Below are 283,898 nucleotides of genomic sequence, written 5' to 3'. Positions count from 1 at the left end.
ACAGAAGAAGCAAGGCTGGATCTGGGATTTTCGCACCCAAAGCATACAGTTAACTTTTCCCTTGTTCCCACCTTCCCCCCTGGTTATCCAATTATCCAAGTGTCCAATTAGGTGCTAGGAAATTGTTGGAGTAACAGTCCCTGTCTTTGAGGGTGTTGTGGCTTGTCGGCCGCCGGCCCCTTCAGCAACCGAATCAGAGGAGGAGGAGGCAGCGTGGGAGTCAGGATCGGCATCAGGGCAACCCGAGAGCTCTGAGGAGGAAGAGGGAATGGAGCTGTCCGAGAGAGAGAGACAGAGGCGGAGTCTGGGCTGTCTGTCAGCCCTCAGATGGAGAGTCAACAGCCCCCAGGTCTGGAGGTGGCTGATGAGGAAGAGGAGGAACAGCTGGGTCCAGTGCCTGATGTGCGGATGTGCAGAAGCAGAGGAGACGAGAGCAGTGGAAATCAATGGGCTGGTCCTTGGGACAGAAGAGCCACCGCTGCTAGTGAAGCTCCACTCTAGCTCTGGAGATAAAAGGCCCCACCAATCTTGGCCCCACCTGTCCCCTTTCTGCCAACAGTCAGTCAGTTAGGCTCAGAAGAAGAATCAAATCAGTGAAAGACCTATTTGGTGTATCCTGTTTCCCCAAAAATAGGACCCAACCGGAAAATAAGCCCTAGCATGATTTTTCAGGATGCTCGTAATATAAGCCCTACCCCCCCCAAAATAAGCCCCAGTTAAGATTGTCAGCCAGATGGGTGCATTTAGTACCATATTTCCCCCAAAATAAGACCCAACCAGAAAATAAGCCCTAGCATGATTTTTCAGGATGCTCGTAATATAAGCTCTACCTCCCAAAATAAGCCCCAGTTAAGATCGTCAGCCAGATGGGTGCATTTAGTACCGTATTTCCCCCCCAAAATAAGACCTAACCAGAAAATAAGCTCTAATGCGTCTTTTTGGAGCAAAAATTAATATAAGACCGGGTCTTATTTTTGGGGAAACACGGTATACATGAATGTGGATGGGGTTTGCAGTGGGTTCTTGCAGTGGGATGATAAATCAAAAAGCCTCGATGATTTATGCAAATCGTTCAGAAATCCATTTGCCTTTTATGGACTTAACTGCAGGATTAGTGTTTGCAATTCATCATTCACAATGGCAACAGAAGCCTGGAGAGGGTGGGATAACTTTCTCTTCTTGTTAGATCCTCTTTTATATATATATAAAAATGCTTTTATAAAACGCTCATTACTACTACCAACTTCAGGAATGGAAAAACTATTTGACAAATGGGGGGGGGGAAATCCTTTTGGATCTTACCTCCTGCTCCCAAGGAGCTAGGTGGCTCAGTGGCTAAGATGCTGAGCTTGTCGTTCAGAAAGTTCGGCGGTTCGAATCCCTAGTTTAGGTCTCCTGCGTGAGGGAGGGGGGTTGGACTAGATGACCTCCAAGATCCCTTCCAACTTTGTCACTGTTACCGTTAGGATGGTTTTGTCCTCCCTGCTTGGCGTTTGGAGACAGATCCAACTCTTATTTCACTCTATTTAAACGTCATCTCGGTTTAATGTAAATTTCGCTCTCCTATTTAAACACATCAGTCGCCTCGGAAAGTTGGAAATAATAAAGGAATGGAAATCAAATAATAGGAATCTTCCTTTGAGGGCCTCCAGCTGCTCCGTGAAAACTTTCCTTTTTAGGAAGGATTGGAACTTGTGAGAGGCACGATTGAATCCTGCGAGTTCTTTTTGATTGATTTTTTTTTTCCTCCTGCTTCCACTTCATTTCGGTCTTATAGGTGGTTTCTTCTCTGCAATTAAGGGGATGATTTCCCTCCTGGATGAGCCTTGGTGGCGCAGCAGACTAAAGCACTGTTAAATAACACCAGCTGCCTGCAATTACTGCGAGTTCGAATCTCACCAGGCTCAAGGTTGACTCAGCCTTCCATCCTTCCGAGGTAGGTAAAACGAGGACCCGGTTTGTGGGGGCAATAAGCTGACTTTGTATAAAAAAGAACACCGCTTAGGGGGGGGGGCGAAAGCCCTACAAAGCAGGTAGATACAAAAGTATGAAGGCTATTGCTTAACGCATTGTAAGCCGCCCTGAGTCTCCGGAGAAGGGCGGCATATAAATCGAACTAATAAAATAAATAAATAAATAAATAAATAAATAAATAAATAAATAAATAAATAAATAAATAAATTGGAGGACTCTCATCCCAGCTCAGGCTTAGCCCCCTGACATGCTGGCTAATTATTTCTGACTTTGCTGACTGATGCTAAGTTTCTCTTAGTTTCCTTTCGCCGCGACTTCCGTAGAATTCGGGGAAAACGGCCGACTAGATTAGGCAAGCAAGGGGCAAGCAAATGAAACGAGTGGGGTGAAGGAAAAATCGTTCACGTAAACTGAAGGGAGCCCCTAACGACATTGGATGGGAATAAGCACTTCTGTCTGCTCTTGATTTTTTTATTTTTATTTATTTTATTTTTTTGCCAGCTTAGCATTTGGGAGGAGCTGCCAGAAAGAGATGGTGGAAGTTACTTCTGCCCTTGGCACGCTTACACAAACCTTGAGGGCTGCTTGTAATGTGATAAATCTCCCCCTTCACCTCTCCCACCCTGAGTTAATCCCCACTTCTTCTAAACCTCCATCCCCCCTTCCCTTCTCAACCTGCCTTTTCGGATGGCTTGGATTCCCTCTCCCATCAAACTCCCCGGAAGTATGGAGTTTGTAGTCCAGCAGCCTGGAATTACAGCCTGGTCTATGTGGGATGGGGCTTGGTGGTTGTGGAATCCTGCCCCTTACCCAGAGACCTGCCCCTGTGGATGTGCCAATAGGTTAGGGATAGGATAAGGATAAGGATAGAGTAGGGTAAGTAGAATAGAATAGAATAGAATAGAATAGAATAGAATAGAATAGAATAGAATTTTAGAATAGAATAGAATTTTAGAATAGAATAGGAGTAGAGTAGAATAGAATAGAATAGAATAGAATAGAATAGAATAGAATAGAATAGAATAGAATAGAATAGAATAGGAATAGAGTGGTGTAGAGTAGAGTAGAACAGAACAGAACAGAATAGCTTTATTGCCCATCATCACCAACAATGCAGGCGAAAGGAGAGAGTCATAGAAATTAAAATTGCCCCCCTTCCTCCTTTTGCTTTGGTTTCTGGATCATGAGATCTCTCCAAAAGTTATGACGAGATTGCTTGGATTGATCGCAGCAATTTCCCTTGCCCCCATTTCCAACCCAACAGATTATTGGGGGGAGGGGAGGAATCCTACAAGCAGGGTACGATGGGAGGAGGGGTCTTGCCGATGTCAGATAAACCGTCTTTGATAACAGAAGCTGGCTTTCCCGATCTCAGACCTAACGGTCCCCCTCGGCCCTTCCACCCCAGCTGAAACCCCTTATCGCCAGAGTGAATGTCATCAAACCAGACATCCAACTGTCATCCCAAACTAGGTGGCTCGGTGACTTAAGACACTGAGCTTGTCGATCAGTAAAGTCGGCAGTTTGGTGGTTCGAATCCCTCGTATAGGTCCCCTGCAAGAGCAGGGGGTTGGACTAAATGACCTCCAAGGACCCTTACAACTCTGTTACTGTCACCAAACCCACCTTCTGCTGAAAAAGGCCTTCACGGAAACCACAATGGCTCCATTTCCATCTTTTAGGGGGATTAGGAAAGTCTTGGGAATCCCAACCCGTCGACCTTCAACTTGTCTCATCTGGGGAAACCCCGATCAAATGGGGGGGGGCACCATTTGGGAAAAGCAAATTACCCCAATTTGCCAGATTTCTCCCCCCTCCCTCCCTTACCTTGGAGTGTCCGTTCAATTCTTCACTGTTGGAAAGAGTGGTGTTGGAGAGAGCCTCCGTGTATTGGTTAGGCTCTTTGGGTTTCTTCCGCTCTTTCTTGGCCAACACCAGCGGGAAATTCGGGAATTCTTGGCAGATCAGCATCGCCAGAACAAACCAACTCCAGCATCGTTGCCTCTTCTCTTTTGAGGACCTCATCTTCGAGCCAAGAGAGAAGCGACCTTCTCGAGATGGAAATCGGAAATGGATCCGACTGTGGATCGTCTTTCCTGGGTCTCTCCCGTAAACTGGCTTTTGCTAGCTCCTACTCACGCCAAGCGAATCCCACTCGCAAGCAACCTGTAACCATCGCCAGCGGTTTTGCCGTTTTCGTCTTTGGATGGCCTGCTTCGACGTCAGCCACGCCAAAGCTCCCCTCTGCCAGCAGCTTCTCAAAACAAAACAAAACAAAAAAACTTGAGCTCAGAGCAGAAGGTCAATCGGCATTCCCCGTTTCATCTTCTTCTCCTCCTCCTCCTCCTTTTGGCCAAAAAACGTCCAGGGGGAAAAAGGTCAAAAATTGCAGAACCGTTGGAGGCCTCTTCGAAACAGGGGCAGACCCAAAAGGTGAAGGACTGGAGAATCAGGTGCAGGAGAAGGGAAGAGGGGGCATCTGAGCTGCGGCTGGTCTTTTTTTTCCCCCCGATGTCACACTTGCAGATGTCCAAAGCTTGTCTGCTCAAATCTACCCATATATCGGAAATTTGGCAGAGTTGCTTACTTTACCGATGATTTAAAAAAAAAATAAATCACATATCTGGATGTGCCATCTTAAAAGTCCACAATTTCCCACTTATCAAAAAAAAATAAAGCAAGGGAAAAAAAACTCCACTCAAATCCTTCCTGAATTTTTCGGCCGCTTAAGAAACGATCTGACAATCATCGCTTTCTCCTCCAAACCAGCTTGTCTCCTGAATCTTCTCTCTTTCCCCTCCACCCCAGAGCACATTCCCAAAAGGAATGTCCCACTAACCCCTGTCTCTGAGCGGAGACTTTGGCAAGGGCAGGTTCTCCAAAATCGCCAGCTCCTTGCTTCTTGCTTCCTTGCCTGGCAGCTGCAGGCTGGCAGAAAACTTCCCTGGAGTTGTACCGCCGCCGTGAATAAATACAATTTTTGTGGGAGAGTTTTGCATCAACTTGAAAGGAAGGGGGAGTGAAAAAGAGGAGAAGGAGGGAGTGGGGGGGAGAGAAAGGGAGGGTAATTTGTATGGAGAGGGAGGGACCACATTCTAAAGAGCTGTTCAGGCTGGTCTTTTCACATTCCTATTAAGGGGAGACTGTCGGGAGAAAGCAGACTCTTCCTCCCCCCCCCCGTGCCAAAGACGTTTAAATCAGAAAATAAAACTTCTTTCCCCTGTCTGTGACTTGTTTAGCCCTTTGCAGATCCTCTTTCTTTCCATCTCGCAAAATCCTCTCTCTTCTGTGTGCCTGTTGGACTTGATGGCTTCTCGCTTTTTACAGGTGTTCCTGTTGGCGTTTACAGGTCACTTTTGAAAGGATCGGGAAATGCAAGGCAGCCCTCTGGTTTTAATCCTAAAAAAGGCCCCCTCACCGGCAAGGTAGGCTAGGCTGGCAAAAAGCCCTGCAGTGGGTTTCCCAGCCAAGGAAGCACTTGAACTTGGGATGTCTGCAATCTTAGCCTTTTGCCCTAAGCCCTGATTCACGCCGGCAATCCAGTGCTGTTGTCCTTCATCTTACAGCATGTAGGTAATAATAATGAAGCCAACAATTTATTTTGTGGTGAAGCTAGTCAATGATTGGAAAGCCTCACCAGCAAAGTAGCCTAGGCTGGCAAAAAGCCCCAAAGTGGGTTTCCCAGCCAAGGAAGCACTTGAACTTGGATGTCTGCAATCTTAGCCCTTTGCCCTGATTCACAATGGCAATCCAGTGTCCTTCAGCTTAAAGCACGTAGGTAATAATGATGATGATGATGATGAAGAAAGGTCGTAAAATGGGGCAAGACCATTTTTATAAAGGAGCCTTGGTAGTACAGTGGTCTAAAGCACCCTGTTATTAAGACCAGCTGCCTGCAATTACTGCAGGTTCGAATCTTGCCAGGCTCAAGGTCGACTCAGCCTTCCATCCTTTCTAAGGTAGGCAAATTGAGGACCCAGTTGTGGGGGCAATAAGCTGACTTTGTATAAATATACAAAAGGATGAAGGCTATTGCTTAGCGCATTGTAAGCCGCCCTGAGTCTCCGGAGAAGGGCGGCATATAAATCAAATTAAAACAAAAAACAAAAAAAACAGAAGTGGTATTCAGCCGGTTCGGGCGAATTGGTAGCGGAAATCGCGAGTGGGTCTATCCAACCGCCTCGGCTCTATGCTGTCCTATTTAGGCACGCTTTTGAGACTGGGTTCATGTGTGGAGGTGGTGCATGTGGGCAAAGCATGCGCCCGCACTCACATTTTTGATGAATCCCAAAACCGGGCAAAACTCAGTAACTGTTTCGCTTAGCAACAACAATTTTGGGTTCAGTTGTGGCCGTAAGGGCTAATCTATATTTATCATACTTAGAAGCCACCCATCTCTCTCCCGCAATACTCAGATTGAGTTCTCCGTTCTGCTTAAGGTTGAGGATTCCATTCGTGCGACATCCCACAATAAGGGACCTACCCTAATTTATTCTCCCCAAATTGAACCAAACTTCGGAAGTCCGTTGTGCTTGCTCTTACTTAGAAAGCCAGGCCTAATCCTACGAGTTCCTCCGCTGCAATTCAAGAACAAGCCAGAGATTCGTAGACTTAAATTTGCTAAAGGGGCCAGAGGAAAGAGGATATCAGTGTAAAAACATACCAAGAAATCCGCTTTTGCTTTCCTGCTTCCAATTACCTAGCAATTTATCACCTAGGCAAAACACTGCAAATTTTCATCCTTAGCGTGCTGACTTGTTACGTTTTAATTGTTTATTGAGTCTTTAGTTAATTGGCTGCTTTTATCAACAATTTTATTTTAAAAAACACCTGGGATTACAGTTAATTACGTTTTGCTGTAAGTGGGTTGGCTTTAATTAGCATGTTGCATTTCTTTTTTTTTTACAATTATAAAAGGTTTGTGTTTACTGCTGGCCTTCGATGGGATTTCATTGCCTTGGAATTGGTCGCTTGCGACACCCGAGTTGAAAGTAGATCAGTTCGACAAGTCGATCGACCCGTTTCTTCCTTCCCAATGATATGCCCAGATCCCTGTAAACCCCAATGATGAAATCCTTTTCAAGCATCTCCCCCATGAGGTCCAGATTCATAGGATGTCATCTTTTATTCTGTCAAGGCCATTTGGAAGATAGAGTGGGTGAGAGGCAGGGATAGGCCGCTGGGGGTTCGGGAGAACCTCTAGCTAAGATTCTATGCAGTTTGGAGAACCCCCAAATCCCACTCCTGACCCCACCCCGCCCACCCCTCCCCTCCCAGGAGTCCCCACGCGGCCCGTTTTGGATGCAGGTAAGTGCAGAGCGCGTGCGGAAGCTCGGGGAGGGCAAAAACAGACCTATTGGAAATTCGGGAAGAGGGCTTCCAGAGCCTGGAGAGGCCGTTTTCACTTTCCCAGAGACTCGAGGAAAGCCTCCGGAGCCCGGGGAGGGCAAAAATACCCCCCCCCCGCTGTGGTGCAGGAGGCCGACTAAGCCACACCCACCATGGCCACGCCCACCCAGCAACCAGGCAGCGAACCCCTTGCTAAAATTTTCAAAGCCCATCCCTGGTGAAAGGTTTCGATTTGTGGGTTCGTAAACCCACAACTGCGTGCAGAATAGAGCTATCCAAAGCTAGGGGGGGAGAAAAAATTTGCAAAATATGACATCTTTAATTTTTTTTTAAAAAAAAAATTAAGTTTTCCAATTGAAGAGGAGGTTCTGTTCGGCACCGTCTCCGTGTTTGCGATGCCGTGCGCTCCCATCTGAAGGGGGATAAGTCAAGTCTAGGAAGCCGAAGGGAAAAGCGCGTGAGAAAACAAGACGGGAGTATAACACAACCCCAAGAAAAGCTCGCCTTCCACCACGGTCTGCGGAACCGTCTGGGCCGCTGAGCTGCCGTATGACAGATTGTCCTATTAACATGTCATCAAGTCGTCTTGTCGTCCTCCCCACCCCGTACAGATTCACAAGCCTGTCTGCAGCTAACCCCGCGAACAGGGCTCGAAGCGCAAGGCGACGCCAAAGCAAGTTAAATATTATTAACAAAGAAACGGTTGCCAGCATAGTTTTGCAAGGAATGCAAAGATAGTTTTTATGGATGGTGGGGGGGGAAGGGGGGGGGAGAGAAGGAAAAAGATACGGTGTGAAGAGAGATGGGCCATTTTAACTATTTCGTACTTCTAGGAAGGTTCTGGTTCTTAAGGGATGACTACGGTTTTCGGTCAACGCAATCGGCAGCTGGATTTTAGCCCAGCCCATTTGGATCGGCCGATAAGTCAGAGATGTCCTGGCCTGTCTCCTCTCAGAATTGTTTCTGAGTAGGGAGAGGGCACCTGCTAATCCTTAGGGGCAGGGGTGGGCTTCAAACGTTTTAGCAAGGGGTTCTCTTCCCAGTTGCTGGATAGGCGTGGCCTAGTCGGCCTCCTGCACCACGGAGAGGGGGGGTTGCCCTCCCCGGGCTCCGGAGGCTTTTCTTGAACCTCCGGGAGGATGAAAATGGCCTCCCCAGGCTCTGGAGGTTTTTCCTGAACCTCCGGGAGGGTGAAAACGGCCTCCCCGGACTTTGGAGGTTTTTCCTGAACCTCCAGGAGGGTGAAAACGGCCTCCCCGGACTCCGGAGGTTTTTCTTGAATCTCCAGGAGGGTGAAAACAGCCTCCCCAGGCTTCGGAGGCCCTCTTCCCAAACTTCTGGTAGGCCCGCTTTTCACCCTCCCCAAGCCCCCTGCACTTACCTGCATCCAAAATGGGCCCTATGGGGACTCCTGGGAGAGGCTAGGTGGGCGGGGCCAGCCAGGAGTGGGATTTGGAGGTTCTGCGAACTGCAGAGAATATTAGCTAGAGGTTCTCCCGAACCCCTGCAAACCCCCAGCTGCCCACCCCTGCCTCTCACCCACTCTATCTTCCAAATCTTGACAGAAATAGAGCAAGGTCTGGTTAGTAATTGGATAGGAAACCACCAGGAAATCCCCAGGTTGCATCCACACAGTCATCAATGGGGCCATGTTATAATCAGACCGAAGTTTTTACTTTTCCTGAAACCGTGATTGTAAACACTGATTTCCCGTGTTCGTGTTCCTCCTTGTTCTTGTGGCAGCTTTCAAATTCTGGGCCTGCAGGATTAGGGTTTCTCAAGGTGGGCCTCCCTCATTTTACACCCCAAAAACAAGAGACGACGTGAGCAACATTCAACTCAATTCATCCCCAATAAAACAAGTTAGAGGAAACCATGGCTTACGTGCCATTTGTCTAATGTTGATGTGGTAGCGACACCTGCTGGTTAAACTATTACATTACAGTTGAAATTACCTGGATCCAATGTGGATTGGATCCAGGTAATTTCAAATAGTAATTTAATAATTTTAAAATAATTTAAAATAAATTTAAATTATTAAATTACTAAATAATTAAAATTATATAAAAGGGAATTTAAAATAGGGACGCGGTGGCTAAGACGCTGAGCTTGTCAATCGAAAGGTCGGCAGTTCAGCGGTTCGAATCCCTAGTGCCGCGTAACGGGATGAGCTCCCGTTCCTTGTCCCAGCTTCTGCCTACCTAGCAGTTCGAAAGCACGTAAAAAATGCAAGTAGAAAATAGGAACCACCTTTGGTGGGAAGGGAACAGTGTTCCGTGCGCCTTTGGCGTTGAGTCATGCCGGCCAGATGACCACGGAGATGTCTTCGGACAGCGCTGGCTCTTCGGCTTTGAAATGGAGATGAGCACCGCCCCCTAGAGTCAGGAACGACTAGCACATATGCACGAGGGGAACCTTTACCTTTTAATGTGTATTAGCCAGGTGAAGGTAACACAAATAGGGAAAGAAGCCACTGGCTTCTCTATATCTCAGGGTCATTTGTTCATCTTTTCCCCCCCCCTTATCTCAATCAAATTGCAATCAGGCCTAAGAATCTAAGCCTATTAAAAACAAAAAAAATTGAAAGCAGAGGCATCTGTTGTTGCATCAATGAGTATATAGTCCAAAGCAGCTCCATTTCAAAGGACCTTCTCAGGTAGAGGTCCTTCATGAAAAAGGTACTTCATTCACCCAGTGTAACTTCTTGGCAGAAATAGAACGTGAATTGTCCCCAGCTTTCTCCTGGTATCTGTTTCAACTTCTCAGTGTGGTCCATTATACTTCTAGGAGTCTAAAAGGTTCTTCCCGCACAAGCACTGAGCTGCTTCAAGCATGCTTGGCTTCAGAAGATATTCGAACCTGCCCCAAAATAGAGGAACTCTGCTATTACTTGTCCCCAGAATCCAATAGTTCGAAGCTTCTGGGCATAAACTTTCAATCTATATTTATCATGCCCCTGCTAAATAATACCCATTCCACCTAAACGAATCCCCTTAGTTTGCTTGCAACGTCTTGCAAATAGTAGAAGTTCTGTTTGGTCACAATTTCCCCCTTTACAATCTCTATAACTGTTGCCTAAATAAATATTTACTCCACCTCCAATAGGCCCAAATGGTTCTCTTGACTGCTGGCCGAGATTCTAAGACTCTAGAGCAGGTATGTCCAATTTAGAGCAAGGTATGTCCTATTTTTTTTTTTAATTTTTTTAAAATTTGATTTATATGCCGCCCTTCTCCGGAGACTCAGGGTGGCTTACAATGCGTTAAGCAATAGCCTTCATCCTTTTGTATATTTATACAAAGTCAGCTTATTGCCCCCACAAACTGGGTCCTCAATTTACCTACCTTAGAAAGGATGGAAGGCTGAGTCAACCTTGAGCCTTGGCGAGATTCGAACCAGCAGTAAATTGCAGGCAGCTGTGTTAATAACAGGGTGCGTAGACCACTGTACTATCAAGGCTCTTAAATTTTAAGACCTGCGGACTGCCAACTCCCAGAAATCCTCAAGCCAAGGACTGCTGGGGGATTCTGGGAGTTGAAGTCAGGCAGGTCTTCAAAAGTTGCCAAGGTTGGACATCACCTGCACTAGAGGATTCTTTTGCAATTGACCAACCAAATATTGTTGGGTTTTAAAAAAAAAATTAAGATTTCTCACCTGGCTTAGAACCCATACAACATTCGCTTCCCCTTCACACACACAACACATAAAAAAAAATTCTGCCCTTTTGAAGGTGCTACGGAAAACATACCTCTTAAAAACTCCACTTTGGCCAGCAAAGTTGTTCGTTGAGTCGATTTAAGCTTAGCACCTTCATATGGAAGTCAAGACCCATCGATTGTGAGAACTCCCATCGATGCAGCTTGAGGAACCGCCCCACGCAATCCAGCACAAGCGTGAACTCAGACAGTGATTTATTCAACAAACTATGGTTTAAACAAACCCAAGCTTGGCTTCAGTCACGTGCACTGAACTGGCCTCTTTTCCGACCCCTTTCAGGTACCTAAAGAACTCAACCTACGCTGCTGCTTCTTTTTTTTTCAAGTAGAAAGAAATGCCTTGGTATGAATATGTACATTTAAGATCATGTGACAGCCACGGGTGCAAAAACATGGACAGAAGGCCAAGCTTTAGAAGAAGAAGAAAAATAATAATAATAATCACAAAGTTTCATCAAAAGCCAGAGAGATGGGAGACCATCACACAATCCCTGAAGTATTTCTAAAAAACGGAAATACATATTTTAAATCAAGTCTCCCCAACCAACCGAGTACCCTTCTCCAGTTTGTCCTCGATCCCTGTGGCCCAGGGATGACGGGAGATGTAATCCCACAATAGCGCCTGGCATGTTGAGAAGGCTTTCTTAAAAATTATTGTTCAATCGCAGTCATCCCTCTCTGTCTCTCTCCCATTCATACGCTGACAATAAAGATTTTATTTTAACAAACGTCTGTTTTTCACGGATAGAGCTACTGGGAGAATTAACAACTGAACCGCACCTACTGGCTTAGAAATTGGTCAAAAGCAGATAATTCACTCTAAGTCACGTCTCTAAGTTAAACAGCTTATGGATTTAATTCATCTTTTCCGATTGCCTTTCCCCAGTCAATACTCCAATAGCATTTCCGTAAAGTCAAACTTTTCCAATTTTGTTTCGTGTACGGGTTCCCGGGGGGGGGGGGGGGGGGGGAAGAGAAGCTACACAAAAATTGAAATAAAACCAATAACTCAAAACTGAACGAAAAGCCAGAAATCTTCATCTTTAAAATACCTTGGAACAAAGGGAAAGCTTAAAAAAAAAAAAAAAAAAAAGACGTATTTAGCGGTACAGGGCTTTTTCGACCTTGGAGAGGGGAAGCTGATATAACCACGCTAAATGGGTTGGACTTAAGCATTTCTCGTTTTCTTCACACCGGTGTTAAGCTGGATGGACAGCACCATCCTACCAATTCCAGAAACTGTGGGGATCCTTCCCCTGTCCCAGAATGGGGAATGTTAAAGGTCCAGTTGTTCTGGTTGAGAATAAATAGGGTCCCCCCCCCCAAAAAAAATATTATCCGTTTAACTTCTCCCGTGTAAAGCATGTAAAATCGTAGCTTTTGAGTGACTCCAGCTTTAGAAGGGATACCTTCAACTGGAGCAAGAGAAAGCCTAGGACCAGCGATGGGTTGAACCGGGGCGAACCGGTAGTAACGGCAGGGGGGAGGCTCTCCCCACCCGCCTGGATGTCATCAAATACGCTCTGCGCATGCGTGGGCGAACTGGTAGCAAAATTTAAGTGAAACCCACCACTGCCTAGGACTAATGCAGACAACAGCCCGAAGCTTTTGGGGGTGGGGTGGGGGAAATGTCAAACCCAGAAGGGGTTGATTGAAAAATTCCTTCCCACGCCCACCCATCTGGGCTCAACTCTTTTCATTCCCCTTCTCTTTATAGCAGCAAAAAACCTGGAGATGAACTACAAAACGCGACATGATTGCAACCCCAAAAGTCATCAAACGGGGTCTTTTTGGAAAAAAAAAAGAAAAGAAACACAGAACACCAAACTTTTAAACTTTTTTTTTTTTTAAATGCTCATCAAAAGACCAAGGAGAGCCTGGCGATTCATTGTCATCTCTCTCTCTCTCTCTTTCTCTCTTTAAAGAGCAATTGGGCAAGTTTTTATTGGGCCAGATTTTTCTTTTTTTAAAAAAAAAAGAAAAAGAAAAACTGTTACTTTTGTGATGAGGTTTGGGCAAAGGACGTGCCTGCTTTTTTTAAAAAAAAAAACACACCACGTTACTCCGAAAAGTAACCGCTGACCCAATGGTCTGGGAGAGCGGGAAAACGGCATCCTTTTTTGCAAAAACCACAGGCTGTCTCCGTTAGCACCAAAACTCCTCACCTTTGTGGGGACGGCTCAACGTCGATTCCAAAGAGCAAAATGCTTTACGCTCGCCTTCAGCTCCACGCTCCACTTGTAAAAAAAAATTTTTTTTACGTTCACTCTCCCGCCATCGCCAACTTATTATGCGAAATGCTTCCTCGAGGATCTAGTGTTCACGCAAACGTCTGCTCGGTTTGGGATACCTGTTCAGCAGCAGACACCAACACGTCAAGCGAGGCGATCGAAGGGATCTTAAGGAAGCAACGAGCGCTCCCCTTATTCCTCTACACCGCCTCCCCTTCTCAGCTACCCACCCATATTAAAACAGGCAAGGGCTGCCTATGCTCTCCCAACCTTGTCTTCTCTACCGCCCAAAAACCCCACGTTGCCTTAAAAGTGGATGCTTCCAGCCCGCGTTCTCCAAATGCTCAAAGGTTGTTAGAACGAATTCAGAGTGCACTGAAAAAAAAGAAAAAAGAAAGAAAGAAAGAAAAAGAAACAAGGGGATTTTGTAGGCCGGTAAATTTAGATCCTACAGTTTCAAAGGCTGTTTTTTTTTTTTTTTCCTTCTTCTTTTCTTGGGAGACAGTGTGTTTGTCCTCTTCCTTGCTCCATTCCCATCCCATCCTTTTCAATCCCAAGCAGGGTTTCCCCTCCCCGCCGAAGAAAATAATTCCATGGGCCAAAACCAGTAATTAAAACAAAAAAACAAAACAAAAAAAAAACCCTGTACACATCACAGCAGTTAGCCCACAGTCGGGAGTACGAGACCCCACAGAGTCCCAAATGTTTCGTTTTCGTTTCCTTCCTGCCACTACTGTTATTTTGGTCTCAGAATCCAGACTTGGAAGGAGGAGGAGGAGGAGGAGGAGAAACTCCAGAGCATCTCTCACTCCTGCGCGATGCTCCTCAAGACGTACTTCACTGTGTAGGCGAAGGCCGCGAAGCCCACGATAACGAACAAGTTCGCCAAAGCTCCACCCAGGAGTCCATGGTGGCGGTTAGCTTGCTGGAGGCCAAGGGGATTGTTAGCCGCAGCCAAAGGCGGGTGCCCGTTAAGGATTGGCAGGCCGTTCTGACCGTGATGAGCTTCTCCGTCAGGGATGACATCCGGAAGCGGGAGAGTCGTTGGCCGGCTGTGGAGATCGTCTCGGGCCTTCTGTTTCTGCTTGATTTCCTGGGCAGCAGAGAAGGGCAAGGAGAGATAGATTAGCAGGAAGAGATCAAAGATTAAATGCGCCGGGTTGGAAATTCTCTCAGCTAAGCAAAACAAAGTTCAGTTAAAAGATGGAACTTACCGTATTTTTCAGACTATAAGACACACTTTTTTTGTCTCCCAAAAGGGGGTGAAAATGTCTGTGCTTATAGACCAAATATTGCTGAAGCTCCACCCACTCGCCGGCCGGTTTTTTGCCTCCGCATGCCCCATTTTCGGGCCTTTTATCAGGCCATTTTCAGGGATTTTTTCAGCCCGTTTTGGAGGCTTTTTTTGGCCCGTTTTGGAGGCTTTTTTTCAGCCTATTTTCAAGGCTTTTTTGGTCATTTTTAAAGGGAAAAATGGCCTGAAAAAAACCTCCAAAACAGGCCAAAAAAGCCTCAAAAACAGGCCGGAAAAAGCCTTGAAAAAGGGCAGAAAAAAGGCTGGAAAATGGGCCTGGAAAAGCCCCAAAAATGGGATGTGCGGAGGCCAAAAACTTTTGTTGTTGTTGTTGATTTCTTCTAAATTTAGGTGCATCTTATAGTCCAAAAAATACGGTAGTTTCACCGTTCTGGCTTTGAACTAAAACCTTTTCAGAGCTTTCAGATGGCAGGCTCTTATTTGTTTCTGGCAAAAAAAACCCCACGATCCTAGATTTTTTCCCCCTAGATCTTTTTTGTGCGGATGGAAGGATCCAATGAACCTCCCGCTATAGTCTGAAAACCCAGATTGTCAGAATAATGCTTATGGCTAAAAGCCCGCAGAGCAGAAACTTTCTGGTCTGGTTTTCAGATGTCCATGGTCATCCTCTAATGCAGGGGTGTCAAATTGAAGAGCCGTGGGCCACATCCGACCCACGGGGTGCTTAGATCTGGCCTGCAGGGCCGTTCTGGAAACAGAGGAGGACTGGCCCGCAGTACCTGTGCCAGCAAAAATGGAGCACGGTAAGACCATGAGTGGCCCTCCCAGGCTCCGTTTTTGGCTGCGACTGCCTCCTGCAGTCCTCTGCCAGGGAAAAGAGCCTCAACAAGTGACTTTGAGCTGGCCATGCCTATCCTGTCCATGCCTCTACGCCATGGCTTCCTTAGAAAGTAAACAGCACAAACAGTCCCGGCAAACCTCTTTAATTCAAATGGCTGTGAATTATTTTCATTCCCAGTTTGAAAGGCTTCTCAAGCAGTCTTGCAGGGGAATGTTTACAAACACCCACCTTATCTCCCTTGGAAAGCTGCCAGAGAACTAATTGCCACACACAGGGCAAGGCCAAACTTAGCACAGAGTCAAACAGAACTTTTCCAGAGCTTTTACCGAACAGATAAACTAATTGCTTCCTGCAAAAGCTCACGTCCCGTTCGCTTCTCTTTTATGTCTTATGGGAGGGGCCGATCATCTCCAAGCCTTACTCCTAAGTCGACCGTTTTCTTAAATTGTTCCTGTCTTCTGGCAGCTCTATGCATGCGCACACTGGGAACAGGCTCACGCTGTTCTTCTGCCACGCTGATATCAGACTCTGGAGACTCTGGAGGCAGCAAAGAACTACCTTGGCCCCCTCTCTGACTTAGACTCAGGGCCCTCATCCGAGCCTTACCCAGATTCCAGGACTGGCCCATGTTCCTCCCCAACCTCCTCACTGTCCGAATCTGCTGCCAGCTGTGCTGGCCGCTGGTGGGCCACAACACCAAGGTCAAACACAACCTTGATGTGGCCCTCAATGAAATTGAGTTTGACACCTCTGATCTAATGAGATTATTGTTCACAAGCAAGCCGCAGACACTAAGATGAGGCTGAAATGGGCTCAGGTGGTGACACAATCAAGAGCCTTTAAGACTCTTTTCACAAGGATGGGTGGATTTCTAAGTGAAGCAAATGTTGCCCTGGATTGTGGACGTCTCCAAATAAAAAAACCCGACCGAGTATAATAATAATAATAAAAAAAACCTGGAAATATCACCCAAGGAAAAGAGTAGCTTGTCACTCACTCACCTCCACCATGTCGGGAAACAATTCACAAAAAACTTTGTCTTTTACGTTAAATTCTAAACTCTGCGAAGCCAGCTGCCTCTTCTGAGGGAGCAAGAAGAGAAGAGGGGGGGAAAAAAGTCAGTCTTGGAACTATCATCTGAATGGAAAAGAAATCAAGAGTCCCCACATCTGTCTCTAGATTCCTTTGTGGCCAATATTTTAATCAGCAAGCGAACAAATGGCAGTTGGGAACGAAGGCTCACTCACCGTAAATTCTGTTGTTTCTATACTGCCCAGAGTGGGCCCTTTTTCAACCATAAAACTAAGAAGGCCTGTCAAGATTGTGGAGACGGACCAAGCTGGGTTCCACGTGTCGGGGTGGAAATCAGTAATGGAAAGACACAATCTACAGGGGGGGGGGAAAAAGCAGAAACATCAGAACTCCATCACAGCAGAGATACAGAAAATGTTCACCAGGACAAGATTCCTTTATATAATATATTTATATATTATATAATGTATATATATATATATATATATATATATAAATATATCTGATGAAGGGAGAACAAGCCGGGCTGGCTTAAGATGAAATTTTTAACTGTTTTTAAATGTTTTAAACGTTTTTAATTGGTAAATGAGTTTTAATTGGGCCAAATTTATATATCTTTTAATTGTTTTTAATATTTGTTCTGCATGTTTTTTAATCTGGCTGTACACCGCCCTGAGTCCTCAGGGAGAAGGGCGGTATAGAAATCCAATATAAAATAAATAAATAAAATAAAAATAAAATAAAATAAACTTGTGCTCAGAGGTTAATACAACTGCCTAACATGCAGGCAGCCCAAGTCCGAATCCGAGTAAGGGTCTGGCTAGCTGATGAGAGCTAAATAGCTTGAAATAGATCTATACTAGTCTCCCTTTATTTCTTTATCAGAGAAATATAAATTATAGATAGATAGATAGATAGATAGATAGATAGATAGATAGATAGATAATCTTTTTCTTTCTTTTTCGTAGGCTTTTATGTGCATATTCTTTCTAGCCAGGTTTTACCTACGTAAGCTATGATGTTATACAGCCCTGGTTCTGTGAAATCTTATTCACACGTTTCTGGGCTTTTTGTTTCTTGCTGACAGACAGCAGACTCTGTGCTGCCCTTTGGGAGACTCAGATAGCTATTTCTGCCTTATAAGGCTTCGTCAGTGAACCACACCCTTTTCTCAGGTATCCTCCCTGTAAAGGTACAATGTTTACGTTGTACCTACCCAAAGGGCAGCACAGAGTCTGCTGTCTGTCAGCAAGAAACAGCAAGAAACAAAAAGCCCAGAAACGTGTGAATGAGATTTCACAGAACCAGGGCTGTATAACATCATAGCTTACGTAGGTAAAACCTGGCTAGAAAGAATATGCATATATATATATATATTATAACATAAAAATTCAATGTCTATATAAACAGTGTGCTGTCTGAGTACAGTGATTTTTAAGGAATGATAATAATAATAATAATAATATTCATAACATTAATAATCACATATTTGCTCCTTCACTTTCTTTCGAAGTGAAGATGCGGATTTACTTCCAAACGTGGTACCACAAGGTCAAGTCGTCCCTAGTGAAGTATTTCTCAATATTAATAAGTGCAAGAGGTGAAAGAGATGCTTTCAAATCACCGGCTGAGAAAAAAAAAACAAAAAACCAGGAAATCATTAAGCAAATGATCTTACCTTGTATTGCATTTAAATCTTCCATTTGGTGTGATCATATAAATACTAGGAGGTTTGAAAGGAAATTCTCTGGGGAAAATTAACTTCCCATGGTAGTAGCCACCTGAAAGAGGAATAGTGGGAAAAGAGAACCGTTTTTAAATTTCACAGCAAAGCATGTTATCCAAAGGAGTTTGATGCACAGAGTTTGAGAAGAAAACTTCTGGATTTAACCATGGGGCCCCTTTTGGTTACAAGCGACTCGACGAAAAGGAGAAAGTTCTCTGAAATAGGCAGATGAGAGATTAAAAACAGGTCCTGCCTGATGAGTTACTCTGGCCATCTCCTTTATCCTCCTACGATGCTAGCGCTTCTAGATACAAGCCCTTCACTCTTTCTCAAGAATAGCAATAGCACTTAGATTTATATACCGCTTCACAGGGCTTCACAGCCCTCTCTAAGCGGTTTTACAGAGTCAGCCTATTGCCTCCAACAATCAGGGTCCTCATTTTACCCACCTCGGAAGGACGGGAGGCTGAGTCAACTTTGAGCCAGTCGGTCAGGATTGAACTGCTGGCAGTGGGCAGTTAGCCTGCAATACTGCATTCTAACCACTGACGAGGGAGGGTGGGAGGGAGGGAGGGAGGATTCATTTTACCCACTTATAGAGTCAGCCTATGGACCCCAACAATCTGGGTCCTCATTTTACCCACCTCGGAAGGATGGAAGGCTGAGTCAACCTTGAGTCAGTCGGTCAGGATCGAACGGCTGGCAGTGGGCAGAGTTAGCCTGCAATACTGCATTCTAACCACTGACAAGGAGAGAGGGAGGGAAGATTCATTTTACCCACTTACAGAGTCAGCCTATGGACCCCAACAATCTGGGTCCTCATTTTACCCACCTTGGAAGGATGGAAGGCTAAGTCAACCTTGAGCCTGGTGAGGTTCGAACTGCCAAATTGCAGGCAGCCAGCAGATGCAGTACTGCACTCTAACCACTGCGCCACTGAGGCTCTGAAGCACCTGAATCTCACCTGGCAACTACAAACATTCCTGGCAATAAATTTTGGAAGTTGATGCTTCTTGACCAACTACGTAGGATTTTATAATATATACATATACGTGATTATAAAAATATTAAAACAAAGAGCACAGGGAGAAAAAAAACCCCTGGAATTCTGTTCTCAAGCAAGACTAAAACAACACGTTCCCAACTTCTCCATGAGGGAGGCTGGTCTTTAGGGTGAGTTTACTCTGATGCCAAGCTACGATTTACCTTCATAGGGTGTCATTTCAGGTCCTCGTACAACATAATGCCTGCAAGAAACAAAACAATAAGTACAATTACACAAGTCACATTTCGAATCAGAAGTGAGGAACGAGGGTGTCCTGCCTTTTCAAAAGATCCCCAGATGGAAATCTGCTCTGTTGTGCCCAGGGCCCGCTAATAAGATTGTGTTATAGGTAAAGGTTCCCCTTGCATATATGTGCCAGTCATTCCAGACTCTAGGGGGCGGTGCTCATCTCCGTTTCAAAGCCGAAGAGCCAGCGCTGTCCGAAGACGTCTCCGTGGTCATGTGACCGGCATGACTCAACGCCAAAGGCACACGGAACGCTGTTCCCTTCCCACCAAAAGTGGTCCCTGTTTTTCTACTTGTATTTTTTACGGGCTTTCGAACTGCTAGGTTGGCAGAAGCTGGGACAAGGCACGGGAGCTCACCCCGTTCTGCGGCACTCGGGATTCGAACCGCCAAACTTCCGATCAAGAAGCTCAGCGTCTTAGCCACTGAGCCACCGCATCCCTTTATGCTTTATTTATTTATTCTTTATTCGTGTTTTAAGGAGGTTCAATCTCTTGACGCCTTTCGGGGTCAGCACCCACCCACCCCCGCTCGCCTCCTCCCATTCTTACCACTCAAGGATATTGGATGGCAAAGGCTCAGCACAAATATAAGGCACTGGATCTTTTTTGATGCGCAGGTAGTCCTGTTTGAGTCGCTGGGTGGCCGTGGTGGGGGCGCGCTTGTGGCTGGAGTTGCTCATCTGAAGGCAGAGAGGGGAAACGCATAAGAACAAGTGAGCCAAAGGAATTTAAGCTCTCCACAAGCTGAAAGAGAAGCCTCGAAGTGGTTAGCGGGGGAAAAATAAAAAGTTATAATTGCTTGGAATACTGCATCCAATTTTGGTTGCCACGATGTAAAAAAGATGTGGAGACTCTAGAACCGTGATGGCGAACCAATGGCATACGTGCCACAGGTGGCACACGGAGCCATTATCGGTGGGCACGCAAGCTCAGCTCCGGCGTGCATGCGTGCACCGGCCAGCATGAGCCTGAGTGGCGCAGCAGACTAATGCTACTGTTAAAGGTAGTATTTAGCTTCCAGCTGCCTGCAATTACTGCAAGTTCAATTCTCACCAGGCTCAAGGTTGACTCAGCCTTCCGTCCTTTCTAAGGTAGGTAAAATGAGGACCCGGTTTGTGGGGGCAATAAGCTGACTTTGTATAAAATATACAATAGTATGAAGGCTATTGCTTAACGCATTGTAAGCCGCCCTGAGTCTCCGGAGAAGGGCGGCATATAAATCAAAATCAAAATAAATAAAAAATAAATAAAATTTTCGGGCCATTTGGGCCCACCAGAAGTCAGGAAAAAGGCTGTTTCCGGCCTCCGGAGGAGTGGGGAAGACCATTTTTGCCCTCCCCAGTCTCCTAGAAAGGCTCTGGAGCCTGAGGAGAGCGAAAAACAGGCCTACCTTGCCATCGCATGCCAAAAGTGGGGGGAGCGTGTGTGTGTGTGTGTGTGTGTGTGTGTGTGTGGCACATGCATGCGTTGGAGGTGGGGCGCATAGAATTATGGGTGTGGGCACACACGCGAGCGACCCCCTCCCCCCACTTTTGGCACACGATGGCAAAAAGGTTAGCCATCATTGCTCTAGAAAGAGTGCAGAGAAGAGCAACCAAGACGATTAGGGGACTGGAGGCTAAAACATATGAAAAATGGTTGCAGGAACTGGGTATGTCTAGTTTAATGAAGAGAAGGACCAGGGGAGACATGATAGCAGTGTCCCAATATCTCAGGGGTTGCCCCAAAGAAGAGGGAGTCAAACTATTCTCCAAAGCACCCGAGGGCAGGACAAGAAGCAACGGATGGAAACTCATCAAGGAGAGAAGCAACTTAGAACTAAGGAGAAATTTCCTGACAGTGAGAACAATGAACCAGTGGAACAACTGGCCACCAGAAGTTGCGAATGCTCCAACACTGGAAGTTTTATGTTAGGAAGCCACCAGAAGCAATCTAGAACTGCAATGCAGTTGCCTTTTGTTGACAAATGAGCCAGCAGGGAGATCGTCTCTAAGCCAAATCAAGTCCATTTCTTTTAACCTTTCCAGAGAGATGGGGAACAGGATTCACATGTTCCGGTAAAAACCTGCAGAATTAAAGAGTCCAAAGTCTAATCCAAGCAATTTTAGGATTTAAATAATGCAAAGGGAAATTACCCGTCCTAAACGTTCTGTTGGAATAACTGTTGGGAAGCTCTTAAAAACAGCCTCATGTGAGAGTTTGACAGTGCTGACTTAATTGGTCGTAAGAATCATTTCCTTCTGATCGGATAACAGTCATTAAAGAATCATTTCCTTCTTTGATATTATCAATTGATTATAGAGAAGACCGAACAGAGGGTTTAACTAAGTAACGCAATTTTTTTTTTAAAACACGGATAAGCGAAGACGAGGGCGAATAGGATCTGAGAACAATAGTCATAATTATTGCGTGTATTAAGATTTACTATCTGTACTTAAAAAGAGATTGCACCCAGACGGTACACTGTTATTGGGAATATAGAAATTTTATATACAACCCAAGAAAATTGTACAATAAAAAATAATGATAAAAAACCATAAATACATCAATTACTACATTTTATTTAAAATGTTATTAAATATAGTAAATGTAGACCAGAAATCCTATGAAACCACCAAATTACGTAGGATTTTAGCATTTCCCACGGCCTCAGAATGACATTGTTGTTTTGATATGGTTTTTTTTATGTATATGTGATTGTTTTTTGTGTTGTTTTTTTAAAAACTGTTTAATAAAAATTATTTTTTTAAAAAAAAGACAGTCAAAATTTCACAGGAGCTGACTTACTCGTCTCATAAGATTGCAGACGGTTTTAAAGCAGAAAAGCAAAAAAAATAAAAATGCTAAGTCAAAGAAAGATCTTTGCCATTTTTTTAAAAAAAAGAATAATAATAATAATCCAATTAACAATTATATTAATAGTGAGGTTCTTAAAAGATCTATATTATGAAGCATCCGTTCAAAGTACGGATGCTTCATAATATAAAACCAACTGCCCAGAGTTGGTTAGTAAATGGGCTGCTATATAAATGTAATGAATGAGTGAATAAATAAAGATTCTTGGGCCAAAATAAATAAATAAATAAAATCATTTCCTTCTAACCAGGGTAATAGCCATAAAAATAATTTCCTCCCCTTATCCAGGAGCCCACTAAAGGCAACATGAGAGCATCCCATCATCCTCATTTGGATAAAATCTCCAATCCCCTTCCTGTTTAAACCCACATCCCTTAACACGATTTCCCTCTCCATCACTTGTTCTGTGGCTTGCAAACTGGATCCAAATATCATTTCAACTTGCCCCAAATTTCTTCGTCTCCCACTTTTGCCTTGATCAATTCCTCTCCTCAAAAAGTACCCCGCCCAAGTACCGCGTTTCCCCCCCCCCCAAATAAGACTGGGTTTTATATTAATTTTTGCTCCAAAAGACGCATTAGGGCTTATTTTCTGGTTAGGTCTTACTATGGGGAAAATACGGTACTAAAATGCATCCGTCTGGCTGATGATCTTAACTGGGGCTTATTTTGGGGGTAGAGTTTATATTTACGAGCATCCGGAAAAATAATGCTAGGGCTTATTTTCCAGTTGGGTCCTATTTTCGGCGAAGCAAGATAGTACCCAAATACCACAGCCTGCCTATCTCATCCAGGTACCTTCCAGAATTACCAGGCGAGGAAACGTCATAACCTTGTTGACTAAGGATGACGGAAGGCAAAATAAATCCAGTTCATCTCACCAGTTCCTTGCTCGGGTATAGCTGAATCATAAATACAAATACTACATCGCGAGGAGGTCGCCAGGGAGCCGGGCTAGACTCTAGGAAGCAGAGGCATAAATTAAAACAATCCCAAAGGACTATTGTGGGGGAAAAGAAACACTCTTATTGTGCTTAGATACAAGCACACTCTAAATTTTAAAAAAAATGTATTAATTCTCTTCCATGGCACAAAAAGCCTACCAGTTTAATTCCCAATAACAAGATTTTTGGAATATTAGTGGTGGGGAAGCTTTCCTCAAAAGAAAAAGGCTTCCTTGTTACATAGAATTCCTTGGCTTAATTCAAGGGTCTGCAATCTAAAACACTTGCAATGTATTGCAAGTGTTTGGACCTGTTTCCCACAGAAAAGAAAACACCGGGAGCCACAAAACCCTTCCCGTCCCTGACTGTTTCTTGCACGGCCACAAAACTAGCCTACATAGTTATATTAAACGTTTTGTTTTCTTCTGAAACTTTTTTCTTTTCTTGGATTTATCTATGGTTGGCCTACCGGGTTGAAAAGCTCAATAAATCGCGTGCCGGCGGGTGTCGCACATTGGCGGTTGTGACGCATATTTTGAGTGACAGGGAGCCGCAGCAGAGGGGTGCAAGAGCCACATGCGGCTCCAGAGCCGCAGGTTGCTGACCCCTGGCTTAATTCCACAAGATCATTTTCCTTGTGAGAAATGGGAGAATTCCTTAGAAGAGGGCCTACATTGTATTTTGCAAGGAAATAATGTGGGATTACCCCATCCTGTTGGCTAGGCCTAGTTAATCTGAGGCACCCAATAGAAGAAGTTATCTTCCTCCCTGCTTCTCATCTGCTCTAAACAAGGAAGTCATAACAGTCTTCTCACAGAATACCAGAAGGTCTTCTAGTCCAACCCCCAGCTCAAACAGGAGACCCTATACCATTACAGACAAATTGCTGTCCAATCTCGTCTTTAAAAAAAACCTCTACAACTTCTGGAGGCACGTCGTGATTAATTGTTCTGTCAAGAAATTTCTCCTCAATTCTAAGTTTTGATCGCTTTCCCAGAAACAGAACCGGTCTCTTCCAGCGAACAAAAGCTCAAAGGACAGATGTTGGGGACAAACAAGACCACGCCATGCCCTATGTGGCAGCCAGGCTGGAACGGTGACCCAGATGAAGGAGAAAAGCATTTCCTTTGTTTACCAAAGGTTAAACAAGGATACACCAGACAAAATTTATGTGCAAGCTATTAACTGGGATAATCCACACATTTCAGAAACTGCCTTAGACTCTGTTGAAGCTTTACACCAAGTCAAGGTTGCCTAAAAAAAAATCAGATATGCTGTTACACCCTAAGCAAACGAAGATCGTTTCCCCGTGGCTGAAAGCCGTGGGGATCTGGATAGTGAGAAATAAGCTTTGGCTCAACCCAAACAACCTGCAGGTTTTGAGTTTGCTGCGTTTTGGGGGGAGTGGGGGGTGGGGTGTTCTCTTATTTTCTTTCTGGATGGGGCAGAATCCCCACGATCAAGAACCGAGATGCCAATTGAGGGATCTTCGATTTGGGGCTCCTGCTGGAAAAACCACAGGGCAGCCGTGCCTAGAGGGCCGTTGCACTGGTCTATCGTGGGTTGTCAGTGGTGGCCTGATCCTAGGGCAGAGGTCCTAACCGGAAGCCCCCGTTCAATTCTGGAGCTGACCGGAAGTCCAGTTCCCCCACCAGAGAGTCTCCTCCGAGCACGGCGTCCTTTTTCTTCTGCCGACCGGAAGTCAGTTCCCCCACTATAGAGTCTCCTCCTAGCGCGGCGTCCTTTTTCCTCTACCTGTCCTAACCGAAAGCCCTATCAATTGTGGAGCCGACCAGCAACAGGGAGCCGCAGCAGAGGGATGAAAGAGCCACATGCGGCTCCAGAGCCACGGGTTGCTGAGCCGTCTTCTAGGGCCTGCTTTTCTGATCACTCATGCCCCTGGTCACTTGTCATTTGAACCACCGCAATGTGCGTTTGCGTGGGAAGGCCCTCGAAATCGAGGATCCAGAATGCAGCAACGCAACTAATTATAGCTGCACCTTGAGGCACTCACATTAACACCTACGCACCGTGAGCTCCACAGGGCTCCCTAACTATTTCCAAGTTTAATCCAAGATTGAGATTAGGAAGTGAATAAAGCCTTTCATGGCACAAGACCGGGTTACCGCCCGGTCTCCACCTCTCTCCGTTCATCCTGCGGAGCTCCAGCTTTGGGTTGAAACCATGTCATCTGCCAGGACCCAAAAAAACATCATTCTTCCCTGATCACCTGGACAGAGTGAACCTCTCTCTCCAGAATGAAAGGCTTTTGTGAATGGACTGTACAATAGGTGGCCTCAGCCATTTGGTTTTTTCCTCCTTTATGTTGTTTCTCTGCTGTTCTGTTCTTGTGGTTCCAGATGCTTGCTGCATTTTGTTTTGAATTCTTTAGAAGAGTAAAGTAGAGTAGGGTAGGGTAGGGTAGGGTAGGGTAGGGTAGGGTAGAATAGAATAGAATAGAATAGAATAGAATAGAATAGAATAGAATAGAATAGAATAGAATAGAATAGAATAGAATAGAATTATTGGCCAAATGTGAAGGAATTTGTCTTGGGTGCATATGCTGTCAGTGTACATAAAAAGACAAGATACACTCGTCAAGAATCATAAGGTACAACACTTAATGATAGTCATAGGGTATAAATAAGCAATCGAATCATACTAAGAAACAATCAATATAATTTGGGGGGGGGTTTTAAAGGCTTCCACGTAACCGTAAGCCGTCAAAAGTTATACTGTGCGAGTCGGGAAGTCGAATAAATCAATTTAAGGGATAGTTCAGCGAACAAGCCACAATAGCCAAGCTAAGCCACTATAAAAGCTAAAACCAGCTTCTTTCTGCCTCCTTTTGCTAAGTGCCTCCCACCACCACCATCCCTGCTACCCCCCAGTTACAGCAAATAGCTTTATAACAGCCAGAGACCTGCTCGTGAATTAACCCTAGATAGAACACAACTCTCAGAAGCCCCAGCTGCCGTGAATGATGGGTAGGGGAGTTTCTCATTAGCCTATATCTCAAGCTTCTATATCCCAGGGCAATAACCATACTGAATTCTACGGTATATAGTGCAATATCGGGTTTTCAGTTTCAGTTATATAGAATGTAAAGGAGGGCCTGTCTACTGCACGAGTCAAAGAGGGCTGTGAAAATATCTACAGACCCCTCGCATCCTGGACATAAATTGTTTCAACTCCTACCCTCAAAACGACACTATAGGCCACTGCACACCAAGACAACTAGACACAAGGGCAGTTTTTTCCCAAACGCCATCACTCTGCTCAACAAATTATTCCCTCAACACTGACAAACTATTCACTAAGGCTGCATTACTATTACTATTAATCTTCTCATCGTTCTCATCACCCACCTCCTTCCACTTATGACTGCATGACTGTAACCTTGTTGCTGGTATCCTTAAGATTTATATTGACTGTTTCCCTATGACTATCATTAAGTGTTGTACCTTATGAGTCTTGAGAAATGTATCTTTTCTTTTATGTATACCGAGAGCGTATGCACCAAAGACAAATTCCTTGTGTGTCCAATCACACTTGGCCAATAAAAAAGAATTCAATTCAATTCAATTCAATTCTCTCTCTCTCTCTCTCTCTCTCTCTCTCTCTCTGTGTGTGTATGTGTGTGTGTGTGTATTAAGTGTTTTTCTATCGAGACACCTGGTCTACCTCAACATGTGGGAGGGGGCATTCTGCTCCCTTTCGCCTTTCCGTTCCAATCCAGGAGCCCTCAGTCGCATTCACGACAAACCAAATTTCAACAAACTGACATACCAAATTTCTTTATCAGCAAAACATAAATTTGATATATATGTATATATGTATATATGTATATATGTATATATGTATGTATGTATATATGTATATAAATAAAGTGTTTTTTTTCTGTCGAAGCACCTGGTTTGCCCCAATATGGGAAAGAGGGAGCATAACTACTTCCCTTTTGCCTTTCAGCTCCAATCCAATGGCTAGCTGATGAGAGCTGAATAGCTTGAAATAGATCTACACTAGTCTCCTTTTATTTATCAGCAAATATAAATTTGGTACACTGTATATATAATATATAGCCAAGTTGATTGCTTTGGGAACCGCAGCTTGGGCTTTCAGGATGCTAACTCCTCCCCTCCCCCCCCCCACAACCCCAGATACATCTAAGTTTAGTTTATTTAACTTGATTGTCATTGCACATGGTACAACGAAATTAAATGCCGTCTTCAGTGCATATATTATATTATAAGTATATATTATATTATAATATATAATATATACACTGAAGACGGCATTTAATTTCATTATACCACATGCAATGACAATAAACTAAACTAAACTTAGATGTATCCGGGGTTTATTTATTGGTTCGATTTATATGCCGCCCTTCTCCGGAGACTCAGGGCGGCTTACAATGCGTTAAGCAATAGCCTTCATACTTTTGTATAGACCTGCTTAGTAGGGCTTTCGGGCCCTCCCTAAGCGGTGTTCTTTTTTTTATACAAAATCATCTTATTGCCCCCCACAATCCGGGTCCTCATTTTACCTACCTCGGAAGGATGGAAGGCTGAGTCAACTTAGAGCCTGGTGAGATTCGAACTCGCAGTAATTGCAGGCAGCTGGCAACTAAGTGCTACTTTAACAGCTCTTTAGTCCGCTGCGCCACCAAGGCTCTTATAATATATTATATATTATATCTTATAATATCTTATAATATCTTAATAGAATATCTTATAATATCTTATAATAGAATAGAATAGAATAGAATAGAATGTAGGTAAAATGAGGACCCAGTTTGTGGGGGCAATAAGCTGATTTTGTATAAAATATACAAAAGTATGAAGGCTATTGCTTAATGCATTGTAAGCTGCCCTAAATCAAATCAAAATTATAATATAATATAATATAATACAATATAATATAATAATATAATATAATAAATGTAATATAATAAATATAATATAATATAATATAAAATAAATATAATATAATATATAATAAATATAAGATAACATAACATAACATAACATAAGGTAGGTAAAATGAGGACACAGATTGGGGGGCAATAAGCTGACTTTGTATTGCTGAGCACATTGTAAGCCGCCCTGAGTCTTCGGAGAAGGGCGGCATATAAATCAAATTAAATATATATATATATATATATATATATATATATATATATATATATATATATATATATATACATACAAAAGTATGAAGGCTATTGCTTAACGCATTTGTAAGCCGCCCTAAATCAAATCAAAATAATAATAATAATAATAATATAATATAATATAATAAATATAAATATAATATATACACTGAAGACGGCATTTAATTTCATTGTACCACCTGCAATGACAATAAACTAAACTAAACTTGGATGTATCCGGGGTTGTGTGGAAGGGGGGGGGGCAATTAGCATCCTTGAAAGCCCAAGCTGCGGTTCCCAAAGCAATCAACCCGGGCTGTGTGTGTGTGTGTGTGTGTGTGCGTGGTGTCCTTAGCCAAAACTACCCGCCTGGAGTTTACACGTGTCCGGCTTCCAGTCTCAGGAAGCTGCATCCACACGACCTGCTTGTTTCCTGGATTCAGCCCCTTTTCTAAAACCGACCTCCTGCGCGCGCATCCTTCCCCCTTCCCCCCCCCCCCCGCCGGAGGAGGAGGAGGAGAGGGAGCCAAAGGGGGAATAAACGATGCCCTCCATTGCCAGGCTGCGCCCGATGGGAGTCAGCCGCATCAGCACCATGGCTTGTGGGGATGGGGGGGGGGAAGAAACCCACTCAATAACAAAGGGGGCCCTCCGGCTCCCGGTCCTTACCGCTCGCTCGCTCTTCGATCCTCTTTGCTCGGGGCGGAGGGGGGAAAAGCTGGGCGCCGGAGTCCGCTTCAACAACCCGGCGGGCGCCTTGTCTCCCTTCAGACGCGGCTGCCCCAGCTCCGGCCACCGCGACCCTCCAAGATGGCTGCCCAGGGCAGGCCCAACTAAAAGGCCGGCTTCCTCGGGTTTTTTTTTTTTTTTTAAATCGCCACTTCCGTTTCCGGCGAAAGAAAAAAAAAGGAGGGGGAGGGATCACTTCCGGTTAGGCCTTCCCTCCATCCCGGCCAAGGGATGGGATGGGAAGAAAGGTTGTAAAGTGTGGTGGTGGTGGTGATGGGGGTGGGTTGCCATAGAGCTCCGGCGGAGGGCGGGGCTAGAGCGGCGCCGTGTTTCGTCATCGTTAGTCGGGGATGGCTCGGCCTTTTTTTTTTTTTTTTTTCCCTCCCAGGGCGGAGTGTCTCGTTCGTGTTGTGCGCGTGCGCGGGGGCGCGTTGCCGGCCCGTTGCCGTGGAAACCGCACGGGGATGCGCTCGGGATGAAGCGTCCAAAATATGCTCAATGGAGGAACGCACAAATTTTACCTCAGTCTCTCTCAACCTCAGAGGTCGAGAACAAACTATATTTAATGCAAACTATATATCTTTTCTTTTATGTACATTAAGAGCGTATGCACCAAAGACAAATTCCTTGTGTGTCCAATCACACTTGGCCGATAAAAAAATTCTATTCTATTCTACTTCATATTTTCTATTCTATTCTATTCTATTCATATTTTCTATTCTATTCATATTTTCTATTCTATTCATATTTTCTTTTCTATTCTATTCTTCATATTTTCTATTCTATTCATATTTTCTATTCTATTCATATTTTCTATTCTATTCTATTCATATTTTCTATTCTACTCATATTTTCTATTCTATTCATATTTTTTTTCTATTCTATTCATATTTTCTATTCATATTTTCTATTCTATTCTTCATATTTTCTATTCATATTTTCTATTCTATTCTATTCATATTTTCTATTCTATTCATATTTTCTATTCTATTCATATTTTTTTCTATTCTATTCATATTTTCTATTCATATTTTCTTTTCTATTCTATTCTTCATATTTTCTATTCTATTCATATTTTCTATTCTATTCATATTTTCTATTCTATTCTATTCATATTTTCTATTCATATTTTCTATTCTATTCATATTCTCTATTCTATTCTTCATATTTTCTATTCTATTCATATTTTCTATTCTATTCTACTTCATATTTTCTATTCTATTCTAATTCTGTTCTATTTAACAAACTCTATATAGAACTATATAGATAGAACAAACTATTTAATTAATTAATATTTAATTAAATATATTTAAGACGCCCACACACACACATGGAAAATATTGCAGACCTATTTTACTTTGAAGGTGCCTGTGCCGCCTCAGAGCATCTTTTTCAAACTTTTTTTTTTGAAATTGGATAGTTAGTGGTTTACAAGTTAACTGAATAATGTAACTCCGTGATGCATAGAAAAAAATAGAGAGCTGGAAAATTATTATGTGATAATTATTATTATAATTATCACATAATATTATAATTATCACATAATATTATAATTATCACATAATATATTAATTATCACATAATATTATTATAATTATCACAATTATTTATAAATAATCATAAAAATTATGTGATATAGGTAGGAATTGTAACAGTAACAAAGTTGGAAGGGACCTTGGAGGTCATCTAGTCCAACCCCCTGCTCACACAGGTAGGCAGATCAAACAGATAAGGAGGTGAGAACAAAATAAGAGCATATTGTTTGTTTACTTCTGAGAGGAAACCTGCTAAAAAGGAAGGAAAAAAAATCACAGATATGTTGCTTGGTGTGAGGTGAATATATATACAATGTATATATACAATATATATACAATGCTTAACGCATTGTAAGCCACCCTGAGTCTCCGGAGAAGGGCGGCATATAAATTGAACCAATAAATAAATAAATAAATATGACTTGAGCTAAGCAAAAGCAAATATCACTTAGTTGTAACTCCTTTAAAAAAATTGGAAACAAAAGATAAAGAAAATATATAGATTCTGTGAATACTGCCTTCAAAAGAAGAGGAAGCATAATACTAAATGCTTCGATAAAACAGATCCCATACCTCAAAATATTCAGCGTCTTCTTTCATTCTGAATGTTAGTTCATTCATTTCTGCACATTCTAACATTTTGGTTATTATCTTTTCTCCTGTGGGGCTCTCCTCGCCCTTCCAATGTTGTGCAAACACAATTTTGGCTGCTGTTAGTACTTGTGTTAACAAGAGAAAAATATTCTAAAGAGCAAATTAATAGGTGGTATATTTTGGGCATGAAAAGGAATGTTGAAAACCGATTATTAAAAGAGTTTTTATTATTTTTGGAAAGAAGGAAGGAACTCTGCATTATGTTTTCTTCTGACAATTTCAGCCTTTCAAGGAAGACCAAGACAAGAAACAGGCAGAGCAGGCATTGCAGGAATGCTCTTTTTTAAATAGTAAGTTGGCATAAAGATTCTTTAAAATCTATCCATCTTTCTTTCTATTCCATTTTATATAAGTAGTCCTCAACTTACAACCATTCATTTAGTGACTGTTCAAAGTTACAATGGCACTGAAAAAAGTGACTTATGACGATTTTTCATACTTCGATCCGTTGCAGCATCCCCATGGTTACATGATTAAAATTTGGACATTTGTCAACTGGCATGTATTTAAGGCAGTTGCACTATCCCAAGGTCATGCGGTCACTATTTATGACCCTCCCAGAAGGCTTCAGATGAGCAGAGTCAAGGGGGAAAGCCGGATTCGCTTAATGGCCACATGATTCACTTAACAACTGTGGCAGAAAAGTTCATAAAATGCTGTGACTCACTTAAGAAGTGCTTTACTCAGCAGCAGATGTGTTGAGCTCAATTGTGATCATAAGTCATAAGGACTACCTGTATTAAACAAAATCAAGGTGAGGTTATTTTAATTTTTCATGTCCCCCCCCTCTTTTAAGAATATCCTTTAACCAACCTTCCTTCCTTCCTTCCTTCCTTCCTTCCTTCCTTCCTTCCTTCCTTCCTTCCTTCCTTCCCCTCTTAGCATTTCACTCATACCTTCTCTTTCCCAAAGGTTATTTCTAAATTTCTATACAGACCATTGTTGTTAGTTGCGAAGTCATGTCCAACTCATCGCGAACACATGCACAACGTTCCTCCAGGCCTTCCTGTCCTCTATCATCCCCCAGAGTCCATTTAAGCTCACGCTAACTGCTTCAGTGACTCCATCCAGCCACCTCATTCTCTGCCGTCCCCTTCTTCTTTTGCCCTCCATCGTTCCCAGCATTAGGCTCTTCTCCAGGGAGTCCTTCCTTCTCATTCGGTGGCCAAAGGATTTGAGTTTTATCTTCAGGATCTGGCCTTCTAAAGAGCAGTCAGGGTTGATCTCCTCTAGAACTGACCGGTTGGATGGCCTTGCAGTCCAAGGGACTCGCAGGAGTCTTCTCCAGCCACCACAGTTCAAAGGCCTCCATTCTTTGACACTCGGCCTTCCTTATGGTCCAACTTTCACAGCCATCCATTGCAACTGGGAAAACCATAGTCTTGACTGTATGCACTTATGTTGGCAGGGTGATGTCTCTGCTTTTTAATATGCTGTCTAGATTTGCCATGGCTTTCCTCCCCAGGAGCAAGCATCTTTTAATTTCTTGGCTGTAGTCCCCATCTGTGGTGATCTTGGAGCCCAGGAAAATAAAATCTGTCACTCCCTCCATTTCTTCCCCATCTATTGCTAGGAATTGAGAGGGCTTTAAGTAAGTACCCTAGTCTACACCCCTATGGGTAGCAATTAGCTTGGGCAGTCAGCCCCTCCCTCTCTTCCCACTTTTCTGCCAACCTCCCTACCTCCCTACCTACTTTCCTTTCTACTACAAAAGGCCCATTTAGTTGCACTGGCCTAATATGACAATCACCTGTCAGGATAAAAAGGGCATCCATTAAACTCAGGGTAGCTTACCGGACACGCCTTATTTCTCACCACTATCCAGCTCACCCCTTGGGATAGCTAATGCTGCTTGACAGGTTACAGTCATTTCTCTGGTATTTTAATACTGCTATTAAGTGATCCCACGTGCATTACCAGGCCAGCCAGGGCTCATTTTAAAAAAAGATTTCAACACGTCTTGTTTTCTCCTGCATGCAGATTAATCAAACTATAGGATCAGGGATCACTCCTCTTCCCATAGGAAGGCCGAAACTCTCCAGATCTGCTGAGCCACTTTGAGGATGGATACGCTTCGCCAAGGCAGAAAAGAACCTGGGATTTTGTCCTTTCCTTCTTCAGGGATCCATTCCAGGTGTAGCGTTTTCTCCACTCGACCGGCATGGAGTCAAAGCTGAAGGTAAGCAAAGTATCGCTATAGTTAAGCCGAGGTAAATTCTCCTTCAGTTTGAGCTCAACTCCTGAGGAATTCATGGATTACAATTGTGACTTTTTTTAAACATTGGTCTGCTGGTTCTTTCTGCTGAAAAGACTTGGCCCGCAGCAAAAACGGCCTTTCAAATTTTGATCCAAATAAAATTTTAATCAAAACATTTCACTAAATTAAATATAAACTAAATAAATTTAATCCGCTAAACAAATAATTCCCTCCACACTGTCAAACTATTTACTAAGTTTGCACTACTATTAATCTTCTCATCTTCTCATCGTTCCCACCACCCATCTCCTCCCACTTACGACTGTATGACTGTAACCTTGTTGCTGGGATCCTTACGATTTATATTGATATTGTTTCCTGATTGCTTATTTGTACCCTATGACTATCATTAAGTGTTGTACCTTATGATTCTTGATGAACGTATCTTTTCTTTTATGTACATGAGAGCAGATGCACCAGAGACAAATTCCTTGTGTGTCCAATCACACTTGGCCAATAAAAAATTCTATTTTATTCTCTTCTAATATTTATCGACTGGGTGACAGATATTTCCAGTCGCCACATCCCAAATCTTTTCCAGTCAAACAAGTGGAACTAAGAGGTCATTAGCTTTCGTTCCACTGAAAGAAATGGGGAGCAAAACTAAGAGAACCGATGTGAGGTGCCACAATTCCTCACCCCACCATCTTGGGTTGCTGAAGGATGTAGTGCAGTTCTGTGGTTTCGTTTTCTGCTTATCGTTTCAACCTTAGTGTATTCCTAGGCATGGTGGAAAAAAGCAGGAGAATAATGTCCCAAAGGTGCTTTTTCAAAAGACCAACTGAACTTTGTCTTTCCTTGAAAATATTTCGCTTCTCATCCAAGAAGCTTCTTGGATAAGAAGTGAAACATTCTCAAGGAAAAACCAAGTTCAGTTGTCTTTTGAAGAAGCACCTCTGGGACAATCCATGACCTGGATGACTGAGACTCTCCACAGGCAAGGAGAATAATCCCTGTGGATCATTTGAGCTATGGGCTTTTGTGTCCTGTTGCACAAAGTGGGAATTGCATGTGCCAATGGTCCTTTGGAAACTTCCCTCATCGAGTGAGCTGGAGAGCTCTCCATTCTTGATTTTCTGGTAGTTGCCTCAACAGGCCCTTTTCAAGGTAATTTTTGGGTAGGGCCTTAGTATAAATCCTGAAACTGCCAATCCTGAATTTAAGTTGTTTAATTGCTTGAAAGAAAGGGGAAAGGTGCTTAGGTCTAGCATGCACACAAGTCATGGTGTGGAGATTAGCTCCAAAGTATCAAACAATACAGGTAATCCTCGACTTAGAACCATTCACTTAGTGACCGAAGTTAACAACAGCAATGAAAAAAGTGACTTATGGCTGTTTTTCACATTTACGACCATTGAAAAATCCCCATGCTCGTATTCAGTATTCAGACACTTAGCAACTGGTCCATATTTATGACGATTTCAGTGTCCTGGGATCAAGTGATCCCCTTTTGCAGCTAGCTGACTAGCAAAAGTCCACGTAAAAGCTAGATTCACTTAACAACTCTGTTACTAATTTAACAGCTGCAGTGATTCACTTAACAACTGTATTATTTGTAGCCATTACTCTCTGATGTCATGAAGGAGGGGAAATTCGGTTCCACTGCTGTTGGCAGTGCCGATTTATTTCACAAGTATTCCTGGACTTAACAACCATAATTGAAAAAGGCAGTTATATGATGCTGCAAATGGCTATAAAGGTGAGCTGATTGCCAAGCGCCCAAAATGCGATCACATGACTGTGTTGTGTGTGTGTGTGTGTGTGTGTGTGTGTCAGTGGTGGGTTTCAAAAAAATTTTCTGTGGGTGTGGCTTGGTGGGCATGGCATGGCATGGTGGGCGTGGCAGGGGAAGTATACTGTAAAAGCCCCATTCCTACCCCGCTCCAGGGGAAAGATATTGTAAAATCTCCATTCCCTCCCCAATCCAGGGGAAGGTTGCTGCAAAATCCCCATTTCCTCTCGATCAGCTGGGACTCGAGAGGCAGAGAATAGATGGGGGCGGGGCCAGTCAGAATTTTTACTACCGGTTCTCCGAACTACTCAAAATTTCTGCTACTGGTTCTCCAGAACTGGTCAGAACCTGCTGAATCCCACCTCTGGTGTGTGTCCATTGGAATTTCGAAATTATGTCATAAGTACTTTTGGGGGAGGTCCACCATAACTTCAGAAGGTCACTAAGCAACCAGTCATAAGTTGAGGACTACCTGTATCTATTGATGACTGTATTTCTATATCTAATGTATTCAGGATCTGCATTTCTAGGCTGGCAGTTCTACCAGGTATCCGCTCTTGGGTATTAAAATAGACCGTGACCAAATGTGTATTTTTTTTCTTGCTGGGGAGATCACGGCAGTCTGGGATAATATGTTAAAAACCTCACCCAGTCACAAAAGATCTCGGGATGATATTGAACTGGTTTCTCTGAGTCTCAGTGTCTTTTTGTGTGCATAACATCTAGAGGCAGTGACAGTGATCGATGTACAGACACTGTTTTGAATTCACTGGAACAGATAATTAAATTTGGTGGGAGAACCTTCACCTGGTTTTGTTTTGTTTCGTTTCGTTTCTGAGCGCCCAGCTTATATAACACAGATAGGAATATGGCCAGGAGATGAAAGTGACAGTGAAGCCAAACTTCACAAGATATTTAAATAAGGCAAACGTCCAAATGTAAATGAGTTAATCAGAACGGTGTTACGTCATTCATCAAAACATTTCATAATTCTGAAGACCGGATGGAGTCATCAAGAGCTTTCCAGGTTTGCTGAAATCAGGTTTGCAAAAACTACTAGGTAAGGAATAGATCTAAGAATATGCAAGGGAATGAACCTGGGTTTAAAAAAAAAAAAAAAAAAACATCAGATGGCATCAGAGCAAAGGTCATTTTGTCTGGCACCCTTTTTTAAGGTGAGTCAGATGCCAGCCAGATGCTTTCAAGTGGCCAACAGGTAGGCTGAACAACATTCTTTTTGCGATTCCCACTGAAATGCTTTTTAAGGAAAATTTGGAAGGCTTTCAGGGTACAGATGCCAAGAGCCCTTACTTTTGTCCTTGACATTTGCCCCTGCTTAGGAAGATAATCCTACCTATTCTGAAAGACGATTAACATCTCCAGTAGAGGCCAAGCCAGTCTTTTCCATATTTTTTTTCACAATAGACTGTTGGCTTTGCTCCTACGTAGGTTTTCTCCTCAAAGAAAGCTGAAAACAACATTCATTCCTAATTAACCATTGGCTGATTTATCGGTTGGGACCCTGTGAAACACAAGCGAAATGAAATAAAACAAACAACATATTGCCGGGGTGAAATCTCTTCCAAGGCTTTAAAAGAGACGTTTGCAAAGTTGACTCTTGCCAAAAAAATAGGCCATTTCTTAGGTTAGTCTAGTGACCGTGATAAATATTTAATTTGAGAATCATTGCTATTCCTTCTAAGATTAATTCCTGTGGGTGCTTTTCATCACGAAAAACAATCCTTCCTATAGAACAGCTTCCCGTAGGATTAAATTCCCACCAGTAGGAGTTATAGTTCCCCAGTCCGGAAGGCAGTGTTTTGAAGAGGGCTGCTGTAAGCATTTTAATAAGTAACAAAAGACATTATTTTTGAAAAAAACTTGTTTATAAAATTTATAGGCTGCCCATGTTATCTCAAGCTAACTCTGGGCATTCACTTAGCTGCATCCTGATAGCAGTGTTAAAGGACTTATCCCCAGTTCTTCAAACCCATAAAATATTCTGATCTGGTTTCCCAGCTCTATTCTGCCACAGAAAGGAGAACCCATGATTGCAACTGTCTTCGTTTGTTTTTAATGTTGGACAAGCTAAGGAAAGTAATTGATAGGTTCCCCCCCAACTTAATCCCCCAATGAGGATTACCTGCTGATGGAAAAACAACGCTCCACACAGAAGATGAGGTTGCTTTAGGACAAGGTTAGCGGGGTGTTTGGAATGAAGTGGTTATCAGAACAACTCGGACGTTGTGGGTGCTTCATCACTGGAGGTTTTTAAGAAGAGACTGGACAGTCACTTGTAAGGAATAGTATAGGGCCATGATGACGAACCTATACCATGCATAGCCATATTGGTGGGCACGCGAGCTCAGCTCTAGCATCCATGTGCGCGCTGGCCAACTGATTTTCGGCTCTTCTGGGCCCACCAGGAGTAGGCTGTTTCCTGCCTCCGGAGGGCCTCGGATGGTGGTGGGGAAGGCCCATTTTATGCTCTCCCTAGCCTCCAGAGCCTTTTTAGGAGTCTGGGGAGGGCAAAAACAGCCTTCCCCACTCCCCCAGAGGCCCTCTGGAGACTGGAAATGGCCTGTTTGCCAACTTCTGGTGGGACCAGAAGGCCCGTTTTATGCTCTCCCTAGCCTCCAGAGCCTTTCTAGGAGTCTGGGGAGGGCGAAAACAGCCTTCCTCACCCCCACCCCCGGAGACCCTCCGGAGGCAGGAAATGGCCCATTTGCTAACTTCCAGGGGTGGGATGCATAGAATTATGGATGTGGGCATGCACGCTCACAACCCCCCCCCCCCGGTTCCTGGCACGTGATGGCAAAAAGGTTAGCCATCACTGGTATAGGGTCTCCTGCTTGAGCGGGGGTTGGACTAGAAGACCTCCAAGGTCCCTTCCGCTCTATTCTGATGGAACGGCATCTTTCGTTACCTGTCAAGCGGTCTGCAAGTTGCAAACATGTTTGGACCTGTTGGGTGGGCTATTTCTCGACATGGCTCTGGGGCTCTTCTGGAAGAAGAAGAATTGCATGTCCCAAAGTAGTCCAGCCGGCTGATTGCAGACACAGAGGAGCACATGTTAAAAAAGAATGAACTTTGATTGGTCCAGAGTTATTCTGGCCAACAATATCCAAACCACTTCTGGTCAGCTTCATGTCTGTGGGTGGCCATGCAGCCAGGACGGAGTAAGTGACACGGCTTCTCCGTCTCACCAAACAAAGTGTAATGAACAGAGTGATTTGTGAAACTCCTTGACGGAAAAAGCAATGAAAAACATACACTGATGCCAGGACCTGCAACACGCACTTGGCTAAACCTGGCTGTCCTTCCTGGTTTAAATCATCTTTGTGGAACACAGGATTAACACTCTCTCCAGTCCTTAGGCGATTCTTCTGAAAGACACAAGGAATCACACTTTGTAGCCCCTCCCTCACCTGCACTTGGCTGAGGGTGTAATTCAGCACTGAAGGATCTCTTGGAGGCAGTCTGAAAACAAAGGGGGATATACTTTTTTTAAAAAAGCAAGATCTCTTCCTGGATTTCTCTGCGAACCTGCAGGGAGAGAAAGAAAAGGCTGAAGCCAGTTATATATACTGTACATCTTTGACCTGCAGTAATCACTTATCTCTAGTGCAGGGATCTGCAACCTTTACCACTCAAAGAGCCACTTGGACCCGTTTCCCACAGAAAAGAAAACACCGGGAGCCACAAAACCCTTCCCGTGCCTGACTATTTCTTGAGCTAGCACATGTTGTTGAATTAAATGTTCTGTTTTCTTCTGAAACTTTTCTTTTCTTGGATTTATCCATGGTTGGCCTACCGGGGGTTGAAAAACTCAATAAATCACATGCCGGCAGGTGTCGCACATTGGTGGTTGTGACGCATATTTTGAGTGACAGGGAGCCACAGCAGAGGGGTGAAAGAGCCACATGCGGCTCCAGAGCCGCAGGTTGTTGACCCCTGCCCTAGAGATTCGAATCCCTAGGTTCGAATCCCGAGTGCCGCGTAACGGGGTGAGCTCCCATTCCTTGTCCCGGCTTCTGCCAACCTAGCAGTTTGAAAGCATATAAAAAATGCAAGTAGAAAAACAGGGACTACCTTTGGTGGGGAAAGTAACAGCGTTCCATGCGCCTTTGGCATTGTGTCATGTCGGCCACATGACCACGGAGACGTCTTCGGACAGCGCTGGCTCTTCGGCTTAGAAACGGAGATGAGCACTGCCCCCCTAGAGTCAGGAACAACTAGCACTTATGTGCGAGGGGAACCTTTACCTTTTAATCACTTATCATCATCAGCTTGAGGCAAATCATTTGTGCTGCAACATGATGGAGTTGGGTTGAGCCAAAATCATCTTCCCTAGAGGAAAGTCTGAATGGGGGGGGGGGTTGTTTTCATCTCCATTTATCGAATTCTCAGAAGCAAATCACCAGCTTCCTTGGAGCTGTCTCTGCACGGAGACCTAACCTGTTGTTCCCCCCTCCACACCCCCAGCTAAAAAAGCTCGTGGTTTTTTTGCCTCATTCCTAGGATGCTTTCATTCCTCCAGACAAAAGCTCTTCAGGGGTATCATCAACCTGAACATGACACATAAGCGTGTCTGCAGTGGCACTTTAAATGCCCGGTCGGAGAACAATTCACATGGTCTGTTGCTTGCATTTTCCTGCCACCTGAGATGGCAGGTGCGATGTGTCACTTCCAGTCTCGTGTCGATTGTTTGTTTGAGAACGACTGCTTCATCCAAGCCACAAGGAGCTCATTGTCTCCTCGGCTGGAAAAAGCGCGGGAGATTTGACAGTGCAACATGTTGGCTGAAAGATGCACCCCCCACAAAAACACACACAAATACTCCCTGGCTGAATCTGCCAAATTCAGTTCCATTTCTTCACTCATCTTCCAAACTTTGACGATCAATCTGCAAGGAGGTTTTTTTTTTTTTTGCCCCAACCCCAAGCATGTGAAAATGTGTCTTCTCCTTCAACCAACTCCTTCAACCATCTTTTCCCCCAGCATAATTCATTCTTCGGGGCTTCTTGGTGCTAGGTAGGTAGGGAAAGAGTTTTGCTCTTTATTTGATACGCTACTAGCACTGATGATGTTACCTGGTTTGGTAATGCAATGTTTGCAAGGAAAGCAGCCAAGCTCAGAGAGCACTCTGCAGCCCAACCCTGAGCTACAAATATTCTCTTTTATCGATATTCATTCTTGCAAGCAGTTTTCAGTACATGGAATTCCACCCCCTTCTCCAATGTTTGACATTTTCACCTATTGATATATTATATGGTCAAGCCTGGAACTTTCGGGATTGGCAGTTGAAAACAAATTCTCCACCCTTCTGCATCTAAGGCCAAAGCTAGCATCAAACAGATCAGAACTTATGAATCATTTTTTCCTCTTTGCTCAAAAGTTTAGCCCTTTTTCTCTTCTTAAGTCCAGGAGATTGTTTCTTGGTCAATAAAGAAAACAATATCCTTTTGATAGATAGCAAATACGAATTGATTGTGATCACATTTTAAGGGGCATTTTTTTTTTGGTTAATTGTTTAATGACTCCACAGATGAGCACACGTGTACGCTTCCCCGAGCCATCTGAAATTTTTCTTTGCCCGCAGGAAAGGAGTGTCTTCTTGACAAAGACATTCCCCTCTAAGCACAAGGCATCTTAAAAGGATTTAAAAGGGAGGAAAAAAGGAAAGAAAGAAAGACTGCTTTCTTCATTTACTACCGCGAATGGCTGTGCTGAATTATCAGCCTGCAATAATAGCTGCATCAGAAAGCCAATAATTGTATGTTTCTGGCCCAACGACTGATATTCTGGAAGGCAGACTACTCCTATACATGGAAGTTCCATTTGGACATTTTTCTGCATTTGAAACAGAGGTGGGTTTCAGCAGGTTCTGACCAGTTCTGGAGAGCCGGTAGCGGAAATTTTGGTTAGTTCGGAGAACCGGTAGTAAAAATTCTAACTGGCCCCGCCTCCATCTATTCTCTGCCTCCCAAGTCCCAGCTGATTAGGAGGAAATGGGGATTTTGCAGTAATCTTCCCCTGGATTGAGGAGGGAATGGAGATTTTACAGTATCCTTCCCCTGCCACGCCCACCAAGCCATGCCCACAGAACCGGTAGTAAAAATTTTTGAAACACAACAGTGATTTGAACCTCATTCTCATCCAAGCAATGTGTTTAGAATAACAGAAGAATAGATTCGGAAGGGACCTTGGAGGTCTTCTAGTCTAACCCTCTGCTCAAGCAGGAAACCCCGTCCCGTTTCAGACAAACGGTTCTCCAATCTCTTTTTGAAACTTCTGGAGATAGGTCGTTCCATTGATTAATTTGTTCTAACTATTTGTTCTTTGTTGAATTAATTGTTCCAATATAAAACATGTCAAGTTTCTAAAATTAAAGAAGAGAGAACAGGGTTTTTTTTTTTAAGTACATGAATGTAATTCGTTAAGTTAATGAATTTTTATTCCTATAATGAATGATTTTTAAGGCAACATCACAGAAACACAAAACGAATTAAAATATCTTGATAAGCATAAAGCATAAACCTGTGATTTTAGCTTTGAAATACCCATGTAAAAGTTTGCATGGGAGGAGATGTCCAAATGAGTGTTTTTGAACGATGGACTCGACTAAGTGCATTTCTTTACGATAATTAAACAATCTTGAAATACTTTTGGATTCAGTACTGAGTTGAAAAAAACTAGTAGACAGCTGAAGATCCAACAGGATTTGATTCAAAGTGCCCAAATCTATTCATCTTTAAATATTCATCCAAAATTGAATGATTTCCCTTGCCTTCTGGTCTCTGTAAGGAGAAAATCTTGGCATCAAAACATTACCCTGAAAGTTTTCTTTTTCCTGGGGATAGCATGTGTGAATTCCAGAGTCACTTCCCCCAATTTGTTTGCTAAGTTTTCTTTAATTACTTTAATTACGTTTTGGGCTGGAATATTTTGTTTGGCCTGCAGATGATTGGAACAGAGATACCAACAGGTTAGAGAAGGTTGAGTTGTTGCTTTATTTTTTTTTTTTCAAAAAAGTAGAATTAGTCTTAGCCTTGCACAAGGGATGAGTAGCGATAAAAGGTTACTGTACACAAAGGGGAAAATTAGTATTGCTCAAGGGGTAAACAGCACTTGCCACATCAAAGGAAAAATTAGTCAGTGTAGAAGTGGGAGATAACGTGTTTGAAGTAACTGATCTATCTCTTGCACGCTTCGTATAACCAGCTCTGAACTCTAAGATGACATACAAGCTGGATCTCTCCTATGACGCAAAAGCTAGTAAGCACACAGAATTCATGTCACAAGGCCACTTCCTGTGCCTGAAAGTAATCCCAGGGTATCGTCTAAATAGTAGCGTGGTACAGACATTGTGTGGGACATGGTGGCTCAGTGGCTAAGACACTGAGCTTGTCGATCGAAAGATCGGCAGTTCAGTGGTTCGAATACCTAGTGCCGCGTAACGGGGTGAGCTCCCGTGACTTTTCCCAGCTTCTGCCAACCTAGCAATTCGAAAACACGTAAAAAAAAAAGGTTCGAATCCCTAGTGCTGCATAACGGGGTGAGTTCCTGTGACTTCTCCCACCTTCTGCCAACCTAGCAGTTCGAAAGCACATAAAAAAAAAAAGGCAAGTAAAAAAATAGGGACCACCTTTGTTGGGAAGGGAACAGCGTTCCGTGCGCCTTTGGCATTGAATCATGTCGGACACAGGACCACGGAGACATCTTCGGACAGCGCTGGCTTTTCGGCTTTGAAATGGAGATGAGCACCACCTCCTAGAGTCGGGAACAACTAGCACATATGTGCAAGGGCAACCTTTACCTTTACGAACATTGTTGTCACAAGATTTAGGTGAAAATGGCAGCTTTAAGAGCCTCATTCTTTCTATTTCCAATGGTCAGGTAGTGTGTGTGTGCTGTTCCTTTTGTAGACAAAAAACTCCTGTGCACAAGAGGGAAGTGTTTGTATCCCCAAATGTAGCAAAAGCACCAAAACCTTTGGCTGGGTGGAAGGAACTCTCCAAGCAGTTCGGAAAGAAAAAAGATGGATGGAATCCTGAACAGCAGCATTGCACCCTGCAACATATTGTGCGCCCCCTTTCATCACAGATGCTCGGTTTACATTAAAAAAATACAGTCGCTCTCTTGCGCGAACAATTTAGTTGCCTCCCAGCAACATCTCTATCTCTAAATTTCACTCGTTTCTCAGCTGTCCTGTGCCAAAACCAGTTCAGTTCCATTTCTACATCAATTTATGAATTCTTCAGATGCACACTAAAAACTGCTTCTACATCTCATCGACATTTTTCTAGTATTTGTACTTTTGGACAAGCACTTCCCTACCCTCACCCTCCAGGCTATATATTTTGATGTATCATGTGCGTGCCTTGCCATATTTATATCCTATTGCAGGTGTCTACAACCTTAAACACTGAAAGAGCCATTTGGACCCGTTTCCCACAGAAAAGAAAACACCGGGAGCCACAAAACCTGACTATTTCTTGAGCGGCCACAAAACTAGCATATGTAGTTGAATTAAACGTTCTGTTTTCTTCTGAAACTTTTCTTTTCTTGGATTTATCCATGGTTGGCCTACCGGAGATTGAAAAGCTCAATAAATTGCGGGCCGGCGGGTGTTGCACATTGGCGGTTGTGACGCATATTTTGAGCGACAGGGAGCCGCAGCAGAGGGGTGAAAGAGCCACATGCGGCTCCAGAGCCGCAGGTTGCTGACTCCTGGACTGTAGTAAAGGCTTGCATTGCTCATTAATTCAACAAGCTGTAAATCTGTCTCACCCTGTTTCAAAATGTGACACCTGCACCCTTTTGGCTTAACCTACCATTTCCTTATACCCATTGAATCAGATCAACGGGTATAAGATTTTACAAGGAAGACGTTTCTCACGCATTCCAAAACTTGCTGTAATTTCACGTGATGAGGAATGGCTTAGTACAGCTTTAGTCACATTTCAGGTTAAGATGGTGCTCTCCGAGGGGAACTGAGATTGAAATAGGTTCTAAGCGTTACAACAGGTTCAAGAGAATGTTGCAACCGACTTTCTCAACGGCAACAAAGCTGGACTCCGATATTTTTAATATTTTTTAAGGCAACTCTCTTCAGTTGGACTGTTTAGTAAATCTAAGTTGTTTAAGCACACAGCGTTGCTGTCTGGCTTTCCTAATCCTTACCTGAGAATTCAGGTAAAATCGAAAGTGTGTAACAATGATGCTTTCTTATCTGCAAAAGCAGTTTATAACAAAAAGGCAGAAGAGGTTGGGCAGATAGGGGAAAAATAGTTCTTCAGGAGCAGCGGGTTCCTTCTAAGATAGGTGCTGTAAAATATTTAAGATTACATCTTTGGGTTCAGTTCTGTTCCCTGATCAGCAATGTTTACATCCAGAGTCTGAGACATTTTAAGTTTCATCTGTTTCTGGCTCCCCTGATCTCAAGAAAATAAAGTGTGCATAATTGTGCATAAGAATCTCCCATGTTCTTTTGGAAGACTCATTGCAGGGTTTTTACTCATTGTTTTAAAGGGTTTCCTGTATTTACATCTGCATGTAAATCTGAGAGCCACTTTGGTACAGCGATTAAGACTAAGAAACCAGGAGACATTGAGTTCTAGTCCCACCTTAGGCATGAAAGCTGGCTGGGTGACTTTGGGCCAGTCACCATCACAGGGTGATTGTTGTTATGGGGAAAATAGGAGGAAGGGAGGTGTGTTAGGTATATTCCGCCACCTCGAGTTATTTATAAAAATAATAAAGGCAAGATGAAAATCCAAGAAGTAAAAACATTCCTGGTGTGTGGATTAGATTCTCAGACAAGAAATACAATTGATAGAATATGGATATGGGCTTTTATTACGTACTTAGACATTGGTATATACACACGGGGGAGGGGGGAGGAAATAAGATAAAAGGACTAAAAGTTGTTTAAATTGGAAATCTGTCAGACATTCAGGTCAGAGGTTCTGACCAGTTCTGGAGAACCGGTAGCGGAAATTTTGAGTAGTTCGGAGAACCGGAAAATACCACCTCTGGCTGGCCCCGCCCACATCTATTCTCTGCCTCCCGAGTCCCGGTTGATTGGGAAGAAATGGGGATTTTGCTGTAACCTTCCCCTGGAGTGGGATGGGAATGGAGATTTTACAGTATCCTTCCCCTGCCACTCCCACCAAGCCACGCCCACAGAACTGGTAGTAAAAAAAATTGAATCCCACCACTGATTCAGGTTCTGTTAACAGTGTGAATCCCCTTTATTTCTGATTATATTCTCTCTCATACTAGAGTAGCTCTTCCACGAAACCACTTTGGGATTGCAGGGGATACAGGAAGTGACTTGACATCAACCTGAAGTCCTAAAGCTTCTAAGAAACATCCAAATTATTTTAGCGCGATGAAAAGAGATGGGAACCTGGACTTTCAAAGAGCATCTTTGAACTTGGAACCCAGGAACAAGCGGTTCTGAAAAGACAGCCCAAAATCACCTCTAAAATCCCTCCAAAGAGCCCTTCCATTCCAAACCAAGTAGAACCTCATCAGCATTCCAGCGAAGTGAAATTTGTCATTTCCCCCCCTCCCCCCCCTTCCTAACTGGATTTTCTGGTCCAATCACTTCTGATTCCCTTGAAAAGGCAAGGAAGCCCAGCTGATGGACCGGAGGCCGAGAAAACTCCAGCCCCTTGGAAAGATGACTCAACTCTCTCAATTTGCATACTGAGGCTGGACAGCTCCTAGGCCTTATCTGTGGTTATAAAGGAACGCTTTCGGGATCTTTTGCCGGCTGCTTCATGCCAAACCCGGAGACGCCTTCTCACAGCTCTGCCAAACTCCACTCAACAGAATCCTAGGGACAAATACAGCGGGCACAAGACTAGAGGTATTTTGTTCTCCTCTCTTTCCTGGGCATTTATTGCGTGGCCCTGCCGTTGGTGCCCGAAACAAGTTTATAATTGCTACATACTGAAGTGAAACGTGTCTTAATTGTAGTGTAGAGTGTGTGGCTTCAGGATACAGGTGATATATATATATATATATATTGTACTGTTGACTACAATTAAGGATCAATCCAGCGGAAGCTGAATGAGCGAAATGAATCAAGAGGCTTGGAATGAGTAAATAAGTTATGTAAAAAAAGATGTGGAGACTCTAGAAAGAGTGCAGAGAAGAGCAACCAAGAGGATTAGGGGACTGGAGGCTAAAACATAAGAAGAACGGTTGCAGGAACTGGGTATGTCTAGTTTAATGAAGAGAAGGACTCGGGGAGACATGATAGCAGTCTTCCGATATCTCAGGGGCTGCCCCAAAGAAGAGGGAATCAAGCTATTCTCCAAAGCATCTGAGGGCAGGACAAGAAGCAACGGGTGGAAACTGATCAAGGAGAGAAGCAATTTAGAACTAAGGAGAAATTTCCTGACAGTGAGAACAATTAATCAATGGAACAATTTGCCTCCAGAAGTTGTGAATGCTCCAACACTGGAAGTTTTTAAGAGGATGTTGGATAACCCTTTGTCTGAAGTGGTGTAGGGTTTCCTGCCTAAGCAGGGGGTTGGACTAGAAGACCTCCAAGGTCCCTTCCAACTCTGTTATTCTATTCTATTCTATTCTATTCTATTCTATTCTATTTTATTCTATTCTATTTTATTCTATTCTATTCTATTCTACCTTCTGAAGATGCACTTTGTTCTCTGCCTGCATTCAACAACCACAGGATTAGTCCAAAAGAAGACCATGTTTTATAATTGCTGCTATTTTAAATCCCCATCTCCAGAACGGGGACTCTTAACACAACTTCTCATAAGGGAATGATTACCAAAGAGGTAGCTCCAAAATTCAATCTCCCCATACGCACCAAACACTTTTTTTTTTTTTGGCAACTTTGTGACTTCTAGCAATTTTGCATACTCATTCATGAGTTTTCTTGGCAACAGTAGATAAAGAGTTTCCCATTGCCACTTTCTGGAGTTTTTTCTACTTCCAGCTCTCAGTCTCTCATGCTTTCCCATGCAAAGATCAATCACATCTGATCCTTTTAAACTTAACTGAGATCAGACAGAACTTTAAAAAAAAAAGAAATAAGCATCAGTTACAGAACCTCTGTTCCTAGAACAGCAAATCCCTCCCCTGCATGCTTGAATCTTCAAATATTTTTAATATTTAATTTTTAAGCATTTTTATTTTGTATTAAGCTTTAATATTATTTGGGTATAACGTCACAATGTTATCTGGCTTCCCCATTGCTTGAAGGTCGCAAATGGGGATCACATGACCTCGGGACACCGCGACAGTTGCCAAGCGGCCGAATTTTGATCACGTTCCCATTAGGGATGCCACAACGGTTGCAAGTCTGAAAAACCGGTCATAAGTCGCGGGTTTTTTTCAGTGCCGTGGTAACTTCCGAACGGTCACTAAATGAACTTTTGTTAATTCGAGGACTTCCTGTGCATCAAATCATGGGTTAGTGATGCTTTTGATTCCACCTGACTGAGTAGATGGGACTTTTATGATCTCCCCAAATGGCATCAAGGGCTTTTCCTGTTAGCTAGTGAATTTTGGTGGGTGGATCAGACGGTGGCACGCATCCTCCAACAGGATTTCATTACATTAGAAGTCACAGTGTTGGATAATGAGTGCAGAATCTGGCTTTGAATCACTGTATTTTCTGTGCAACACGGTGTTGGAAATGCAAAGATGATTCAGTAGCTACTTGTCCTGGGCCTAATGTTATCATCAGTACAGATAATAACAAGTGTTTAGCTTTTTTTTTAACCTAATGATGACATTGGTATATAACTCAATTGCTTGCATCATATAACTGTTATGCAACTCCTTTTCTGCCTGGAATTCGGTTTAACTTTCCTACTGAGGAAAAACAGAAATGTAAAATGGCTTCGGAAGTCAGATAATCAATGGATCGGGAAGAGGTAGAACTCAAACCGAGTGTTTCGACGTTTAAGGCAGCGATGGGGATTTTTGTATGTGTATTACAGGCAGTAGAATTTTGAATATTTTTATAATTAACCTTTGAACAGTGAAAAAGGTGAACATTTCTGAAAAGAGGTAAATAAAGCAGAAGCCTGAAAGCAGTGGTGGAATTCTACCGGTCCGGACCGGTTCGGGCAAATCGTTAACTCCGACTTTCAGCGGTGAGCAAACCAGTTCTCTCTTTCTTTGAAATGGGCCTGCCCACCCCTGCGTTATACTCACCTATATTTCTGCTTCCGAAGCCTGGCTGATTGAGTCGGCAGAGTAGATTGTCGTTCCTCAGCTGTTTTCCTTGCTCTCAGTGGCGCAGAAGTTCAATTTTTTGCGCATGCATCTGGCGCACGAGCGAGATGGGAGCGCACGAAGCACGAGCTCAGCGAACCGGGGTTGTTAAACCAGTAGGATCCCACCACTGCCTGAAAGCATATTGAAAGCAGAACCATAGTGAAATCTGAGTTTGGAATTAGGATGGCTGATTTTGTGCAAATTCAAGTAACTTCTCTTGCTGTTCAAAATATTTCCCAGGCAGAAGGACTCTTATAAAGACACACACTCAATTCTTGGCTATATTGCTCACCCACCCACCTCCAAGACAAATATATCGACTGGTTATTTTACTTCAGTGATTTTCTCTACAAGAAATTCATTGTAATTCTGCTCACTCACAAATCCAAGAAACACATTTGGGGGTTTTTTCCACCAGTTTTGCTTTGCTGGCTGTCAGCATAGAAAAGAATGATAACTGCAAATGGAAATGAGATGAATTTAGTAACCGCCATCCAGTTATAGATGTTTTCTGCAAAAAACATCCAAAAATACAGTTCCTTACAGAGACATCTGTAAAGGCAAATGCTTCTCCTGTTCATTTCCTTACAGCAGGGGTCGGCAACCTGAGGCTCTGGAGCCGCATGTGACTCTTTCATCTCTCTGCTGCAGCTCCTTGTCACCAGTCAGCTCCACAATTGATAGGGCTTTCGGTTAGGACAGGTAGAGGAAAAAGGACACCGGGCTAGGAGGAGACTCTATGGTGGGGGAACCGGACTTCCGGTCAGCTCCAGAATGGAGCAGGGGGCTTCTGGTTTTGTGGCTCTTTGAGTGTTTAAGGTTGCCAGTCCCTGTCTTATAGTTTCTCTGACTTCTGTCCTTTCCTTTTCTTCAAGCCATGAAATTCCTGTTTGTCGGCTTTTTAGAACAATTCCCTGAAAAGCTTTTGTCATATGAGTCTGAAACTTCTAAATTTGGCCTGACGTGGAACATTTTTTGGTGGAAAGCCTTGAAACTATGTACATGAATATTATTACTCATTCTGCCCAGCGTAACATCCAGTACGCATTCGGCTGTCTTTGATCTCAACCAGCAGAGAGCAGCATCTTATAAAGACTTTGCTCTGTTTCTTAAATTGTTGTAAGGACTTCTTGGAAATAGGTGACTAGTCTTTGTTGTAGCTAAAAAAAAAAAAAAAGTTTTATTAAAATGATAATTTAAAAAAACCAATCTTGCCTAATCAAGATTTTAGCATAGGTTCTCCAGTGAAGAAACAGCTGTTCTCCTAAGACTGCTGCTGTATTCTCTTTGTTGATTTGACAAGTCTTTCAAAATAAAAAATAAAAAATTAGAAATCATCTACCCAGCCCACCCATGGAACACTGCAATTGGTAACTGGTACTAACACGTGTAAACCAGTCAGTGTTGAAATCTGGGAAAATAGAACGATACTCCTGAAAGTTGTATCCTGTGATTTAAATTCCTCACTCCTTCTTCTGGACAATTATTGGACCTGGAGACCTATTTAAGGTTTGTAAGAATGAGGAATTATTACAGACATCAAAGTTTAGAATCCAGGCACTGGATTAATCACACTGCTTGGAAATTCTCAAACTTGGAGAGAGGTGGGGGGAGAGGAAAAGAGGAGGAGTGATGGATTATAAATCCCTGAAAAGAGCCTGACTCTGGTATTTACCTCTGGGTTGTCCTAATTCAGAATTCCAACCTTCTGTTTTCAGATTTACAGAATGGGGGAAGCTTTGCCGAAAGAAACGAAGGACGAAACAAAGGAGGATGACGCAGCCCTGATTGAATTCTACAGCTCTTTCAAGGACCTCTTTGAGTTCTTCTGTCTAAATACCACGATCCATGGCACCATTCGCTTGGTCTGCTCGAACAGCAATCGGATGAAAACAGCCTTCTGGGCTCTGCTCTTCTTATCCAGCTTCGCTATGCTCTACTGGCAGTTTGCACTGATCTTCAACCAGTACTGGGCCTACCCTGTAGTCATGTCGATGTCGGTGCATTCGGAACCAAAGATGTTCCCTGCCATCACTCTTTGCAATTTGAATCCTTCTAGGTAAGTTTCCCCACCCCCACCCCCACTCCCCACCCCTGCTGAATTTTGGGAAATTGAACAGAAATTCAATTTCGATTCAATTTCCCAAACGTTTCCCCTGCTCCACAACAGCTCTTGCGATCCGTGCAAGTGAGGTGAATCAGTGGACGACATCTCCCTCCGAAAATAAGACCTGGTGGGTTTTTTTTGTGGCAAAACAAAATAAGAGAGGGTCTTATTTTTGGGGAAACAGGGTATTGTTCGCCTCATATTGTCCCCGGGAGAACCGAAGCAGCTTACAAATTGGATGACTAAACGAATCAAATGATTTATATGGGTGTCGTAGCCAATCAGGGATCAGAGAGTAATTAGGCCAATGTTATGGCTCTAGACAGCTGAACTGATTTTAGCTCTTGCTGATGGCCTTGACGACTGTTGACTGTGAGCGGAAAGGTTCCTGGAGATTAATCAAACATAATTAATGGGATAATTAGCATAACCCAGCATACTCTAGTGTTTAGGGAATAGGATAGTATTTCCTCCCAAACAAGATCTCAGAGGTTTTTTTCCCTGGGTTTTATAAATCCTTTGTCATGTCTGCCATCTTCCCCAGGATCAGCCCAGTCAATCAAGATATAGCTGAACTGGATAATCTGGCGAGGGAAACTTTATACAATTTATATGGCTTCCACATTCCTAAGAGCACCCCAGAAGACGTCAGCATCGACATTTCAGGAGAAAATCCTGGCCAGGTCAACAGCACCAGATTTCATCTGGATCGTAACATCGCCCTAGTGAAGATGGGTGGAAAAGTGGGGTTTCGGCTGGTAAGTGGAACGCCTTCCCCCCACCCCCATCCCCCAATTGTAATGCCTTCTTTTATTGACCACTTGCATCAAATTTAGAATTTGAAGGATTCTCAATGTAGCCTTACTTTTTGAAGGAAGGGACTGGGTATGTCTAGTTTAATGAAAAGGAGGACTTGGGGAGACATGATAGCAGTCTTCCAGTATCTCAGGGGCTGCCCCAAAGAAGAGGGAGTCAAGCTATTCTCCAAAGCACCTGAGGGCAGAAAAGAAGCAACGGGTGGACACTCATCAAGGAGAGAAGCAATTTAGAACTAAGGAGAAATGTCCTGACAGTTAGAACAATTAATAATTGGAACAACTTGCCTGCAGAAGTTGTGAATGCTCCAACACTGGAAGTTTTTAAGAAGAGGTTGGCTAACCATTTGTCTGAAGTGGTGTGGGGTTTCCTGCCTGGGCAGGGGGTTGGACTAGAAGACCTCCAAGGTCCCTTCCAACTCTGTTATTCTATTCTCTGAACAAAAGATCAATGAGGACTTAATGTATTTAGTACAGGCGGTCCTCGGCTTACGACCACAACTGAGCCCAAAATTTCCTTCGTTGAGTGAGACGTTGGTTAACCGAGTTTTGCCCCGTTTTACCACCATTCTTGCCTCCATTGTTAACTGAATCACTGCAGTTGGTAAGTTAGTCACCCGATTTAAGCGAATCCGGCTTCCCCGTCGACTTTGCTTGCCAGAAGTTCGCAAAAGGGGATCATGTGACACACACACACACACACACCCCGGGACATATACACGAGGCATCTGCGTCTGAATTTTGATCACGGAGATGCCGCCAAGGTCGTAACCGTGAAAAATGGTCACATGTCGCATTTTTCACTTCGAACGTTCTCTAAACAAACCGTCGTAAGTTAAGGACTACCTCGAGCATTCCCAGTGCATTGATCTGGAAAAAGAGAAAGAACTTTTGCCCAGTAACCTTGCTATCTTCCTTAAATTTCTTAATTCCCTGATTAGATAACTCCTTAATCACCAGGAGATAACCCCCCGCCTTGGGTGAGAGCAGAGTTTCTACTGTCAATCAGTCAGTTGGGAGGGATAAAAAAGCCCAGGCCATCCAATCTGGAGGAAGTGAGGCAAGCTTTTTACTAGTGTAGAATCATCATGATGAAAGAGGGAGCTTTTTTTTTTTAAAAAAAAAAAAACTGTGACTCAGTCCAGCGCAAGGCGCTTCCCCCAACTCAGTTCTTGCCTCTCTCCCACAATAGCCTCCGCTCCTTTTGTACCTGTAAAATAAATAATAATCATGGGCTTAAGGCATATGTTATTGTTAAACGCCAGCAACAAACCTGGCAATTAAGCATAGCTTAAGGAAGGCAAGAAGTGTATTGCTCAGAGCTTCCATGGGACAACTCATGAGATACCGGCTTAGTGAGAAGGCTCCCGTAGTATCTTGACATCCGGATTCAAGATTTATGGGTGGCGATAAATCTTGGGTTCTACTTACCTTTACTACCGGTTCGCATCGCGCCCACGCTATTCTGCACATGCGCAGAAGCTTCTGTGCATGCGCAGATCGCCTATGATGTCCGGGTCATTGGGCGGAGCCTCTTGCCGGTTTTACTACCGGTTCTTGCGAACCGGTCCGAACCGTGGGCAACCCACCACTGGGTGGCGATGTGGTCCATATACATCTTAATTTCAATGTTGCATTAGTGGCAGCAGTGTTAACGTCGCGGCCTTGTGCTTGCGGAAAGAGAAGTCATTTAAAAATGGGGGGGGGAATAGAGAGATTTCTCCCCCTTTTAAAGATTGAATCTTGTTTCTCTCTTCTCTCTCGGGCATAAGAAGTAATGTCTGCTGGAAGGGAGAAAAGCTAGACCAGAATGATCAAAGTTGAAAGGGACAGATAATCCACTACTCACAGGGCAAATTGTCCCTTGTGTCTTATTTGTGGGTTTCTGTTGTAAGGGGATGTGGTGGCTCAGCGGTTCGAATCCCTAGTGCCGCGTAATGGGGTGAGCTCCCGTTCCTTGTCCCAGCTTCTGCCAACCTAGCAGTTCGAAAGCACATAAAAAAGGCAAGTAGAAAAAGAAGGACCACCTTTGGTGGGAAAGGAACAGCGTTCCGTGCGCCTTTGGCACTGAGTCATGCCGGCCACATGACCATGGAGACATCTTCGGACAGTGTTGGCTCTTCGGCTTTGAAACGAAGATGAGCACCGCCCCCTAGAGTCAGGAACAACTAGCGCATATGTGCGAGGAGAACCTTTACCTTTACCTTATTGTAGGAAGCAGTGTCCACAAAAGCAGTAGCATCTATCCAAACCTTGTCCAGGTAGTCCTCGACTTACGACAGTTTGTTTAGTGACCATTCAAAGTTACAACAGAGCTGTACAAAGTAACTTACAAATGATGACCTATCTTGCATCATCCGCGTGGTCACGTGATTAAAATTCAGACACTTTGGTGACTGACTCATATTTACGACGGTTGCAGTGTCCCAGGGTCACGAAATCCCCTTTCTCAACCTTCTGACAAACAAAAGTCCAGTGGGAAGCCGGATTTGTTTAACAACCGTGTTACTAACTTAACAACGGCAGTCTTTCACCAAACAGCCATGTCAAGAAAGGTCGTAAAATGGGGCAAAACTCACTTAACAACGCTCTCGCTTAGCAACAGGAAGTTGGGGTTCAGTTGCGGTCATAAGAACAATCAACCGATGCAACAGAAGTTGCCTTCGGAAGTTGTGGGAGCTTCATCACTGGAGGCTTTCAAGAAGAGACCGGACTGCCGTTTGTCAGAAACGGTGTAGGGTCTCCTGCTTGGGCGGGGGGTTGGACTAGATGACCTATAAGGTCCCTTCCAACTCTGTTAATCTGTTATTACCTGTATTACAGTTTCTTAGAATCTCAGCATATTTATCCTCCTCCTTTTCTTTTCTTTTCTTTTTTTGTTCCCAAGTGCAACACAACAGGTGGAAATTGTTACAACAAGGTCTACATTTCTGGAGTGGATGCTGTCCAAGAGTGGTACCGTTTCCACTACATGAATATCATGTCACAGATCCCGTCCATTATCAAAATGTCCCAGAATGATGATCGCTTCAAAAACTTGATCTATTCTTGCCAATACGATGGGGAGCCGTGCCGAACAAGGTAATTAACATCTCCATCTGCTATTGGGGAAGGTGTGCTGTTTTGCTCCGGATTATCACCTCCCCAGTATGGAAATGCTTCCCTTGTCCAACCTTTTGACTGACATCGTAAAACCAGGGATGCTATTCAGCGGGTTCTGACAGGTTCTGGAGAACTGGTAGCGGAAATTTTGAGCAGTTTGGAGACCCGGCAAATACCACTTCTGGCTGGCCCCAGAGTAGGGAAGGGAATGGAGATTTTGCAGTATCCTTCCCCTGGAGTGGGGAGGAAATGGAGATTTTTCAGTAACCTTCCCCTGGAGTAGGGAGGGAATGGAGATTTTGCAGTAACCGTCCCCAGGAGTGGGGTGGGAATGGAGATTTTGCAGTATAACCTTCCCCTGGAGTGGGGTGGAAATGGAGATTTTGCAATATCCTTCCCCTGGAGTAGGGTGGGAATGGAGAATTTGCAATATCCTTCCCCCAGGAGTGGGGAGGGAATGGAGATTTTGCAGTAACCATCCCCTCGAGTGGGGAGGGAATGGAGATTTTGCAGTAACCATCCCCCGGAGTAGGGTGGGAATGGAGACTTTGCAGTATCCTTCCCCTGCCCCGCCCGCCAAGCCACACCATGCCCGCCAAGCCACGCCCACAGAACCGGTAGTAAAAAAAAAATTAATTCCACCACTGCTTCTAACCCCACTTGTCAAGCACCCCCCCCCACCTATTTAAATCACCAATTTCACCAAGTTGTTTCCGAAGTTTCACAACGGGGCATCGACAGCTTTCTCCTTGGGGTGGGGGGTGGGGGGAAATCTCGCCATTGCTCCAAACTCCCTCCTGCTTCCTATATCTCTCGAGGTGAAGGGGAGGCCGAAGCTACCCCGAGCGCCGCCCAATGCTCACAATTCGCTTTTTCCATTCCGACACAACCGCCGTCATGTTGAGAACAATCTGATAAAACCATTGCAAACCTACCCACGCCTGGTTAAATAACTTCTCCTGACACTTGCCCCGAGCATTGTCCTGGGGACATTGCAGAGGCTTTGCAACTCACCTGGACATGAAAGAAAGGACAAAAGGTCCCTTTTTTTGCCGTATTGCGGAGTCACCCAGCCCAAAGCTAGTCGGATTGCACAAATAAGTGATAGGTTTCACTTTGTGTCACTGGAACAACTCACGTTGGGCTGGACAAATGGGTCCGTTTGGGATTTTCTTCCCTCCCATGCCTCTTTCTTCTCGGCCTTCTCTATATTTATTTGAGATATCTATAAGATACCCAATTTTAATATTTAACCCGCCAGAAAGGGGAAATGCTCAACTGCACGCTTGGAGAGTAATCAAGTGAACAGCATGTCTGTTGTAATTCAGAAAGAAGCATTGAGGCAATCCAGGTTTTTATCTTTCTCCTGGCTCCACCCTGATCCTTCTGGCAATGTAGCCAAACGTCATCATGTCCTTCGGAAGGCCCACCTGTGGCCTTCGACCCAGAAAAACTGCAGCCCTTCTGATCTTCTAGCCCGTTCCTCAGATGGCGCTGGCTGAGGAATTCTGGGAGTTGGAAGTCCACGCGGTTTAAAGTTGCCGAGTTTGGAGATCTCGATTTAGATAGATTTGCACGTGGAGTGTGGCGAATAAAATAACGAAAGTTTGCTAATCATTTTTTTTTTAAAAAAAAGTCTCCCCGGAGATTGCACCCAAGATTTTTCCATTCCATCCACAAATCTTGAAATATAGGCTATATCTCTGTGCTAACCAAACCTCTAGCTAGCTCTAGGTCTTCCAGATTTGTTTGTTTGTTGTTGTTGTTAGTTGCGAAGTTGTGTCCAACATATCGCGACCCCATGGACCATGTTCCTCCAAGCCTTCCTGTCCTCTACCATCCTCTGGAGTCCATTTAAACTCACGCTGACTGCTTCGGTGACTCCATCCAGCCACCTCGTTCTCTGCTGTCCCCTTCTTCTTTTGCCCTCCATCGTTCCCAGCATTAGGCTCTTCTCCAGTGTGACCTTCCTTCTCATTCTTCCAGATTAAGGACATCTAATCCCTTTCAACTTCAGAAGGTGTGATTTGATGAAGCAAACGATCCTAATAGGCCTATTATCAACCTAAGACTTTTTGTCTATCAACATTTGAATTTTCAATAAACCTTTCACTTTGTGCCAGCTCTCTGATTACACTTGGCTTGAATACCCTGCAGGGGGTGACTTTTGACCTTAGAACTGACATGTGGTTCTTCACCATTATTTTTTTTATCTTGCCTCATCATCATGTCTGTATGTACACAGTATCACCTTTCCTAGGTTGTTGGGGGGGGTTTTTTCTCTCTTTTTGGTGGAGCCCGAGCAGGAAACGTCAACCTCTGCCCAGTCTGTTTTGAAATTAGATACAAGGGAACAGACTGCAAGAAGCAAAATCATCACGCTATCACCATATCCGCTAAGCAAACATTTGTTTTAGGCTTATCCAGACAAAACTTAAGAAATTCACAAGCTCTTGGATATGCTAAGGAATTGCCAGACATGAACTTTACTCAATCCACCGAGCAGGTGTAAATATAACGGATTACACAATGTCTCCACAAGATTTAGATTAAATTGGATCATACTGCTCAGGGGTGAAATCCAGCAGGTTCTGACAGTTTCTGGAGAACTGGTAGCGGAAATTTTGAGTAGTTCAGAGAACCGGCAAATACCGCCTCTGGTTGGCCCCAGAGTGGGGAGGGAATGGGGATTTTGGAGTATCCTTCCCCTGGAGTGGGGAGAGAATGGGGATTTTGGAGTATCCTTTCCCTGGAGTGGGATGGGAATGGGGATTTTGCAGTATCCTTCCCCTGCCACACCCACCAAGCCACACCATGCCCACCAAGCCACGCCCACAGAACCGGTAGTAAAAAAAAAATTGGATTTCACCACTGATACTGCTGTAAAGATATATATTTTAAAAAATCTTTTAGAAGCCATCCTAGAAAAACCACTGTAATATATCAGTTAAAGTGTTGGATGGGGACATGAGGGCCCAATTTAACTGACCATTTGATTATGGAGCTTCCTGGGTGACTCGAGGCCAGTGGCTTTCCTAGACCAGCCTATGGATTGCTCAGGGCATATATGGGGTGAGACCAGTACCTGGCCCCGGCCCATTCAGAATGGGGCCGCAGAAGCCCGAGCGTGCATGCATAGCTCCATTTTCTTAAGCACTTGTGCAAATGGAACTTTGTATGTGTGTGTGTGTGTGTGTGTGTGTGTGTGTGTACTTTGTGTGTACTTTCAAGTGTACCGCCACTTGTGTGGAATCCACCCTGCCGGTCCACGAAGCTGGAAAAGTTGGGGACCTCTGGTTTATACCGTTTATCACAACCAGAACAAATGAAACATAAAACCCTTCCCAACTTGGAGAAAACCGGTCCACTATTAACAATCACCATGCCCAGAAAATGCATTTTATCATTTCAATTTTTTTTTTTTCTGGGCCTATTTTCATTCTTTTTTTCTTTCTGTGATGTCTTTTCACAACAGCGATCACGAACATTTTCACCACCCGGTCTACGGAAGCTGCTTCACCCTTAACAAGAATGGAACGGATAAGTTCTGGAAAGCTTTCAAGCCAGGAATTGTTTACGGTATGTACAGATCCCCCCCCCCCAAAATAAGCCAATTAATCCAAATCTTGCAAAATTAGATTGAAATGCCGGTGGTTGAGGGTTGCTGCGCTGTGCCTTCTGTTTTCTTTTTTTTTTCAGGATTTGATTGGCCATTGGGGGGGAAAACAAGATGCTATCTTTAGGTTCTTAGACTTTTAAATGCAAGGTGATCTCTCAACTGCTGTTTTTCCCCCCCAAAACAATCAAAAAGTGTTTCCTTCGAATCAAGATAAGCTTAACAAACAGGTTGATGCAGTTTTCTCGGCAGCGTTACTGGTTTACAATCACCTTCTCTGAAATGTTTCTCCAGCTTCCAAAAGTAGCTCCAACTTCTATGTCCTAATGCGTCTTTTGGAACAAACATTAATATAAATCCCGGTCATATTTTGGAGGAAACGTGTGTATATATATATATATATAAAAACTGAAGACTGGTTTTAATCAGAGTAACTGTGGAAAAAGCAGGATCCCATGACCTCAGGTCACCTTACTGATAAAGAACAGAGAAAGTGAGAGGCAATGAGAAAAAATCTGGAGGGCAGGGCGGAGAGAACGAAAACAGCGCTACAGACCTGGGCAGCCATTTGGGGAATCACAATTCCAGATACAGGTTGCTCCGAGCATAACAGACATAAAATACAGGATGTGTTTAAACAGGCAGACGGCAAGTTTATGAGAGGCTAACACTGTTTTTAGAACGTGTTACTCTAGGGAGAGCCAAGGAAAGAGGATAGGGTGAGTCACAGAGATTTTTCCATCTCGGTGCAAATCGGGCCTTAAATCTCCCTGAGCCTTTCAGAGCTTTTGTTGTTTTTACAAGTCCTAGAAAAAAAAAACATCGCTGTATTATTTTTGCAGATTGACCGAAGATGCCCGGTAAAACTCGTGAGAATATCGTTGTTGTTGTTTTTAAAAAAAGGCAGTAAAAACAATAAAGTAGAGCAAACCATGCTAAATCAGCTTAAAACAATATAAGCGGTACTTGTTATATACAACACCAGCGATATTAATAAGAGAGGCAGCTTCAGGGAAACTAAAATGGAAACGTTAAAAGCAAAAGGAGGAACAGGGTCCATTTGCCGAATCTAATGTTCACCACCGAAGGGTTCTACGCGTAGCCGAAAATAAAAACTCAGAATTTAGGGTGGCCAAAACATCAAGTTAAGAGATCCGGTCAGAAAAATATATATGAAAAAATAATAACATTTCAGTCCATGTAAATGTGTGGATGGTACAAATGATATAAAAATTTCACTAAATGTGAACAGGCATTTCCCCACATTTCCCCTAACCTATTTGAAATCTGTGAATTTCCTCGATGTGTACAGGAGAACATGGAAGCACATGCATTCTCCACCACTGCATATTCCTCAAGACAGATAACTCCCTTCTCTATTTACATGGGAGGCTGCAGAGTCACAGTGAATAATTCACAAGTGAAACACAACCCACACAGTCAGTGTTGCTCCCATACTTGCTAATCACAACATCCGAGGCAAGCCATGTGCATGGCAGATTCGGTTTCTATCAACCTCCTCACCTGCAGTACAATCCGAGCACAAGAGAAACAAACCCTGCCCTCTTCTGCTGAATCCTGATTTTAAAATGTCCTCCCGGTTCTCCTTCCCCTACCTCCTGCTTCCCGATACAGGCCTATCCCTCATTCTCAAAGTGGAGCAAAAAGACCACATCCCTCTGCTGTCCACCACGGCGGGCGTGAGAGTCATGATTCACCGGCACAACCAAACCCCCTTTTTGGAGCACGAAGGTTTTGACATCAGACCCGGGACCAAAAGTACCATCGGCATCAAACAGGTGGGATTGCTGGTCTCTCGAAGGCGACTTTCAAGAACTGGAAATGCTGGCGGGGAGATTGTTAGGTCTATAGCAGAGGTCGGCAACCTGCGGCTCTGGAGCCGCATGTGGCTCTTTCATCCCTCTGCTGTGGCTCCCTGTCGCCGGTCGGCTCCACAATTGATAGGGCTTTCAGTTAGGACAGGTAGAGGAAAAAACGACTCCGTGCTAGGAGGAGACTCCATGGTGGGGGGAACCGGACTTCCGGTTGGCTCCAAAATTGAACGGGGGGCTTCCAGTTAGGACTTTTGTGGCTCTTTGAGTGTTTTAAGGTTGCCGACCCCTGGTCTATAAGATACCCAGCAGGTGATTGACAGGTAGTCCTCTACCTAGGGCTACAATGGAGCCCCAAGCTTTCGTTGCTAAACAAAACAGCTGTTAAGTGAGTTTTGCCCCATTTTATGACCTTTCGGGCCACAGTTGTTTAACTGAATCACTCCAGTTGTTAAGTGAGTAACATGGGTGGGTGGATGCGGAAACACGTAGCTTACTGATAAGAAGTAAAGTAGCTTACTGATAAGAAGTGAGTAACATGGTCGTTAAGGGAATCTGGCTTCCCCATTGACTTTGCTTGTCGTAACCTTGGCCCGTCTCCGTTGATCCTGGGGCCAAGGTTACGACCGAGAAAAGAAGTTCAAGATTCCTAGACTTTCTCTTGGAAAGTCCAGAGATGGCTGCATCCTTTTAGTCACTGAACTCCTTAGGAAACGATATTGATCAGTTCACAGTTTCCAATGCTGGAGACAATATACAGTCGTTACGATTTTGTTAAGTGAGTAACATGGTCGTTAAGGGAATCTGGCTTCCCCATTGACTTTGCTTGTCGGAAGGTCTCAACATGTGACCCTATAACCCGGGGATACTGCAAACGTCATAATGACCTGCCAGTTGTCAAACGTCCGAATTTTGATCCTATGAGCATGGAGATTCTGCAACTGTTGTAAGAGTGAAAAATGCTGTTGTAACTTCGAATGGTCACTAAATAAATGGCTGTAAATCGAGGACTACCTCTACAGTTCAGTGTTGACAAATGAGGAACCCCCATTAGCCACAAGAGCAGTAGACTGTCCTCTATATGTATATACTCTCCCAAGCAACCAGCCAAGGCAAGCGAACAAAGCATATTCCCAAAAAGACAGGTATAGGGAAAGCATTTCGACTTAATCCAGAGAGTACCAAGCATCAGCAGCTGGGTTTGGAGACACTGAATTTTGCAATAAAATGCTGTTTTTCTCTCCCAACGGTCTAGGATGAGGTGTCACGCCTGGGTGGGAAATACAGCCAATGTACCAATAACGGGGAAGATGTCAACATCAAATTACTCTACAATGGCACGTATACACTGCAGGTATGGAGAAAGCGAAGAGGGCGCGGTCCCCATTTATTTGATTATGTCTCATCTTTGAATCCCGGCCCGTCTCCGTTGATCCTGGGGCCAAGGTTACGACCGAGAAAAGAAGTTCAAGATTCCTAGACTTTCTCCTGGAAAGTCCAGAGACGGCTGCATCCTTTTAGTCACTGAACTCCTTAGGAAACGATATTGATCAGTTTACAGTTTCCAATGCTGGAGACAGCAGTCGTTACGATCTTGTCCATTCATTTGTCTAGTCCCTCTTTTTCAAGCCTTCCCAGTTGGCAGCCATCACTACACTGTATAAATATACAGCATATATTTAACATGTGCCCCATTCAAACAATATCCAGGCCCAACCCCTCTCAATTACTGTGTTCTGACTTAGGCTTCCCCAGCAGCACGAAGCTGAGTCCTCATCCCGATAAACTCTTTTTATTTAATTTACAGCTAATTCCTCTCCGGCAAAATCTTTCCTCTCCCACAGTCTTTCAAGGTAGTTCACAATGACCGACCTTTATCAGGCTTGGAGAGTGGCCAGGCCGATATCTTTCAGACTCCATATTGTAACAATACTTGGCAAGAATGCAGAAACAGATCTTCACCCAAATGTACTAATTGTCTCCTGCAAACTCCCCTCCCCTTTCGCTCCTCTTTTATTCCTCTGGGAGGGGACATTCACCGTCCACTTGTGGCTTTACTCCTGAGTCGACTCTTGTTCCTTAACTGTTCCCTTCTCCTGGCAACTCACACTGGGAACAGGCTCCAGCTGTTCATCTGCCTCACTGATGTCCGACTCCGAAGGCAGCTGACAACTGTCAGACGGCCCTGACCCCCTCTCCGCCTCTGACGCAAAGCCCTCATCAGAGCCTTCCCCAGACTCCAGGACTGGCCCATGTTCCTCCCCAATCTCCTCATTGTCTGAATCTGCTGCCAGATCCGCTGGCGGGCCACAACAGCCTGGCTATGAACCTAATTGCAATCCCGGTCTAAAATTCAGCATTTAATCCTCTTGTCAACAGATCTTTTTCCCTGCTCACTCCCAGAGCAGTACCATTTTCGTGTTCCTCGGTTGGGTAGAGCCCTCCCTGCTTCTCTTAACCCATGTTCCTCGTGCAATCTAGCGAATGGTTTTATTTTTGGCTGTACACTGCCCTGAGTCCTTCGGGAGAAGGGCGGTATAGAAATTCAATAAAATTAAATAAATAAATCTGAGGTTCCAAGTTCAGCGCAATAAGGGGAAACCCCCACCCCACCCCACCCCCTGTTTTGCTCTGCTCTCCCAACCAACGTTGCCATTTCACATCTTCTTGCAGGCCTGTTTGCATTCCTGCTTCCAGCATCATATGGTACAGAAGTGTGGCTGTGGGTATTATTTTTACCCATTACCTCCTGGGGCCGAGTATTGCAACTACAATAAACATCCTGCCTGGGGTAAGAAATCAAGATGGACAAGGGCATTGATCTGGTTGGTGTCCTCCACATCTATCTCCCTAAGCTTGTTGGATGTCTTGCTTCACTGTCTTTTAGTCAGATTTCGGAGTGGGCAGACGGGCCAAACTCCCACTCTAGGCTACAGTATGGTGGTGGCTTTCAAATTCTTTTACTACCGGTTCTGTGGGTGTGGCTTGGTGGGCGTGGCATGGCTTGGTGGGCGTGGCAGGGAAAGGATACTGTAAAATCTCCATTCCCTCCCCAATCCAGGGGAAGGTTACTGCAAAATCCACATTTCCTCCCGATCAGCTGGGACTCGGGAGGCAGAGAATAGATGGGGGTGGGGCCAGTCAGAATTTTTACTACCGGTTCTCTGAACTACTCAAAATTTCCGCTACCGGTTCTCCAGAACTGGTCAGAACCTGCTGAAACCCACCTCTGCTACAGTACATTATTGCCTCTGCCGCCCTTTTGGAACTCCCAAGAGCTGCCTTTTTCTTTGTGCCCTCTCAATTTATACCTTTTAAGAGCTTCAATACCATCCTTTGTTTTGCAAAGGGTATCCAATACAGTTTGACAAGGGAGAACAGTTCCTTTTTTTTCCATTCTTCATTTTTCAATTCCTGTTTATTTTGCCATGGTGGTCCCGTTCTGTAATGGGCTGTGAGAATAACCTTGGGGGAGACAGCAGGAAAAGCAGCAGCAACGGCCTGACAAGAGATATCTCAGCCCACAGACGGAATGGGGTGGAGGAAACATCTCAGAAGGAACCCTCCCTAGTTCTATGAACTGTAAAGGGAAGGCCTCCTGCAAGATCCTATTGTTGTAACCTTACAACAATAGTAGCGTTTAGCCCTCGTAGTTTTGGTTCCTCATCTGGACTTTCTCAAAGGCTGATGCATTTACTGAGAAATTGATGTGGGCTTAATACTTGAGGTAAAAAAAAAAAAAAAAGAGGGGGGAGCTAATCTTTGCTTTGTTCTTAGAGCTGCTACGGGACAGTTCCGTATTTCGGCCTTTCAAAGTCTCGGTGAGGATAAGGCAGCCTAAACGCCCACTCTCATGTTTAGCGTTTGGACAGCAGCCTGACCCAAGGCTATTCAGTTGGAAACAGGAAGGGAAAGCCAGATATTGCACAGCTGTAAATAGGAAATGACAGTCCAGCTGTATTCCCCTGGAAACAGGAAACGTGGGTTTTCTCGAAGCCCAAGCTCAGCTTCTCCTTTGGGATCTTCCAGCTCTGAATCTTCAGCGACTATTTTACCTGTGGTGATTGCCTTCTCTCTATTGACCTCATTCCTCTCTTCCCCAGGTCATTGCTTCTATCTGCTGTACAAAGAGCTCACCGACCACCAGTTAATCTGCTTTAGCCAGTGCCCCAAGCTGTGCAAGTGAGTAGCCGAGGAATGTTCAATGTGGATTTATTTATTTTTATTTTATTCGGCTTATATGCCACCCTATCTCCCAATGGACTCAAGGCGGCTCACAATAATAAAAACACAAGCCACAATACAAAATAAAATCTAAAAAATTTAAAATTTAACCCTTAAAACCCCCCATCAGACCAGGATGGAAGGATAGCAGGTTTACCTCCCCTCGTTTTTTGCTGTTTCCTGTCTTGTCCCGTGAAATCTCATCTCCTCCCATGCTTCAAATCCTCCAAGCGTGCACGCAGACACGTAAGCTGTTGCAGGCTTGAATCTTCTCTGGGCCAGGTTTCCACACCTCAGGGACATTACAGATGAACAGAGTTGGAAGGGAATTTGTAGGTCATCTACTCCAACACCACCCCCTCTTCCAAGCAGGAGACCCTACACCAGTGGTGGGTTCTAACCAGCTTTACTACCAGTTCTCTTCGCGTACGCGCTTCGCGCGCGTTCGCCAGTTCGTTTTTCATCATCTTATAGAACTACAGCGATTCCCAAATCTTTGGGGAGGGCTTGACAATATTGCAAAAATATTTGAGGTAAATATGAATGCAAACTTGCTGGATCAGTATGGAATTAACAGCAGACTCTGATGTCATTGGCAGGGAAACTTGGTATAAGCTCTCCGCCGGATACGCTAACTGGCCGTCAACTAAATCTCAGGTAAAGCAATACTTTTTCTTTTCTTTTTCTTTTTCTTTTTTCTTTTTGCACAGACTGGGAACGGGAAAGAACGTAGTAACGATTTACAGTGGACAGCATAACAATTAAAAGTACCTCCCATAGAGTTGCTTCCATCCCACCGTTCTTGAAAGGATTTGGAAGCTGTCCCTGCTTCTCTTGACCTTGGAAGGCTGAGAACAGACAGGGCACACCTTGAGCTAAATAGCTCCTGATAGGATAAAGATCATATTTCATGGAATATCTTTCAGTGATAACAATTCACAGAGACACATGGGTATACACAGGGATGGGCTTCAAAAATCTGAGCCAGTCACACTTCATCCAACTTTCTTTTGGGGAAAACGGGAGGAAGTACCACATGCTCCTTCCTTTGAGCACAATTTTAAAAAAATAATAATTGGCAGCCTTTCCTACATCATCGCTCTGAGACCCATCAGAATTCTTGGCTGAACTCCGTATTTCTACCAGTTCTCCCCGTCTAGCGTGCAGCCTTTTTTTGGTCTTATGTCTTTCCTTTCAGATTTTAATTTCGGTCCCCACATTTCTATTTCAGAAATGGATTCACAGAGCGCTGCAGACAGACCACAGGTACAACATCACCACAATGAAGAGGTTAGTTAGAGGATTTTCTTGTTCTTTGGCTGGAGAAATCCTACCCGTGATTTGCAGGCGGTGTGTGACTTGGCTTGCTTCCCTGATAGGAACAACGATAGTTTCCTTCGGGGGACTTAACGAAAATTTTTCTGTTTGAAATCAGGGCTCTCAGATTCAAGGACAAACTTTCTACTGTAGAGAAATTCTGTAGTTCGCTCACCTTTTCTTTCCCTCCATTTCAGCAAGGATATTGCCAAGGTGAATATTTTCTATGAGCAATTAGATTACTACTCTTGGGATGAGTCTCCGGAATATAACGTAAGTTGGGGAGGAATTCCTCTTTCATGCCTGCACTTTATGCCAGGAAGACAACAACGTTGGAAGCCACTAACTGTACGGTTCATGTTTTTATTTGGGGTTTAGGTGACCCTGGTGATGTCCAACATGGGAAGCCAATGGAGTCTTTGGTTTGGCTCCTCTGTCCTCTCGGTGGTCGAGATGTTTGAGTTCCTCGTGGACGTCATCATCTTATCTCTCATCTTCTTCTATCGGCGGCTTACAGCCAAGAGAAGGCACAAGGTGTCGAGCCCCCCCAAGATGCCAAGCGTGAGTTTGACTTTGGAGAAATACCGCTACATCGAAGAAGGCTTGGCCACGGACCAAGATGCAGAGAAGTCTCAGACCAGCTACGAGAATCCATCCTTTGTTCACGACGAGGGACTCCCTCCGTATTCCAAATATAACAAGTATCAGATGCCGGAATTATATCCACCGGTGGTTCTTCACCGGTTTAAGCACCAAGAAGACCAAGGGACGCACCAAGATCACAAGAGTTAACGGCCACAAGGCCATTTTCAAAGGACAGTTTCTCTCCGGGGGAAGTGGAGCCCTGCGAAGGGAGCGGTGATTTCCCCACCCTTGGAAATGTCAAAGCCCAAAGGATAGGACCCACGGGATTGGGCATTCGACAGATGGTGGAATGGGTGATTGTTCTCTTTTAGGTTTTCCTAAGGCAGATCAATGACTATGCCTGTAAGGGGAAGACAGGACTTCCTCAATGAGCTCATGGAGGTCACGCAGTCAGCAACCCTCCCACCCCTTTTTTCCCCCCGGACTAGGCAGTTGACACACTGCGTGCTGATGAATTCCTGGATTGACTTGAAAATTGTTTCTTCTTCCTTCTGTTATTAGATTCAGCTGGGCACCCTCGACTAGGATAAATTGGATCCTCGACATTTCACAGATTTGCTCAGGTTAAATGTTAAACCACTCATATATTTTTTTTTTTTCTAAAAATACCTCTTAAGTGGACATTTACGAGGAAACGTTTTGTATCGTCTGCATTAACGGGACCGCCGGGAATCTTGGGAGGATGCGGATAACAGTCATCCGCGCTCTTCATTTGAGCAAAAGGACTTTTTGTGCTTGAGTTGACCTATAAAAATCTATGTTGGGCGTTTCTGATGTTCTGTTCCTCTTTGAAAATGTCAAGTCCCGTTTTTCCCTAAGACAAACAGGCAGAGGCACAGAGCAATAGTTATCACAATGCAAGTCGGCCGGTGTCTGAAAATTAAGTCTAGCCTTTTTTCTGAAACTGAATATAGTCGAACCTTCAGGCGAGAAAGAAAAATAGCTGTGTGCAACTACATTTCTGTGATTCGCTGGCAATAACAAGCCTTCGGATTGGTCGAATGTGATCCCCCCTGCCTGGAACACATTTCAGTCACCGCTTTTGTCAATTACGCCAAACATCAGCATGATAATTTTTAGATCAGACTAGAAAGAAAATAAGAATTTCTGCAAGCAAAACATCAGTGGTAGAATGTTTGCCAGTTCTCAGCAGAGATAGCTTTGGCATCGGGAACTAAGGAAGCTTTTGCCGTAGACATAAAACAGAGAATTGGGGATATGCCATTACATTTTTTTAAAGAATCAACTCCGCTGCTGGAGGCTAAAAAGCAAATTATATTGGGTGGATCCGTTTTGTCAGTCCTGTTCACATATTGCTAGACCAGGTGTCTGCAACCTTAAACACTCAAAGAGCCATTTGGACCCATTTCCCACAGAAAAGAAAACACCAGGAGCCACAAAACCTTTCCCATGCCTGACTATTTCTTGAGCGGCCACAAAACTAGCATATGTAGTTGAATTAAACGTTCTGTTTTCTTCTGAAACTTTTCTTTTCTTGCATTTATCCATGGTTGGCCTACTGGAGGTTGAAAAGCTCAATAAATTGCATGCCGGTGAGTGTCACACATTGGTGGTTGTGACGCATATTTTGAGTGACAGGGAGCCGCAGCAGAGGGGTGAAAGAGCCACATGCGGCTCCAGAGTCGCAGGTTGCTGACTTCTGTGCCAGACAAAGCAAGTACATACATTAGCTCAACGACCCATGTCAAATACCCAACTGACACGTGTGTGGAGGCGTTCTGTGAAATTCATATTCTCTTAACTTCTGATTCTGAACAGAGCCAAAATGGCACCATTCATGGACAAGAGGGAATCTCCAGGAGGCTGGGGGAATCTCTTAAGAATAAGAGTTCAAGAAAAAAAAAGAAAGAAAAAAGAATTAAAACAGTTGAGGAAGGGACACTACCAAGGAGCCAAAGGACAAGGAATGACTAATGATGGGAAAAGGGAGACAGAAAATGGAGTAGAAGAAGAATGCAAAGGGACAGTTTGAAAGGTAGCATAGCTGATAGCCTGAACAGAAACACCCAGACTTGGTCTCATTTGCAGGGACTAATGGCAATTGAAACCAACACTCCTTCTAGAAAGGTATCAAGGAACATGGAGACACCTTGTTCTAGATCAGGGGTTGGCAACCTTAAACACTCAAAAGGTCCTACCTGGAAGCCTTCCATTCAATTCTGGACCCGACCGGAAGTCCAGTTCCCCCCCATAGAGTCTCTTCCTAGCGGGGCGTCCTTTTTCCTCTACCTGCCCTAACCCAAAAGCCCTATCAATTGTGGAGCCAACCAGCGACAGGGAGCCGCAGCAGAGGGCTAAAAGAGCCACATGCGGCTCCAGAGCCACAGGTTGCTGACTCCTGTTCTAGATCAAGCCAATCTCCTCTTCCAACTGCAAGCAACTCAGCGGTTCTAGAAAGCCAATATTTTCAACTCCCCCCCCCACCAAGAGCCTTGGTAGTACAGTGGTTTAATGCACCCTGTTATTAAGACCAGCTGCCTGCAATTACTGCAGGTTCGAATCTTACCAGGCTCAAGGTTGACTCAGCCTTCCATCCTTTCTAAGGTAGGTTAAATGAGGACCCAGTTTGTGGGGGCAATAAGCTGACTTTGTATAAATATACAAAAGTATGAAGGCTATTGCTTAACGCATTGTAAGCCGCCCTGAGTCTCCGGAGAAGGGCGGCATATAAATCAAATTAAAAAAAAAAAATAGATCTCTGGCAGACAAAGGTGTGTTAACCTCAGGTATGAAAGCTCTGTTTGCCATCAGGGGATTGAACAGACTCCTCTGAATCAGCCTAGGTAGAATTATGTCATCAGACACCTGTCGCGGTCGCTGTTCCCTTTTCCCTCTCTCCCCTTTCATTTTGATTTTGTTTCTCTTAACGGTTGTGCTGCTATTGAGACCTGGATGTAATTGTAAACATGAATACCTGACTGTAAATTATTTGGGATGTGTGTACGTATGAGTGGGAAGATTAAAAAAAAAAACCTGAAACTTTTTTTTTTGCTTACCTGTGTGTGGTTTAATAACTGATTTTCCTTGTATGTTTTTTTTTTATTGAAAAAGTTTTACAAATACAAATTTTCCCATTTCCCCCCCCCTTCCCTCCCTAACCCTCCCTTGCTCCCATGACCTTCCCCAAGGTGAAATCCATCCACATTATATTATATCATACTTTACCACCCTTCCATTCTCCCCCCTGTGTACTATACATTTCCACATAACATTAAACTATCTTACCCCCTATATACTATACATTTCTTCACAACACTCAGCTAAAAGCTATCTGGTACTTCCTAGTTTGATATTTATTCTGCACATAATCTATCCATTTCTTCCACTCCCATGCATAAGTCTCTTGAGTCCGGTCTTTTAAATATGCTGATACCTTCGCCATTTCTGCAAAACTGGCCACCTTTAAAGTCCATTCTTGAATTGTAGGCATAACATCCCTTTTCCAATATTGACCAATCAATAACCTAGCTGCTTTTCCTTGTATGTTGTTCGCTCGTTCTTTTGATTTTGGAAAGTTGAGATAGCAGCTAAGGAATTTGTTCAGATTACTTCATTGTCCTTCAGTATCATCAGATCGTCCATCTATCCAACCATCCACTCACATACATATACACATGAACACTAATCACTTGAGTCGGGGTTTTGGCCTCGAAAGCCATTTATGGTATGGGGCCAGGAAATTTGCAGGACCGTCACTTTCTGATTACCTCAGCCCATCCCATCAAGTCCAGCAGAAGGGGTACGCTTCAAATCCTGTCTACTAAGGAATTACTGTATTTTTCAGAGTATAAGATGCACCTACCTTTTTTGGTGAGGAAAACAAGAAAAAGAAATCTGCCTCTGCCTCTGCCTCATTGCAGCAAACAGCCTGCTTTACTTTCATTTTCATTTTCAGCATAGCTTGATTAGCACAAGAAAAAAAAAAATCTGCTCCCAGAAATTTACCTCCTTGCAGCAAGCAGCAGAGGCCCACGCAAAACAGCCAAGAGTCGGGAGGCCGATCCAACCGACAATCAACTTGTGCTAATTAGGCTGTGCTGAAGCTGAAACGAGCTGTTTCTTCTTGCTGCTTGCTGCAAGGAGGTAAACTGCTGGGAGGCAGAGGCCAAAGGGTGGGGGCCCGTGGGTGGGCGGGGCTACATTTGGTGTATAAGATGCACTTATACTCCGAAAAATACAGTACATCTGGACTCAGGAGACAGACCTTTTCTGCCATGGGTCCCATCTTATGGAGCATCACACCCTAACATGTGACTGGTCCCGTCTTTGATGTCCTTCCAGAAGTTCCTTAAAACCTGGTAGTGTCAGTAGGCCTGGGGGGGACGGGTCATCTCAAGGACACGGGGTTTTAAATGAATTGCCTACATTGTGTGTGACATATAACACTCTACCTGGACCTCTGAGCTTATTTGTTTTCTTGCAGACGTTTCATTACCCAAACTAGGTAACCTCACCAGTGCTGGGAACTGGGAAAAGAGCACTGATGGCATTACCTAGTTGGGTAATGAAACGTCTGCAAGAAAACAAACAAGCTCAGGGAGCACCAAGGGCCCCCTCATTTCAACCCTGAGCTACCGATATTCTCCTTTATTAGTACTCTCCCCAGCCCTTTAGGAGGTAGGTAAATAGGTAGGTGGATAGATAGATGACAGAGAGACCGAGATAGATCATAAGAGATAGATGATGGATAGATATAGATAAATGATAGATAGATTAGATAGAAATACAGATAGAGAGAGATAATGTAGAGATAGATGCAGAGGTGGGCTGCTGCCGGTTCAGACTGCTTCAGGCGAACCGGTAGTTCCGATCACCAGCTGGGCCCGCCTTGGCGCTATCCCGTCCTATATATCTCACTCTCTGGCTCGCTCGCCCCGGTCCACGCAGCCCTGCTGATTTCCGCACTTCGCCCGCTCTACTCGCTGCAGCTGCCCGAGAAGGTGTGCTGGAAGCCGCGTGCAGGAAATTGCTGTGTGTTTGAAGCCGCGCGCTCACGCGCTCACATTTCCGATTCTGCACTAGGCGAACCAGTTGTTAAATTAATGTGAAGCCCGCCTCTGGATAGATGATAGATAGATGATTGATCAGACAGACAGGCAGACAGGATAAATAGATTTCATGTTTTAATTCTAAAGTGCTTTTGTAATTAGGTAAAGGTAAAGGTTCCCCTTGCACATATGTGCTAGTCGTTCCCAACTCTAGGGGGCGGTTGCTCATCTCCGTTTCAAAGCCGAAGAGCCAGCGTTGTCCGAAGACGTCTCCGTGGTCATGTGGCCGGCATGACTCAATGCCAAAGGCGCACGGATCGCTGTTCCCTTCCCACCAAAGGTGGTCACTATTTTTCTACTTGCATTTTTTTTACGGGCTTTCGAACTGCTAGGCTGGCAGAAGCTGGGACAAGTCACCGGAGCTCACCCCGTTACGCAGCACGAGGGATTCGAACCGCTGAACTGCCGACCTTTCGATCGACAAGCTCAGCGTCTTAGCCACTGAGCCACCGCGTCCCTGCTTTTACTGGCTTTTAAAATGGTTTTTATTAAGCACAGCCTAAAATCCCATTTCTGTGAGATGGGCAGCATATAAATATAATAAATAAAGTCAGGGATGCCTTTCTGTCCTGAAGAAGGGCTCACCCACACCTCTCTCCCAACTCTGCTGGCTTCCTTGCCCCCCCCCCTCTGATGGACCACGAGGTTAGCTAAGCTAGCGTGGGCGTTAGCGCACTTCGTTTTCTTGGGCAACCTTGGACAACTTTTTCACAGCGGCAAGGCAACCGTCTGCTACCGGCTTTCCAAATTAGGACGGCAGACGGCAGCTTAAGCCCCTTTATCTTGGTTGAGCTTTTGGTTTGGCTGTTGTTGCAGTGGCTAATGCTTTTAAGTTCCAGAAAGCGGCGCCAGTCGTAACAATTGACTGGCAGCCCATTCAACCCCACCAGAAAGAATCGGTCTGACTGAAGACAAAGAAGAAGGGAAGGAGTATTCTCCAAGACCAACTGGCATGGAAAGGAAAGGACAACGGTAGAAAGGCAGGTTTTCTCCAGACCATGTTGTTCTGACCTAGACTTCCAGAGTCATTAAAACACAGGAGTAGTCCCCGAAACCTCCTTTATTGCAACATGTGTGAATTATGTTCAGCCGAGCTCAGAGAGCATCAAGGGACCCCACAGAGAACCAACTTAATGGACGAGTGGAAAAAATATAAGCAATGGATCCCCAGCCTAAAAACATCAAGCATGAACAATAAACAGAAGATCCAAACCTCTGAACTCAGATCATCCAGTTTTTCTCTTTGGATTCAAAGACAGGCCTCTAAACTCCGCAGGGAAAATTCTGACTCACCCCCCCCACCCTATCCGCTTACCATGAGCCCTTGAGTCAAATGCTGACTTCATCCCTATGCTCAGCTTTGGCGCATCCCATAAATGATGTATGATTCCTCTGTAATACCATAACCCTCAGGGCTTCAAAGTGTGGGCTGGCCTGGGATTCTCTGGAAATTGCAAACATCTTAGAAAGGTGTATATAGGTGTGTGTCATTTTTAAAAATCTCTGATCGGGCTTGCCCAGGCAAAATGAAATCATTCTTTGATCTCGACAAGCCCAGAGTTACTGGGAATCAGGTAACATATATGTGCTAGTCGTTCCCGACTCTAGGGGGCGGTGCTCATCTCCGTTTCAAAGCCGAAGAGCCAGCGCTGTCCGAAGACGTCTCCGTGGTCATGTGGCCGGCATGACTCAATGCCAAAGGCTCACGGAACGCTCTTCCCTTCCCACCAAAGGGGGTCCCTACTTGCATTTTTTACATGCTTTCGAACTGCTAGGTTGACAGAAACTGGGACAAGTAACCGGAGCTCACCCCGTTACGCGGCACTAGGGATTCGAACGGCTGAGCTGTCGATCGACAAGCTCAGCGTCTTAGCCACTGAGCCACAGCATCCCCATACTGATGCATAGGATGCGGGTAAAATGTTGAGCCTACAGGATCTTGAACGGAGAGTTTCATCAAATACAACAACTTTCTTTTTCCTTTTCTGTTCTTCTAGCGTGGGGCTTCAACCGAAGAAAGAAGAATTTTATCACACCACGACAGCCCTTACTTCTACTCTACAAAGTAAGCCGTTATCAGATTGGGGAGAGAGATTAAGTTATTTTGTACGTAGATTTTGCAGGGACTTTTTATGGTTGCGCTAAAGTATCCATCCCTCAAGGGTATGGGTGTGCGTGGATTTTATGGTTTTGTTGGTGAATATTACTGAACTGCCGACCCTTCAATTTATAAGCTCAGTGTCTTAGCCACTGAGCCACCGTGTCCCTTATATTATATATATATGTATATATATGTATATATATGTGTGTGTGTGTGTGTGTATATATATATATATATATATATATATATATATATATATATATATATATATATATATATATATATATATATATATGTTTTTCTTCTAGCCAGGTTTTCCCTACGTAACCAAGGTTTTTTGTAGCTCCAGCTCAGTAGAATCACATCTACTCGGTTCTGGGCTTTTTTCCTTTCTAACAGCTAGCAAGCTCTAACTGCTAGGTGGGAGACCTAAATAGATCCATTTCTAGCTCGTTTGCTTTCAACGAAGAAAAACACACATAAACCCTACGAAGAAGTAAGAAAAATATATATATATATATATATATATATATATATATATATATATTCATATATATAAATAATTATTATAGAAACAAAGAAAAATTAAAACGACTAAACTAAGTTCTTTTTCAGCCCCTAAACCCTATGAAAATTCATGGAGAGGTTCACATATCATTGACCAATTTACACAAATGGCATCAAAAAGTTAGAATGAAAAAATGTCGAGGGGGAAGGCATTGCCAGAAAATTATCTGGATGGCCACCGTTTTCAATTCATTTTCTCCATCTCTTTAAGAAGCTAAAGGCAGCATGGGGTAGCAGTTCCCATGATTGAAATAAGATCTCCCCAGCTCAGCCCCTTACAACCACTGTAAGTTTGCCAGAAACCTATAGGTTGAGTTTTCCTAACCTGTTTGGGTGGGGTAGATTCAATCCGACGTATTGTGGAAGCTCAGCCATTGTATGAACCGTGACAATAACCCATAATATGCTTCATTTGTTTGAGCTTCACCTCTTCATCCAAGAACCCATCCATTAAGTTAGATCCCCAGTAAACTCAGTTGTGCTTCATTCAGCTAAACTCTCTGTGACCAATTTATTTTATTGATTCCAGCAGTATCAAAATCCATCCAGCTTTATCTGGAGGCAAACCAAGACTAAATCATTATGGTCTGGATAGAATAATACGAAGGTCCTTCACATGCCACAATCGAGAGATTTGTCCTTGCAAGCATCTTCGGTGAGGTCTTAATCTATTTATTTATTTATTTTTGTTATAAATAACACATACTTTTGTTTTGTTGTTGGTCTGCGTATGCTTATGAAAGCCTTACGTAGCCACTTATTACCCAAGGTTGTAATTTACTGCTCCCTGTTCCAGGACTAAAACTGGCCAGAGAGACAAGTCAGTTTCAATCAAAGTCAGCAAAGCAATACGGAAGCTTCCCAATGTTACAGAACTTCTCGGTTTCAGCAGAAGGGCATGCATGGTGTAGGCTTGGCTGCCTTTGGGATGGGGTTACAGAACTGAAACTGGGTTTGTGAGGGGAGTTTCAGGTCAACGGGGTTGAAAGAGGAACGTGGTGCACGGGTAAAACGACGAGTTGGCCAAGACAAGGAAAAGGTGAAGCAATGAGAAATGTTTCAAGTGACATGTCTGCTGTTTTGCTCAAATGCCCCTTGGCTTCACCTGTTATTTAACCTATTACATCTTAACTTCCAGGAATGGTTGTCTCTTCAGAAAGAGCGAATCTAAATCCCCCCCCTCTTTTGAGAGCCATCGATAATCATTCTGGCCCCTAGAATCCCACCCGATCCCATAACACTCACTTTCAGTCTAACCTGCCTTGTAAAGCAGGCAAAAGGACGGAAGGAAAAATAGAAGAAAATTAATAGTACCAGATTTTTGTCAGTCTCATGCAACTGGAGTATTAGTAACAACTGGAATATTCCTGCCTGCTAACAAACTAACTGTAAAAAAAAATGTGGAGACTCTAGAAAGAGTGCAGAGAAGAGCAACCAAGAGGATTAGGAGACTGGAGGCTAAAACATATGAAGAACGGTTGCTGGAACTGGGTATGTCTAGTTTAATGAAAAGAAGGACTAGGGGAGACATGAGAGCAGTCTTCCAATATCTCTGGGGCTGCCCCAAAGAAGAGGGAGTCAAGCTATTCTCCAAAGCATCTGAGGGCAGGACAAGAAGCAACGGGTGGAAACTAACCAAGGAGAGAAACAACTTAGAACTAAGGAGAAACTTCCTGACAGTGAGAACAATTAATCCATGGAACAACTTGCCTCCAGAAGTTGTGAATGCTCCAACACTTGAAGTTTTTAAGAAGAGGTTGGATAACCATTTGTCTGAAGTGGGGTAGGGTTTCCTGCCTAAGCAGGGGGTTGAAGACCTCCAAGGTCCCTTCCAACTCTGTTATTCTATTCTATTTTGGCAACCAAAATCTAAGGGACCAGTTTGGATAAAACTCAACAGCAGTTTTTTGTGCGGCTGTTGATAAAAATGGGATCGCCAACAGGATCGCCAACGTCCAATGACGGATATGGAAGAAGAAGAAGGAGGAGGAGGAGGAGGAGGAGGAGGAGGAGGAGGAGGAGGAGGAGGAGGAGGAGGAGGAGTTTATTCCTAACTGGATGGAATGGAAAAAGTGTAATGCAGAGAATGTAAGCAAGCATCTATCGCGAACAGTCACCACAAGACCTGGAGAGCGAAGTCTTTGATTTTGAGGTGCCATCACCCAAAAAACAGTGTGAAATGATTAAGAGGTGGCCAGGTTTAAATTCCACACCGCCATCCTCACTCATTCAAGAACTGCCAGCTATCAAATATGGCTACCCATTTCTGGAATATGATCCTTTCTCCATCGTCATGTTCATCCTTTGTGTCAATGGGAATCTTACTCAGCGCATGTTGCCAATCTCGCCAATCTCGCTCGAGAGCTTGCCGAGGTGGGGTGGGGATGGCACATCTGAGCATCACGGTTTCTGCCCTTCATTCTGTCTTCGGTGAATTCCCCAAAAGACAGAACAGAAATAGGAAAACGGGTTTAGTTTTAAGCCTCTTAACTGGTTCGTTCTGGATGACTTAAAACGCAAGCAGGCATGCCTGGAAGTGACTGAATTCCCAATAAATTAAGGTTGAGAAACATCATCCCAGCATCGTCCCTATAAGAAAAGAAAAGCAGAAAAGGAACATGAAGACGAGTGGGAACGCTGTGTCCCAGAGAAGGCCACCTGGCTGAAACTCCTAGCTGGAGCACAGATATTGTATTTACTTGGTCCCACTTCCTGATCCAGGACATCTTATTCCAAAAGGCGTTGTTCCTTCTGAAACATTTAACTTGCATGGGAAGGGAAGGGGGTCATCTCCTAAGGTCATTGAAAAATCTGGGCGTGTTTTTTTATATATATATCTATACTTTTTTCCCCCACCTTCTTTAATTTTCCGTGTGCGCGTTCTGCGAAAGAAAAATGGGGCAATAACACTCCACGGGGTGAGTCACTCCATTGGCTGCTCTGGAAGGCTCAGCCTCCTTGAGCATTTGACCTGGGGTCAAGCTATCATATTTTTCTTTTCCTGGTTTGCTAATGGAATGACTTGATCATGACCTACTTGCCCGGGCTACTAAAAATTGCCACCTGAAGACGACGAATAATTTCAGATTTCCCCCCCTTTCATATGGAAGATGTCGTCAAACCCAACAGCTTGTGATTACAGAAGTCTGTACTGTAAAGTACAAAAGTACTGTACTTTTGATCAAACCAGTTCTCTAACAGAAGTTCTTGAGAACTATTTCCTCATCTCCGGGACATCAGCCCATGTCAGTAGGCAAGCTGACTCTTTCTCATGTCATTGTGGCTTAACTAGCCTGACAAAATGTTAAGTGCCTGTTTCACATCTGGGTCCCCTCCACAGTTTCTCCCCTCTGACTAAACTCTTCCTTCTGATTGCCAAATTGCCGCCTTTGCAGGTGGTTTTCTGTTCCTCGAGACTAGAAATGGCCCATGATCTCAGCTGATAAACGCCCTAAGATCACCTCATTCTCCATCAGTGTTTACGCTTGAGCCAGGGGACAATCAGTGGACAAGAAGAGAAAACAAAGAAACTGTCATGATGAACCTCCCCGGTTCATCCTTCCGATGTAATGAACATGTCATCAAGTATAGATAAATAAAAGAACCATCCGTTTATTCTAGATAATAATATTTTGTTCTTTATTTTTCTTCCCTCTATGTCGTTGCCTCTTTTCTTTTGAACTCCGGTATTAACAGAGTAGGAAGGGACCTTGGAGGTCTTCTAGTCCAATCAGACCAATGGTTGTCCAAGCTCTTCTTAGAAGCCTCAGTGTTGGAGCACCCGCAACTTCTGGTGGCACGTTGTTCCCCTCCATTATTGAAGGCCTTTCAATAATATGGAACAGCCAGAAATCAGTTAAAAGTGGAGCAAGAACTCAAGGAAAAATGTTAGTAATAGATAGAGACAAATCATAGCTCAGTGCACACACACACACACAAAATCTGTACTCAAAGGGTCCCGATGTGTCTTTTTCATCCAGGCGACTCTACCTTATGGGAATGATTTTTTCCCAATCATTCATTATCTGAACCCCTTCAAGCTGGCAGATGGCAGGTGGTATTCACAAAAGGCCTAATAAAGCAGATCTCAACTCCAGAGAAGGAAAGACTGTCTTATTGGTTCTCCATATGGATCACGGATGTATAAATGGAGGATGGGCGTAAGCTAAAAAAAAAAAAAAAAGGCTTGTAGTTATACCAAACTATCACTGTGCTTGACCAATGATATTGACCAAAAATATATATTGATTTGCCTCTCACTAAACCAGGGGTAGGCAACCCGTGGCTCTGGAGCCGCGTGTGGCTCTTTCATCCCTCTGCTGCGGCTCCCTGTCGCCGGTCGGCTCCACAATTGATAGGGCTTTCGGTTAGAACAAGTAGAGGAAAAAGGACGCTGGGCTAGGAGGAGATTCTATGGTGGGGGAACCGGACTTCCAGTCAGTTCCAGAATTGACGGGGGGCTTCCGATTGGGACCTTTGTGGCTCTTTGAGTGTTTAAGGTTGCCGACCCCTGCACTAAACCAAGATAGCCCTTGTCGCAAGTTGTTGTTTTCCTTGAGGTTTTAAATAAATAAAAAGCAGTGGCCAATAATAATAATAATGTTTGGACAAAGACTCTGCCCTCATCCTTTGGGTTCCATCCAACAAAATTATCCCAGTGTTTTCAGACCTGCTTGGTAATTATGGTCCATAGCTTTGTTTTGTTTTGGTCTTTGGGTATAATTATTACGAACCGTGGCTGGAGGGACAGGTCATTTCGTCCAAGGATTTGATTGCTTGGATGCTTATAAAAGGGCGATTAGGTGGTTCCAGAAAAATTGCACAAAACCAGCCCTCCTGCAGCCAAACCAGATGCGTTTTACATCGCTCCATCGCAGAAATGATGCCTCTTGTCATCTCCGTGCTGGTTTTGGCTTGCGGTAAGTCAATTCTTCTGCCATTCTTCTTTTGAGAGTGCAATTGGAGGTGCTTTTTACCGTGTCTTTTATTTAAAAATGTGATTTAAGGAGATGTGGAGGGATTTTTCTCAATGTGTGTTTCCTTCGGTGGTTGTAATTATGTCCCCTTTTAGACCGGCAGTACAAATTGCTTCCCAGAAAGCTTCCGTGAATGGAGAGAGAGTGACCCTGATTCTGAGTTGGCTCTATCATTGGCACAAAATTGGAGTGAGGGCATGGCTTCAAGCGTCATCCTGAAGCATGCTGGGAAAGGAAAACGGGCAAACTTTAACTAAGGCAGGGGTCAGCAACCTGCAGCTCTGGAGCCGCATGTGGCTCTTTCATCCCTCTGCTGAAGCTCCCTGTCGCCTGTCGGCTCCACAATTGATAGGGCTTTCGATTAGGGCAGGTAGAGGAAAAAGGACACCGCTCTAGGACGAGACTCTATGGTGGGGGAACCAGACCTCTGGTCAGCTCCAGAATTGAGCGGGGGGCTTCCGGTTAGGACCTTTGCAGCTCTTTGAGTAAGGTTGCCAACCCCTGAACTAAGGCAGAGGAGAGGCTCTATTGCCTTGGGATTCTTTCCAAAGCCCTTTCTCCTTCCCTAAAATGAACAATTCCTCTTTTTCAGGACTGGCTCTTGTGACCAGCACACCACCCCAGTTCAATGAGATGATCCAGCTCAGCACCCTCACCTACGGCCTGGCTAACTTCACCAACTATGGGTGCCACTGCGGACCTGGGACTCAAGGCCTTCCTGTAGACGCCATCGACAGGTGAGGGCTACCTCCATTTTTTTCATCCAGCGGGCTGAATGTATCCATCTTTGCCTAAAATCCAGGGGTGCATCGGGATTTTCATGCCGAAAAAGATAGATTCAAATAGTGGCCTAATACAGGTGGAATGTCCTAAGGAGTGGGAGAAATGAGAAATCAGTGGGTGTAATCAGAGCTGGAGTGGACTTCTTTGGGGTAACCCCAAAGGATACAGGTTCGGAGGAACCGATAGCTTTTTTTAACTACCGGTTAGCCTAAACGGGTAGTTTTTATCACTACCGATTCGCCCAAACCGGAGTGAGCCGGTAGCATTTCATCCCTGGTGAGAATGGAGTTTCTAAAAACCGCAGATGGAGTTCAAGAAAAAAAGAAAGGTGTTACCCCAAAGAAGTCCACTCCAGCTCTGATTACACCCACTGATGTTGATGCGTGGAAGCCTGGTGGGCACATTTCTACCAGAGGGACCCCTCCCTCCAGGCCCAACCAGGTCTCCGTAATACCCGCCAGGTCTGCTCCCCCCTCCTGAACAAGATCACAAATGAGGGGGGCTTTATTTACTACAGACATGGCGTTGCACAACATCAGTCGAAGGCCCAGGCCCTGAGGGTCTGTACAACCTGGAAAACGAGTAGAGCTTTGGGAGCCGGAGCACCCTACCGCTTGAAGACAGCGGGTGCGTGCTCCCTTAACATGATATGGCCCCCTGCTCCTGCCATATCTACCCCTCCCACTCACAGTACCGATGGTGGAAACACAGTCTGGACAAGCTTGACCCCCCCATTACCCCCAGATCCCCCCCCACCCCCCGCCGCGCGTCATGGCCAGGCCCGACCCTCCCCTTGGTGGGTTATCCCCCAAACCCACAACCCTAGTTCCCATCCAACCCCCCTCCCCCCTCCCCAGACCCCTTAAAAGATTAAACAGAGACAATTTTAAAAAACCCCGCAGCCCCCTCTTTGCGGCATGCCACCTCTCGGGGTTCCAAAGCCCATCATCGAGGTAGGCCCTCGATAGATTAGGAAGAAGAAAAAGAAGCATTGACTTCCAACTCTCTCTGTTGCAGTAAAATAAGCGTTTTTACTGCTTATTTTAAATCACAGAAACAGAACTAAACAGAAGTCCACAAGCCTTAAGGTTGTCCAGAGACCGACCCCCTGCCTTAAACCATACCAGGACTTAGCAGAGCAATGCAAGAAGTTTGTTCTGTGAGGAGGAGGAGGAGGAGGAGGTGTGACCAAAGGCGCATTGAATGAGCTGTATTCTTTTCTTATTCCATTTCAGTAGAATATTATATTTATTCTAGGGTCCTTGGCCAAAATGGCTGTGGACCTAGAGTCTCAGCGCTGCGTATTAAGAAAACAAAACTGAAGACGTTACATAATTCTGTGCGAAGGCGTTTGGTGGCCACGCCGCTCCTGACTGAGCCATGCTCATTCAATTATCGCTTCTGAACTCGACAGGTAAGATCTGACACACGTGCGTTTTCTTTTTCTACCCAAAGATGTTGCCACAGCCATGACTGTTGTTACAGCAAGGCGGAGATGTACGGCTGCAACCCCAAAGTCCTCGCCTACCGGTTCTACGCCCAGAGAGATAAAATCAAGTGCGGTGAGTTAAAAGAGGACACCGAACCGGAGAATTGGATAAAAAGAGCGTTTTGCACGAAAGACCAAAACTGGGGAGGAGAAAATCCAGCTAAGCAGACCAGATTGCTTTGGATTTAAACTTGGTGCAACGTGGGAACTCGGCTGTTAATGTTTGCAAGATGCAATTTATGGCTTAGTGCGACTACTAGGGCTTCTGTGACCCAGATTCAGGGGTGGGCTGGTGGGGGTTCGCAGGGGTTCGGGAGAACCTCTAGCTAAGATTCTGTGCAGTTCGGGGAACCCCCAAATCCCACTCCTGGCTGGCCCCGCCCACCCCACCCCGCCCCTCCCAGGAGTCCCCACATGGCCCGTTTTGGATGCAGGTAAGTCCAGGGCGCGCGCAGAGGCTCAGAGAGGATGAAAAACGGGCCTACCGGAAGTTTGGGAAGGCCAGAAACAGGCCTGTTTCCTGCCTCCAGAGGGCCTCTGGAGCCTGGGGAGGCTGTTTTCGCCCTCCCAGATGCTCGAAGAAAGCCTCTGGAGCCCGGGGAGGGCAAAACCCCCCCCATGGTGGGTGTGGCCAACTAGTCCACACCCACCATGGCCACGCCCACCCAGCAACCAGCAGAGAACCCCTTGCTAAAAAAAATTTAAGCCCACCCCTGGACCCAGGCTGTGGTAGCTTGTTAAAAAACAATTTAGTGCATATATACAGCCACTTTTCACTTGGGTTAGATTTTGTAAGTGGCCTTCGTTGGGCTGCAAGGGGAGATGTCATCCCATATTTCATGCACCCTTTTCTTTAAGGCAAAATAATAATAATAATAAAAAAAACAACCCCAGATAAACCAGAAGTGTCCAGGCAACTCCCAAGATTTGTGGATTTCAACTCCCAGCATTCCTCCCAGCCAGCCAGCCAGCCGGGTGTTGAAGTCCACAAGTGTTAAAGTTGCCAAGGTCGGACACCCCTGAGGTAAACCATGCCAGCCACTGTATTCTAATCTGCTAAAATCAGGAGGATGATCTACCTTTGGTTTGTTTATTTATTTTTATTTTTATTTTATTTATTTTATTTGTCAAGCATGTATAAGATTACAGATCTAAGTATAAACATGATTATGAATACAGGATAAGGATACGAATAAATGGTGACATTAGGACAGGGACGGAAGGCACGCTGGTACGCTTATGCACGCCCCTTACAGACCTCAGAATAGAATAGAATAGAATAGAATAGGATAGGATAGGATAGGATAGGATAGGATAGGATAGGATAGGATAGAATGGAATGGAATGGAATGGAATGGAATGGAATGGAATGGAATGGAATGGAATGGAATAGAATAGAATAACAGAGTTGGAAGGGACCTTGGAGGTCTTCTAGTCCAACCCCCTGCTTAGGCAGGAAACCCTACACCACTTCAGACAAAGGGTTATCCAACAGCTTCTTAAAAACTTCCAGTGTTGGAGCATTCACAACTTCTGGTGGCAAGTTGTTCCACGGATTAATTGTTCTCACTGTCAGGAAATTCCTCCTTAGTTCTAAGTTGCTTCTCTCCTTGATGAGTTTCCACCCGTTGCTTCTTGTCCTGCCCTCAGGTGCTGTGGAGAATAGCTTGACTCCCTCTTCTTTGGGGCAGCCCCTGAGATACTGGAACACTTAGGAATGTGGGTGAGGTCAACAGTAGACAATCTACAGTTAAAGTTTTTGGGGTTTGGGGAAGAGTCAGGTAGTGCATTCCAGGCATTGACCACTCCGTTGCTGAAGTTGTAATTTCTGCAATCGAGTTTGGAGCGGTTTACCTTGAGTTTGTATCTATTGTTTGCTCGTGTATTGTTGCGGTTGAAGCTGAAGTAGTCATTGACAGGTAGGACATTGTGGCAGATAATTTTATGTACTACGCTTAGGTCAGACCGAAGGCGGCGTAGTACTAGATTGTCTAAGCCCTATGATATAATATAAGCACATATGAGGCCACATATAAACATATGTGCCCTCATATGTGCCCTTAGCCATGGTCTTCCCTCTCCGCAGTCAAATCAAGGGACCGCTGTGAGAAAATGGTGTGTGAGTGTGACCAGAAAGCTGCCGGTTGCTTCCAGAAACATCTTTTCACCTACAACCCTCAATTCCGAAACCTCCCGGTGGCCAACTGCAGAGCCCAGCGTCCATTCTGTTGAAGCTCGCTTCTTTCAGGCGGTGGAAGCAACCACCCTCCTCCCGGTTGAAATTCCGCCTACTTTTTTCAGTCATTTCTCTGCAAAAATGTAACCGCACGGAAACCGCACCCAAAGCTCTCTTTATAAGAAATAAGAAAAGCCAATGATACGATATATATATATATATATATATATATATATACATGCATTAACCTAGGACAAAATAAATACGTCATCAGCCTCTACCCTCTTGTTCTTCAGCGCACAATTTAGTCTGGCTTAAAAGCACCTGGTCAGTGGTGGGTTCCATCCAGCTTTACTACCGGTTCTCTTCGTGCACAGGCTTCGTGCACGATCGCCAGAGTTGCGCTCCGTGCAAGCGCGTTAGGTATCTGCCCAGCTGAGGTGCAGCAATCCACTCTGGGCTAAAAAAGGAAAAAATATAGGTAGGAATAACACAGGGGCGGGCAGGTGGGCCCAACTCGCGGACAAAGAGAACCAGTTCGGTGACGTCATATCGTCACCGCTACCGGCTCGCCCGAACCGGGCCGAACCAGGAGGAACCCACCACTGCACCTGGTGCATTACACGGGGATGGAAAAATCACACCCACGGTAGAAAACATGCATCTCTTTGAGTCGGGCGTAAAAAAAAAAGACGTGTACACATTTTTGGGCAGATTGTGTCAATTTGGCACCGGTTTAAAAAAAAAAATCAAACTGAAGCCGACATGGAGTTGAGCAAATGTGAAACAGAGCCAAGCAATGACATTCACTGCCTGTTTTCTCCTCCGGGAAACGATTCAGTGAAGCAAATTTACAGTCTCTAGGATGTGAGATCTGCCAAAAAACCCCTATTGTGAAATAAGGTCTAATAATACAGGTAGTTCTCGACTTACGGCCGCGATCGAGCCCTGCATTTCTGTGGTTAAATGTGACAGTTGTCAAATGAGCTTCGTCCCATTGGAACGATCTTTTTTGCCACAGGTGCAGTGGTGGGTTTCAAACATTTTTTACTACCGGTTCTATGGGTGTGGCTTGGTGGGCATGGCAGGGGAAGGATACTGTAAAATCTCCATTCCCACCTCACTCCAGGGGAAGGATACTGTAAAATCTCCATTCCCTCCTAATCAGCTGGGACTTGGGAGGCAGAGAATAGATGGGGGCGGGGCCAGTCAGAATTTTTACTACCGGTTCTCCGAACTACTCAAAATTTCCACGACCGGTTCTCCAGAACCGGTCAGTACCTGCTGAAACCCCACTTCTGCACAGGTGGCTAAGTGAACCACTGCCGTTCTGAAATTATTCACACAATTGTGAAGTGAATCTGGCTTCTCCCCCTCCCCCCCTCACATTGACTTGGCTTGTCAGAAGGTCGCAAAAGGGGATCACGTGACACCCTCTTCCCCCCCACCCCCGGGATACTGCGACCGTCATCAATATGAGCCGTTGCCAAGAGTTTGAATTTTAATCACGTGGCCATGGGGAATGCGGCAAAAGTCGTAACTCCGAAAAACGGTCGTAAGCCCCTTTTTTTTCCCAGCGCTGTTGTAACTTTGAACGGTCACTAAACAAACTGTTGTAGGTTCGAGGACTAGCTGCACACGCATGAACGAACGTACAACCCATGTCACATCACATCTCTCACAGGTAGAACTCCCCCCCTCTTTGCAGGTTGAGAAATGACGAAGAGATCAGGGGTAAGAAAAACAGCTGAACAGGTAGCTCTCGTCTTACAACCGTTCGTTTGGTGACCGTTCCGATTTACAAAGGCACTGAAGAAAATGGCCAACAATCGGTCCTCGCCTTTACAACTGGTGCAGTCATGTGATACGACATTCGGGTGCTTGGCAACCAGCCTCTATTTCAATCAATCATAATAGAGCTGGAAGGAACCATCAAGGTCTTCGACTCTGACCCCCTGCTCGAGCAGGAGACCCTATACCAGGGGTCTGCAACCTTAAACACTCAAAAGAGCCATTTGGACCCGTTTCCCACAGAAAAGAAAACACCGGGAGCCACAAAACCCTTCCCGTGCCTGACTATTTCTTAAGCGGCCATAAAACTAGCATATGTAGTTGAATTAAACGTTCTGTTTTCTTCTGAAACTTTTCTTTTCTTGGATTTATCCATGGTTGGCCTACCGGGGGTTGAAAAGCTCCATAAATCGCGGGTGTCGCACGTTGGCGGTTGCGACGCATATTTTGAGCGACAGGGAGCCGCAGCAGAAGGGTGAAAAAGCCACATGCGGCTCCAAAGCCACAGGTTGCTAACCCCTGCCCTATACCATTTCAGATAGGTGGCTGTCCAATTTTTTCTTAAACCCCCTCCCCCCCAGTGATGGAGCAACCACAACTTCTGGTGGCAAGCAGTTCCACCGGTTAATTGTCCTCATTGTTAGGACGTTTCTCCGTAAGTCGACAACTGCTTGAACATATGTCTGTTGCTTAGTGTGCATTTCTAGGCACGGACATTTTTTAAAGCATCAGAAACGTTTGCTCTTTAGAAGTCTGCAATTAATCCCTCCCTAACGTATAATTTAATAGCATTACTAAGAAAGCAGAAGTATAAACATTTCAAAGGAAAATATTTTGGCTTCTTAACCTTAGAACACAAAGTACTTGTTCTAGCTTACCCAAAAAGAAGACACCTGGCTCCCAGGCCATAAAACTGTTCCCAATAAATTTTATCCCATAAAATATAGCATGACATAATTTCTCACCAATTTAAAAAGAGGCCCAAACCAGAAAAATTACAAGGAAACCATAGTTAGTTTACTGGAAGAAAAATATCTCTCAAGTTTATTTATACTCTTGTAAATAAGGCATTGCTGTCCATCTCTCCCACTCTCCCCCCCCGCCCCCCGCCAAGATTTTACAAATACTTATATTTTGCTTGGAGATATATTACATTTTTAGCATATTAAACAAGGACTTCTATACACACTAAAAAAAATTAAGCGCTTGCAAGAAGAGGTCTGTACCAGTACAAACTCTTCCCTATAACCCTGTTTTAAAAAAAAAAAATACAAAACCATGAAACGATATGAGGTTTTTTTTAAATATAAAAATAACACTTTCCATCAATTCTTGCCGTTTAAAAAAAAAGGAGAGAGAGAGAGAGAAGGAAGAAATGATATGATCAAAATATTTTAGCAAGCAATGGAGTGACGGTGGTACATTTACCAGATTATGGCTAAGAGAGAGCTGGGCCAGCCGTCTCAATTTCCTTCAATAGAATAAGGCTGTATCAAGTGTTCTGGTGCATAATTGAAATTCAAATCCCCGTCATCAAACTTCGGATTTCACCAAAGAGGTTCGTTCCATTTTGCCAAGCAAATGAGTTCGTTTCTGGAAGACGTTGCCTTGACGTTTCTCTTTCCAGTTTTTAAAAAGACAGATAATGACTTAATCTGCAGGCATATCTCTGGGACAGGAGTGTCAAACTCAAAGCCCGCGGGGCCGGCCTGGAAATACCAAAGGACCAGCCTGCGGTACTTCTGCTAGCCAAAATGGTCCCCCCCCCCGCGGCCTCCTGCAGCACTCTGCTGGCCCAAAATGCACCGGTGCGCCCTGTTTTTGGCCAGCAAAGTGCTGCTGGGGGCCAGGGAGGCCGAAAACGGGCCGTGTGGGGGCCTCACGGGCTTCCGTGCACCCGGTTTTGGCCACAGGGTGCTGCAGGAAGCATCTGTCCCGTCTCCCCCCCCCACTCTCCCCCCTGCCAGTCCATGGAGGAGAACTACAATGCTAATCCAGCCCTCGAAGAAATCCAGTTTGACACCCCTGCTCTGGGACTAAGTTCTCATTTGCCAACAAGACAACAAAGAATGTCAGCTTTTAAATTCCATGTCCGCCAACATTTTTTTCTCCCAACCACAGCCTCTCCAACCATTCATCCCCATCCATTCAGAAAGAAAAGGAAAGAAAGGACCCCAAATTATCTGAATTGGACTTCGTGCCAATGCAGCTGCTCTTGGGATGTGTCCCATCAAATCCTATTCTCTTTAATAAGCTAGATCAGGGATCGGCAACCCGTGACTCTGGAGCTGCGTGTGGCTCTTTCATCCCTCTGCTGCGGCTCCCTGTGGCCGGTCGGCTCCACAATTGATAGGGCTTTCGGTTAGGGCAGATAGAGGAAAAACGACGCCGCGCTAGGAGGAGACTCTATAGTGGGGGAATTGGAGTTCCGGTTGGCTCCAGAATTGAGGGGGGGGTTCTGGTTAGGACCTTTGTGGCTCTTTGAGTGTTTAAGGTTGCCGACCCCTGGGCTAAATCATGGCCTCGAACCCCTGATGAGCCAAGACTAGTAATAGATGGGAACACTGTCAGGCAGCCATTATGACCTTGTTTGTCTTATGTTTGCAACTGGCGTCCAGCTGCCAGCAGCTAGTGAAGACTCCCCGGCTAGCAAGGAGGAAAAACCGTAGAAAAACCAGAAATGTTGATCCATTTCTGTGGCTAACAGATGTATTTGCAAGGACGTGCCATATTGTTCAGAAAATCTGGGGGAATGGGGGGGGGAAACTCTCCTGGCGGGAGGGGTGTTGAAACTGGTATCCGTTTTGGAGGATGGGTAGAGACGTCGCCTCTCGGATAGACCCAGCTCTTCACAAGTTGTCCCTCCTTTGTTTTTGTGTGTGTTTTGTCACACAGGACCCTTCATCCTCTTGGTGACTCTTTTGAGGTTACCATCCGGAGGCGAAAGCTATCGGTAGGAAGGATGGAAATGAAGGCTACGCCGGTTGAGTTTTTCGGGATTGTTGGATGCCATGTGGGAAAAGTCCCGGAAGATGTCAAGGTAAGTGGCATCTCCTGCAGGAGAAAGAAAAACACAACACTTGGCATTGATCACACCACTTTAAGGAGAAGGTGGGGTTTCATGCATGTTGGTTTTCCTCCTGGCAAATACAGCATCTTGGGTAAGCTCAGTTTCTTGGGAGAAGAAGGGGGGAAGGATGCCCGAGAATGCTGGCCATGTTCACACATCCCATTAAGCCATGATTTAGTCCAGAAACCACATCGACTGGGTCCGTGCCATGTGATAAGTGGTAAACAGTAGCTTGTAAATCTCCCTGGCTGAGGGTATGGCATCTAAAGGTAAAGGCAAAGGTTCCCCTCGCACATATGTGCTAGTCGTTCCCGACTCTAGGGGGCGGTGCTCATCTCCCTTTCAAAGCCGAAGAGCCAGCGCTGTCTGAAGATGTCTCCGTGGTCATGTGGCCGGCATGACTCAACGCCAAAGGTGTACGGAAACGCTGTTCCCTTCCCACCAAAGGTGGTCCCTATTTTTCTACTTGCATTTTTTTTTATGTGCTTTCGAACTGCTAGGTTGGCAGAAGCTGGGACAGGTCACGGGAGCTCACCCCGTTCTGCGGCACTAAGGATTCGAACCTAGTATGGTATCTAGGACTAATGTAATCAGTGGTACCAATTTTCTTGATTGGGCCATCACACAAACTGCACAGATTTGCAAGAAAAGCTCCTTGCATGGCACGCTACTTTCAGTTTCAGGGTGTCAACAGAGCCCAACCGTTTCGGGTGGAAAAGGCAGAAATTACAGGCAAAGCAGAAAAGCGTGTTTTCCTCAATTTGATAGTGACGTGCAAATTATCTTGAAGGCAAAACCAAAAATCGTGTACTGTAGAAGCACACCAGAGGCCTGGAGTCATTTCCTGAAGGAACTCTCCAGGGAAATTCTCCAGGAATCCTAACATCTCTTCTTGGCTCCTGATTTCCTTCTGAATTTTGATCAAAAGGATTTTTCAAGCATTAAATCCCAAACCGAGAATCTGAACTGCTTCTCCCACAGCATTTTATGGCAGGGTTCCTTTCCCCCCCCCCCCCCGCTTTTGAAATCTCCCGGTTCAGATTTTTATCAGTGATGAATCCGTCTGCAATGTTCAAACATTGCAAAAAGGGAAAACAAACGTTGATAAAAGCTACATTTTGTTTGTATGCGGGTTCTTTCTGCACGCCATCTGTTACTGGCGTGTTTTACTCTTTTAACGTTATTAGCAAAATGTTTCGTACCCAACAGCTTGTTACAATTGTCCAGATGATTACAGCCTTAATTTTGTATACGACTTGGAAAATGGAAACCAAGCAGGAGTTTTAAGAAACTGCTTTCCCAGCTGGAAACAAGATCGAATGATTTGAAAACTCCCACGTCTCCAGAAGTGTTTTGGGAAAATTGGAAAAAGCCTCAAAAATGTCAACCCACCAGCATTTCTGGCTGCAGAGTGAACTTAGCTAGGCTCTGCCCCAAAAGAGGGGTGAATTCTTCCATCTTTCTTTATATCCACATCACTTTCAATGAACGTTGTGTAAAAGGATAGTAGTTTACACATCACAACCTGTTTTTGGCTTATCGTTCGGAGCAGATTTTCACATGGTTGGGAAATGGACAGATCTGAGCAGGCCTACTGCGACCCATTAGAGAGTAGGAGTGAAAGAGAAGCAAATTCTAATGGACTGACACTTTTTTGAGAGTTTTTAAGAGCAGCGAGGAACCCCCGAAGGAAATAGTGCAGCTGTAGTTTATGCAGCGAGTAGATTAAATTGGCAGAGAGAGGCAATTAAGAGAAGGGAGATCCTTATATTAAATGTTAGACAGGGTGCAGATAAAGCTAAATTTAACTCTATTTGTTGCTGCCAACCCAGTGATCAGCAGGAAGCTTTGGATAATTGAAAATCATCATCATCATCCTTAAACTTGGTTCTAGGAATCGCCCCTAATCCTTTCAGTTTAAATCTTTACACACACACACACACCAGACTGTGGAGAAACTCCTCCTGTTATTTTCAGGTTAACACCAGTAGGAGCTTCAGTTTACACTAAGGAGACATTTCCTGACACTGAGAACAATTAATCCGTGGAACCACTTGCCTCCAGAAGTTGCGAATGCTCCAACACTGGAAGTTTTTAAAGAGATTGGACAACCATTTGTCTGAAGTGGTGTAGGGTTTCCTGCCTCAGCAGGGGGTTGGACTAGAAGACCTCCAAGGTCCCTTCCAACTCTGCTATTCTATTCTATTCTATTCTATTCTATTCTATTCTATTCTATTCTATTCTATTCTATTCTATTGAGGCAGAAGTTCCTTTCCACATTATCACCAGGGTGTTGTACCGAAGTTATTTCCATTTGTGCGACTGCGTTGAGCAAAAGGGAAACAAGCCAAATCTAAGTTTTTCTTAATCGTAACATTATTAATGGCCAGGCATTAAAAAAAGTGGGGTCTTTATCAAGGCCGCCCAATGGAGCAGGGGAACATTTTTGTTTGGCCGCTCGTTCTTTTGAAGACATTTCCTCAAGAGGCACCTGTAGGCCCGTGTTATAAGCAGCTTCTGACGGCTGGTTCCTGCTTGCAAATCTCTTTGCAAATCATCCCTAGCTTTGAGTTTTCAATCCAAAACTGGCTTGGCCTCATCCCAATGGCTATCTGCAACTTGCTTGCAAATGGGAGTTTTTGGCTTGAATTGTTATCTGTGTCTTATCTCTGGAGAAGCCGGTGCGATGAAAGGACCAGAGAGGTGAAGTAATATTCCACCCCCACTCCTTTGAAGTATAACCCCCCATCATGTCCACAGCTGATTCCTTGGGGGAGAAAGCCCGGTATGTACTTCTCAGTTGGCACGTTTAAAGCCAACAGCCCAAACTTTTGACCTAGTGTCCCCCCCCCTTTTTTTTTTTGAAAGCGGTCGTAAACTACCTGTGGTGGAACTGTGGCCAGGTGAGACACACTGTGAGTCACACAGCAGTCCTGCATGTCCATGCTTGATTTTGGAAGATAACAGTTCCCGAAGACTTGAGAACTTCTTCCCAAGAATGTCATCTGAATCCCTGCCTAGTTTTGGAATGTAATTGTAGCCAATTCCACCAGGCTAAATAATCCCTTTTTCACAGATCGGAATTGCACTCCCTGCAGTTTTCTTAGGTAAAGTTTCCCCTCGCACATATAACTAGTCGTTCCTGACTCTAGGGGGCGATGCTCATCTCCGTTTCAAAGCCGAAGAGCCAGTGCTCTCCAAAGACGTCTCCGTGGTCATGTGGCCGGCATGACTCAGCGCCAAAGGCGCACGGAACGCCGTTATCTTCCCACCAAAGGGGGTCCCTATTTTTTCTACTTGCATTTTTTATTTAACGTGCTTTCGAATGGCTAGGTTGGCAGAAGCTGGGACAAGTCACAGGAGCTCACCCCATTATGCGGCACACTAGGGATTCGAACCGCTGAACTGCCAACCTTTCGATCGACATGCTCAGCGTCTTAGCCGCTGAGCCACCGCGTCCCTCCAGCACTGAATAATTTTGCCATTGGGGTCCCTGGGAGATTTTCTTCACTGCCCGTATCTAGCCTGTATCCCAGGCTACACACATACCTCCCCCCCAGGTCAAGCACCACAAGTTTCTAACCCTGTTTAGCTTCCAAGTCCAGCCAAGATGGACTCTGGACATTTTGCTTAGATGGCCTTAAAACAGATGGGAAGAGTCAAAACCCTCCATCTTTATAGAAGCCACTCTGGGAAACAGGAGCCTTAACATCTCTGCTTGGGAGCTTCCCAGAAACCTCCGGTGGCGTTTAAACGATGCTGTGCAATATTCAGAAATAAGTTCGCCGAGGCTCAAGTTCCCAGTTAAGCACGTCTCCAGCTGCAAATTAGGTGGACCTCTTCATCGAATTCAAGCGAATGGCGAAAACAATAGAAGAGCCTGGTGGCACAGCAGACTAATAGCCTGTTATTATCATTCAGCTGCCTGCAATTACTGCTAGTTCAAATCTCCCCAGGCTCAAGGTTGACTCAGCCTTTCAGCCTTCCTAAGGTAGGTAAATTGAGGACCCAGTTTGTGGGGGCAATAAGCTGACTTTGTAAAAATATACAAAAGAATGAAGGCTATTACTTAACGCATTGTAAGCCGCCCTAAGTCTCCGGAGAAGGGCGGCATATAAATCAAATTTAAAAATAAATAAATAAATAAATAAAAATAGAAGGGACAACTTAAATAGTTCCAGTGTGGTGCTTTCATAATTCCGTTAAGATCCAAGCCTCATCTCCCTGCTTCATCACTTATTATGACCATTTGCATTGTTGGCTAATGCCAATCTTTTTTATTTTTAATTTCTTTTTTTGCGGGGGGGGGGGTGTGTGCCAAAAGCTTGAGCGTTAATATGCAGGTGTAAAGCGGGGAGGAAGAAGTGAGAGAGATCGCGAAATAAACACCAAGATGCAAGAAGAAGAGGAGATAAAAGCGTTTACTCTAGATTTTTATTAACAGTGTTTCAAGAGACAATAGAAGGAAGAAGAGGAAGGAAGTAAGACATCAGATCATCCGATATTTTTTTTTTCTCTCTCTCCCCCTGCCCCCGCCCGCCGCCCCCCCCTCCCCTGGCTTTTTCTCTGTAGGTGCCAAACTTTTCCTTTCCTTGTTGTTAAAAATCATACAAAGGTAAACAACGTACAGAGAATTCAAAGTTCGAAAGCAGCACTCAGCAGACAGACCAGGTAAGGGCAAAAAAAGGGAGGAAGATAGGAAGTTATAAGAGGTCGGGTTTTTTTTTGTTTGTTTGTTTGTTTGTGTGTTTTGTTTCCCCCTCCCAAGAAAGAGGAGGAAAATAAAAAATAAAAATTTAAAAAGGAACCGGTATTACAAAGACTGTCTTCAAAGCAAGCCTAAGAGATAAGACGGAGAGATTAAGATGCGGGAATGTATTTACAGTTTCTCAATCCACCATTTCTGGAACTTGAAAACTGGGAGCGGTATATCTGGTGGCTTTCAGAGGTTTCTGTGCATCCAGCTGAAACAGGTGGCTACTTTTGGGGTACAAGGATGGAAAGTTGCACGTAAAAACTTCCCTTCCATCCCTTTTCCACTAGGTTATTCCACTAAACTACGAGGTTTATTCCCACAATCTCTCCTGGGATCGAAGCAGTGGTGGGTTTCAACATTTTTTTTACTACCGGTTCTGTGGGTGTGGCTTGCTGGGCATGGCATGGCTTGGTAGGCGTGGCAGGGGAAGGATACTGTAAAATCTCCATTCCCTCCCCACTCCAGGGGAAGGATACTGCAAAATCCCCATTCCCTCCCCACTCCAGGGGAAGGATACTGCAAAATTCCCATTTCCTCGCAATCAGCTGGGACTTGGGAGGCAGAGAATAGATGGGGGCGGGGCCAGTCAGAATTTTTACTACCGGTTCTCCGGACTACTCAAAATTTCCGCTACCGGTTCTCCAGAACTGGTGAGAACCTGCTGAAACCCACCTCTGCATCAAAGGTCATCAAGTGATTTGGCTGAATATATCACTCCTAGCTCCTAGGGGTGGGAAAAAGCAAGAACTACCACTCAACTCCACGTCTCCTTCCCCTTTTATTTAATTCAATGCTGTTGAAATAGGAAGTATAAGACCCCTGGCTTGGGAAAGGGCCGGGATTCCAATACGGCGTTCTAACTTTGATAATACCAAAAAATGTCTTCCTTTTCTAGTATAAAAAATAAATACGTTTTCCTTGAGGTGAGGATGCCCAGCATTGCAGAAAACAACCCGGTATCATTTCCCACGAGCTGGTTTAGTCCCTTAAAGAAAGAATTTGAGCACAATTTCTCTCTGATCAGGTTTAAACCCGATGCCCTTTCCACAGGGTTTACTGTACTGTACTGTACTGGTTAAGGCAGCGTTTCTCAATTTCCAGCCATTTGAAGACAGGTGGACTTCAAGTCCCAGAATTCCCCAGGCAGACAGCCATGGTTGGATGGAGAATTCTGGGACATCCACGTCCACCTGTCTTAAAAGTGGCCAAGGTTGAGAAACACTGGGTTAAGGCACAGGACAATGGGTAAGAAAACCCCCGGTTCACGGTCAGTCTCGGCTATGGAAGCACCGCTTGGGCCTGCCACAAACTCCCTCTCTTGGTCCAGCCCTCTGCATAAGGGAAGTTATGGGGAAAACCAGAAATCAAACCTGCTGCCTTGAATGTTGCGGTCCGCCAGCAGCCTGCGGAGCTGGCAGCAAAGTCGGACAGTGAGGAGGCTGGGGAGGAACATGAGGCAGTCCTAGAGTCTGGGGAAGGACGAGGGCTCTGCGTCGGAGGCAGAGAAAGGGCCATTTGGGAGGTACGTGCTGCCTCCGGAGCCTCCAGAGTCGGACCTCAGCGAGGCAGAGGAAAAAGGGGAGCCTGTTCCCAGTGCGCGCATGCGCAGAGCTGCCAGAAGGCAAGAACAGTTAAAACAAAAGGGACAACTCAGGAGTAGGGCTTGGAGATGATTGGCCCCTCCCATAAGCCTTAAAAGAGGAGCAAAGGCACGTGAGCCTTTGCAGGAAGCAACGTTGTTAATTCTGTGCAATTTAAAGTCTGAAGCTCTGTTTGATTCTGGACTCCGTGTGGCTTTGCCAATTAGGTCTTTGGCAGCGTGCCAAGGGAGATAAAGGTGGGTGATGATCAGCCTTATCCCGAAGGACTCTTTTGAACTTTTGGGGACTCATCTGTGAATGAACAGAATTCACAGCTGTTGCAATAAAAGAGGTTTTTAGGACTACTCGGGTGTTTTACTGACTCGGGAAGCCTAGGTCAGAACATTGAGCTCCTTGAGGACAGGCAGGAATCTAAATCTAATGAAGAAATCCCCAAAAGATCTCAGCGTTAAGGTTGCACCCTTAAGACACGCAAAGTGTCTTAAGGATGCTAGGCCTGCCTCAACCTGACGTCTTCCTCTGCTTTGAGATGGGAAAGTGGATTACAGCACTTCCTATTTCTCAGGCAGCTTGATTCCTGGTTTTCCCCATGGGAGGAAATAACTTTTTCCCAGCTTGCATCACTATGGATGTTGGGAGGCCAGGTGTAAGTGGGGAAGAGACATTCTGGCTCCGTTTATCCTTTATTTCTTTCCTTGAAACACTCCTGCGTTCACAGCTGTCAGCTCCTGCCCCCTGGTGGTACAGCTGTGTACTGCAGGCAGGGAAAGCGACATTGCGCAATTGAGGCAATGCTATTCTAAAGAGAGGACTGGGGGAATTTACTTTTTAACCCAGAGACCAGATTAGAAAATATAATCCATCAACTCACCCAAGCTGAACAGAAGATCCGCAAACCCTTTGGACATTTCGCTGTTAAGAGAAACCTATTTTTGAATCGCGTCCGATTATCTGACTCAGGGCATCTTTCCAAACGGAAACGACGCCGCGACATATCATCCGCTTCGCGCAGACCTAGGATTGTGGCATGTGAGAAGGCCGTCTTATGGGCAAAAGCATCCCTGGGCACTATCCTGAATTCCTATGGAAACAGCACTCAGCCTATTCACAACTTTTCGAATCTTTAAAAGTGTTATTTTCTCATTGTTTTCCCTGCACGGCTGCAATTTTGCCTCCAACTTACATCGCCACCACCTGTCCCAGTGGACAACGCACAATCACTAGCCACTTGAGCTGTGCACACGCATTTCGGCACGGCTCCAATCCTACTTAGTTTCAAAGGATGAAAACCAATCCAGCAGATTTTTGGAAACTGTAGTGATGCATTTCATCCCTGGTACTCCAAGGCTTTATACCAAAGCCAAAGAAAAGTTTCAAGAAAAATATATATATATATATATATTTCCTTCTCTCCCCTACATACATACATACATACATGTATGTATGTATGTATGTATATATATATATAGGGGAGAGAAGGAATGAAACAAATTGGCTGATTATTATTTCTTTTGGTAAAAGATACACTCCCTAGCAACTGTACAAAAGGGGGAAAAAAATTCCTGACATTAAATACACCAAAAAGGATACTGAATGTGGGGTGGGTGGAAGAAAATAAATAAAAATACTTGCAAGGGTCCACCCAGGCATCTTTAGTAATAAATTAAATATTTAACAATGTCACCCATTTTAAAAAGACGGCACATAACTCATAATAAAAAGAACGTTAAAAATCATTTTTTAAAAAAAAAAAAAAGAAGAAGAGAGAGAGAGAACCCAATACTGTTAAATAGGAAAAAAGTGCACAAAGTCAATTTTATACATTGCATCTAGAGAAAGTACATCTTAAATACATAAATCACCATGTCCGAAGAGCAGAGACCAATTCCTGCCTTAGGATAGGAACGGAGAGCCCGGAAGTGGGCATCCAAAATGGGTGTCTCCCTTTTGCTCATGCCGTTTCTGTCCTCGTTCGCCTTTCTACACACAAGGCCCTTGCTTGCCAACCTCAAACTGAAGAAATGCGTCCCACCCCGCGAGACAGAGAGAGAGAAAGTCGAGCAGCTCAACCACCGCACAGTTTCACACACCGTAGACATTTTCATTTCTGGAGGATTTCAAACTGGTTTCGACCATTTCCTTGTACGTGGGCGCAATCACTCCTAAAAAGAGAGTTTGCCAGGCGAATGGAGTTATAGAACCAGAAATCGGACTCGGTGAAATATCACGGCTGCTGGCCCCGGGACCCAAGAACCTTGGGAATTGCAATTGGATGAGGTTGGGCGGAGAAGGAACATCTGGTCATGTAGAAGTTTCAAACAGGGATTGCCGCAAGATTGGAAGAATTGAGTTTTTGGACAGGTGGAAAATGAAATGATTGAGGAAAAATAAGAACATCGTTAGTCGGAATATACATCCTTGTAAATGATGGGCAACTATTCCCCTCTTGGTTGGTTGGCCTAACATACCAAGGTCATCTCTCATTATTATTGGTCATCTCTCATTTTTGTGATCCTTTAATAATACCATGCAACAGCTGTTCATCCTGAGGCATTATTACGTTTCCTTGGAAGCATAGGGAAAATGCTTTTCACCCAGAATGGTACCTCTGTTTAACAATCCCTCGTCTTCCTTCCAATTTCCTGAGCAGAGGACACGACGGTCGTTTGAGAAATGGTAAAAAAAAATCCCCTTCCGCTCGAAAAGAAAGGCCTCTCAACATCTGGATTGATTTAGTTTGGCTTGGTGGGCTGGCCATCGTAATTTTTTGCAACACCGTCCATTTCTGTTAACAGCACTTTTCACGATGTAATGGTTTCCCGTTTGCGCTGCATCTCACCATCCCAAAAATTCAAGTTGTCAATTTCATCGTTTTTGTTTCTAAAAGTGGGCCTAAGTGAAGGTTGATGAGACTTTTTTTTGGGGGGGGGGACTCCAAAGGCACTGGGACAGCCTAACCCCTTAAAAAAAATTACATCCAAGGGTTACTTCACAGCAGGACGATTGGGTAAAGGATGCGTCTGAATATTTCCTCTTGGTTCTACGTATCCGGCTGGAATGGAGCAGAATCTAACCTTGGATTAACCAGAAGATCTCAAACGACTTGGAATCGGGGAATAATAAGAATCGAGAGAGGAAATAAAATAGCAGGAGATGGGAGAAACCAAGGAGTCATGAGCAAAGTATCAAACTCAGCAAAAAGCATGAAGAGACACTTGGATGGCAGACTTGAACTAACCCGTGCTTGTAAAGAATGGTTCCGTTTTATCAAAGGATCGATTTAAAATTTTGACGATGGTCAAAAGAAAAATCCGCTCCAAAAAAAGAAAGAAAGAAAGAAATATCCTGTTTCTCCCAAAATAAGACATCCCCTGATAGTAAGCCCAATCGGGCTTTTGAGCGCATGACAATAAGGCCGAGCACTTATTTCAGGGTTCAAAAAAATGTAAGACAGGGTCTTATTTTCGGGGAAATACAGATAGATAGATAGATAGATAGATAGATAGATAGATAGATAGATAGATAGATACCCTGTTTCCCCCAAAATAAGACATTCCCTGATAAGCCCAATCGGGTTTTTGAGAGCATGATAATAAGGCCAAGCACTTATTTCAGGGTTCAAAAAAATATAAAACAGGGTCTTATTTTCAGGGAACACTGTATCTATCTATCTATCTATCTATCTATCTATCTATCTATCTATCTATCTATCCTGTTTTCCCCAAAATAAGACATCCCCTGATAATAAACCCAATCGGGCTTTTGAGCGCATGGCAATAAGGCCAAACGCTTATTTCAGGGTTCAAAAAAATATAACACAGGGTCTTATTTTCGGGAAAACACGGTAATAACCACTGGGAAAAGCACAAGTCATTAGAAGCGATGAACTTTCTTGCATACGTCTAGGCCAACCATTCACAAGCTCCGCCTAACCAGATCTCACAGGATAATGTTGGGCGGGGCGGGGGGGGGAAAGGCCATCTCCTACCACTCCCTGAGCAGAAAAAAATGGAATGCAAATGGCATGTGGCTTCCTGCTTTTACAAAAATATATCAGTTGTACATCAAGGAGAAGGCATAAGGGCTGGACACCATGCGCGTATGGCTATTCTAATATGCCAGCTACTCTACATTTCACACTAGTTATCTGGAGAAGGGGTGCAAATGCGAATTGGAAGCCCAGGTCAAGACAACACCGCAGCCAGTAATGGAGTTGAGAGGACAGATCATGAAAAAGGACACACACCTCTCTCTCTCTCTCTTTTAATGCATCATCTCAACCACACAAGATGACGTCGTAGCGGAGAGAGAGAGAGAGAGAGAACCAGGCTGACGACTTACATAATTCAGGTTGACTACGATCAGATAAAGTCATATATGAAGGAGGCCACCACGGCCATTACACAAATGGGGATAAGTCAAGATGTTGCAAGAAAACTTAGGACGGGAGAAGACCAGGATGATGCTCAGATGCTCGTGAGTTGGCCAAAGGGATTGGTGGCTGCGGATGGAAGGAAGCAAAAGAGGACTAGGTAGCTTGGAGCGCGCATGCATTGACAAGGTGAAGCCAAGCCAATTCAAAAAAAAAAGCTGGATTCCAGTCAAAAAGAATCTACTCTCGTGGGCAGTAGATTCTCTGTTCTTCCCCAAACCTTTGAACCAACTCATCATTCTGGAATATCCCCATTTGCCAACTGTGGAACAAGAGAACTCACTTTTATACGGCTTTCGAACTGCTCCTGTTCTACTTTTCTTCCAGACCCTATTCTTCCTAGGGGTGAGAAGCAAGAGCAGAGCCCTTCAGTGCCCTAAAAGCCACTCGGGGAAAAAAAGGGAATATTCCACTCCCATCCAATGGGCCAGCCTTTTCCTAAACCTCCCTCATTCTAACACCACCACTAGATTCCAGCTGGAAATCTGAACCCCAGAATCCACCTGGACTTAAAACCGTTATTCAAAAGCCATAACTTGATTTCATCCATTGGTGCAAGACTTTTTAAAGTCATAGACCATGGTTTCCCAAAGCATAATCCCAAATTGCACGAATCAAATCCGCCTGCCTCCATGGCTTAGCGCAAGATTGAAAAAAAAAAAAAGGAAAATAGCGATGATTTGATGCCGCCGAATGAGGTGAGAGAACTGCCTCGGACAATCTCAAGCCGTCGTTGCCGCTTTTCCATTACTTTGAGAAACATCTCTTCCCCCCCTCCCCCAAATCTTCTTCCTTCCTCCCCTCCCAAGTATCACTGGACCAGAGGCTGCTTTGGAGTTTGCCTGCTTTCTAACCCTAAAGTAAAATCTGTCTTCCGAATAAGACCATCTTAAAAACCCAGAAATGGGTTTCGAGAATAACTCTTTTCTGTTCTACCAAAAAAAAAAAAACCCCCACCCCACCCCATAATAAAATAAATAGTGCCCGCCCACCCTCAAATCACCTGAATTCTGGAATTCTGTGAACCCTCTGCAATCATGCATGGGGTGAGAAAGGGAATCACAGCCTTTGTTAAGAGTGCACATGCAAAAGGGGAAAAAAAAAAAGAGGACTATTTCTGAATTTCCCCATTTCCCAAGAGATTTGATCAAGGGAATTCAGTTACTTAGGGATATCAAACCCCCCTCTCCCTCCCTCTCCCCGCCCCCCCTCCCCAGGTTTGATCTAGCTATCTAGCTAAATGTTGCTTCAAGAAGTGAGAAGAGAGAGCTACCTTACGGTGCTCCCTGGCTGTGGCTGTGTTTTCTTTTTTTTTTAACCAAAAAAGAGGGGGAAGAAAGAAAGAAAAGGGGGAGGGGAAAACCCATCGCCGGCGACGAGTGCATTCTTCCAAGCCTCACCACTTTTGGAAGTCAAGGGTGAAGACAGGCGCAAAAGTTGAAGGACAAAGACAGAGGAATTCTTTCAAGAATTACACAGCCATGTTGGTCAATCTGGCTGGAGGCGCTTGAGTTGGGTTATCCCACACTCCGAGCGTGTAGCACAAAAAGACAAGTTTACAAAAGACGAGAGGTTCTGCATTCCCTCCTCCGTATCCAGTAATGACATTTTTTTTTCCCCTCCAATACAGAAAGGAAATTCAAGGACGGAGAAAACCAGCATACGGGAGGAGAAAGGGATGTCCCGGATATGCTAATTTTCTATGTGCAGGGATTTTTTTCTTTTTACTTTTTTAGTATGGAGGTGTGGTTTTATGGTGAGATAGTCGTTGGAAACGAGTTGATTGCCTCTAGCAGAAATAGTCCAAAATAAAGTCACCCTTCAGCTGCCTGGAGAGTTTATTCCTCTCTCTTGTCTTTCATTGGTGAGAATTGCTCTGAGGATTGGACCAAGAGGTTATCTCACAAAGGCCCAGTTCAAGTGTCCCAGGAGTTGTCTCACCTCAAACACCTATTCCAAATTTTCCAGGAAGAAGAAGAGGAACCATCTGGGTCACTGGCTTCACTGGTGCCAGCCAACTGCCCAATCTTTCCTGCAAAGACGCAGGATTCTGTCCTCCTCGGGACAAAAGGCAAGCACGGTACTACATGTGCCAAGTTTTCTTCTCACCAACCTAGCCTGAATTAACATCTGTCTTCACCCTACAAACATTGCGCCCTCATCTTGGAAGCGGCTGAGTTTATGGCTTGAACCAGCTAAACTAACCTCCTGGTTAATTTCCATCAGTCATCACCAGAAGAAGTGTTTGGCTTGCAGGAACCTGAGCGCCTGGGAGGGAGGGAGGGAGGGAGGGAGGTCCCCCCCCTACGCCCCCTCACCCCCCACGCCTCTTGATCCATGAACTGCAGCAAACTGGCAGCCCAGCTGAACTTCACCCCTGCCTGCTCCACGCTCAAAACGAGGGGTGGGGGTGGGGCTATCTCATTCCCGGCCATGCGTTACTGTGTATGCGTGTACGCTTGTGTGTCTCGTGCGTCCGTTTTCCCGCCAATCGATCCGGGATTCCTACCGCAAGCCGATGGCCGTCAGCATTGCCAAGAGTTGTGCATAAGACAAAGAAGAGAGACAGATGCAGGGAGAGAGAGAGATTAAGATTAAGCCTCCATCCGGTTCGGTTTGGAATCAACTTTCCAAATGTAGCTTCCCGCCTCCTAAGCGCGTTTCACCTCCTGTTTTTAGGCCTGGAGAGACCATTTACACAGTCAATTGCCTTTTTTTGGTGGGGGGTGGTGGAAACCGAAGGGCAGATTTAAGCTCAGATGCACCCACTCCACCTGAACCAAATGCAAAAAAAAACAACAACCAAAATCTGATCCCAGTTGGTTTTTAAGGGTACTCTCTCGCTCTCCTCCTCCTCCTCCTCTCGCTGTGCAGCTTTCAGCCCATCCATCCAACTCTTCGGTTAGCAAATCCCCCCTTATCCCAAAACACACGTCTAGAGTTTGTTTAGTTTCCTTTTTGTTTTGTTTTGTTTTGTTTTTCTTGGGCTCAGTTCAGCTTCCTTAAATTTTGACCCGAACGCGGAGGTGGGCAGCAGGATTGCCGAAGTTCTCACTAACACTCATCTATGTTAAGGCTGATGAACTCCTGTATACATTTTCGGTACTGAAGCTCTGTAGGGCTATTGTTGGTATATTGACCTGGATGCCCAAAGGGACCCTCGGCTTCACGCATCTCTTCGTTCATCCGAGCCAGACGCAGCCTGTAGGATGAGAAGCAGAGAGGAAGGTTAATTAGGGAGGAGAAAAAACAGTGCTGTACAGGCAGTTTGAGAGTTAAACCCTTCGGCACTAAGGAAGCAGCACAGTTGCTGAATAGCAATAGCACTTAGACGTATATGCCGCTTCACAGTGCTTTACAACCCTCTCTAAGAGGTTGACAGAGTCAGCCTCCTGCCCTCAACAATCTGGGTCCTCATTTGACCCACCTCGGAAGGATGGAAGGCTGAGTCAACCTTGAGCCAGTTGGTCAGGATTAAACCGCTGGCAATGGACAGAGTTAGCCTGCAATATTGCATTCTAACCACTGTGAGGGAAGGAGGGAGGGAGGGAAGGAAGGAAGATAGTAATAGTACTTAAGACTTATATACCGCTTCACAGGGCTTTTACAGCCGTGTTTAAGCAGTTGACAGAGTCAGCCTATTGCCCCCAACAATCTGGGTCCTCATTTTACCCATCCTGGAAGGATGGAAGGCTGAGTCAACCTTGAGCCAGTCGGTCAGGATTGAACTGCTGGCAGCGGACAGAGTTAGCCTGCAATATTGCATTCTAACCACTAGGAGGGAGGGAGGGAGGGAGGGAGGGAGGGAAGGAAGGAAGGAAGGAAGGAAGGAAGGAAGGAAGGAAGGAAGGAAGGAAGATAGCAATAGAACTTAAGACTTATATACCACTTCACAGGGCTTTTACAGCCCTCTCTAAGCGGTTGACAGAGTCAGCCTATTACCCCCAACAATCTATTTTACCCACCTCGGAAGGACGGAAGGCTGAATCAACCTTGAGCCTGGTGGGATTCGAACTACCAAATTGCAGGCAACCGGCAGTCAGCAGAAGTAGCCTGCAGTACTGCACTCTAACCACTGCGCCACCAAGGCTCTTATAAAGATAGGTCTGTCAGAGCTAAGCCACAATTCTCTCTCTCTCTCTCTCTCTCTCTCTCTCTCTCTCTCTCTCTCTCTCTCTCTCTCTCTCTCTCTCTTTTTGGCTGTAACTGACCCAATCTATTCCTGGGGTGTTGAGTGTCCAGGTGAGCCCCTTCCAGCCCCCGACATGCTGTTCCTCTCCGATTGCAGGAAGGACACACTTACAAGGTCACGATGTCTGCATTCGCGGCCTGGACAGCGATGCTGAGGGGGTCCTGCCCGTCCTCGTCCACTGCGTGCTGATTGGCTCCTCTCTTTAGGAATAAGCAGACCTGGCTGCCAAATGTTGAAAGAGAAGAGGAAGAAAAAAAACGGAGAGAGGAAATGTAGGTCAGCCAAGAATACGCTGTGACGGAGAAAGAGAGTTTGAAGAGATGGGTGACACCAAGGTTAAGAAGCATGAAGGTGTCACATTAGACTTTCGCAGGAAGCTACTTTACACTGGATCAGTTCCTCTGTTTAGACTTTCCACCTTGGGTCAGATAACATCAGGAGTTGCTCTTCTAACCTGGGTCAGTAGCTTTGTTCTCAACCCCATTTACCCACAGGTCCTATTGTTGGCACGTGCCTAGGTCTCGCTCCAGTGGCTTGAAAACCAGACTGGTGGGATATCCCATCTGTTGCTCCTCAGACCTTCCCGAGAGAATCTGTTCTGCAGCCCCGGCAAAAAGTTTCTCTCTCACTTCAGGCTAACAAGTCTGTCCGGCCGGAAGATGAATAGTTGTTGCCACATCTATTCATCTCCGCCCCCTGCCTTTTATCCCGAGAGCTAGGGTGGGGCTTCGCTGGCAGCGGTGGCTTTTACGTCCCAAGGACTGGCCCATTGATTTCCACTGCTCTCCTCTCCTCTGCTTTCTGCGCATCAGGCACTGGACCCAGCTGTTCCTCCTCTTCGTCATCAGCCACCTCTAGACCTGGGGGCTGTTGACTCTCCATCTGAGGGGTGACAGACGGCCAAGGCTCCACCTCTTTCTCTCTCTCTCTCTCTGACAGCTCCATTCCCTCTTCCCCCTCGGAGCTCTCAGGTTGCCTTGATGCTGACCCTGACTTCCATGCCTCCTCCTCCTCTGATTCAGCTGCTGGAGGGCCCGTCAGCAGCCTATGAAGTTAGTAGCTGATTCCGACAGCTACTGTCGGCTGGTGTGGTGCTGCACCAGCAGCCCGTGCAGTTGGCACTCGAATCAGACAATGAGGAGGCTGGAGAAGATGTGGTGCCAGAGGCGGGGATTCAGCCAGGGCCTTCAGAACCTCCAGAAGCTCCCATAAGTGAAGAGGAAGAAGAGGAGGAGCCTTTTCTCGATGCACGAGCACGCAGAGCTGCGAAAGGGCAAGAGTGGCTCCTCGGGAGGAGGTCTCCTCGAGAGTAAGGCTTGGGGCTAATTGGCCACTCCCCTAGCCTATTTAAGGAAGGACGACGACTGAGGCAATTTGCAGGGAACAACTTCGTTCACTCTTCTTCGTGTCTTGATTCGGCTCTTGTTTCTCTTTTATCAGTTTTCCTGCAAATTGCTTCTGGGCATTCTACCAACCACAGTTAGTTTACAGTTATCTGAAATATTGTGCCTCAGAATTGATTTATTATTCTTTGGATTCTTGTCGGCTGTTAATGAAGTTAAATTAACAGCCTTTGTTCAGAAAAGACTGGTTTAAATTAGTAAACTAAGGTTTGTACGGACTTTGTGTGTGCTGCGTTCTTTGGGGTCCTAGCTGGGGCAGAACAGCTGGCGGCCGACAGCCCACAATAGAATCAAGAGCACAAATGGTGTCTCCGGGCAGAGTCACAACTGCAAACAGCCGTTAACTTCCCCAGGGTTCAGAATTTTTAACTACCACTTTCTTTTCTTTTCTTTTCTTTTCTTTTCTTTTCTTTTCTTTTCTTTTTTTTTGTTTTTTTTTTTTGGTAGCTGGAGGCACAGCAGGGGACTTACCCAGTGTGGCCCAAATATGTGGCGTGATGCAAAGGTGCCCTCCCTCGGATATCTCTTTGGTTAACGTCTGCCCCGTTCTGGAGCAAAAATTCACAAGCTATTAGTGAGCCCTGAAAGAAGCAGAGAAAGAGAAGTTAGGGTTTCGGAGTCTTAGACTTCTCTTACATTATACAGGCAGTCCTCGACTTAACGACAGTTCATTTAGTGACCGTTGAAAGTTGCACAGCACTGAAATAAGCGACTTACGATCGTCTTTCACACTTAACGGCCGTCGCCGCCTCCCCAATGGTGGTCGTGAACAAAAATTCAGCGACTTGGCAACTGACTCAGATTTCACGACGGTTGTAGTTTCCCGGGGGAGGGGATTTGACGTGATCCCCTTTTGCAGCCTTCTGACAAGCAAAGTCAACGGGGAAGCCAGATTCACTTAACAACCATGTGACTCACTTAACAACCGCAGCGATTACCCTTAACAACTGAGGTCATAAACTCGCTGAACAAATGTCTCACTAGCCACAGAAATTTTGGGCTCCGTTGTGGTCGTAAAGTCGAGGATTATTTATATATCGTAGCTTTAAGGAGGAAGTCCTTCCCCTCCTGCTCCAAATTTGGAGATCCGCTTGGGATTCCCCTCCATCCGAGTAGATCCTTTGGCCTACGCTTAGTGGGAGGCGGTGAAATCTAGCTGGCGCTGACGGAGACCACTTAATGGCACACAAGACCCGTCGGTCAGACCCGCTTTGCCCCGATGGAGCAATCTCGAAACTTGGCCCGGCGACAGGGTGGGTATCGCTCACCCCCATGACAGCCTGGATCAGCGGGGTTTTGTTCTCATCCTCTTCGTTCACCCAGTTGACGTTGGCGCCGTGGGCCAGGGCCTCCGCCATGACGGGTAGGTTCCTGGCCCTCGAAGCCTTGTAAACAAGCAATCCGGGATGCAGTTCCCTCAAGTCTTCCAAATCGGAAGCCTCCTGCTCAATTTCGACTTCCCCGCTGGATTCTTCCGACACTTCGCACTCTGCAGGGAGGAAGAGGAAGGGAATGAGAAACCATTTATGGGGAGGTTCTCAAGTCAGTCATCCAGGTCATGGTTGTCCCAAAACTGCTATTGTGTTTTTTTTTTTCCAAAAGCCAACTGGACTTTTAGTTTTTTTTCCTTGAAGACATTTCACTTCCCATCCAAGAAGCTTCTTCAATTCTGTAGAAGCTTCTTGGAGGAGAAGCGAAACGTCTTCAAGGAAAAACAAAAGTCAGGTTGCCTTTTGAAAAAAAAAAAAAGCAGCTTTGGAAAAATGGGGGCCGACGACAAAGACCTCTGGAAGCATTGATACCGAAACTTTTATCTTCCCAGCGAGATTATGACGACTTTGCTACGTGAGTTATTCAGCTAGCCACTGTGACCGATAGTGATAGAAGCTTATCTCTCTTCCCTGATCTCAGGTCGGCGGCCACAACGGATGCGGTAGCGGAATTCTACGGCGGCTGCGCTCTGCATTGGGCAAAGGCAGAAATTCCTGCGGCCCATCTCCCTCTCTGGCTGAAGATCTCACCTTCTTCTGTGACACTATCAACCACCGAGCCAAACACCAAGACGTCTGTGCTCCCATCAGTGCTACCACCCAGTCCACTGTCACTGCTCAGACCTATGGGATCAAAGGAGGAACCAGGTAAATATTTAATATAATAAGTACCATAAACTACCGGTTTTTCCCTGTGTTGGTTGCTCGAGCTTTCTGCCCTTCTCTTTTTTCTGGTTGCCCATCTTTTATGGACGTTTATTTTGATTGATTGATTCATTCATTCATTCATTCATTCATTTTATTTTTCAAGCATGTTGTCAGCACTTCAACCTGCATTTACTCTAGTGCTGACATAAGAAGGAGAAGAGAGGGCAGCTGGCAAGAGGACGCTTGACTTCTCACCTACTTATTTTCCTTGAAGTTAATATCCCCTAGGAGATGAGATGGGAGGGGGACATTCCTGGGAGCTGAAATAGTAGATATGGGGAGAGTGATTTGGAAGAGGGCCAATGAGACGCAGAGAATTGGGGAACAGAAAGGGAAGGTTTGGGGTCAGGAAGTCAGAGTTGGCTACATCACAATCGGGGACAGATTGTCATGCTTAATAAAATGAAAGATTTTACCGAAGACTATTCGTTTAGAAATGCAATTTATTTTATTTGAGATGACATCGAAACCTGACACATGTATAAGATTACAGATATAAGTATAAACATGGATATGAATACAGGATAAGGATACGAATAAAAGAAAACATTAGGACAGGGACGGAAGGCACACTGGTACGCTTATGCACAAACCCCTTTACAGACCTCTTAGGAATGGGGCAAGGTCGACATTAGACAGTCTAAGGTTAAAGTTTTGGGGGTTCGGGGAAGAAACCACAGAATCAGGTAGTGCATTCCAGGCATTGACCACTCGGTTGCTGAAGTCGTATTTTCTGCAATCGAGTTTGAAGCGGTTTACCTTGAGTTTGTATCCATTGTGTGCTCGTGTATTTTTGCGGTTGAAGCTGAAGTAGTCATTGACAGGTAGGACATTGTGGCAGTTAATTTTATGTACTACGCTTAGGTCAGACAGAAGGCGGCATAGTTCTAAGTTGTCTAAGCCCAAAATTTCCAGTCTGGTGGCATAAGGTATTTTGTTGCGAGCAGAGGAGTGGAGGACTCTTCTTGTGAAATATCTCTGGACTCGCTCGATTGTATTAATGTCCGATATGCAGTGCGGGTTCCAGGCAGATGAGCTGTATTCGAGAATTGGTCTGGCAAAGGTGTTGTATGCTCTTGTTAGCAGTACAATATTACCGGAGAAGAAGAAGTTCTCCACATCTGCCCTAAAGAGTCTCTCTACCTCTTTCCTGAAACATTTTCCTTCCCCCACCACTGCCCCACCAATCTTTTCCAAATTCCTCCACGCCTACACGTTTCGTTTGAAACTCCTTACCACGGGTGCGATTTTGTTTCTGGAAGGATTTCTAGATTGTGTTTAAAACGTGGGTGCCTGGGAGCTTCATTAAAAGGAACCAGGCAGGTGAACAATCCCTAAACAATGATTCTTAGCAGAGAGAAGGAGGAACAGGGGAAAGCCAGAAAGATAACAGGTTAACAAGAATCGGAAGGGACCTTGTAGGTCATCTAGTCCAACCCTCCCGGACTCTACACCATTTTTGACAGAAAGGAAAGAGATACAATCAGGGACACAATATAGAACGATGCTTGGTTTGTCCTTTTCAATCGGTGAATGAGCGATGGGTGGGCCATTGTTATCCCCTCCCCTTAAGGGACTTCCTTAATAATAGGGACAGGGACCAATGAGTGAAGAGAGAAATCTGCCAAAAGAACGAAGTTTTGTCCCACAGGGAAATCTCAGCGGAGAAACATGCCGACTTTAATCCCGATTATAATGACTACAGTTCCACTTAACTTCAATCAAACTGGGTTTCTGTCCTGATTCCCCCTTCACTTCTCTGGGTTGCACCTGCCCATTTTGGCACATTTCAAAGACCAGGCTTGTTTCTCATCAGCCAAATACCTGTCCAAAGTCAGGTATTTCTGGCAAGATGGATCTCGGGGGCCTTAGAGCCTCTTGCTTTGAGGTTGCCAGATATATAGTACGATATTAGATATCCATGGTGACAAAACCAGACAACACTTGCCCTCTAGTCATGTTCTACAGCCTTACCTCCGTCCAGGAGAAACGGTGAACCGCTACCTCCAGGGCCATTGCTGGTCTCACTCCACGGGCTGGCTCCCATGGGCTGTTGAGTTGACGCCTGGTTCCCACCTGAGGAGAAGGAGGTCAGAAACAGGGGTGAAATGCTACCAGTTCGCTCCAATTCGGGCGAACCTATAGTGATAAAATGCTTCGAAACGTGCCACACAATTGTTAGAACCTTTTAAAAACTTTTTTAAAGCATTTTTTTTTAACTACCGGTTTGGGTGAATAGGTAGTAAAAAATACTTTAAAAAGTTAAAAAAAAAAAAAAGTTGGCCACGTCCACCCACCACCAAGCCACGCCCACAGAACCGATAGCAAAAAAATTTTTGCATTTCACCACTGATCAGAAACATGACAATGTGCAGACAGACAGAGCCCATTTTCACAGTATTGCAATTTATATACTTTTTTTAAAAAAAAAATGCATCGAAGGAGATTTTGTTCTTCACACGGAGGGAGAAAAATGGAATTTGGGGAGAGGGGAGCAAGAAAGTTAACCGGCTGCTGAAATCCGGCACGAAACAAGAGAGAAGGGAGGGGAAACCCAGCTGTTGAATTTGAGAAAGCCCAGAAAAAAAAATCAACGTTTCTCCCTTTAATCGCCTTCCTCTCGTAGCGGAGTTTGGATCTACTACAGCTGTGTGAGGAGAGATCACAGATCAATGTACCAGACTTACTGCGTGGTCCAGCTCCTGTGTCAAAGTACGAGAAGAGGGAATCCAGTTCGTCAGGACAAAAGAGGGAATCTCGCCGGAACTTCCTTTCCAAAGTGGCGGCTGTTTGAAAAATAACTTTTATTACTACCGTGTTTCCCTGAGGCCCGTTTTTGCTCAGGAGGCTGCAGGGAGGCCTAGAAGGCCCAAAACGGGGCACGGAGGAGGCTGAGTGCTGCCTGTCACGTCCCCTGGCCACACCCACCATGGCCACGCCCACCCAGCATCACCCATTAGGGCAGAGAACCGATCGTTAAATTATTTGAATCCCACCACTGATGAAATCAATATATTTTTTTTTATAATCACGTTTTCCCACCCCTCTCTCTAAGAGATATCAGGAAAAAGCCCCACCGTCTGAATTCCTCCATCAAGCTCTCCTGAGGTGGATCCCCCTACCTGAAGAGTGAGCAGCCGGTGACGCATTTCCCGCCTCGTGCCGATACTTCCTACGAGTCGTGGGTGCTTTCGTGGTGCTGTTGCACCTCTGGCATTTCTTCACGCTCCAGCGACGGGGCTTCTGCTCGTTGTCGGCCAGGGGTTCTCCAGAAGGTAGCTTCTTCAGAAACTTCTTCTCCACGTATTTGACTTTGATCCATGCTTCTTTGTCCTGCCTGCCAGGAAACCCGTTTCTCGTGCCATTCAAAGTCTTGAGTTTGCACACCCCGCACGCCCGACTTATTAAATACTGATCATAGTTAGGGATTTTAATCTCTTTTTGGTCACTGGACATGGCGATTTATGGTTTGATATATATCCCAACAGAGGTGGTGTTCAGCCGGTTCAGCCCGGTTCGCCTGAACCGGGAACGGAAATCGGAGATGGGCCCGTCCCACCTGTCCTGGCTCTATGCCATCCTATTTAAGCATGTTTTTGAGGCCGGGCACATGCGTGGAAGGCAGGCGTGCACGCAAATGTGCACGAAGCGAGCATGCGCGGCGAACCGGTAGTAACTTAATGTGAAACTTATTGCTGTACCCCAGGAAAACAGCTTAATCTGTTAACCGGCTTATGCGTGTCATCTGAACACAGCAACAGCACAAATAGTCCACAACTTACCACCGTTCCTTTAGTGACCGTTCAAAGTTACAATGGCACTGAAAAAAGTGACTTATAGCCATTTTTCACACAGCGGTGGCAACATCCCCGCAACATGCGATCTAAATTCAGACCCCTGGCGACTGACTCGTATTTATGACGGGTTGCAGCGTCTTGGGGAGTCATGTGATCCCCTTTTGTGACCTTCTGACGAGCAAAGTCCATGGGGAAGCCAGATTCACTTAACAGCCGTTATTACTAACTTAACTGCAGTGATTCACTTAGCAACCACGGCAAGAAAGGTCGTAAAATGGGGCACAACTCGCTGAACAACTCTCTCGTTTAGCAAGGGAAATGTTGGGCTCAGTTGTGGTCATAAGACGAGGACTACCTCCGTATGAAGGAAAGGAAAGTTGGTTCGCTTACTCCCACAACAAACTGAGTTACTTAAAATACTGGTTTGGCTGTAAGCTGGAAGGCAGCCTTGCTTGCTAATTCACGTGGAAGCAGACATGGCGGAATTAAAACATGGGTAGCAGGGAGACACGGGAAAAAGTTTTACCTTGAGCTTCCAGCTGTCGGCTTTTTCAGCCCCATTTCCTCACACTGCGCCTCGTAGATCTGATTCATGGTAGCGTTGCCCAGCTCACACATCAGCTTTTGAACAACACATGAAAAAACAGAACGACGTGTGAATCAAAGTTGCTCTTTTCGGCTTCTCCATTTACATACAACACCCTGTTTCAAATCATATCATGGGGGCTTCTCAGTGATGATGCCCTCATTCTGGAACGGGTCCCCCCTGACAGAGGCCTACCTGGTGCCTGTCTTTGGTTGCAGGGCTGGTACTTTTCTGTCCAGTTCAAATCCAACACACTTAAATATACGATGCTAGTTCTTAAACTACGATTTTTCTCCTCAAAGCTGCAAGATTTAATGCAGTGGTTTTCAACCCTGGCACCTTGGAGAGGTGTGGACTTCAACTCCCAGAATTCCCTGGCTTCTTTAAGGTGCCAAGATGGAAAAACATTGCTTTAGAATAGAGTAGAATGGAATGGAATGGAATGGAATGGAATGGAATGGAATGGAATGGAATGGAATAGAATAGAATAGAATAGAATAGAACAGAACAGAACAGAACAGAACAGAACAAGGAAAAAATTGAATGAAATGGAATGGAATGGAACGGAACGGAACAGAACAGAACAAGAAAAAAATAGAATGGAATGGAATGGATAGCTTGACTCCCTCTTCTTTGGGGCAGCCCCTGAGATATTGGAAGACTGCTATCATGTCTCCCTTAGTCCTTCTCTTCATTAAACTAGACATACCCAGTTCCTGCAACCGTTCTTCAAATGTTTTAGCCTCCAGTCCCCTAATCCTCTTGGTTGCTCTTCTCTGCACTCTTTCTAGAGTCTCCACATCTTTTTTATCTTGTGGTGACCAAAACTGAATGCAATATTCCAAGTGTGGCCTTACTTCTTTTACTTTTTAAAAAAAATTTACTTTTTTATTTTTTAAGTGAATGCAAAACGGAGTGTCAGAAACATGGCCTTTTCTTCCTCAAGAGCATCTGTGCACTGTTGTTTTACTCAAGATGTGATTTGGACTCTCTTCCCCCCACCTCTTTTGACTACATCCAGGGGTGGGATTCTACCAGTTTGGACCGATTCAGGCGAACCGGTTCACTCTGACGATCAGCTGGGAGCAAACCGGTTCACTTCGACGATCAGCTTGGAGCGAACTGGTTCGCTCCGACGATCAGCTGGGAGCAAACCGGTTCGCTCCGACGATCAGGTCGGCCCGCCCCCTGCGCTTTACTTACCTTTATCTTCTCAGCTGATTGGCGCGGCAAAGCGGATTGCCGCGCCTCAGCTGTGTTACTCCCAAGTGGTAACACAGAAGCTTAGCATTTGTAACACTGCGAAGCGCGTGATCACCGAACTGGTTGTTAAACCGGCAGCATCCTACCACTGACTCCACCCTTTTAGCTAGTTTGGGGGGGGGGGGGGTTGGCCTTTACCTTCAATAATTCTGGCTCCCAAGAATCCAACGTGAGCGACCGCACCTTGGAGCAGTGAACTCCCAAGCTCCTGTAGGGCAAAGTGAAGAGAAGTGGTCAGCGCCCCCTGCTGCTAAGCCAAGTCAAATTGCAACTGACAATTCAACTGCTGCATTTGTTCTGAAATAACTGCCTCACATGGGCAGGAGAACAGCCTCCTGGGCCAGCTAAGAAGCTGGAAGTACTTCGATCTTCTTAGCACTCAAGGAGGCATTCATGAAAGTACCTGTGGGGTCCTTGGTCTCTCTGATCTTGGTGGTTTTCTTGCAGACGTTTCATTACCCAACTAGGTAACCTCATCAGTGTGAACTCTACAGTTCCTTAGACTGATGATGTTGCCTAGTTGGGTAATGAAATGTCTGCAAGAAAACCACCAACCTCAGAGAGCACCAAGGACCCCACAGTCCTCCTCCTCCTCCTCCTCCTCTCCTTCAACAAACCCCACTTCTTCCTTGTAGCACTGATGATGTTATCTAAATGGGTCATGAAACGTCTCCAACAAAACAACCATGTTCAGAGAGCAAAAAGGACCCCACAATCCTCCTCCTCTTCCCACTCCTACTCCTTCCCCCACTCCTCCTTCCACTCCTCCTCCTCCTCCTCCCCCCTGCAAATCCCATTCCCTTCTGGCACTGATGATGTTACCTAGTTGGGTAATGAAACGTCTGCAAGAAAACCACCAAGCTTAGAGAGCACCACAGTTCTCCTCTTCCTCCACTCTACACACCCCACTCCTTTCTAGCACTGATGATGTTACCTAGTTGGGTAATGAAACGTCTTCAAGAGAGCACCAAGGACCCCACAGTTGAATCCTGAGCTACAAATATTTTCTTATACAGTGTGGAAAATACCTGTGTATCCCTGAACATTCAATGCATAGTAAGATGCCCAAGTTGATGCTCGCCCACCGGGGATCGGCCTGCCCGCAGTCACAACACTGGTCATTGCCCGAGATACTCTGCACCCTCTGCAGGATCGTTTCCCCTTTCCCACTTCGGTCCCGGGAATCGGAGGCGGAATCGATACTGCTGGTCGAAGGGGAAGCTGTTCGATCCAATTTCTGGAGTGAGAGAAAAGCCGAAGATTGAAATATCAAGCAAAGATACGGCTTGTCAAGCATCCCTCAGGGGGGTTCCTTTGCTTTTTGATTTCTCTTAATTACAACCAAAAATATTTTGGTGTCATTTTCAAGGATAATCTGGAAGCTGATGGGATACAAATGCCTCCCATCGTTCTGGGGAAAAAAGCATGCCTCATATCTGTTTTCTAATTTCTAGGAAAATTTTATGAGTATGTGTCAGAATGTGCACAGTGTGACTATGTGAGACAACCCAGGAGCAAATACATTAAACAGAGGTTTGTATTTAAATTGTGGTTTTATCTACAAAGAATATATACATACACATACTTTAGTCAGACCTCAAACAATCAGCAATTACAGCACGGAAGCACACACGGAGAGAGAGATACGCCCCTAACAGGGCCTCTTCTTATTACAGTCTCTTAAAGCAATAGCGACCCAAAAACCTTGCTGACCCATTCCCAGCATTACATCATCGTAGCAGCTGGTCAGCTCTTAAATCTTGACCCCGACAGTATGTCTATGACAAATTTATGGGTACGACTCCTACAAGCCTTCTGGCTGACCGCTTTACTCACTTCAATGTAGCAGCTATCAGGGCTTTCCCGATAAGCGGAGGCTATGCTTGCTTGGACAGCCTGGATCCATGCTTGGCGCAGTTTCTCTGAATCGGCTTGTAACATGCAACTCCTGCAGTGGGAAAAACAAGAAGAAGCTGCTTACCAGAAGAAACAGAATCTGGTCCAGTGAGGTCCTCCTGTTCTCAACCCTTTTGACACCAGAAAATATTAATTTCCCCTTTGCTTATTATTTATCGATTACGGACGCTTGACTCAGCGGCAGCAAATTTGGAGGCAAACTAGGTTTTACTTGATGGTTAACGCCCACACCTTGCCCCTCCAAAACTGGGATTTGGAGCAGCGTGTGAATGGATCCCATAACGGCTTGGTTAACAAGCCGTGGTTAAACAAATCATGACTTGTTGTAACAAGCAAAGCCAGACAGAGTAAGGGAGAAGTCCACTGGACTCTAAAAGCATCCTTCTAACAAATTGTGTAAGGACTAAACCAGAATCAACATAGATAGAGGAACATCAGGGCTTATTTTAAGTGAGAACATGGTTTCTTGTTTAGATGGAGAAACTGTTTTGAAGCAGAAAAAACAGATATATGTATGTATATACAGTAGTGGCCAAAATTGTGAAAACCTTTTGGGAAAAGTGTATTTTTGAGGCTTGATGGCTAATAACACCACTTTTTTTTTTTTTGGAGTTTCAAGATAATCATATTCCACAGCTGGAATGGCCTGGGAATAGCCCAGACCTTAACCCAATTCAAAATCTATGGATTTTCTGATTAAAGAAACTTGTTAGAAGCGACCCAGCAATAAAACCCAGTTAATAGAAGCCATCCTTCAATCTTGGTTTCACCTTATATTGCAGAACTAAAAGACTTGGTTCACTCCATGGGAAGATGTTGTAAGGCCGTAATTCATGCTAAAGGTTACCCAACTAAGGATTAACTGACATGATAATCATTTTTGCATACTCGTTTTTTCTATGGGGATCATTTTGATATATCTCATTTTTTCTACCTGTTTCACTTTTCTTCTTTATACTGTAACTGCTATTCTAATAGCAAATCCTTCATAATAATTATTGCATTACATTCTTGATTAAATTATCTTTCCATTGATATATAATTTTATGGTACGACTCCCCAAAAAAGTGGTGTTATTAGCTAGTTTAAAAAATACATTTTTCCCAACAGGTCTCCACAATTCTGTCTCCCCTTCCCTTTCTCCTTCCTTTGCCTCTTTTCAAGACTGCTATTGACATGATGGAACAAATGACACAAGGATTTCCCCTCCCCCCCTCTTCTTCTAAGGAACCCGTAACTTACTTGGTGGGAGAGACCACTTCGAAACAAAACCTCCGTTCTATGTCCTCGCAAGGCTTGACTGTGCAAAGTCGGAGATCTTCCACCACCACTGTGAGTACATCCTGGAAGGGGAAGAAGGACAAAACATCTGTATTAAGGCTCCCTGCAACTGGATTTCCTATGGCTAATAACAGTAGCAGACGCTGAAAGAGTGTCCACTTATATAAATACTAGCTGGACTCCCGTGCTTCGCTATGAAATTATGTGATTGGGCTTGATAAATTGACACGTAATGCCTGAACTTAATGTAGAATGTGTAACTCTGTAGCATCAGAGTATGTTAATATAAGGCACCTGGCAGTTGGAACAGAGGGGGAGGTGAGCTTGGTTCTTTTTCTTTTCTACGTTTTACGTAGGGAAGTAGGGAATGTCCCAGCCCGCAGGCCAGATGAGTCATGTCCTGTCCATGCTCAGTTTAGCGAAGGGGTAGCATCAGAGCATGTTAATATAAGGCAACTGGCAGTTGGAACAGAGTTCTTTTCAGGTGGGGAGGGGGAGTAGAACATCTAACTCCTTAGCAACAGAGCATGTGAATATAATACTGTATCTGGAATAATAATGATCGGATGGTCATTTCGAAAAATCCTTTCTTAGCGAGCACTTAGAAGCCAAGAGGAACATATGTGCCAAATTTCAAGTTTGTAGGCTTTACCGTTCTGGAGATTTCGTGATGAGTGAGTGGTATTTGGCTTTTATAGATAGACAGATAGATAGATATTTTGTAATAGCTTCTGTTTGAGTCCAAACAGGCATGCCCCTCCCTCTATCCCCCTTCTAGATACAATAGAGTTTTTAAAGTCTTGTGAATCATTGCACCAATCAGCTCAGTTAACCCTGTCACTGAAAGTAAGGTACCAACCTTTAGCTTCTTCTGGTACACCAGCTGGCTATTTTGTATGGAAAACCACCTCCTGCAAAGAGAAAAAATAACAGTGGGGTGGGAGGGTGGGGGAAAAGGACAGGACAAAAACAGCTTGAAAGAGAACGGACAGGACCCTCTTGCCTTTCAGAATAAATGGGAGACTTGGAGAAGATTCTGAAAACGACAGCTAAAAGGCTTTTATTAGGGCAGCTGCGGTACAGTGTTGGCTTTGATAAACCGTTGTCACGTCCATTTAGCCTGGCCTTCCACAACCTGGTGTAATGGTAGGTGGAGGACAGGAACAAGAGCCACAGGCTCGGCAATAGCCAGATGAGCCAGCAGAAAGAATCTCAGAAGGCACCCTCCCTAGTTTCTTCAACTGTCAAAGGGGAGGGAGAGAGATATACTTTCGGACTTGCAAAATTCTGTTAATATACCCTTAAGTCAGAGCTAGTACTTCTGGGTTTGCTTCCATCATAAGGTCTTTACAAGCGATGAGGTGGCAATTTCTAGAACATCCTGGCAACCATCTGAGGGGGAACCAGGGTGGAGAAGAGTAACCTTGAATGGGTTCAACTTCAGTATTGATCTGGGCAGGGCAGGGAAGTGAAATGGACTAGATCCATGATGGCGAATCTATGGCACGTAGAGCCCTCTCTGCGGGCACGCGAGCTGTCGCCCAGCTCAGCTCCACTGCGCATGCACGTGCCTCCCGCTAGCCAGATGATTTTTTGGATGCACAGGGGGCGGCGTGCATGTGGGAGATGCATGCGCATCTACGGGTGTCACGTGTATCCGTGGGGCGAATGTAGGGGAGCGGCGCGCACATATCAGAAGTGCAGAAATGGGCCAATTTCCGGCCTCTGGAGCCCAGGGGGCGCTGTTTTCACCCTCCCAGAGGCTCAAGGAAAGCCTCCAGAGCCTGGGAAGGGCGAAAACGCCCCCCCCCCCGCTGTGGGGCAGTTTGCTAAAAAAAATTCAATCCCACCCTTGCGTGCATGTGTGGGGGGCATGCATTGCATTATGGGTGCCGGCACGAGCGCTGTTGCACAGGCTCGCTTTTGGTACAAGGAGAAAAAGTTTAGCCATCACTGGACTAGCCCGTAACAAGGGGGGGGGGATGATTTGACTTGGTTCTTTCCACCCTGGTTCTAAACAACCCCCAACCATCCACGATGCGTCAATTTCGGGGCCTCTTCCCGATAACTTACCGATTCCAGGTCTTGAATGCGTTGCTGGCTCTCTTGAAGAGGTATCCTTCCATCACTACTCCGTTGGGAGCATCGACGTTGAATTCCACTTTGGATTCATCGTAAGAGAAATCCTGAAGTACAGAGAGGAAGGGAAAAAACATGAGCCAGTGTTGGGACTGCTTGGATACAACAAAGCTATCCTAAATATCTTAACGCTAACGAGACTGTCTTGATTTGAGCAGGGGAAGTAGGATCGTAGCCAGAGATGGGCTTCACATACTGTAACAACCGGTTCGCCCAGCACCGGAAATGTGAGCGTGCACGGCACAGCAATTCGCTCGCTCGCACGCACCGTCCGCACATGCATGCAGCGTCAAAAACAGTGATATAGGACGGGATTGCGCCCCACAGGCCGCCACTACCGGATTGCCCGAACCGGCTGAATACCACCTCTCATCTGGATGAAAGTTGAGCCAGTCCATTAATGATGCAGACCGCAACCCTTTGGCCACGTTCATCCATTATGCTAAGCCATCATCGGATTTGTTTGGTTTTGGGTTAGTGAGGAAATTGGAAACCCCCCCAACCACAATTGCTGAGAATGGCCAGATGGGGGGGCGGGGGTAAATGCAATAATGGTAGCCGTAGTTGTATAATAAGTCTAAGACGATGGAAACAATAATGGTGAAAGGGGGGAAAAAACCTCCCCCCAAAACCAGGAAAATCCCAGCCTCACTCATTTTGCAAAAAATATTCCGTATGACTCTCTGTCAAAATGCATTTTAAAAAAAAAGACTCGGACGCCCCTTCCCTTTAAAAAAAAAAATGTTGATCTAATTAAGTGTGGGTTTATTTCAATAAATCCTAGTGAAGCCACGAGCCATCCAGATGTGCAAATCGGAAAGCCAGCAGAGGGCTTCGTGGTTCTTTTTAAGCCACATTGTGGCTTTGGTTTGGTTTATTTTTGTTTCAACGTATAAGATGTCTGTCCTACTTTAAAAACAGGGGCTGGAAAAGCAAACCATCTATAAATAAATTGAGAGCAAGTTAATATATATATATATGTATTTAGGGTCCATGTGTTGAGTGAATCCAGCCGTCCCACATTTGAAAACCGCAGTGTATGGCCTTGCCTAATGTGGTTACCCACCCAAACATGATTTATTCTAGAAACCATGGCTTAAAGCAATATGGGAACCCTGCTCAGTGTATGCTGTTGAAACACAGATTTTTCATTTTTATTTTTTGCAAATCTCTTATCTCAAAGCTTTAAAATTTCCTGGAAGACTGAAGCCAAAGCCCTTGATTTACGACCACAAGTGAGCCCAACATTTTGGGGGCAACTTAACAGTTGTTAAGTGAGTTTTGCCCCCATTTGACGATCCCTCTTGGCCAACGCTGTTAAGCGAATCGCTTCAGTTGTTACGTTAGTAGCACGGTTGTTAAGTGAACCTGGCTTCCCCGTGGACTTTACTCATCGGAAGGTCACCAAAAGGTTGATCACGCAACCCCGGGGCCACTGCGACCGTCATAAATATGAACCCCAGTTGCCGAGCACCCGAATTTTGGACACGTGACCAACGAGGACATTGCAACGGCCGTAAGTGTGAAAATCGGTCGCAAGTCCCTTTTCCCAGTGCCTTTGTGACTTCGAATGGTCGTTAAACGAGCTGTTGCACGCCAAGGACTATCTGTACATTCTTCCTTCCCACCGCTTCTTGCCTCTCCTTTCCGTCGCGGGGTTCATCCTCTTCCTTCGAGACGTTTATTCGTTTGTTGATTGAACGTATTCGCTGCCCGCTTCCCAACGAAAAGGCACCTTTGGCTTTGCAGAATAAAACCGGAGGCCGGAGCAACAGAAAGTTGCAAGGCAAGGCAAGGCAAGGAACCATTGGCTTGAAAGCTTTTCGCTCATTGGGAGCCGCACGGCCTCCGGCATGTACGGTTGCTAGGCAACAAAACCATCCTCTCTGCTTAGGACGAGTGCATCACACACACACAAGCACACATGCACATACGCACGCCCCCGCAAACGATAAAGCTGGCTCACTCCGGCTCGTGTCACATTAAAGAGAATCAAAGCAATATGACCGGTGTCTCCAATGCTCCCGAGGGGAGCTTGGAATCTCTTGGCGTTTTGACCAAGCCCTGACTTGTCTCTGGAATCGGATTTCTCCCCCCGTACGCATCACGGTGCTCTGATTGTAGCCATTTTAAAAAACCCAAAGAAAACCAAACTGCCCACAAACTCAGACGAGCAAGGAATGTAAAACTATCTATCTTGAGGAGCTGAGGAAGAAACAAACAAAAAACAAGCTTGATTGGACAGGAAGGCAGGGACTGTCCACTGCAGAAATGGAGAGGAGAAACCCAAAATTGCAGATAGTCCGGATCTACCACAAAAGGTCATAAAACACCCCTCAAGAATTGTGTTAAGAGCCTCTTTTTCCGAGTCCTTTTTTTCCCACTATGTCTGTCAGGTTTCAGTGTCGTCTCAAATAAAATTGCATTTCCAAACAAATAGTCTTTGATGAAATCTTTCATTTATTAAGCACGACAATCTGTCCCCGATTATATCGTAGCCAACACTGACTTCCTGACCCCAAACCTTCCCTTTCTGTTCCCCAATTCTCTGCGTCTCATTGGCCATCTTCCAAATCACTCTCCCCATATCTACTACTTTAGCTCCCAGGAATGTCCCCCTTCTCATCCCATCTCCTAGGGGATATTATCTTCAAGGAAAATAAGTAGGTGAAAAGTCAAGCGTCCTCTTGCCAGCTGCCCCCTCTTCTCCTCCTTATGTCAGCACTGGAACGAATGTAGTTTGGAGTGCTGACAATGTCATTAAATCACCGGCATTAAACATCCCGTTCCCCCAGCCTCGGCTGTTTCCAGTGCCTTCCTTTTCCTGTTCAATTTGAATTTATATAACAGTCTTGCATAGAGAAAGGTGGGTTTTTTTCCTCCTCTCCCCGACAATATTGGACAATTGTTTCTATGGAAACATCGAAGGCCAACGCAAAGAGATAGCAAATTCTAAGAGAGCGATCCGAGGATGGGGACGATGCAAAATTTAAGGAGAGGAACAGGAGGGGAAAAAAAAAAAGAGGGATCTCATTTTTGTGAGAGGGATCTTGGGAGTCCTAGTGGACAACCAATATTAAATAGGAGCCAGCCGTGTGCAGCAGCTGCCAAAAAAGCCAACTCAGTTCTGGGCTGCATCAACAGAGGGAATAGAATCAAGATCGCGTGAAGTGTTGAGACTGCTTTATAAGGCGTTGGTAAGGCCACACTTGGAATACGGTATCCAATTTTGGTCGCCACGATGTCGCTCGTGCCAGCTCAGCTCAAGTTTTCCCCGCATCAAAGGTTGCCAAAGATGCTCTCACCTCCTTTTTACGACCCACCTCTGCTTTTTCACCTGCTCAAAGTGTGTTTTCCGATCCCCCCCCCAAACCATGCCATCAATTTATAAAGGGGGGTGGAAATCCAACCGACTCAATTGCACTAATGCCCCTTCTATCGTTCCGAAACGCAAATCACGTCACGCGGTCTGCTGTTTTTTTTTGCAGCTCCAGCTGGAGAGGGCCAATCCTTTCCCAGCCTCCTCCTCCTCCTCCTCCCAACCCCGAGAGATGCTGTTTTCCCCTCTCTTTCCCCCTCCCCCCCCACAATCCTTTCCCTTACCAGAAGATACTCCAGTCTTCCAAAAATCTTCATGATGCCCCTGTTGTGCCGCATGTGGCTGGGCTCTGCCAAGCGTAGAAGCAAGTCACGCTCTCCAAACGGGCAATTTCTACATGGCCTTACTAAGCGAGGAGGGTTTTTTTTCCCCTCCTGCCTCCTCCTCTGTCCACCCACTCTCAACACACAGGCCGTGTGTGCTGAAAAACCTTTCTTATGTTGCTTTTATTATTATTATTTCCCACCCCCCTCCCTCCCTCCCTTGCTCGAAGTCCGGCCTGCACAAGAGACGCTGGGAGAGTGAACCCAAGTGCAGAGCTGGCCTGAGGACCACCTGCCCGTCGTCGTCGTCCCCCCCCTCAATCCTCCCCTTCAGGGCCCACGGCTTCCCTTTCAGAATCAATCAGCTTAGTGCATGAGCTCATTTCCATACAGCTGTCGCCTCTGGATGGAAGTGGGGAAAGCAGCGAAGGCAGAGAGGGCAGTTAAAACTATCTATCCATCTATCCATCCATCCATTATGTATCCTATCTATCTATCTAGCCATCCATCCATCAATCCATCCATTATGTATCCTATCTATCTACCTATCCATCCATCCATCCATCCATTATGTATCCTATCTATCTATCTATCTATCTATCTATCTATCTATATCTATCCATCCATCCATTATGTATCCTATCTATCTATCCATTCATCCATCCATCCATTATGTATCCTATCTATCTATCTATATCTATCTATCTATCTATCTATCCATCCATCCATCCATCCATCCATCCATCTATCCATTATGTATCCTATCTATCTATCTCTCTATCTCTCTATCTATCCATCCATCCATCCATTATGTATCCTATCCATCTATCCATCCATCCATTATGTATCCTATCTATCTATCTATCCATCCATCCATCAATCCATCCATTATGTATCCTATCTATCTACCTATCCATCCATCCATCCATCCATTATGTATCCTATCTATCTATCTATCTATCTATCTATCTATCTATCTATCTATATCTATCCATCCATCCATTATGTATCCTATCTATCTATCCATTCATCCATTCATCCATCCATCCATTATGTATCCTATCTATCTATCTATCTATCTATCTATCCATCCATCCATCCATCCATCCATCTATCCATTATGTATCCTATCTATCTATCTATCTATCTATCTATCTATCTATATCTATCCATCCATCCATTATGTATCCTATCTATCTATCCATTCATCCATTCATCCATCCATCCATTATGTATCCTATCTATCTATCTATCTATCTATCTATCTACCTACCTACCTACCTACCTACCTACCTACCTATCTATCATCTATCTATCTATCTATCTATCTATCTATCATCTATCTATCTATCTATCTATCTATCTATCTATCTATCTATCTATCTATCTCATGAATTCTCACACACCCCCAAAAGAACTTGGACCTTTCCTACCAAGGTTCACAACTCCTCACCACCACAAGCCCATAAGGTTAGTTACGCCGAAAGACTCAGGTTGCCCTCACCCAACCTGCTGACTAAATTTATTCATCTTTCCGAACTCACAAAATACACTAAGTTCATAAACTGACCACACAACGCTAGCCAACACCAACTACTGTGGTAACTCCGTGGTGACAACGCTACTGCATTTTGTTTAAATGATCCGATTAAGGCTGTTCTTTGAATTGGTCTCTCAAGTCGTTTAATGAACTTCCACCGCTAACGAGCCCCGTTGCTCAAACCCGAAACAATAAACTAAACCAGCATCCTGACCAAAGACCGAACAGGGCAAAGAATATGAGGCATTTCGATCATCTGAAATAAGTTCCACAAGCCAAACAAACAGAGAACACTTAACCTGGTACTCACCTGTAAAAGAGTCTGTGTGGAACATCGAAGAGGAGTGAGAAAACAGAAAAAGAAAATAAAACAGCGTTAAAAAACTCAAGGATGCAAAGGTGAATATTTAGGCGAAGGGTGCCCAACTGTGGCATCTTTAAAACTTGTGGACTTCAACTCCCAGAATTCCCCGGTCAGCATGGATTCTGGGAGTTGAAGTCCACAAGTCTTAAAAAAGAGGTTGGGCACTCTTGATTTAGGCCAGGGGTCTGCAAGGGGTCACTTAATACAACCATTTTTGGCCTCCCGAAACCCCGCCCTGCGCATCCCGTTTTTGTGAAAAGCGGGCCTGTTTTTTGCAAAAATGGGACACGTGGAGGGTTTGGGAGGCCTGCAGAATGCTCCTGGGGGCTGGGGAGGGCAAAAATGGGATGCGGAGAGGGTTTGAGAGGCCTGCAGAGTGCTCCTGAGGGCTGAGGAGGGCAAAAACTTTTTTTGTTTGTTTTCTTCTTCGAAATCTTGGTGTGTCTTATACTCCGAAAAATATATTTTATAGTCCGAAAAATACGGGTATATCATAGAGCATGGCTGGCCCGGGAATTGTGGGATTTGAAGTCCACAGGTCGTAAAGCCTGTTGCAAAGGCATAGAACTGTCTACATTTTTACATTTTTTATGGACGGGAGGCTGAATGGAGAACGTCAATTTTTTTGACCTAAACTGAACCATTCTGAATATATTGGGACGACAAAGAAAGTTTATTTTTTCCCTGGTGAAAAGTGACGACCCCTCTTGTTTGAAAGGGGATTCTAGTTCAGGAGAGAAAGCCGACACCTTTTCCTACCCGAGCATGATCCGATTTATCCAGCCAGATGCCTGGGTCTGAGACGAGAGAAGCCACAGAGTTTTTATGCCATGCTTCGCTGCATTTCTTCGAGGCACCGGGGCTGATTATTTTTGAAAGCAGGATGCTGCATCTCCGCTTGTGTGACTCGGGGATTCAGACTCACCCGTTGCTGAATAAGGGCGTGCTTATGCTCCATTTCCCTCTTCTCCACAGCCGAGTCGATCACCAACTGGTCCAGCTTCAAGGGGGAGAATGAGAAGAGACGTTAAGGCACAAGGCGACAGACTTATTTTCTGCGCTCTCGGTTTCTCCCTCTGAGGCCGAAGAGAACTCTCTTTTCCCCAATGGAGATTTTATGGGTCTCCTAATTGTTCTGACCTAGGCTTCCCAAGAGCATGAAGCAGACTCCTTGTCCCGAAAAAAACCCCCTTTTTATTAAGTTACTGTGAATTCCTCTCATTCACATCCAGCAAAGTCTTTCAAGAGAGAATTGACAGTCGCAGACCTTATCTGGCTTGGAGAGCTGCCAGGCCGATATCTTCAGAACTTGGCGAGGAGTCTCTGAGAGTCACGAACCAATTAAGCAAACTAATTGTCTCCTGCAAACTCCCCTCCCCTTTTGTTCCTCTTTTATTCCCTCTGGGAGGGGCCATTCATCGTCCACCTGTGGCTTTACTCCTGAGTCGACCCTTGTTCCTTAGCTGTTCCCTTCTCCTGGCAGCTCTGCGCATGCACACACTGGGAACAGGCTCCAGCTGTTCTTCTGCCCCACTGATGTCCGACTCCAAAGGCAGCTGACAATTGTCAGACGGCCCTGGCCCCCTCTCTGCCTCCAACGCAGAGCCCTCGTCAGAGCCCTCCCCAGACTCCAGGGCTGGCCCATGTTCTTCCCCAACCTTCTCACTGTCCGAATCTGCTGCCAGCTCCACTGGCCACTGGTGGGCCACAACACTAATGTTCTTTCCTTCCACAACCCTCTTTTGGTCTTTGTTCCCTTCACCTTTCTCCCACCTTTGACACACTCTTATTCCTCCCCGTCTCCTTTCCTCTGGTTTTGGTTTTCTACAATTTCGCAGACACACACCCACGAAAGACTCCATTGCTTCCTCACCTCAGTGGCTAGTTTCTTCATGTACGGATCCAATTCGTGCAGGAGGCTGTAACCTTGCTGGAAAAAGGTGTATTGGGCGTGCATAAAAGAGAGCATCTGGAAGGAAGACAGGAGGAAATCCTTTCATGACCCAGTCCTATGTCACCTGTGGCCCTTTGGGGCCCTTCTGTGTACCTGAGACCTTCTCTGTATATGGAAGAAACGAAGAGGCCTCTTCCAAGATGGATTAAAAGAGGCATCTGCCTTTCTCTGAGGGGGGGAAAGGGAGACCTCTCTCTTAAAATGAGGCTGAAATAAGATTTCCCTCCAGGACATCCTTCTTCTCAGAGAAGGCAACCCAAACCATTTATCTCCTGCTATTTGTGGGAGAAATTTAACCTGGTTTACAGCATCCCCACTGACCAACCCTTCATCATCATTTGTAGCTTACCGTATTTTTCAGAATATAAGATGCACTTTTTTGTCTCCCAAAAGGGGGTGAAAATGTCTGTGAATTTATAGACTGAATATTAGCAAAGCCCCGCTCACCTGGCAGCTGTTTTTTGGCCTCCGCACGCCCTGTTTTGGGGTCTATTTTTGACCCGTTTTCAAGGCTTTTTTGGGCCAATTTTTTGAAAAAAATGGCCTGAAAAAAGCCTCAAAAATGGGCCAAAAAAAGTCTCCAAAATGGGCTGAAAAAAAGCCTCAGAAACAGGCTGAAAAAAACCGAAAAAATGGGCCGAAAAAAGCCTCAAAAGGGGGCTGAAAAAAGCCTAGAAAATGAGCAGAAAAAAGCCTCAAAAATAGGCCGAAAGAGCCTCCAAAACAGGCCGAAAAAAGCCTCAGAAACAGGCCGAAAAAAGCCTCAAAAAGGGGCCGAAAAAAGCGTCAGAAAGGGGCTGAAAAAAGCCTAGAAAACAGGCAGAAAAGAGCCTTGAAAATGGGCCAAAAAAAGGCTGGAAAAGACCAGAAAAAAAGCCCAAAAACGGGGCCCGCGGAGGCCAAAAACTATTTTTTTTGTTGATTTCCTCTTCTAAATTTAGGTGCACTTTATAGTCAGGTGCATCTTATAGTCCAAAAAATACGGTAGTTGTGGAGAGTGGGGGTGGGGGGAGCAAGAAGGACAAAGAAATGAATAAAATTCTTACGGCATCCAGAATTTCAAATTTCTTCTTGGCCTGGAGAACATTGATCTGTAACGAAAGAAAGATGGGTGAAGCTAAATTTCACGGCTAACAAATCTGAAATAAACCAGAAGATGGCTCACTCTATCAATTAAAAATTCTAATACCCCATCTGTAAAATAGAAACGCGCTTCAACGTTTTTCACTGTACCATCTTGGATGGATGCTCATAATAAACAGAACAGGACGAGGCAAAAGCGGCAGGATTCTACATGAACATTTTATGGCCAGATTCGTAGGACCTCCTGGCTTTGCAGAAATGTGAAGCGGGGGGAGAAACCTACTCCCCCACACCCCAAACCACGCTAAAAACAATGTTCAGAGCATAGTCTTGAACAAATATTTCTATGTCGCGACATTTTATGACAAATCCCAAAATGTGACTTGTTCAATTCAAAGTGATTGATTCCATTTGGAAAATCCATCCAAATTCACAATTGAAACTGATATGGAAAACTGAACCGATCCCGGCATTTGACTCTCTGCACTGGTGCTGAACGGGTTCAGGAAAAAGCTGGTTCTCTGAACACAAGGAAGGGCCTGAATCTTCCATCCTGATCTGGAGACCTCTAGTAACTTGTTGATTACAATACTGTGAATGTCTGGCTGTGAAAGTTGGACCATAAGAAAGGCTGAGCGCCAAAGAATGGAGGCCTTTGAACTCTGGTGCTGGAGGAGACTCCTGCAAGTCCCTTGGACTGCAAGGCAACCCAACCGGTCAGTCCTAGAGGAGATCAACCCTGACTGCTCTTTAGAAGGCCAAGATCCTGAAGAGGAAACTCAAATACTTATGGCCACCTAATGAGAAGGAAGGACTCACTGGAGAAGAGCCTAATACTGGGAAAGATTGAGGGCAAAGGAAGAAGAGGACGGCAGAGAACGAGGTGGCTGGATGGAGTCACTGAAGCAGTCGTCGTGAGCTTAAATGGACTCCAGAGGATGGTAGAGGACAGGAAGGCCTGGAGGAACGTTGTCCATGGGGTCGTGAAATGGACCTGTCTTTAGAGGAACCGTTTCTTCCTAATTCTAGGACGCCCACCTTAAAAAAAGCTCACCTACCTGCAAGACGTAATCCAGGGCCAAGTGCCGGAAACATTTCCTGGTGATGGTCAGCGTGCCCGTGGCCTCTTCTACTTCATGGGGTTTGTGGCGTGGGGCTTGGGCGTTCTTGACCAAAGCGATCTCCATGTCTTCTCGGACTTTGTCGAACTGTTTTTTGGTCTCCTTGAACTTGCGGACATCCCTGCCGAATAAAATAGAGTGGTGGGCATTAGCTTTGTTGACTTCAGCAGCAGGTGTGAAATGCTATCGGTTCAGACTGGTAGTAAAAAATGCTACCGGTTCGAGCGAACCAGTATTTCTGACAATCAGCTGGGTGACAATCAGCTGTGACGCACGATTTATATTAGCTAGAATCGTCGGATTTGCTGCTTTCTAGCTAATCTCAATCGCGTGGCACAGCGGATTCCTCCCCCCCCGCTCGCTGTTCTACTTACCATTGCAGACTCCGAAGGCTACAAAATGTTCCTTTTTTAGCGCTGTGCGGGCGCGTCTCAGGCACACATGTGCACGCAAAACGTGCTCAGTAGCAGATTCACTGAACCGGTAGCAGAATTCAGAGGATTTCACTGCTGTTCAGCAGCCCGTTCAATACCAAAAATGGCCACGTTGGTCTTCATTGGGTGTGTCCAACCATTGGCAACTTTTGGACTTGTGGACTTCTACGCCCAGAATTCCCCAGCAGGCATGGCTGGCTGGGGAATTCTGGGAGTGGAAGTCCACAGGTTTTAATGTTGCCAAGTTTGGACAACATTGGTCATCACAAGGTCTGCTTAATGCCAGCGTATCCGATAAGGCTGCCGTTACGAGAGGACTGAACTTTTCAAAAATACTAAACATTGTCTAAGCCAAGGTGAAAAAACATTACAGGTGGCCCTCAACTTATGACCACAACGGACTCCAAAACCTCCATGGCTTAAGCGTGATGGGTGTGTTTTTGCCCCGTTTTACGACCTTCCTTGCCACAGTTGTTAAGCGAATCCCTGCCGCCGTGAAGTGAGCAACACAATTGTTGAGTGAATTTGGTTTGCCCCCTTGACCTTTGCTTGTGATTACCTGATCCGTCATAAATATGAGTCAATTGCCACATCTCTGAATTCTGATCACGTGACCATGGGAGATGCTGCAACGGTCGTTAAGCATGAAAAACGGACATAAGTCGCTCTTTTCAGTGCTGTTATAAATTCGGTCTCTAAATGAATGTTTGTAAATCAAGGACTACCTGGATTATGGGGCATGCACTGGTCACATATTTGCCCTGAAAATGCAAATATATGCAAAGACTATAAATAATGAGGGGGACGTGGTGGCTCAGTGGCTAAGATACTAAGCTTGTCGATCGAAAGGTCGGCAGTTCAGCAGTTCGAATCCCTAGCGCCACATAACGGGGTGAGCTCCCGTGACTTGTCCCAGCTTCTGCCAACCTAGCAGTTCGAAAGCCCGTAAAAAAAATGCAAGTAGAAAAATAGGGACCACCTTTGGTGGGAAAGGAACAGCGTTCCATGTGCCTTTGGCATTGAGTCATGCCAACCACATGACCACGGAGACGTCTTCGGACAGCGCTGGCTCTTCGGCTTTGAAACGGAGATGAGCACCGCCCCCTAGAGTAGGGAACAACTAGCACATATGTGCAAGGGGAACTTTTACCTTAAGCAATAATGAAACGCTGTACATATAAGCAGTAGAGTGGAGGAGAGAGAAAAGCTTTTAAATTAAAACTAGCCATATTTTTCACTTTTTGAAAGGAATAATTGCATTTTCTTCTTCTTCCCATGCAGTATCTTCAACAGAACACTTGTACAAAGAGCTAGTAGTCAAAGGAGGCATGGACCTGGGCCCAGGAAGTTTGCATGAACTAATAATTCAGGTAGGGTTCAGATGTTGTTTCTTTTAACCCAATAATAAGCCATGGCTCTGATTGAGGAACGGAATCACAGAATCGTGAAAGGGAGGAAGGCCTCTTTTAATTATTTATCAGGAATTCAAAGCCCCGATAAGTAGAACTAGATACTCACTCCTTCACAAAGTTGTTCAACTGTTGCCGGACAGACCTCTGAGCTTGGTCGAAAAGGATCTAAAGACAGAAGGAAAGAGCAAGCAGAGAAGGAGGGGAACAAAGCACATAAGGCTATCAAAAAAGCATTTAACTCCGGATCGTTCCAGCAATCCAATGGTTTTTAAATGGAAGACTCTTAACATAAGCCATTAGCTTAAAACACCAAAAGTGTCCTTTTGGATCTAGTCCACATGCAGGCCAATCAATAGCAGTGCCCCATTGTTTATTTTCCCACATCATTACTTAAGAGATAGACTATCGTGTTTCCCCGAAAATAAGACCTCCCTAGATAATAAACCCAATCAGGCTTTTGAGCGCATGGACGAAAATAAGCTCTCCCCCAAAAATAAGACCTCGCCTGAAAATAAGACCTCCCCTGAAAATAAGACCTCCCTCGAAAATAAGACTTCCTCCGAAAATAAAACCTCCCCTGAAAATAAACATTCCCTCAAAAATAAGCCCTCTCCAAAAATATTTAAATGCATGCACAGCCAGTACCCACCATTTTCCCTGGTTAGGGTTAGGGAGACAGAGCTGGAAATCAGGTAAGACGGCAAGAGAAGCCCCATCTTGCTCCACGCATCCCAAAATAATAAGACCTCCCCGAAAACAAGGCCAAGCGCTTATTTCGGGGTTCAAAAAAATATAAGACAGGGTCTTATTTTCGGGGAAACATGGTACTTCTAAGCCTGGAAGTTCCAGACCTAACATCTTTCTGTCTTCTACAAGAAAACACCCATAAATTGTTTAATCGTGCAAAAGATTTAAATTAGTCTTAATTGTACTTTTAACTGTTAAATTATGAGATTTGGACTTTATTTTTTAACTTTTTATTAGATGTTTCTTAACTATTTTGAGCTGCCCTGAGTCCGGAGATAGGGCAGCATATAAATCTCAATAATAATAATAATAATAATAATAATAATAATAATAATAGGGGTACCTTTTGTCCACCCCAAAATATATGACACCCTGCTTCACCGGATAACTAGTTTACTTATATGTCTACTTATAAAAAGGGTAGACTGCTGTTCTGTCTGGAAGGCAGGATAATAAACCAACAGCCACCAATTAAATCCACCATTAAAACTAAAGTAGCTTTAAAAACAAAAAATAAATCAAGAAACCGAAAGGGGGGAAAAAAGCCAAAACCAGTTGCATTCCCCACCTGTTCCTATAGAGGGCACCCTCACTCAACAGGCCAATATCTTTGCTGGCACCAATATGAAAAGTTAGGTCTAGCAGCTGCTTCTAATTTATTCAAATCTGCGATGACTATGTATTAATACCTTTTCATTTTTTTTTATTTTTTATTATTATTTTTTTTACCATTCGACCCTCAAAACCTTTTCTCAGCATCTTAATATCCTAGGCAACTTCAAAGGCTATATTTACCCCCATCCCGTCTTCTCCTGCTTCTTATATTAATATAACGTTATTTTTTTTCCTTTTTCTTTTTTTAATCCTTTCTTTTATAAGAAGGTGGGAGCAATTCTCCAAGTTTCAAATTTCCAACCAACCCCCACAGCCCCCACATCAGATTTCTGGCTCCTGTCGTTTTTCTGGCAATAGGATAGAAGTGGTATCCCGTTGCCTTGTTCCAAGCTGTTTCTTTGGCAGCTTTGGGACCCCGGAGTTGGCTTTCCATCCAAAAACTAAACCTAAGTCCTACTTTTCTGAGGCTAACTTGGCCGCAGAGGTAGTCCCCACACCGAGTTGTATCTGTGGGTTTTTCTCAGAGAAAACCCACAGAAAAAGGGGGTTTCTTTTCTCAGAGAAAAATCTACTTTTCTCTTTCTCCTCCCACAAATTCTTTTGACTTCTGAAAACTCCCTTGGGTGCACGGCGCGTACACTTTCCTCTCCTGTGCCCCAAAGCCCTGGCATTCACATCCTCCCCGCTTGAAATAACATAAATGTTTGTTTATCCGAGTGCGGTTTTCCTGCAATATTCTTTGAAAGTCCTTGCAAAAGGCAGCCTTTTGCCAGGCAGAGGCCTGAAGCACCCATCCATCCATCCTGATGGCAAAAGGGGTACACTTAGCCAGTGGTGAAATCCAATTTTTTTTTACTACCGGTTCTGTGGGCGTGGCTTGGTGGGTGTGGCAGGGGAAGGGTACTGCAAAATCTCCATTCCCACCCCACTCCTGGGAAAAGGATGTTGTGAAATCCCAATCCCCACCCCGCTCCAGGGGAAGGATACTGCAAAATCCTCATTCCCTCCCCGCTCCTGGGGGAAGGATACTGCAAAATCCTCATTCCCTCCCCGCTCCTGGGGGAAGGATACTGCAAAATCCCCATTCCCACCCCACTCCTGGGGGAAGGATGTTGTGAAATCCCAATCCCCACCCCGCTCCAGGGGAAGGATACTGCAAAATCCTCATTCCCTCCCCGCTCCTGGGGGAAGGATACTGCAAAATCCTCATTCCCTCCCCGCTCCTGGGGGAAGGATACTGCAAAATCCCCATTCCCACCCCACTCCTGGGGGAAGGATACTGCAAAATCCCCTGTTTTGAGGGGGTTTAATGGTCAAGCTTGGAACACAATCCGATTTAATGTAATTCAAACACAGATGTGGACGACCGAGCTGAGCAGGAGGGAGGGGTCAAATGCGCCATCGGTCATGAGTTCCTACGTGCCCACAAGAGATCTGAGTCCAGACGACCTTGAATTCCTTTCTGTTCTTAATTCCCACTCATTTTCCCTCGACCGTTAGTAGTTGTAGAGAGCTGAAGCTTGCAATAAATATTTATACCCATTTGAATCTCCCGATTTCCCCAGCACTTGACAACAATTCAAGAAAACAGTGACTTCGAAAAAGTTCACAAGTGTCCAACCAGGCACGGAACAAAAAACAAAACAAAACTGAGGACATTTTCCTAGTTAATACCAGAATGCCACAGTCAACCTACACTTCTTAGTCAACCTGTGGAACTCTCCATTCCACAATGGAATGATGGTGTCCAGGTTGAATTATTTAAACTAGCAAGTAGGGTAAAGTTGTCCTTTGGTTCAACTCAGTTCTGGGACAGCCCGAGAGAAATTTTGGACAGTTCATGAAAAGTGTTTTGCGATGGGATTTTTTTTAAAAAAATCCTATTTCCCATCCATCATATACTGTAATTTTTGGAGTATAAGATGCACCTTTTTCCCCCCAAAAAAGAGGGTGAAAATCTGGGTGCGTCTTATACTCTGAATGTAGCCCTGCTCAGCTTCTCAAACGGAGGTTTCAGAGGCTGAAAAAAGCATCAGAAACGAAGCATCAGGAAAAAAAGCCTCCAAACAGAGCTTCAGAAAAAAGCCTCCAAACAGAGCTTCAGAAAAAAAGCCCCCAAACAGCTTTAGAAAAAAAGCCTCCAAACAGAGCTTCAGAAAAAAAAAGCCCCCAAACAGAGCTTCAGAAAAAAAGCCCCCAAACAGCTTTAGAAAAAAAGCCTCCAAACAGAGCTTCAGAAAAAAAAAGCCCCCAAACAGAGCTTCAGAGGCTTTTTTTCTGAAGCTCTGTTTCGGAGGCTTTCGGAGGCAGAAAAAAAAAGACACAGAGCTCACAACCAAGGAACCTGTTGCTAAAATTTACCTCTGGGAACAGCTGATTGGGGATATTCCGGGAGGCCGATCCACCTGCCAATCAGCTTTTTTTTTATTTTCCTCCCCAAAAACTAAGGTGCGTCTTATACTCTGAAAAATACGGTAGATAACAACTATTCGAAAGATTATCTTTCAAACTTCGATAAGATCACCTAGAGATTATTTGCAGAGAGGTGCAATATTTACTTCCCTTCCCCCCAAAAAAAACTAAAATGAAATATTTATATTTAAAAAGGACTTGGCTTCACCTTAAAAAAAATAATAACCCATGATTTTAAACCTCTCAAGTCGTTTTCTTGGCTTCCCAACTCGGCTTGGAGCCGATTGTATAAAATAAAAGTTTCCAGAAAGTCTGTCTCTTTCTGCCCACCCAGTTCCAAAGTAATCACCAAAATTTCAGGATGTGAATCACACAGCACTGGTCACTTAAGATGGAGAAGTCCAATGAAGTCTCGGCTCCAAGATCAGCCCATCTATAAAGTCAACTTAATAAGCCAGTTTTGGTGGGTGCCAAAATTTCAGGGTGGCATCACACAACATTTTTCCGGGTGTGCGTGTGTGAAAGTGGAACCAATTAACTAGAAAGCTTGCCGTTCCATTTTTTTTTTTAAAAAAAAAAAACACCCCTCTATATTTTGTAGACGTAATAGTTCATCTTCCAGTTTTTTGCATTCTTTTAGGAGTGCGTGTCTCCCCAGTGTTAGTGATTTCAGCCTTAGGAGAACAAGAAGCATAAATTTTGCTTCCGAGATGATGTCTCATACAGCATTGCTTCATTGCCTAAGTTGCAACAAGTCCGTCAAGCTGGAAATGATCAATCTGTCCTTCAGCAGAAGATGCTTTTTTTCTTAGTAGCGGTGCAGGAAAGCGACGTTTCTGCTATCCTTCTCCTCAAGCCAGAGTTAAACTGGTCATCGCTTCCTGCTTTACTGATTCAGCCGGGGGGTGTTCAAACTTGGCAACTTTAAGACACATTAAGACACACAGTATCTCCAAATAGGGGACACTGGAACTCGTTCTTCGGCACGGCTGGCCTTTGCCCTTGAGGCAGGAGGAGGCCAGGTCTTCCTGCAGCAGCTTCCCCCCACCCCCCAAGAGAAAAACCCTGGCTTCCCTTGCGCTCACCCCGTGCATCTCCATAACACCCTGCGGGCGCCAATTTCCCACCCTCCCTCCCTCCCTCCCTGCATTCTGCTTCTGCATCTCCACTGTTGCCATGACAGATGCTCCGAAGTCCTGGGGGAAGAATTTTCAACTCGGGTTTTCCTCCCCGTTGCAAGAGGGAAAAAAACAGGCCTGCCGAAATTTTTAAAAGCCTCCCTCGATTTGCATTTCCTTCCTTTTTGGAATCAGCTTGAGGGAAGGAAACCCCTTTCGGCCCCTTCCCTCTCTCTCTCTCTCCCTGTGACGGATTTTATGCCATCCCTTCCCTGCCCTTGGCCTTTGCCTGTCTCCAGAGATGGATTTCAATCCATCAAGGGGAAAAAAAACACTACACACACACACATACACACACACAGTTCCTCCCTGCTCAGACCTCGCAACCCCTGGGAGTAAAAATCTTCTCCTTTTCCCCCCCTCCCTCCCTCCCAAGAGCATCGTAATCCTTCCAAGGCATCCACTCCCTCTGTCTGGAGTTCGGCTGCAAGCAAGAGTTTTGCAAACAAGAGGCTAAGTCAGCAGCTTCTATGGAACCACCGCCGAGAGCCCTGCCCTGATGAACTAATGGGTGAGTTAACACAGATGTACTTTTGAGGTTCAAAATGCAATACACGTATGTCATTTTGTGCGGGGGGGGCGGCGGCGGCTGGGTTTCCCCCCCCCAAAGTTAGATGTGATTTTCCTCCCCTCCCTTTCCTAAGACCTTAAAAAGTGATGTACCTCTTAATCAGAGGATGATGTCCCATGACACCAGAGATGGTATTCAGCCGGTTTCAATGAACCGGTAGTGGTCCTGCCCGGGAGCAATCTCATCCTATATTGCTGTGTTTTTGACACCACATCCATGCGCGGATGGTACGCACGAGCGAATTGCCATATTGTTTGACGTCGCACACATGCACGGACGGCGCCCGCACTCACATTTCCAATGCTGGGCGAACCTGTTGCTAGAGTATGTAAATTCCACCTCTGCATTACATCAAGAGGGAGGGGCCTCCTGATGTCACAGAAATGCTAACTTATAAATAGAAATATCTCATCTCTAGAGAAGGAGAGAGAAAAGGAATGGACTCAGGTGGAAGGACCAGATTCTCCTGGGGTGAAAAAAAAACAACCCACTATTTATTTGGTCTTTAAGAGTCCTCACCTGGCTTCATGACACATTATAATTCAACCAGAGAAGGATATGGAATAGTATTCAAAGGGTTTGAAAAAGGATCAGGAAGATGGGGGCAAACTTTCAAAGAAGGGGCCATAATGTGGGAATATAATACGGAGGGACATTTCAGCAGGTTGTGAGAGGTTCTGCTGTTTAATTAACCCAGGGGTCAGCAACCTGCGGCTCTGGAGCCGCATGTGGCCCTTTCATCCCTCTGCTGCGGCTCCATTGCCAGTCGGCTCCACAATTGATAGGGCTTTCGGTTAGGACAGGTAGAGGAAAAAGTATGTCGTGCTAGGATGAGACTCTATGGTGGGGGAATTGGAGTTCCGGTTGGCTCCAGAATTGAACGGGGGCAGGAGGGGCGCTCCCGGTTAGGACCTTTGTGGCTCTTTGAGTGTTTAAGGTTGCCAACTCCTGAATTAGCCTATTAAATTAAAATCTGGGAAACAATAGAAAGGGAAAAAAATCATCCCAAATGTTTCACTTTTTATTTTCTTTTTTTTTTTTTAAACAGGGATCTCCAAGCTTGACAAGCTTTAAGACAGGTCTTAAACCTTGTCAAGCTTGGAGACCCCAGGTATAGAGTACTGACTGGGGTGCGTAGAAAAACAGCAGAATTTAATTATCATCATTTGAGGAGAGGATAGGCAGGCTAGGTGGCTCAAGTGGCTAAGACACTAAGCTTGTCGATCAGAAAGGTTGGCAGTTTGGCGGTTCGAATCCCTAGTATAGGTCTCCTGTGTGAGCAGGGGGTTGGACTAGATGACCTCCAAGGTCCCTTCCAACTCTGTTACTGTTATATATATATATATATTTCTTTTCATTTCTTCACCCAAAATATTAGATCACCCTCCTTCCCTCATCCTTTTCTCGCCATACCTAGAATGAGGGTTCACTGATTTCAATGGATTTGAAAAGGATCCAGTGTAGTGCTCCAGGAAAAAAAAAAAAAAGATCAGCCAATATTCTGGCCATATCAATTTTAGGAGTGGGTGGTGGGTGGGAGGTAGAGTGGGTCCCTTTAAAAACAGCTGTATAAAAATTGTATATATTTCCACACTCAAAACTCACAAACGCCCTCACAAGCTAATGAAATTCAGGACTCAGGATTGTTTTTAGACTGTAGGAGTTTTCCACACGATGCGAAAAATTCAGCTAGGGACAATGTTCTCTTCTCGTCGTTCCTATCATCTATCTCCTCCCACTTATGACTGTATGACTGTAACCTTGTTGCTGGTATCCTTAAGATTTATATTGTTTCCCTATGACTATCATTAAGTGTTGTCCCTTATGATTCTTGACGAGCGTATCTTTTCTTGTATGTACACTGAGAGCGTATGCACCAAAGACAAATTCCTTGTGTGTCCAATCACACTTGGCCAATAAAGAATTCTATTCTATTCTATTCCTTCCCTTCCTTCCTTCCATCCCTCCCTTCCTTCCTTCCATCCCTTCCTTCCTTCTCCTCCCACTTATGACTGTATGACTGTAACCTTGTTGCTGGTATCCTTAAGATTTATATTGACTGTTTCCCTATGACTATCATTAAGTGTTGTACCTTATGATTCTTGACGAACGTATCTTTTCTTTTATGTACACTGAGAACGTATGCACCAAAGACAAATTCCTTGTGTGTCCAATCACACTTGGCCAATAAAGAATTCTATTTTATTCTATGTTGGACAACTCAGGTGTGGCTCAAAGGGATCTCTCATTACACACCACCTCCCACATTATCTTGCTGTTGGCTAGAGAGATGCTGGAAACTCCTAATTCAAAGGTGCAGTTTTGTGACTCCCAGGAACCTGCATCGAACTTGCCTGCACAGAAAGCAATTTGAGAAAGGACGCCACTCACCATGTGATAGTTGACCATTTCCTGCAAACTGTCTCCAAATTTATCCAAGCATTCCTGCAGAAGGGGGAAAAATATATATATATAGGGGCTATTAATTCCACGCATCCGATATCTAGAGAAAGGATTATTTGCATCGGAACATCCTACATCTTTGGTAGAACTGGTGGATTGTAACCGAGGCCAAAAGCCCACAAACAGATTGCCTAGCCGGTTTCTCTGAAGATGTTTCGCTTCCCATCCAAGAAACTTCTTCAGCTCTTTGGACTTCGGAGGCTGAAGAAGCTCCTTGGATGAGAAGCGAAACGTCTTCAAACAAAAACCGGAAAGTCCAGGGATGGGCTTCAAAAATTTTAGCAAAGGGTTCTCTGCCCAGTTGCTGGGTGGGCGTGGCCATGGTGGGCGTGGCCTAGTCGGCCTCCTGCACCACGGTGGGTGGGGGGGTGTTTTTGCCCTCCCCGGGCTCTGGAGGCTTTCCTCCAGCCTCCAGGAGGGCGAAAACGGCCTCCCCAGGCTCCGGAGGCCCTTCCTGAACTTCCAGTAGGCCCGTTTTTCGCCCTCCCAAGCCTCTGCGCAAATTCTGCACTTACCTGCATCCAAAACAGGCCGTGTGGGGACTCTTGGGAGGGACGGAGCGGGGTGGAAAAGGCCAGCCAGGAGTGAGATTTGGGGGTTCTCTGAACTGCACAGAATCTTAGCTAGAGGTTCTCCCGAACCCCTGCGAAATCCCAGCAGCCCTCTGCCCACCCCTGGGACAAACCAATGACCAAGATGATTGAACATCTCCATAGAGGTCTCCTCCGGCAGCCATAAGGACAATATTGAACTGATCCCCCCAGCCGGTCCATGTACAAAAACAAGGAATCAATGCTCATAGAGGCCACAGACTTGATCTTAAGGCGGTTAGGTGTGACACTTGTTCCATACAGAGTGTGTTTATTTCCCACGAAGCTGCAGCGCCTAAAGGAAAACCAGCTTCCCCTGGACTGTGGTCCTAAAAACCCCACCCCACCCCACACCCAGCTCATCTCCTCCTCCCCGTGCCTGCCTCCCCTCTCCCAAATAATGGATGCTCACTGACCTAGTTGAGCAGCTTCGCGTTTCTGCCTTTTTAGAAAACAACACAATTTCTTAAGACATCCAATGCTTCGGATATTTTTAGCTACATGCGGAATCTGTGGATGTGCGTGTGGCTTAATTGCGAGTTACAAAAAGCCAAACATTTTTTTTTTCATTTCTATTTTATTCTTTGCGCCCAAAAGAAGCACGGGGCTAGAAATGTTTGTGTGATGCTCCCCACCATTTTTTTTCGTTGTTGTTATTTTTTTTTTTTGCTTGCAATTTTCCAGTTCTGATTTGGTGCCTTTATTTAGAACGTTCATCGCAAACATAAGCTCCAATATGCTTATGAAGTCACTGCTGGATTACTAATGACACGAATAATATTTTCGTTTTTGGCCAGTTGGGGGGGTGTGTTCAAACAATCCCAAATAGAATCCAAACATCAAATCTGTTCCTCAGATATAAAATCATATGTTGTTTTTAACATGACAACATTTAACCCAGCAGGTGCTTTCACCCACCATCCTAACCTTGGTTGTACTAACCAGAGTTAATCTTTAGTTGCTTAGCACTTTGTGAAAATCCATCTGTCTGCTTCGCTGCATTGTGCCAACACAGGAAACGAGTAAATTCAGTAAGTGGGCACAGCTATATTACTGAACTCAAAAGTTCAACCTTCCTGCAATAAATCTGTTACCCCTGCTTCTAAGAAACCTGTCCTGCTAATTAAAGAACTGAAAATCTGAGGACTTTCTCCCAAATGCTTTAATCAAAATCTCTTTTGTGTGTGTGTGTGTATTTTCAACCTGCTCTGGAGTAAAAGATAACCTTATTCCATCCTCTTTCAGACAGTCGAAACGATAGCAGGAAAATATCTTTTATTCTACGGCTATCTCAACGTCCATCTTCCATTTGTTGCCGTGTGCCCCTTTTTCTATCGCTCTGTTCTCCAGTAAAGACAAAATGGGACCACATTTCCAAATCCTGCCAGATCAGCAAATTTTAGGTGATCTCAAGGCCCCTTAAACTCCTGTGATTTCACACGAGAAGAATATGAAACCATAACCTCATAGGATCTGCGTGTTTTTGTGGACACTTTTAGGTAAAGTTTCTTTAAAAAGATACACACACACACACACACACACACACACACACAAAAACCCACAATGTCATAATGTCTCTGCGTGATCAAAATCAGAACCTCAGTCACTTCCAAGTATAGTATTGCCAAATTCAAAAGCTGCCTCTGAACGAGATAGAAAAAACCAGCGAGATCGGGGAGGACAGAAATGTTTTTTTTTCCCAAAAACTTGACAAACGTTTTGAGTTGTCTGGACTTCCAACTCCCAGAATTCCCCAGCCAGCATTCGGTTTACTTACGCTGTCGTTTATATTATAGAGTAATAATCTATGCCCGTGATGGCGAACCTATGGCACGGGTGCCACAGGTGGCACACGGAAACATATCTATGTGGGCACGCGAGCGTTGCCGTAGCTCAGCTCCAGCGCGCATGCGTGTGCCTGCCAGCTGATTTTTGGGCCTTCCGGTCCCATCAGAAGTTGGGAAATGGGCTGTTTCCAGCCTCCAGAGGGCCTCCAGCGGAGTGGGGAAGGCCGTTTTCACCCTCCCCAGGCTCCTAGAAAGCATCTGGAGCCCGGGGAGGGTGAAAAACGGGCCCACCGTGCCATCACGTACTAAAACCGGGGGGCGCAATTATGGGTGTGGGCACGCACATTGGCAACCTCCCCGTGCTCCCCCAGCTTTTGGCACGCGACAGCAAAAAGGTTAGCCATCACTGATCTATGCCAAGTCCACGAGAAAGACAACCTATCATCAAATCTGCAGAGGCAAGTCTGAATTCAGTCGGGCTGAGTTTGGTTAGCATTTTCGTACACCCTCAAAAATATATATATATTTCTTTTTCATTTCTTACCGAGATCATTTCATCTTTCTTGCATTGCTGGGAGAGATCTCGGACGCCGCCGACAAACTGTTTGTTGGTGATGATGTACGCTTTTCCGGCGTCTACCATATTGCTACATAGCTTTACCAGCTGAAAAAGGAAAGAAGACCACCTGGTGATGACACGATCCAGCCCATCGGCCTTTGGTTCCCACCTCAATTCAGCAAGAGTCAATTGGGTAAAGTTGCCGCTGAATGGGGACTGGAGTTCTTTATTGCCCAGCCAATGTCTACGTACAATGGACACTCCAGATGTTTGGACTACAATTCCCAGAATCCCTTGCTCAAGGAAATGGAATTCTAAACCTTTAGTGCAGGGGTCAGCAACCTGTGGCTCTGGAGCCGCATGTGGCTCTTTCATCCCTCTGCTGCGGCTCCCTGTCGCTGGTCAGGGCCACAATTTTCAGAGGAGCTTCCGGTTTGTGGGGGGGGAGCATGTGCCAGGAGGAGACTCTATGGCAAGGGGCGGGTTTTCTGGTTGGCTCCATAATTGATAGCGCTTTTGGTTAGGACAAGTAGAGGAAAAAGGACACCGCACTAGGAGGAGACTCTATGTTCTGGGGGAAAAGGCAGATCTGCAATTCCACCACGGGAAAAAAAAAAAAAAGATTCCAGCGCTTGGAACCGTCCAAAAAGTTCAGTTTTAGACAAAAAGGGCTTGCAAGGGCCAGACGAGAAATAAAATCCGAGCACAGACCCTTGCTCGCTGTATTCCCACCATCTGCCAAGGCAAGACTAGATTGCTGGCAACCTTCTCTGCACTGTTGCATCTGATTCCAGGGAACAAAAGCAAACAGATGCAGCTCCCAGTCACATCTGGCGGCCAGATGGGCAGTTAGGGAGGCTCCCGGAGTCAGCCTCTGGAAGAAGCTCCTTCTTGCAACGTGGCAGTTTCTGCAGTGCGGTTTTGGGTTTTGACCGAAAGCTAAGCAAAGCTGTGTGTTACTTGCAACAGGAGCTCTTCTTTCGGGGGGTGCGGGGAGCGGGGAGGAGAGAGCCCCGAAAATGCAATTAGATGTTCACACTAATTGTGGCACATCCGTCTCCCACAACCAAAACCAGAAGCTTTGGCAGAGATGCGCTATTTGGAAGACCTGCATGTGCCAGCTACTGCACACACAATTTGCACTTACGCAAATCGGTGTTTCCTGACTGGCCACGCCCATCTGTTAATTATTATTATCATCTTTATTCATTAAACATGAAACTCAAGTCAACTGAACATTTAAAGAGGCATCACAAATACCACTGTCTGGTGCTAATGGCTGATCCGGGTTGCTGCCAGCGTCCTAGGTATCAATCAAGTACTTTCTTAAGATGTACGATGTTCCGAGTAGCGCAATTCTTTGCCGTTCCGCTGCAGGGGTGGGTTCTAAATTTTTTTTTACTACTGGTTCTGTGGGTGTGGCTTATTTTGTGGGAGTGGCTTGGTGGGGGCGTAATGTGACTGTGTGGGCGTGGCCATTTTTTTTTCTTTTAGAAGCAGTTTTTTTACAACCTTAAGAGGTTGCAGAAAAAAATGCTTTTAAAAGCCTCTGACGATCCCAGCTCAGCCGTGCAATCATCAGAGGCTTTTTTTTTTTTTTACTTTTAAAAGCATTTTTTCGGCCGAAGAGGTTGTAGAAAAAATGCTTTTAAAAGTTTAAAAAAAAAAAAAAAGCCTCTGATGAGGTGGGCGGGGTAAGCGAGCGGCGACCCGGGCCAGGGACCGGTTCGGGGGCGTGGCCAGCCAATGTTATTACCGGTTCTCCGAACTACTACAATTTTTTACTACCGGTTCTTGCGAACCGGTGTGAACTGTTCTGCTGGTGTTATTGCAGGAAGCTGCAATTTGCTGATGTACGTTATAAAATTCTTGGACATGGTACCAAGCGCCCCGATGACAATGGGTATCACTGCGACATGTTTCATCCACAGTTTCGATGGCCAGGTCGCGATATTTCATGATGATGATGAACTTTTATTCCTTAATCATGAAACTCAAGTCAACTGAACATTTAAAAATGTATCACAAATATCAGGCTGGCTCTGATGGTTGATACGGGTTGCTGCCAGCATCCCTAGGTATCAACCAAGTACCTTCTTAAAAATGTACGTTGTTCCGAGTAGCGCAGCCTTTCGCAGCTCCGCTAGCGCTACAGCAGGAAGCTGCAACTTCTTGGTGTATTTTGCAAAATTCTTGGACGTGGTACCAAGTGCCCCGATGACAATGGCTACCACTGTTACACTGTTGTTGTTGTTATTTGCATGAAGCCCATCCTCAGCCTTCTGCCTTCCACATTTAGGATGATCCCACCCCTGGTATTTCCTGCTGGCCAAGGCTTATGGCCATGGCTTTATACAGCCCTTGTAATACATGCTACATCCAGCTTTAGTCACCACATTACGAATAAGATGTTGAGACTTTGGAAAAGGTGCAGAGAAGAGCAACTAAGATGATTAAGGCCCTGGAAGCTAAAACATAGGAAGAACAGTTGCAGGATTTGGGTAAGGCTAGTCTAGAGAAAAAAAGGACTGGGTGGGACATGGTAGCAGTATTCCAGTATTTGAGGGGCTGCCACAAAGAAGAGGGGGGGGTCAAATTATTCTGCAAAGCACCAGACAAGAAAGAACGGATGGAAACTAATCAAGGAGAGAAGCAACCTGGAATTAAGGAGAAACTTTCTAACAGTGAGGACAATTAACCAGTGGAACAGCTCGCCACCAGAAGTTGTGGGTGCTTCATCACCGGAGGCTTTTAAGAAGAGACTGGACAGCCACTTGTCTGAGACGGTTTAGGGTCTCCTTCTTGAGCAGGGGGTTGGACTAGAAGACCTCCAAGGTCCCTTCCACCTCTATTCGGATTAATTAATCAATTGATTATGGGTTCTTGAGAAGATCTTTTTCCTTCTTACCTTATCGAGCTTGACTTCTATCTCCACAACATCTGTTTCTACTTCATCTATGGTCGCCCTGGAAAAAAAAAAAGAAAGGAAAAACGGAGATTAAAACACCAGCCTGCCATACCAGACAGAAGCATCAATTACTAAACCAGGAGAAAGTGACACAAAAGGTTCCCCTCGCACATATGTGCTAGTCATTCCCGACTCTAGGGGGCGGTGCTCATCTCCGTTTCAAAGCCGAAGAGCCAGCGCTGTCCGAAGACATCTCCGTGGTCATGTGGCCGGCATGACTCAACGCCAAAGGAGCACGGAACGCTGTTCCCTTCCCACCAAAGACGGTCCCTATTTTTCTACTTGCATTTTTTTTACGGGCTTTCGAACTGCTAGGTTGGCAGAAGCTGGGACAAGTCACGGGAGCTCACCCCGTTACGCGGCGCTAGGGATTCGAACCGCCGGTACCTTTCGATCGACAAGCTCAACGTCTTAGCCCCTGTGCCACCACGTCCCTGTTCTACTATGACAGCAGAAAGACAGGATGGGAGCCGAGGAATGGGAGCACTCTTTGGCCTCCAGTCTGCGTGACATTACTGTTCGGAGAGTCGCTGGACAGCCACTGTTAAATGAGTGACTTCATCTCATTGCTTTTATCCGTTCAACTTCTGAACTATTTCTCCATCAATTTTGGGGCTCATTTTGTAAGTTCGGCCCAGGGAGAGAGGTTTTAGAGGTCATCCAGCTCCACCCTCAAATGCAGAAAGCAGGGTGCAGATGCCTCTGACCTCAATGCATCTAATAGCAACGGCACATAGACTTATATACCGCTTCACAGTGCTCTACAGCCCCTCTCTAAGCGGTTTACAGAGTCAGCCTCTTGACCCCAACAATCTGGGTCCTCATTTTACCCAAGGATGGAAGGCTGAGTCAACTAGGTTACTAGGAGAAAAAAGGGAATGGGGAAAAAGGGAGATGGAGGGGAGGGGAAGGGAAGGGAAGGGAAGGGAAGGGAAGGGAGGAAAAGGAAGGAAGGAAGGAAGGAAGGAAGGAAGGAAGGAAGGAAGGAAGGAAGGAAGGAAGGATATTTGTAGCTCAGGGTTGACATGAGGAATCATTGATGCTCTCTGAGCTGGCTTGTTTTCTTTACCCAACTAGGTTTCATTACCCAACTAGGTAACCTCATCAGTGCTAGTACCAAAGGGAGGGAGGGAAGGAAGGAGATGGAGAGACGGACTGATGGAGGGGAGGAAAGATGAAGGAAGGAGATAGAGGGAGGAACCGATGAAGGGGAGGGAGGGAGGGAGGGAGGGAGGGAGGGAGGGAGGAAGGAAGGAAGGAAGGAAGGAAGGAAGGAAGGAAGGAAGGAAGGAAGAAAGGAAGGAAGGAAGGAAGTTCCTTTTCCATGGTCCCTCCCACTTTGTATCTGAAGTTCATTTCACATTGCACTGCACAAATTTCACACCGTGTAACATTAAGAGCTTGAGCCATGGCTCGGAGGAAGAGTTCCACAGCACGTCGTCGGGGTCTGTTTTTCCTCCGTTTGAAAGGCAGTTGCCTTGAAAGAAATACAGCCCAGAATAAATCTCCAACATAAGTTAGCAGGCTTAACTCGCCGTCCTCCTCCCACCCCCATAGCCCCATCACTATGCACATACAGTCAGGCGCTCAAGAGGAGAAAAAAATATTAAGAAGCCAAGATCCAAGACTTAGAATTCAGTTCAATCTGGAAGTACGGGTGAGCCAAAAAAAAAAAAGAGAGAGAGAGAAAGAAAGAAAGAAAAAATAAATGTTTCTTCTGGAGCTCATTCTGATGGTAGAACCGGACAATGGTTCCTTTTAAGCCGTTTCCTGGAAGTGCAGCAAACTATGGGGCCAACTTGTCCGTCCACCCACCCACCTACCAGCTTGGCCAAATCCCAGGGCTTTGCAGCTCCTAATTGTGTGGTTTGTGATGCAGAAGAAAAAAAAGGGGGGGGTTGTTGGAGAGCCTGTGAAATTTCTTGGCTTGCTCTCTTCCAGTGTTCCGACATCACTTTCCCACCCCTTGTTTCCACCCCGTGATTATTTTCTCAAGCAAACTCAATCTTGCTTCGCCGAGTGCCTTATCCCTCTGTTGAAGGGGTAGCTCTCACCTTCCCTTCCTCAAACTGGCCAACCAAGTAAATAGGCGGCAATATAAATCTAAGAAAGAAAGAAAGAAAGAAAGAAGAACCTGGTTGTTTTTCTTGATTTACTCACGCCCCTCCCCAGGAATTTAAAAAAGAAATACTATCTGTTGCAGTAGAACAGGGAGGACCGTTGAGTAAAATGGGCCATCACCACGGATGGGTCTCTTGGAGTCCAAATGCTGGCTTTATTAGGGTCTCTCATTCAGGGACACAGAAGATGCTTTAAGGTAAAGGTTCCCCTTGCACATCTGTGCTAGTCGTTCCCGACTCTAGGGGGCGGTGCTCATCTCCGTTTCAAAGCCGAAGAGCCAGCGCTGTCCGAAGAAGTCTCCGTGGTCATGTGGCCAGCATGACTCAATGCCAAAGGTGCACAAAACGCTGTTACCTTCCCACGAAAGGTGGTCCCTATTTTTCTACTTGCATTTTTTACGTGCTTTCGAACTGCTAGGTTGGCAGAAGCTGGGACAAGTCACGGGAGCTCACCCCGTTATACGCGGCACTAGGGATTCGAACCGCTGAACTGCCGACCTTTCGACCGACAAGCGCAGCATCTTAGCCACTGAGCCACCGCATCCAAGATGCTATATCATTCGTCCGTTTTCCAAGGTGGAGTTTTCCCCATTTTGTGTATCTCAAAATTTCACAGGAGAGCTAAGGGAATCTCTTGGGCTGTGTGGTTTTGAATCCGGGATGCATCAAAGCAGAAGAAAACTTCCCGTGGTAGGAAGAGCTATGAGCAATCAATAGCCCCTTGACAACCTGTGGACTTCAACTCCCAGAATTCCCAAGCCAGCATCCTTCCTGAGTTGGAAGTCAACAGTTTATAAAAGGGCCGCCCTGATCCATGGCCACCTTTGTTGAGTCACCTTCCTGGCTCATTTGTGGTGGATCCAGAACTTTCATCCATCCCACAGAAGATAATTGCACAAAGGAGTAAATTAGGATGCAGGGACCGTCTCTCTCAGCTGTTTGATGTTCTCATGCTTGGAAGGTGAAACTGTGTAGGTACAGAACTGTTTTCTGAACTAAGAAAACTAAGCTATCTCCGGATTAGGTAGTTGTTCCATAGAACAGGGGTCTGCAACCTTGGCAACTTTAAGACTTGTGGACTTCAACTCCCAGTATTCCTCAGCCAGAGACGTCTGTCATCTCTGTTGGCATTCTCCACCTGAAGTTCAGGTTTAAGAAGAAGCCACATCTCTCTCTCTCTCATATCACACACACACACACACACACACACACGAACAGAAAGACTCCTCAAAAACACCTCGCCCCCCCCCAATCATCCCCCAAAGATTCATTCTACCTCGTGCAGGAGAACACTTTTCCCATCTGATTCAGCTAAGACCTTTCCAGCTGTGGATCCTTGTTTGTTATCCCAAGTGGAGCCACTGGCACCTCAGAGATCTGCCTGGATTCCCCACCATAACAGAAACGGGCAGAAGCAAGATAGAAGGAACCTGGTCACCCTTCAAGAGAAGAATCCAGTTCTGCTCGGCACCCGGGAAACTCTACAATCCATTAGACGTGACAGCGGCCCAGGGGCAAGGAGAACACCGTCTGGAAGCTCTCGTGAAGGTGAGTCAGAGCGCGTAATCATGATCGCGGCATCCGCGGGAAGCTAGAGACACGTGCGTTTGCGTGACCTCTTCCCCAACCCGCAACAAGCTTTGGCACGCTGGAAAGATGCCTTTTGTAAGGTTGGTGGAGGCTTCCAAGAACAATTAAGCTAAGTGGAACAGCAGACAGGAACACCAGAGACGATGAGCAAGGGCCCGAAGGAAGACATTTCGAAGAAACCAGGTGCCAACATGGCCTGACCATATTATCTGTCAAAAATAGCACATGAAATGAGCCTTCCAGAATCCCGGAATCGGAATCATCCCTTACTGTTTAGAGAAATTGCTCGCTTAGCAGATTCAGACATAGCAACTGAGGTTGAAACAGCCAAGATACCTGGAAATTGACAGTTTGAGGAAGCTTCTGAATGCTTTATGGCCCATCTTTTTGGCCACCGAACCAGTGGTGAAATCTTCCCTGGTTTGCTGCCCGCACATGCCAAATGCACGCTGCGTGTGCATGCACAGTGTGCACCAATGACACTCTGCGCGTAGAAAAAGAAGGCTTGGGAAGGCAAGTAGAACAGTGAAGGGAGGGGAGACAGCTGTGCCACGCGATTTAGGTTCACTGCTTTCTAGCGATTTTAAATCGCGCGGCACAGCTGATCGTCGGAAATACCGGTTCGGATCAACCGATAGCTTTTATTACTACTGGATCGCCCAAACCGGTGCGAACCGGTAGGATTTCACCACTGCACTGAACCCCCCACAAACCAAAAGTCAGAAAATCTCTGAATTCCGGTAAGAACGTCTGATCGCTTCCCAAGAGATATCTACCAATGCAACTACTAACTCGGTACCAATTTAGGCTTCTGAAGGCTGGGTCTTCAAACTCAAGTAGGCCCAGATTGGCTCCCCGAGACCTAGTCGGCAGCCGGTTGGGAGTTCTTTTCAAACCCAGATCGATTTTGGCATCCCGCTGCACTTTCAGGCCGGATGCCTGCGATTCCTACTACGTCAGACATTCTGTCTCTCTCTCTCTCTCTCTCTGACGGGCGGCATAAGCCATCACCGCTTGATTTCTGCGGCCCAGTTGGCAGCAGCACCCGGAGTCACGACAGGGTGCCAGAATTCCCCTCTGAGAGAGAGAGAGAGAGAGAGAGAGAGAGAGAGAGACGGAGAGAGAGAGACCCTCACACCCAGACAACTTGGCGTCCAGACTCGCAAGCCCAACCTCAAGAAAAAAAATAAAGCATCACAAAAACTATTTACAAAAAAAAAACAGAGGAAACGCTTCAAGCCGTTAATCACCATTCTGGATTACATAAGACAGGCGAGATCTGGTTTCGTTCAGCAAAAGAGCGAACTGGAAGAAGCAAAAACAGAAGAAGGAGCCATGAGGTCCAGGGAGGACAGCTGGCCTTGAGCTCCGTTTCCCACAAAACCGGCAGAAATATACCTGCTAACTTATACCAAGGGGGATAAATGAAAAAAATTTTTCCCATCTGCCGGGACATTTTTGATCTTGGAATGTCGCAGTGCATGTCGTCCTCGGCTTACAACAGCTCATTTAGTAACCCCTCGAAGTTAGAACAGCATTGAAAACGGGGTCTTAGTTACGACCATTTTTCACACTTCACGACCGCTGGTGGCGTGGTCACGTGATTGAAATTCAGACGCTTTGGCAGCTGACTCAGATTTATGATGACGGCTGGGGTCACGCGACCCCCCCCTTTCGCGACCTTCTGACAAGTAAAGGCAAGGGGGAAGCCAGATTTCATTTAACAACCGCGTTGCTAACTTAACAACTGACTCGTTTAACGAAGGTGGCAAGAAAGTTTGTAAACCAAGGCCAAAACTCGCTTAGCCAATGTCTCGCTTAGCCACAGAAATGTTGGGCTCAATGGAGGTCGTAAGATGAGGATTACCTGTACCCACTTAGTTCTCATGAGTTTTTGAGCCCACACAGAAAGCCCAGGCTTGATCTGGAGTTAAGCACCTGAAAAGTTTCAAGGTCAAGCAGAATAACTTCTATCATTCTGGAAAAAAGATTTTCATTTGCCTGTATTTTGGATCTTTCTTTCTTTCTTTCTTTCTTTCTCTCTCTCTTTCTCTCTTTCTCTCTTTCTCTTTTCCTTTCTTTCTTTTCCTTTCTTCCTTCCTTCCTTCCTCTTTCTCTTCTTTCTTTCTTTCTCCTTCCTTCCTTCCTCTTTCTCCTTTCTTCTTTCTTTCTCTTTCTTTCTTTCTTTCCCTTCCTTCCTCTCTTTCTCCTTTCTTTCTTTCTCTTTCTTCCTTCCTTCCTTCCTTCCTTCCTTCCTCCCTCCCTCCCTCCCTCCCTCCCTCCCTCCCTTCCTTATAAAAGGGAGGCCTATCTGAGGAGTTATCCCCTGTCCGCTGGCAGTGAAGAGCCATAATCTGGCCCCCATTTGATCCATCCTTCTTGAAGCTGGCTCCAAAGAGATATATTCTGCATCTGCCTGCTCCTTTTTTTAGCCTCCTCCCCCCACAGTGTTGGCAAGGCCTGGCTTTCTCTGAAATACAATAATGAACGTGTTTCTCCTGGGCTGATTCCCTCTCGCTATTTTTATTCTCCTGGCCTGGAAGTCACGTGGGCTCTGCATGGAAATCTTTTCCCTGTCTGTTTGGCTGCGATGCTTCCGTCCGCAAAGGTTTTATCTCAGTTGCAGGGGCTGAAGAGAGAGGCACAAATGCGAGGGGAAGGAAGGAAAGAAGGAAGGGAGGAAGGAAGGAAGGAAGGAAGGAAGGGATAGACAGGAAGGAAGGAAGGAAAGATGTGATGGATGGGAAGGAAGGAAGGAAGGAAGTGATGGATAGGAAGGAAGGAAAGATGTGATGGATGAGAAGGAAGGAATGGATAGGAAGGAAGGTTGGATGGATGGATGGAAGGAAGTGATGGATAGGAATGAATGAAGGAAGTGATGGATAGGAAGGAAGGAAAGATGTGATGGATGGAAAGGAAGGAAGGAAGGAATGGATAGGAAGGAAGGAAGGATGGATGGGAAGATGTGATGGATGGGAAGGAAGGAAGTAATGGATAGGAAGGAAGGAAGTGATGGATAGGAAGGAAGGAAAGATGTGATGGATGGAAAGGAAGGAAGGAAGGATGGATGGGAAGATGTGATGGATGGGAAGGAAGGAAGTGATGGAGAGGAAGGAAGGGATAGGAAGGAAGAAAGAAAGGAAGGATGGATGGATGGATGGGAAGATGTGATGGATGGGAAGGAAGGAAGGAAGGCAGGAAGGAATGGATAGGAAGGAAGGAAGGATGGATGGAAAGATGGGAACGATGGGAAGGAAGGAAGGAAGGACTTTTTAGAGGAGAAGGAGGAAGAGAACACGACAAGATGGACAGTGCTGAAATTCACATAATGGCATCGCATGATGTTCCTGCACTTATTTTACCTGCCAATGTTAACCTATTTCAAGTCACTCAAGACAAATCTCTGTTTGGAAACATTTCACTGAGAATTTGAAGGATTGGGTTCCCCACCCACGCCCTTCCCTATCCGCGGGATAGCACGCGCCAAGCATGAGCTAAATTGCTTTGTGAGCTCCGCCATGGTGGCATTTTGCCAACAGACCAGTAATGAGTTGTAACCACGTCTAACACAATTGTTCTCGACGGAGAGTTTGGTTGGATCATAAGGGGTATTTTCTGTGGCTATCTTTCCTCACCCCCACCCCCACCCCACGCCTGGCCAGAAAGTAAGAATCCCCAGGCACCCAAGGACAGGGACGGGGACATCAGGATTTGGATTGTTAATATACCGAGGGCCTGGCGCAAAGCCTAAATCCCACCAGTCATCTCTACAGTTTTGCTAACGGCACGTCTTGCAACTTTCTTTTTTTCCATCATTTATTCTGCAAGCACTGCAGAATTTTTCACAGCCCGTTGTGCCGAAGGATGAAAATGCAGCGCTTTTGCGACTTCATATGCACACACACACACACACACACACACACACAAACACACCAGCTCACAAAGGACCGAAGCAAAATATCATCTCTGCCTTCATTAATGGGGCACAGTATTTTTCCCCCTTGGGCCTGAAATTCATAAGCGACGGGATTGAGACTCTAGAAAGAGTGCAGAGAAGAGCCACAAAGAGGATTATAGAGTTTTAAAACTCAAATTCCCGTCAACCCAAAAAATATAACCAGCACCTGATAACCCTCACTAGAATAGGGACCAGACACAAAATCACAGGTAGTCCTCAAGTTACAACCACAACAGAGCCCAAAATTATCTCTTGCTAAGCGAGAATTTTGTTAAGTGAGTTTTGCCCCCCCTTTTTTTTTACGACGTTCCTTGCCACGCTTGTTAAGTGAATCGGGGCAGATGTGAAGGCGGTTATGAAGTGAATCTGGCTTCCTGTTGTGGCCCATCAGCGGCCTGTGCAGCTAGTAGCTGATTCGGACAGCGAGGAGGCTGGTGTGGTGCTGCGCCAGCAGCCTGTGCAGCTGGCGCTCAAGTCGGACAGTGAGGAGGCTGGAGAAGATGTGGTGCCAGAGGCCTTCAGAACCTCCAGAAGCTCCCATAAGTGAAGAGGAAGAAGAGGAGGAACCTCTTCTCAATGCACGGGTGCGCAGAGCTGCCAAAAGGCAGGAGTGGCTCCTCAGGAGGAAGTCTCCTCGAGAGTAAGGCTTGGGGCTAATTGGCCACTCCCTTAGCCTATTTAAGGAAGGACACCGACTGATGCAATTTGCAGGGAACAACTTCGTTCACATACCTTCGTGTCTTGTCTTGCTTATCTCATCAGCTTCCTGCAAATTGCTTCTGGGCATTCTGCCAACCATGGTAAGCTTTCAGTTATTATTCTTTGAATTCTTGGCGGCTGTTAATGCAATTACTTAACAGCCGTTGTTGTAAAAGACTGGTTTATTCAGTAAACTAAGGTTTGAACGGACTTTGTGCGTGCTGCGTTCTTTGGGGTCCGTAGCTGGGGCAGAACCCTTCCCCGTTGGCTTTGCTTTGTCAGGAGGTCGCAAAAAAAGAGGATTGTGCGCCACCGTCACAAGTATGAGCCAGGTGTCCAAATTTTGATGATGTGAACACGGGGGGGGGGGGGTGCTGCAACGGTCGTTAAGTGTGAAAAATGGCCATAAGTCACTTTTCCGAGGGCTGTTGTCATTTTGAACGGTCGCTAAACAAGCTGTCGTTAAGTCGAGGACCACCCGTACGGTAAAAAAATCATCAAATTTCTCTTTCGAATAACTTCCGTTGGTTCCTTAGCAAGCTGAACCGCCGAACGCAACAGATTCTACTCTCCGCTTCTGCTCGGGTTCAAAGCAAAACTCGCCTACCCAGGATTTATTCCGCTTTAACCTTCAGCGAACCTTGGCTTCGCAATCGCTTAAAACAGCCCACCACCGGTGAGAAAGTTAAAATTATAAGTACTTCTGACAAATTGAGCGCAGGGAAGATGGATCCACCCTCCTGTTAGCCTGTTTGTGCTTTTCGAGCATGTCCGGAGACCAAAACTCGGGCGTTTTTTGGATTAATCTGCCAAGGGAATTCTCGCCATCCCTAAAAAGTTCAACATAACGCAAAGCCAACACAAATTCGAGGATTTCCCCCCCCCCACCAACCGTGGCTTCTTCCACACACCTCCCACGCTTGCAAAAACTTCTTCCCCACCTTTGCAACATCATTTCGCATCCCTCTCTCTCTCTCTCTCTCTTGCTCGCTCGCTCTTTCTCCCCGTGTGAGAAAACGGCACCATGGCAACCCTTTACCATGGCAACCGCCTCCGTGCTCAGGGGATATCCAGGGCCGGCCACCGCAGCTGGCATCTGCTCCCATCCCTCAAAGAGGCTCTAAGATTTCACGTGGCATGTCAAATGTGGCACCCAGCTCGTCCGCGTTGGGATTTTGAGGCTGCCAGGAGCAGCCAGGGAGATAGATAGATAGATAGATAGATAGATAGATAGATAGATAGATAGATAGATAGATATATATTTATATTAGTAAAAATTGGCTGTCAAAATTGCAAATCATCGGGTTATGTGTGTGTGTGTGAGAGAGAGAAAGAGAGAGAGAGAGAAAGAGAGAGAGAGAGAAAGAGAGAGAGAGAGAAAGAGAGAGAGAGAGAGAGAAAGAGAAAGAGAGAGAGAGAGAGAGAGAGAGGAAGAACCTAACCAGTTAGATTTCTCCCTGGCGGTTGAAACCAGAATTTTGCATTTATGAGGCATCCTTTTTCTGGGCTATCTATTATCCTGACTTGGAAATAAATAAAAAAAAACAACTTTTGGGTGTATAAGGGCAACACTCAAAAGGCAATGTAATAGTAAGCATTCATTGAAAATCGATTTTGTTTAGTGCAATTGGAATATATTTCACTGTACTGTGTCGAAGGAGGAGGGCAAGGCTTTAAGTTTTAAAAACTCACCTCAACCTGCAAAATTTGGCACACATCACAATACTTACTCCCTTGCACCTCCATCCCAGAGGCTCCTTCCTTCCTTCCTTCCCTCCATTTAACTATCCTTCCTTCTTTTCCTTCTTTGTCTTCATTTACCCTTCCTTCCCTCCCTCCATTTATCCATCCATCCTTCCTTCCTTTCCCTTCCTTTATCCTTCATTTTTTCCCTCCCTCCATTTATCCTTCCTTCCTTCCTTCCTTCCCTCCCTCCATTTATCTATTCTTCCTTCTTTTCCTTCTTTCTCTTCATTTACCTTTCCTTCCCTCCCTCCATTTATCCATCCTTCCTTCCTTTCCTTCTTTCTCTTCATTTATCCTGCCTTCCTTCCTTCCCTCCCTACCTCCATTTATCCATCCTTCCTTCCTTTCCCTTCCTTTATCCTTCATTTTTTCTTTCCCTCCCTCCCTCCATTTATCCATCCATCCATCCATCCATCTTTCCTTTCCTTCTTTCTCTTCCATTTATCTTTCCTTCCTTCCTTTCTTCCTTCATTCCTTCCTTCCCTCCCTCCCTCCATTTATCCATCCTTCCTTCATCTTCCTTTATCCTTCCTTCCCTCCCTCCATTTATCCATCCTTTCTTCCTTTCCTTCTTTCTCTTCATTTATCCATCCTTCCTTCTTTTCCTTCTTTCTCTTCATTTATCCTTCCTTCCCTCCATCCATTTATCCATCTTTTCTTCTTTCTCTTCATTTATCCTTCCTTCCTTCTCTCCATTTATCCTTCCTTCCTCCCTCCCTCCCATCCATCCATCCATTATGGGCACTGAAGTTCGCACATCTTAAAGCAGCCGAGGTTGAGAAACACTGCTCAATAGCACCAATAGGCCAAAGATCCATATCTCCAAATAGCTGGCTGTTTCCAAATGACGGGGATAATTACGCGTTCCCTGATTCTTATGAACCCCAGGATTACTTCCCATCAGCCACCCCTGAGCGGAAGAGAATTACTCCATTTCCTGCAGGCTGGTGGGAACACAAAGCAGGACGAAAGCAGACCAAACAGATCAACCAAGAATTAATTGTGGCTCTCTTCCTCCAGCCAAGATACACAAATCCACCACCCTCACTCCTTCCACCTCTGTAAGCAAAACTTCCCCGGGATTTAGACCCCGTTTGGGGAACTCGAAACCTTCCCCCCCCCCCACAGCCTCCCCCCCAATTATTCTTGGCTTAAGAAGAAGAAGGGGGCGAAAAAAAACCAACAACCAGAGATTGAAACATTCCAAGCTAAGACAAATATTTAAACTAGATTTCCAGAACATTTGCCCTCTTTTTCAGAGAATCTCAATTGTTCTTTTTTTTTTTTTTTAAACAGAATAAAGACTGTCTTGCAATATATTATGCATAAAGGAAGTCCTTGATTTACAATCTTGCTTTTAGTGGCCATTCAAAGCATTGGTAGGTTTCAAAAATTTTTTACCACCGGTTCTGTGGGCATGGCTTGGTGGACATGGCATGGCTTGGTGGGCATGGCATGGCTTGGTGGGCATGGCAGGGGAAGGATACTGTAAAATCCCCATTCCCTCCCCACTCCAGGGGAAGGATACTGCAAAATCCCCAATCCCTCCCCACTCCAGGGGAAGGATACTACAAAATCCCCATTCCCTCCCCACTCCAGGGGAAGGATAATGTAAAATCCCCATTCCTTCCCCATTCCAGGGGAAGGATACCGTAAAATCCCCATTCCCACCCCACTCCAGGGGAAGGTTACTGCAAAATCCCCATTTCCTCCCGATCAGCTGGGACTCGGGAGGCAGAGAATAGATGGGGGCAGGGCCAGTCAGAATTTTTACTACCGGTTCTCTGAACTACTCAAAATTTCCGCTACCGGTTCTCCAGAACTGGTCAGAACCTGCTGAAACCCCACCTCCGATTCAAAGTTATAACGGCCCTGAAAAAAGTGGACACGGCCAGTTTTCACATGACCATTGCTGCATCGTCATCAAAATTCGGACACTTGGCAACTGGCTTGTATTTATGACGGTCGCAGTGTCCCGGCGTCATGTGTGATCCCATTTTGTGACCTGATAAGCAACGTCGACAGGGAAGCCAGTCTCACTTAACTTCGTTATTAACTTCGGAACTGCAGGGATTCACTTAACAGCTGCGACATGGAAGATCGTAAAATGGGGCAAAACTCCACTTCACCGCCGCCTCGTTTTAGCGGCAGAAACTTTGGGTTCCGTCGCGGTCGTAAGTTGAGGACTGCCATATCTGCATGCAGACTGCTTCGTGGATGAACTGTAACACTGACAGGATGAGGTAGATTTGACACCTCTCTTTTCAACAGAAGAAGGGTAGATGTACCGACACAGATATAAAAGTGTCTTCAGAAACATCTGACTCACCTTGCAATCAAAAGTAATCGCTGATGAGTTCAACCTTTGACTGCATTCATATGAACCCAATTACTGAATTAACCTCAACCAACCAATCAATCAATCAATCAATCAGGAAAGAGCTGGAAGGGATCTTGTAGGTCATCTAGTCCAACCCTCTGCTCAGGCAGGAGACGCTATACAATTTCAGACCAACAGGCTCCTCAATCTCTTCTGAATAGAATAGAATAGAATAGAATAGAATAGAATAGAATAGAATAGAATAGAATAGAATAGAATAGGAGTACAGTTGAATAGAATAGAGTAGAGTTGAATAGAACAGAATAGAATAGGAAATAGAATAGAGTAAAGTTGAATAGAGTAGAGTAGAGTAGAGTAGAATAGAATAGAATAGAATAGGAGTACAGTTGAATAGAGTAGAGTAGAGTAGAGTAGAGTTGAATAGAACAGAATAGAATAGGAAATAGAATAGAGTAAAGTTGAATAGAGTAGAGTAGAGTAGAGTAGAGTAGAGTTGAATAGAATAGAATAGAATAGAATAGGAGTACAGTTGAATAGAGTAGAGTAGAGTTGAATAGAACAGAATAGAATAGGAAATAGAATAAAGTTGAATAGAGTTGAATAGAGTTGAATAGAGTAGAGTAGAGTAGAGTAGAGTAGAGTAGAGTAGAGTTGAATAGAAGGGAAGGGAAGGGAAGGGAAGGGAAGGGAAGGGAGGAATAGAATAGGATTCTTTATTGGCCAAGTGTGATTGGACACACAAGGAATTTGTCTCTGGTGCATACGCTCTTAGTATACATAAAAAGACAAGATGCATTCGTCAAGAATCATAAGGTACAACCCTTAATGACAGTCATAGGGAAACAGTCAATGTAAATCTTAAGGATACCAGCAACAAGGTTACAATCATACAGTCATAAGTGGGAGGAGACAGGTAATGGGAACGATGAGAAGATTAATAGTAGTGCAGACTTAGTGAATAGTTTGACAGTGTTGAGGGAATTATTTGTTGAGCAGAGTGATGGCATTTGGGGAAAAAACTGTCCTTGTGTCTAGTTGTTCTGGTGCGCAGTGCCCTATAGCCTCGTTTTGAGGGTAGGAGTAGAAACAGTTTAAAAACCTCCAGTGATGGAAGCACCCACAACTTCTAGTGGCAAGCCGTTCCACCGGTGAATTGTTCTCCCCGTTAGGAAGTTTCTCCTTCATTCCAGGTTGCTTCTCTCCTTAATAAGTTTCCATCCACTGTTTCTCGTCTCGCCTCTTTTTTCTGGGCAGGCCCAAAACCGAGCTGCAAATTTACTAAACCGATGGGCCGATGTGCACTCCTCCCTACCCCAAGACGCAAAGCAGCAAAACCCAGATTTTAACGCTTCCTAACTTCCTTCTCAGCCTTGATGATCGACCAGTCCATTCGAACTCGCAACGGAATGCCTTGGGTCTCTCTTTGTGTGTGTGTGTGTGTGTGTGTGTGTGTGTGTGTGTGTGTGTGTGTGAGTTCCAGGCCTGCCTGCCCTTTTTTTCTTTTTTTATTGTGGCTTTTTAAGTTTCTAAAATCTGAGCCAGGAGAGAGTTTGGAAGAGAAAGGGGCAAAAGGAAAGAACTGTCTTTTTTTAACATTTTTTTAAAAACTCTTTTGCAGGATGCCCTTCAAATAGCAATGCTTTAAATTCCCATCATAGCCCAGAAATGGCCCGTCACTAAATCACCCTGTGCAGCCACACACAACCGAAGCAATTCTTAAAATATTTCAAACCCCCCCACCTCAAAAAAAAAAAAAAAAAAAAACCCTCTTCTGAAACAGGGTAGTTATTTACACAAAGTCAGCTGCGCTCCGGAAATCTCCTTTCCTTTCTAGAATCTCCCCCTCTCCCCCTTAGTTAAAATTATGCCAAGGCCTACTACGGGGGAGCTGCCAAAAATGTTCGGAGGGGAATGTCACATGGGGGAGGGGATGGAAGGGGGGCACTTGAGGGGAGGGCGATGGAAGAGGGGGCACTTTTTCCAAGCCAAAAGAAATGGGGAACGATGAAGTTTCTGCTTCATCGTAACCAGCTTCGTCCTTAAAAGAGCATCGAGAAGGTCATCTAGACCAACCCCCCCTGCTCACACAGGAGACCTCTACTAGGGATTCAAAGAGAGAATACAGAGACAGAGATAGAGAGACAGAGACAGAGGAGAGATAGAGAGAGACAGACAGAGCAGAGAGAGAGAGAGAGAGAGAGAAAGAGAGACAGAGAAACAGAGAGAGAGCATTGAGAAGGTCATCTAGTCCAACCCCCCCGCTCACGCAGACCTGTACGAGGGATTCGAACCGCCGAACTTGGAGGGGAGGTTCACGTGATCCTCTTTTGCGACCTCCTGATGAGCCAAGTCAACGGGGGGGTGGGGGAGCCAGATTCGCTTAAGAACGGTCTGACGAACTTAAAAGAACTGCGGTGAGTCACTTAACAACTGTGGCCAGAGAGGTCGTCAAATGGAAAAGCAAAACGCACAGAACCGATTTCTCACTTAGCGACTTAGAAATTTTGGGCTCGATTGTGGTCGTAAGTCGAGGACTACCTGTAGCACAACTTGAGATTCTTCCTAAAATTAGGGAGGGGGAAATCTTTTCTTTTCTTTTCTTCTTTTTTCTTTTCTTTTCTTTCTTTCTTTCCTCCTTCTTTCCTTTCCTTTCCTTTCTTCCCTTCCCTTCCCTTTCTTTCCTTCCTTCCTCCCTTCCTTCCTTCCTTCCTTTCTCATCTGGGACTATTTGCAACTGGCATTTGCTCCAGCGGGCCACGAGTCCTTGCCAGTTCCTTCTTGCCGAGGTCCCATCCCTCTTTTATTTTCGCAGGGAGCTGATGTGTGTGTGTGGGGTGGGAAGTGGGGAGGGCAGAGAGGGCGAGAAGGAGCCCCGGCCATTGATTTCGACAGCTGCGCGGAGATGCTTTCCCTGCCAACTTCCTTCTCTCTGGTCCTTGGCAGAAGTAGTAGTGCCCAGCCTCATTCATAAACCGTGCCAGCAGCTGGCACCGGCTCAAAACCCAACGAGGCCGTGGCGGAAGCGCCCTTAACCCTTCCCGAGCCAGCGGTTCGCAGGTGTTGTGTCTTCAGGCAGGGACTAAGCGCCGCGCTCGCAAATCGCAGGCCCATATTCTCGCACACATACGCACACTCTCGAGATTGTTCCCCGGCCTGACTTCATCAACCGGGCCAACAATTGACTTACTCATCACTCCATCATCCATCCCCAACAGAGCTAGCATTTGGCAAGGCACAGTTCCTCCTCGTCTTCCTTCTCTCGTCCCTTTGTCTATTTTCATTTATTTATTTATTTTTCCCCCCCAAGCTTGCGGGATCCGAAGTGGCTCACTGCTTTCTGTCTCAGGAACACTGGAGGGTTTTTTCCTCTGTTTGTGGGTTGTTGTTGTTGTTTTTTTCTTCTTCTTCAACTTTTGCCAGACAACATTCTGTCTCTTTCTCCCCCCCAGCCTCTGCTACAGGAACTGGATTGTCAGTGTTTTAACACTAACAGCTGTGTCCTCCAACAATTCTCCTTTCTGTACGAGAATTTCCTTGCCTGGGGCGCCCGGTCCAAAGTTTACAGCTCCAGGTTTCGCACAGCCAGGCCCACAGGGACCTCCCCAAACTAGGAACGGTAGAATAGGGGGTCCTCAAACACGGTCCGCGGACCGGAACCCATCCGTGGCATGCCAGAAACTGGCCTGCGCAAAGAAGCAAAGCCCCATCGGCAGGATGCAGGCAGCACGAGAAACCACAAAAAACCTTTCCACGAAAACGGTCCCTGATCCCCCAAAAATGGGGGGATGCTCCAATAGAGTGTCATCAATGCTGGGTAGCTTCTCTCTCCCTCCCTCCCTCCCTCCCTCTCTCTCTCTCTCTTTGTCTCTTTCTCTCTATCTGTCTCTGTCTCTCTCTCTGTCTGTCTCTGTCTCTCTGTCTGTCTCTTTCTCTCTCTCTCTGTCTGTCTGTCTCTCTCTGTCTCTCTCTCTTTCTCTCTCTGTCTGTCTGTCTCTTTCTCTCTCTCTCTCTCTCTCTGTCTCTCTCTGTCTGTCTCTCTCTCTGTCTCTGTCTCTCTCTTTCTCTCTTTCTCTGTCTCTCTCTCTCTCTTTCTCTCTGTCTCTCTCTCTGTCTGTCTCTCTCTGTCTCTCTGTCTCTCTGTCTCTCTGTCCCACTCTCTCTCCCTCCCTCTCTCTCTCTCTCTCCCTCTCTCAATGCTGGGCCGCTTAGTGCCAGCTACTGCAATCTAAAACCTAGGTCCGCGATGACGAGCCTATGGCACGCGTGCCGGAAGTGGCACGCAGAGCCATCTCTCTGGGCATGCAGGCTGTCGCCTGTTGCTCTTCCGGGTTCCGGCGTGCCGGCCAGCTGGTCTTCACCTGCGCAGGAACACCGGAAACTGAAGTGCAGCCCCCCCCCAACCCCCGGTGCGCATGTGCGTGCCGGGAAGATGATCTTCCGGTTTCCAGCACGTGCATGCACACTGGCCAGCGTGCGTGCATGCGTACCAGAAACCGGAAGACCAGGTGATCAGTGTGGATGCGCGCGCCGGAAACCAGAAGATCATCTTCCCGGCATGCACATGCGCTCCGGGAGGGCTGCTCTCCCAGTGGTTCTTCTGGCACGTGTTTCTGGCACTCAGTGCCGAAACTGTTCGCCAACACTGGCCTAGGTTATTCGTTCCCATTCCTAACAACGCAACCGAAATGCTGAGTATTAAGATGGGAGTGGGTGGAAAGCCCATGGGAAAGGGGGGGCATGGAATGGGGTCTCTGCAAAGGGGCTGGCCGGCATGCTGGCCAAGTCTTGCGCGTGTCAGGGCTTTGTTGTCGGTCGTGTCTCTTTGGAGGAAATCTGGCTTTGCAGGTTCTCGACTTCAAAAACACAACAGGACTATGCTGGGAATTCCTGCAAAGGAGAAACCTTTTTTTTCCCCAAAGGCCATTCCGTCTCACGCCTGGATTCCAAGGGAGCGAAAGCTGTTTGGAAAAACAAGGCTGGTTCCCCGGAGGACGGCCATTCACCATCATCACCACCCCTCCTCCTGACAGATTGGCGGGGAGACCTTCCCCACCTCCACCTCCCCTTTTTCTTTCCATCTCCTGTAATTTCATCGGATTTATTCCCTGGGAAATTCAAGGACAGGTCACTGAAAAGAGGAGAAGGGGTGGGATTTCCTTGGGAGTTGAAGAGAAGGGCAAAGAAAGGCCAGGGGGCTGGCCCAGCCTGTAAGTGGGTCAAGCCACTCAGCCCACCTCTCTCTCTTTCTCTCCCTCTCTCTTTCGCAGTCTCTCTCTCTTCCTCTCTCTCTCAGTCCCTCTCTCTCTCTCTTTCTCTCTTTCTCAGTCCCTTCCTCTCTCTGTCTCTCTGTCTCTTTCTCAGTCTTTCCGTCTCTTTCTCAGTCTCTCTCTCTCTTTCTCACTCTTCCTCTCTCTGTCTCTCTCTTTCTCAGTCTCTCCCTCTCTCTGTCTCTCTCTCTTTCTCAGTCTCTCCCTCTCTTTCTCAGTCCCTTCCTCTCTCTGTCTCTCTGTCTCTTTCTCAGTCTTTCCGTCTCTTTCTCTTTCTCAGTCTCTCTCTCTCTTTCTCACTCTTCCTCTCTCTGTCTCTCTCTCTTTCTCAGTCTCTCCCTCTCTCTGTCTCTCTCTCTCTTTCTCTCTTTCTCAGTCTCTCCCTCTCTTTCTCAGTCCCTTCCTCTCTGTCTCTTTCTCAGTCTTTCCGTCTCTTTCTCAGTCTCTCTCTCTCTTTCTCACTCTTCCTCTCTCTGTCTCTCTCTCTTTCTGTCTCTCCCTCTCTCTGTCTCTCTCTCTCTTTCTCAGTCTCTCTCTCTCTCTACCTCAGTCTCTTCCTCTCTCTGTCTGTCTCTTTCTCAGTCTTTCCGTCTCTTTCTCTTTCTCAGTCTCTCTCTCTTTCTCAGTCTCTTTCTCAGTCTCTCTCTCTCTTTCTCACTCTTCCTCTCTCTGTCTCTCTCTTTCTCAGTCTCTCCCTCTCTCTGTCTCTCTCTCTTTCTCAGTCTCTCTCTCTCTTTCTCAGTCTCTCCCTTTCTCAGCCTCTCTCTCTCTCTTTCTCAGTCTCTCCATCTCTCTTTTTCAGCCCCTCTCTCTCTTTCTCTCCCCCCTGAAGACAGGTGATGGAACAAGAAAACCATCCTTCTTTCTTTGCCCACACACACATCATTTTGAAGCCACATCTTCCCACCCCTAGATTTTTATTTTAGAACTTCTAACCAAAGGATGGCGGGCAGGGGGGGGGGAAAATCCACCCGCACCCTTGGCTGTTCTCCTCACCATTCAAAGCCGTCATTATGCCCGTTTGGTGGCTTCGGATACAAAGCCTGGAGGCTGGAGGCAGATTTCAAAACCAGCTTTGAGAAGACTGAGGCCTTTTAAGCCATGCCAAGCTCAGCCAAGGCTGAGAAAAACGGGTGTCGGGCCTGAACTGTCAAGGCCCAACAGCAGGGACTTCAACATCCCTGAATCCAACAATGCCCAGCAGAAAGCAAAATGGCTCGCCTGGGCTTTTATCTCAGTTCATCATAGGAAGCTGAAGCTGTTTTCTTTCCCTTGTCTCCAGCCACGGAGGGTCTTTTTCGGTGCAGAATAGGTGCCGGCACATTGAAAGCAACCGGTTTCAACACCATGAAGCTAAGGCTACCTTTTGGAGACCTTGCCCCTCGCTAACTATACAGGTGGTCCTCGAACTTACGACCACCACGGAGCCCAACATTTCTGCTCTCAAGCGAGACATTTGTTAAGTGATTTCCGACCCATTTCACAACCTTTTTTTTTTTTTTTGCCATAGTTGTTAAATGAATCTCTGCCATTGTTAAGTTAGCAACATGGCTGTTAAGCGAAACTTAGCTTGTCTGAAGTTCGCAAAAGGGGAATCAGGTGACCCCGGGAACACTGCAACCGTCATAAGTACATGCCAGTTGCCAAGCGTCTAAATTTTTGATCCTGTGACCGTAGAGATGCTACAAAAAAAACCAAACCAAAAACCGGTCGTAAGTTGCTTTTTTCAACACTGTTATAACTTCGAACGGTCGCTAAACGAAGTGATTGTTGTAAGCCAAGGACTCCTTGTACATCAAGTTCCAAATAATCAGGGACATGAAGTTGATGGCTCAAGGATTCAACTGTAGCCCTGTACGGTTGCTTAATCAATTCCTCATGCTTGGCTAACAGTCTGGCCAAGCTCTCGTTGCCCAACGCTAAAACCCAAATTGACAACGAACGACCAGCAAATGCGCAGATGAAGGCCGGTTGTTGGCTCCGGTTGCAACCGGACTACACAAAATGAGCTGTCCCTCCCACCGGGGGTGGGCTTCAAAAATTTTTAGCAAGGGGTTCTCTGCCCAGTTGTTGGGTGGCGTGGCCATGGTGGGCTTGGCCTAGTCGGCCTCCTGAACCATGGCGGGAGGGGTGTTTTTGCCCTCCCTGGGCTCCGGAGGCTTTCCTCGAGCCTCCGGGAGGGTTAAAACAGCTGCCCCAGGCTCCGGAGGCCCTCACGGGCTGTGCACTTACCTGCATCCAAAACAGGCCGCGTGGGCACTCCTGGGAGTGGGATGGGCGGAGCCAGCCAGGAGTGGGATTTGGGGGTTCCTCGAACTGCACAGCATCTTAGCTAGAGATTCTCCCGAACCCCTAGCAGCCCACATTCCTCCACCCTGTTTCCCGCGGAGGCATCACGCTTCCAAATTATGGGTTTTCAGGATTTTTTTTTTTTTAATTTTTGCAAAGGCTTGTTGAGATGCCGACGCAGGGCTAAAAACAACCGCAATAATAATTATTATTCCGACATCCATCATGAGATGATCCTGGAATAGAAATCACCAATTATCTTGCCGGGAGGATTTTTCACCCACATATTCTTTTTTTAAAATTTTTTTATTTTATTTTTTTTTCCTGGAAGCAACCTGTATATTTATAACTCCCAGGGTGGCAGCCCAGTTCTTTTCTGTGATGGCTTGGGTCCCTCGTTTTTCTTCTTCTTCTTCCTCTTCCTCTTCCTCTTCCTCTTCTTCTTCTTCTTCTTCTCTCCTTCTCCTTCTCCTTCTCCTTCTTCTTCTTCTTCTTCATCTCATCATGTTCTCTTAATGTCAAAGCGGTCCTTCTGCGAGAGGAAGATCTCAGAGCCTCGGAGCGAGGCGTCTTCAACCCAGGAGTGGGATTCAGCTGGTCTGGACCGGTTCGAGCGAATCTAGTTCACCGAACCGGTTGTTGCAAGGACTGGCTGACCCCTGCCCTAACCCTAACCCTAACCCTAACCCCTCCCAGGAGTTTCCATGCAGCCCGTTTTGGAGGGCGAAAAACGGGCCTATCGGAAGTTCCGGAAGTCTGGAAATGGGCCCATTTCTGGCCTCCGAACGGCCTCCGGAGCCTGGGGAGGGCAAAAAACAGGCTTACTGGAAATACTGGAAATCCAAAAACGGGCCCATTTCTGGCCTCCGAAGGACCTCCAGAGCCCAGGGGAGGCCATTTTCGCCCTCCCAGAGACTTGAGGAAAGCCTCCAGAGTCTGGGGAGGGTGAAAACGACCCCCCCCACATGGTGCAGGAGGCCGAGTAGGCCATTCCCACCATGTGCACGCCCACCCAGCAACCGGGCAGAGAATCAGTTGCTAAAATTTCTGAATCCCACCCCTGCTTCAACCGAACTGGCTACCTACCCATTCGGATGAGTTGTTGGTGGTCCCTCATTTTGAAATCAGCAACGCGCACATAGATACCAAAGAAAAGTCAAGGAGGACAGCTTGATCTCCGGGACTCGGCTAGCTGAATTTCCGTTGGGTTAATCCCTAAGAATGCCCTTGCCTGATTTATAGCTGGCCAAGTGTTGGTATCGTCAGCTGAAGATCTTGCGTCCTGTCCCACTGCCGTATCCCCAAGAGGCAGGGCCTACTTTAAGGTGGCCCCCTCCGTGCTTATTTATTTCCCGTTCACAATCTGTGCTAAAATAGCTTCCTTACACCAGAGGGGCCTTTTCTTAATTGCTGGCAAGGCCACCTCTTTGAAACCCAGCAGGCTACAAAGGGACACAGTTCTGCTTCTAGAGGAATCTGATGGCATTGGGCCTGGTTAGCAAATGAATGGGGGACCACCAAGAAATCCCAGGGCGATAGGCCAAATGGGGAAATGGAAAAACACAGCACACAGAAGGCAAACCACTCTGGTGCTGTTGCCGACACCCAAAACTGCAGGGCCCTGCATTCAGGATGTGAGGGAGTTTCCATCCCGTATGGTCAGTTCCGAAGACACCCCAAAAATAAAATAAAATAAAAATAAAAACCCAAGAGAAAATGCGATCGGTCATCCAATAAAACCACCATTACCAAGCCAAAATAATTGCAGAAGGAAGGACCAATAAATAAATAAATCCTTCTTAAATAGGATTAGCAAAACCTAAGGACTAGAAACTTGAATAGGCAACATTCCAAAAAACATACCCTCTCTAGCCAAAGGAATAATGCAAAATATTGCTCAGTAAGCCATATCGCCAAGCAGGCTAATGTTTTTTTTTTTTTTTGTGAAAGCCAGAAGAGAGGGTATCCTTCCCCGCAAGGCATTTTGAAATTATAGTTTAATACGGAAAACACACAGAAACACACAAAGAGAAGGAAGGGAAGGAGGCAGGCAGGCGAAAGAGAAAGAATTGGTTGTTTTATGGACGGATATGGGTGGTCACATGAGAACTAGAGGGCTGTTGTGGAAATGAGCAGTTTTTGGGAGGTATCTGGAACAGCCTTTCTCTCTTTTCCTGCTTTTGAAAATGCCCAGTTCTCCTCCTGGGGCGGTCAGAGAGGGCATCCCGGGAGACTCGGCAACCGCACAAGTCCCCCCCCACAACCCGACCAGATGATCCAAATCCTGGATCTGACCAGCAGGCCAAAAAAAACCCCCCGGGAATTTGCGGCGGCTGGTGGGAGGGGGGTACACAACGAAGCCAAATATCGTGAAGAAAATTAAAAACGCGATTCCCCCGTGTGAGTGGCAAGAGAGGAGTGAATGGGGCAGCCTCTGCCAAGGCACATCGGCAGCCCCTGGGGCTTCGCAGGGGTCGTTGCAAACAAGGGAAGCCTTTGAGGACGGTTGTGGTATGTGGAGGAAAACCGGAGGGGGGGGCGGTCAACACAACACAACCCCGACTCGACTCTCTACACTGGCCCCTCTCTGTGATGGCCGGTTCGTCTCCAAGCTGAGCAGGGCTGAATATTGCGAAGGGATGTTTTTAATGTGCCTTTTTTGGGGGGGGAAATATGGGGTCCGTAGAAGGGCGACGGATGGCTGGAAATGTGCACGCTTCCGTTTCAGAAATCCCAAACCAGGATTCACACCGGTTTGGGACCCCTCTCCCCTTCCCCGTAGCTCTACTCGCAGTGGTGGGATTCAAATAATTTAACAACCGGTTCTCTGCCCTAAGGACCGGCTGGTAGGCGTGGCCATGGTGGGCGTGGCCAGGGGTGTGTGACAGGCAGCACTCAGCCCCCTGCACTTACCTGGGAGCCAAAATGGGGTGCGTGGGGAAGGGATGAGTCCAGTCAGCAATTTAACTACCGGCCCGAACCGGCTGAATCCCTGATATGGAGCAAAAGCCATATAATAAATCTAACTAACATCCTTCTGCAGATAATGCAGCCAGCTCGGCCCCCAATCGATGGTTGTGGCCAGCAGAAATCGGCGTGGCCATTAGCACGAATGTCCAGGCTGGAGGAAGGAGGGTCTCTCGTACTTTGCTTTAGAACAACCTGTGGACTTCAACTCCCAGAATTCCCCAGCCAGCCAGGCATACTCTTCCCCCATACTGGCTAGGGAATTCTGGGAGTTGAAGTCCACAAGTCATAAAGTTGCCAAGGTAGAGCCAGTCCTTTCTCTATTTCCCCTGTCTCTTTTTCTTCTTCCGCTGAATGGTCAGGAAGCTTTCTTCCCTCCCTAAGAGCCTTCCTAAGTCACAGCCCAAAGGAAAGGTCACCAATAGGCGATCAAATAACCCGCAAAGGTAGCACCAAATACCTTCCCATTCGCATTATGGTGCCCGTCCGGATTCTAAGGGAGCCACCGGTTTCTAATCTCTTACAACGACCGGCCGATTGGAAGATGACCACATCCATTCATCCGTTTTCATCGCATCCTTTGAAAACAGCCGTGTTTCTCTGAGAATCAACGTCTTTTCCAAAAAAACAATAATAATAAAAGCAGAGGAGTCTAAAGCAGGGGTGAAATGCTACCGGTTCACACCGGTTCATGCGAACCTGTAGCAGCTGCGGCGGCCGGTTTGGAGAACTGGTAGCGGCGGCAACGCAAGGCTCCGCATACCCGCATGGACGTCGTTACTTCCTGATTTTAATTTTAATTTTGGACCCTCTGCATGCGCAGAGATTGAACGCCTGGTCTAAAGCATGGCATAACCAGAATCAAGATGGAGAAATTCACCTAACTGAGAAGACAAGACAAGGTTTAAAGGAATATCTTGACAGGTGTCAAGTGTCTAATTTGACACTTAAGAAACGGGCCCTGCCTAACTCTTCGCCCCCAGCAAATGAGGTTCACAGATAGACTGCCTTTGACCTTGAAGGTTCTACCCAGCCAGAAAAGCCTTACTGTCTTGCTCTCCGATACAGGCAGTCTTCGACTTACGACGGTTCATTTAGCGACCCTTTCGAAGTTACGACAGCACTGGAAAAAAAGTGACGGAATGATCATTTTTCCACACTTACGACGGATGCAGCATCCCCCCCCATGGTCACCTGATTGACATTCAGATTAACGGCAACTGGCATGTACTTAACGACAGTTGTCCCGTGATCCCCTTCTGGCGGCCTTCTGACCAGCAATGTCAACGGGGGAAGCCAGATTCACTTAACAACCGTGGGACTCGCTTAACAACGGCGGCAAGAAAAAAAATAATACAATGGGGCAAAACTCACTGGACAACCGCCTCGCTTAGCGACGGACGTTTGGGGCTCGATTGCAGTCGTAATTCGAGGACTACCTGTTTATCCCACCAGCCACTTGAGGGCAGTTTTAGTATTCAACCAGCCCTGTAGCAAGAGGCAGGGATTAAGAGCCAGTCTCTCCTTTCTGGCCAGCCTCTTACAAAAGGCCATTTCATGCACCCTCAGGATACGGCCATGATGGAAGAGCGAGCCCCCCCCCCACTTCCTGCCGGCCCCAGAGATTCCCAGGGAGAGAACAAAGCAGGTGCTGTATCAGTTCTGGCTAGAGACACTGAGCTTGTCGATCAGAAAGGTTGGCAGTTCGGCGGTTCGAATCCCTAGTCCAGGTCTCCTGCAAGAGCAGGGGGTTGGACTAAATGACCTCCAAGGTCCCTTCCAACTCTGTTATGGTTAGAGAGATTTCCCACCAAAGGCTCCCCAAAGACCCCAGGAACCAACTGGGTACTTAAGGAAGATCCTTTGGAATCTCTCCTTGGGTGGACAAGATACAACTTCCGAGGCAGGATCGAAGCGAACGGCAACCTCAGAACATTTTTGAGAACGTTTCAACTTTTCGAACAAAAGCCAAAAACTATCTCACAATCCCTCCGATGCCCCCTCCGACTCTGGAAATCAAAATTCGGAGGTGGTTCTGTGGCTAAGACACCGAGCTTGTCTATTCTTCCTTGCTTGCTTCCTTCCTTCCTTGCCTCTTCTTCCTTCCTTCCTTCCTTGCCTACCATTCCTTCTTTCATTCCCTCCTTCCTTGTCTCTCCTTCCTTCCTTCCTTCTTTCCTTGCCTCTCCTTCCTTCCTTGCCTTCCTTCCTTCCTTGCCTTGCCTTTCCTCCCTCCTTCCCTTCCCTTCCCTTCCTTCCTTCCTTCCTCCCCTTTTTCCCTTTCCCCTTTCCCCTTTTCTTCTCTTCTCTTCTCTTTTCTCTTCTCTGTTGCATTATAACAATCAAACCAATGAACAAAGTACCGAGAATAGCTCTTTCTCCTCCCCTCGAAGTTCCCCAGTATTGATTATTCATTAGCAGCAAACCTGCATCCTTTTTTACAGAAATCTTTTGGGGAAGGCACATTATCTCATAGGCCAACACTGCACAAATCTGTTTAGGGCTAAGCTAAAACCGGCTGCTTATTTAATAGCCGAGCAATTGTTTCCGCCTGGCCATCCACCGTCATCCACCGTTTGCCCATCTTCCTTCCTTTCGCACAGATTCCTTTTCGTTCAACAGACCAACTTGAAAATGGGATCCAAAGCAGGGTAACAAATACACAGACACACACACATTGGGGGGGGAAGAGGGAGGGAGGGAGAGAGAAAGACACCTTTTGTGTTTATTTTCCCAAGAATTAAATCCATCCAATCAGTTTTGACAGAAAGGGCTTAAAGTTTTGAGCCTGGCTCAATTCCAGAAAAAAAAAAAATTTTTTTTTGGGCAGCGTGGAGAGACGAACTAAAAAAAAAAATGTGATGTAATGCGGACAAAGGACGGAAACATTTTTGCCTCTTTAAACGTCTCTAAATTTGAAGCGAAGGCTCTAGTCCTCATGACTCTCGGAATAAAAAGAACTGATTTAAGTAGGAAGACTGTAACTTCTGCCTTAGCTTTCTGCGGTCTGTACGGATGTTTCTCAACCTTAGCAACTTGGAAAACTTCCAACTCCCTGAATCCCCCAGCCGGGAATTCGGAGACGGCCCAGCTAAAGAAGCAGGGATTGGCAGCTGAGAATTCACTTTGGCAAATCCACAGCCTCCCCCTTCAACCTCCTAACCAGAAGCCCCCTAACTCCCTGTTTTGCTCACCGGGCAGCCATTTTGGGCCTCCCTAGGTGGAAAAACCAGTTGATGCATGAAGACCAGGGGTGAAATGCTCCCGGTTCGGTCCGGTTCGCACGAACTGGTAGTAAAAAAATGTTTTAAAAAAAAAGTTCCCACGATCAGCTGAGCGACGTGCGATCATCGGAACTTTTTAAAAAAACTTTTTTAGTATTTTTTTTACTATCGGTCCTCTGGAACCCGTAGTTAAAAATGCTTTTAAAAGGTAAAAAAAAAAAGGCTCTGACGATTACAGCTGTGCCGCGCGATCATCGGAGCCTTTTTTTTTTACCTTTTAAAAGCATTTTTTTACAACCTATTCCACAGACTCAACAACATATCCGTTTCCTAGCTTTAATAAAACCCGTCATTTTAGGGAGCTTGGGAAATTGAGTTTCCCCAGCTTCCCGGCTGCCAATCTGAAAATTAAAAAGTCACCGAGAACTCCATTCCCAAGGTTGCAGTTAGCGATCTGAAAGGCCTTAGAGATCAGAGATGTCCAACCTCGACGACTTTAAAAACCTGTGGGACTTTGACTCCCAGAATCCCCCACACATATCTCCCCAGGGCCCTTAAGAGCTATAAATTTCAGCATCGTTTCTTCCTTGAATGCTTTAAATCCATGGGATAGGAATCCCTATTTATTATTATTTATTTATTTAATTTATATCTCAGCTTTATTATTTTTTTACAAACACCTCAAGGCGGTGAAGCTATCCAACAGATAGAACTAAGGAGAAATTTCCTGACAGTTAGAACGATTAATAGTCGATTAATATAAAAGTTGAAAAAGTTATCAAAAATGTTCTGGGGTTGCCATTCGCTTCGATCCTGCCTTGGAAGCTATATGTGGTCCACCCAAAGAGAGATTCCAAAGGATCTTCCTTAAGTGCACAGTTGATTCCTGGGGTCTTTGGGGAGCCTTTGGTGGGAAATCTGTTTAACAGTAACAGAGTTGGAAGCCTGAAATGAAGCAAGCGTCGGGTTGGTGCGATGGGGGATTCCGAGGGACAAATCCACCTCCCTGTTTTCCCTTCAGGTAGATCCGAGCGGCAACCCCAATCACAGGTGACAGTGAGTCAGCCAAACTGCTCCGTGGGAGCAGCTGACGTCAGTCAGGGCCGTGACTCCTCAGCCAGGCGACACCAGGAATGCCGATTGGGTGAGCGCACTCGGCAGGACCAAAGGGGGAAAAGCTGCACTCAAAACAGGTCTTTCCAGGTAATTAGGGTTGTTTTCCTGAAATTAAGACTTGCCTCTACAAGGTCCACATTGCACCAACCAGGCGGAGAAACTGAGTAGGATCAACGCAGGTTTAAGTCAATTCTTCTCCGTCGTTTTTTTTTTTTGTTTGTTTGTTTGTTTTTAAAATGAAACAGAATTCAATTCAGTTTTATATGCCTCCCCAAAAACATCAGCTTTTCCCAGCCTGGTGGGAAAATGGACTGGACTACAATTCCCATCATTCTTTAAGTACTCGTTCGCTCTTCTTCTGTTTTATCTGTTCTTACCGAGATCGACACTCAAGGTAGCTATGCAACCCACGTTTTTTTTTACGAACAAACTCATTGTGTATTCCCAGTCCAATATAGGATCTGGGCCTCCCTTTCCTAACCAAATCCCATTGTTGTTCACATTTTAATACACATTTTGAAAAAAACCAGTTTACAAAAGAAAGAGGATTAGGAGAGAGAAATGAGACCTGGATGCTGCAGGGAAGCCCTGAATTGCAAATATGCCATTATAGGACTTTGATTTGTTTATCTTCAGATTGACCCACCAGCCTTTCCCCAGCTGGATATTTTACAGAACTGTGCCTGCCACAGGTCCCAGGCGGTGTGGAAGGAAGGAAGGAAGGAAGGAAGGAAGGAAGGAAGGAAGGAAGGAAGGAAGGAAGGAAGGAGATAAGGAAGGTCATGAAAGAGGGAGTGGGAAGGAAGGAGAGGATATATGTATGGATAGATAGATAGGGTGGGAGGGAGGGAGGAGGATGAAGGAGGATGTATAGGAAGGGAGGGAGGAAAGAAGGATGGAAGGAAGGAAGGAAGGAGAGGATGTATGGATGGATAGATAGATAGGGTGTGTGGGAGGGAAGGAGGGCGGGAGGGAGGAAGGAGAGAAGGAAGTCATGGTAGAGGGAGGGGGAAGGAAGGAAGGAAGGAAGGAAGGAAGGAAGGAAGGAAGGAGAGGAGAGGAGGTATGTATGGATAGATAGGGTGGGCGGGAGGGAAGGAGGGAGGGAGGAAGGAGAGAAGGAAGTCATGGTAGAGGGAGGGGGAAGGAAGGAAGGAAGGAAGGAAGGAAGGAAGGAAGGAAGGAAGGAGATATGGAAAGTCATGGAAGAGGGAGGGGGAAGGAAGGAAGGAGAGGATATATGTATGGATAGATAGATAGGGTGGGAGGGAGGGAGGAGGATGGATGTATGGATAGGGAGGGAGGAAGGAAAGAAGGAAGGAAGGAGGATGTATGGATGGACAGTTAGGGAGGGTGGGAGGGAGGGAAGGAGGAGAGAAGTGAGGTCATGGAAGAGGGAAGGGAAGGAAGGAAGGAAAGAAGGAGAGGATGTATGTATGGATAGATAGATAGATAGGCTGGGAGGGAGGGAGGGAAGGAGGGAGGAAAGAGAGAAGGAAGGTCATGGAAGAGGAAGGGGGAAGAAGGGAGGGAAGGAAGGAAAGGATACATGGATAGATAGATAGACAGGCAGGCAGGCAGGCAGGCAGAGAGGGAGGGAGGCATCCCTCCAAACCGATGATTTTCTGCAGCAAGCAAACCATTTTATTTCTGAGCTCCAATCAGTCCGTTGGCATCAGATCTGCCAATCAATTCCTCAACCCAGGGAAAAGATCAGAGGAAATATAAGGGCCAGATTTCAAAAGTGGGAGAAACCTGGTGAAGGAGGAGCCGCTTTCTGCCAAAACTGCCGAACCAAATGAGAGAACAAGAAAGGCTCCACACCATTTTCCTGCTCTACCAAAAAAAAAAAGTTAAATTAAAAAAGCCGCCGCCACCACGGAAGCTCCATTTTCGAAGCGATGCTTTAGGAAGCGAAGTGTAAATCAGGCACCCAGGAAAGTTAAAGGAAAAAAAAAACACCTTGATTTTGACCAATTTTTTTTTTTTAAAAAAGCCATTCTTCATTCAAAACATTTTCATTTGGGCTTCAGTTGTTGAGCCCATTTTGGGAAGGACCAAAAAAACCCCCCCACAAAACCCTGCAAATAAATTTCCAAATAAAATTCAACTATTGCGGATATGGCTCCCCCCCCCCCGCAAAGAAGTGCAAATAATATGCAGATCACCCAGAAACAAAGTATGCAAAAAAGGCTGACTTTTTTTTTAAAAAAAATTCAAATTCAAATTTAAATTTTCTTTCATACAAGCTGCCGGCAAGTTTCACACTCCACGAATGCTTAAAACATTTGGCCTCGGCTCCAAAACCTTTTCTAAGAAAATCCTGGCACCCGGAAAGCGAATCATTACAGGTCGTCCTCGACTTACAACACCTCGCTTAGTGACCGTTCAAAGTTACAACGGCGCTGCAAAAAAGTAAGACCGTTTGTCACACTTCTATCCGTTGCAACATCTCCATGATCACATGATCAGAATTCAGACCAGTGGTGGTAATTCAGCTGGTTTTATCCGGTTCGAGCGAATTGGTAGCAGCAGCAGGAGGCTCCGCCTACTTGCACGGATGTCATCATGTCCCGTTTTTGACGATCTGCGCATCCGTGGGGCTCACATTTGCGAACCGGTAGTGAACTTAAGTAAATACCATCCGCGATTCAGACGCTTGGCAACTGACTCATATTTATGACGGTTGCATCCTTCCCGGGGTCACGCAATCCCCTTTGGCGATCTTCGGACGAGCAAAGTCAACGGGGGAGGCCAGATTAAGAACCGTGCAACTAGCTTCACAACCGCAGTGATTCCCTTAACAAATGTGGCAAGAGAGGTCGTAAAATGGGACAAAATTCACCTAACACACGTCTCTCGCTTAAGCAACGGGTATTTTGGGGCTCCGTTGTGGTCCTAAGTCGAGGATTTCCTATAGTACATTAGTTCTACTTTAAAATGGATACCCTCCCTTTCCCCAGCCGTGTTTCCATAGGCCCGCTAAGAAAACAGCCGATTTCTAAATTTGTAAAAGCTTTTCAAGCACAATACATTTAAACCAACTTTCCAACAGGACAAATGATCCATAAAATGTAACAGCCCTTCCCCCATTATCCCTTGGACAACTCACAAGAAGAAATGACCCCTCACACACACACACACACACACAACTCATTCATTCTATTGAAATTTATCATCGGTGCGTTAAAGCTAGGAAAAAAGCAGAGTATTATTAAAACGTGTTTTCTTTCAGTATTCCGGTTACTCTCCCAGTTGTTGTTGTTGTTTTTTTAAACCACAGGCATCCCACATTTTTTTTTAAAAAAAGGGAAAAAAAATAACCGTTCAGTCCTTCCATCATTGGATAAGTTTAAGAAACAAAAGATCCACAAATCTTGAAGCATTTTGAATCCATCTTTAATTCTTGGTAACTTTATGGTACACCTATCCCTCTATTTTTCGTGACCCGTGTTGTGTTTTTAGCTGTTTCCTGCTGGCCTTTTTTCTAGAATGTCTTCTCAACTTCCTGGCCTATCTGGGCTGCCCTCAGCTTTCCTGTTGATCTCCCACCCAATTTCTAAAGCAGCCCCCCCCAACCCTGCAGTGTTGTTTTAAAATCAGCCGTGGTTGTGAAGAGCTCAGCACAAACTCTAGGTCGCTGCCACCACACCAGCAGAGACCCTGGGGATTTTCAGAAGAAGATGGCGAGCCCCACAGTCGATGCGTTAAACAAACACACACCAAAGCTGCCCCCCCCCGTGCGTTCCACCTCTGAGTCCCACCACAAAGAGTCACGGCCACGGGGGGGGGGAGGAGGCTATCTGATCGGTGAGGTCACCGATCTGGCCCAAGGCCAAGGATGCATTTCCAGCCCACCCACCCACTTACCCACCCACCCCCTCTCCTCTGTGCAACAGAACTGAAACACAACCGCTGATCTGGCAAGGTTAGATTGTCGAAGGTCACAAAGAGAAGGGGGTGGGGGTGGAAAGGTCAAAACTCTGCCCAAATTTGCCCCCTCCCCCTCCCCGTTTCACACCACCCTTGTGTAGACCTCTCCTCCAAATTTCAAACGAGCCGGCCGTGCAAAAGCGGCGTTACGCAGGGACGTCTCTCCAATTCCTGCCTCATTCTGGCACTCTTATTTTGCACACTCCTGACACCCCGATTCGCCCTCGCCTTTTCTCGTTTTATATATACGGGGCACGCTTTTCTCGTAACGTCTCGGGACCCTTCGCTTCGCCTCTCGACGCAAACCACGCAGCCAAGTTAGAAATGTGCAAAGTTCAAGGTAGAACAGCATCTCTTGTTTCCGAGTAGGTCAGCTGCCAAAAAAACCCCCAGCCGGAGCACTTCCTTTCCCAAGCAGAGAGAAAGCAAGGGGTCTTAAAACAAGATCCACAAGCTTTAGCAAATCAACTCCAACAAGCCGAGGGAGGATTCACCCCCTCTAAAAGCTCCAGATTTCATCAGGGCCAACAACAGTCTCTAACTTACATCGAGAGCACCAAGATGCCTCTGTAAATCCCGACGGAATGCAGTTTTTCCCAACCCAGGCCTATCTATTTTATATTGTTGTTGTTGGATGCTTGTGAAATGCAACTTCCCAAACCGATATTCAAAGAACTGAACATCAAGGGGAAAAAGGAACAAGTAACAATGCACAGCTAGGTCTAATAACCAGAAAGGAAAACCACAGCGCACCTCATCAGGTTGTGTCAAGTTAGTTTGTTTCAGTGCAATCCACCTTCGGTCCAGGCGGCCATTCCTGGTCTTTTCCAATCCCTCAAAAAGTATAACACAGTTTTTCTAGGCCTCCCGTCATTTTGGCTTGCTGTTCCAAGCCAATAGAGCAAAACGAAGACTCCAAGCCACTCAAATATAACTCCGGCTCAGAGACAACCGAGAACTGACTTCAACCACAATTGTCTGAAGAGGAAACACATTATTTGCACACCCACAAGAACCCCAGGTCATACTGCAAAGGCGAGCTTCAACAATTTCATTTCGCAAAAGGTCCCTGGCGGTTTGGAATATATACACTGCTCAAAAAAATAAAGAGAACACAAGCAGAAGACATCCGAGATCTGAATGAATGAAATAGCCTTATTAAATACTTTGTTCGTTTCATACAGTAGTTTTGTGTTCCCTTTAGTTGTTTGAGCAGTGTATAAATTACTGTACGTAAAGAACAAAGTATTTAATAAGGCTATTTCATTCATTCAGATTTCGGATGTCTTCTGCTTGTGTTCCCTTTATTTTTTTGAGCAGTATATATACATATATATATATATATATATATGTAAAGAAAGAAGCAGACATTCTGCGACCTCCGGAACTTAAACTCACAGAATGTCTGCTTCTAATTCTGCCAGAACCCAAGCTCATCTACGGAGGATGGAAAAGTTCACGTGGAAGTACGCAAAATAAATTTGGTATGGCCTTGTTGAAAACCATCCTCTTCCTTCTACATACTCCCATGGTTAAGATGCGGCTGGGAAAGCCGGCCACACCTGAAGAGAAAGAAGGGGGATCTCTCCAAATTCTGGGGATCCAAAGGAAGTTACCCCCAAGTACCATGGACAGCGACAGCCAGAGACAAGTTGTCCTTAAAGAACGGATCCAGAACAAGGGTGGGCAACTACGGCCCCCTTTAACAACTTGTGGACTTCAACTTCCAGAATTCCCTGAGCGGCTCATCGGGATTGGCTGGCTCAGGATTCTGGGAGTCGAAGTCCACCGAGGCCGTAGTTGCCCATCCCCGTTCTAGAAACTCATATAGTTTGGGCTCGGGATGCAAGCAGAGGACGGACAAAGAGAAAAGAAATATATCTGTTTTGAAGGAACGGAGGCAACGGACAAAGAATCAAGAGCACAGCAAAGCCCTGGAATTAGAGCGTTCAAATCTTACCTAATCCGGTACCTTTTCAAGGTACCAAAGAGAACGCAGAAGCGCCTAAACCCCTGAATAAGCAAACGCTGCTTCCAGTGCTTTAATATTTAATCTTAATCCGGGAGGATCGCAGGGGGGGAAGCCACCGCCGAGAGAAAAAGAAAATTCGATCCAGATGGCAGGGCCCGAAGCGAAACTTCTTGCACCAGAACAGGGATGCAAAAAAAAAAAAAAAAAAAAACCCGCCATCCCGAGAGGCTAGTGAGAGAAAAAGGAGGAAAACTGGCTTTCCACCGCCATCTGGACAAGCGGCAGCCCAGCTCGGGTAGCCTTCGGCGCATGCTCAGAGACTACACGGTCACTTGTTTCCCTGCTTTTCCTCCCACACCTGGGAGGAAATTAACAGGTGTGTGTATGTGTGTGGGGGGGGGGAAGGAGCAGCAAATTACAGCTCTCCGATGACCCAGTGGCCTTCCCTTCCCTTCCCTCCCACCCCTTCCTTTCATCCTCTTACTATGCTGTGTCTTTTCCCAGCGTCAACCCAAGGCCTCTTAATTCCTTTCTTGGGAACCTTTCAGGCTGAAAAGTGGAGCAGACGTCATGCTTCAAATCAATACCTAATAAATAATAGATAGCAATACAGTACCGATCCTCTCTCTCTCTCACACACACACACACACACATTAGCACACTCACACGTCCGCCAGCAAGCGTTCGACACACGCACATTGCTCCCTTCCAAGCTTCGGGAAAAGGGCTGGCTCCCCCACCCCGCTTCCCTGCGCCACCCTGCCCTTCACAAGCGTATTTTGTTAGCCAGCGCATCCCCGGCCTGTCCGTGTAGTAACCCATGTGCATCACGATGGCAGGCAGCCTTCTCTGTAGCACTCTCCCAGCCTCCACCCTTCTAGCACACACACATATGCGCGCGTGGCCACGGACGACCTTGATGTGACCAAGAGAGGGGAGGGGGAGATTGCAGCAGTCCCTTCCTTCCTTCCTTCCTTCCTTCCTTCCTTCCTTCCTTCCTTCCTCCTTTCCTTTCCTTTCCTTTCCTTTCCTTTCCTTTCTTTTCCTTTCCTTTCCTTTCCTTTCCTTCCCGACTGCTAAGCCGCAGGTCTCGGGGCAGGGGGTCAAAACCCACCTGCAACTAGCGGTGGTGTCGTCGATTCCCAAGCTGCCCCCCCCCTCTTCTCACACACAGGAACATACACACTACACACTGGACAGAGTCCAACTTGGATTTCGAGGGATGCTTCTACGCCACCCATTTTTTCCCCCCTCCGTGCTCCTTTTATTTGTTCTCCCACCACCAGGCAAGAGTAGAGCTGATTCGGCTGCAGAGAGAGAGAGAGACACACACACGGAGGCCCCTGGTCCATCGTCCGTCCGTCCGTCCGTCCGTCCGTCCATGGGGGCTCCTGCAACCGCCCACAGCCACAGGCGTGTGCACACGCCACTCACTCTCTTTCTCCCCCCCCTCCACACACAGCAAAGTCAACGCAACCAAGCTTCCCAGCCATCAGGCCTTGCAAAAAACAAAAATAAAAAATAAAACAAAAACGCCAGCCAGGTGACTAGATCTCATGAGGCACACAGGTTTTATATATATATATATATATCTATAGATCCCCCCGCCAGGGAAATCAACCCATGGGAAGGCTTGGGTTGTAAGACAACTACAGGCTCCCTTCCTTTCCTCCTTGATGAAGTAGGGGGAAGGCATGTGTGTGTGTGTGTAGGGGGGGGCAGCCCTAAAGGATGCCTTCTCCATCCCCCCCATCACCACCACCACCCCAAGGTTTAGGGGTAGCCAAAGGGGAGGGGGAGATTTTTTTTTAATAAACCCTCCCCATTTCTTCTCCTCTGCTGTTGCTAATAACACGGCGGGCGGCAGATCGTCCGCGAACCGAGGCTGAATCTTTAACAATAGGCGAGCGCGCTGCGGGTTCGAGTGTGTGTCTGTCTGGATGGCGCGAGTAACCCGCAGCCCTTTCCAACCCTCCGGCGCCCGCGTCTCTCCCCTTCTCATCTCCTTCTCTTCTCTCTTCTCCCTTCCCTCTCTCCTCCTCTCCCACCCTCTCTTCTCCCCTCTCCCCTCCCCTCCTTCTCTTCTCCCCTCTCCCCTCCCCTCCTTCTCTTCTCCCCTCTCCCCTCCCTCTCTCCTCATCTCCCCTCCCCTCCTTCTCTTCTCCCCTCTCCCCTCCCTCTCTCCTCCTCTCCCACCCTCTCTTCTCCCCTTTCCCTTTCCTTCTCTTCTCCCCTCTCCCCTCCCTCTCTCATCTCCCCTCCCTTCCTTCTCTTCTCCCCTCTCCCCTCCCTCTCTCATCTCCCCTCCCTTCCTTCTCTTCTCCCCTCTCCCCTCCCTCTCTCCTCCTCTCCCACCCTCTCTTCTCCCCTCTCCCCTCCCTCTCTCATCTCCCCTCCCCTCCTTCTCTTCTCCCCTCTCCCCTCCCTCTCCTCTCCTTCCACCTCCCTCTCTCCTCCTCCCCCCACCCCAACCTTGCCAACGCCCCCCACCTCTCCCTGCCCTCCCCCCCCAAAAACCCCTCCACCTTGAACCCCAAAACCCGGCGATGCAGGCAAGAAAACGCCTTCTCCCCCCCCCCTCCACCCCACCCCACTCCCCGGGCTCCATCCGAAGGGTTTGCAAACCGGGGAAGGGGAGAAAAAAAAAAGGGGGGGGACGCCTCCCTTACCGGAATCGGGGCGAATCCTTAATGCACTCCTCGAATTCCACCGTCATCTTGGCCGTGCGGGGAAGGGAAGAGAGAGAAAGAGAGAGAGAGAGAGAGAGAGAGAGGGATGGATGGATGGGGAGGGTAAAGGGAGGGAGGGGGAGGAGGAGAGGAGGAGAGGAGGAAAAGACCCGAGCCAGAGGCTGCTCACAAGCCGGGCAGGCGCATCTCCAAAGCCCCCCGCGCCCACCGGAGCCGCAGCGAGCGAAGGAAAGGCAGGCGGAGGAGCGAGGGTCCCGGGGACGCCCTGCGCAACGCGCACGCTCTCGCCTTGGCGCACGGCTGGCCGCCTGGAAGAAAGGCGGAGGGTGGGGGGGACAGAGAGAGAGGGAGAAAAAAGTAGGCAGACAGGCTGCGGCTCCGAGCTGTCAGCAACCCAGGGAGCGTCGGCCAACTCCGGCCCCAGCCGCCTTGCGCAGCAGCTCCCGGGGGGGGGGGCCGCCCAGCATCTCCCCTGAAGGCGGGCGGTGGGAGGCGATTGGGGGGGGGGACGACGCCTTATCCAGCCCCCCCCCACCTACCCACCCACCCAACCCATAATCCGGGTTGCCAACATTCCCCACCGCCCCTAGATGGCAGCCAGGAGGAGGAGGATGGATGGTGGCTGGTCCTCTCCTTGAACCGAGCGGGGGGGGGGGGGAGGAAGGAAGGGTAATCGGTTAACAAGTAACAGAAGTTGGGAAGGGAGCTTGGAGGTCATCTAGTCCGACCGACCCCCATCTGCTCACGCAGGAGACCTGGACTAGGGATTCGAACCGCCGAACAAGTGCAGTGTAATCAGGAACAGAAGTTGGAAAGGGAGCTTGGAGGTCATCTAGTCCGACCCGCCTGTTCGCCCAGGAGACCTGGACTAGGGATTCGAACCGCCGAACAAGTGTAGTGTAATCTGTAACAGAGTTGGAAGGGAGCTTGGAGGTCATCTAGTCCAACCTGCCTGTTCGCCCAGGAGACCTGGACTAGGGATTCGAACCCCCGAACAAGTGCAGTGTAATCTGTAACAGAGTTGGAAGGGAGCTTGGAGGTCATCTAGTCCGACCCACCTGTTCGCCCAGGAGACCAGGACTAGGGATTCGAACCGCCGAACTTTCCGATCGACAAGCTCGGTGTAACCTGTAACAGAGTTGGAAGGGAGCTTGGAGGTCATCTAGTCCGACCCGCCTGTTCGCCCAGGAGACCAGGACTAGGGATTCGAACCGCCGAACTTTCCGATCGACAAGCTCGGTGTAATCAGGAACAGAGTTGGAAGGGAGCTTGGAGGTCATCTAGTCCGACCTCCCCCCTGCTCAGGCAGGAGACCTGGACTAGGGATTCGAACCGCCAAACAAGTGCAGTGTAATCCGGAACAGAGTTGGAAAGGGAGCTTGGAGGTCATCTAGTCCGACCCGCCTGTTCACGCAGGAGACCTGTCCTAGAGATTCGAACCACCAAACTTTCCGATCGACAAGCTCGGTGTAATCAGGAACAGAGTTGGAAGGGAGCTTGGAGGTCATCTAGTTTGACCCCCCTATTCACGCAGGAGACCTGTCCTAGAGATTCGAACCACCAAACTTTCCGATCGACAAGCTCGGTGTAATCAGGAACAGAGTTGGAAGGGAGCTTGGAGGTCATCTAGTCCGAACCCCCCCTGTTCATGCAGACCTGTACTAGGGATTCGAACCGCCAAACTGATCAACAAGCTCAGTGTCTTAGCCACTGAGCCACCAAAGAAAAAAGAGGTTGAGACTTTGGGGTGGAGCGGGTGGGTGGGGGAAGTGCAAAGAAGAGCAGTTTAAAGATTATTAAATTATTTAAGATTTAAGATGATTAAATTATTGGTGCATAGGCACCCCAACCGTCCCTATCCTACCGTCCCCCGTTTATTTCGTATCCGTTTCCTGTATTCATAATCATGTTTATACTTATATCTGTTATCTTATACATGCTTGGCAAAATGAAGGAAGGAAGGAAGGGAGGGAGGGAGGAAGGAAGGGAAGGGAGGGAGGGAGGGAGGGAGGGAAGGAGGAGGGAGGGAGGAAGGAAGGAAGGAAGGAAGGAAGGAAGGGAGAGAGGGAGGGAGGGAGGGGAGGGAGGGAGGGAGGAAGGAAGGGAAGGAAGGGAGGGAGGGAGGGAAGGAGGAGGGAGGAAGGAAGGAAGGAAGGAAGGAAGGAAGGAAGGAAGGAAGGAAGGCCTGGAGGCTAAAACATAAGGTTGCAGGATATGGGTTCGGCTAGTCTAGAGAAAAAAAGGACTGGGGGGGACATTATAGCAGTCTTCCAGTATTTGAGGGGCTGCCCCAAAGAGGAGGGGAGTCAACTTATTCTCCAAAGCATCAGGAACATAAGATAAGAAACAATGGGCGGAAACTAACCAAGAAGAGAAGCAACCTGGAATTAAGGAGAAATTCCTAACAGGGAGGGCAATTAACCAGTGGAACAACTTGCCACCAGAAGTTGTGGGTGGTTCTTCCCCGGTAAGGTTTTTCAGAAGAGATTGGACAGTCACTTGTCGGAAATGGTAATAGGGTTTTCCTGCTTCTGTAGGGGGTTGGACTAGAAGACCTCCAAGGTCCCTTTTTAACTCTTGTTATTCTGTTTTTCTCCAAAGCACCAAAAGGCAGGACAAGAAGCAACGGATGGAAACTAACCAAGGAGGGAAACAACCTAGAACTAAGGAGAAACTTCCTAACCATGAGGACAATTAACCAGTGGAACAGCTTGCCACCAGAAGTTGTGGGTGCTCCATCATTGAAGGTTTTTAAGAAGAGACTGGACTGTCACTGGTCTGAAATGGTATAGGGACTCCTGCTTGAGCAAGGGGCTGGACTAGAAGACCTCCGAGGTCCCTTCCAGGTCTATTCTGATTCTGAAATGGGGAACAGACTGGGATTTTTTGGGGGGGGGGGCAGCATTTTGCCTATCTGAGCCACTCTGGGTAAGCTAGCATCTTTGCTGACACGCAGGTTTAAAGGTCAACTTTCCAATCCACCACAAGTAAGCAAGCCACAGCTTAGCACAACAGGTGAAACTGACTAACATTGGTGGTTAGGTGAAGTTTTAAGACTCCAATTTGAGTCCACTTCACTTCGCGACCCTTCAAAGTTACGACGGCCCTGAAAAAGTGACTTTGAGGCCGTTTTTCACCCTTAACGAGCGTTGCGAGCATCCCCATGGTCAAAATTCAGACGCTTGGCAACTGAGTCGTATTTATGACGGTCGCAGTGTCCCGGGGTAACCTTCTGACCAGTCAGCGGGGAAGCCAGATTCACCTAACTAACTTAAAAACCGCAGTGATTCACAGCTGTGGCAAGAACGGTCGTAAAAACGGGGCAAAACTTACTGAACGAACGTCTCACTCGGCAGCAAAAAATTTGGGCTCAATTGTGGTCGTAAGTCGAGGACTACCTGTAGATGAAGCCCAGGCCAATTGTTTAGTTTACCTCTCGGGATTCCTTATGTGATGGAAGTGTCCTTATGTGATGGAAGTGTCCAGAAGTGTTTATTCTTCCTTGAATAAACACGGAAATAAATCGGCAAAAGACAGTTGAAGTTCAGAGGACCAGACGGCCGAAAAATTAATTTGCGGCTCCTCTCCAGCGCTCATCCAGGGAGTTTAAAGAACATTAAGGAGGATCGTTAGGTTTGACATTTATATGGGCTTTACAGATTCGAAAAGTTTTCCCATGGATTATTTTGGCCTAACCCCAGCAAAGGCCCCGACGATTCAGCCCAAGACAAAGCATTTGGGACAAGATAACTGAGCTCAACTCCAGCCTGTTCTCCAAATTCCTTTACAAAATGGCTTGACCGGTCCTTTTTTTTTAAAAAAAAACAAACAAACACACAAGGCGTTTCCCATATACAGTTGGCGGCTCTTTTTTTCCCCCCAACAGTTTGCCGATTTGTAATTTGCAGCTGGAAAACAGCCTTGCCAATGGGCAAGCTGCTGATTTTATCATGTGCTTATTTTTTTTTTATTATTATTTTTTTGGCAGGAATCCGCTCACAGGAAAAAACTCCCCCCCCCCAAAAAATAAAGAATAGACGCTGCATTTAAGTATTAGGCAGTCCGTCCCCTCTGAATTTTCAGAAATCTGCTGTTAAATAGAAATCCAACTCCTTAATTTGCCCTTTCCCGAAAAATAACAGGACAGTGCTTCATGCTGGAACAGTCAAGGGATTGGGTGGCGCATTTGTAAACAAGCCAGGTTTCTAGTCCTCATGACTGCAAGGAGGGTTGAAAAACATAACCGGGAATTTGCCTTGTTAAATTCTTCCAAAATTCACTTGGATGATGACGACCCCCACACAACTGTCTTCTTCCCAAGCTTCTTAAGCAGGGGCTCTTTTTAAAGGCGGTAATTTTAGGAGCCTTTCGTGCCATAGAAACAAGGATCCAATGTTTCACCCCCCCCTCCTTTGAGGCCTCCAGATTTGTGGGGTGCGTTTGAGGCCGCATCCATCTTTCAATTCTGTGTTTGCAATGGCTGTTTGGGGGACCAGAGATCAGATGAATTGAGGTAAGGTCTCAACAGCTATGGGCAGCAGAGGGCGTCCTGTTTTAATCCACACCCTTCATCGCACAAAGCCGTGGGAACCTTTTCCTCCAACAGCCCAAAAGACGCACAAACTTGATTGTTACACGGGGAAATCTTTTTGTCACCGTAGTCCAGCATTTGTGGGGCGCTTGTAGATGTCAATCATGGATGGCCTTATAAAAAATCAGGCTTACAGCAGCGGCCAAAATTGTGGAAACCTTTTGGGAAAAGTGTATTTTCTAAAACTAGCTAATAACACCACTTTTTTGGGAGGGGAGTAGTACCATAAAATTATATCTCCATGGAAAGATCATTTAATCAAGAATGCAATGCCATCACTTTTAGGAAGGATTTGCTATTAGAGTAGCAGTTATAAAGAAGAAAAGTGAAAGACGTAGAAAAAAAAACAAGATATACAAAAACGATCCCCATAGAAAAAAAAACGAGATATGCAAAAATGATCCCCATATCAGTTAATGCTTTAGCATGAATTATGGCCTTACAACGTCTTCCCATGGAGTGAATCGAGTCTTTTAGTTCTGCGGCTGTTATCATGTGAAACCAAGATGGAATGGTGGCTTCTATTAACTGGGTTTTATTGCTGGGTCGCTTCTGACTAACTAGTTTCTTCAGTCGGCTCCGTAGATTTTCAATTGGGTTAAGGTCTGGGCTATTCCCAGGCCATTCCAGGAGTGGAATAGGATTATCTTGAAACTCCCAAAAAGAAAAAAAAAAGTGGTGTTATTAGCCATCAAACCTCAAAAATACACTTTTCCCAAAAGGCTTCCACAATTTTGGCCACTACTGTAAATGTGCCAATGAATGAGTGTATATATACTGTGTTTCTCCGAAAATAAGACCCTGTCATATTTTTTGAAACCTGAAATAAGCACTTGGCCTTATTGTCATGCGCTCAAAAGCCCGATTGGGCTTATTATCAGGGGAGGTCTTATTTTGGGGGAAACAGGGTATATACTGTATATGTATGTATGAAGAAAAATACACACACACATATATATGTGTGTGTATATATGTATTTTTCTTCATAAACCAAGTTTTCAGCCATAGCTCAGTGAAATCACATCCACTATCCTAGGCTCCTTCAGACAGCAAGCCAGCATTTTGCTGCCTATTGGGAGACTAATATAGATCTATTTTGGACTGATTGGTCCTCATCAGTTAGCCACACCCTTACTATATGTTCCCTTCCCGTAGAAGCTAAGTATTTGCTTTCTTCTCTTATTGTAGGGTTAAAAAGTATGTCTTTTTCTTCAGCCAGGTATTTTCCTACGTAAACCAAGTTTTTAGCCATAGCTCAGTGAAGTCACATCCACTATCCTAGGCTCCTTCAGACAGCAAGCCAGCATTTTGCTACCTATTGGGAGACTAATATAGATCTATTTCGGACTGATTGGTCCTCATCAGTTAGCTACACCCTTACTGTATGTTCCCTCCCCGTAGAAGCTAAGTATTTGCTTTCTTCTCTTATCGTAGGGTTAAAAAGTATGTCTTTTTCTTCAGCCAGGTATTTTCCTACGTAAACCAAGTTTTTAGCCATAGCTCAGTGAAATCACATCCACTATCCTAGGCTTCTAAGGTTTTTTTTTTCTCTGACTTTTCTTCCAGATGCCGGCCAGCTGTTTTAGCTGTACAACAACCCAGGCAGGCAGGATAAATTAAGGACAGCAGTTTTCATGCCTGAATGGGAATCTCCATCTTGATCGCCTCTAGAAGAGCCAGAATTAAGTCGAGCCCGGGGAATGTACACAGGAGAAGGTATCTCTGCAATCAAAAGGGATAAAAGCTTGTTTATTTTTTAAGCCAAAGCTCGAAATTTTCACCGAGGCAGACGTCTGTGGTGGGTATCCTATTGGGTGGTCTCTTTTTAGAAGCACTCATGCCTGACAGTTGCCAAGCCTTGAGGCTTACAGTTTATATTTGTTTCATTTCATTTCGTTTTGTTTTTTTTTTGTTTTTTTTTTCTGTCTGGGAGCAGAGTTGCCAAAAAAGAATTGCTGGCCCAAGTAGGAATTTATTCTTGGCCTGTTCACAGAACGGAGAGATGGAAGGGGGGGGGAAAAAAAAACCCAAACAAACCCTGAACTAACCATGGCTAGCATGTTACAATCAGGATCCATCCTCTGGCATCACTCAAAAAGGGTTTTTCCCCCCCATATGTAATAGAGAAAACAAGCATTTGTTATAAATCTTATCAATTATAATTTATAAATTTATTATTATTTTGCATTGGCATCCTTCAGTCTCAAAAGAACTATGATATACGATACCATAATCTATTATTACTTATCAATATTATTATTAAAAATAAATTTATAAATTATTATATATATATATATATAAATATATAAATATATAAATATATAATATATATATATATATATATATATATATATATATATATATATATATATCATATAAATGTATATATTATTATTTATACATTTATAAATTATAAAACTTCGAGAGCGAATTTATCCAGGTCGGGAGATTTACTCATCATCCTTCTGAAGTCCCTCTTCATCCTCCTTTAGCGAAACCTCCATTACCCAAGAGAGTCTACCTCAATCACTGGCAAGAGGGTAAATAATTAGGGTTGTGTTTGTCTCCACCACAATCCACCCAACCAAAACCAAGGATGCTTCTGTGCTTTTTTGGAATATTTCCCAGCCAAGAGAAAGAATTCTGCACATGGTCAGAGGTGTTGAATCTAGGATGCCCCAGAACAAACTATCTATCTATCTATCTATCTATCTATCTATCTATCTATCTATCTATCTATCTATCTATCTATCCATCCATCCATCCATCCATCCAGACGTCCAGACATCTATCTATCTATCTATCTATCTATCTATCTATCTATCTATCTATCTATCTATCTATCCATCCATCCATCCATCCATCCATCCATCCAGACGTCCAGACATCTATCTATCTATCTATCTATCTATCTATCTATCTATCTATCTATCTATCTATCTATCCATTCATCCAGACGTCCAGACATCTATCTATCTATCTATCTATCTATCTATCTATCTATCTATCTATCTATCTATCTATCTATCTATCTATCTATCCATCCATCCATCCAGACGTCCAGACATCTATCTATCTATCTATCTATCTATCTATCTATCTATCTATCTATCTATCTATCTATCTATCTAACTAACTAACTAACTAACTAACTAACTAACTAACTAACTAACTAACTAACTAACTAATACACTTTGCTTGGATCGGGGTGGGGGGTGGGGGGGTTGTTGTTGCCACAAAAGAAATTGTGCGTTTTTCTGCCAGGTTGAGAATTTCCCCCGAGTCCCTTGGACAAAAGCTCCGGCTGAATCAGCCCCTCCCGCTCCTGCGCGCCGTGCCATTTATAGGCAAATGTCGCAATCAAGGCGCGACGTCTCCCCCCTTTAGGTCCCCTTGCAATCGCCCTATCTTTTCAATAGAACCAACATTTAGGCGGCCGGCTGACTGCCTGTAAGAGACAACCACATTGGGGCAGGGAAATATCCAATTACCGGGCCCGGGAAAGAAGAAAAGAAGGGAAATAATCACGCGGGAAGGACATATCCCGCGTGGGGCATGGTTGAAAACGGTCCAGCTAATATATTTTCGAGGGGGGGAGGCAATCGGATAGACACCTGCAAAGGGGCCTTTATCTCCAGGAGCCTAAAGCGTCGAAAAAAAAAAAGTCCTATTTAGGAGGAAAGGCAGAGTAGCCTGTGGATTGCCTTGTTTCATTAATAATCCACTTTTAAAGCGGGGGGGGGGGAAGTAATATTTATTTTTGCAAAGCAACATTTATTTTGCAAAGCAATATTTATTTTTTTGCAAAGCAACGTTTATTTTGCAAAGCAATCTTTATTTCGCAAAGCAACATTTATTTTGCAAAGCAATATTTATTTTTTGCAAAGCAACGTTTATTTTGCAAAGCAACATTTATTTCGCAAAGCAACATTTATTGCAAAGCAATCTTTATTTTTTTGCAAAGCAACATTTATTTTGCAAAGCAATCTTTATTTCTGCAAAGCAATATTTCTTTTGCTCGAGACTGAGCCACTTCTGGGCATGCGTTGTTTGCAGGCTGGGTGGGGGAGGGACAGTCAAGTCGAAATTGCAATTTTATTTTGGAGGGGGCAGGGCAAGGGCAAAACTGCCATGAACTCTGCCAAAACTCGCTACTTAATATTCTTTCAATACTTCGGGGCCAAATATAGGTAAGATACAATACAAATGGCAAAAGTCTTTTAAAAGGGGCGGCAGGGAAATAAAAACTTTGGAGGTGGGGGAGGGGAAAGAAACTTCCCCCCAAGGGAGAAAAAAAAAAAACAATGATTGACGTCCTTGGGTCAGCCAAGAAAAAGAAGGATAGATGCAAGGAATTGTACGTTTTTCATTTGCAATCACTAATAGTGCCCTTCATGTGTTAGCCAGAGAGAAACCACCTGGCCCATGTGCCAAGCATGGACTTCTTGGCCACAAATGGCTGGAAAGGTCTTTGAATTTGGGAAGAAAAATCTGAAACTTGAGTTCATCGCCCTTTCTTAGTAGATGCCTCAAGGGCAGGGAGAAGCAACTGTTTGTTTGTTTGTTTTATGTTTGGTTTTATTAAATTTGTATACCGCCCTAACTCCCGAAGGACTCAGGGCGGTGAACAGGCACAGGATAAAATACAGAAATACAAAAGTTAAAAACAATTTAAAACCAAATTAAATAATTTAGCCCACGACCGTTAAAATCCCAATAATTTAAAACGAATTAAAATTTCAGTTTAAAAATTTAAAAGAAAGGGGAGAAAAATTAGGCCAGGCCGGCTTGCTGGAATAAGAAGGTCTTAAGAGCACGGGGGAAGGTGCGCAGAGCTGGGATCCTCCGTATCTCTGGGGGGAGCTCGTTCCATATAATGGGTGCCCCCACAGAGAAGGCCCTCCCTCTGGGGGCCGCCAGTCGACACTGCTTGTCTGACGACACTTGACGCGCACACGGAAGACCGCCGGGAGCCAGAGCACCTCGCGCAGGAGAGGTGTCACATGGGATGTCAAAAATGGCCATGACAACGCCAAGTCATTTCAAATGCATGCATTTTTAAATGTTGGTTCATTTGGGCATTTTGCTGCACTGTGGCAACATGCAACCAAGGCTTCTGAATGCGGCAAAAGTGTTTGCAGAAGGCCGAGAGTTTTTAATTATTCTGGTAAAATTGTGATTTGTTTCAGTCAGCGGCTCTTTAGTGTGATGTGCAAAGCGCAGGAGTCTGCAAACTTTGGCAAGGTAATAGACCTGTGGATTTTCAACTCCCAGAATTCTTCTTTTTTTAAAAAAAATTAATATTTTATTATGACACAATATGACACAACGTTCCTCCAGGCCTTCCTGTCTTCCACCATCCTCCTGGAGACCACTTAAGCACATGCCGACTGCTTCAGTGACTCCATCCAGCCACCTCGTTCTCTGCCGTCCCCTTCTTCTTTTGCCCTCCATCATTCCCAGCATTCGGCTCTTCTCCAGGGAGTCCTTCCTTCTCATTAGATGGCCAAAGTATCTGAGTTTCATCCTCAGGATCTTGGCCTTCTAAAGAGCAGTCAGGGTTGATCTCCTCTAGGACTGACCGGTTGGATCGTCTTGCAGTCCAAGGGACTCGCAGGAGTCTTCTCCAGCACCAGAGTTCAAAGGCCTCCATTCTTTGGCGCTCAGCCTTCCTTATGGTCCAACTTTCACAGCCATCCATTGCAACTGGGAAAACCATCGCCTTGACTATACGCTCTTTTGTTGGCAGGGTGATGTCTCTGCTGGGAATGGGATAATCCTTCCCTGTTCTCCCAAATGGCTGGGTTGATCTATGCTTCAGGACTTCAAAATCAATTCTGAAGCAGAGTCGTGTGTCAGGAAGGCTTGGCTGGGTTCCAACAATATGGAAATGCCATATATTTCCCCATTTCATTTGCTATGGCTACTTCAAGCCTTGTGGTTCCTGAAAGATGACTCTCCGGAAACCTGGATGGCTTTCCCCATAATTCCTGTCTTATTAAAAAAAGTTCGAACTATGTTGTTTCTCTCCTTAGTGACCAGAGTATCCTGTTTCCCCCAAAATAAGACATCCCCTGATAATAAGCCCAATCGAGCATTTGAGTGCACAACAATAAGGTCAAGCAATTATTTCAGGGTTCAAAAAAATATAAGACAGGGTCTTATTTTCGGGGAAACACGGTAACAGAGTTGGAAGGGATCTTGGAGGTTTTCTAGTCCAACCCCCTGCCCAGGCAGGAAACCCTACACCACTTCAGACAAATGGTTACCCCACAAAACTCTTCTGGTAGAAATGTATTCAGTCCTGCAGCAAACCCAAAGGAACGTAAAACTTTTAAAAAGAAAAAGAAAGTGTGGTTTACATGCCACACTTTCAACAAAAACCAAGGCCTCTCTGTTGAAGCACAGAATGAGAAAAGTACAGGAATAAAACCAATTTTTCCCTGCTGATCCCTTTAAAGCAGAACTTGTGCAATGAGCGTGCAAATGGAAGCGACAAAGTGATCTAACCCTTGCAATTTTATTTCCTTCCTTAACCAACCTGCCCCACCACCAAAGAGCCTTGATGGCACAGCAGACTAAAGTGTTATTAACTAGCACCAGCTGCCTACAATTACTGCAAGTTTGAATCTCATCAGGCTCAAGGTTGACTCAGCCTTCCATCCTTTCGAGGTAAGTAAAATAAGGACCCGGATTGTGGGGGCAATAAACTGACTTTGTATAAAAAAGAACACCACTTGGGGGGGCCCGAAAGCCCTACTAAACAGATATATACAAAAATATGAAGGCTATTGCTTAACGCATTGTAAGCCGTTCTGATTTTTTAAAAATGGAAGCAACACCATTTTTAAACATGGAATTTCACCCCGAAACTCATCCTGGGGTCTGTTTTTACATTTGGTTTCAAAAAAAAAAAAATTGGCTTCAAAAAACATTTTGGTTCCTGGGCAGCATTTTTCCTGACCATTAAGTCACGCGTTTTCTTCCCCGGGCACCAAAAAGGCTTGATTTTTAAAAAGTGGAAACAACACCATTTTTAGACATGGAATTTCACCCCGAAACTCATCCTGGTGTCTGTTTTTGCATTTGGTTTCAAAAAAAAAAAATTGGCCTCAAAAAACATTTTGGTTCCTGGGCAGCATTTTTCCTGACCATTAAGTCACGCGTTTTCTTCCCCGGGCACCAAAAAGGCTCGATTTTTAAAAAGTGGAAACAACACCATTTTTAGACATGGAATTTCACCCCGAAACTCATCCTGGTGTCTGTTTTTGCATTTGGTTTCAAAAAAAAAAGAAAATTGGCCTCAAAAAACATTTTGGTTCCTGGGCAGCATTTTTCCTGACCATTAAGTCACGCGTTTTCTTCCCCGGGCACCAAAAAGGCTTGATTTTTAAAAAGTGGAAACAACACCATTTTTAGACATGGAATTTCACCCCGAAACTCATCCTGGTGTCTGTTTTTGCATTTGGTTTCAAAAAAAAAGAAAATTGGCTTCAAAAAACATTTTGGTTCCTGGGTAGCATTTTCCTTACCGCGGAGTCATGCGTTTTCTTCCCCAGGCACCAAAAAGGCTTGATTTTTAAAAAGTGGAAACAACACCATTTTTAGACATGGAATTTCACCCCGAAACTCATCCTGGTGTCTGTTTTTGCATTTGGTTTCAAAAAAAAAAATTGGCTTCAAAAAACATTTTGGTTCCTGGGCAGCATTTTCCTTACCGCGGAGTCATGCGTTTTCTTCCCCAGGCACCAAAAAGGCTCGATTTTTAAAAAGTGGAAACAACACCATTTTTAGACATGGAATTTCACCCCGAAACTCATCCTGGTGTCTGTTTTTGCATTTGGTTTCAAAAAAAAAAAAATTGGCTTCAAAAAACATTTTGGTTCCTGGGTAGCATTTTCCTTACCGCGGAGTCATGCGTTTTCTTCCCCAGGCACCAAAAAGGCTTGATTTTTAAAAAGTGGAAACAACACCATTTTTAGACATGGAATTTCACCCCGAAACTCATCCTGGTGTCTGTTTTTGCATTTGGTTTCAAAAAAAAAAAAAAATTGGCCTCAAAAAACATTTTGGTTCCTGGGCAGCATTTTTCCTGACCATTAAGTCACGCGTTTTCTTCCCCAGGCACCAAAAAGGCTTGATTTTTAAAAAGTGGAAACAACACCATTTTTAGACATGGAATTTCACCCCGAAACTCATCCTGGTGTCTGTTTTTGCATTTGGTTTCAAAAAAAAAAATTGGCTTCAAAAAACATTTTGGTTCCTGGGCAGCATTTTCCTTACCGCGGAGTCATGCGTTTTCTTCCCCAGGCACCAAAAAGGCTTGATTTTTAAAAAGTGGAAACAACACCATTTTTAGACATGGAATTTCACCCCGAAACTCATCCTGGTGTCTGTTTTTGCATTTGGTTTCAAAAAAAAAAATTGGCTTCAAAAAACATTTTGGTTCCTGGGCAGCATTTTCCTTACCGCGGAGTCATGCGTTTTCTTCCCCAGGCACCAAAAAGGCTCGATTTTTAAAAAGTGGAAACAACACCATTTTTAGACATGGAATTTCACCCCGAAACTCATCCTGGTGTCTGTTTTTGCATTTGGTTTCAAAAAAAAAAAAAATTGGCTTCAAAAAACATTTTGGTTCCTGGGTAGCATTTTCCTTACCGCGGAGTCATGCGTTTTCTTCCCCAGGCACCAAAAAGGCTTGATTTTTAAAAAGTGGAAACAACACCATTTTTAGACATGGAATTTCACCCCGAAACTCATCCTGGTGTCTGTTTTTGCATTTGGTTTCAAAAAAAAAAAAAAATTGGCCTCAAAAAACATTTTGGTTCCTGGGCAGCATTTTTCCTGACCATTAAGTCACGCGTTTTCTTCCCCAGGCACCAAAAAGGCTTGATTTTTAAAAAGTGGAAACAACACCATTTTTAGACATGGAATTTCACCCCGAAACTCATCCTGGTGTCTGTTTTTGCATTTGGTTTCAAAAAAAAAAATTGGCTTCAAAAAACATTTTGGTTCCTGGGCAGCATTTTTCCTGACCATTAAGTCACGCGTTTTCTTCCCCAGGCACCAAAAAGGCTTGATTTTTAAAAAGTGGAAACAACACCATTTTTAGACATGGAATTTCACCCCGAAACTCATCCTGGTGTCTGTTTTTGCATTTGGTTTCAAAAAAAAAAAAAATTGGCCTCAAAAAACATTTTGGTTCCTGGGCAGCATTTTTCCTGACCATTAAGTCACGCGTTTTCTTCCCCAGGCACCAAAAAGGCTCGATTTTTAAAAAGTGGAAACAACACCATTTTTAGACATGGAATTTCACCTCGAAACTCATCCTGGTGTCTGTTTTTGCATTTGGTTTCAAAAAAAAAAAATTGGCTTCAAAAAACATTTTGGTTCCTGGGCAGCATTTTTCCTGACCATTAAGTCACGCGTTTTCTTCCCCAGGCACCAAAAAGGCTTGATTTTTAAAAAGTGGAAACAACACCATTTTTAGACATGGAATTTCACCCCGAAATTCATCCTGGTGTCTGTTTTTGCATTTGGTTTCAAAAAAAAAAAAATTGGCTTCAAAAAACATTTTGGTTCCTGGGCAGCATTTTCCTTACCGCGGAGTCATGCGTTTTCTTCCCCAGGCACCAAAAAGGCTTGATTTTTAAAAAGTGGAAACAACACCATTTTTAGACATGGAATTTCACCCCGAAACTCATCCTGGTGTCTGTTTTTGCATTTGGTTTCAAAAAAAAAAAAATTGGCCTCAAAAAACATTTTGGTTCCTGGGCAGCATTTTTCCTGACCATTAAGTCACGCGTTTTCTTCCCCGGGCACCAAAAAGGCTTGATTTTTAAAAAGTGGAAACAACACCATTTTTAGACATGGAATTTCACCCCGGAACTCATCCTGGTGTCTGTTTTTGCATTTGGTTTCAAAAAAAAAAATTGGCTTCAAAAAACATTTTGGTTCCTGGGCAGCATTTTCATAACCGCGGAGTCATGCATTTTCTTCCCCAGGCACCAAAAAGGCTCGATTTTTAAAAAGTGGAAACAACACCATTTTTAGACATGGAATTTCACCCCGAAACTCATCCTGGTGTCTGTTTTTGCATTTGGTTTCAAAAAAAAAAAAAATTGGCTTCAAAAAACATTTTGGTTCCTGGGTAGCATTTTCCTTACCGCGGAGTCATGCGTTTTCTTCCCCAGGCACCAAAAAGGCTTGATTTTTAAAAAGTGGAAACAACACCATTTTTAGACATGGAATTTCACCCCGAAACTCATCCTGGTGTCTGTTTTTGCATTTGGTTTCAAAAAAAAAATTGGCCTCATAAAACATTTTGGTTCCTGGGCAGCATTTTTCCTGACCATTAAGTCACGCGTTTTCTTCCCCGGGCACCAAAAAGGCTTGATTTTTAAAAAGTGGAAACAACACCATTTTTAGACATGGAATTTCACCCCGAAACTCATCCTGGTGTCTGTTTTTGCATTTGGTTTCAAAAAAAAAATTGGCTTCAAAAAACATTTTGGTTCCTGGGCAGCATTTTCCTTACCGCGGAGTCATGCGTTTTCTTCCCCAGGCACCAAAAAGGCTTGATTTTTAAAAAGTGGAAAGAACACCATTTTTAGACATGGAATTTCACCCCGAAACTCATCCTGGTGTCTGTTTTTGCATTTGGTTTCAAAAAAAAAAAATTGGCCTCAAAAAACATTTTGGTTCCTGGGCAGCATTTTTCCTGACCATTAAGTCACGCGTTTTCTTCCCCGGGCACCAAAAAGGCTTGATTTTTAAAAAGTGGAAACAACACCATTTTTAGACATGGAATTTCACCCCGGAACTCATCCTGGTGTCTGTTTTTGCATTTGGTTTCAAAAAAAAAAATTGGCTTCAAAAAACATTTTGGTTCCTGGGCAGCATTTTCCTTACCGCGGAGTCATGCGTTTTCTTCCCCAGGCACCAAAAAGGCTCGATTTTTTCAAAGTGGAAACAACACCATTTTTAGACATGGAATTTCACCCCGAAACTCATCCTGGTGTCTGTTTTTGCATTTGGTTTCAAAAAAAAAAAAATTGGCTTCAAAAAACATTTTGGTTCCTGGGTAGCATTTTCCTTACCGCGGAGTCATGCGTTTTCTTCCCCAGGCACCAAAAAGGCTTGATTTTTAAAAAGTGGAAACAACACCATTTTTAGACATGGAATTTCACCCCGAAACTCATCCTGGTGTCTGTTTTTGCATTTGGTTTCAAAAAAAAAAATTGGCCTCAAAAAACATTTTGGTTCCTGGGCAGCATTTTTCCTGACCATTAAGTCACGCGTTTTCTTCCCCAGGCACCAAAAAGGCTTGATTTTTAAAAAGTGGAAACAACACCATTTTTAGACATGGAATTTCACCCCGGAACTCATCCTGGTGTCTGTTTTTGCATTTGGTTTCAAAAAAAAAAATTGGCTTCAAAAAACATTTTGGTTCCTGGGCAGCATTTTCCTTACCGCGGAGTCATGCGTTTTCTTCCCCAGGCACCAAAAAGGCTCGATTTTTAAAAAGTGGAAACAACACCATTTTTAGACATGGAATTTCACCCCGAAACTCATCCTGGTGTCTGTTTTTGCATTTGGTTTCAAAAAAAAAAAAAATTGGCTTCAAAAAACATTTTGGTTCCTGGGTAGCATTTTCCTTACCGCGGAGTCATGCGTTTTCTTCCCCAGGCACCAAAAAGGCTTGATTTTTAAAAAGTGGAAACAACACCATTTTTAGACATGGAATTTCACCCCGAAACTCATCCTGGTGTCTGTTTTTGCATTTGGTTTCAAAAAAAAAAAAAAATTGGCCTCAAAAAACATTTTGGTTCCTGGGCAGCATTTTTCCTGACCATTAAGTCACGCGTTTTCTTCCCCAGGCACCAAAAAGGCTTGATTTTTAAAAAGTGGAAACAACACCATTTTTAGACATGGAATTTCACCCCGAAACTCATCCTGGTGTCTGTTTTTGCATTTGGTTTCAAAAAAAAAAAATTGGCTTCAAAAAACATTTTGGTTCCTGGGCAGCATTTTCCTTACCGCGGAGTCATGCGTTTTCTTCCCCAGGCACCAAAAAGGCTCGATTTTTAAAAAGTGGAAACAACACCATTTTTAGACATGGAATTTCACCCCGAAACTCATCCTGGTGTCTGTTTTTGCATTTGGTTTCAAAAAAAAAAAAAATTGGCTTCAAAAAACATTTTGGTTCCTGGGCAGCATTTTTCCTGACCATTAAGTCACGCGTTTTCTTCCCCAGGCACCAAAAAGGCTTGATTTTTAAAAAGTGGAAACAACACCATTTTTAGACATGGAATTTCACCCCGAAACTCATCCTGGTGTCTGTTTTTGCATTTGGTTTCAAAAAAAAAAAAAAAATTGGCCTCAAAAAACATTTTGGTTCCTGGGCAGCATTTTTCCTGACCATTAAGTCACGCGTTTTCTTCCCCAGGCACCAAAAAGGCTTGATTTTTAAAAAGTGGAAACAACACCATTTTTAGACATGGAATTTCACCCCGAAACTCATCCTGGTGTCTGTTTTTGCATTTGGTTTCAAAAAAAAAAAATTGGCTTCAAAAAACATTTTGGTTCCTGGGCAGCATTTTCCTTACCGCGGAGTCATGCGTTTTCTTCCCCAGGCACCAAAAAGGCTTGATTTTTAAAAAGTGGAAACAACACCATTTTTAGACATGGAATTTCACCCCGAAACTCATCCTGGTGTCTGTTTTTGCATTTGGTTTCAAAAAAAAAAAATTGGCTTCAAAAAACATTTTGGTTCCTGGGCAGCATTTTTCCTGACCATTAAGTCACGCGTTTTCTTCCCCAGGCACCAAAAAGGCTTGATTTTTAAAAAGTGGAAACAACACCATTTTTAGACATGGAATTTCACCCCGAAATTCATCCTGGTGTCTGTTTTTGCATTTGGTTTCAAAAAAAAAAAATTGGCTTCAAAAAACATTTTGGTTCCTGGGCAGCATTTTCCTTACCGCGGAGTCATGCGTTTTCTTCCCCAGGCACCAAAAAGGCTTGATTTTTAAAAAGTGGAAACAACACCATTTTTAGACATGGAATTTCACCCCGAAACTCATCCTGGTGTCTGTTTTTGCATTTGGTTTCAAAAAAAAAAAATTGGCCTCAAAAAACATTTTGGTTCCTGGGCAGCATTTTTCCTGACCATTAAGTCACGCGTTTTCTTCCCCGGGCACCAAAAAGGCTTGATTTTTAAAAAGTGGAAACAACACCATTTTTAGACATGGAATTTCACCCCGGAACTCATCCTGGTGTCTGTTTTTGCATTTGGTTTCAAAAAAAAAAATTGGCTTCAAAAAACATTTTGGTTCCTGGGCAGCATTTTCATAACCGCGGAGTCATGCATTTTCTTCCCCAGGCACCAAAAAGGCTCGATTTTTAAAAAGTGGAAACAACACCATTTTTAGACATGGAATTTCACCCCGAAACTCATCCTGGTGTCTGTTTTTGCATTTGGTTTCAAAAAAAAAATTGGCCTCATAAAACATTTTGGTTCCTGGGTAGCATTTTCCTTACCGCGGAGTCATGCGTTTTCTTCCCCAGGCACCAAAAAGGCTTGATTTTTAAAAAGTGGAAACAACACCATTTTTAGACATGGAATTTCACCCCGAAACTCATCCTGGTGTCTGTTTTTGCATTTGGTTTCAAAAAAAAAATTGGCCTCATAAAACATTTTGGTTCCTGGGCAGCATTTTTCCTGACCATTAAGTCACGCGTTTTCTTCCCCGGGCACCAAAAAGGCTTGATTTTTAAAAAGTGGAAACAACACCATTTTTAGACATGGAATTTCACCCCGGAACTCATCCTGGTGTCTGTTTTTGCATTTGGTTTCAAAAAAAAAAATTGGCTTCAAAAAACATTTTGGTTCCTGGGCAGCATTTTCCTTACCGCGGAGTCATGCGTTTTCTTCCCCAGGCACCAAAAAGGCTCGATTTTTTAAAAGTGGAAACAACACCATTTTTAGACATGGAATTTCACCCCGAAACTCATCCTGGTGTCTGTTTTTGCATTTGGTTTCAAAAAAAAAATTGGCTTCAAAAAACATTTTGGTTCCTGGGCAGCATTTTCCTTACCGCGGAGTCATGCGTTTTCTTCCCCAGGCACCAAAAAGGCTTGATTTTTAAAAAGTGGAAAGAACACCATTTTTAGACATGGAATTTCACCCCGAAACTCATCCTGGTGTCTGTTTTTGCATTTGGTTTCAAAAAAAAAAAATTGGCCTCAAAAAACATTTTGGTTCCTGGGCAGCATTTTTCCTGACCATTAAGTCACGCGTTTTCTTCCCCGGGCACCAAAAAGGCTTGATTTTTAAAAAGTGGAAACAACACCATTTTTAGACATGGAATTTCACCCCGGAACTCATCCTGGTGTCTGTTTTTGCATTTGGTTTCAAAAAAAAAAATTGGCTTCAAAAAACATTTTGGTTCCTGGGCAGCATTTTCCTTACCGCGGAGTCATGCGTTTTCTTCCCCAGGCACCAAAAAGGCTCGATTTTTTAAAAGTGGAAACAACACCATTTTTAGACATGGAATTTCACCCCGAAACTCATCCTGGTGTCTGTTTTTGCATTTGGTTTCAAAAAAAAAAAAAATTGGCTTCAAAAAACATTTTGGTTCCTGGGTAGCATTTTCCTTACCGCGGAGTCATGCGTTTTCTTCCCCAGGCACCGAAAAGGCTTGATTTTTAAAAAGTGGAAACAACACCATTTTTAGACATGGAATTTCACCCCGAAACTCATCCTGGTGTCTGTTTTTGCATTTGGTTTCAAAAAAAAAAAAATTGGCCTCAAAAAACATTTTGGTTCCTGGGCAGCATTTTTCCTGACCATTAAGTCATGCGTTTTCTTCCCCAGGCACCAAAAAGGCTTGATTTTTAAAAAGTGGAAACAACACCATTTTTAGACATGGAATTTCACCCCGAAACTCATCCTGGTGTCTGTTTTTGCATTTGGTTTCAAAAAAAAAAAATTGGCTTCAAAAAACATTTTGGTTCCTGGGCAGCATTTTCCTTACCGCGGAGTCATGCGTTTTCTTCCCCAGGCACCAAAAAGGCTTGATTTTTAAAAAGTGGAAACAACACCATTTTTAGACATGGAATTTCACTCCGAAACTCATCCTGGTGTCTGTTTTTGCATTTGGTTTCAAAAAAAAAAAAATTGGCCTCAAAAAACATTTTGGTTCCTGGGCAGCATTTTTCCTGACCATTAAGTCACGCGTTTTCTTCCCCAGGCACCAAAAAGGCTCGATTTTTAAAAAGTGGAAACAACACCATTTTTAGACATGGAATTTCACCCCAAAACTCATCCTGGTGTCTGTTTTTGCATTTGGTTTCAAAAAAAAAAATTGGCCTCAAAAAACATTTTGGTTCCTGGGCAGCATTTTTCCTGAACATTAAGTCACGCGTTTTCTTCCCCAGGCACCAAAAAGGCTCGATTTTTAAAAAGTGGAAACAACACCATTTTTAGACATGGAATTTCACCCCAAAACTCATCCTGGTGTCTGTTTTTGCATTTGGTTTCAAAAAAAAAAATTGGCCTCAAAAAACATTTTGGTTCCTGGGCAGCATTTTTCCTGAACATTAAGTCACGCGTTTTCTTCCCCGGGCACCAAAAAGGCTCGATTTTTAAAAAGTGGAAACAACACCATTTTTAGACATGGAATTTCACTCCGAAACTCATCCTGGTGTCTGTTTTTGCATTTGGTTTAAAAAAAAAAAAAATTGGCCTCAAAAAACATTTTGGTTCCTGGGCAGCATTTTTCCTGAACATTAAGTCACGCGTTTTCTTCCCCGGGCACCAAAAAGGCTCGATTTTTAAAAAGTGGAAACAACACCATTTTTAGACATGGAATTTCACCCCGAAACTCATCCTGGTGTCTGTTTTTGCATTTGGTTTCAAAAAAAAAAAATTGGACTCAAAAAACATTTTGGTTCCTGGGCAGCATTTTCCTGACCGCGGAGTCATGCGTTTTCTTCCCCAGGCACCAAAAAGGCTCGATTTTTAAAAAGTGGAAACAACACCATTTTTAGACATGGAATTTCACCCCGAAACTCATCCTGGTGTCTGTTTTTGCATTTGGTTTCAAAAAAAAAAATTGGCTTCAAAAAACATTTTGGTTCCTGGGCAGCATTTTCCTTACCGCGGAGTCATGCGTTTTCTTCCCCAGGCACCAAAAAGGCTTGATTTTTAAAAAGTGGAAACAACACCATTTTTAGACATGGAATTTCACCCCGAAACTCATCCTGGTGTCTGTTTTTGCATTTGGTTTCAAAAAAAAAAATTGGCCTCAAAAAACATTTTGGTTCCTGGGCAGCATTTTTCCTGAACATTAAGTCACGCGTTTTCTTTCCCGGGCACCAAAAAGGCTCGATTTTTAAAAAGTGGAAACAACACCATTTTTAGACATGGAATTTCACCCCGAAACTCATCCTGGTGTCTGTTTTTGCATTTGGTTTCAAAAAAAAAAATTGGCTTCAAAAAACATTTTGGTTCCTGGGCAGCATTTTCCTTACCGCGGAGTCATGCGTTTTCTTCCCCAGGCACCAAAAAGGCTTGATTTTTAAAAAGTGGAAACAACACCATTTTTAGACATGGAATTTCACCCCGAAACTCATCCTGGTGTCTGTTTTTGCATTTGGTTTCAAAAAAAAAAAAAAATTGGCCTCAAAAAACATTTTGGTTCCTGGGCAGCATTTTTCTTGACCATTAAGTCACGCGTTTTCTTTCCCGGGCACCAAAAAGGCTCGATTTTTAAAAAGTGGAAACAACACCATTTTTAGACATGGAATTTCACCCCGAAACTCATCCTGGTGTCTGTTTTTGCATTTGGTTTCAAAAAAAAAAATTGCCTTCAAAAAACATTTTGGTTCCTGGGGAGCATTTTTCTTGACCATTAAGTCACGCGTTTTCTTCCCCAGGCACCAAAAAGGCTCGATTTTTAAAAAGTGGAAACAACACCATTTTTAGACATGGAATTTCACCCCGAAACTCATCCTGGTGTCTGTTTTTGCATTTGGTTTCAAAAAAAAAAATTGGCTTCAAAAAACATTTTGGTTCCTGGGCAGCATTTTCCTGACCGCGGAGTCATGCGTTTTCTTCCCCAGGCACCAAAAAGGCTTGATTTTTAAAAAGTGGAAACAACACCATTTTTAGACATGGAATTTCACCCCGAAACTCATCCTGGTGTCTGTTTTTGCATTTGGTTTCAAAAAAAAAAATTGGCCTCAAAAAACATTTTGGTTCCTGGGCAGCATTTTTCCTGACCATTCAGTCACGCGTTTTCTTCCCCAGGCACCAAAAAGGCTTGATTTTTAAAAAGTGGAAACAACACCATTTTTAGACATGGAATTTCACCCCGAAACTCATCCTGGTGTCTGTTTTTGCATTTGGTTTCAAAAAAAAAAAAAAATTGGCCTCAAAAAACATTTTGGTTCCTGGGCAGCATTTTTCCTGACCATTAAGTCACGCGTTTTCTTCCCCAGGCACCAAAAAGGCTCGATTTTTAAAAAGTGGAAACAACACCATTTTTAGACATGGAATTTCACCCCGAAAGTCATCCTGGTGTCTGTTTTTGCATTTGGTTTCAAAAAAAAAAAAAAATTGGCCTCAAAAAATGTTTTGGTTCCTGGGCAGCATTTTTCCTGACCATTAAGTCACGCGTTTTCTTCCCCGGGCACCAAAAAGGCTCGATTTTTAAAAAGTGGAAACAACACCATTTTTAGACATGGAATTTCACCCCGAAACTCATCCTGGTGTCTGTTTTTGCATTTGGTTTCAAAAAAAAAATTGGCCTCAAAAAACATTTTATTTCCTGGGCAGCATTTTCCTGACCGCGGAGTCATGCGTTTTCTTCCCCAGGCACCAAAAAGGCTTGATTTTTAAAAAGTGGAAACAACACCATTTTTAGACATGGAATTTCACCCCAAAACTCATCCTGGTGTCTGTTTTTGCATTTGGTTTCAAAAAAAAAATTGGCTTCAAAAAACATTTTGGTTCCTGGGCAGCATTTTCCTTACCGCGGAGTCATGCGTTTTCTTCCCCGGGCACCAAAAAGGCTTGATTTTTAAAAAGTGGAAACAACACCATTTTTAGACATGGAATTTCACCCCGAAACTCATCCTGGTGTCTGTTTTTGCATTTGGTTTCAAAAAAAAAAATTGGCCTCAAAAAACATTTTGGTTCCTGGGCAGCATTTTTCCTGAACATTAAGTCACGCTTTTTCTTCCCCGGGCACCAAAAAGGCTCGATTTTTAAAAAGTGGAAACAACACCATTTTTAGACATGGAATTTCACCCCGAAACTCATCCTGGTGTCTGTTTTTGCATTTGGTTTCAAAAAAAAAAATTGGCTTCAAAAAACATTTTGGTTCCTGGGCAGCATTTTTCCTGAACATTAAGTCACGCGTTTTCTTCCCCGGGCACCAAAAAGGCTCGATTTTTAAAAAGTGGAAACAACACCATTTTTAGACATGGAATTTCACCCCGAAACTCATCCTGGTGTCTGTTTTTGCATTTGGTTTCAAAAAAAAAGAAAATTGGCTTCAAAAAACATTTTGGTTCCTGGGTAGCATTTTCCTTACCGCGGAGTCATGCGTTTTCTTCCCCAGGCACCAAAAAGGCTTGATTTTTAAAAAGTGGAAACAACACCATTTTTAGACATGGAATTTCACCCCGAAACTCATCCTGGTGTCTGTTTTTGCATTTGGTTTCAAAAAAAAAAAAAAATTGGCTTCAAAAAACATTTTGGTTCCTGGGCAGCATTTTCCTTACCGCGGAGTCATGCGTTTTCTTCCCCAGGCACCAAAAAGGCTCGATTTTTAAAAAGTGGAAAGAACACCATTTTTAGACATGGAATTTCACCCCGAAACTCATCCTGGTGTCTGTTTTTGCATTTGGTTTCAAAAAAAAAAAAATTGGCCTCAAAAAACATTTTGGTTCCTGGGCAGCATTTTTCCTGACCATTAAGTCACGCGTTTTCTTCCCCGGGCACCAAAAAGGCTTGATTTTTAAAAAGTGGAAACAACACCATTTTTAGACATGGAATTTCACCCCGGAACTCATCCTGGTGTCTGTTTTTGCATTTGGTTTCAAAAAAAAAAATTGGCTTCAAAAAACATTTTGGTTCCTGGGCAGCATTTTCCTTACCGCGGAGTCATGCGTTTTCTTCCCCAGGCACCAAAAAGGCTCGATTTTTAAAAAGTGGAAACAACACCATTTTTAGACATGGAATTTCACCCCGAAACTCATCCTGGTGTCTGTTTTTGCATTTGGTTTCAAAAAAAAAAAAAAATTGGCTTCAAAAAACATTTTGGTTCCTGGGCAGCATTTTCCTTACCGCGGAGTCATGCGTTTTCTTCCCCAGGCACCAAAAAGGCTCGATTTTTAAAAAGTGGAAACAACACCATTTTTAGACATGGAATTTCACCCCGAAACTCATCCTGGTGTCTGTTTTTGCATTTGGTTTCAAAAAAAAAAAAAAATTGGCCTCAAAAAACATTTTGGTTCCTGGGCAGCATTTTTCCTGACCATTAAGTCACGCGTTTTCTTCCCCAGGCACCAAAAAGGCTTGATTTTTAAAAAGTGGAAACAACACCATTTTTAGACATGGAATTTCACCCCGAAACTCATCCTGGTGTCTGTTTTTGCATTTGGTTTCAAAAAAAAAAAATTGGCTTCAAAAAACATTTTGGTTCCTGGGCAGCATTTTCCTTACCGCGGAGTCATGCGTTTTCTTCCCCAGGCACCAAAAAGGCTTGATTTTTAAAAAGTGGAAACAACACCATTTTTAGACATGGAATTTCACTCCGAAACTCATCCTGGTGTCTGTTTTTGCATTTGGTTTCAAAAAAAAAAAAAATTGGCCTCAAAAAACATTTTGGTTCCTGGGCAGCATTTTTCCTGACCATTAAGTCACGCGTTTTCTTCCCCAGGCACCAAAAAGGCTTGATTTTTAAAAAGTGGAAACAACACCATTTTTAGACATGGAATTTCACCCCGAAACTCATCCTGGTGTCTGTTTTTGCATTTGGTTTCAAAAAAAAAAAATTGGCTTCAAAAAACATTTTGGTTCCTGGGCAGCATTTTCCTTACCGCGGAGTCATGCGTTTTCTTCCCCAGGCACCAAAAAGGCTTGATTTTTAAAAAGTGGAAACAACACCATTTTTAGACATGGAATTTCACCCCAAAACTCATCCTGGTGTCTGTTTTTGCATTTGGTTTCAAAAAAAAAAAAAATTGGCCTCAAAAAACATTTTGGTTCCTGGGCAGCATTTTTCCTGACCATTAAGTCACGCGTTTTCTTCCCCGGGCACCAAAAAGGCTTGATTTTTAAAAAGTGGAAACAACACCATTTTTAGACATGGAATTTCACTCCGAAACTCATCCTGGTGTCTGTTTTTGCATTTGGTTTCAAAAAAAAAAAAAATTGGCCTCAAAAAACATTTTGGTTCCTGGGCAGCATTTTTCCTGACCATTAAGTCACGCGTTTTCTTCCCCGGGCACCAAAAAGGCTTGATTTTTAAAAAGTGGAAACAACACCATTTTTAGACATGGAATTTCACCCCGAAACTCATCCTGGTGTCTGTTTTTGCATTTGGTTTCAAAAAAAAAATTGGCTTCAAAAAACATTTTGGTTCCTGGGCAGCATTTTCCTTACCGCGGAGTCATGCGTTTTCTTCCCCAGGCACCAAAAAGGCTTGATTTTTAAAAAGTGGAAACAACACCATTTTTAGACATGGAATTTCACCCCGAAACTCATCCTGGTGTCTGTTTTTGCATTTGGTTTCAAAAAAAAAAAATTGGCCTCAAAAAACATTTTGGTTCCTGGGCAGCATTTTTCCTGACCATTAAGTCACGCGTTTTCTTCCCCGGGCACCAAAAAGGCTTGATTTTTAAAAAGTGGAAACAACACCATTTTTAGACATGGAATTTCACCCCAAAACTCATCCTGGTGTCTGTTTTTGCATTTGGTTTCAAAAAAAAAAATTGGCCTCAAAAAACATTTTGGTTCCTGGGCAGCATTTTTCCTGAACATTAAGTCACGCGTTTTCTTCCCCGGGCACCAAAAAGGCTCGATTTTTAAAAAGTGGAAACAACACCATTTTTAGACATGGAATTTCACCCCGAAACTCATCCTGGTGTCTGTTTTTGCATTTGGTTTCAAAAAAAAAAAATTGGCTTCAAAAAACATTTTGGTTCCTGGGCAGCATTTTCCTTACCGCGGAGTCATGCGTTTTCTTCCCCAGGCACCAAAAAGGCTTGATTTTTAAAAAGTGGAAACAACACCATTTTTAGACATGGAATTTCACCCCGAAACTCATCCTGGTGTCTGTTTTTGCATTTGGTTTCAAAAAAAAAAAATTGGCCTCAAAAAACATTTTGGTTCCTGGGCAGCATTTTTCCTGACCATTAAGTCACGCGTTTTCTTCCCCGGGCACCAAAAAGGCTTGATTTTTAAAAAGTGGAAACAACACCATTTTTAGACATGGAATTTCACCCCAAAACTCATCCTGGTGTCTGTTTTTGCATTTGGTTTCAAAAAAAAAAATTGGCCTCAAAAAACATTTTGGTTCCTGGGCAGCATTTTTCCTGAACATTAAGTCACGCGTTTTCTTCCCCGGGCACCAAAAAGGCTCGATTTTTAAAAAGTGGAAACAACACCATTTTTAGACATGGAATTTCACCCCGAAACTCATCCTGGTGTCTGTTTTTGCATTTGGTTTCAAAAAAAAAAAATTGGCTTCAAAAAACATTTTGGTTCCTGGGCAGCATTTTCCTTACCGCGGAGTCATGCGTTTTCTTCCCCAGGCACCAAAAAGGCTTGATTTTTAAAAAGTGGAAACAACACCATTTTTAGACATGGAATTTCACTCCGAAACTCATCCTGGTGTCTGTTTTTGCATTTGGTTTCAAAAAAAAAAAAATTGGCCTCAAAAAACATTTTGGTTCCTGGGCAGCATTTTTCCTGACCATTAAGTCACGCGTTTTCTTCCCCGGGCACCAAAAAGGCTCGATTTTTAAAAAGTGGAAACAACACCATTTTTAGACATGGAATTTCACCCCGAAACTCATCCTGGTGTCTGTTTTTGCATTTGGTTTCAAAAAAAAAAATTGGCCTCAAAAAACATTTTGGTTCCTGGGCAGCATTTTTCCTGAACATTAAGTCACGCGTTTTCTTTCCCGGGCACCAAAAAGGCTCGATTTTTAAAAAGTGGAAACAACACCATTTTTAGACATGGAATTTCACCCCGAAACTCATCCTGGTGTCTGTTTTTGCATTTGGTTTCAAAAAAAAAAATTGGCTTCAAAAAACATTTTGGTTCCTGGGCAGCATTTTCCTTACCGCGGAGTCATGCGTTTTCTTCCCCAGGCACCAAAAAGGCTTGATTTTTAAAAAGTGGAAACAACACCATTTTTAGACATGGAATTTCACCCCGAAACTCATCCTGGTGTCTGTTTTTGCATTTGGTTTCAAAAAAAAAAAATTGGCCTCAAAAAACATTTTGGTTCCTGGGCAGCATTTTTCCTGACCATTAAGTCACGCGTTTTCTTCCCCGGGCACCAAAAAGGCTTGATTTTTAAAAAGTGGAAACAACACCATTTTTAGACATGGAATTTCACCCCGGAACTCATCCTGGTGTCTGTTTTTGCATTTGGTTTCAAAAAAAAAAATTGGCTTCAAAAAACATTTTGGTTCCTGGGCAGCATTTTTCCTGAACATTAAGTCACGCGTTTTCTTCCCCGGGCACCAAAAAGGCTCGATTTTTAAAAAGTGGAAACAACACCATTTTTAGACATGGAATTTCACCCCGAAACTCATCCTGGTGTCTGTTTTTGCATTTGGTTTCCAAAAAAAAAAATTGGCTTCAAAAAACATTTTGGTTCCTGGGCAGCATTTTCCTTACCGCGGAGTCATGCGTTTTCTTCCCCAGGCACCAAAAAGGCTTGATTTTTAAAAAGTGGAAACAACACCATTTTTAGACATGGAATTTCACTCCGAAACTCATCCTGGTGTCTGTTTTTGCATTTGGTTTCAAAAAAAAAAAAATTGGCCTCAAAAAACATTTTGGTTCCTGGGCAGCATTTTTCCTGACCATTAAGTCACGCGTTTTCTTCCCCAGGCACCAAAAAGGCTCGATTTTTAAAAAGTGGAAACAACACCATTTTTAGACATGGAATTTCACCCCAAAACTCATCCTGGTGTCTGTTTTTGCATTTGGTTTCAAAAAAAAAAATTGGCCTCAAAAAACATTTTGGTTCCTGGGCAGCATTTTTCCTGAACATTAAGTCACGCGTTTTCTTCCCCAGGCACCAAAAAGGCTCGATTTTTAAAAAGTGGAAACAACACCATTTTTAGACATGGAATTTCACCCCAAAACTCATCCTGGTGTCTGTTTTTGCATTTGGTTTCAAAAAAAAAATTGGCCTCATAAAACATTTTGGTTCCTGGGTAGCATTTTCCTTACCGCGGAGTCATGCGTTTTCTTCCCCAGGCACCAAAAAGGCTTGATTTTTAAAAAGTGGAAACAACACCATTTTTAGACATGGAATTTCACTCCGAAACTCATCCTGGTGTCTGTTTTTGCATTTGGTTTCAAAAAAAAAAAAAATTGGCCTCAAAAAACATTTTGGTTCCTGGGCAGCATTTTTCCTGACCATTAAGTCACGCGTTTTCTTCCCCGGGCACCAAAAAGGCTTGATTTTTAAAAAGTGGAAACAACACCATTTTTAGACATGGAATTTCACCCCGAAACTCATCCTGGTGTCTGTTTTTGCATTTGGTTTCAAAAAAAAAATTGGCTTCAAAAAACATTTTGGTTCCTGGGCAGCATTTTCCTTACCGCGGAGTCATGCGTTTTCTTCCCCAGGCACCAAAAAGGCTTGATTTTTAAAAAGTGGAAACAACACCATTTTTAGACATGGAATTTCACCCCGAAACTCATCCTGGTGTCTGTTTTTGCATTTGGTTTCAAAAAAAAAAAATTGGCCTCAAAAAACATTTTGGTTCCTGGGCAGCATTTTTCCTGACCATTAAGTCACGCGTTTTCTTCCCCGGGCACCAAAAAGGCTTGATTTTTAAAAAGTGGAAACAACACCATTTTTAGACATGGAATTTCACCCCAAAACTCATCCTGGTGTCTGTTTTTGCATTTGGTTTCAAAAAAAAAAATTGGCCTCAAAAAACATTTTGGTTCCTGGGCAGCATTTTTCCTGAACATTAAGTCACGCGTTTTCTTCCCCGGGCACCAAAAAGGCTCGATTTTTAAAAAGTGGAAACAACACCATTTTTAGACATGGAATTTCACCCCGAAACTCATCCTGGTGTCTGTTTTTGCATTTGGTTTCAAAAAAAAAAAATTGGCTTCAAAAAACATTTTGGTTCCTGGGCAGCATTTTCCTTACCGCGGAGTCATGCGTTTTCTTCCCCAGGCACCAAAAAGGCTTGATTTTTAAAAAGTGGAAACAACACCATTTTTAGACATGGAATTTCACCCCGAAACTCATCCTGGTGTCTGTTTTTGCATTTGGTTTCAAAAAAAAAAAATTGGCCTCAAAAAACATTTTGGTTCCTGGGCAGCATTTTTCCTGACCATTAAGTCACGCGTTTTCTTCCCCGGGCACCAAAAAGGCTTGATTTTTAAAAAGTGGAAACAACACCATTTTTAGACATGGAATTTCACCCCAAAACTCATCCTGGTGTCTGTTTTTGCATTTGGTTTCAAAAAAAAAAATTGGCCTCAAAAAACATTTTGGTTCCTGGGCAGCATTTTTCCTGAACATTAAGTCACGCGTTTTCTTCCCCGGGCACCAAAAAGGCTCGATTTTTAAAAAGTGGAAACAACACCATTTTTAGACATGGAATTTCACCCCGAAACTCATCCTGGTGTCTGTTTTTGCATTTGGTTTCAAAAAAAAAAAATTGGCTTCAAAAAACATTTTGGTTCCTGGGCAGCATTTTCCTTACCGCGGAGTCATGCGTTTTCTTCCCCAGGCACCAAAAAGGCTTGATTTTTAAAAAGTGGAAACAACACCATTTTTAGACATGGAATTTCACTCCGAAACTCATCCTGGTGTCTGTTTTTGCATTTGGTTTCAAAAAAAAAAAAATTGGCCTCAAAAAACATTTTGGTTCCTGGGCAGCATTTTTCCTGACCATTAAGTCACGCGTTTTCTTCCCCGGGCACCAAAAAGGCTCGATTTTTAAAAAGTGGAAACAACACCATTTTTAGACATGGAATTTCACCCCGAAACTCATCCTGGTGTCTGTTTTTGCATTTGGTTTCAAAAAAAAAAATTGGCCTCAAAAAACATTTTGGTTCCTGGGCAGCATTTTTCCTGAACATTAAGTCACGCGTTTTCTTTCCCGGGCACCAAAAAGGCTCGATTTTTAAAAAGTGGAAACAACACCATTTTTAGACATGGAATTTCACCCCGAAACTCATCCTGGTGTCTGTTTTTGCATTTGGTTTCAAAAAAAAAAATTGGCTTCAAAAAACATTTTGGTTCCTGGGCAGCATTTTCCTTACCGCGGAGTCATGCGTTTTCTTCCCCAGGCACCAAAAAGGCTTGATTTTTAAAAAGTGGAAACAACACCATTTTTAGACATGGAATTTCACCCCGAAACTCATCCTGGTGTCTGTTTTTGCATTTGGTTTCAAAAAAAAAAAATTGGCCTCAAAAAACATTTTGGTTCCTGGGCAGCATTTTTCCTGACCATTAAGTCACGCGTTTTCTTCCCCGGGCACCAAAAAGGCTTGATTTTTAAAAAGTGGAAACAACACCATTTTTAGACATGGAATTTCACCCCGGAACTCATCCTGGTGTCTGTTTTTGCATTTGGTTTCAAAAAAAAAAATTGGCTTCAAAAAACATTTTGGTTCCTGGGCAGCATTTTTCCTGAACATTAAGTCACGCGTTTTCTTCCCCGGGCACCAAAAAGGCTCGATTTTTAAAAAGTGGAAACAACACCATTTTTAGACATGGAATTTCACCCCGAAACTCATCCTGGTGTCTGTTTTTGCATTTGGTTTCCAAAAAAAAAAATTGGCTTCAAAAAACATTTTGGTTCCTGGGCAGCATTTTCCTTACCGCGGAGTCATGCGTTTTCTTCCCCAGGCACCAAAAAGGCTTGATTTTTAAAAAGTGGAAACAACACCATTTTTAGACATGGAATTTCACTCCGAAACTCATCCTGGTGTCTGTTTTTGCATTTGGTTTCAAAAAAAAAAAAATTGGCCTCAAAAAACATTTTGGTTCCTGGGCAGCATTTTTCCTGACCATTAAGTCACGCGTTTTCTTCCCCAGGCACCAAAAAGGCTCGATTTTTAAAAAGTGGAAACAACACCATTTTTAGACATGGAATTTCACCCCAAAACTCATCCTGGTGTCTGTTTTTGCATTTGGTTTCAAAAAAAAAAATTGGCCTCAAAAAACATTTTGGTTCCTGGGCAGCATTTTTCCTGAACATTAAGTCACGCGTTTTCTTCCCCAGGCACCAAAAAGGCTCGATTTTTAAAAAGTGGAAACAACACCATTTTTAGACATGGAATTTCACCCCGAAACTCATCCTGGTGTCTGTTTTTGCATTTGGTTTCAAAAAAAAAAATTGGCTTCAAAAAACATTTTGGTTCCTGGGCAGCATTTTTCCTGAACATTAAGTCACGCGTTTTCTTCCCCGGGCACCAAAAAGGCTCGATTTTTAAAAAGTGGAAACAACACCATTTTTAGACATGGAATTTCACCCCGAAACTCATCCTGGTGTCTGTTTTTGCATTTGGTTTCAAAAAAAAAAAATTGGCCTCAAAAAACATTTTGGTTCCTGGGCAGCATTTTCCTGACCGCGGAGTCATGCATTTTCTTCCCCAGGCACCAAAAAGGCTCGATTTTTAAAAAGTGGAAACAACACCATTTTTAGACATGGAATTTCACCCCGAAACTCATCCTGGTGTCTGTTTTTGCATTTGGTTTCAAAAAAAAAAATTGGCTTCAAAAAACATTTTGGTTCCTGGGCAGCATTTTCCTTACCGCGGAGTCATGCGTTTTCTTCCCCAGGCACCAAAAAGGCTTGATTTTTAAAAAGTGGAAACAACACCATTTTTAGACATGGAATTTCACCCCGAAACTCATCCTGGTGTCTGTTTTTGCATTTGGTTTCAAAAAAAAAAATTGGCCTCAAAAAACATTTTGGTTCCTGGGCAGCATTTTTCCTGAACATTAAGTCACGCGTTTTCTTTCCCGGGCACCAAAAAGGCTCGATTTTTAAAAAGTGGAAACAACACCATTTTTAGACATGGAATTTCACCCCGAAACTCATCCTGGGGTCTGTTTTTGCATTTGGTTTCAAAAAAAAAAATTGGCTTCAAAAAACATTTTGGTTCCTGGGCAGCATTTTCCTTACCGCGGAGTCATGCGTTTTCTTCCCCAGGCACCAAAAAGGCTTGATTTTTAAAAAGTGGAAACAACACCATTTTTAGACATGGAATTTCACCCCGAAACTCATCCTGGTGTCTGTTTTTGCATTTGGTTTCAAAAAAAAAAAATTGGCCTCAAAAAACATTTTGGTTCCTGGGCAGCATTTTTCCTGACCATTAAGTCACGCGTTTTCTTCCCCGGGCACCAAAAAGGCTTGATTTTTAAAAAGTGGAAACAACACCATTTTTAGACATGGAATTTCACCCCGGAACTCATCCTGGTGTCTGTTTTTGCATTTGGTTTCAAAAAAAAAAATTGGCTTCAAAAAACATTTTGGTTCCTGGGCAGCATTTTCATAACCGCGGAGTCATGCATTTTCTTCCCCAGGCACCAAAAAGGCTCGATTTTTAAAAAGTGGAAACAACACCATTTTTAGACATGGAATTTCACCCCGAAACTCATCCTGGTGTCTGTTTTTGCATTTGGTTTCAAAAAAAAAATTGGCCTCATAAAACATTTTGGTTCCTGGGTAGCATTTTCCTTACCGCGGAGTCATGCGTTTTCTTCCCCAGGCACCAAAAAGGCTTGATTTTTAAAAAGTGGAAACAACACCATTTTTAGACATGGAATTTCACCCCGAAACTCATCCTGGTGTCTGTTTTTGCATTTGGTTTCAAAAAAAAAATTGGCCTCATAAAACATTTTGGTTCCTGGGCAGCATTTTTCCTGACCATTAAGTCACGCGTTTTCTTCCCCGGGCACCAAAAAGGCTTGATTTTTAAAAAGTGGAAACAACACCATTTTTAGACATGGAATTTCACCCCGGAACTCATCCTGGTGTCTGTTTTTGCATTTGGTTTCAAAAAAAAAAATTGGCTTCAAAAAACATTTTGGTTCCTGGGCAGCATTTTCCTGACCGCGGAGTCATGCATTTTCTTCCCCAGGCACCAAAAAGGCTCGATTTTTAAAAAGTGGAAACAACACCATTTTTAGACATGGAATTTCACCCCGAAACTCATCCTGGTGTCTGTTTTTGCATTTGGTTTCAAAAAAAAAAATTGGCTTCAAAAAACATTTTGGTTCCTGGGCAGCATTTTCCTTACCGCGGAGTCATGCGTTTTCTTCCCCAGGCACCAAAAAGGCTTGATTTTTAAAAAGTGGAAACAACACCATTTTTAGACATGGAATTTCACCCCGAAACTCATCCTGGTGTCTGTTTTTGCATTTGGTTTCAAAAAAAAAAATTGGCCTCAAAAAACATTTTGGTTCCTGGGCAGCATTTTTCCTGAACATTAAGTCACGCGTTTTCTTTCCCGGGCACCAAAAAGGCTCGATTTTTAAAAAGTGGAAACAACACCATTTTTAGACATGGAATTTCACCCCGAAACTCATCCTGGTGTCTGTTTTTGCATTTGGTTTCAAAAAAAAAAATTGGCTTCAAAAAACATTTTGGTTCCTGGGCAGCATTTTCCTTACCGCGGAGTCATGCGTTTTCTTCCCCAGGCACCAAAAAGGCTTGATTTTTAAAAAGTGGAAACAACACCATTTTTAGACATGGAATTTCACCCCGAAACTCATCCTGGTGTCTGTTTTTGCATTTGGTTTCAAAAAAAAAAAAATTGGCCTCAAAAAACATTTTGGTTCCTGGGCAGCATTTTCCTTACCGCGGAGTCATGCGTTTTCTTCCCCAGGCACCAAAAAGGCTCGATTTTTAAAAAGTGGAAACAACACCATTTTTAGACATGGAATTTCACCCCGAAACTCATCCTGGTGTCTGTTTTTGCATTTGGTTTCAAAAAAAAAAAAAATTGGCTTCAAAAAACATTTTGGTTCCTGGGTAGCATTTTCCTTACCGCGGAGTCATGCGTTTTCTTCCCCAGGCACCAAAAAGGCTTGATTTTTAAAAAGTGGAAACAACACCATTTTTAGACATGGAATTTCACCCCGAAACTCATCCTGGTGTCTGTTTTTGCATTTGGTTTCAAAAAAAAAAAAAAATTGGCCTCAAAAAACATTTTGGTTCCTGGGCAGCATTTTTCCTGACCATTAAGTCACGCGTTTTCTTCCCCAGGCACCAAAAAGGCTTGATTTTTAAAAAGTGGAAACAACACCATTTTTAGACATGGAATTTCACCCCGAAACTCATCCTGGTGTCTGTTTTTGCATTTGGTTTCAAAAAAAAAAATTGGCTTCAAAAAACATTTTGGTTCCTGGGCAGCATTTTTCCTGACCATTAAGTCACGCGTTTTCTTCCCCAGGCACCAAAAAGGCTTGATTTTTAAAAAGTGGAAACAACACCATTTTTAGACATGGAATTTCACCCCGAAACTCATCCTGGTGTCTGTTTTTGCATTTGGTTTCAAAAAAAAAAAAAATTGGCCTCAAAAAACATTTTGGTTCCTGGGCAGCATTTTTCCTGACCATTAAGTCACGCGTTTTCTTCCCCAGGCACCAAAAAGGCTCGATTTTTAAAAAGTGGAAACAACACCATTTTTAGACATGGAATTTCACCTCGAAACTCATCCTGGTGTCTGTTTTTGCATTTGGTTTCAAAAAAAAAAAATTGGCTTCAAAAAACATTTTGGTTCCTGGGCAGCATTTTTCCTGACCATTAAGTCACGCGTTTTCTTCCCCAGGCACCAAAAAGGCTTGATTTTTAAAAAGTGGAAACAACACCATTTTTAGACATGGAATTTCACCCCGAAATTCATCCTGGTGTCTGTTTTTGCATTTGGTTTCAAAAAAAAAAAAATTGGCTTCAAAAAACATTTTGGTTCCTGGGCAGCATTTTCCTTACCGCGGAGTCATGCGTTTTCTTCCCCAGGCACCAAAAAGGCTTGATTTTTAAAAAGTGGAAACAACACCATTTTTAGACATGGAATTTCACCCCGAAACTCATCCTGGTGTCTGTTTTTGCATTTGGTTTCAAAAAAAAAAAAATTGGCCTCAAAAAACATTTTGGTTCCTGGGCAGCATTTTTCCTGACCATTAAGTCACGCGTTTTCTTCCCCGGGCACCAAAAAGGCTTGATTTTTAAAAAGTGGAAACAACACCATTTTTAGACATGGAATTTCACCCCGGAACTCATCCTGGTGTCTGTTTTTGCATTTGGTTTCAAAAAAAAAAATTGGCTTCAAAAAACATTTTGGTTCCTGGGCAGCATTTTCATAACCGCGGAGTCATGCATTTTCTTCCCCAGGCACCAAAAAGGCTCGATTTTTAAAAAGTGGAAACAACACCATTTTTAGACATGGAATTTCACCCCGAAACTCATCCTGGTGTCTGTTTTTGCATTTGGTTTCAAAAAAAAAAAAAATTGGCTTCAAAAAACATTTTGGTTCCTGGGTAGCATTTTCCTTACCGCGGAGTCATGCGTTTTCTTCCCCAGGCACCAAAAAGGCTTGATTTTTAAAAAGTGGAAACAACACCATTTTTAGACATGGAATTTCACCCCGAAACTCATCCTGGTGTCTGTTTTTGCATTTGGTTTCAAAAAAAAAATTGGCCTCATAAAACATTTTGGTTCCTGGGCAGCATTTTTCCTGACCATTAAGTCACGCGTTTTCTTCCCCGGGCACCAAAAAGGCTTGATTTTTAAAAAGTGGAAACAACACCATTTTTAGACATGGAATTTCACCCCGAAACTCATCCTGGTGTCTGTTTTTGCATTTGGTTTCAAAAAAAAAATTGGCTTCAAAAAACATTTTGGTTCCTGGGCAGCATTTTCCTTACCGCGGAGTCATGCGTTTTCTTCCCCAGGCACCAAAAAGGCTTGATTTTTAAAAAGTGGAAAGAACACCATTTTTAGACATGGAATTTCACCCCGAAACTCATCCTGGTGTCTGTTTTTGCATTTGGTTTCAAAAAAAAAAAATTGGCCTCAAAAAACATTTTGGTTCCTGGGCAGCATTTTTCCTGACCATTAAGTCACGCGTTTTCTTCCCCGGGCACCAAAAAGGCTTGATTTTTAAAAAGTGGAAACAACACCATTTTTAGACATGGAATTTCACCCCGGAACTCATCCTGGTGTCTGTTTTTGCATTTGGTTTCAAAAAAAAAAATTGGCTTCAAAAAACATTTTGGTTCCTGGGCAGCATTTTCCTTACCGCGGAGTCATGCGTTTTCTTCCCCAGGCACCAAAAAGGCTCGATTTTTTAAAAGTGGAAACAACACCATTTTTAGACATGGAATTTCACCCCGAAACTCATCCTGGTGTCTGTTTTTGCATTTGGTTTCAAAAAAAAAAAAATTGGCTTCAAAAAACATTTTGGTTCCTGGGTAGCATTTTCCTTACCGCGGAGTCATGCGTTTTCTTCCCCAGGCACCAAAAAGGCTTGATTTTTAAAAAGTGGAAACAACACCATTTTTAGACATGGAATTTCACCCCGAAACTCATCCTGGTGTCTGTTTTTGCATTTGGTTTCAAAAAAAAAAAAATTGGCCTCAAAAAACATTTTGGTTCCTGGGCAGCATTTTTCCTGACCATTAAGTCATGCGTTTTCTTCCCCAGGCACCAAAAAGGCTTGATTTTTAAAAAGTGGAAACAACACCATTTTTAGACATGGAATTTCACCCCGAAACTCATCCTGGTGTCTGTTTTTGCATTTGGTTTCAAAAAAAAAAAAATTGGCTTCAAAAAACATTTTGGTTCCTGGGCAGCATTTTCCTTACCGCGGAGTCATGCGTTTTCTTCCCCAGGCACCAAAAAGGCTTGATTTTTAAAAAGTGGAAACAACACCATTTTTAGACATGGAATTTCACTCCGAAACTCATCCTGGTGTCTGTTTTTGCATTTGGTTTCAAAAAAAAAAAAATTGGCCTCAAAAAACATTTTGGTTCCTGGGCAGCATTTTTCCTGACCATTAAGTCACGCGTTTTCTTCCCCAGGCACCAAAAAGGCTCGATTTTTAAAAAGTGGAAACAACACCATTTTTAGACATGGAATTTCACCCCAAAACTCATCCTGGTGTCTGTTTTTGCATTTGGTTTCAAAAAAAAAAATTGGCCTCAAAAAACATTTTGGTTCCTGGGCAGCATTTTTCCTGAACATTAAGTCACGCGTTTTCTTCCCCGGGCACCAAAAAGGCTCGATTTTTAAAAAGTGGAAACAACACCATTTTTAGACATGGAATTTCACCCCGAAACTCATCCTGGTGTCTGTTTTTGCATTTGGTTTCAAAAAAAAAAAATTGGCTTCAAAAAACATTTTGGTTCCTGGGCAGCATTTTCCTGACCGCGGAGTCATGCGTTTTCTTCCCCAGGCACCAAAAAGGCTTGATTTTTAAAAAGTGGAAACAACACCATTTTTAGACATGGAATTTCACTCCGAAACTCATCCTGGTGTCTGTTTTTGCATTTGGTTTCAAAAAAAAAAAAATTGGCCTCAAAAAACATTTTGGTTCCTGGGCAGCATTTTTCCTGACCATTAAGTCACGCGTTTTCTTCCCCAGGCACCAAAAAGGCTCGATTTTTAAAAAGTGGAAACAACACCATTTTTAGACATGGAATTTCACCCCAAAACTCATCCTGGTGTCTGTTTTTGCATTTGGTTTCAAAAAAAAAAATTGGCCTCAAAAAACATTTTGGTTCCTGGGCAGCATTTTTCCTGACCATTAAGTCACGCGTTTTCTTCCCCAGGCACCAAAAAGGCTTGATTTTTAAAAAGTGGAAACAACACCATTTTTAGACATGGAATTTCACCCCGAAACTCATCCTGGTGTCTGTTTTTGCATTTGGTTTCAAAAAAAAAAAAAATTGGCCTCAAAAAACATTTTGGTTCCTGGGCAGCATTTTTCCTGACCATTAAGTCACACGTTTTCTTCCCCAGGCACCAAAAAGGCTCGATTTTTAAAAAGTGGAAACAACACCATTTTTAGACATGGAATTTCACCCCGAAACTCATCCTGGTGTCTGTTTTTGCATTTGGTTTCAAAAAAAAAAAATTGGCTTCAAAAAACATTTTGGTTCCTGGGCAGCATTTTCCTTACCGCGGAGTCATGCGTTTTCTTCCCCAGGCACCAAAAAGGCTCGATTTTTAAAAAGTGGAAAGAACACCATTTTTAGACATGGAATTTCACCCCAAAACTCATCCTGGTGTCTGTTTTTGCATTTGGTTTCAAAAAAAAAAAAATTGGCCTCAAAAAACATTTTGGTTCCTGGGCAGCATTTTTCCTGACCATTAAGTCACGCGTTTTCTTCCCCGGGCACCAAAAAGGCTTGATTTTTAAAAAGTGGAAACAACACCATTTTTAGACATGGAATTTCACCCCGGAACTCATCCTGGTGTCTGTTTTTGCATTTGGTTTCAAAAAAAAAAATTGGCTTCAAAAAACATTTTGGTTCCTGGGCAGCATTTTCCTTACCGCGGAGTCATGCGTTTTCTTCCCCAGGCACCAAAAAGGCTCGATTTTTAAAAAGTGGAAACAACACCATTTTTAGACATGGAATTTCACCCCGAAACTCATCCTGGTGTCTGTTTTTGCATTTGGTTTCAAAAAAAAAAAAAATTGGCTTCAAAAAACATTTTGGTTCCTGGGTAGCATTTTCCTTACCGCGGAGTCATGCGTTTTCTTCCCCAGGCACCAAAAAGGCTTGATTTTTAAAAAGTGGAAACAACACCATTTTTAGACATGGAATTTCACCCCGAAACTCATCCTGGTGTCTGTTTTTGCATTTGGTTTCAAAAAAAAAAAAAATTGGCTTCAAAAAACATTTTGGTTCCTGGGCAGCATTTTTCCTGACCATTAAGTCACGCGTTTTCTTCCCCAGGCACCAAAAAGGCTTGATTTTTAAAAAGTGGAAACAACACCATTTTTAGACATGGAATTTCACCCCGAAACTCATCCTGGTGTCTGTTTTTGCATTTGGTTTCAAAAAAAAAAAAAAATTGGCCTCAAAAAACATTTTGGTTCCTGGGCAGCATTTTTCCTGACCATTAAGTCACGCGTTTTCTTCCCCAGGCACCAAAAAGGCTTGATTTTTAAAAAGTGGAAACAACACCATTTTTAGACATGGAATTTCACCCCGAAACTCATCCTGGTGTCTGTTTTTGCATTTGGTTTCAAAAAAAAAAAATTGGCTTCAAAAAACATTTTGGTTCCTGGGCAGCATTTTCCTTACCGCGGAGTCATGCGTTTTCTTCCCCAGGCACCAAAAAGGCTTGATTTTTAAAAAGTGGAAACAACACCATTTTTAGACATGGAATTTCACCCCGAAACTCATCCTGGTGTCTGTTTTTGCATTTGGTTTCAAAAAAAAAAAATTGGCTTCAAAAAACATTTTGGTTCCTGGGCAGCATTTTTCCTGACCATTAAGTCACGCGTTTTCTTCCCCAGGCACCAAAAAGGCTTGATTTTTAAAAAGTGGAAACAACACCATTTTTAGACATGGAATTTCACCCCGAAATTCATCCTGGTGTCTGTTTTTGCATTTGGTTTCAAAAAAAAAAAATTGGCTTCAAAAAACATTTTGGTTCCTGGGCAGCATTTTCCTTACCGCGGAGTCATGCGTTTTCTTCCCCAGGCACCAAAAAGGCTTGATTTTTAAAAAGTGGAAACAACACCATTTTTAGACATGGAATTTCACCCCGAAACTCATCCTGGTGTCTGTTTTTGCATTTGGTTTCAAAAAAAAAAAATTGGCCTCAAAAAACATTTTGGTTCCTGGGCAGCATTTTTCCTGACCATTAAGTCACGCGTTTTCTTCCCCGGGCACCAAAAAGGCTTGATTTTTAAAAAGTGGAAACAACACCATTTTTAGACATGGAATTTCACCCCGGAACTCATCCTGGTGTCTGTTTTTGCATTTGGTTTCAAAAAAAAAAATTGGCTTCAAAAAACATTTTGGTTCCTGGGCAGCATTTTCATAACCGCGGAGTCATGCATTTTCTTCCCCAGGCACCAAAAAGGCTCGATTTTTAAAAAGTGGAAACAACACCATTTTTAGACATGGAATTTCACCCCGAAACTCATCCTGGTGTCTGTTTTTGCATTTGGTTTCAAAAAAAAAATTGGCCTCATAAAACATTTTGGTTCCTGGGTAGCATTTTCCTTACCGCGGAGTCATGCGTTTTCTTCCCCAGGCACCAAAAAGGCTTGATTTTTAAAAAGTGGAAACAACACCATTTTTAGACATGGAATTTCACCCCGAAACTCATCCTGGTGTCTGTTTTTGCATTTGGTTTCAAAAAAAAAATTGGCCTCATAAAACATTTTGGTTCCTGGGCAGCATTTTTCCTGACCATTAAGTCACGCGTTTTCTTCCCCGGGCACCAAAAAGGCTTGATTTTTAAAAAGTGGAAACAACACCATTTTTAGACATGGAATTTCACCCCGGAACTCATCCTGGTGTCTGTTTTTGCATTTGGTTTCAAAAAAAAAAATTGGCTTCAAAAAACATTTTGGTTCCTGGGCAGCATTTTCCTTACCGCGGAGTCATGCGTTTTCTTCCCCAGGCACCAAAAAGGCTCGATTTTTTAAAAGTGGAAACAACACCATTTTTAGACATGGAATTTCACCCCGAAACTCATCCTGGTGTCTGTTTTTGCATTTGGTTTCAAAAAAAAAATTGGCTTCAAAAAACATTTTGGTTCCTGGGCAGCATTTTCCTTACCGCGGAGTCATGCGTTTTCTTCCCCAGGCACCAAAAAGGCTTGATTTTTAAAAAGTGGAAAGAACACCATTTTTGGACATGGAATTTCACCCCGAAACTCATCCTGGTGTCTGTTTTTGCATTTGGTTTCAAAAAAAAAAAATTGGCCTCAAAAAACATTTTGGTTCCTGGGCAGCATTTTTCCTGACCATTAAGTCACGCGTTTTCTTCCCCGGGCACCAAAAAGGCTTGATTTTTAAAAAGTGGAAACAACACCATTTTTAGACATGGAATTTCACCCCGGAACTCATCCTGGTGTCTGTTTTTGCATTTGGTTTCAAAAAAAAAAATTGGCTTCAAAAAACATTTTGGTTCCTGGGCAGCATTTTCCTTACCGCGGAGTCATGCGTTTTCTTCCCCAGGCACCAAAAAGGCTCGATTTTTTAAAAGTGGAAACAACACCATTTTTAGACATGGAATTTCACCCCGAAACTCATCCTGGTGTCTGTTTTTGCATTTGGTTTCAAAAAAAAAAAAAATTGGCTTCAAAAAACATTTTGGTTCCTGGGTAGCATTTTCCTTACCGCGGAGTCATGCGTTTTCTTCCCCAGGCACCGAAAAGGCTTGATTTTTAAAAAGTGGAAACAACACCATTTTTAGACATGGAATTTCACCCCGAAACTCATCCTGGTGTCTGTTTTTGCATTTGGTTTCAAAAAAAAAAAAATTGGCCTCAAAAAACATTTTGGTTCCTGGGCAGCATTTTTCCTGACCATTAAGTCATGCGTTTTCTTCCCCAGGCACCAAAAAGGCTTGATTTTTAAAAAGTGGAAACAACACCATTTTTAGACATGGAATTTCACCCCGAAACTCATCCTGGTGTCTGTTTTTGCATTTGGTTTCAAAAAAAAAAAATTGGCTTCAAAAAACATTTTGGTTCCTGGGCAGCATTTTCCTTACCGCGGAGTCATGCGTTTTCTTCCCCAGGCACCAAAAAGGCTTGATTTTTAAAAAGTGGAAACAACACCATTTTTAGACATGGAATTTCACTCCGAAACTCATCCTGGTGTCTGTTTTTGCATTTGGTTTCAAAAAAAAAAAAATTGGCCTCAAAAAACATTTTGGTTCCTGGGCAGCATTTTTCCTGACCATTAAGTCACGCGTTTTCTTCCCCAGGCACCAAAAAGGCTCGATTTTTAAAAAGTGGAAACAACACCATTTTTAGACATGGAATTTCACCCCAAAACTCATCCTGGTGTCTGTTTTTGCATTTGGTTTCAAAAAAAAAAATTGGCCTCAAAAAACATTTTGGTTCCTGGGCAGCATTTTTCCTGAACATTAAGTCACGCGTTTTCTTCCCCGGGCACCAAAAAGGCTCGATTTTTAAAAAGTGGAAACAACACCATTTTTAGACATGGAATTTCACTCCGAAACTCATCCTGGTGTCTGTTTTTGCATTTGGTTTAAAAAAAAAAAAAATTGGCCTCAAAAAACATTTTGGTTCCTGGGCAGCATTTTTCCTGAACATTAAGTCACGCGTTTTCTTCCCCGGGCACCAAAAAGGCTCGATTTTTAAAAAGTGGAAACAACACCATTTTTAGACATGGAATTTCACCCCGAAACTCATCCTGGTGTCTGTTTTTGCATTTGGTTTCAAAAAAAAAAAATTGGACTCAAAAAACATTTTGGTTCCTGGGCAGCATTTTCCTGACCGCGGAGTCATGCGTTTTCTTCCCCAGGCACCAAAAAGGCTCGATTTTTAAAAAGTGGAAACAACACCATTTTTAGACATGGAATTTCACCCCGAAACTCATCCTGGTGTCTGTTTTTGCATTTGGTTTCAAAAAAAAAAATTGGCTTCAAAAAACATTTTGGTTCCTGGGCAGCATTTTCCTTACCGCGGAGTCATGCGTTTTCTTCCCCAGGCACCAAAAAGGCTTGATTTTTAAAAAGTGGAAACAACACCATTTTTAGACATGGAATTTCACCCCGAAACTCATCCTGGTGTCTGTTTTTGCATTTGGTTTCAAAAAAAAAAATTGGCCTCAAAAAACATTTTGGTTCCTGGGCAGCGTTTTCTTTCCCGGGCACCAAAAAGGCTCGATTTTTAAAAAGTGGAAACAACACCATTTTTAGACATGGAATTTCACCCCGAAACTCATCCTGGTGTCTGTTTTTGCATTTGGTTTCAAAAAAAAAAATTGGCTTCAAAAAACATTTTGGTTCCTGGGCAGCATTTTCCTTACCGCGGAGTCATGCGTTTTCTTCCCCAGGCACCAAAAAGGCTTGATTTTTAAAAAGTGGAAACAACACCATTTTTAGACATGGAATTTCACCCCGAAACTCATCCTGGTGTCTGTTTTTGCATTTGGTTTCAAAAAAAAAAAAAATTGGCCTCAAAAAACATTTTGGTTCCTGGGCAGCATTTTTCTTGACCATTAAGTCACGCGTTTTCTTCCCCGGGCACCAAAAAGGCTCGATTTTTAAAAAGTGGAAACAACACCATTTTTAGACATGGAATTTCACCCCGAAACTCATCCTGGTGTCTGTTTTTGCATTTGGTTTCAAAAAAAAAAATTGCCTTCAAAAAACATTTTGGTTCCTGGGGAGCATTTTTCTTGACCATTAAGTCACGCGTTTTCTTCCCCAGGCACCAAAAAGGCTCGATTTTTAAAAAGTGGAAACAACACCATTTTTAGACATGGAATTTCACCCCGAAACTCATCCTGGTGTCTGTTTTTGCATTTGGTTTCAAAAAAAAAAATTGGCTTCAAAAAACATTTTGGTTCCTGGGCAGCATTTTCCTGACCGCGGAGTCATGCGTTTTCTTCCCCAGGCACCAAAAAGGCTTGATTTTTAAAAAGTGGAAACAACACCATTTTTAGACATGGAATTTCACCCCGAAACTCATCCTGGTGTCTGTTTTTGCATTTGGTTTCAAAAAAAAAAATTGGCCTCAAAAAACATTTTGGTTCCTGGGCAGCATTTTTCCTGACCATTCAGTCACGCGTTTTCTTCCCCAGGCACCAAAAAGGCTTGATTTTTAAAAAGTGGAAACAACACCATTTTTAGACATGGAATTTCACCCCGAAACTCATCCTGGTGTCTGTTTTTGCATTTGGTTTCAAAAAAAAAAAAAAATTGGCCTCAAAAAACATTTTGGTTCCTGGGCAGCATTTTTCCTGACCATTAAGTCACGCGTTTTCTTCCCCAGGCACCAAAAAGGCTCGATTTTTAAAAAGTGGAAACAACACCATTTTTAGACATGGAATTTCACCCCGAAAGTCATCCTGGTGTCTGTTTTTGCATTTGGTTTCAAAAAAAAAAAAAAATTGGCCTCAAAAAATGTTTTGGTTCCTGGGCAGCATTTTTCCTGACCATTAAGTCACGCGTTTTCTTCCCCGGGCACCAAAAAGGCTCGATTTTTAAAAAGTGGAAACAACACCATTTTTAGACATGGAATTTCACCCCGAAACTCATCCTGGTGTCTGTTTTTGCATTTGGTTTCAAAAAAAAAATTGGCCTCAAAAAACATTTTATTTCCTGGGCAGCATTTTCCTGACCGCGGAGTCATGCGTTTTCTTCCCCAGGCACCAAAAAGGCTTGATTTTTAAAAAGTGGAAACAACACCATTTTTAGACATGGAATTTCACCCCAAAACTCATCCTGGTGTCTGTTTTTGCATTTGGTTTCAAAAAAAAAATTGGCTTCAAAAAACATTTTGGTTCCTGGGCAGCATTTTCCTTACCGCGGAGTCATGCGTTTTCTTCCCCGGGCACCAAAAAGGCTTGATTTTTAAAAAGTGGAAACAACACCATTTTTAGACATGGAATTTCACCCCGAAACTCATCCTGGTGTCTGTTTTTGCATTTGGTTTCAAAAAAAAAAATTGGCCTCAAAAAACATTTTGGTTCCTGGGCAGCATTTTTCCTGAACATTAAGTCACGCTTTTTCTTCCCCGGGCACCAAAAAGGCTCGATTTTTAAAAAGTGGAAACAACACCATTTTTAGACATGGAATTTCACCCCGAAACTCATCCTGGTGTCTGTTTTTGCATTTGGTTTCAAAAAAAAAAATTGGCTTCAAAAAACATTTTGGTTCCTGGGCAGCATTTTTCCTGAACATTAAGTCACGCGTTTTCTTCCCCGGGCACCAAAAAGGCTCGATTTTTAAAAAGTGGAAACAACACCATTTTTAGACATGGAATTTCACCCCGAAACTCATCCTGGTGTCTGTTTTTGCATTTGGTTTCAAAAAAAAAGAAAATTGGCTTCAAAAAACATTTTGGTTCCTGGGTAGCATTTTCCTTACCGCGGAGTCATGCGTTTTCTTCCCCAGGCACCAAAAAGGCTTGATTTTTAAAAAGTGGAAACAACACCATTTTTAGACATGGAATTTCACCCCGAAACTCATCCTGGTGTCTGTTTTTGCATTTGGTTTCAAAAAAAAAAAAAATTGGCTTCAAAAAACATTTTGGTTCCTGGGCAGCATTTTCCTTACCGCGGAGTCATGCGTTTTCTTCCCCAGGCACCAAAAAGGCTCGATTTTTAAAAAGTGGAAAGAACACCATTTTTAGACATGGAATTTCACCCCGAAACTCATCCTGGTGTCTGTTTTTGCATTTGGTTTCAAAAAAAAAAAAATTGGCCTCAAAAACATTTTGGTTCCTGGGCAGCATTTTTCCTGACCATTAAGTCACGCGTTTTCTTCCCCGGGCACCAAAAAGGCTTGATTTTTAAAAAGTGGAAACAACACCATTTTTAGACATGGAATTTCACCCCGGAACTCATCCTGGTGTCTGTTTTTGCATTTGGTTTCAAAAAAAAAAATTGGCTTCAAAAAACATTTTGGTTCCTGGGCAGCATTTTCCTTACCGCGGAGTCATGCGTTTTCTTCCCCAGGCACCAAAAAGGCTCGATTTTTAAAAAGTGGAAACAACACCATTTTTAGACATGGAATTTCACCCCGAAACTCATCCTGGTGTCTGTTTTTGCATTTGGTTTCAAAAAAAAAAAAAAATTGGCTTCAAAAAACATTTTGGTTCCTGGGCAGCATTTTCCTTACCGCGGAGTCATGCGTTTTCTTCCCCAGGCACCAAAAAGGCTCGATTTTTAAAAAGTGGAAACAACACCATTTTTAGACATGGAATTTCACCCCGAAACTCATCCTGGTGTCTGTTTTTGCATTTGGTTTCAAAAAAAAAAAAAAATTGGCCTCAAAAAACATTTTGGTTCCTGGGCAGCATTTTTCCTGACCATTAAGTCACGCGTTTTCTTCCCCAGGCACCAAAAAGGCTTGATTTTTAAAAAGTGGAAACAACACCATTTTTAGACATGGAATTTCACCCCGAAACTCATCCTGGTGTCTGTTTTTGCATTTGGTTTCAAAAAAAAAAAATTGGCTTCAAAAAACATTTTGGTTCCTGGGCAGCATTTTCCTTACCGCGGAGTCATGCGTTTTCTTCCCCAGGCACCAAAAAGGCTTGATTTTTAAAAAGTGGAAACAACACCATTTTTAGACATGGAATTTCACTCCGAAACTCATCCTGGTGTCTGTTTTTGCATTTGGTTTCAAAAAAAAAAAAAATTGGCCTCAAAAAACATTTTGGTTCCTGGGCAGCATTTTTCCTGACCATTAAGTCACGCGTTTTCTTCCCCAGGCACCAAAAAGGCTTGATTTTTAAAAAGTGGAAACAACACCATTTTTAGACATGGAATTTCACCCCGAAACTCATCCTGGTGTCTGTTTTTGCATTTGGTTTCAAAAAAAAAAAATTGGCTTCAAAAAACATTTTGGTTCCTGGGCAGCATTTTCCTTACCGCGGAGTCATGCGTTTTCTTCCCCAGGCACCAAAAAGGCTTGATTTTTAAAAAGTGGAAACAACACCATTTTTAGACATGGAATTTCACTCCGAAACTCATCCTGGTGTCTGTTTTTGCATTTGGTTTCAAAAAAAAAAAAAAATTGGCCTCAAAAAACATTTTGGTTCCTGGGCAGCATTTTTCCTGACCATTAAGTCACGCGTTTTCTTCCCCAGGCACCAAAAAGGCTCGATTTTTAAAAAGTGGAAACAACACCATTTTTAGACATGGAATTTCACCCCGAAACTCATCCTGGTGTCTGTTTTTGCATTTGGTTTCAAAAAAAAAAATTGGCTTCAAAAAACATTTTGGTTCCTGGGCAGCATTTTTCCTGACCATTAAGTCACGCGTTTTCTTCCCCAGGCACCAAAAAGGCTTGATTTTTAAAAAGTGGAAACAACACCATTTTTAGACATGGAATTTCACCCCGAAACTCATCCTGGTGTCTGTTTTTGCATTTGGTTTCAAAAAAAAAAAATTGGCTTCAAAAAACATTTTGGTTTCTGGGCAGCATTTTCCTTACCGCGGAGTCATGCGTTTTCTTCCCCAGGCACCAAAAAGGCTTGATTTTTAAAAAGTGGAAACAACACCATTTTTAGACATGGAATTTCACCCCGAAACTCATCCTGGTGTCTGTTTTTGCATTTGGTTTCAAAAAAAAAAAATTGGCTTCAAAAAACATTTTGGTTCCTGGGCAGCATTTTTCCTGACCATTAAGTCACGCGTTTTCTTCCCCAGGCACCAAAAAGGCTCGATTTTTAAAAAGTGGAAACAACACCATTTTTAGACATGGAATTTCACCCCGAAACTCATCCTGGTGTCTGTTTTTGCATTTGGTTTCAAAAAAAAAAAAAAATTGGCCTCAAAAAACATTTTGGTTCCTGGGCAGCATTTTTCCTGACCATTAAGTCACGCGTTTTCTTCCCCAGGCACCAAAAAGGCTTGATTTTTAAAAAGTGGAAACAACACCATTTTTAGACATGGAATTTCACCCCGAAACTCATCCTGGTGTCTGTTTTTGCATTTGGTTTCAAAAAAAAAAAATTGGCTTCAAAAAACATTTTGGTTCCTGGGCAGCATTTTCCTTACCGCGGAGTCATGCGTTTTCTTCCCCAGGCACCAAAAAGGCTTGATTTTTAAAAAGTGGAAACAACACCATTTTTAGACATGGAATTTCACTCCGAAACTCATCCTGGTGTCTGTTTTTGCATTTGGTTTCAAAAAAAAAAAAAATTGGCCTCAAAAAACATTTTGGTTCCTGGGCAGCATTTTTCCTGACCATTAAGTCACGCGTTTTCTTCCCCAGGCACCAAAAAGGCTTGATTTTTAAAAAGTGGAAACAACACCATTTTTAGACATGGAATTTCACCCCGAAACTCATCCTGGTGTCTGTTTTTGCATTTGGTTTCAAAAAAAAAAAATTGGCTTCAAAAAACATTTTGGTTCCTGGGCAGCATTTTCCTTACCGCGGAGTCATGCGTTTTCTTCCCCAGGCACCAAAAAGGCTTGATTTTTAAAAAGTGGAAACAACACCATTTTTAGACATGGAATTTCACTCCGAAACTCATCCTGGTGTCTGTTTTTGCATTTGGTTTCAAAAAAAAAAAAAATTGGCCTCAAAAAACATTTTGGTTCCTGGGCAGCATTTTTCCTGACCATTAAGTCACGCGTTTTCTTCCCCAGGCACCAAAAAGGCTCGATTTTTAAAAAGTGGAAACAACACCATTTTTAGACATGGAATTTCACCCCGAAACTCATCCTGGTGTCTGTTTTTGCATTTGGTTTCAAAAAAAAAAATTGGCTTCAAAAAACATTTTGGTTCCTGGGCAGCATTTTTCCTGACCATTAAGTCACGCGTTTTCTTCCCCAGGCACCAAAAAGGCTTGATTTTTAAAAAGTGGAAACAACACCATTTTTAGACATGGAATTTCACCCCGAAACTCATCCTGGTGTCTGTTTTTGCATTTGGTTTCAAAAAAAAAAAATTGGCTTCAAAAAACATTTTGGTTCCTGGGCAGCATTTTCCTTACCGCGGAGTCATGCGTTTTCTTCCCCAGGCACCAAAAAGGCTTGATTTTTAAAAAGTGGAAACAACACCATTTTTAGACATGGAATTTCACCCCGAAACTCATCCTGGTGTCTGTTTTTGCATTTGGTTTCAAAAAAAAAAAATTGGCTTCAAAAAACATTTTGGTTCCTGGGCAGCATTTTTCCTGACCATTAAGTCACGCGTTTTCTTCCCCGGGCACCAAAAAGGCTTGATTTTTAAAAAGTGGAAACAACACCATTTTTAGACATGGAATTTCACCCCGGAACTCATCCTGGTGTCTGTTTTTGCATTTGGTTTCAAAAAAAAAAATTGGCTTCAAAAAACATTTTGGTTCCTGGGCAGCATTTTCATAACCGCGGAGTCATGCATTTTCTTCCCCAGGCACCAAAAAGGCTCGATTTTTAAAAAGTGGAAACAACACCATTTTTAGACATGGAATTTCACCCCGAAACTCATCCTGGTGTCTGTTTTTGCATTTGGTTTCAAAAAAAAAAAAAAAATTGGCTTCAAAAAACATTTTGGTTCCTGGGCAGCATTTTCCTTACCGCGGAGTCATGCGTTTTCTTCCCCAGGCACCAAAAAGGCTTGATTTTTAAAAAGTGGAAACAACACCATTTTTAGACATGGAATTTCACCCCGAAACTCATCCTGGTGTCTGTTTTTGCATTTGGTTTCAAAAAAAAAATTGGCCTCATAAAACATTTTGGTTCCTGGGCAGCATTTTTCCTGACCATTAAGTCACGCGTTTTCTTCCCCGGGCACCAAAAAGGCTTGATTTTTAAAAAGTGGAAACAACACCATTTTTAGACATGGAATTTCACCCCGAAACTCATCCTGGTGTCTGTTTTTGCATTTGGTTTCAAAAAAAAAATTGGCTTCAAAAAACATTTTGGTTCCTGGGCAGCATTTTCCTTACCGCGGAGTCATGCGTTTTCTTCCCCAGGCACCAAAAAGGCTTGATTTTTAAAAAGTGGAAACAACACCATTTTTAGACATGGAATTTCACCCCGAAACTCATCCTGGTGTCTGTTTTTGCATTTGGTTTCAAAAAAAAAAAATTGGCCTCAAAAAACATTTTGGTTCCTGGGCAGCATTTTTCCTGACCATTAAGTCACGCGTTTTCTTCCCCGGGCACCAAAAAGGCTTGATTTTTAAAAAGTGGAAACAACACCATTTTTAGACATGGAATTTCACCCCAAAACTCATCCTGGTGTCTGTTTTTGCATTTGGTTTCAAAAAAAAAAATTGGCCTCAAAAAACATTTTGGTTCCTGGGCAGCATTTTTCCTGAACATTAAGTCACGCGTTTTCTTCCCCGGGCACCAAAAAGGCTCGATTTTTAAAAAGTGGAAACAACACCATTTTTAGACATGGAATTTCACCCCGAAACTCATCCTGGTGTCTGTTTTTGCATTTGGTTTCAAAAAAAAAAAATTGGCTTCAAAAAACATTTTGGTTCCTGGGCAGCATTTTCCTTACCGCGGAGTCATGCGTTTTCTTCCCCAGGCACCAAAAAGGCTTGATTTTTAAAAAGTGGAAACAACACCATTTTTAGACATGGAATTTCACTCCGAAACTCATCCTGGTGTCTGTTTTTGCATTTGGTTTCAAAAAAAAAAAAATTGGCCTCAAAAAACATTTTGGTTCCTGGGCAGCATTTTTCCTGACCATTAAGTCACGCGTTTTCTTCCCCGGGCACCAAAAAGGCTCGATTTTTAAAAAGTGGAAACAACACCATTTTTAGACATGGAATTTCACCCCGAAACTCATCCTGGTGTCTGTTTTTGCATTTGGTTTCAAAAAAAAAAAATTGGCTTCAAAAAACATTTTGGTTCCTGGGCAGCATTTTCCTTACCGCGGAGTCATGCGTTTTCTTCCCCAGGCACCAAAAAGGCTTGATTTTTAAAAAGTGGAAACAACACCATTTTTAGACATGGAATTTCACTCCGAAACTCATCCTGGTGTCTGTTTTTGCATTTGGTTTCAAAAAAAAAAAATTGGCTTCAAAAAACATTTTGGTTCCTGGGCAGCATTTTCCTTACCGCGGAGTCATGCGTTTTCTTCCCCAGGCACCAAAAAGGCTTGATTTTTAAAAAGTGGAAGCAACACCATTTTTAGACATGGAATTTCACCCCGAAACTCATCCTGGTGTCTGTTTTTGCATTTGGTTTCAAAAAAAAAAAATTGGCCTCAAAAAACATTTTGGTTCCTGGGCAGCATTTTTCCTGACCATTAAGTCACGCGTTTTCTTCCCCGGGCACCAAAAAGGCTTGATTTTTAAAAAGTGGAAACAACACCATTTTTAGACATGGAATTTCACCCCGAAACTCATCCTGGTGTCTGTTTTTGCATTTGGTTTCAAAAAAAAAAATTGGCTTCAAAAAACATTTTGGTTCCTGGGCAGCATTTTTCCTGAACATTAAGTCACGCGTTTTCTTCCCCGGGCACCAAAAAGGCTCGATTTTTAAAAAGTGGAAACAACACCATTTTTAGACATGGAATTTCACCCCGAAACTCATCCTGGTGTCTGTTTTTGCATTTGGTTTCCAAAAAAAAAAATTGGCTTCAAAAAACATTTTGGTTCCTGGGCAGCATTTTCCTTACCGCGGAGTCATGCGTTTTCTTCCCCAGGCACCAAAAAGGCTTGATTTTTAAAAAGTGGAAACAACACCATTTTTAGACATGGAATTTCACTCCGAAACTCATCCTGGTGTCTGTTTTTGCATTTGGTTTCAAAAAAAAAAAAATTGGCCTCAAAAAACATTTTGGTTCCTGGGCAGCATTTTTCCTGACCATTAAGTCACGCGTTTTCTTCCCCAGGCACCAAAAAGGCTCGATTTTTAAAAAGTGGAAACAACACCATTTTTAGACATGGAATTTCACCCCAAAACTCATCCTGGTGTCTGTTTTTGCATTTGGTTTCAAAAAAAAAAATTGGCCTCAAAAAACATTTTGGTTCCTGGGCAGCATTTTTCCTGAACATTAAGTCACGCGTTTTCTTCCCCAGGCACCAAAAAGGCTCGATTTTTAAAAAGTGGAAACAACACCATTTTTAGACATGGAATTTCACCCCGAAACTCATCCTGGTGTCTGTTTTTGCATTTGGTTTCAAAAAAAAAAATTGGCTTCAAAAAACATTTTGGTTCCTGGGCAGCATTTTTCCTGAACATTAAGTCACGCGTTTTCTTCCCCGGGCACCAAAAAGGCTCGATTTTTAAAAAGTGGAAACAACACCATTTTTAGACATGGAATTTCACCCCGAAACTCATCCTGGTGTCTGTTTTTGCATTTGGTTTCAAAAAAAAAAAATTGGCCTCAAAAAACATTTTGGTTCCTGGGCAGCATTTTCCTGACCGCGGAGTCATGCATTTTCTTCCCCAGGCACCAAAAAGGCTCGATTTTTAAAAAGTGGAAACAACACCATTTTTAGACATGGAATTTCACCCCGAAACTCATCCTGGTGTCTGTTTTTGCATTTGGTTTCAAAAAAAAAAATTGGCTTCAAAAAACATTTTGGTTCCTGGGCAGCATTTTCCTTACCGCGGAGTCATGCGTTTTCTTCCCCAGGCACCAAAAAGGCTTGATTTTTAAAAAGTGGAAACAACACCATTTTTAGACATGGAATTTCACCCCGAAACTCATCCTGGTGTCTGTTTTTGCATTTGGTTTCAAAAAAAAAAATTGGCCTCAAAAAACATTTTGGTTCCTGGGCAGCATTTTTCCTGAACATTAAGTCACGCGTTTTCTTTCCCGGGCACCAAAAAGGCTCGATTTTTAAAAAGTGGAAACAACACCATTTTTAGACATGGAATTTCACCCCGAAACTCATCCTGGTGTCTGTTTTTGCATTTGGTTTCAAAAAAAAAAATTGGCTTCAAAAAACATTTTGGTTCCTGGGCAGCATTTTCCTTACCGCGGAGTCATGCGTTTTCTTCCCCAGGCACCAAAAAGGCTTGATTTTTAAAAAGTGGAAACAACACCATTTTTAGACATGGAATTTCACCCCGAAACTCATCCTGGTGTCTGTTTTTGCATTTGGTTTCAAAAAAAAAAAAATTGGCCTCAAAAAACATTTTGGTTCCTGGGCAGCATTTTTCTTGACCATTAAGTCACGCGTTTTCTTCCCCGGGCACCAAAAAGGCTCGATTTTTAAAAAGTGGAAACAACACCATTTTTAGACATGGAATTTCACCCCGAAACTCATCCTGGTGTCTGTTTTTGCATTTGGTTTCAAAAAAAAAAATTGGCTTCAAAAAACATTTTGGTTCCTGGGGAGCATTTTTCTTGACCATTAAGTCACGCGTTTTCTTCCCCAGGCACCAAAAAGGCTCGATTTTTAAAAAGTGGAAACAACACCATTTTTAGACATGGAATTTCACCCCGAAACTCATCCTGGTGTCTGTTTTTGCATTTGGTTTCAAAAAAAAAAATTGGCTTCAAAAAACATTTTGGTTCCTGGGCAGCATTTTCCTGACCGCGGAGTCATGCGTTTTCTTCCCCAGGCACCAAAAAGGCTCGATTTTTAAAAAGTGGAAACAACACCATTTTTAGACATGGAATTTCACCCCGAAACTCATCCTGGTGTCTGTTTTTGCATTTGGTTTCAAAAAAAAAAATTGGCTTCAAAAAACATTTTGGTTCCTGGGCAGCATTTTCCTGACCGCGGAGTCATGCGTTTTCTTCCCCAGGCACCAAAAAGGCTTGATTTTTAAAAAGTGGAAACAACACCATTTTTAGACATGGAATTTCACCCCAAAACTCATCCTGGTGTCTGTTTTTGCATTTGGTTTCAAAAAAAAAAATTGGCTTCAAAAAACATTTTGGTTCCTGGGCAGCATTTTCCTTACCGCGGAGTCATGCGTTTTCTTCCCCGGGCACCAAAAAGGCTTGATTTTTAAAAAGTGGAAACAACACCATTTTTAGACATGGAATTTCACCCCGAAACTCATCCTGGTGTCTGTTTTTGCATTTGGTTTAAAAAAAAAAAAATTGGCTTCAAAGAACATTTTGGTTCCTGGGCAGCATTTTCCTTACCGCGGAGTCATGCGTTTTCTTCCCCAGGCACCAAAAAGGCTTGATTTTTAAAAAGGGGAAACAACACCATTTTTAGACATGGAATTTCACCCCGAAACTCATCCTGGTGTCTGTTTTTGCATTTGGTTTCAAAAAAAAAATTGGCCTCAAAAAACATTTTGGTTCCTGGGCAGCATTTTCCTTACCGCGGAGTCATGCGTTTTCTTCCCCAGGCACCAAAAAGGCTTGATTTTTAAAAAGTGGAAACAACACCATTTTTAGACATGGAATTTCACCCCAAAACTCATCCTGGTGTCTGTTTTTGCATTTGGTTTCAAAAAAAAAAATTGGCCTCAAAAAACATTTTGGTTCCTGGGCAGCATTTTTCCTGACCATTCAGTCACGCGTTTTCTTCCCCAGGCACCAAAAAGGCTTGATTTTTAAAAAGTGGAAACAACACCATTTTTAGACATGGAATTTCACCCCGAAACTCATCCTGGTGTCTGTTTTTGCATTTGGTTTCAAAAAAAAAAAAAAATTGGCCTCAAAAAACATTTTGGTTCCTGGGCAGCATGTTTCCTGACCATTAAGTCACGCGTTTTCTTCCCCGGGCACCAAAAAGGCTCGATTTTTAAAAAGTGGAAACAACACCATTTTTAGACATGGAATTTCACCCCGAAACTCATCCTGGTGTCTGTTTTTGCATTTGGTTTGAAAAAAAAAAATTGGCCTCAAAAAACATTTTGGTTCCTGGGCAGCATTTTTCCTGACCATTAAGTCACACGTTTTCTTCCCCGGGCACCAAAAAGGCTCGATTTTTAAAAAGTGGAAACAACACCATTTTTAGACATGGAATTTCACCCCGAAAGTCATCCTGGTGTCTGTTTTTGCATTTGGTTTCAAAAAAAAAAAAAAAATTGGCCTCAAAAAATGTTTTGGTTCCTGGGCAGCATTTTTCCTGACCATTAAGTCACGCGTTTTCTTCCCCGGGCACCAAAAAGGCTCGATTTTTAAAAAGTGGAAACAACACCATTTTTAGACATGGAATTTCACCCCGAAACTCATCCTGGTGTCTGTTTTTGCATTTGGTTTCAAAAAAAAAATTGGCCTCAAAAAACATTTTGGTTCCTGGGCAGCATTTTCCTGACCGCGGAGTCATGCGTTTTCTTCCCCAGGCACCAAAAAGGCTTGATTTTTAAAAAGTGGAAACAACACCATTTTTAGACATGGAATTTCACCCCAAAACTCATCCTGGTGTCTGTTTTTGCATTTGGTTTCAAAAAAAAAATTGGCTTCAAAAAACATTTTGGTTCCTGGGCAGCATTTTCCTTACCGCGGAGTCATGCGTTTTCTTCCCCGGGCACCAAAAAGGCTTGATTTTTAAAAAGTGGAAACAACACCATTTTTAGACATGGAATTTCACCCCGAAACTCATCCTGGTGTCTGTTTTTGCATTTGGTTTAAAAAAAAAAAATTGGCTTCAAAGAACATTTTGGTTCCTGGGCAGCATTTTCCTTACCGCGGAGTCATGCGTTTTCTTCCCCAGGCACCAAAAAGGCTTGATTTTTAAAAAGTGGAAACAACACCATTTTTAGACATGGAATTTCACCCCAAAACTCATCCTGGTGTCTGTTTTTGCATTTGGTTTCAAAAAAAAAATTGGCTTCAAAAAACATTTTGGTTCCTGGGCAGCATTTTCCTTACCGCGGAGTCATGCGTTTTCTTCCCCGGGCACCAAAAAGGCTTGATTTTTAAAAAGGGGAAACAACACCATTTTTAGACATGGAATTTCACCCCGAAACTCATCCTGGTGTCTGTTTTTGCATTTGGTTTCAAAAAAAAAAAAAAATTGGCCTCAAAAAATGTTTTGGTTCCTGGGCAGCATTTTTCCTGACCATTAAGTCACGCGTTTTCTTCCCTGGGCACCAAAAAGGCTCGATTTTTAAAAAGTGGAAACAACACCATTTTTAGACATGGAATTTCACCCCGAAACTCATCCTGGTGTCTGTTTTTGCATTTGGTTTCAAAAAAAAAATTGGCCTCAAAAAACATTTTGGTTCCTGGGCAGCATTTTCCTTACCGCGGAGTCATGCGTTTTCTTCCCCAGGCACCAAAAAGGCTTGATTTTTAAAAAGTGGAAACAACACCATTTTTAGACATGGAATTTCACCCCGAAACTCATCCTGGTGTCTGTTTTTGCATTTGGTTTCAAAAAAAAAAATTGGCCTCAAAAAACATTTTGGTTCCTGGGCAGCATTTTTCCTGACCATTAAGTCACGCGTTTTCTTCCCTGGGCACCAAAAAGGCTCGATTTTTAAAAAGTGGAAACAACACCATTTTTAGACATGGAATTTCACCCCGAAACTCATCCTGGTGTCTGTTTTTGCATTTGGTTTCAAAAAAAAAATTGGCCTCAAAAAACATTTTGGTTCCTGGGCAGCATTTTCCTTACCGCGGAGTCATGCGTTTTCTTCCCCAGGCACCAAAAAGGCTTGATTTTTAAAAAGTGGAAACAACACCATTTTTAGACATGGAATTTCACCCCAAAACTCATCCTGGTGTCTGTTTTTGCATTTGGTTACAAAAAAAAAAATTGGCCTCAAAAAACATTTTGGTTCCTGGGCAGCATTTTTCCTGACCATTCAGTCACGCGTTTTCTTCCCCAGGCACCAAAAAGGCTTGATTTTTAAAAAGTGGAAACAACACCATTTTTAGACATGGAATTTCACCCCGAAACTCATCCTGGTGTCTGTTTTTGCATTTGGTTTCAAAAAAAAAAAAAAATTGGCCTCAAAAAACATTTTGGTTCCTGGGCAGCATTTTTCCTGACCATTAAGTCACGCGTTTTCTTCCCCGGGCACCAAAAAGGCTCGATTTTTAAAAAGTGGAAACAACACCATTTTTAGACATGGAATTTCACCCCGAAACTCATCCTGGTGTCTGTTTTTGCATTTGGTTTCAAAAAAAAAAATTGGCCTCAAAAAACATTTTGGTTCCTGGGCAGCATTTTTCCTGACCATTAAGTCACACGTTTTCTTCCCCGGGCACCAAAAAGGCTCGATTTTTAAAAAGTGGAAACAACACCATTTTTAGACATGGAATTTCACCCCGAAAGTCATCCTGGTGTCTGTTTTTGCATTTGGTTTCAAAAAAAAAAAAAATTGGCCTCAAAAAATGTTTTGGTTCCTGGGCAGCATTTTTCCTGACCATTAAGTCACGCGTTTTCTTCCCCGGGCACCAAAAAGGCTCGATTTTTAAAAAGTGGAAACAACACCATTTTTAGACATGGAATTTCACCCCGAAACTCATCCTGGTGTCTGTTTTTGCATTTGGTTTCAAAAAAAAAATTGGCCTCAAAAAACATTTTGGTTCCTGGGCAGCATTTTCCTGACCGCGGAGTCATGCGTTTTCTTCCCCAGGCACCAAAAAGGCTTGATTTTTAAAAAGTGGAAACAACACCATTTTTAGACATGGAATTTCACCCCAAAACTCATCCTGGTGTCTGTTTTTGCATTTGGTTTCAAAAAAAAAATTGGCTTCAAAAAACATTTTGGTTCTTGGGCAGCATTTTCCTTACCGCGGAGTCATGCGTTTTCTTCCCCGGGCACCAAAAAGGCTTGATTTTTAAAAAGTGGAAACAACACCATTTTTAGACATGGAATTTCACCCCGAAACTCATCCTGGTGTCTGTTTTTGCATTTGGTTTAAAAAAAAAAAAATTGACTTCAAAGAACATTTTGGTTCCTGGGCAGCATTTTCCTTACCGCGGAGTCATGCGTTTTCTTCCCCAGGCACCAAAAAGGCTTGATTTTTAAAAAGTGGAAACAACACCATTTTTAGACATGGAATTTCACCCCAAAACTCATCCTGGTGTCTGTTTTTGCATTTGGTTTCAAAAAAAAAATTGGCTTCAAAAAACATTTTGGTTCCTGGGCAGCATTTTCCTTACCGCGGAGTCATGCGTTTTCTTCCCCGGGCACCAAAAAGGCTTGATTTTTAAAAAGGGGAAACAACACCATTTTTAGACATGGAATTTCACCCCGAAACTCATCCTGGTGTCTGTTTTTGCATTTGGTTTCAAAAAAAAAAAAAAATTGGCCTCAAAAAATGTTTTGGTTCCTGGGCAGCATTTTTCCTGACCATTAAGTCACGCGTTTTCTTCCCTGGGCACCAAAAAGGCTCGATTTTTAAAAAGTGGAAACAACACCATTTTTAGACATGGAATTTCACCCCGAAACTCATCCTGGTGTCTGTTTTTGCATTTGGTTTCAAAAAAAAAATTGGCCTCAAAAAACATTTTGGTTCCTGGGCAGCATTTTCCTTACCGCGGAGTCATGCGTTTTCTTCCCCAGGCACCAAAAAGGCTTGATTTTTAAAAAGTGGAAACAACACCATTTTTAGACATGGAATTTCACCCCGAAACTCATCCTGGTGTCTGTTTTTGCATTTGGTTTCAAAAAAAAAAAAAAAATTGGCCTCAAAAAACATTTTGGTTCCTGGGCAGCATGTTTCCTGACCATTAAGTCACGCGTTTTCTTCCCCGGGCACCAAAAAGGCTCGATTTTTAAAAAGTGGAAACAACACCATTTTTAGACATGGAATTTCACCCCGAAACTCATCCTGGTGTCTGTTTTTGCATTTGGTTTCAAAAAAAAAAATTGGCCTCAAAAAACATTTTGGTTCCTGGGCAGCATTTTTCCTGACCATTAAGTCACGCGTTTTCTTCCCCAGGCACCAAAAAGGCTCGATTTTTAAAAAGTGGAAACAACACCATTTTTAGACATGGAATTTCACCCCGAAAGTCATCCTGGTGTCTGTTTTTGCATTTGGTTTCAAAAAAAAAAATTGGCTTCAAAAAACATTTTGGTTCCTGGGCAGCATTTTTCCTGACCATTAAGTCACGCGTTTTCTTCCCCGGGCACCAAAAAGGCTCGATTTTTAAAAAGTGGAAACAACACCATTTTTAGACATGGAATTTCACCCCGAAAGTCATCCTGGTGTCTGTTTTTGCATTTGGTTTCAAAAAAAAAATTTGGCTTCAAAAAACATTTTGGTTCCTGGGCAGCATTTTTCCTGACCATTAAGTCACGCGTTTTCTTCCCCAGGCACCAAAAAGGCTCGATTTTTAAAAAGTGGAAACAACACCATTTTTAGACATGGAATTTCACCCCGAAAGTCATCCTGGTGTCTGTTTTTGCATTTGGTTTCAAAAAAAAAAATTGGCTTCAAAAAACATTTTGGTTCCTGGGCAGCATTTTTCCTGACCATTAAGTCACGCGTTTTCTTCCCCAGGCACCAAAAAGGCTCGATTTTTAAAAAGTGGAAACAACACCATTTTTAGACATGGAATTTCACCCCGAAAGTCATCCTGGTGTCTGTTTTTGCATTTGGTTTCAAAAAAAAAAATTGGCTTCAAAAAACATTTTGGTTCCTGGGCAGCATTTTTCCTGACCATTAAGTCACGCGTTTTCTTCCCCAGGCACCAAAAAGGCTCGATTTTTAAAAAGTGGAAACAACACCATTTTTAGACATGGAATTTCACCCCGAAAGTCATCCTGGTGTCTGTTTTTGCATTTGGTTTCAAAAAAAAAAATTGGCTTCAAAAAACATTTTGGTTCCTGGGCAGCATTTTTCCTGACCATTAAGTCACGCGTTTTCTTCCCCAGGCACCAAAAAGGCTTGATTTTTAAAAAGTGGAAACAACACCATTTTTAGACATGGAATTTCACCCCGAAACTCATCCTGGTGTCTGTTTTTGCATTTGGTTTCAAAAAAAAAAAAAATTGGCCTCAAAAAACATTTTGGTTCCTGGGGAGCATTTTTCCTGACCATTAAGTCACGCGTTTTCTTCCCCAGGCACCAAAAAGGCTTGATTTTTAAAAAGTGGAAACAACACCATTTTTAGACATGGAATTTCACCCCGAAACTCATCCTGGTGTCTGTTTTTGCATTTGGTTTCAAAAAAAAAAAAATTGGCCTCAAAAAACATTTTGGTTCCTGGGCAGCATTTTTCCTGACCATTCAGTCACGCGTTTTCTTCCCCAGGCACCAAAAAGGCTCGATTTTTAAAAAGTGGAAACAACACCATTTTTAGACATGGAATTTCACCCCGAAACTCATCCTGGTGTCTGTTTTTGCATTTGGTTTCAAAAAAAAAAAAATTGGCTTCAAAAAACATTTTGGTTCCTGGGCAGCATTTTTCCTGACCATTCAGTCACGCGTTTTCTTCCCCGGGCACCAAAAAGGCTCGATTTTTAAAAAGTGGAAACAACACCATTTTTAGACATGGAATTTCACCCCGAAACTCATCCTGGTGTCTGTTTTTGCATTTGGTTTCAAAAAAAAAATTGGCCTCAAAAAACATTTTGGTTCCTGGGCAGCATTTTCCTGACCGCGGAGTCATGCGTTTTCTTCCCCAGGCACCAAAAAGGCTTGATTTTTAAAAAGTGGAAACAACACCATTTTTAGACATGGAATTTCACCCCAAAACTCATCCTGGTGTCTGTTTTTGCATTTGGTTTCAAAAAAAAAATTGGCTTCAAAAAACATTTTGGTTCCTGGGCAGCATTTTCCTTACCGCGGAGTCATGCGTTTTCTTCCCCGGGCACCAAAAAGGCTTGATTTTTAAAAAGTGGAAACAACACCATTTTTAGACATGGAATTTCACCCCGAAATTCATCCTGGTGTCTGTTTTTGCATTTGGTTTAAAAAAAAAAAAATTGACTTCAAAGAACATTTTGGTTCCTGGGCAGCATTTTCCTTACCGCGGAGTCATGCGTTTTCTTCCCCAGGCACCAAAAAGGCTTGATTTTTAAAAAGTGGAAACAACACCATTTTTAGACATGGAATTTCACCCCAAAACTCATCCTGGTGTCTGTTTTTGCATTTGGTTTCAAAAAAAAAATTGGCTTCAAAAAACATTTTGGTTCCTGGGCAGCATTTTCCTTACCGCGGAGTCATGCGTTTTCTTCCCCGGGCACCAAAAAGGCTTGATTTTTAAAAAGGGGAAACAACACCATTTTTAGACATGGAATTTCACCCCGAAACTCATCCTGGTGTCTGTTTTTGCATTTGGTTTCAAAAAAAAAAAAAATTGGCCTCAAAAAATGTTTTGGTTCCTGGGCAGCATTTTTCCTGACCATTAAGTCACGCGTTTTCTTCCCTGGGCACCAAAAAGGCTCGATTTTTAAAAAGTGGAAACAACACCATTTTTAGACATGGAATTTCACCCCGAAACTCATCCTGGTGTCTGTTTTTGCATTTGGTTTCAAAAAAAAAATTGGCCTCAAAAAACATTTTGGTTCCTGGGCAGCATTTTCCTTACCGCGGAGTCATGCGTTTTCTTCCCCAGGCACCAAAAAGGCTTGATTTTTAAAAAGTGGAAACAACACCATTTTTAGACATGGAATTTCACCCCGAAACTCATCCTGGTGTCTGTTTTTGCATTTGGTTTCAAAAAAAAAAAAAAAATTGGCCTCAAAAAACATTTTGGTTCCTGGGCAGCATGTTTCCTGACCATTAAGTCACGCGTTTTCTTCCCCGGGCACCAAAAAGGCTCGATTTTTAAAAAGTGGAAACAACACCATTTTTAGACATGGAATTTCACCCCGAAACTCATCCTGGTGTCTGTTTTTGCATTTGGTTTCAAAAAAAAAAATTGGCCTCAAAAAACATTTTGGTTCCTGGGCAGCATTTTTCCTGACCATTAAGTCACGCGTTTTCTTCCCCAGGCACCAAAAAGGCTCGATTTTTAAAAAGTGGAAACAACACCATTTTTAGACATGGAATTTCACCCCGAAAGTCATCCTGGTGTCTGTTTTTGCATTTGGTTTCAAAAAAAAAAATTGGCTTCAAAAAACATTTTGGTTCCTGGGCAGCATTTTTCCTGACCATTAAGTCACGCGTTTTCTTCCCCGGGCACCAAAAAGGCTTGATTTTTAAAAAGTGGAAACAACACCATTTTTAGACATGGAATTTCACCCCGAAAGTCATCCTGGTGTCTGTTTTTGCATTTGGTTTCAAAAAAAAAAATTGGCTTCAAAAAACATTTTGGTTCCTGGGCAGCATTTTTCCTGACCATTAAGTCACGCGTTTTCTTCCCCAGGCACCAAAAAGGCTCGATTTTTAAAAAGTGGAAACAACACCATTTTTAGACATGGAATTTCACCCCGAAAGTCATCCTGGTGTCTGTTTTTGCATTTGGTTTCAAAAAAAAAAATTGGCTTCAAAAAACATTTTGGTTCCTGGGCAGCATTTTTCCTGACCATTAAGTCACGCGTTTTCTTCCCCAGGCACCAAAAAGGCTCGATTTTTAAAAAGTGGAAACAACACCATTTTTAGACATGGAATTTCACCCCGAAAGTCATCCTGGTGTCTGTTTTTGCATTTGGTTTCAAAAAAAAAAATTGGCTTCAAAAAACATTTTGGTTCCTGGGCAGCATTTTTCCTGACCATTAAGTCACGCGTTTTCTTCCCCAGGCACCAAAAAGGCTTGATTTTTAAAAAGTGGAAACAACACCATTTTTAGACATGGAATTTCACCCCGAAACTCATCCTGGTGTCTGTTTTTGCATTTGGTTTCAAAAAAAAAAAAAATTGGCCTCAAAAAACATTTTGGTTCCTGGGGAGCATTTTTCCTGACCATTAAGTCACGCGTTTTCTTCCCCAGGCACCAAAAAGGCTTGATTTTTAAAAAGTGGAAACAACACCATTTTTAGACATGGAATTTCACCCCGAAACTCATCCTGGTGTCTGTTTTTGCATTTGGTTTCAAAAAAAAAAAAATTGGCCTCAAAAAACATTTTGGTTCCTGGGCAGCATTTTTCCTGACCATTCAGTCACGCGTTTTCTTCCCCAGGCACCAAAAAGGCTCGATTTTTAAAAAGTGGAAACAACACCATTTTTAGACATGGAATTTCACCCCGAAACTCATCCTGGTGTCTGTTTTTGCATTTGGTTTCAAAAAAAAAAAAATTGGCTTCAAAAAACATTTTGGTTCCTGGGCAGCATTTTCCTTACCGCGGAGTCATGCGTTTTCTTCCCCAGGCACCAAAAAGGCTTGATTTTTAAAAAGTGGAAACAACACCATTTTTAGACATGGAATTTCACCCCAAAACTCATCCTGGTGTCTGTTTTTGCATTTGGTTTCAAAAAAAAAAAAAATTGGCCTCAAAAAACATTTTGGTTCCTGGGCAGCATTTTCCTTACCGCGGAGTCATGCGTTTTCTTCCCCAGGCACCAGAAAGGCTCGATTTTTAAAAAGTGGAAACAACACCATTTTTAGACATGGAATTTCACCCCAAAACTCATCCTGGTGTCTGTTTTTGCATTTGGTTTCAAAAAAAAAAATTGGCTTCAAAAAACATTTTGGTTCCTGGGCAGCATTTTTCCTGAACATTAAGTCACGCGTTTTCTTCCCCGGGCACCAAAAAGGCTCGATTTTTAAAAAGTGGAAACAACACCATTTTTAGACATGGAATTTCACCCCGAAACTCATCCTGGTGTCTGTTTTTGCATTTGGTTTCAAAAAAAAAAATTGGCTTCAAAAAACATTTTGGTTCCTGGGCAGCATTTTCCTTACCGCGGAGTCATGCGTTTTCTTCCCCAGGCACCAAAAAGGCTCGATTTTTAAAAAGTGGAAACAACACCATTTTTAGACATGGAATTTCACCCCGAAAGTCATCCTGGTGTCTGTTTTTGCATTTGGTTTCAAAAAAAAAAATTGGCTTCAAAAAACATTTTGGTTCCTGGGCAGCATTTTTCCTGACCATTAAGTCACGCGTTTTCTTCCCCAGGCACCAAAAAGGCTCGATTTTTAAAAAGTGGAAACAACACCATTTTTAGACATGGAATTTCACCCCGAAAGTCATCCTGGTGTCTGTTTTTGCATTTGGTTTCAAAAAAAAAAATTGGCTTCAAAAAACATTTTGGTTCCTGGGCAGCATTTTTCCTGACCATTAAGTCACGCGTTTTCTTCCCCAGGCACCAAAAAGGCTTGATTTTTAAAAAGTGGAAACAACACCATTTTTAGACATGGAATTTCACCCCGAAACTCATCCTGGTGTCTGTTTTTGCATTTGGTTTCAAAAAAAAAAAAAATTGGCCTCAAAAAACATTTTGGTTCCTGGGGAGCATTTTTCCTGACCATTAAGTCACGCGTTTTCTTCCCCAGGCACCAAAAAGGCTTGATTTTTAAAAAGTGGAAACAACACCATTTTTAGACATGGAATTTCACCCCGAAACTCATCCTGGTGTCTGTTTTTGCATTTGGTTTCAAAAAAAAAAAAATTGGCCTCAAAAAACATTTTGGTTCCTGGGCAGCATTTTTCCTGACCATTCAGTCACGCGTTTTCTTCCCCGGGAACCAAAAAGGCTTGATTTTTAAAAAGTGGAAGAAACACCATTTTTAGACATGGAATTTCACCCCGAAACTCATCCTGGTGTCTGTTTTTGTATTTGGTTTCAAAAAAAAAAAAATTGGCCTCAAAAAACATTTTGGTTCCTGGGCAGCATTTTCCTTACCGCGGAGTCATGCGTTTTCTTCCCCAGGCACCAAAAAGGCTCGATTTTTAAAAAGTGGAAACAACACCATTTTTAGACATGGAATTTCACCCCAAAACTCATCCTGGTGTCTGTTTTTGCATTTGGTTTCAAAAAAAAAAATTGGCTTCAAAAAACATTTTGGTTCCTGGGCAGCATTTTTCTTGACCATTAAGTCACGTGTTTTCTTCCCCAGGCACCAAAAAGGCTCGATTTTTAAAAAGTGGAAACAACACCATTTTTAGACATGGAATTTCACCCCGAAACTCATCCTGGTGTCTGTTTTTGCATTTGGTTTCAAAAAAAAAAATTGGCCTCAAAAAACATTTTGGTTCCTGGGCAGCATTTTTCTTGACCATTAAGTCACGTGTTTTCTTCCCCAGGCACCAAAAAGGCTCGATTTTTAAAAAGTGGAAACAACACCATTTTTAGACATGGAATTTCACCCCGAAACTCATCCTGGTGTCTGTTTTTGCATTTGGTTTCAAAAAAAAAAAATTGGCCTCAAAAAACATTTTGGTTCCTGGGCAGCATTTTTCTTGACCATTAAGTCACACGTTTTCTTCCCCGGGCACCAAAAAGGCTCGATTTTTAAAAAGTGGAAACAACACCATTTTTAGACATGGAATTTCACCCCGAAACTCATCCTGGTGTCTGTTTTTGCATTTGGTTTAAAAAAAAAAAACTTGGCCTCAAAAAACATTTTGGTTCCTGGGCAGCATTTTTCCTGACCATTAAGTCACGCGTTTTCTTCCCCGGGCACCAAAAAGGCTTGATTTTTAAAAAGTGGAAACAACACCATTTTTAGACATGGAATTTCACCCCGAAACTCATCCTGGTGTCTGTTTTTGCATTTGGTTTCAAAAAAAAAAATTGGCTTCAAAAAACATTTTGGTTCCTGGGCAGCATTTTCCTTACCGCGGAGTCACGCGTTTTCTTTCCCAGGCACCAAAAAGGCTCGATTTTTAAAAAGTGGAAACAACACCATTTTTAGACATGGAATTTCACCCCGAAACTCATCCTGGTGTCTGTTTTTGCATTTGGTTTCAAAAAAAAAAATTGGCTTCAAAAAACCTTTTGGTTCCTGGGGAGCATTTTTCTTGACCATTAAGTCACGCGTTTTCTTCCCCAGGCACCAAAAAGGCTCGATTTTTAAAAAGTGGAAACACCACCATTTTTAGACATGGAATTTCACCCCGAAACTCATCCTGGTGTCTGTTTTTGCATTTGGTTTCAAAAAAAAAAATTGGCTTCAAAAAACATTTTGGTTCCTGGGCAGCATTTTCCTGACCGCGGAGTCATGCGTTTTCTTCCCCAGGAACCAAAAAGGCTCGATTTTTAAAAAGTGGAAACAACACCATTTTTAGACATGGAATTTCACCCCAAAACTCATCCTGGTGTCTGTTTTTGCATTTGGTTTCAAAAAAAAAAATTGGCTTCAAAAAACATTTTGGTTCCTGGGCAGCATTTTCCTGACCGCGGAGTCATGCGTTTTCTTCCCCAGGCACCAAAAAGGCTTGATTTTTAAAAAGTGGAAACAACACCATTTTTAGACATGGAATTTCACCCCAAAACTCATCCTGGTGTCTGTTTTTGCATTTGGTTTCAAAAAAAAAAATTGGCTTCAAAAAACATTTTGGTTGCTGGGCAGCATTTTCCTTACCGCGGAGTCATGCGTTTTCTTCCCCGGGCACCAAAAAGGCTTGATTTTTAAAAAGTGGAAACAACACCATTTTTAGACATGGAATTTCACCCCGAAACTCATCCTGGTGTCTGTTTTTGCATTTGGTTTCAAAAAAAAAAAATTGGCCTGAAAAAACATTTTGGTTCCTGGGCAGCATTTTTCCTGACCATTAAGTCACGCGTTTTCTTCCCCGGGCACCAAAAAGGCTCGATTTTTAAAAAGTGGAAACAACACCATTTTTAGACATGGAATTTCACCCCGAAACTCATCCTGGTGTCTGTTTTTGCATTTGGTTTCAAAAAAAAAAATTGGCTTCAAAAAACATTTTGGTTTCCGGGCAGCATTTTTCCTGACCATTAAGTCACGCGTTTTCTTCCCCAGGCACCAAAAAGGCTTGATTTTTAAAAAGTGGAAACAACACCATTTTTAGACATGGAATTTCACCCCAAAACTCATCCTGGTGTCTGTTTTTGCATTTGGTTTCAAAAAAAAAAATTGGCTTCAAAAAACATTTTGGTTCCTGGGCAGCATTTTCCTTGACTATTAAGTCTCGCGTTTTCTTCCCCAGGCACCAAAAAGGCTTGATTTTTAAAAAGTGGAAACAACACCATTTTTAGACATGGAATTTCACCCCAAAACTCATCCTGGTGTCTGTTTTTGCATTTGGTTTCAAAAAAAAAAATTGGCCTCAAAAAACATTTTGGTTCCTGGGCAGCATTTTTCCTGAACATTAAGTCACGCGTTTTCTTCCCCGGGCACCAAAAAGGCTTGATTTTTAAAAAGTGGAAACAACACCATTTTTAGACATGGAATTTCACCCCGAAACTCATCCTGGTGTCTGTTTTTGCATTTGGTTTCAAAAAAAAAAAATTGGCCTCAAAAAACATTTTGGTTCCTGGGCAGCATTTTTCCTGACCATTAAGTCACGCGTTTTCTTCCCTGGGCACCAAAAAGGCTTGATTTTTAAAAAGTGGAAACAACACCATTTTTAGACATGGAATTTCACCCCGAAACTCATCCTGGTGTCTGTTTTTGCATTTGGTTTCAAAAAAAAAAATTGGCTTCAAAAAACATTTTGGTTCCCGGGCAGCATTTTTCCTGACCATTAAGTCACGCGTTTTCTTCCCCAGGCACCAAAAAGGCTTGATTTTTAAAAAGTGGAAACAACACCATTTTTAGACATGGAATTTCACCCCAAAACTCATCCTGGTGTCTGTTTTTGCATTTGGTTTCAAAAAAAAAAATTGGCTTCAAAAAACATTTTGGTTCCTGGGCAGCATTTTCCTTACCGCGGAGTCATGCGTTTTCTTCCCCAGGCACCAAAAAGGCTTGATTTTTAAAAAGTGGAAACAACACCATTTTTAGACATGGAATTTCACCCCGAAACTCATCCTGGTGTCTGTTTTTGCATTTGGTTTCAAAAAAAAAAATTGGCCTCAAAAAACATTTTGGTTCCTGGGCAGCATTTTTCCTGAACATTAAGTCACGCGTTTTCTTCCCTGGGCACCAAAAAGGCTTGATTTTTAAAAAGTGGAAACAACACCATTTTTAGACATGGAATTTCACCCCGAAACTCATCCTGGTGTCTGTTTTTGCATTTGGTTTCAAAAAAAAAAATTGGCTTCAAAAAACATTTTGGTTCCCGGGCAGCATTTTTCCTGACCATTAAGTCACGCGTTTTCTTCCCCAGGCACCAAAAAGGCTTGATTTTTAAAAAGTGGAAACAACACCATTTTTAGACATGGAATTTCACCCCAAAACTCATCCTGGTGTCTGTTTTTGCATTTGGTTTCAAAAAAAAAAATTGGCTTCAAAAAACATTTTGGTTCCTGGGCAGCATTTTCCTTACCGCGGAGTCATGCGTTTTCTTCCCCAGGCACCAAAAAGGCTTGATTTTTAAAAAGTGGAAACAACACCATTTTTAGACATGGAATTTCACCCCGAAACTCATCCTGGTGTCTGTTTTTGCATTTGGTTTCAAAAAAAAAAATTGGCCTCAAAAAACATTTTGGTTCCTGGGCAGCATTTTTCCTGAACATTAAGTCACGCGTTTTCTTTCCCGGGCACCAAAAAGGCTCGATTTTTAAAAAGTGGAAACAACACCATTTTTAGACATGGAATTTCACCCCGAAACTCATCCTGGTGTCTGTTTTTGCATTTGGTTTCAAAAAAAAAAATTGGCTTCAAAAAACATTTTGGTTCCTGGGCAGCATTTTCCTTACCGCGGAGTCATGCGTTTTCTTCCCCAGGCACCAAAAAGGCTTGATTTTTAAAAAGTGGAAACAACACCATTTTTAGACATGGAATTTCACCCCGAAACTCATCCTGGTGTCTGTTTTTGTATTTGATTTAAAAAAAAAAAAAAATTGGCCTCAAAAAACATTTTGGTTCCTGGGCAGCATTTTTCTTGACCATTAAGTCACGCGTTTTCTTCCCCGGGCACCAAAAAGGCTCGATTTTTAAAAAGTGGAAACAACACCATTTTTAGACATGGAATTTCACCCCGAAACTCACCCTGGTGTCTGTTTTTGCATTTGGTTTCAAAAAAAAAAATTGGCTTCAAAAAACATTTTGGTTCCTGGGGAGCATTTTTCTTGACCATTAAGTCACGCGTTTTCTTCCCCAGGCACCAAAAAGGCTCGATTTTTAAAAAGCGGAAACAACACCATTTTTAGACATGGAATTTCACCCCGAAACTCATCCTGGTGTCTGTTTTTGCATTTGGTTTCAAAAAAAAAAATTGGCTTCAAAAAACATTTTGGTTCCTGGGCAGCATTTTCCTGACCGCGGAGTCATGCGTTTTCTTCCCCGGGCACCAAAAAGGCTCGATTTTTAAAAAGTGGAAACAACACCATTTTTAGACATGGAATTTCACCCCAAAACTCATCCTGGTGTCTGTTTTTGCATTTGGTTTCAAAAAAAAAAATTGGCTTCAAAACACATTTTGGTTCCTGGGCAGCATTTTCCTTACCGCGGAGTCATGCGTTTTCTTCCCCAGGCACCAAAAAGGCTTGATTTTTAAAAAGTGGAAACACCACCATTTTTAGACATGGAATTTCACCCCGAAACTCATCCTGGTGTCTGTTTTTGCATTTGGTTTCAAAAAAAAAAATTGGCTTCAAAAAACATTTTGGTTCCCGGGCAGCATTTTTCCTGACCATTAAGTCACGCGTTTTCTTCCCCAGGCACCAAAAAGGCTTGATTTTTAAAAAGTGGAAACAACACCATTTTTAGACATGGAATTTCACCCCGAAACTCATCCTGGTGTCTGTTTTTGCATTTGGTTTCAAAAAAAAAAATTGGCTTCAAAAAACATTTTGGTTCCTGGGCAGCATTTTCCTTACCGCGGAGTCATGCGTTTTCTTCCCCAGGCACCAAAAAGGCTTGATTTTTAAAAAGTGGAAACAACACCATTTTTAGACATGGAATTTCACCCCGAAACTCATCCTGGTGTCTGTTTTTGCATTTGGTTTCAAAAAAAAAAATTGGCCTCAAAAAACATTTTGGTTCCTGGGCAGCATTTTTCCTGAACATTAAGTCACGCGTTTTCTTTCCCGGGCACCAAAAAGGCTTGATTTTTAAAAAGTGGAAACAACACCATTTTTAGACATGGAATTTCACCCCGAAACTCATCCTGGTGTCTGTTTTTGCATTTGGTTTCAAAAAAAAAAAAATTGGCCTCAAAAAACATTTTGGTTCCTGGGCAGCATTTTTCTTGACCATTAAGTCACGCGTTTTCTTCCCCGGGCACCAAAAAGGCTCGATTTTTAAAAAGTGGAAACAACACCATTTTTAGACATGGAATTTCACCCCGAAACTCATCCTGGTGTCTGTTTTTGCATTTGGTTTCAAAAAAAAAAATTGGCTTCAAAAAACCTTTTGGTTCCTGGGGAGCATTTTTCTTGACCATTAAGTCACGCGTTTTCTTCCCCAGGCACCAAAAAGGCTCGATTTTTAAAAAGTGGAAACACCACCATTTTTAGACATGGAATTTCACCCCGAAACTCATCCTGGTGTCTGTTTTTGCATTTGGTTTCAAAAAAAAAAATTGGCTTCAAAAAACATTTTGGTTCCTGGGCAGCATTTTCCTGACCGCGGAGTCATGCGTTTTCTTCCCCAGGCACCAAAAAGGCTTGATTTTTAAAAAGTGGAAACAACACCATTTTTAGACATGGAATTTCACCCCAAAACTCATCCTGGTGTCTGTTTTTGCATTTGGTTTCAAAAAAAAAAATTGGCTTCAAAAAACATTTTGGTTGCTGGGCAGCATTTTCCTTACCGCGGAGTCATGCGTTTTCTTCCCCGGGCACCAAAAAGGCTTGATTTTTAAAAAGTGGAAACACCACCATTTTTAGACATGGAATTTCACCCCGAAACTCATCCTGGTGTCTGTTTTTTCATTTGGTTTCAAAAAAAAAAAAAAATTGGCCTCAAAAAACATTTTGGTTCCTGGGCAGCATTTTTCTTGACCATTAAGTCACGTGTTTTCTTCCCCAGGCACCAAAAAGGCTCGATTTTTAAAAAGTGGAAACAACACCATTTTTAGACATGGAATTTCACCCCGAAACTCATCCTGGTGTCTGTTTTTGCATTTGGTTTCAAAAAAAAAAAATTGGCCTCAAAAAACATTTTGGTTCCTGGGCAGCATTTTTCTTGACCATTAAGTCACACGTTTTCTTCCCCGGGCACCAAAAAGGCTCGATTTTTAAAAAGTGGAAACAACACCATTTTTAGACATGGAATTTCACCCCGAAACTCATCCTGGTGTCTGTTTTTGCATTTGGTTTCAAAAAAAAAAATTGGCTTCAAAAAACATTTTGGTTCCCGGGCAGCATTTTTCCTGACCATTAAGTCACGCGTTTTCTTCCCCAGGCACCAAAAAGGCTTGATTTTTAAAAAGTGGAAACAACACCATTTTTAGACATGGAATTTCACCCCGAAACTCATCCTGGTGTCTGTTTTTGCATTTGGTTTCAAAAAAAAAAATTGGCTTCAAAAAACATTTTGGTTCCTGGGCAGCATTTTCCTTACCGCGGAGTCATGCGTTTTCTTCCCCAGGCACCAAAAAGGCTTGATTTTTAAAAAGTGGAAACAACACCATTTTTAGACATGGAATTTCACCCCGAAACTCATCCTGGTGTCTGTTTTTGCATTTGGTTTCAAAAAAAAAAATTGGCCTCAAAAAACATTTTGGTTCCTGGGCAGCATTTTTCCTGAACATTAAGTCACGCGTTTTCTTTCCCGGGCACCAAAAAGGCTCGATTTTTAAAAAGTGGAAACAACACCATTTTTAGACATGGAATTTCACCCCGAAACTCATCCTGGTGTCTGTTTTTGCATTTGGTTTCAAAAAAAAAAATTGGCTTCAAAAAACATTTTGGTTCCTGGGCAGCATTTTCCTTACCGCGGAGTCATGCGTTTTCTTCCCCAGGCACCAAAAAGGCTTGATTTTTAAAAAGTGGAAACAACACCATTTTTAGACATGGAATTTCACCCCGAAACTCATCCTGGTGTCTGTTTTTGCATTTGGTTTCAAAAAAAAAAATTGGCTTCAAAAAACCTTTTGGTTCCTGGGGAGCATTTTTCTTGACCATTAAGTCACGCGTTTTCTTCCCCAGGCACCAAAAAGGCTCGATTTTTAAAAAGTGGAAACACCACCATTTTTAGACATGGAATTTCACCCCGAAACTCATCCTGGTGTCTGTTTTTGCATTTGGTTTCAAAAAAAAAAATTGGCTTCAAAAAACATTTTGGTTCCTGGGCAGCATTTTCCTTGACCATTAAGTCACGCGTTTTCTTCCCCAGGCACCAAAAAGGCTTGATTTTTAAAAAGTGGAAACAACACCATTTTTAGACATGGAATTTCACCCCAAAACTCATCCTGGTGTCTGTTTTTGCATTTGGTTTCAAAAAAAAAAATTGGCCTCAAAAAACATTTTGGTTCCTGGGCAGCATTTTTCCTGAACATTAAGTCACGCGTTTTCTTCCCCGGGCACCAAAAAGGCTTGATTTTTAAAAAGTGGAAACAACACCATTTTTAGACATGGAATTTCACCCCGAAACTCATCCTGGTGTCTGTTTTTGCATTTGGTTTCAAAAAAAAAAAATTGGCCTCAAAAAACATTTTGGTTCCTGGGCAGCATTTTTCCTGACCATTAAGTCACGCGTTTTCTTCCCCAGGCACCAAAAAGGCTTGATTTTTAAAAAGTGGAAACAACACCATTTTTAGACATGGAATTTCACCCCGAAACTCATCCTGGTGTCTGTTTTTGCATTTGGTTTCAAAAAAAAAAATTGGCTTCAAAAAACATTTTGGTTCCCGGGCAGCATTTTTCCTGACCATTAAGTCACGCGTTTTCTTCCCCAGGCACCAAAAAGGCTTGATTTTTAAAAAGTGGAAACAACACCATTTTTAGACATGGAATTTCACCCCAAAACTCATCCTGGTGTCTGTTTTTGCATTTGGTTTCAAAAAAAAAAATTGGCTTCAAAAAACATTTTGGTTCCTGGGCAGCATTTTCCTTACCGCGGAGTCATGCGTTTTCTTCCCCAGGCACCAAAAAGGCTTGATTTTTAAAAAGTGGAAACAACACCATTTTTAGACATGGAATTTCACCCCGAAACTCATCCTGGTGTCTGTTTTTGCATTTGGTTTCAAAAAAAAAAATTGGCCTCAAAAAACATTTTGGTTCCTGGGCAGCATTTTTCCTGAACATTAAGTCACGCGTTTTCTTTCCCGGGCACCAAAAAGGTTCGATTTTTAAAAAGTGGAAACAACACCATTTTTAGACATGGAATTTCACCCCGAAACTCATCCTGGTGTCTGTTTTTGCATTTGGTTTCAAAAAAAAAAATTGGCTTCAAAAAACATTTTGGTTCCTGGGCAGCATTTTCCTTACCGCGGAGTCATGCGTTTTCTTCCCCAGGCACCAAAAAGGCTTGATTTTTAAAAAGTGGAAACAACACCATTTTTAGACATGGAATTTCACCCCGAAACTCATCCTGGTGTCTGTTTTTGTATTTGATTTAAAAAAAAAAAAAAATTGGCCTCAAAAAACATTTTGGTTCCTGGGCAGCATTTTTCTTGACCATTAAGTCACGCGTTTTCTTCCCCGGGCACCAAAAAGGCTCGATTTTTAAAAAGTGGAAACAACACCATTTTTAGACATGGAATTTCACCCCGAAACTCACCCTGGTGTCTGTTTTTGCATTTGGTTTCAAAAAAAAAAATTGGCTTCAAAAAACATTTTGGTTCCTGGGGAGCATTTTTCTTGACCATTAAGTCACGCGTTTTCTTCCCCAGGCACCAAAAAGGCTCGATTTTTAAAAAGCGGAAACAACACCATTTTTAGACATGGAATTTCACCCCGAAACTCATCCTGGTGTCTGTTTTTGCATTTGGTTTCAAAAAAAAAAATTGGCTTCAAAAAACATTTTGGTTCCTGGGCAGCATTTTCCTGACCGCGGAGTCATGCGTTTTCTTCCCCGGGCACCAAAAAGGCTCGATTTTTAAAAAGTGGAAACAACACCATTTTTAGACATGGAATTTCACCCCAAAACTCATCCTGGTGTCTGTTTTTGCATTTGGTTTCAAAAAAAAAAATTGGCTTCAAAAAACATTTTGGTTCCTGGGCAGCATTTTCCTTACCGCGGAGTCATGCGTTTTCTTCCCCAGGCACCAAAAAGGCTTGATTTTTAAAAAGTGGAAACAACACCATTTTTAGACATGGAATTTCACCCCGAAACTCATCCTGGTGTCTGTTTTTGCATTTGGTTTCAAAAAAAAAAATTGGCTTCAAAAAACATTTTGGTTCCCGGGCAGCATTTTTCCTGACCATTAAGTCACGCGTTTTCTTCCCCAGGCAACAAAAAGGCTTGATTTTTAAAAAGTGGAAACAACACCATTTTTAGACATGGAATTTCACCCCGAAACTCATCCTGGTGTCTGTTTTTGCATTTGGTTTCAAAAAAAAAAATTGGCCTCAAAAAACATTTTGGTTCCTGGGCAGCATTTTCCTTACCGCGGAGTCATGCGTTTTCTTCCCCAGGCAACAAAAAGGCTTGATTTTTAAAAAGTGGAAACAACACCATTTTTAGACATGGAATTTCACCCCAAAACTCATCCTGGTGTCTGTTTTTGCATTTGGTTTCAAAAAAAAAAATTGGCCTCAAAAAACATTTTGGTTCCTGGGCAGCATTTTTCCTGAACATTAAGTCACGCGTTTTCTTCCCCGGGCACCAAAAAGGCTTGATTTTTAAAAAGTGGAAACAACACCATTTTTAGACATGGAATTTCACCCCGAAACTCATCCTGGTGTCTGTTTTTGCATTTGGTTTCAAAAAAAAAAAATTGGCTTCAAAAAACATTTTGGTTCCTGGGCAGCATTTTTCCTGACCATTAAGTCACGCGTTTTCTTCCCCGGGCACCAAAAAGGCTTGATTTTTAAAAAGTGGAAACAACACCATTTTTAGACATGGAATTTCACCCCGAAACTCATCCTGGTGTCTGTTTTTGCATTTGGTTTCAAAAAAAAAAATTGGCTTCAAAAAACATTTTGGTTCCCGGGCAGCATTTTTCCTGACCATTAAGTCACGCGTTTTCTTCCCCAGGCACCAAAAAGGCTTGATTTTTAAAAAGTGGAAACAACACCATTTTTAGACATGGAATTTCACCCCAAAACTCATCCTGGTGTCTGTTTTTGCATTTGGTTTCAAAAAAAAAAATTGGCTTCAAAAAACATTTTGGTTCCTGGGCAGCATTTTCCTTACCGCGGAGTCATGCGTTTTCTTCCCCAGGCACCAAAAAGGCTTGATTTTTAAAAAGTGGAAACAACACCATTTTTAGACATGGAATTTCACCCCGAAACTCATCCTGGTGTCTGTTTTTGCATTTGGTTTCAAAAAAAAAAATTGGCCTCAAAAAACATTTTGGTTCCTGGGCAGCATTTTTCCTGAACATTAAGTCACGCGTTTTCTTTCCCGGGCACCAAAAAGGTTCGATTTTTAAAAAGTGGAAACAACACCATTTTTAGACATGGAATTTCACCCCGAAACTCATCCTGGTGTCTGTTTTTGCATTTGGTTTCAAAAAAAAAAATTGGCTTCAAAAAACATTTTGGTTCCTGGGCAGCATTTTCCTTACCGCGGAGTCATGCGTTTTCTTCCCCAGGCACCAAAAAGGCTTGATTTTTAAAAAGTGGAAACAACACCATTTTTAGACATGGAATTTCACCCCGAAACTCATCCTGGTGTCTGTTTTTGTATTTGATTTAAAAAAAAAAAAAAATTGGCCTCAAAAAACATTTTGGTTCCTGGGCAGCATTTTTCTTGACCATTAAGTCACGCGTTTTCTTCCCCAGGCACCAAAAAGGCTCAATTTTTAAAAAGTGGAAACAACACCATTTTTAGACATGGAATTTCACCCCGAAACTCACCCTGGTGTCTGTTTTTGCATTTGGTTTCAAAAAAAAAAATTGGCTTCAAAAAACATTTTGGTTCCTGGGGAGCATTTTTCTTGACCATTAAGTCACGCGTTTTCTTCCCCAGGCACCAAAAAGGCTCGATTTTTAAAAAGCGGAAACAACACCATTTTTAGACATGGAATTTCACCCCGAAACTCATCCTGGTGTCTGTTTTTGCATTTGGTTTCAAAAAAAAAAATTGGCTTCAAAAAACATTTTGGTTCCTGGGCAGCATTTTCCTGACCGCGGAGTCATGCGTTTTCTTCCCCGGGCACCAAAAAGGCTCGATTTTTAAAAAGTGGAAACAACACCATTTTTAGACATGGAATTTCACCCCAAAACTCATCCTGGTGTCTGTTTTTGCATTTGGTTTCAAAAAAAAAAATTGGCTTCAAAAAACATTTTGGTTCCTGGGCAGCATTTTCCTTACCGCGGAGTCATGCGTTTTCTTCCCCAGGCACCAAAAAGGCTTGATTTTTAAAAAGTGGAAACAACACCATTTTTAGACATGGAATTTCACCCCGAAACTCATCCTGGTGTCTGTTTTTGCATTTGGTTTCAAAAAAAAAAATTGGCTTCAAAAAACATTTTGGTTCCCGGGCAGCATTTTTCCTGACCATTAAGTCACGCGTTTTCTTCCCCAGGCAACAAAAAGGCTTGATTTTTAAAAAGTGGAAACAACACCATTTTTAGACATGGAATTTCACCCCGAAACTCATCCTGGTGTCTGTTTTTGCATTTGGTTTCAAAAAAAAAAATTGGCCTCAAAAAACATTTTGGTTCCTGGGCAGCATTTTCCTTACCGCGGAGTCATGCGTTTTCTTCCCCAGGCACCAAAAAGGCTTGATTTTTAAAAAGTGGAAACAACACCATTTTTAGACATGGAATTTCACCCCGAAACTCATCCTGGTGTCTGTTTTTGCATTTGGTTTCAAAAAAAAAAAAAATTGGCCTCAAAAAACATTTTGGTTCCTGGGCAGCATTTTTCTTGACCATTAAGTCACGCGTTTTCTTCCCCGGGCACCAAAAAGGCTCGATTTTTAAAAAGTGGAAACAACACCATTTTTAGACATGGAATTTCACCCCAAAACTCATCCTGGTGTCTGTTTTTGCATTTGGTTTCAAAAAAAAAAATTGGCTTCAAAAAACATTTTGGTTCCTGGGCAGCATTTTCCTGACCGCGGAGTCATGCGTTTTCTTCCCCAGGCACCAAAAAGGCTTGATTTTTAAAAAGTGGAAACAACACCATTTTTAGACATGGAATTTCACCCCAAAACTCATCCTGGTGTCTGTTTTTGCATTTGGTTTCAAAAAAAAAAATTGGCTTCAAAAAACATTTTGGTTGCTGGGCAGCATTTTCCTTACCACGGAGTCATGCGTTTTCTTCCCCGGGCACCAAAAAGGCTTGATTTTTAAAAAGTGGAAACAACACCATTTTTAGACATGGAATTTCACCCCGAAACTCATCCTGGTGTCTGTTTTTGCATTTGGTTTCAAAAAAAAAAAATTGGCCTGAAAAAACATTTTGGTTCCTGGGCAGCATTTTTCCTGACCATTAAGTCACGCGTTTTCTTCCCCAGGCACCAAAAAGGCTTGATTTTTAAAAAGTGGAAACAACACCATTTTTAGACATGGAATTTCACCCCGAAACTCATCCTGGTGTCTGTTTTTGCATTTGGTTTCAAAAAAAAAAATTGGCTTCAAAAAACATTTTGGTTCCCGGGCAGCATTTTTCCTGACCATTAAGTCACGCGTTTTCTTCCCCAGGCACCAAAAAGGCTTGATTTTTAAAAAGTGGAAACAACACCATTTTTAGACATGGAATTTCACCCCAAAACTCATCCTGGTGTCTGTTTTTGCATTTGGTTTCAAAAAAAAAAATTGGCTTCAAAAAACATTTTGGTTCCTGGGCAGCATTTTCCTTGACCATTAAGTCACGCGTTTTCTTCCCCAGGCACCAAAAAGGCTTGATTTTTAAAAAGTGGAAACAACACCATTTTTAGACATGGAATTTCACCCCAAAACTCATCCTGGTGTCTGTTTTTGCATTTGGTTTCAAAAAAAAAAATTGGCCTCAAAAAACATTTTGGTTCCTGGGCAGCATTTTTCCTGAACATTAGGTCACGCGTTTCCTTCCCCAGGCACCAAAAAGGCTTGATTTTTAAAAAGTGGAAACAACACCATTTTTAGACATGGAATTTCACCCCGAAACTCATCCTGGTGTCTGTTTTTGCATTTGGTTTCAAAAAAAAAAAATTGGCCTCAAAAAACATTTTGGTTCCTGGGCAGCATTTTTCCTGACCATTAAGTCACGCGTTTTCTTCCCCGGGCACCAAAAAGGCTTGATTTTTAAAAAGTGGAAACAACACCATTTTTAGACATGGAATTTCACCCCGAAACTCATCCTGGTGTCTGTTTTTGCATTTGGTTTCAAAAAAAAAAATTGGCTTCAAAAAACATTTTGGTTCCCGGGCAGCATTTTTCCTGACCATTAAGTCACGCGTTTTCTTCCCCAGGCACCAAAAAGGCTTGATTTTTAAAAAGTGGAAACAACACCATTTTTAGACATGGAATTTCACCCCAAAACTCATCCTGGTGTCTGTTTTTGCATTTGGTTTCAAAAAAAAAAATTGGCTTCAAAAAACATTTTGGTTCCTGGGCAGCATTTTCCTTACCGCGGAGTCATGCGTTTTCTTCCCCAGGCACCAAAAAGGCTTGATTTTTAAAAAGTGGAAACAACACCATTTTTAGACATGGAATTTCACCCCGAAACTCATCCTGGTGTCTGTTTTTGCATTTGGTTTCAAAAAAAAAAATTGGCCTCAAAAAACATTTTGGTTCCTGGGCAGCATTTTTCCTGAACATTAAGTCACGCGTTTTCTTTCCCGGGCACCAAAAAGGCTCGATTTTTAAAAAGTGGAAACAACACCATTTTTAGACATGGAATTTCACCCCGAAACTCATCCTGGTGTCTGTTTTTGCATTTGGTTTCAAAAAAAAAAATTGGCTTCAAAAAACATTTTGGTTCCTGGGCAGCATTTTCCTTACCGCGGAGTCATGCGTTTTCTTCCCCAGGCACCAAAAAGGCTTGATTTTTAAAAAGTGGAAACAACACCATTTTTAGACATGGAATTTCACCCCGAAACTCATCCTGGTGTCTGTTTTTGTATTTGATTTAAAAAAAAAAAAAATTGGCCTCAAAAAACATTTTGGTTCCTGGGCAGCATTTTTCTTGACCATTAAGTCACGCGTTTTCTTCCCCGGGCACCAAAAAGGCTCGATTTTTAAAAAGTGGAAACAACACCATTTTTAGACATGGAATTTCACCCCGAAACTCACCCTGGTGTCTGTTTTTGCATTTGGTTTCAAAAAAAAAAATTGGCTTCAAAAAACATTTTGGTTCCTGGGGAGCATTTTTCTTGACCATTAAGTCACGCGTTTTCTTCCCCAGGCACCAAAAAGGCTCGATTTTTAAAAAGCGGAAACAACACCATTTTTAGACATGGAATTTCACCCCGAAACTCATCCTGGTGTCTGTTTTTGCATTTGGTTTCAAAAAAAAAAATTGGCTTCAAAAAACATTTTGGTTCCTGGGCAGCATTTTCCTGACCGCGGAGTCATGCGTTTTCTTCCCCAGGCACCAAAAAGGCTTGATTTTTAAAAAGTGGAAACAACACCATTTTTAGACATGGAATTTCACCCCGAAACTCATCCTGGTGTCTGTTTTTGCATTTGGTTTCAAAAAAAAAAATTGGCTTCAAAAAACATTTTGGTTCCCGGGCAGCATTTTTCCTGACCATTAAGTCACGCGTTTTCTTCCCCAGGCACCAAAAAGGCTTGATTTTTAAAAAGTGGAAACAACACCATTTTTAGACATGGAATTTCACCCCGAAACTCATCCTGGTGTCTGTTTTTGCATTTGGTTTCAAAAAAAAAAATTGGCTTCAAAAAACATTTTGGTTCCTGGGCAGCATTTTCCTTACCGCGGAGTCATGCGTTTTCTTCCCCAGGCACCAAAAAGGCTTGATTTTTAAAAAGTGGAAACAACACCATTTTTAGACATGGAATTTCACCCCGAAACTCATCCTGGTGTCTGTTTTTGCATTTGGTTTCAAAAAAAAAAATTGGCCTCAAAAAACATTTTGGTTCCTGGGCAGCATTTTCCTTACCGCGGAGTCATGCGTTTTCTTCCCCAGGCACCAAAAAGGCTTGATTTTTAAAAAGTGGAAACAACACCATTTTTAGACATGGAATTTCACCCCGAAACTCATCCTGGTGTCTGTTTTTGCATTTGGTTTCAAAAAAAAAAAAATTGGCCTCAAAAAACATTTTGGTTCCTGGGCAGCATTTTTCTTGACCATTAAGTCACGCGTTTTCTTCCCCGGGCACCAAAAAGGCTCGATTTTTAAAAAGTGGAAACAACACCATTTTTAGACATGGAATTTCACCCCGAAACTCATCCTGGTGTCTGTTTTTGCATTTGGTTTCAAAAAAAAAAATTGGCTTCAAAAAACCTTTTGGTTCCTGGGGAGCATTTTTCTTGACCATTAAGTCACGCGTTTTCTTCCCCAGGCACCAAAAAGGCTCGATTTTTAAAAAGTGGAAACACCACCATTTTTAGACATGGAATTTCACCCCGAAACTCATCCTGGTGTCTGTTTTTGCATTTGGTTTCAAAAAAAAAAATTGGCTTCAAAAAACATTTTGGTTCCTGGGCAGCATTTTCCTGACCGCGGAGTCATGCGTTTTCTTCCCCAGGCACCAAAAAGGCTTGATTTTTAAAAAGTGGAAACAACACCATTTTTAGACATGGAATTTCACCCCAAAACTCATCCTGGTGTCTGTTTTTGCATTTGGTTTCAAAAAAAAAAATTGGCTTCAAAAAACATTTTGGTTGCTGGGCAGCATTTTCCTTACCGCGGAGTCATGCGTTTTCTTCCCCGGGCACCAAAAAGGCTTGATTTTTAAAAAGTGGAAACAACACCATTTTTAGACATGGAATTTCACCCCGAAACTCATCCTGGTGTCTGTTTTTGCATTTGGTTTCAAAAAAAAAAATTGGCCTGAAAAAACATTTTGGTTCCTGGGCAGCATTTTTCCTGACCATTAAGTCACGCGTTTTCTTCCCCGGGCACCAAAAAGGCTTGATTTTTAAAAAGTGGAAACAACACCATTTTTAGACATGGAATTTCACCCCGAAACTCATCCTGGTGTCTGTTTTTGCATTTGGTTTCAAAAAAAAAAATTGGCTTCAAAAAACATTTTGGTTCCCGGGCAGCATTTTTCCTGACCATTAAGTCACGCGTTTTCTTCCCCAGGCACCAAAAAGGCTTGATTTTTAAAAAGTGGAAACAACACCATTTTTAGACATGGAATTTCACCCCAAAACTCATCCTGGTGTCTGTTTTTGCATTTGGTTTCAAAAAAAAAAAATTGGCTTCAAAAAACATTTTGGTTCCTGGGCAGCATTTTTCCTGACCATTAAGTCACGCGTTTTCTTCCCCAGGCACCAAAAAGGCTCGATTTTTAAAAAGTGGAAACAACACCATTTTTAGACATGGAATTTCACCCCGAAACTCATCCTGGTGTCTGTTTTTGCATTTGGTTTCACAAAAAAAAAATTGGCTTCAAAAAACATTTTGGTTCTTGGGCAGCATTTTCCTGACCATTAAGTCACGCGTTTTCTTCCCCAGGCACCAAAAAGGCTTGATTTTTAAAAAGTGGAAACAACACCATTTTTAGACATGGAATTTCACCCCGAAACTCATCCTGGTGTCTGTTTTTGCATTTGGTTTCAAAAAAAAAAATTGGCCTCAAAAAACATTTTGGTTCCTGGGCAGCATTTTTCTTGACCATTAAGTCACGCGTTTTCTTCCCCGGGCACCAAAAAGGCTCGATTTTTAAAAAGTGGAAACAACACCATTTTTAGACATGGAATTTCACCCCGAAACTCATCCTGGTGTCTGTTTTTGCATTTGGTTTCAAAAAAAAAAAAAAATTGGCCTCAAAAAACATTTTGGTTCCTGGGCAGCATTTTTCTTGACCATTAAGTCACGCGTTTTCTTCCCCGGGCACCAAAAAGGCTCGATTTTTAAAAAGTGGAAACAACACCATTTTTAGACATGGAATTTCACCCCGAAACTCATCCTGGTGTCTGTTTTTGCATTTGGTTTCAAAAAAAAAAATTGGCTTCAAAACCATTTTGGTTCCTGGGCAGCATTTTCCTGACCGTGGAGTCATGATTGGTGGGACAGGACTTTGCCACTTAACAGCAACCATCCCATCCCCCCCCCCCCCAGTTTTGACAATCAAGGTAATTTGATGGACGAGGTTTTCCAACTTACCAATTTGCCTGGACAAGAGGTTTTTCCACCTTTTTTAGGCCAAGGAACTTTTTATATTTTTTTTAAAAAAATGTTTCTCAGAATACCTGATAAGAGAGGCAATGCTCTTGGGATCAAAAAACGGATGGGATGAAGTGAAGTCTTTTTTGTTTTTTCGCTCTTAGTCTTTCACAAAACCTCAGGGCTCCCAGAACAGAGTCTTGGGGGAAAAAACTCTGTTCTTAGGCAGTGAGAAATTTGCCAGGTTGAGTGATAGCAGGAAGAATTGAAATAATTGGAATTTAGCATGTCGATGACAGCTGTTATTCATATACGGATTTGTGTCTGCACCTGCCACTTTAATATTTTCATTTGCTTTTTAACCTTGTTAGGCATTTCATTATTGAAAAGGCAATTATTTCACACAAAAGCCCCTGCCACTCATTCTTAGCAAAAAAAAATAAAAAAATCTTCTTTTAACCTACCCCGAGTGGGTATATTTTGCTTCTTGCCTTCAGAACTATCGCTTGCTTTAACTTCGAGACTAAAAGGAGATAAATGTACTGGGAGTAATAATTATTACCGTAATTATCTATATTATGCTTAAAAAGTGGGTTTAAAAGCTGCTGTTGGAATAACAGAAACAGCCAGAAGTGCTAAGGCAGCTGAACCAAGTTAATTCTGTACCTGCTCAACCGCAACAGGTAGGAAAGAGTACGATGCTGTGGGTCTGGAAGTTTTTGGTTTTTTTAAAAAAAACTGGCCTTAGGTGACCAGAGGGGACGTGGTGGCTCAGTGGGTGGCTATGATGCTCAGCTTGTCGATCGAAAGGTCGGCAGTTCGGCGGTTCGAATCCCTAGGGGTGAGATCCCGTGACTTGTCCCGGCTTCTGCCAACCTAGCAGTTCAAAAGCAGGTAAAAAATGCAAGTAGAAAAATAGGGACCACCTTTGGTGGGAAGGGAACAGCGTTCCGTGCGCCTCTGGCGTTGAGTCATGCCGGCCACATGACCACGGAGACGTCTTCGGACAGCGCTGGCTCTTCAGCTTTGAAAGGGAGATGAGCACCACCCCCTAGAGTCGGGAACGACTAGCACATCTGTGCGAGGGGAACCTTTTTATCTTTACCTAAGGGGGGAAATGGCCAAAATTGGGCCTGCTGCTGCTCTCCCCGAGGGCGATTTCACAAATCTGGAACTCTCCCAAAAGAAAATGAGCAGGGCTGAATAGTCTGCTTTGTTTTTCAACTTTTTTTTTTTAATGTGCCGGCTGGGATGGTAGGGAGGGGGAAGGGGGAAGGGGAAGGGGGGGTCTACTTTCCTGGCTAGGACTTTTCATTCCCCCCTCCCCAGTTTTCTGGTGTGTCCCCCCCTCCTTTTTTTTTTCTGCGACAAAACTATCCTGAAGAGATCTCTGGAAAGAAATCTTTTTTCTTGGACCCCAAAAGTCTGTGCCGGGGCCAAGAATTTCTTCCCAAGCAATCAAAAGCCCTCAGCTCCTTTGGAGAAACAAAGGGAAGCGGGGAGGGAAATGCAGGAGAGGTTTAAAAAAAAAAAAAATTGGCTGGCCTTGGGATGATTATTTGCAACCAGATCCTACTGGATCCTGCTCCCCTTCCCCTCCCTCTCCCCAGCTGTGAGAGCTTTTCCAATTGTCCTCTGCCTCTGTGACCCTCTTAATATGCCACGTCCTTAAAGGAGGAGGATTTGCAAGTAGCTCCTTCCACCTGGTCACCTAAGTAAAGGTAAAGGTTCCCCTCGCACATATCTGCTAGTCGTTCCCGACTCTAGGGGGCGGTGCTCATCTCCGTTTCAAAGCCGAAGAGGCAGCGCTGTCCGAAGACGTCTCCGTGGTCATGTGGCCGGCATGACTCAACGCCAAAGGCGCACACAACGCTCTTACCTTCCCACCAAAGGTGGTCCCTATTTTTCTACTTGCATTTTTTACCTGCTTTCGAACTGCTAGGTTGGCAGAAGCCGGGACAAGTCACGGGAGCTCACCCCGTTACACGGCACCAGGGATTCGAACTGCCGACCTTTCGATCGACAAGCTCAGCATTCTAGCCACCCACTGAGCCACCACGTCCCCTCTGGTCACCTAAGGCCAGTTTTTTTTAAAAAAAACCAAAAACTTCCAGACAACCATAAAGCAAAATTTGTGGTCATTTCTGTGTTTCTCCTCCCGCTTTTTCAGCTATAAATGTGTAAACCTCTAAAACTCCTCCATATCTGATGGTCTCTGTTTTTTTTTTTCCCCCTTTGCAGAAAGCTGCAGAAAAGCTCAAAGCATCCGAACCGGTCAAATTTGTCATCTCCAGCCGCACGGACGCTGGGGTGCATGCCTTCTGCAACAGCGGCCACCTTGACGTCCAGAGGAAGACCTCCTTGTTCGAGTACTCAACAAGCATCTCAGTTCCGAGCCCATCCGGTGAGTTTCTTAAAAGTTTCCAGACATGGTGGATTTTTAATCGCTTTGGTAGCCCGGTAGTGAACCAGAGACCTGACTTCAAATCTCTGCTCTCCTGTGGGTTGAGCTAGAAGACCTCCGAAGTCCCTTCCAAGTCTGCTATTCTGTGAAAAACAAGGTAGGGCTGGTACTCGTTTTAGTGCAAGTCAATTCCCTCGTATGGGTTTTGTTTTCAGTGGCCCCTGAAAGTAAAACCAGAGCTGGCATCGCACCGCCAGATTTTCCTCCCCTGCGATCTCTGTGGTTGTCATGGCATCCGTGGCACCGTCTCGGGGTGCGCCCACCTACTCTCCTGGCGGGCTGTGCTATTTGGGGACGAGGCGGAAGCTGCATCTCATTCAGACGTTACATAAGCCGGATCCTCTCACCCCCCCCGGCCTGGTCTTTTTTTTATTATTATTATTTTTAAAATAAACACATCCGTAGAGAGGCTTATGTTTTTCCTACTTCTGGTCCCCCAAATGGTGGAGCCGGAGGCACCGTCAGCTGGAGAGCGGTGGTGAGCCTTTGCGAGAGGAGAAATGTTAAGATGTGACGTCCTGCCCCCTCCCCAGCCTTTGCGGGAGAGGGGGGCCTAACAGCAAGGGAATAGTCAGGCTGCCCTCCCCATTGCTCAGAGGCAGTAAAGAAGGCCAAGAGCCAGAGGAGCAGGGGTGGGGCTGCTGGGGGTTCGCAAGGGTTCGGGAGAACCTCTAGCTAAGATTCTGTGCAGTTCGGAGAACCCTCAAATCCCACTCCTGGCTGGCCCCGCCCACCCTGCCCCACCCCTCCCCTCCCAGGAGTCCCTACACAGCCTGTTTTGGATGCAGGTAAGTGCAGGGTGCGCGTGGAGGCTCTGGGAGAGCGAAAAACGGTCCTACCGGAAGTTTGGGAAGGCCGGAAACGGGCCCATTTCCAGCCTCCAGAGGGCCTTCGGAGCCTGGGGAGGCCGTTTTCCCCCTCCCGGAGGCTCGAGAAAAACCTCCGGAGCCTGGGGAGGGCAAAAACGCACCCCCCCTGTCCCCCCACTGTGGTGCAGGAGGCCGACTAGGCTATGGATAGCCCACCCAGCAACCAGGCAGAGAACCCCTTGCCAAAATTTTTGAAGCCCACCCCTGCAGAGGACACGTTCAGACTGACAACTGAATCCCTCAGGAAAACGCTTGCCAGTTGAACAAGGACTTGGGACGTCTTGGGTTCGAGTCTACCCTTGGTCCCGGACACTCACTGGATTACTTTGTGCCAGGCAACTCTTGTCTTACTCTTAAGGCTGGGGGGAATAAAACGAAGGGAGATCTTCGCATAAAAGCCACATTGAATGAAAGACGGCGGAGAAATTCAATCGCTACCTCTTCCCCTTTCTTTCCCCCAAAGCGTTCTGAGCGCTTGTAGGGTTTCCAGCAACTTCCGCGCCCGTTTCTTGGCCCGGGCCAGGACGTATGTTTATCGAGTGGCCACAGGATGCACAGCCTATTCTGATCTGCCGGTCTTTGAACGGGATCTCTGCTGGGCAAACTGGCGCGGGTAAGTCGGTGTTTGTGGATCCAGCCACTTGGTTTCTCCCCACCCCCCTACCCTTCCCACACCCACTTTTGAGCCATAACATTTCCGATGTCTCCAACCGGGGCCTGCAAGATCTTCTTCACCCATCTGGGTTGAGTAAGTCATTCAGAGCCGGCTCGGAGAAAAAAAAACGACCCTGGCATCTGCAGTGTAACCAGGTCACCCATAAATTATGCTGTGACAGGAATGTGCCAGGACATGCGTGAACACACTTCCGCAATCTGCTTCCTCTCCGTGAGTTGCTGCTGAAACAGCCACGGAGTCGCCTCGCTGGGGATCGTCAGATCTCGATGGCTCAGCCAGTTTTCTCCGAGCTTCGGCCAGGCTGATAGGGAAAAGATAGCAGTCTCAAACAGTTGAAGGAGCCAACAGTCTGCCATAGCTGCTTAATTCAATCAAGTTAAGGGTGTGTGTGGTTTTTTTCCCCCCTGGATTGGGTCCCATGGTCCGTAAGACCTGATCTCTTGGTGCCTTAATACCGTGTTTCCCTGAAAATAAGACAGCCCCTGACAAGAAGCCCAATTGGGCTTTTGACCGCCTGTGCTAAAATAAGCCCTCCCCGAAAATAAGCCCTTCCCGAAAATATTTAAAAGCATGCGAAGCTGGTCCGTGCAATTTTCTCTGGTTAGGATTAGGGCAGGGGTCAGCAACCTGCGGCTCTGGAGCTGCATGTGGCTCTTTCATCCCTCTGCTGCGGCTTCCTGTCACTCAAAATATGCATCAAAACTGCCAATGTGTGACACCCTCTAGCATGTGATTTATTATTATTATTATTATTATTATTTATTAGATTTCTATACCGCCCTACTCCCGAAGGACTCAGGGCGGTGCACAGCCAAACAATAAAAACACATACAATACAAAATTTAAAAAATAGAATAAAATCAAATTAAATAATTTTGGCCCCGACAAATTTAAAACCCCTCACTTTTAAAACCAATTTAAAATTGAATATATAAATACTAAAAGATATTTAAAATTTTTAAAATCTTTTATAAAAGAGGGGGGAAATTAGGCCAGGCCGGCCTGGTGAAATAGTAAGGTCTTTAAGGCGCGGCGGAAGGTGCGCAGATCCGGGATCCTCCGTATGTCTGGGGGGAGCTCGTTCCAGATAGTAGGTGCCCCCACAGAGAAGGCTCTCCCCCTGGGGGCCGCCAGTCGGCATTGTTTGGCTGACGGCACTCGGAGGAGCCCCTCTCTATGGGAGCGTACCGGCCGGTGGGAGGCTATTGGTGGTAGTAGGCTTATTGAGCTTTTCATGGATAAATTGAAGAAAAGAAAAGTTTCAGAAGAAAACAACATTTAATTCCACTACATATGCTAGTTTTGTGGCCGCTCAAGAAATAGTCAGGCACGGGAAGGGTTTTGTTGCTCCCGGTGTTTTCTTTTCTGTGGGAAACGGGTCCAAATGGCTCTTTGAGTGTTTTAAGGTTGCAGATCCCTGGGTTAGGGAGACAGAGCTGGAAATCAGGTAAGATGGCAAGAGGAGCCCCGTCTTGCTCCACGCGCCCCAAAATAATAAGACCTCCCCGAAAATAAGGCCAAGCGCTTATTTTGGGGTTCAAAAAAATACAAGACAGTCTTATTTTCAGGGAAACACGGTAGATGTGGCTGCAATTTTCTTTGGTAGAGTTGGAAGTACATTGCCCTTGCTTTCGTGCAGATTTCTGCTTTTATTCGTAGAGACAGCTTTCTCAGAGGTCTCCCACCCAAATACTCCCACCTAAATACTAACAAAATCCTACTCTGGATGGCCTTTTATCAAGGTGGCCCATTTTACCAGGCACTACTAGCTGATTCCTGCTGTAGAATTAAGGTACTCGTATTTCAATTGGCGTGAACAGGTGAAAAATAGACTGAATTTCTAAACAGCCACTAGTCAGAATTCCTTTCTATAAACTGTTTTTTTCAAATACAAATTTATAATAGCCTTCAGCTATTATCAAATAGACAAAAATTGTGTCTTTCTATCCTGGAGAATATTAGAAGAATTGAATAGGATAGGATAGGATAGGATAGGATAGGATAGGATAGGATAGGATAGGATAGGATAGGATAGGATAGGATAGGATAAACAGTTGGAAGGAATAGAATAGGATTAGGATAGGATAGGATAGGATAGGATAGGATAGAATAGAATAGAATAGAATAGAATAGAATAGAATAGAATAGAATAGAATAGAATAGAATAGAATAGAATAGAGAGTTGGAAGGGACCTTGGAGGTCTTCTAGTCCAACCCCCTGCTCAGGCAGGAAACCTTACATCACTTCAGACAAATGGTTATCCAACCTCTTCTTAAAAATTTCCAGCGTTGGAGCATTCACAACTTCTGGAGGCAAGTTGTTCCACTGATTAATTGTTCTCACTGTCATGAAATTTCTCCGTAGCTTTTTCGCTGTTCACTTTGCAGCCTCCGGACTATTTCAAAGAGTCTGGCGAGTTTTGCTGTGGGCCGCCAGCGGCCAGCAGAGCTGGTGGCAGACTCAAGACAGTGAGGAGGTTGGAGAGGAACATGGGCCAGTCCTGGAGTCTGGGGAAGGGCTCTGATGAGGGCTCTGCATCGGAGGCAGAGAGGGGGCCAGGGGCGTTATGATAGGTATCAGCTGCCTTCAGAGTTAGACATCAGTGGGGCAGAAGAACATCTGGAGCCTGTTCCCAATGTGCGCATTCTTAGAGCTGCCAGAAGGGAACAGCTAAGGAACAAGGGTCGACTCAGGAGTAAAGCCACAGGTGGACAGTGAATGGCCCCTCCCAGAGGGAATAAAAAGGAACTAAAGAGGAGGGGAGTTTGCAGGAGACAATTAGTTCGCTTAATTGGTTCGTGACTCTTTGCCAAGTTTTTTTTTTAAAGTTTTTTTATTTTTTAAACAAACAAACATTTAATAAATCAGTCATTCCTTCCATGCGACAGCTCGTTGTTGTCTCCAAACCTTCTTCTTTTTGTTGTTTCTCCTATCTTCATTCTCGCCAAGTCCATTACAACAATTCTTCACTAACACAATATTCTAATTGTAGCATTTTTATACATAACTATTCAGTTACTTATTTGTACCTCTTTTCTAACCGGTGGTAAAATTGATTCCATTTCTTAAAGTATTCTGAATCCTCTCTCTTTTTTTTTTTTATTTGATTTATATACCGCCCTTCTCCGGAGACTCAGACTCCGGAGGTGGCTTTGAAACACCAGGATTGACAAGTGTCATCTGGAGGTGTGTCAGGAAGCAAGAAAGGAGTGGGGGGGAGAGAGAATATTATATTGCTAGAAATGGACTAAAAATGAAAAAGGGAGGATCTCGGAATGAACAGGCCTCCCAAGGATAAGAAACCTTCCTTTGAGTGTTTTGATGTTCGGCAATTTGCGTCTTAAGAAATTGAGTTTTGAAGGATTTAACTATAGTGTGAGATGGAAAAAAAAGGCTTTACTGGCAGGGAAGGTCCCAAGAACTCTCCGTGGTCCTGAAAGCCAAGCACTCTTCTATTTTGCTGAGGCTCAAGACTCAGAAAATTCACACCCCAACCGTGCCCGAGTGTTTGCCAGCTTCGTTGCGAACCTAAGGACCAGAAACTTGTCTGTCAGAGCGGCTTCCGAAAGGCAAAGTTACCCAAAACTGTGTCTTGCGACTTTTTATTTCGGACTGGGCTTGTGGCGGGAGGAGTTAGTTAGGTAAGGAGTGGGCAGGGCCAACGAGACACACAAACACACATCGCAAAAGCCATGTGGCTCTTGAAGGACGTAGCTGTCGATTGGGGCTCTCCCAAGTTGCTTGGAGACCACCACCAGTGAAAGAGGATTCGAACTCTGCACCGGGTAAGCTAGCTTGTCAGCAAGAAGAATTGAGCTTGAGCTGGCTTTTTATCTGCAGGAAGAAGCTACCGTTCCTTGGTGCAACCTGAATCGCGTTGACAAACACAATCGCGACTCGCTTTTTTTAGCGAGAGAGTCAAGGCAGGTCTTCGGGGCTTCCTTTCCAGATGGGACCCCCGTCTTGCCCACCCCGAGGGTTGCATTTCAAAACCGGAGAGCCATCTGAATGCGGGAGGAGGAGGAGGAGGAAGGATTTGAATTCGCATCTGAAGCCCACGCGACGTGGACGTGGCTTCCCTTCAGGGCTGCTTCAGCCTGCCAGGTGGTGGGAGAAGGACCACCTGCTTAGCTGAGGGAGGCATTTCCACGTGATCCGGGGAAAAAATAAAGTAAAAAAAGGCCTCGTGGTTGAATCCATGAGTTTTCCGAGGGAGTTTTTCCTACGCGGCTCCATCTCTCTCCAGGTTTGGCAATTTAATCCGCGTTATCCCCACCCACAAATGCTTGCCTGGCCTTTGCTCAGAAATGTCAGCAGGGAATTCATCATCAAACTGAAGTTTCGTCTAATGCTGGCTGTGCACTGTAAGGCAACCAAGCACCAGCAGGTAGACTGCACCTGTACATGACAGAGCTTTTTAGTTTTATGGATTAACCCACAACGGCCTTGTGGGTGAGTTTGGGTGGAAATCGGGTGATTTTGTGGTCCGCCAGCAGCCTGCGGAGCTGGCAGTGGAGTTGGACAGTGAGGAGGCTGGGGAGGACCATGGGAGTCCTGGGGCCTGGGGAAGGCTCGGATGAGGGCTCTGCGTCGGAGGCAGAGATGGGACCAGGGCCATCTGGGAGTGATGTGCGGACTCCGGAGCCTCCAGAGTCAGACAGCAGAGAGGCAGAGGAACAAGAGGAGCCTGTTCCTAGTGCACGCATGTACAGAGCTGCCAGAAGGCAAAAGTAGCTAAAGCAAAAGGGACGACTCAGGAGTAAGGCCAGGAGATGATTGGTCCCTCCTATAAGGCTTAAAAGAACAGCAAAGGCTCTTGGGCTCTTTGTAGGAAAGCAATGTTGCTAAATCTGTTTCCAGTTGGTGTCTCTTGTTTCTGAACTTTGTGGGGCTTTGCCAGGAAAGGCCTTTGGCAGGGTGCCAAAGAAGATAAAGGTTTGTGATAAGCCTAAAGGACTTTTTTCTGAAGGACTTGTTTTGGAATTAATTTGGACTAAGCTGGGAATGAAGTAATTCTCAGCTGTTATAATAAAATAGCTTTGTTTGAGACTAATTGCGTCTTGTAATGACTAATTGAACCTAGGTCACAACAGGAGGAATACTAGCGGTTCGGGCGAAACCAATGGCAATCCGCGGAGGATTTCACCACTGGTGGGAATGTTTTGCCGATGATGTTGCAAGTCGAGGGGCTCAAGCCGAGGCTTGGCATTCCAGTTCAGCTGAAGGCCTTGCGGTCGGTCTGAAAAAGGGATCCTCTGAGCATTTTTAAAAATCGTGTTGGGGGAAGAGTTCGAGGGGCTAAAAACTGAGGCAGGAGATGAAGACACCCCCCCCCCCCACACACACATCTGGAGAGGAAAATGGTTACGGATTTCCTGGTTTTGATTTCTAAATCCCAAATCCGCAGATTAACGCAGACTCCTTGACGGATGAATGGGGAAAGACAGACGGCTAACAGTAACAGTAACAGAGTTGGAAGGGACCTTGGAGATCATCTAGTCCAGCCCTCTGCTCTCTCTGCTAGGGATTCGGACAGACTTGGGATCTCCTGAATTCGACCTCTTCTTCCAAATTTTTATAGAGGCTTTGGGTTAAATCCCAGATTATTCTTTGCTGTTGCATTCAGAGGTAGATAGCTTCTGTCCACAGAGGATCTGTACAGGCCTCCTGCTTGAGCAAGGGGTTGGACTAAATGACCTCCAAGGTCCCTTCCAACTCTGTTACTGTTTATTTATTTATGTATGTATATTGGTTCAATTTATATGCCGCCCTTCTCCGGAGACTCAGGGTGGCTTACAATGCGTTAAGCAATAGCCTTCCTACTTTTGTATAGACCTGCTTAGTAGCGCTTTCGGCCCCCCATAAGCGGTGTTTTTTTATACAAAGTCAGTTTATTGCCCCCCACAATCTGGGTCCTCATTTTACCTACCTTAGAAAGGATGGAAGACTGAGTCAATCTTGAGCCTGGTGAGATTCGAACTCGCAATAATCGCAGGCAGCTGGTGCTACTTAACAGCACTTTAGTCCGCTGCGCCACCAATAGAATAAATGAATCACGTTGTGGATGATTCAGAGGTGAGGGAGAAGGCGAGGCCGGCTCTCGCGGAAGCATGCGCCTACATTGGGTTAGCCACGAGGAGAGGAGGTGGCTGGCTGGCTGTCTTCTGCCGGTACTTGCCAAAATAAAAAGCCTTAAAGAGTTTCAGTTCCCACACACACACACACACCGTCTTGTGGCTTGCTTCAAAATAGCTCCGAAAACAGCTGCCAAAACGCTCCTGGGTCTCGTCTGCCTCCGTCAACGGCGAGTGGGCGACAAAGTGCCGTTTGCAATCTGCAGGAGCCCCCAGCTTTTGCTGCCGGTTGAAACGACGCGAGGGAATCGGGGATGGGTAGCAGTCTCGCCGTCCTTGACCGAAGGGAAGAGAGCTTGCTTTTCCCCCCAAAATCTTGTTCCCGATAAGAGAGGTTTGAGATAACCCAGAAAATGGGTCGCTTCTCCTCCTCTGTTCAAACAGACGGGCTATTTCTTGAGGGTGCGGGGGGGTCAGACTAGATGACCCACCCAACCCTCCCAATTCCGTGTTTCCGTTCCCCCGATTTTGCCCACCAATGGTGCTGATTCTGGAACTTTCTGTCGTTTTCAACCCTTTTTTTTTTAATCCCAGGTGCGGCGGATGGTCGGGGCATTGGTAGCTGTGGGTCAGTCCCGACTACAACCGCATCACATCCAAGAACTCCTAGCGGCCCGGGACTTGATGGCTTATCCCCCAAACATCATGCCCCCCCCCCTGACGGACTCTTCCTCAAGCACGTGGAGTACTACAAAAGTGGTGAGCATCCAGGAAGTCTTTGGGCATCTGGTGTTTCTAGTCCTCATGAAGACTCAAGAACCAGCTCAAAATAGCTGTGCCGACAATATTTTTCTGTTTCCAAGGTTTTTTGGCACTGTGGTCCTCACAACAGGAGGTCTGCCAGGGATTGGATCTCTTGGTGATCTCGTCTATATTGCGATGGGGCGGGGGAGCTGACATCCACCATTTGCCTAAAGTTGAAACCAGTTCACTGCTCAAGTCTTCCAGCTGCTATTTTCTGTAATTCTCACCTTTGTTTGTTTTCTTTCTCCCTTCGTTGTCTTGCAGACTTGGAGACGGAAGATTGAAATGAACTGTTAATTTCTGCCTAGGGGGTTTATCTATCTATCTATCTATCTATCTATCTATCTATCTATCTATCTATCTATCTATCTCTATCTCTATCTCTATCTCTATCTCTATCTCTATCTCTATCTCTATCTATGTAGGTCTTTGGTTATTCGGGTTTTCTCCCACGTAAAATTGGAAGTGCAACGTTTCGACGAAGTCTCATTCGTCATCTTCAGGCTGGTGTTTTCGGCTTCGTGCTTCTAGGAGCAATGTGTGATCGCAGCTGTTTCTTCCTTTTGCGATCACACATTGCTCCTAGAAGCACGAAGCTGAAAACACCAGCCTGAAGATGACGAACGAGACTTCGTCGAAACGTCGCCAAGACACTTCCAATTTTACGCAGGAGAAAACCTGAATAACCAAAGACCTACATACAAACACCCGCCTAAACCTCAAAAAACATCTATATCTATATCTACACACACATTGCTGGAGGAAGAAGGGGAAAATATCGCATTTTCTTACGCTCCGCAGGCATTTGTTAACAAACCTGCTAATCCGAAGTTTTATCTGCCATGAAACGATTCTTTTTTGGGGTGGCTAAGGAAGGAACGACACTCTGAATGATTTCAGATTTAGTTCCTTCCTGGTCGTCCTAAGGCTGGGATGGCGAACGGTGGCATGGAGAGCCCTCTCTGCGGGCAGGCCAGCTGTCGCCCCAGCCCAGCTCCACCACACGTGCATGCACTTCCCGCCGGCCAGCTGGTCTTCAGGTCTCTGCCGCGCATGCATGGGGCACGTGGGTGACGCACACGCGCATGGCACATGCAGGAGGGGTGTTCACATTGCATTTTGGGGATTCGCACGTTGAATTTAAGATTCTAGTCCCTAGTAATGAATGAACTACTGCTCGGTACAGAATTTGGTCTCCCCTCCACCACCGCAACCCCCAGCGAAGTACAAGCCTTTGCCAGCTTTCACTTATGCCACACAACTGCGTGGGGTGAGAGTTTGCGAAACACTTTTTTTAAGACTCTCTTTCAGAATCATGTATCTTAAATGTAGATTTAATCGCGCTTTTACACGTTAAAACACTGCGGAAAGAGTGAATCTTTTATTCCATTATTATTCTGCTGTCTTTTCACTCCCCACTCCGCTAATTGGGGTGGGGGGAGATATTGTAAAGGTCAGGATGCTGATCTCATAAACTCTATAAACACTGGTTTTTCTGCTCTTAAATCTTGGGGGGGGAAATGACACCACTTAACACTGAGCTGCGTATTTCTTGCCGCCTCGGGTTGCACTTTTTGCAAACCACAAGGGCGAAAAAGTTTCTCTCCCCTGCTTCCTGCACAAAAGGTGTGTGGGAGGCCTCCTTCGGCTGACACGTAGGGGGGGGGCAGGGGAAGGCAACATCCTAAAAGTCAAAAGGAGACAAAAAGCAAGCTCAGATATCTTCACCGAATACCAGGACGGCTAAAGACAGATGCAAACGGGTAAGTTTTAATGGTTTTTTTTTATAATTAGCGATGAAATGCACCTTTAAAATAAACCACCCGCCACAATTTTGAGTGCTTCTATCATGCTTTCTTTACTTCTCCCCCCTCCTCACCTTTAAGAATTTTCATAGTCCTGAAAACTTTGCCCAAACTTGCTAGGACAGGGGTCGGCAACCTGTGGCTCTGGAGCCGCATGTGGCTCTTTCACCTCTCTGCTGCGGCTCCCTGGCACTCAAAATAGGCGTCACAATCGCCAATGTGCGACACCTGCCAGCACGCGATTTATTGAGCTTTTCAACCCCCGGTAGGCCAACCATGGATAAATCCAAGAAAAGAAAAGTTTCAGAAGAAAAGAGAACGTTTAATTCAACTACGTATGCTGGTTTTGTGGCCGCTCAAGAAATAGTCAGGTTTTGTGGCTCCCGGTGTTTTCTTTTCTGTGGGAAACGGGTCCAAATGGCTCTTTGAGTGTTTAAGGTTGCAAGACCCCTGTGCTAGGAACTTCTTCCTTCTCTGCAAACTGGTGCAATTCCTGCTTTCTTATGGCTACCGTGGTTGGGGATGATGGGTGCCCCAGTCCAATATTATAAAGAGAGGGGACTCTTGCTTCAGTATTTTGGCTAAATCGTGGTTTGCCCACCCCACCAAAGTCTCCCAACTTCAGGAATGCAGCCAGCCAGCCAGTTTTATTTTTATTTTTCAATTTTTCCCAAGTGGTTTCCTCGGATTGGCGCCCTTGTTTTCCAAGCTGACTTGAGGTGAGCTGCAGAGCCCGACTGCTTTTGCTTCCAGCATGATGGGCTGAGAGAGGCTTCCTGCAGCTGATCAGGCCAGGGTACGAATCCTGCTCCAGAGAAGATGGAAAACCAGACGGCGGCCAACGCCAGCCAGGAATGCAGCCTTCGGGCTGACTTCCAGTACTTCCTCTTCCCCGCCATCTACATTCCCGTCTTCGTGCTGGGCTTGCTGGAGAATGGGGCCGCCCTCTACCTGCTGACCTGCCGGATCTCGCACCCGCCTCGCTCCTACGTCTACTTGCTTAGCCTGGCCGCGGTGGACACCTTGTTCGTCTGCATCCTGCCCTTCAAGATCCACTACCACCTTCACCACAACAACTGGGTCTTTGGGGACGTGGCCTGCCGCCTCACAGGGAGCATGTACTTCCTCAACATTTACCTCAGTATGGCCTTCTTCACCTCCATCTGCGTCGACCGCTACGTGGCCGTCTTGCACCCCTTGGCGTACCTCCGGATCAAGAGCGGCCACTACGCCCTGATCGCCGTTGTCCTCTGGGCGGTTGGTCTGAGCATCGCCGGCTCTCTGATCCTGGGAGGCCCCCTGGACGCCAAGGTCAGCAATGCCCACGTGTGCTTCGAGAGCTTTGGCGAAGCCTCCTGGAAGGGGCGCATGCTGCCTTACAACGTCTGCGTGCTGATCTTCGGCTTTCTCATCCCCTTCGTGGTGATCTTGATCAGCTACCCACTGATCGCCCAGCGAATCTCCCGCATCTCAGAGAGCGCCATCAAAAGGAAGGCCCTGAACACCATCTACCTCATCCTCTTCATCTGCGTGTCCTGCTTTCTCCCCTTCCACCTCACCCACCTCCTCCATCTCCTGATGCGCCTCGGCCTCATCCGGAACTGCCACTTGGCCACCTCCATCTACCAGCTCCGCCGAGTCACCTTAGCCCTGGTTAGCTTCAACTGCTGCCTGAACCCCGTCTTGTATTACTACACCTTGGCCAACAAGCGGTGGCCCTGCCAGCTGCGTTGGCGGAAACAAACTTCCAAAGTCTACACCGTTAGCGGTGACCGCAGAGGACGCCCCGACCAGAGAACGGCGTTAAGCCCGGCTGCCAATGAGGTGATGCTGACGAATGTGCCGAGGAAGTTCGCTGGGGGTGTCGTTTGGCAAACGAGCCGCCTTGAGTCTTCAGAGGGGGGCGGCATATAAATTGAATTAATTAAATTAAATTAAAAAGTTTAAATTTCACTCGTCGGTTTAGGTTGTGGAGAGGGGCTACCGCTGTCGGTCTGCCTTTCCAGATCAGTGGGGCGTTTAAAGTAAGAGTATTGGCATTGGTCAAGAAGGGCAGGTGTGCTTAAAATTGTCACGTCGAAATTTCAGAATGCAAAGAGATGGTTTAAATCAGGGGTCCTCAAACTTTTTAAACAGGGCCAATTCACGGTCCCTCAGATTGTTGCGGGGGGGGAGGCTGGACCGGCTGGGTGGGCGTGGCCAATTTAACAGTCCATTAAACAATGCACACAAATTAAACTTTGTTTTGCTCCTGGGGGAGGTGTTTTATTTGCTTTTGTCTGCATGTTGCTCTTTTGGTTGAAATTTTCTTTTTACTAGATCATTTTTTCAGTTGTTTAGGAGTCTAGTGGTCCACTTCAGAAAACTCAGTTTTGCAGCAATTCTTCTCAGCTCCAAGGAGCTTGAGAAATATCTCTCTTCTCTTTCTCTTTCACCCTCTCTGACTCTCTCGCTATGTAAAATGGGCCATTTTCTCTCTGTCTCTCTTTCTGTCTTTCCCTCTATCTATCGAAAATGGGCCATTTTCTCTCTGTCTCTCTTCTCTTTCAGTCTCTCCCTCTGTCTATCTATCTAAAATGGGCCATTTTCTCTCTGTCTCTCTTCTCTCTCTTTCAGTCTCTCCCTATCTATCTATCTATCTAAAATGGGCCATTTTCTCTCTGACTCCTCTCTCTGTCTCTCCCTATCTATCTATCTATCGAAAATGGGCTATTTTCTCTCTGTCTCTCTTCTCTCTCTTTCAGTCTCTCCCTATCTATCTATCTATCTAAAATGGGCCATTTTCTCTCTGTCTCTCTTCTCTTTCAGTCTCTCCCTATCTATCTATCTATCTAAAATGGGCCATTTTCTCTCTGTCTCTCTTCTCTCTCTTTCAGTCTCTCCCTATCTATCTATCTATCTAAAATGGGCCATTTTCTCTCTGACTCCTCTCTCTGTCTCTCCCTATCTATCTATCTATCGAAAATGGGCCATTTTCTCTCTGTCTCTCTTCTCTCTCTTTCAGTCTCTCCCTATCTATCTATCTATCTAAAATGGGCCATTTTCTCTCTGACTCCTCTCTCTGTCTCTCCCTATCTATCTATCTATCGAAAATGGGCCATTTTCTCTCTGTCTCTCTTCTCTCTCTTTCAGTCTCTCCCTATCTATCTATCTATCTAAAAAGGGCCATTTTCTCTCTGACTCCTCTCTCTGTCTCTCCCTATCTATCTATCTATCGAAAATGGGCCATTTTCTCTCTGTCTCTCTTCTCTCTCTTTCAGTCTCTCCCTATCTATCTATCTATCTAAAATGGGCCATTTTCTCTCTGACTCTCCTCTCTCTGTCTCTCCCTATCTATCTATCTATCGAAAATGGGCCATTTTCTCTCTGTCTCTCTTCTTTCAGTCTCTCCCTCTCTCTGTCTATCTATCTAAAATGGGCCATTTTCTCTCTGACTCTTCTCTCTCTGTCTCTCCCTATCTATCTATCTATCGAAAATGGGCCATTTTCTCTCTGTCTCTCTTCTCTTTCAGTCTCTCCCTCTCTCTGTCTATCTATCTAAAATGGGCCATTTTCTCTCTGACTCTCTTCTCTCTCTTTCAGTCTCTCCCTCTGTCTATCTATCTAAAATGGGCCATTTTCTCTCTGACTCTCTTCTCTCTCTTTCAGTCTCTCCCTCTGTCTATCTATCTAAAATGGGCCATGTTAGGATATGGTTTGAGCCTACCTATGTTGTCCAGGCAATATAAGTGTACTGTAACTTAAATCTGTAAATGTATTATGTGGCTTTAATGCTGAGTCATGCTGTAATTACATAATTACTGGTTGTGAGAGTATTTAAGCAAGGTATTGTAACATATTCAATTGCTGCTATGCTATGCTGCCATTGTGTATGAAGATGATGATATGATGAAGCTGCTATGAGAAGCTACCATTGAGAGGAGTTGCTATCTGCTAATCATCGTTTGATGGATCTGCAACCATCGTGGTTTGTGAACCAGAGTGAGTTTGTTATTCTAACCAACTACTATTTGTTGGGTAAGAAGATTCTGTAACTACTGGACTGATTTACTGGCAAAGACTTGGAATTTGTTTGAAGACTATGAGACCGTTTTTCTACTATAAAGTAAGCTTTTGATAAACCAGTTTGCATAATTCTTATTCATTGCTCTCAGCAACAATTCTCTGTGCAATCTACTCTGCTGGTTGGTAACACAACAACATCCTTAACAGGCCATTTTCTCTCTGTCTCTCTCTTTCTGTCTCTCCCTCTATCTATCTAAAATGGGCCATTTTCTCTCTCTTCTCTCTCTTTCAGTCTCTCCCTCTCTGTCTATCTATCTAAAATGGGCCATTTTCTCTCTCTTCTCTCTCTTTCAGTCTCTCCCTCTCTGTCTATCTATCTAAAATGGGCCATTCTGTCTCTCTTCTCTCTCTTTCAGTCTCTCCCTCTCTATCTAAAATGGGCCATTTTCTCTCTGTCTCTCTTCTCTCTCTTTCAGTCTCTCCCTCTCTATCTAAAATGGGCCATTTTCTCTCTGTCTCTCTTCTCTCTCTTTCAGTCTATCTAAAACGGGCCATTTACTCTCTGACTCTTTTCTCTCTTTCAGTCTCTCCCTCTCTCTATCTATCTAAAATGGGCCATTTTCTCTGTCTCTCTTCTCTCTTTCAGTCTCTCCCTCTGTCTATCTATCTAAAATGGGCCATTCTGTCTCTCTTCTCTCTTCTCTCTCTTTCAGTCTCTCCCTCTCTGTCTATCTAAAATGGGCCATTTTCTCTCTGTCTCTCTTCTCTCTCTTTCAGTCTCTCCCTCTATCTATCTAAAACGGGCCATTTTCTCTCTGTCTCTCTTCTCTCTTTCAGTCTCTCCCTCTCTCTGTCTATCTAAAATGGGCCATTTTCTCTCTGTCTCTCTTCTCTCTCTTTCAGTCTCTCCCTCTCTCTGTCTATCTAAAATGGGCCATTTTCTCTCTGTCTCTCTTCTCTTTCAGTCTCTCCCTCTGTCTATCTATCTAAAATGGGCCATTTTCTCTCTGTCTCTCTTCTCTCCTTCAGTCTCTCCCTCTCTGTCTATCTATCTAAAATGGGCCATTTTCTCTCTGTCTCTCTTCTCTCTCTTTCAGTCTCTCCCTCTCTGTCTATCTATCTAAAATGGGCCATTTTCTCTCTGTCTCTCTTCTCTCTTTCAGTCTCTCCCTCTCTATCTATCTAAAATGGGCCATTTTCTCTCTGTCTCTCTTCTCTCTTTCAGTCTCTCCCTCTCTGTCTATCTATCTAAAATGGGCCATTTTCTCTCTGTCTCTCTTCTCTCTCTTTCAGTCTCTCCCTCTCTGTCTATCTATCTAAAATGGGCCATTTTCTCTCTGTCTCTCTTCTCTCTTTCAGTCTCTCCCTCTCTATCTATCTAAAATGGGCCATTTTCTCTCTGTCTCTCTTCTCTCTTTCAGTCTCTCCCTCTCTGTCTATCTATCTAAAATGGGCCATTTTCTCTCTGTCTCTCTTCTCTCTCTTTCAGTCTCTCCCTCTCTGTCTATCTATCTAAAACGGGCCATTTACTCTCTGACTCTCTTCTCTCTTTCAGTCTCTCCCTCTCTCTGTCTATCTATCTAAAATGGGCCATTTTCTCTCTGACTCTCTTCTCTCTCTTTCAGTCTCTCCCTCTCTATCTATCTATCTAAAATTGGCCATTCTCTCTCTCTTCTCTCTCTTTTAGTCTCTCCCTCTGTCTATTTATCTAAAATGGGCCATTTTCTCTCTGTCTCTCTTCTCTCTCTTTCTGTCTCTCCCTCTATCTATCTAAAACGGGCCATTTACTCTCTGACTCTCTTCTCTCTCTTTCAGTCTCTCCCTCTCTGTCTATCTATCTAAAATTGGCCATTCTGTCTCTCTTCTCTCTCTTTTAGTCTCTCCCTCTGTCTATTTATCTAAAATGGGCCATTTTCTCTCTGTCTCTCTTCTCTCTCTTTCAGTCTCTCCCTCTATCTATCTAAAACGGGCCATTTACTCTCTGACTCTCTTCTCTCTCTTTCAGTCTCTCCCTCTGTCTTTCTAAAACGGGCCATTTACTCTCTGACTCTCTTCTCTCTCTTTCAGTCTCTCCCTCTCTATCTATCTATCTAAAATTGGCCATTCTCTCTCTCTTCTCTCTCTTTTAGTCTCTCCCTCTGTCTATTTATCTAAAATGGGCCATTTTCTCTCTGTCTCTCTTCTCTCTCTTTCAGTCTCTCCCTCTGTCTATCTAAAACGGGCCATTTACTCTCTGACTCTCTTCTCTCTCTTTCAGTCTCTCCCTCTCTGTCTATCTATCTAAAATTGGCCATTCTGTCTCTCTTCTCTCTCTTTTAGTCTCTCCCTCTGTCTATTTATCTAAAATGGGCCATTTTCTCTCTGTCTCTCTTCTCTCTCTTTCAGTCTCTCCCTCTCTGTCTATCTATCTAAAATGGGCCATTTTCTCTCTGTCTCTCTTCTCTCTCTTTCAGTCTCTCCCTCTCTGTCTATCTATCTAAAATGGGCCATTTTCTCTCTGTCTCTCTTCTCTCTTTCAGTCTCTCCCTCTCTATCTATCTAAAATGGGCCATTTTCTCTCTGTCTCTCTTCTCTCTTTCAGTCTCTCCCTCTCTGTCTATCTATCTAAAATGGGCCATTTTCTCTCTGTCTCTCTTCTCTCTCTTTCAGTCTCTCCCTCTCTGTCTATCTATCTAAAACGGGCCATTTACTCTCTGACTCTCTTCTCTCTTTCAGTCTCTCCCTCTCTCTGTCTATCTATCTAAAATGGGCCATTTTCTCTCTGACTCTCTTCTCTCTCTTTCAGTCTCTCCCTCTCTATCTATCTATCTAAAATTGGCCATTCTCTCTCTCTTCTCTCTCTTTTAGTCTCTCCCTCTGTCTATTTATCTAAAATGGGCCATTTTCTCTCTGTCTCTCTTCTCTCTCTTTCTGTCTCTCCCTCTATCTATCTAAAACGGGCCATTTACTCTCTGACTCTCTTCTCTCTCTTTCAGTCTCTCCCTCTCTGTCTATCTATCTAAAATTGGCCATTCTGTCTCTCTTCTCTCTCTTTTAGTCTCTCCCTCTGTCTATTTATCTAAAATGGGCCATTTTCTCTCTGTCTCTCTTCTCTCTCTTTCAGTCTCTCCCTCTATCTATCTAAAACGGGCCATTTACTCTCTGACTCTCTTCTCTCTCTTTCAGTCTCTCCCTCTCTGTCTATCTATCTAAAATGGGCCATTTTCTCTCTGTCTCTCTTCTCTTTCAGTCTCTCCCTCTGTCTATCTATCTAAAATGGGCCGTTTTCTCTCTGTCTCTCTTCTCTCCTTCAGTCTCTCCCTCTCTGTCTATCTATCTAAAATGGGCCATTTTCTCTCTGTCTCTCTTCTCTCTTTCAGTCTCTCCCTCTCTATCTATCTAAAACGGGCCATTTACTCTCTGACTCTCTTCTCTCTCTTTCAGTCTCTCCCTCTCTGTCTATCTATCTAAAATGGGCCATTTTCTCTCTGTCTCTCTTCTCTTTCAGTCTCTCCCTCTGTCTATCTATCTAAAATGGGCCGTTTTCTCTCTGTCTCTCTTCTCTCCTTCAGTCTCTCCCTCTCTGTCTATCTATCTAAAATGGGCCATTTTCTCTCTGTCTCTCTTCTCTCTTTCAGTCTCTCCCTCTATCTATCTAAAACGGGCCATTTACTCTCTGACTCTCTTCTCTCTCTTTCAGTCTCTCCCTCTCTGTCTATCTATCTAAAATGGGCCATTTTCTCTCTGTCTCTCTTCTCTTTCAGTCTCTCCCTCTGTCTATCTATCTAAAATGGGCCGTTTTCTCTCTGTCTCTCTTCTCTCCTTCAGTCTCTCCCTCTCTGTCTATCTATCTAAAATGGGCCATTTTCTCTCTGTCTCTCTTCTCTCTCTTTCAGTCTCTCCCTCTATCTATCTAAAACGGGCCATTTACTCTCTGACTCTCTTCTCTCTCTTTCAGTCTCTCCCTCTCTCTCTGTCTATCTAAAATGGGCCATTTTCTCTCTGTCTCTCTTCTCTTTCAGTCTCTCCCTCTGTCTATCTATCTAAAATGGGCCGTTTTCTCTCTGTCTCTCTTCTCTCCTTCAGTCTCTCCCTCTCTGTCTATCTATCTAAAATGGGCCATTTTCTCTCTGTCTCTCTTCTCTCTTTCAGTCTCTCCCTCTCTATCTATCTAAAATGGGCCATTTTCTCTCTGTCTCTCTTCTCTCTTTCAGTCTCTCCCTCTCTGTCTATCTATCTAAAATGGGCCATTTTCTCTCTGTCTCTCTTCTCTCTCTTTCAGTCTCTCCCTCTCTATCTATCTAAAATGGGCCATTTTCTCTCTGTCTCTCTTCTCTCTTTCAGTCTCTCCCTCTCTGTCTATCTATCTAAAATGGGCCATTTTCTCTCTGTCTCTCTTCTCTCTCTTTCAGTCTCTCCCTCTCTGTCTATCTATCTAAAATGGGCCGTTTTCTCTCTGTCTCTCTTCTCTCTCTTTCAGTCTCTCCCTCTCTGTCTATCTATCTAAAATGGGCCATTTTCTCTCTGTCTCTCTTCTCTCTTTCAGTCTCTCCCTCTCTGTCTATCTATCTAAAATGGGCCATTTTCTCTCTGTCTCTCTTCTCTCTCTTTCAGTCTCTCCCTCTCTGTCTATCTATCTAAAATGGGCCGTTTTCTCTCTGTCTCTCTTCTCTCTCTTTCAGTCTCTCCCTCTCTGTCTATCTATCTAAAATGGGCCATTTTCTCTCTGTCTCTCTTCTCTCTTTCAGTCTCTCCCTCTCTATCTATCTAAAATGGGCCATTTTCTCTCTCTCTCTCTTTCAGTCTCTCCCTCTCTGTCTATCTATCTAAAATGGGCCATTTTCTCTCTGTCTCTCTTCTCTCTCTTTCAGTCTCTCCCTCTCTGTCTATCTATCTAAAATGGGCCGTTTTCTCTCTGTCTCTCTTCTCTCTCTTTCAGTCTCTCCCTCTCTGTCTATCTATCTAAAATGGGCCATTTTCTCTCTGTCTCTCTTCTCTCTTTCAGTCTCTCCCTCTCTGTCTATCTATCTAAAATGGGCCATTTTCTCTCTGTCTCTCTTCTCTCTCTTTCAGTCTCTCCCTCTCTGTCTATCTATCTAAAATGGGCCGTTTTCTCTCTGTCTCTCTTCTCTCTCTTTCAGTCTCTCCCTCTCTGTCTATCTATCTAAAATGGGCCATTTTCTCTCTGTCTCTCTTCTCTCTTTCAGTCTCTCCCTCTCTATCTATCTAAAATGGGCCATTTTCTCTCTCTCTCTCTTCCAGTCTCTCCCTCTCTGTCTATCTATCTAAAATTGGCCATTCTGTCTCTCTTCTCTCTCTTTCAGTCTCTCCCTCTCTGTCTATCTATCTAAAATGGGCCATTTTCTCTCTGTCTCTCTTCTCTCTCTTTCAGTCTCTCCCTCTGTCTATCTAAAACGGGCCATTTTCTCTCTGTCTCTCTTCTCTCTTTCAGTCTCTCCCTCTCTCTGTCCATCTATCTAAAATGGGCCATTTTCTCTCTGTCTCTCTTCTCTTTCAGTCTCTCCCTCTGTCTATCTATCTAAAATGGGCCATTTTCTCTCTGTCTCTCTTCTCTCTCTTTCAGTCTCTCCCTCTCTCTGTCTATCTATCTAAAATGGGCCATTTTCTCTCTGACTCTCTTCTCTCTCTTTCTGTCTCTCCCTCTCTTTAGGATAGATAGAGAGAGAGAGGGAGAGACTGAAAGAAAGAGAAGAGAGACAGAAAATGGCCCATTTATGAGAGAGAGAGAGAGAGAGGGAGAGACTGAAAAAGAGAGAAGAGAGTCAGAGAGAAAATGGCCCATTTTAGATAGATAGAGAGAGGGAGAGACTGAAAGAGAAGAGAGTCAGAGAGAAAATGGCCCATTTTAGATAGATAGAGAGAGGGAGAGACTGAAAGAGAGAGAAGAGAGACAGAGAGAAAATGGCCCATTTTAGATAGACAGGGAGAGACTGAAAGAGAGAAGAGAGACAGAGAGAAAATGGCCCATTTTAGATAGACAGAGGGAGAGACAGAAAGAGAGAGGAGAGACAGAGAGAAAATGGCCCATTTTAGATAGATAGACAGAGAGAGGGAGAGACTGAAAGAGAGAAGAGAGTCAGAGAGTAAATGGCCCGTTTTAGATAGACAGAGGGAGAGACTGAAAGAGAGAGAAGAGAGACAGAGAGAAAATGGCCCATTTTAGATAGATAGACAGAGAGAGGGAGAGACTGAAAGAGAGAAGAGAGATAGAGAGAAAATGGCCCATTTTAGATAGATAGACAGAGAGAGGGAGAGACTGAAAGAGAGAGAAGAGAGACAGAGAGAAAATGGCCCATTTTAGATAGATAGACAGAGAGAGGGAGACACAAAGAGAGAGAAGAGAGACAGAGAGAAAATGGCCCATTTTAGATAGATAGACAGAGAGAGGGAGAGACTGAAAGAGAGAGAAGAGAGACAGAGAGAAAATGGCCCATTTTAGATAGACAGGGAGAGACTGAAAGAGAGAAGAGAGACAGAGAGAAAATGGCCCATT

The 283,898-nt window shown here is 44.0% G+C and overlaps 7 protein-coding genes and 2 long non-coding RNA genes across 13 annotated transcripts in view; 6 read left to right on the top strand and 3 right to left on the bottom strand.

The window, feature by feature from the left end:
• C1QTNF12 (C1q and TNF related 12) overlaps positions 1-5,018 on the bottom strand; it is a 30,391-nt gene extending 25,373 nt beyond the window's left edge. Inside the window, exon 1 of one of the 2 annotated variants that reach the window (XM_034434905.3) lies at positions 3,802-5,018. In XM_034434905.3, coding sequence (XP_034290796.2) covers positions 3,802-3,999 — 198 coding nt within the window. In that variant the 5' untranslated portion in view covers positions 4,000-5,018. The remainder of the gene's footprint in view (positions 1-3,801) is intronic. The other variant, XM_034434906.3, reaches the window with a different exon arrangement.
• Positions 5,019-11,217: 6,199 nt separating this feature from the next.
• UBE2J2 (ubiquitin conjugating enzyme E2 J2) lies at positions 11,218-29,420 on the bottom strand. The gene is made up of 7 exons (XM_034434901.2): positions 29,041-29,420; positions 19,967-20,097; positions 19,331-19,371; positions 18,077-18,179; positions 16,614-16,752; positions 16,368-16,448; positions 11,218-14,363 (listed from the first exon to the last, which is right to left on the bottom strand). The coding sequence occupies exons 2-7, from the start codon at positions 20,095-20,097 to the stop codon at positions 14,076-14,078; spliced, it is 783 nt and encodes a 260-aa protein (XP_034290792.1). The 5' UTR covers positions 29,041-29,420; the 3' UTR covers positions 11,218-14,075.
• A 3,849-nt stretch (positions 29,421-33,269) lies between these two features.
• Positions 33,270-69,205, top strand: SCNN1D (sodium channel epithelial 1 subunit delta). The gene is made up of 13 exons (XM_034434897.2): positions 33,270-33,468; positions 50,266-50,606; positions 51,199-51,412; positions 54,357-54,550; positions 58,047-58,150; positions 59,823-59,986; positions 61,275-61,373; positions 62,693-62,810; positions 64,123-64,201; positions 64,843-64,900; positions 65,475-65,533; positions 65,758-65,833; positions 65,939-69,205. The coding sequence occupies exons 1-13, from the start codon at positions 33,451-33,453 to the stop codon at positions 66,350-66,352; spliced, it is 1,938 nt and encodes a 645-aa protein (XP_034290788.2). The 5' UTR covers positions 33,270-33,450; the 3' UTR covers positions 66,353-69,205.
• A 5,269-nt stretch (positions 69,206-74,474) lies between these two features.
• LOC148111865 (phospholipase A2 homolog otoconin-22-like) lies at positions 74,475-83,646 on the top strand. Of its 2 annotated transcripts, none has more exons than XM_087878866.1 (4): positions 74,475-74,597; positions 79,511-79,655; positions 81,157-81,263; positions 83,277-83,646. In XM_087878866.1, the coding sequence occupies exons 2-4, from the start codon at positions 79,552-79,554 to the stop codon at positions 83,420-83,422; spliced, it is 357 nt and encodes a 118-aa protein (XP_087734992.1). In that variant the 5' UTR covers positions 74,475-74,597; positions 79,511-79,551; the 3' UTR covers positions 83,423-83,646. The 2 variants fall into 2 exon arrangements, with proteins under 2 accessions (XP_087734992.1, XP_087734991.1); XM_087878865.1 differs by lacking the exon at positions 74,475-74,597 and adding an exon at positions 78,768-78,861 and having other exon boundaries at positions 83,277-83,529.
• A 2,523-nt stretch (positions 83,647-86,169) lies between these two features.
• ACAP3 (ArfGAP with coiled-coil, ankyrin repeat and PH domains 3) lies at positions 86,170-179,529 on the bottom strand. Of its 2 annotated transcripts, XM_087878862.1 has the most exons (26): positions 179,124-179,529; positions 143,173-143,230; positions 140,250-140,369; positions 137,257-137,310; positions 129,449-129,507; positions 127,434-127,617; positions 126,339-126,383; positions 125,212-125,307; positions 124,264-124,338; positions 123,285-123,296; positions 117,727-117,839; positions 116,513-116,564; positions 115,615-115,715; positions 114,292-114,403; positions 113,484-113,692; positions 112,594-112,663; positions 111,133-111,227; positions 109,932-110,146; positions 109,497-109,595; positions 108,784-108,885; positions 106,633-106,725; positions 105,880-106,100; positions 105,083-105,192; positions 103,320-103,430; positions 102,157-102,218; positions 86,170-88,211 (listed from the first exon to the last, which is right to left on the bottom strand). In XM_087878862.1, the coding sequence occupies exons 1-26, from the start codon at positions 179,168-179,170 to the stop codon at positions 88,105-88,107; spliced, it is 2,622 nt and encodes an 873-aa protein (XP_087734988.1). In that variant the 5' UTR covers positions 179,171-179,529; the 3' UTR covers positions 86,170-88,104. The 2 variants fall into 2 exon arrangements, with proteins under 2 accessions (XP_087734988.1, XP_087734989.1); XM_087878863.1 differs by lacking the exon at positions 106,633-106,725.
• On the top strand, positions 129,212-185,492 carry LOC148111863 (uncharacterized). The gene is made up of 4 exons (XR_015729925.1): positions 129,212-129,300; positions 134,671-134,805; positions 181,746-183,657; positions 185,302-185,492. It is a non-coding gene; the product is annotated as an uncharacterized LOC148111863 (long non-coding RNA).
• Positions 185,493-187,403: 1,911 nt separating this feature from the next.
• On the top strand, positions 187,404-191,222 carry LOC148111862 (uncharacterized). 2 transcript variants are annotated; one of them, XR_015729926.1, is made up of 3 exons: positions 187,404-187,925; positions 188,925-188,979; positions 190,294-191,222. It is a non-coding gene; the product is annotated as an uncharacterized LOC148111862 (long non-coding RNA). The 2 variants fall into 2 exon arrangements; XR_015729927.1 differs by lacking the exon at positions 188,925-188,979 and having other exon boundaries at positions 187,811-187,925.
• Positions 191,223-261,405: 70,183 nt separating this feature from the next.
• PUSL1 (pseudouridine synthase like 1) lies at positions 261,406-271,524 on the top strand. The gene is given in 5 exon segments (XM_087879385.1): positions 261,406-261,414; positions 262,949-263,054; positions 263,057-263,111; positions 264,504-264,653; positions 271,386-271,524. Coding segments are annotated over 5 exon segments (348 nt in total). The 3' UTR covers positions 271,414-271,524.
• Positions 271,525-272,063: 539 nt separating this feature from the next.
• Positions 272,064-276,659, top strand: LOC148111860 (lysophosphatidic acid receptor 6-like). The gene is made up of 2 exons (XM_087878864.1): positions 272,064-273,358; positions 274,076-276,659. Exon 2 carries the CDS (start codon positions 274,220-274,222, stop codon positions 275,312-275,314), a length of 1,095 nt encoding a protein of 364 aa, XP_087734990.1. The 5' UTR covers positions 272,064-273,358; positions 274,076-274,219; the 3' UTR covers positions 275,315-276,659.
• Positions 276,660-283,898: the final 7,239 nt, after the last annotated feature.

The sequence above is a fragment of the Pantherophis guttatus genome, chromosome 15 (genome assembly GCF_059756535.1).
Source record: "Pantherophis guttatus breed Tessera chromosome 15, ASM5975653v1, whole genome shotgun sequence".
NCBI lineage: Eukaryota > Metazoa > Chordata > Lepidosauria > Squamata > Colubridae > Pantherophis > Pantherophis guttatus.
The sequence above is the reverse complement of the archived record's forward strand: the minus strand, read 5'-3'. Positions and strand labels throughout refer to the sequence as shown.

Bases quoted from the DNA above. Each gene is read 5' to 3' on its own strand.
- SCNN1D (XM_034434897.2), top strand. The intron at 59,987-61,274 runs GTGGGATTGCTG...CCAACGGTCTAG, and splicing joins GTACCATCGGCATCAAACAG to GATGAGGTGTCACGCCTGGG. The intron at 65,834-65,938 runs GTAAGTTGGGGA...TTTGGGGTTTAG, and splicing joins ATGAGTCTCCGGAATATAAC to GTGACCCTGGTGATGTCCAA.
- ACAP3 (XM_087878862.1), bottom strand. From the start codon at position 179,170: ATGACGGTGGAATTCGAGGAGTGCATTAAGGATTCGCCCCGATTCCG. The intron at 124,339-125,211 runs GTGAGGAAGCAA...TCCCCCTTGAAG, and splicing joins TGAAGAAACTAGCCACTGAG to CTGGACCAGTTGGTGATCGA. The intron at 108,886-109,496 runs GTAAGTCTGGTA...CCTTCTCCTCAG, and splicing joins CACAGGAGCTGGACCACGCA to GTGGGAACCAGGCGTCAACT.
- LOC148111860 (XM_087878864.1), top strand. From the start codon at position 274,220: ATGGAAAACCAGACGGCGGCCAACGCCAGCCAGGAATGCAGCCTTCGG.
- UBE2J2 (XM_034434901.2), bottom strand. From the start codon at position 20,097: ATGAGCAACTCCAGCCACAAGCGCGCCCCCACCACGGCCACCCAGCGA. The intron at 16,449-16,613 runs GTGAGTGAGCCT...TTGCTCCCTCAG, and splicing joins TAGAAACAACAGAATTTACG to AAGAGGCAGCTGGCTTCGCA. The intron at 14,364-16,367 runs GTGAGTGAGTGA...TCTGCTGCCCAG, and splicing joins TGTTTCCCGACATGGTGGAG to GAAATCAAGCAGAAACAGAA.
- LOC148111865 (XM_087878865.1), top strand. From the start codon at position 78,822: ATGATGCCTCTTGTCATCTCCGTGCTGGTTTTGGCTTGCG. The intron at 79,656-81,156 runs GTGAGGGCTACC...TTCTACCCAAAG, and splicing joins CCTGTAGACGCCATCGACAG to ATGTTGCCACAGCCATGACT. The intron at 81,264-83,276 runs GTGAGTTAAAAG...CCCTCTCCGCAG, and splicing joins GAGAGATAAAATCAAGTGCG to TCAAATCAAGGGACCGCTGT.